The sequence below is a fragment of the Drosophila persimilis genome, unplaced genomic scaffold (genome assembly GCF_003286085.1).
Source record: "Drosophila persimilis strain 14011-0111.01,24,50 unplaced genomic scaffold, DperRS2 tig00000579-arrow-pilon, whole genome shotgun sequence".
Taxonomy (NCBI): Eukaryota; Metazoa; Arthropoda; class Insecta; order Diptera; family Drosophilidae; genus Drosophila; species Drosophila persimilis.
The window spans coordinates 1699967-1944414 of NW_020825322.1; the positions used below are offsets into that span (position 1 = coordinate 1699967).

A 244448-nucleotide genomic window follows, 5' to 3' on the forward strand; every position below is an offset into this window, starting at 1 on the left:
CCTTTTTTCCCCACAAAGCAAAGAAATTCATTCCCATGTGTGTTTGACAAGTTTTCGCTTGACTTTTCTCCATCGAACTGCTGCATTCTCCCTCTCTTTTTCCACACATCATCTCGTAAATCATTGGAAAGACGAAAAATATCGAAGGCACTGTGCCAAATGTGCCAATGTGTGCCAAATCCAAATCCGAATCCGAATCCGAATCCAAATGGGGCAAAAGTTAGGTGAAAATCAACTCCCCATCCTATCAGTTGCCTTTCTCTTTCAGTTACCTTTCTCTCTCCCACTCTAGCTCCCTTTTTCTCCCATTTGCCCTGCCACGTAACCGTAAATGAAATCAATTTTGTTGTACTGCTAAAATTGCATGGATTGCACTTTGAGTGCTGGAAAATGGTGTACGAAATTCAATTTGCGCAGCACCCGCTCAGCCAGTGTTGGGTAAATTGCACACAATATTGTTGTAAGTGGGCTAAAAATGAATAGACCAGAAAATCGAAACACAATTGCTGTAGTTGAGTGCAATAATGTTTATGTCAGGGATCTTTTATGAAGCGATTCCTATACCTTTGGCTCGGCAGGATACAGAAGCATAAAGGATAATTTGACTTGTTTAACTATAAGGTCTGAGGAATGTAACCCTAAGCATCTTCCTCTGCTATTCTGTACTCGATTAAGTCCTTTCCACTTCTTTGAATTTGTGGAATGCAGCTCTTACAACTTCTTTGGTTTCCTTAAATATCTTTTCCTTCAAAACTGCAGCTTTCCTCATGTCCACCCAAACTTTTACTTCATAGATCCACAGATCCAAACACTCTGGCTTGCCAGCTAATCAAGTGTTGGGCAGCATTCAAGGGAAAGTGTTCGAGAAAGAATCTCGACTCCACTTACTTATCGTCTCGACTGCTTTTGGACTGTCATCTTCCCTTTGCCACCAGTGCAATTCATTTGATTTATCTACTCAGCCAGCTGCTTAGCTTGTTGCAAAATGCAACGGAGCTTGTTGCAATATGCTCTGTGGAAGGGAGGGGGAGATTGGATGGCTAGAGATATTGAAAGGGAGATCTATCCATCTGCACATTCTGGTCGGCCTTTGTTTGGTCCTAAGCTGGTCTCAGGGGCGCGGGCCGAGAGGAACTCTGTTGTGTGTGGGAAGATCCCCCTAAACTCCGCCCATGACTGACATCAGCCTGTCCCCGTCGTCGCCCCTTCCCCTGCCTCACGACATGGTTGGCTAATTTCTGGCTGAAAGCCAACTGCAGCAGCAGCCTCCTCCTCCTCCTCCTCAGGCCACAGTGCGGTTTTGTTTCTCGTACGATGCTGCACTTGCTGTTGCTGGTCGTGTTTATTTGTTGCATAGTTTTTTGTGGCTCCAAAGTGGCAACAAATGTCGCACTCAACAAAGGCAGTGCAACAGGCTGGGCGTGGTTCAAAGGGTGCCAAAGGTGCCCTTTTAAACCGATCCATGTCTTATTTTAAACAATTTGTATTCGAATTTTATAGGCCCATTAGTTGAGAGCTAATCTAGACCCCAAATACTGACAAAGTGTACCGATTCCATATTATTTGTACCCAGAAACCCCTTCAAGGAGTCCATTTCGGGTGAGAGACCACATCAGATTCTTCTAGTCTTCTGTGCTTAAAGCCATATGGCCACGGCGCTTTAAACATATTTTCCGCCTATAATTTTCTGCTTATAATCGATCAATTTCAACGCTTTCATAATTGCAAATTAGGCTGGAACGAGGCAAACACTCCATTTTCGTTCAAATTATTGCAGCAATTTGCAGCAGTTTGGAGAATATTAATTTATTCGTGCAACATTTTTCAATGGAAATGTGTGGCACCATGGAATTGCTTTTAGCGCTGTCTGCGAGCCGTTAAGTGTTCACCAAAATTTTGAATTTGATTTAAACAAATGACCAGAGCACTGGCAATTATTATTATTATGATTATTGCTCAGAGGCACATGGGGATCGTTGGGGCTTTAAGCGTTAGGGCTGTAAATTTGCGCCCCATTAAAAATTAGACGAAAAACGATAAACCGCCAAACGTTTAGAACATTGTCAATGTCGTAAAGGCAACGGATTGCAAATGCTTAGAAATGGCTTAATGAAAATCCCCCTTTTGGGACCCAATCTTTCAATGCCAAAAAGTATGCAAAAACGCAAGACCATTTTTTTTTTTTCGCAAAAATATTTTCCAATGCCAAATATTTCCAGAAGCGCAAAAACATTTACCAGATATTTGCAGAAATTCTGGTTATTGCCATATGCATGGGTGTACTCGTACGAGTATATCTATTCACCACAAAGGCCAAAAAGCCAAATGGCCAAACAATTATTATTGTTATAATTCAGCTCGAAAAACAAGTAATTTTATATCCAAACATAAGCAAAAAAAAATTTACAGAAACTCATAAAATCGCATGCGAAAAGCCAGAGCCAAAATATTTATATTAATGATATGCATAAATACACGCCTCCTGTCTCGCCCTACCGACCTCCCGCCCCCCCCATGTAAATTGTTCTCTTTAGATCGGGGCGGAATATACATATGTACATATTTCTAACGAGAAACGGGACGCAATCTAAACAAAATTGCTGTATGCAATAGAAACATGTTCCAGACATTGTTTAGATCTTTGGTTTTCGGCTTTGGTTTTCGGCTTTCAAATTTTCAGCCTTTCAGTTTCACGTCTCAACGCTTCGGGACTCTGGGACTGTGGCTGTGGCTGTTGCAGTGTTAGATGGATAAACTATGGCTACACTCAGCCATAAATTGTCCCGAACCAAGGTCATTTCCAACCCTGCCACGCTCTCCCCCACTCCACCGTCTCGTCTCCCACGCCCGATAAAGATTGATATAATTATATTCTGGGCGAGATTTATGCCTCTGTGAGTTATCAATCCAAAATGTAATTACGCTGAGAGATCTGATGTGAACTCGATGAACTTTATGGCAGGGAAATCACCTTCCTGTGCGGCGCCATCTGCTGGCAGTAAATGTGGAAATGTGTTAAGTTGTCGAAATTCCAGGGATTTTTCTTGGGTAAACTTTGGTTTAATACACTAATTGCATCTGGAACTATAAACAGTCGGCCTTATGTTTGATAGCTCAAAACAGAAATTGTTTGAAATTCTGTTAGTTCTTTGGAAATTGTAGTTTCCCTTGGCTGCTGGTAGATGGCGCCCAGTCTTTGATATTCTCTCCTCCGAGAGGCATCTAGTGTTGAATGGGAAACCAATTTTCGTGCAGCAGAGTGTAATTTTATTTTGCATCTGTCATTGCCCCCATTTCGGACTTCTGCAGCGCTGGAAATCGATCAAGCAGCAGCAGTGGGCAGAGATTGAGATTGAGATCCATTCCAGGCACCGCCCGGGTTCCTGACAGCTAAATGAACACATTTCGCCTTCACCCCCTTCGCCCCACACTCGCCCCTACACACGGGTAAAGCCAGCCAATAAACAATAATAAACACACGCACATATCGAGCAGAAAGTTTTGAGTTCTTTTCCGAAAAACATATTCGATATTCACCGTGTTTCTTTTTTGATGATTTCCGCTTTCGCGCGAATATATACGAAACTTGTTCCGTTCGATGGAGGCCAAAGCAAGGCCCCGGAATGGATTGCGAATGGTTATCGGTGGAACAGCTTGTGGCTGATGATATGGATATGGTTATGGTAATGGCATATCGGATAAAACTATGGCCTTGTTCCGACTATCTGCTAGAGCAGTTACACCAATTATTAAATCTTTAATTGATTGAAATTCGACTATTTGCTTGCCCTCGACTCACTGTACGACTTTCAGAAGTCCGATTCTGCCATGCTACCTTTCAAACAAAGAACAAACTGAACGTTGATTGATCCTTTGTGTTCGATATAAAAATATCACAGCGATAGGTTTAATTTCTTAAATTTGTGTGGACAAAAATACATCGTTGGATAATCTTTCAACTATCCGTAACATCCCGTGGTATTCTCTGTGCCTTTAAAGACTCTACTTTATAGTTGCGAAACGCACTGTACATGCCACTGAAGCGCACATGTTTCGCTAAGCTGTTTTAAATGATATTATGGGCCTTATTTATTTATCCAGATATGATAATTGCTCTTGTTATATGCAATTAATTGCCAGGCAATTGTAGGGCCATGTGATGCGAGTTCTTTGGAGGCAGAAATATATTTCAAAATGCGAATCCCAAGCAATTCCAATTACCGGCTCGATGGGTGGCCTGAACAACCCCTGAAGAAGTGCTGGGAAAGTAGTGCGAACTGGGGGAAACTCTTTCATTTCGCTGGGAAATCGTGTGGTGGGTGGCTTTTGTGTTTGGAAATCGCTTTGAAGTCCGCAGGTGGCAGCCGGAGCACCATTCAACGCCATCCAGCGCCATCAGCAGGAGCATATAAATGGAGAAATAGTGTAAATGCTTTCAACATAATCGAGTGTACAACGGGAAGTGCATTCGAAATCAAATACAAATAAATTCTTTATCTCATTCCGGTCTGTCGAAATTGCTGGACAAACAAACAAGAATTTTTTTGGGAATTCTTTTGTGGCTTTTTTGAGTCTCGCAAATAGCGAAATTTCGATACGAAATCAAATTAAAACCGCGGAATAGTACGAAAGCTTTCATTTAGATTGTTTATCCATGGATCTGCCATGTTATACATTTTTCGGTGTATTTAGATATAGTATATAGATAAATATAGACAATAATGATTATGCCCTCTATGTCTCTATGCACAATCGACTCATTCGAAAGCGAATTGAAAGGTAAAACCAATCAGTAACAGCAGGGAATGAGTGCGGGTCGAATGCCAGGGTACCCTCGCAATGTGCTCCAAGATCTACCAAAGTATTACTGATCCTAAGCTTATAGTTCTTGGTTTCGGGAAGAGATTGACACATGACAAAACGATACCAAAATCATTTAGATGGTACTGAAGATTTCATGATATTCCTTTGCAAAGATTTCAATCTCTTCCGGACTTCTCTCTAGAACTATATACAAAACCAATCATCTGGAATAGATAATGATTTTTTTGACTGCAAATGGGAATACCTCGAATAGTAAGGGTATTATCGGATGTCTGCACCTCTCAGTAAACCCAAAGAAAAAAGAAAGCGAAAACTATAAAGAAACCAATCAACTTACAGATGTCCACAATCTCCGAGGGTGCCTCCATTTCCATAGCATTCAAGATCTCCGGCATGGTTGCACTATGTGGGGTTTTGTTTTTATATGACTGTCGTATTTGTATGTCTATGAAGCTTTTAGTCTCCAAATCCCCAGATTTATTCACTGGGCGAACATTTTTCCGCGCTACGGCCTGCAGTCGGACTGCATCGGCGAATGGCTAAAATTAGTTTTAGCCCAAACCAAAACAAAATCCAAAATAACAGCAACAAAAATCCAAAAAAATAAATGAGGAAAATTACACACAGGGACCGCACAGAGAGAGCCGCACCGAAAACTATCCATCAAGTTGTGACATAAGAAAAAATCACACATTTACATATGTACCTATGGTATGTATATCTATACCGTACATATGGCAAATAAACTATAAACTAGGTAATTATATGGCGATGGACCGCACAATGTTGCACTTGTTTTTCCTCAGAAATTCTCCATTGGAATCCGAATTTTCTTTCAACTTTACACTGGGACGCTCCATTCAGTTTCCATTCGATTCGGGACCAATTATTTGAGTAAATTTCACATTTAAGTGCAGCAAAAAATAATTAAATAAATACGATTACGATTACGAGTACGAGTACGAGTGTGTGTGTGTTTGTGTATATGGAGCAGATCTTTTGCATTTCCCGCTGGATGGCCTTTCGCATTTCCCGTTATTCGTTCACGTCTGTTTGCGTTGATGGCTGTCCGGTTAATGTTTTCTTTTACTTTCCATTTCGTGCTTTATCGTGGGGGCGGTCCCACCAATGAATCCAAAACTGTGCAACAATGTGCGCGATCTGCTCATGGAATTTTCTGTTAAAAGAGACAGAGAGAGAGCGAGAGCCGATGTGTGGAAGCACTGCACGATCAGTTCGTTATCGCTTCGGTTCGGCCAGAAGCTTCGGCAGCTTTGTAGTGAGAGTAGGTGAGAAAAGCAGAAACAAGGTAAAGCACTTCCAGAGAGCATTGCATCCACGAAACTTGCGATCGTCACCAATCGGCGCAGTGACAGAGACAGAGAGAGAGAGAGTGGCCAGCTGTGATAAAGAAGAGCAGGGGATGCCTATGCCCATACCTTTGTATAGGTATTTCCCGAAAGAACACAAAAGGACACTGCGAAAATACTGTTTTATTGAATGATCCTGCAAGTGCCGAATTTCAGGGCTTTCCATACTTGTTACTGGTGATCTATTTCGATCTGAATATAATTACGAGTATAGGTTTACGTATAAGTTTGAGTTCTTTTACCGTAGGAAAATCTGACTAGAAGAAAACTCATAATATATGCCACATCCCCCTGTATATACACGTACATATATAACATCTGAGAGCCGCATAGAACGGCGACCTGGAGTAAGACAAGGGTAGCATGGCCTCTACATTATCGGAGCTGTCGTGCCCCCTTCTCAATCGAAATATTCAGTAAAACCATGCAAAGAGAGAGCCAAGCACAGACAGATAGAGAGAGAGCAATACATGAGCAAAGTTCTCCTGTTCGCATCACACAGATGCATCAGTGCAAGGTAGACTAATACGAAGGTATGGTCATCAGTGCTAGTGACCTCTCTTAGAGGTATTCGTGGAATACCCTTCTTATTATATTGTAAAGAGATTGTTGCCACTGTTTATACTCCTTGCAGGAGGGTCACACCATTAAGACTGGATTATTCCAAGCCCATAAGATATCACTAACCCTACTTATAAGATAACTGGTTAATACTTTGCACAGACCACAAAAATCATGTGAGACGGGTATTTGTCAAGGTACTTTTCTTGGTTTTGAAACATAATCCAGTCAAAAGTTACACATTGCCATACAAAATATGGAGTACAGTAGGTATTAGGTCGATCAGCCGTACCCTGCCAGACCGGGCCCATTAATCAGTCCTTCAACCCCATTTCCATTGGTATTTCCCCATAAATAATTTCCACATTAATAATTATGATTGCCAATTAACTTGAACGCCTGCGGGCGTGTCCAGCCTCCGCCCCCACTCACACTAGGTGTCAAAATCGGTTTTCAGGAATCGCTTTTTGGTATCGCCCCGCATCGTGGCGTCGTGGCATCGTGGCATCCAGCAGGGCGAATGGAATTTAATAAATTCTCTTTAATACATTAGTGGCTTTTTCGATATTTAAAAACGACCGTGCCCGGCCATTCGCATTGAAACAATTTGCGGCTTGTTTCCGACGCCACAGAAACAAAGTTAAAACAATCACACAAGCATGATCGACTCAATATAAACTAATTGGAAAATGTTTCTGCCAGATACGTCACCGTTAAGGCAATGCGGTATACCCTGCAACGGGTGGAGTTGCTTGTTTTCCAAAGAGACTGCACGGCGGGTTGGGTAAGCTGAAGAGTATGCTCGGGAAAGGGCAAAAAAAGAGGGCTACTTACCTCTCAAATTCAGAGGATTTTAGGGCAAATAAAGTTAACTTTTCATAGATTTTTTCTTTCTCGATTTCGAACATTTCATCCGACCTAAACGATCTTCATACTCGTAGATTGTTAAAGATTGTTAAATTTCAAGCAAAAACCTCACTGAATACCGTCTTAACTATATTTATTTGCATACTTTTAGGATTTGAGAAAAATCAAACACTCCAGGGTATTGCCTCGTCGTGGACGACCACGATAAGTAGCCTCTCGCAATGCAAGCCAAAATAAATTACCATAATTTTTCACTATCAAGAAGAATACAAATTTTCGTTTTGTATAAAAACACACACAGTCGCAAGCAGAAAAACCGAATCAAAAATAGACAAGAACCAAAAAAAAAACATACAAAAATGCCACACAACAAAAACAGCTGGAGACAATAGAAAGAGAGGGAGAATCTGCCTGTACTCACCGCAAAAAACAATAACAAAAAACAATATACATACATATATGTTTACGTATATGTATATGGAAGTGGCACGAAAAAAATTATTATTATATCCGTGGAAATTGATTGCTTTTTATGCATTTCAATTCACCAAGCAAATTGTATTTTTTACACACGACAAAAAACAAATATTATTCCTTTCTGGGGAGTAGTTTCCAAGGAGCTGTGGAGACTGGAGACTGGAGACAGACTGAAATTTCCTTCGTCACGCGGCGCTCTCTGCCAACCGATCGCTGGCCAACTGAACGAAATAGTAGTATTCCTAATCAGATTTTTGGACGGCAGTGCCAAAGCCCACTGACAGACGAACACGCGCGACCACGGGACTTATGGAGCCAAATGAAATAAAATTGTTATTAAAAATAAATACACTTAGCCGGCGCGAATGGAAAAAACGTAAAAGATCGGCTAAAATTCTCTTCTGCCTCTTGTGGCAGTGGCTGGCTCTTGGCTGTTGCTGCAGCGACGACGACACCGAACGCGGTCGCGGACAGAGGCAGTGTGCAGAGGCAGCGCCCGAGGCAGCGGCGCACAGTCGAAGCACAGTCGGAAACCCCACTAGAGATGGCCACGGGCCGGATCTTCGAGGCAGGCTAAAGAACTTCACTCCAAAATCGGCACAAACTAAATTAACTATTCAGCCATGTCCGTATGTCTATTTGAGCTGAAATTACCAACTAGAACAGACTCATAAATATAGATATAACATATCTCTAGTACTATCTGCTTTGATCTGATCTGATCTTTGCCTGCTCTGCACGGGCACACGCACGAATCATTCGGTTTGTCCATCTCTGGAGAGGAGAAGAACCAGAAGAAGCAGCAGCAGCTGGCTTAGCATCGGGCACCGGCACTGGGCCAGACATCAGACCAGAACCAGCTAAAGATAAACAAAAGTTATGATTTGGAAATAAACCAAAAATTTTGGATGTTTCTCAATGAGCGCGCGCGCCGGTTTCCATTTGGTAATTTGGCGTTTTTTTTTTCCATTTCCCACTTTATTCCCATTTGGTTTATTTTTGGCTCCTACAGTCTTTGGAATTCCAACGATTCGGTGATGCGCCGACAGCCAGATGCGGAAGCAGCAGCAGCAGCTGGAGTGGGATACCATCTCTACTCCGTGGCTCTCGATCGAGAGGAGATCTCCTCCGCAAGAACCCAATCTCTCTCCTTTAGTTATTAAAGGCCTGGACTACACAAATCGATGGGTCTATAAACACTCTTATTGCTTCATTAAAAGTCATGGACTCGAAACCGCAAGTCAATCCAAAACCATTCAGTAACCCATAACTTGTCCGATCGGTCGCTGAACCAAACTACCGGCCAAGAGGGAAAGCTACGTGATTTTTCATTTCCCATTAGCGAGATCATCAAACTGGCATTTGTTCCACCACAGCGCCAGAAAGAAGGAGAAGTGCTGGCGATATTTAAATCAGGAAAACTCACCGGCCACTTCATTGGCATTCGCGTCACGTACAACCGTGCAACCGTGCAACTGACTGACAGAAATCCAACCCTCAGCTCCATAATAGACCCACACTCTCACGAAGATGGGTACATATATGAGTGGGCGGAAGGAGAAGGATTTGGTATCCACGCGGACAAGACGGACCTCCGCCTCCCCCAAAGCGGCATCGGGAAACGTATCACTACCAGGATACAAGCATATCTCAATTTGTCGGGACATGATCAGACCATCTGATTGTAAGAACCCCCAAACTTGACTCAAGACAGAAAAAAGGCCAAGATCAGAACCAGCACCTCAACGGGGTGGGGTACCTTTTCCCTTCTTTTTTTTTTTGTGGCAGAAGCTAATCAATGTACTTCGACTACTTCTACTCTGTATTTCTACGGCCAACACTTCAAAACTTTGATAATTTCTTTGGTCCCACAAAAGAAATAAAAGCAATATTTCAAGAATCTAATGGTATTCCGGAAATCTCGAGCTACAGTCCTTTGTCGCATAGCTCCAGGATACAGCCAAAATATCGACCTTCTGTGAGCCCAAGACATTCAGCCCTGAGCCTCGTGAATAGTCTATCTGCTGTGTGTCATCTGTCGTTGTGTGGCGCGTGTGGCAACTCATTCGTCCCTTCCGGATTTGAATGCTTAAATGAACTGTTTCCCTGGGCTCTGCTTTAAAGGCCGCCGTTGTTGCCGTCTGGTGTCGCTGTTTGCGGCTGTTTAATTGTCATTTCGTGTGCAGAAACTGAAATGCCAAATAAACACATATTGGATGTGACCGATTGATGCATTTGTGAGCACTGGAGATGCCCACAGTAGAGCTGGTGGAAGGCAGATAAAGCAAGTTACATGCCAGGACTCTCTGCAAGGGCATACAAATGTACGATATAATATGGGAGTTGAATATCCTATATCATGGAAATACAGGGAATAAATACGAGTCTTTCCGTTTCCAGCTGGAAGCCTTCCAGGTGTAACCATTTGAAGCTGTCTTTCGGGGAAAGAAGGTCTATTCCTGGAGCACATTCGAGTGTCTACTTTAGCCAGTCGCCACTGTCCTTAGTCCCTTTGCATTTGTAATGAGAACCTTGAATTGCCAACTGCATTTTGGAGGCTGCCAATTCGATTTGACGCAGCCCCGGCGACTGCTGTTGGCCAGAATGGCAATCGCTGCTGGTGCGTATCATTGTTAACTTGGCTAAATTATATAAGCCCATGTGCCCCCCACTTCAGGGCGCGTGTGTGTGCCTTAATTGCTGCCTCCATTTGGCCGCTGGCCTTTGGAAAATGAAATTTGCAAACGTTGCAGGGAAACCTTCCAAAATGAATTGTTCGCCGAAGTTCGCTCAACAATTTTCGCGCTATTCAGTGGTTGAAAACGAGATGACGCTGCACGTTTTCCAAATGCTGTTTATTTTCGGGCGCATTGTCACAGAACTCGAGTTTTTGAAGCGACCTCGAGGGAATAACTCCAGAGGCCTTTGGGAGTGTTCCATCAAGGCTATTCATAAAACTGAAGTACTACTACTATCAAGTGTATTCTTTCCTGATCAAAGCCGTCCCTTTTACACATGGAATTTGTTGAAAGGAACCCAACCCAAAACATGTCGTGGCAGCTTCACTTGCCCACAGGTGGAGAGGCGACCCCCTGGAAGACTTTGCGCCAGAGGTGCTCCAGCAGGAAGCCGAGAAGGGCAAGCAGGTTGCCACCGAGGACGACATAGAAGGCCAACTGGAGGTCACCGATGGTGAGGACGCGTGCGAGGTCGGCCTCAGCGTTGGCCTCTAGGGTGCGGGCGCGCATCTGGATGTCGACGCGGGACTTCTCGTCCGCGATCCACTTGACGATGAGGCCGGCGTTGAGGAGGCGCAGAAGGAGGGCATTGATGGCGTCCTCCCAGGGCGAGTCGCGCGGCATCACATAGGAGATGGTGTAGTACTTGGGGCACTCCGGCACCACCCAGATACGGCGCAGCAGCATGAAGAGGGAGGACTCCAGCATGAGGGAGGTATAGCGAGAGACACCGGCCTTGCCCCCGTTCCGGGCCACATCGTCAATGACGTCCGCATGGAGGTCGCGGTTCCAGGATAGCTTCTTGTTGAGACTGGCAAAGAGCGGCGAAGTCTCGCTGAAGAAAAGATCATCCGCCATGGAGGTGTACTTGTAGATCACCTTCAGACCACTGTCGTCCAGCTCCTGCATGGTATTGATGTCCTTGTAGTACAGCGGATGGATGTACACCGTGGCCAGGCTCGACTCGAATATGGCCCCGAAGATCACGCTAACCAGGCACAGCGATCCAATGAACATCCGCTCCGCATAGCTCGCGGGCAGCCTCGCCAGATTCACGCGCACCCACACCACCCACGTGTCCACCATTATGCCCAGCGCCTGCTTGTACAGCTGCCGATCCCGCAGCTTGACGATCCCCAGGCGCAGGTTGATCAGGCGCAGCAGCAGCCAGATCAAGGCACAGCCAAAGGCGGACAGGATGAAGCCCAGCCAGATGTCGTAGCCGACCGCAAAGATGGGCAGTATGGACTGGGGTATGCGATGCGCCTTGGGCACGTAGATGCACAGCTCATCGTCGTAGACGGCCACCGTGAAGTCCATGTACTGCTGCACCAGGTAGTCCTTCACGAAGAATCCCGTCAGGCAGATGTCCAAGCCATCCTGGATGATCGAACCGATGGCTCCGTTGTAGCTGCCATTTGCACTGCGTTCGCTGCAGAAGAGAATCATTCGATGGGACATTCGATTCCAACACAGATTTATGACCAACCCAAAGTAGTTCTTATCTGGCTGCTGCAGCAGCAGGGTAAAGTTGAGTTTCTCCTGCAGTATCTGCGCCACGGAGAAGTCGACGCCTGTGACACTGACCAGTAAGCCCGTATTCGGGTCCAGCTCCGGCCGGGTGTAGACGGACTTGAACATTTGCACGCGTAGCGGATAGCCGCCCATGTCGTGGAAGAGGTACTTGGACAGCGGCTCATGGCCCGTGTAGGGGACCAGGCGGCCAAAGGCCTGTCCACTGCGCCGGAAGGGATCGTATATCCAGATCCCTTCCAGCGAGAGGATGTACCGGTTGTAGATCTTGTGGCGCGTCCACAGCTGTCGACAGCTCTCCTCCAGCTGGCCCTGCTCCCGCACCGTGAGTCCCTCACTCTGATCGGCCAGTACGTAGAAAAAGACCCCGGCCCGCTGGCTGGGGCCGGCTGCACCCCGATTCGAGATGAGGTCCGCCAGAGTCATGACCAGCGCCAGATTCTCCCGACCAAAGCGATCGTCCAGCCACTGGTCCTGATCCGCCTCGTAGCCCAGAACGATTAGGGGCACCTGGGAGCGATGCAGCAACCACTGGACATAGACGTTGGCGGCATCCCCGTGCTGATGACCCAAACGCAGCCACAGCTGCACCCGAGGCAGGTCCCTCGTGGGCACCGCCATTAAATCATCCAATTGGCTCAACTCCATCCCGATGGAAGCGCTTCCCGCGGAGAGCAGCGGCAGCAGCAGTAGAAGTAGAAGGAGCAGCAGGATTTGGACTGCCATTCGTCTTGGCTTTGATATCACAAATGACTCAGGAAGTCCTCCAGTTCCTCCTGTTAATGTCCTGTGCCGTGCCTGCTCCTTGTTTTGACACCTGCAATTTTGTTTGTTTGCTTGCGCGTAATTAGAGACTCGTTGTGTCAGCTCTATCGCAGGTCCCGTCGCAGCTCCTGAGCAAACATCGCAGGGCGACACTCCCCACACAGGGGGCTTATGTCTGTTTTTTTTCTCCTCTTGTTTTCCTGCCTGTGGGCGGCTACCACTCCCCCATAACTTCTGCTGCTTTTGTTGTCCCTTTTCCCAGGTTCGCATTCAGTTTTGACCATTCATTGCTAAATCAACTTGTTTGAACGCGGAAATCCCAGCAAAAAGGCCAACGAAAACGGAAAGCCCCCAGCCCCTCCCCAGCGACACAGCCCGCCCTGCGGCTGTAGTCCAATGGAATTGTTAGATCAGAGAACATACAAGTTCTTTTATTGTATTGTATGACTGTCGGGTCAAGCAGCATAAATATCATAAATGATAGCCAGTGGTGCAGCCTAAAGTAAATCCATACTATTTTATTGCTCGCTATTTGCACTGTCCACTGTACGAATCATTGTTACGGCATAGATATGTACATATGTACATATGCTTACGCACGGCAGCGGCCGTTCCTTCGCGTCGCTATCCACCTTCGTTTCGTTAAGCCGTTCTTTGCTCTCTATCTCCATCACTCGTGCTCGGCTCAGCCGCAGCCACGATTTGCTCTAGCCCTCTCTTTAGTTAGTTCGTGCGCTTCGCCCGAGCTGATCTTCGTAGCCATCGGATCACATTGCTCTTCATCGGTCGCACACAATATTCATACATATATACATATGTGTGCATGCACATACGCATACGTCGCTCTTCATATAACAATAAATATTGCCTATTAAAGTGAAAAAGCTCATTCACTATTCCCATTTGTATGCTTAGTAGTAACTACTGTAACTACTGAACGCTATGGCGGGTCCAACATTTTTTTTCTTTGTTTTCGCTAGAAAAAAAAAAGTCACCTTCGCCTCTTTCCGCATATTCACATGCATATCTACATATGGATGTATGTATGTACGAGCATGTACAAGGAAATCTGTGAGTGGTCACGTCTGCCACTACTGTCCGCTGACAAGAGTAACAAAAACAGCCATCAATAAAGTTCTACTCCTTCCAACGCGCGCTCGATCCGCGCGGTGCGTGCCCGTGTACCTGGTGTGTCTGGTCTGTGAGTAGTTTTGGAAATGAAAAATAAATTGGAAAATTGAAAAAGCAATTCATCGCATTAGGAACGTGCAGTGAATGGCAGGACTCGTTGGTGTGCCTCCTCCTGCAGTTGCCAAAGTGATGCTCCCCTTCACGGACAATGGCAAGTTTTTATCACTCCGCGGCAGGTGCGTTGCCGAGACAATGGAAACTGATGCACCACTCCATTTGCTCTTCATACTTCTTCTCCTTCTTCATCTTGAGGTCTACCCGGTCCGCCATTTGTCTCATTTGCTACCAGACTAGAGATGGGCATTTGCCATATGGCGGTATGTGACTAATGTGATAAGTGCATACGGAGGCCTGCCTGTTTTGCCCCCCGCTTTATTTTCATCATTCGAGCTGTCATATTCCACCAATCCGGTGGTATTTTCTTTAGGGGTATTGCTCTTAAAGTCTCAGAGATCGGCAGACGACGGAATATGGAAGGTTCGTAAATGTTTTTCGTGCATGTGCGTGTGCGTTCCGTGGCAGTCCGTCCCTGGCCGCGCCCATCGCCATCTGGGACCGAACTGCATTCAACACAAAACGAGCTGAGCTCAATGGGCGTGGCCAGCTTTTATGGTCCGGCGATAAAATCAAATTGAAGTTTTCCCGGCTTTCCTCAAAGACAGAGACACACAGGAGAGCGAGTGAGTGAGAGAAAGAGGGGAGTGAAAACGGTTGGCTCATTTATTATTATGAGGCGGCCGTTGTGTGGAACCGGAGGCATCCAGAAGGGAATGAAATCATTTGTAACCTGGCACGTGAAAATCAGCTCGAGCCAGGCATCCCGTAGCAAAGTTCGATTGGCCATTGTGGCAAAGCGCATTCTATGGGTTCATTCAGCCCTCTTTCGATTTGCGTCTAATCCGACCCCCCCATCGACAAAACTTTCTGTCCGTACCTTTGTCGGCTGGTTGGAGATAACCCGTTTGTCCCAAACTTCTTGCCTGTTAAATATATGTGAATTAACAAAAGCGCCAACGCTATTCTGCAGGGGAATGCATTTTAAATTTCCAGCGGATGCAGCACACTTTTGCGATAAGCTAGTGGCTCTTTATTTCCCACCAATATCCTTGGCTTGAAGCCCCATCACCAAATGGCAGAACCGAGCAGCAGCCACAGTCGCATTCACAATCCACAGCCCCTCCGCCCTGCCAAAGCCATTACTTCCATTGCATTTACTTCTTTTGGCAACGCAAATTGCTCGCAAGCGAAAAACATAAAGAAAATAAGAAACCAGAGTGCAATCATGTCGGATCAAATGAACTGAACTTAACCAAGCCGAATGGCATGGCAATGGGATTACCTTCAGCTGGAATTCACAAAAAAAAAAAAAACCCAAGGGTTGCCGAAGCGTTAAATGCAAAGTGAAAATATCCATAATGAACTCAAAATTGTTTGTCTGACGAATTCGTATGGAGAATGGCGAACACGAGCAAGTAACTCTAAAAATAAAAATGTATTTTTAAAGGTATATATTTATTTGTACACTGTATCCAATATTCAAGACACTGGACGTCCCAAATCGTCAAGCACTTCTGGACACTTCATCGATTCATCGAACACACCTCTAATCGCCTCGATAACTTTCGATTACCTCATCTCGATGTGGGGGAATGGCACTCCAAATGCTGTATTTCTCGAAAGGATTCTACGCCTAGCCAGGATGAAAGACTCCATAACATTTCGCTTAACATGTTTATTTACAATATTTTGAATTGTTTTTAAATACCAAAAATAATACGCTTAATATCGAAAAATCAACAAGAAAAAAAAGGTGTCTAAGAACTAAGACTAAGAGAATAATCATTAATTCAGTCAATCACTGGTCCATGGCCGTTGTCATGCACCGATCCACGCCGAAGTTCCTGCGCATGCGTTCCAGGGCTCCCATATTGAAGCCCCGCGCCAGCAGCTCCGCCTCCGCCTGAGCGATCACCTCCCGCATGTGGTCCAGCACTCCGGCGCTCTCCGTCAGCTGGCTGCTGACGAACTTGTGACGGAAGCGCAGCTTGGCCTTCTTGATCTTGTTGTTGTAGCGCGACTTGCGGCAGGACTCGGCCCTCTGCCGCTGGGTGTCGTGGCGACTGCTGGCCATTGGAGCGGCTGCGGATGTGGCTCTGGGCGAGGGTGTTGGCGCTGGTACTGTTCTGGATGCCTCTGTCGGGGATGGTGCGCCGGACGCTGTCGTCTCCGGTCTAGGTTGGGCCCGTCGCTCCACCACAATGGGGTTCGCGAGCAGCATCTGGTCCACATACCGTTGCTCCTCGTCGGCGTAGTGCGTCTTCAGGTGCTGCAGCTCCAGAGCCACCAGCTCGTCAATGTGCTCGGGTTGCTGCGTTGCCGGTCTGCTCTGCGGATGAAGGCCAGTGGCGCTGACTATGAGGGGCCCTGGACTGATCTGGGCGTAGAATTTATGCAGATAGAGATGGCTCTGTTCCATGGCGTGTTCGGGTGTGATGTGTGCTCTCCTCGAAGTGTGCAAGGCTTGTGCTGCCCCTCGTCCCTTCACGCCTCGCTTTTATAGAAAACAGGTAGCCCGAAATCGGCATTGGGTGGCACTGGGCCACCGCTGCAGGTCTGTTCATGAATGATCGCCATCCAACCGACAACTGGAACTTTTATGATCTTGTTTGCCTTCCCGTACCCCTTCCCTACCTGTCCATGGATTGGTCCCTCACCGAAGATGTAAACAAAGGGATTAGCGTCCGAAGCTGAAAATATCCTTAAGGAACTGCAGACAGGTATCCACTTTATATGTGTACCACATTGTCATGATCAAACGATATCCAGAACATGGATACAATATACTTATGTTATATATCCGTTTAGGGAAGGCGACCCAATAGGTACAGCTTAAATTCTACAAAATGATAAAGAAATTATGTTTGAATTTAATTTTGAGATGACACGCATTCAAATACAAAATATGTTTCTGTGGCAACTAATAAATTTTAATATATGCATTTTTTAGAGCTATGGAATCGCGATGGAAAAGCTGCGAGTAAGTTATGTCTGGCACTGTATATACAGAGATACAGAGATAAGTGTCCGACACTCGATAGATATACATATTGGAAGGGTGGTATAAATGTGCCTAACGGATACACGCGCATGATAAGGTCCAAGGTCAACACAGTGGCCAACACATGCAGAAACACCCACAGTGTAGGGATAATCTACCGATGAGCGATAAGAGCCAATCAGTCGTTGATAAGACTACCTGGAATTGGCAACCTCTGGCCCCTCGGGTACACATTTGGGTAGGTAGCCATAATTCAGTGAGAAATTAGCGGACATGTTGCGGCTTGTTGCGGGGCCCAGATAATCCTCCGGCACAGATCACAGCCCGTTGTATAATTAAATTAACAGCCCTCGACGAATCCCAAAAAATATGAGGTGCGCCAGCCCGGGTAAAAGGGGATCGGGGTTAAACCCGTGCCCGAGCAGGCCAGCACTCACAAAAATCTAAGCTATGGAAATCCTTCTGGATCCCAATTTATGATTGAAAGATCTAAAGTCAACGAACAGCGCGAAACCTGGGCTTTGTAGAAGAGACTGTAGACTGTATACACATAGACTCCCATAGTCTCCCGATTATAAGGGGAAGCCTGTAACGGACGAGTAATATCTGTACAAAAAAAACATATCTTTGCTAAAAGAATTAGCTTAAGAGAAGATACTTGTATTGATCTGAATGTTTTCTCCTTTCAAAAACATGCCTCATAGGGTTATCAAGCGAAAGTATACAATTCCTAATAAGAGCCATTAATATTAATATTATGGGAAAGCTGTAGGAAGTGGTGAAGTGTATTCACTGTAAAAAAACGTAGCACAGATTTGGGAGGTCTGATCGTCTGATCTATACTCAATGATCATGATCTTCTGGAATGATCATCTGTATTCACATACGAGGCTATCCCTCATTCCTCATGGAATCTTATCTTAATTCGAATGTAAATAGAGTGCTAGCGTTGTTGATAAGAAATGTTGTGGATTTTACGCTCTTTGTTGCTTATTTCTACATATTTCCATCTTCCATTTCCATTTCCCAGCAGCTTAAATCCTTCACTCCATCCATTTATTTGGTAATCCATCCATGCGTACATATGTTTTAAATTGTCAACAAAGCTTACATTTTCATGTTTTATATTGTTTGATAATATTGTCTAATGAATTTAGTTTGAAAATCACTACATTGTTTTACATTGCGATTTCAAGAAATCCTTTCTGCTGTCTGTCTCGGTATCGATGGTGTTGGAAGGTATAGGATTGCGCCGGATTGGAGATCGGCTTCTGGTTGGAGCCGGGCCCCGGTGTTGGCTATCGCGTCGGCTTACAGGTCGGCCTCTGGCTTGACTACTGCGGTCAGATAAAGGGGTCAGGGACTTGACAATATAGTGTTCTCCTTGAAGCTGAAGGTACCCCAGCCTTTGTCCCGCCTCCAGCGTGGCCATAGTTTCGCGGCGGTCCTTATTTGACAAGGGACAACCATTGAGCTTCTCAATCTTGTCCAAGATCGCCTCATAGCACAAGGGTGTGCTCGATTCCGCCAACAGTTGGGCCATCAGCTCAACATTCTGAATGCTGCAAGAGAGTGGGAGAGTCGCTGCCATAAGCCCGGGACTGGAGAGGGGAACCACAGATTACTCACTTGGATACGTTGTCTTTGGTGTACGAATTCATATGTCAGTCTGAAGTATCAGAAAATTTCACAAAGCTCAAAATGATACAAACTAAATGATACAAAGCTTAAAACAGATATGTTTACTGTTCCAGTCGTAGTTCCTAACTGAAATAAATGGGCAATCTGGAAACCTATATGCCTCGGATATACAACACAGCCTCCTATGAAGGGGGGGAACTTAATGCTCGCAAAAGGCAGTAGCAAAGCGGCATACAGCCTCCTTAGCCTTCCGTTCTCAATGGACGTCTCGCTTCCAAACTCAAGGGTGCACTCGAGATATCCGAGGAATTCTTAAAATATGCCTTAGATCTACTAAGAAAGCGTTGAAAGATGGAGCAGCAGTGTCCCCTACGGCTCCCTCTCCCTCTGCTACCTATTGCCCCACAAATGGCCTATTTGTTCATCCTTCATCTATGTAGCTGTCGCTCCGTCTATGGTTCCATCATGTCTTTAACACTTAGTTCTCTGTTTCTAATCCTGATTTACGTATTACTTTCTTTTCTGTTTACTGTTCAGTACCTGTTCTTGCCTCTTCCATATGGAGTCTTCAATGATCAGTAAAATATAAGATCAATGATAGATTGGGTGAGGAGCAAGTAAGATAGTGGCTTTCACCATCTAAGACTCTCTCTTATGCGCTCTTTATCCCTTATCCAACAGCTGTCCAGCTCCAACACAGATGATATCAGCGAATTGCAAGTGTCACACCATGCCAAACATGGTAAAGATTGTTCTCTTTAAAAAACATTGTATGATAGAAAGGAAACTACACTTGCACTAATTGAAAACGCTAATCTAACGCCAGTGGATAATTCATTTCTGTTTCCCAATCCAGGGGGTATAATTTTCCCAGTAACACGTCGCGTCCATAAACTCCCATAAACATACTCGTTCAAGCATTCTCAATTCTAGATCAGCATCTTTTGAAATCACAAAGAATGGCAAAAACTATGTCCTCTTCAGAATTTAGGAGATATAACGATCTAAGGTACTAAGACACTAAAGAAATCAATTTCTTGTTGTCTCCCAAAGACACATAACACATAAAGGAAAATTGGTACACCTAGTAGGACCAGTAAAAGATTCTCTATCTCTATCACTATATCAAGAAACTGATTAGAGGGTATCTCTTGGTCGAGACACGTCGAAATATTGTAGCCATCTCTCTTGTTTTAAATCTCTACTTTAATCGGGGCTGGGGCGGGCTGTCAGCGACAGACGGACCCATACCCCGACCCACACCCCGTGCTGGAAAATAATATTCCATTTGAATAATAAAACTGTCACCCAATATGTGTTTTTCGAGAGATACGATTCTATTTCGGAAAGCGAAAATGAGAAAATATGCAGACAAGTATAATTAAAAAACGATTTATAATCATTTTCGCACAAATCCCAGTGGACCCCCAAACGCCTAACACCATCCCAACCCAACAGGCCGAGCACCCATCGACCCATGCGACGTCCCATGTCCATGTCTATGTCCAACACCAACGAGCACTTGAAGCCTGAGAATTTCCAAACTCGAAAAGAATGAAATAGAATGGAAGGAGGGAATGAGGGCCAGAGCCAGAGCCATAAATACGGCCATAAAAGCAACGTGCTCATCGTGGAGACGGCACTGCCACCGCCACCGCCACTGCCACTTCCACCGGGGACATCCCCAACGACATTGAGTTTGAATTATGTCAACGCAGTAATAAATTGTTCAAGGCATTAAATTAAAATCTATGTACATGCAATTTCTGTGCGCGAGGCTGGGGGAGTGTGGCCAGCAGATAGGTGACCCCAATTTGGGATTTGCGTTGGATAATTTACAGCAGCGAAGGAGGCAGGCAAATCTCGGTTTAGTTTTAGATGCTCATCCTTTACAAAATCGTCAAAATTTACGTTTCGCTCTCTCTCTCTCTCTCTCTCTCTTTGAGTGGGTTGTATCCCTATCCATCTGTGGGTATATTGGCCATCGGATCAGCCCTCATGTCTAAAACACCTTTTTTTTGTACAGCCTACGCAAATCCTGCCACAACATTCGTTTAAAATACAATTTTACACTAAACTCTACAGGTGGTAGGGCTGATGGCATTTGCCAAGCAGCCGCGGGCCCTCCTCGAGGAGGGATTTGTGAACCCGACAAATACAGTTGGTGGCAAAGTTGGTGACGCGCCTCTGTATGCATCGCAGGCAGCACTTCTTCACTTGGCGATCAGATTGCTGTCGGCGATCTTCTCCCTCAGGCAGTACTCGTTAAGCTCCCAATTAGTGGCCTTACGGCGATAGAACAGGTCGTAGATGTAGCGCGTCTTCTGGTTGTGGATCTTGAACACGGGGCCATGCGGTTCCGTTTCGGCTGTAAATAAACATCAATTTTTCGCATTTTTCATCACTCCCTCCCTTCATCACTCTTCATAGAACTGCGCAGCCGGCGAATCGTACGTTGGCTTACTTAGCCTCTCGCATTTTCTGCCCCAGCTCCTCCAGTGTGGTCTCTATTAGCTCCCAGCCTGGTGGGCCCATTCAACTTCGCATCATAATCTGCTTCGTATATCTACACAATTTAACGGATTAACTATAAACGGAAAAGAGCTGTTCAAATTTGGGCTGCAAAGCCATCGATGGCATTATCGAAAATATCGATGTTCTTAGAATTGTGCGATAGTTTCTTATCAATTAAGAAAAAAAGTACTATTTCGAAGTTTATAAAATATGAAAATACAATATGCTAGTTGGACTTCTCCGGCATACGCATAGATAGTAAACGCAATAACGCATATATAGCAGACCGCCATTAAATTAAAAACGATAATTTACGAGCTTTTGTCAGATATCGATTCGATAATTTACATTTTGCATGAAGCTTATATGGTATATTGCACATACTGACTAAGTATCGGGGTTTAAATGTAGAGGCGCGACTCAACGTTTCCTTCCCGGTCGTTGCTTATACAAAGTGAAAAGGACTCACTCAAAGGCTAAACGACAAGGTAATCCGCCAATCCATAGTATATGGATAGTATATCCATAGTATCATTGGCCTCTGCGTCCATGTTCGGGTTCTGGATTTGATTTGATTTGAAACTCACCCAGCGCGGCTTAAGTATTTTGAGAACGCGTTAATAATTTTCTGCCCACGCGCTCGGCAGCTCGAGTGGACCCCAACGACTAGAAAATTGATTCACTAATCGGATAAAATTATATGGGCATGGCTAAATGTTCTATATAGCTGAGAATATTCCACGGAAGATCGAAAACGAGGAATATGTAAAATAGAACTTGAACTCAGTATATTTACGGTATATTTTTTAAATGAGGCGGTATGTTTCGGTATATTTCTGATGGTCGGACGGTATTGATGTTGTATCGATAAGTCCGCGTTGATTGAAGTTGAGTTTGGTTGATTGAATTGCGCCATATAGGTTTGCAAAGCGCTATAAATACATCTTTAATTGGACATCGAGTGCGACAGAACACACAACAAAGCTCTGGCACACACGTGTACACGTGCTCTCCATCTACAACTACAACTGCAGGCTGCATCTAAAGCTTCTCTGAACGAAAGTGTCGTCTGTGTGAGTGCACCTAAATAGATAAGAAAAAACCGCAAAAATTTTAAAAACTATTCAATTCGTGAAAACTGTTTTGCAAATTATACGTACCTACAATTCGTCTTGATTTAGAACTTTGTGTACTTTGTTGGGGTACAAACCGGTTTCAAGTCCAACCTCTCACACGTGCGCTAACGCACAACCAGTGCCACATTGTGGTAAACTGTGGCGTATCAGTTGATAAACAAACTCAAAATAATACAACACATTTTGTTTTTTTTTTTTTGTTGATTTATAAGAATATTATTAATAATTATATATACTATTTGATCCATATTTAAACAATTGAATATGTTCATTTGTGCTCAACAGTGCCTGCATGTCGTGGCAGTGGTTGTAAGCTGTCTCAGTTCTCCGTTTTTGATAAGCGAAGAGAAGCGCTGTTCCAGACGGGAGCAACATGTTGTGCCAGACATCGAAAAACATAGAAGTGCGACAGAGACAGACAAAAGTTCGTGAGAGCGTTTCTTGTGTGTGTGTGTGAAGAGAACCGCAAGTTTGCTTTTATCGTATACGGGTTTAACGCTATCCTGTACTCGTCCAGTAGAAGGGAGTATTAGACGAAAGAAAGCTTTTATACATATGGATATGTGTGTGCCTTGTACTCGTATATCGTATCGAGGGTATATTGTAATCCTGTGTACAGTAGGCAGAACCAAGGGTGTCCGAGCCCATTAAATGGATACATATAATAAATACATATATATGGATCTGAATTAATAGTTAAAACTTGTAAAATGTAATATCATGGCTAATTGCCATATCCGAATCTAATCTTTATAGGCAGAATAGGTACACAAATAAAATGATTTGCTTAGCATCTCTCTCACTCTCTTTGTACCTTCTGTGGACAGGATAAAGATGCGACAAGTGGACTGTTACCTGGTGCTGGAGGATGGCACCGTCATGCCGGGGCTGTCGTTCGGACATGTGGCCAAGGATAGTCCGGTGGGAGGCGAGGTTGTCTTCCAAACAGGCATGGTCGGCTACACCGAGGCGCTGACAGATCGCTCGTACAGTGGACAGATTCTGGTGCTGACCTACCCGCTGATTGGTAACTATGGAGTGCCCTGCCCGGAGGAGGACGAGCACGGCCTGCCTAAGCACTTTGAGTGGCTCAAGGGAGCCGTGCAGGCCACCGCCCTTGTGGTGGGCGAAGTGGCCGAGTGCGCCTGGCACTGGCGTAGCTCCAAGACGCTGCCCAAGTGGTTGGCTGAGCACAAGGTGCCTGGCATCAGTGGCGTGGACACACGCGCCCTTACCAAAAAGTTGCGGGAGCAGGGCAGCCTTCTGGGTCGCATCGTGTACGAGGCCCCCAAGGAGGGGCCAAACAAACTAATCTTTGAGGATCCCAACACCCGTAATCTAGCCAAGGAGTGCAGCGTACGGAAGAAGATGGTCTTCGGGGATACCACCAGTGGCAAGGGCCCACGCATCGCCATCATAGACTGCGGCCTGAAGCTCAATCAGTTGCGCTGCCTGCTGCAGCGTGGTGCCTCTGTGCAGCTGCTGCCATGGAGCGCTGACCTGAAGGACGAGGACTACGATGCCCTCTTCCTGTCCAACGGACCCGGCAATCCGGAGAGCTGCGACGCGATTGTTGAGCAGGTGCGGCGCGTCATCCGGGCTGGCACCAAGCCCATCTTCGGCATCTGTCTGGGCCACCAGCTGCTGGCCAAGGCCATTGGCTGCTCCACCTTCAAGATGAAGTACGGCAACCGTGGCCACAACCTGCCCTGCCTGCACCGTGCCACTGGCCGCTGCTTGATGACCTCACAGAACCACGGCTACGCAGTGGATCTGCAGGATCTACCCGGTGACTGGGAGGAGCTCTTTGTGAATGCCAATGACGGCACCAACGAGGGCATTGTCCACCGCTCCAAGCCCTACTTCTCAGTGCAGTTTCATCCGGAGCACCATGCAGGGCCCTGCGACACCGAATTCCTGTTCGATGTCTTCATGGAATCCATCCGTACCCCACAGCTGAGTGTGCCAGAACTCATAAATCGACGACTGCGTCCCGCCAAGCTGCTGCCCGTCCAGCCTAAGCCGCGCAAGGTGCTCATCCTGGGCTCTGGTGGCCTCTCCATTGGCCAGGCGGGCGAATTCGATTACTCCGGCTCGCAGGCCATCAAGGCGATGCGAGAGTCTGGCATCCAGACGGTGCTCATCAATCCGAATATCGCCACCGTGCAGACCTCAAAGGGAATGGCGGACAAATGCTATTTCCTGCCCCTGACCCCCCACTACGTGGAGGAGGTGATCAAGTCGGAGCGCCCCAACGGAGTGCTGCTCACCTTTGGCGGCCAGACGGCACTCAATTGCGGCGTGGAACTGGACCGGGCCGGAGTCTTTGAGAAGTACAATGTCCGCATTCTGGGCACGCCCATCCAGTCGATCATCGAAACGGAGGATCGTAAGCTTTTCGCCCAGCGCGTCAACGATATTGGGGAGCAGGTGGCGCCGTCGGAGGCCGTCTATTCGGTGGCCGAGGCTCTGGAGGCGGCCGGCCGCCTCGGCTATCCGGTGATGGCCAGGGCCGCCTTCTCGCTGGGCGGCCTGGGCTCCGGCTTTGCCAACAACGAACAGGAGCTGGAGAACCTCGCCGAGCAGGCGCTGGCTCACTCTAGCCAGCTGATTGTGGACAAATCGCTCAAGGGCTGGAAGGAGGTCGAGTACGAAGTGGTGCGCGATGCCTTCGACAACTGCATCACCGTCTGCAACATGGAGAACTTCGATCCGCTTGGCATCCACACGGGCGAGAGCATTGTGGTGGCCCCCTCGCAGACGCTTTCGGACCGGGAGTATCAAATGCTCCGCAACACCGCCCTGAAGGTCATCCGGCATCTGGGCGTTGTGGGGGAGTGCAACATCCAGTATGCGCTCTGCCCCCACTCGGAGCAGTTCTACATCATCGAAGTAAATGCGCGGCTGTCGCGCAGCTCGGCGCTGGCCAGCAAGGCTACCGGCTATCCTCTGGCCTATGTGGCCGCCAAGCTGGCTTTGGGCCTGCCCCTGCCCGAGATCAAGAACTCGGTGACGGGGAATACGACGGCCTGCTTTGAGCCCTCACTCGACTACTGTGTGGTGAAGATACCGCGCTGGGATCTGGCCAAATTCACGCGCGTCAGCAAGCACATCGGCAGCTCCATGAAGAGCGTCGGCGAGGTGATGTCCATCGGACGAAGCTTCGAGGAGGCCTTCCAGAAGGCCCTACGCATGGTCGACAGCGATGTGCTGGGCTTCGATGCGGACGTTGTGGTCGTCGACGAGCAGAAGCTGGCGGATCAGCTCTCAGAGCCGACGGATCGACGGCCCTTTTTCTTGGCCGCCGCCCTGACCATGGGCATGGATATCCAGCAGCTGCATCAGCTCACCAACATCGATCAGTGGTTCCTGCACAAGCTGGAGCGGATCGTCTTTTTCAACCACCATCTCAGCCGCCTCAATGCCTCCGGCAGCCAGCTGGGTCCCGATCTGCTGCTCAAAGCCAAGCGTCTGGGCTTCTCCGACAAGCAGATAGCCAAGGCCACCAAAAGCACGGAGCTGGTGGTGCGCCAGCAGCGTCACGAGCTGGGAATCCGTCCGTTTGTCAAACAGATCGACACGGTGGCAGGGGAGTGGCCGGCGAGCACCAATTATCTGTATACGACCTATCACGGCACCGAGCACGACGTGGAGTTCCCCGGGGGCCACATCATTGTGGTGGGGTCGGGCGTGTACCGCATTGGCTCCTCGGTGGAGTTTGACTGGTGCGCCGTGGGCTGCCTGCGGGAGCTGCGGAAGCTGCAGAAGCCAACGATCATGATCAACTACAACCCGGAGACGGTCTCCACCGACTACGACATGTGCGATCGGCTGTACTTTGAAGAGATCAGCTTTGAGGTGGTGATGGACATCTACGAACTGGAGTCCTCCGAGGGCATCATCCTCTCGATGGGGGGCCAGCTGCCCAATAACATCGCCATGGATCTCCACCGGCAGCAGGCCAAGGTTTTGGGCACTTCCCCGGACTCGATCGACTGTGCCGAGAATCGTTTCAAGTTCTCGCGCATGCTGGACCGGAAGGGCATCCTCCAGCCGCGCTGGAAGGAGTTGACCAACCTCAAGTCGGCCATCGAGTTCTGCGAGGAGGTGGGCTACCCTTGCCTGGTCAGACCCTCGTATGTGCTGTCCGGGGCGGCCATGAACGTGGCCTACTCCAACCAGGACCTGGAGACGTATCTGAACGCCGCCTCGGAGGTTAGTCGCGAGCATCCGGTGGTCATATCCAAGTTTCTCACCGAAGCCAAGGAAATCGACGTTGATGCCGTGGCCGCCGACGGCCAGATCCTTTGCATGGCCGTCTCTGAGCATGTGGAGAATGCGGGCGTCCATTCGGGCGATGCCACGCTGGTCACCCCGCCGCAGGATCTCAACGCCGAGACGCTGGAGGCCATCAAGCGGATCACATGCGCCTTGGCCAGCCTCCTGGACGTTACCGGACCCTTCAACATGCAACTGATTGCCAAGAACAACGAACTCAAGGTCATTGAATGCAACGTGCGCGTCTCGCGCTCCTTCCCCTTCGTCTCGAAGACCCTCGATCACGACTTTGTGGCAACCGCCACCAGAGCCATTGTCGGCATGGACGTGGAGCCCATCGATGTGCTCCATGGGGTCGGCAAGGTCGGAGTGAAGGTGCCACAGTTTAGTTTCTCCCGCCTCGCGGGCGCCGATGTCCAGCTGGGCGTCGAGATGGCCTCCACCGGAGAGGTGGCCGGCTTCGGCGACAACCGCTACGAAGCCTACCTCAAGGCCATGATGTCCACCGGCTTTCAGATACCCAAGAATGCCGTACTCCTCTCCATCGGTAGCTTCAAGGTGAGCGTTCGGTTCCATGCTTTCTATATTTAAGGACTTTCCCTTTTTTAATTCGTATTCGTTTCGTTTCCTTCTCCTTTTTGGGCAGCACAAAATGGAACTGCTTCCTTCCATACGGGATCTGGCCAAAATGGGCTACAAACTGTACGCCTCCATGGGCACCGGCGATTTCTATGCAGAACATGGCGTTGATGTAAGTGCAAAAACGTTTTATAAAACCAACTTGTCAGGATTCCTTTAACGAGGGGAATCATTGCCTTTTGCTGGGGAAGTCCTGAGGATTCAGACCATGCTTCCAAAGAATGCTTCCCTGAGAATAGTAAAAAGAACCAATTACATGCCGTGTACATGAGGTAGCAGATCGATGCTGGAATCGAGACTCGCGATAAACTAAAAAACCAAAAACAAATTACTTCTCGTGTGCATGAATCGCCACAGTGATGACCGACTCACGTGCACAAGCGAATGCTTCAACGACCATCTAGTCTAAGCTTGACTCCCAAGAAAAGAAAAAGAGCCATATTGCTGCTTGACTCAAGACAAGCAAAAAACGACATACATTGCATGTGCTTGACGCAATAGATTGATGCTCTGCACGAGCTTCGCTGTGATTTCGACTTAAAACAGTCTTTATCTTAGTTTTTTATCGAAAGATCTTATCTTTCTTTTCTTTACTGAATGGAAAATAAGATTCCGAATTGCTTATAGAAAACACTTTCAAAAGACCCTTTGGTTAGATTCAGGGCCAAGGCACCAAGGCACTCTGGAAGAACAACTATAGTAGCTCTGATACGCAATAGTTATATCCTAGGAGGAAGGCTGATAAATCGATTCATGCCATTAGTTGGAGTTTCCTTTTTTTCAAGTTTGTAGACGCGAAAGATCTGAATTTCGTTGTATTTTATTTTATTGTAAATATGTACATAGATATCTGTACATCTTCAGATATGGAAGATAGTATTAAGTAGTGCTTTAATTGGAGCCGTTACCTATTGGAATAACTTTGATTTCATACCTTAAGTCAAAGTGAAACAGAAACCCTCTCATAGTCACTTGAGCTCTCTTAAGTATTCCTAATGGATTTAGTAGCACAAGGTACTACGGGTTCCTTCCAGAAGAGTACTCGATGGGCCTTATCTTTGAGTGGGGGACTTAAAAATACAGATATGGATATCAGCGAATATACGAGCATATATTGCTTAGGATTGGGGTTGGATTCAGTTGAAGGCTTCCTTGATCTTCTGCGTGTTCCGCCTGAGGATGTCGCGTAGCTCTTCGCGCGTCGCCTCCGATGGTGCCAGGGTCTGGATGACCTGCTCCGTCTTACTGCTCAGGGTCTGTAGTCTGTCCGGGTCCACGTTGAGGCGCTGTAGCAGAGTGTTGAGCGATAGCATGCTCTCGCTGGGAGTGGCCATTGTTTGGGCTGGGTCTTCCTTAACCTCTTGCACCTCGCCCTCTGGTTTGGGCTGTGTGTTTCCCTTCAGGATGCCCGGTGGTGTGTTGTGTGGCAGGGGCAGGACCTGCCTGGACATGGGATCGGGTGAGTGGATCTGCACTACGTGCTCCATGAATTTAATGGACTTGCGACGCTGCTGGGGAGTCATCGGAGAAGGATGGGGCGATGGCGCTGGCGATGGCGAACAACTGATTGATCCGGAGAAGCTGCGTCGTGGTAGGGCCGGCGCAGCCTCTGCACCGGCCACACACATCCGCTCAATGCGCCCAGACGCCTGCTGCAGCTCCTCCACATAGTGTTGGGCATTCTGGGAGCATCCGAGCTTCTGGTACAGTCGGCACAGCCTCTGGGCCTGCTCCAAAAAGAGCTCCGCATGCAGCCGATTGCCAAACTGTGTTGCCTTGGCCAGCATGGCCAGCAGATGGTCGATCAGCAGCTCCAGCAGATTGGTGCGCCGCAGTATCTCCAGGCCGTTGTTCAGCTGCGGCCTGTCGGGGGACTGCGACTGGGGAGTGTCCTGAAGGCTGCGGGAGCGCGCTAGCAGCCACTGCATGGACATATCCATCGATGAGTCCTGGGAGGGACGCCGCTGCTCGGTCAACTGCTGCAGCTGCTGGCTGGAGGCTCGCAGCATTTGGGTCTTGCGCCTCAGCTTGCCCCGTGAGCGCTCCTGATGCTGCGGCATGCCGAGGAGTCCCCGGGCATCGGTGACCTCCTCTCGCTGCTTTTCCTGCTGCTGCTGCTGCTGTTCATCCTGCTGCTGTTGCTGCTGGTGTGCCTGCTGAAGGATGGAGTTGCCCGAGCGGGAGAACTTGCCCCAGCTGTGCAGCTGCAGGTAGTCCTGGCAGAAGAAGTTGTCCAGCAGCCGCTTGTAGTCCATCTTGGGATAGAAGTCGGGGGCATGCTCGATGTTGCGCAACGCTTGCATGAGATGGAGGAGCGGCTGTTCGGCAATCCCGGCCATGATGGAGCGCAGCTCCATGAGTGCGTCCTCCGGGACATGCTCGAACAGGTTGCGCCGCTCGATGAAGTAGTCGCTGAGGTGCTTCCGGGCCAGGCACTCGTCGAAGGAGCGGACAAAGCGCAGCAGCCGCTCCCCGAGAAACTCCTCGGGCCAGTCGTTGCTGTGCCGCTCGCACTGCCAGAAGAGATGCGCTCGCAGCTGCTCCACCAGGGAGCCCATGGCCTGGCACTTGTCGCTCACAAAGGTACGCACGAGCACCTTCATCAGGAGGAACACCTTCAGCTGCATGGCCGTCAGCTGGCGCTCGAGGAACTGTTCCGCCTGGGGGAAGACGATGCGCCACTCGAGCTCCCGGAAGGGATTCCGAGAATGCTTCGGCGCATACCCCACTGGGACCACATGGAAGCCAAAGGAGCGAATGCGGTTCCTCATCTGCTCCGTGGGCCACTGGAACTTCTCGTCGGTGTGCAGATTGGTGAGACGCGGGCGCGCCCTCAGATTGAACTCGAAGGCACAGTCGGGCCAAGCGTTGGGCACATGGATGGCCGGCACCAGCTCCTCCCTGTCCGTGTACACGCTGCATCCCCTATAGCTGCCACTCGCCAGCAGCGAGGGGGGGATCTGCAGCTCTCGGGAGAGCTGCTGCCGCAGAAGATCCCCAAAGTACTTCATGAACTGATCGGAGCTGAGGTAACTCTGCTGGAGCAGGGCCTGACGGCGCTGCTGCTCCACACGGCACTGCCGTAGCACCTGGACGGTCTCGTAGGCGGAACGCGGACCCTCTTCTGGAGCCTCTTCCTTGCCAGCCTTCTCCCCATCGCTGTCGCCGGACAAGTCCTCCTCGTCGTCGTCGTCGTCGTCTTCGTCGTCTGATTGCTCCAGCCAGGCGGGCAGGCAGCTGGCCAGCCGGCGTACGCATCCCTCCGGCAGGACGTTCCTTTCCAGCGGAGTGGCGTTGCCCATTCTCAGCTCCTCCATGGACCGGAGAGTGTTGAGGCGTGCCAGATAGACGTGATCGTAGTCACCCTCCCGCCAGCTGCCCGAACTGTAGCCGGATGTCGATCCTCCACCGTCCGTGTAGATGCCATCGCCCTCCCCCTCCCCCTCATCGCCGCTGCTGGCGGGCATGGCCCCAATCGGAACGAGTGGGTGTGCCGGGTCGTGGGCCTGCTCCCTGAGCTTCAGGCGCACATAGCCCATCCAGCGGGACTGCTCCATCAGCTGAACGTACTCGGATCGGCAGGGCGTGGATGTGTAGTAGTCGGACTCCAGCAGCACCTTGCAGAGGGTGGCAATCGAGTCGTAGTTGGCATCGTTCGGCCGTGATATGTCCACGTTCTCGAACACCACATACGTCAGGGGCTTCTGCAGGGGCTGGGAGTGCTTCGCAGCTCTAAAAAAAAAGAACAGCGAGAGATCAGGAGAGGTCTGGAGAGGAGGGAGGAGTGAGGAGTGCCACCTACATGGGCTTAAAGTGCAGATGCTTGGACACGGTCACATCTATGGCGCTGGCCTGCAGAAGGCTGTGCTCGGTGAGGGACTGGCCACAGGCACGCCTCTGAGCCTGCAGCTCCTCGTCCATGGCCCCCATCTCGGCATCAAAGTGCGCGAAGAACTGCAGGCCCAGCAGCAGTTGGTTGAGCAGGAACGTGGGCAGCTCCTTGTCCAGCTGTTGCAGTGTCTTTTGCTCGATGGTGCGCTGCAGCTCCTCCCGCTGGTGCTCCAAGGTGCGGGCATACAACGCACTTACACACTCGGTGGCACTGCTCCCATTACTGCCGCCTAGCAGACGCAGCTGCAGGGCCAGATCCTGGCTCGGTTTGCCGCTAATACGGCGGCGTCGTATCGATCCTGATGAACCACCGCTCGATCCTCGCTTTTGCTGTCGCCTGCGGGCATTGCGCTTCTGGAGCTTCTGCAGCTGACGCATCCGCTTTTCCTCCTGTTGGCGTCGCCGCTGGACGCGCGGGGGGGCAATGCCCGCCTGCAGTGGACTCGGTGTGGATCCTTCGTATTCCGATGGCCTCGAGCAGGAGCAACCCATGGCTGACTTTTGCTTCTTTACTGACGGACGGCTCCGTGTGTGTCTCTGATCGGGTTCGATTGTCTTGTCGCCAGCACTCTTCTCCCTGATAAGGTCGTGCCAATCAACACCAATCAACAATCAAACAATCGCAATCATCAGCCATCAGCGGAGATAAGTGCTGACTCTGACTACACTTCCGGCTGGGCGAGGGGCGGGGTTGGTTCCAAACGACTATTTTCACTCTACTGTGGGACCCCCCATTTTTCTTACCTTTAAACTAGGATTTGTACTAAAAAGTGAAGCCATGCTATTGGGTAATATGAGCATACATTATACATATGTATGTATAAATCCATTTCCAGGGACACTAAGGACTATAATTTATATTATATAAATCATAAATAACTCTTGGTAACCTTATTAAATGGATATTTGTATTCTTATAGTTAATAGGATATAGAATAATAATATAATCGTGGTCAACCTTCTCCCTTTCACCGTTGTGCGCGTGTCTGGACCCACTGTGCCATAGAAACGGGGGCGGGGGGTTATTAATTGTATTTTCTGGAATCTCTACAACATCCCATAAAAATCGATATCTGTGTGTGGCCTGGGCAAACAATTGATTGCATTTGAAGTTGAAGATTGCCACTGACGTTCACTTGGCCTTGGGAATGCCCTCTCACTATGTAATGCTCTCCTTTCTCTGCTCTCTACAGGTGGAATCCGTACAGTGGACATTCGATAAGACAACGCCGGACGACATCAATGGGGAGCTGCGTCATTTGGCCGAGTTCCTGGCCAATAAACAGTTCGATCTGGTCATCAATTTGCCAATGAGTGGCGGCGGTGTCAGAAGGTGAGTCCAGAAATGCTGCCCCCCCTCCTAGCACTGATGGCTTATGGATGCACTTGTCCTTGCCTTTTAGGGTGTCCTCCTTCATGACGCATGGCTATCGCACCCGTCGTCTGGCCGTGGACTACTCCATACCATTGGTGACGGATGTCAAGTGCACCAAACTGCTGGTGGAATCGATGCGCCTGATGGGTGGCCAGCCGGCGATGAAGACGCACACGGACTGCATGACCTCGCGGCGGATTGTCAAGCTGCCGGGCTTCATCGATGTCCATGTGCATCTGCGAGAGCCGGGTGCCACGCACAAGGAGGACTTTTCCAGCGGCACAGCCGCTGCCTTGGCTGGCGGGGTCACCCTGGTCTGTGCCATGCCCAACACGAATCCCTCGATCGTCGACAAGGAGACGTTTGCCCAGTTCCAGGAGCTGGCCCGCCTCGGTGCGCGCTGTGACTATGCCCTATATTTGGGCGCCTCCGATGCGAACTGGGCCCAGGCCCACGAATTGGCCTCGCAGGCGTGTGGCCTGAAGATGTACCTCAACGACACGTACGGCACACTGAGGCTCAGCGATATGACGGCCTGGCAGCGGCACCTCTCACACTGGCCCAAACGGGCCCCGATCGTTTGCCACGCGGAGAAGCAGAGCATGGCGGCTGTGGTGCTGCTGGCACATCTGCTGGATCGCCATGTGCACATTTGCCATGTGGCCAGGAAGGAGGAGATCCAGCTGATTCGGGCGGCCAAGGAGAAGGGCATCAAGGTAACGTGCGAGGTGTGCCCGCACCACTTGTTCCTTAGCACCAAAGATGTGGATCGTCTGGGCTCCGGCATGTCCGAGGTGCGTCCGCTCCTCTGCTCACCCGAAGACCAGGAGGCGCTGTGGGAGCACATGGAGTACATCGATGTGTTCGCCACCGACCATGCACCGCACACGCTCGAGGAGAAGCAATCGGAGCGTCCACCGCCCGGCTTTCCCGGCCTGGAGACCATCCTGCCGCTCCTCCTGCAAGCCGTCCACGAGGGCCGGCTCACCATGGAGGATATCAAACGCAAGCTGCACCGCAATCCGCGCAACATCTTCAACCTGCCCGAGCAGCCGCACACCTATGTGGAGGTCGATCTGGACGAGGAGTGGACCATCTCCGGCAGCGAGCTGAAGACCAAGGCCGGCTGGACGCCCTTCGAGGGGACCAAGGTCACGGGTCGTGTCCATCGCGTGGTCCTGCGCGGCGAGGTGGCCTTCATCGACGGCCAGGTGCTCGTGCAGCCCGGCTTCGGGCAGAATGTCCGCAACAAAGCGGGCGCCCAGCAGCTGCTCTCCGAGGCCACCCAAGAGCTGCCCAGCGATAGGGACGCTAACGACACCTTTGCCCGCCTCCTGACTGTGGAGGGTGCCGCGAAGGTCCACTTTGTGGACGAGGCCAACAATTCAAACAGCTTCCTGCGACCGATCTCCCCGTCACCGCGCCACCGCCTGGACTCGTCCAGCAACACCACCCTGAGGGACTACCTGCAGCGGACCGCCATGTCTGTGTCTGGATCGGCATCGGGGTCGGTGGCGGCCAACCAGTACTCTCAGCCCAGTCCCAACCCGGTGGCCCATTCGCTGGTGGGCAAGCACATCCTGGCCGTGGACATGTTCAGCAAGGACCACCTAAACGACATCTTCAATCTGGCGCAGCTGCTCAAGTCGCGTGTGACCAAGGACCGGCCGTTGGACGATCTGCTGCGCGGCAAGATCATGGCCAGCGTCTTCTACGAGGTGAGCACACGGACGCAGTGCAGCTTTGCCGCCGCCATGCTCCGACTGGGCGGACGGGTGATCAGCATGGATCAGCTGACATCGTCGGTGAAGAAGGGCGAGTCCCTGGAGGACAGCATCAAAGTGATGGCCAGCTATGCGGATGTCATGGTGCTGCGCCATCCCCTACCCGGAGCTGTGGCTGTAAGTATGCAATGGATTGACGCCCTTTCCATTCGTTAATCTCTCATTTATTGGCTCTCAGCGTGCCGCCTTGTACTCCCGCAAGCCGGTGATCAATGCTGGCGACGGCGTCGGGGAGCATCCCACCCAGGCACTGCTGGACATATTCACCATTCGGGAGGAGATCGGCACCGTAAACGGGCTCACCATCACCATGTGTGGAGATCTGAAAAATGGGCGCACCGTCCACTCGCTGGCACGTCTCCTCACCCTCTACAATGTGACGCTGCAGTATGTGGCGCCCGAGACTCTCCAGATGCCGGACGAAATCACCAAGTTTGTTAAAGAGCGGGGCGTCAACCAGGTGTTCTGCAACGACCTCGAGACGGTGCTGGCCGACACCGATGTGCTCTACATGACGCGTATACAGCGCGAGCGCTTCGACAGCGACAGCGAGTATCAGAAGGTAAGCGCCCAGGATAATCCAGATGCTGCCAGCTGATGCTGATATATGCTTGGTTCTTGCAGTGCAACGGTCGCTTCATTGTCACGCCCAAGCTGATGACTCTGGCCAAGAAGCGTATGATTGTGCTGCACCCGCTGCCCCGTCTGGACGAGATCAGTCGCGACTTTGACTCGGATCCGCGCGCTGCCTACTTCCGGCAGGCCGAGTACGGTATGTACATCCGCATGGCTCTGCTGGCCATGGTCGTCGGATGCCGCAGCACGGCTCTCTAAAGGAGCTCCCGTGGAGCAGTTATTTTTTACCATATATTTTTCTATAAAATTATGCCCCTGCATTCAGATACACATATATTGTGTGTTAGTGATTAAAGACATCCTTCAGTTGGTTACAACACAAGAATTACCTGACAACTCGGTCGCTCCTATGGCACCTGCAATATATAGAACCTCCTTTCGACCTCCCCCTGCCTTGCACATCTCATTGGGGGACTTGTAGCTGTCCCAATCCAAACACAAAAAAAAGTACACTTGTCCATTGAACCACAAACACATTCGGAGTAACTTGTTCCTTTATTTAAAATTGTAATTTACGAGTAAGTATAATATTTTTGCATAATATGTAGACATTAATTTTCAGCATCTAATTGTAAGCCGATGGGGGGCCAAGGATGTCCGAATCACCAGCATCGGTAATGGCCAAGGAGCTCACACGGAAGGATTTGCCGCAGGCGATGCCCAACTCCTTGTTGGTCCCTCCATAATTCTGGATCCTGACCTTGGCAATTGCGGCGCTTTGCTCCAGCTTAATCCGCATAATTGTGGGTATGTTGCTGGCGATGACGACCAGCTTAGCCTCCCCACGATTCAAAGTCCTCAGCGTCTGTCTAATGCCCAAGAAGAATTCTCCCGACTTGACCGCAACTACGATGCTTTCATGTATGCCCTTCATCACTTTTTATACGTCCACACGCGTTTTGTTGATGTTTTGAAGATGTTTTTGTTTTGAGAGTAGAGCTGGAACTGCAACTGCAACTGCGAGTGCAACAGTTGTATAGTGCGCGATAATATTTTCACCACTGTCGGAACCTGTTGCCTTTGAAGCTTAGATCAGATGTAGGTTGACTTGACCTCTCGCCTGGCGGATCGCAATCAGCTAAAGACTTAACTTTTTCTTTTAAGTGGGTTACTCCTTAGTAGAGTACTACGCAATAACTTTCCTGCTGAACGCACTAGTGTTGGTACACGGAATGACGAAAATTTCAGGACCTCCGGAGTGCAGTCGGGACTATCGTTAGAGTGGGGGTTGCAGCATCCCCAATGCGCTTTACAGACAGCTGCTATCAAAATTACTCATCGATACAAAATGTTTACCTCCACTAATTACCCTTTGAAAGTTACTTTCTATGCTTTTCTTTGCTTTTCTTCTACTGACTGTTGACTTTCCATGTTGCTACTTTTAAATGCATTCCTTTATATGTAAATCGAATGAGCTGATAGTTGAAATACCTGCTTATTTATTATATACCAAAATCAGAACACTCTCCATACCTCCCTGGTAACCCATACAAATTACTTTCTACTTTCTTTTTTTTTATTGGAAAAAATTACATGTGTATTATGGTATTACTTATGAAAATATAAATATATTCAATGATTCTTTATACTTACTTCCCATATGTAGACTACATATTTATCGAGATATATGTATATATATATATGCCTTTGGGGACGGTAAATCACCATACTTTACTAATACAATATATTTAAATACACAGAAAGCCCTTAGGACATTTTCAAATGCTCGAACACTACGAGTGCCTGCAGGTTCCGGCCCAATCTCATCCAGCTTTCTCTGGACTTATCACCGCGTACATACCGAGGACATAACACACCCGAGACTATGAGATTAATTATATAAAAAGGAACATGTTTTACCGGTTTTGCCTTAACAGAGTATTTCCGTACTGCGTTCATAGGTGCGCAACAGAGTTTCCCCTATATCGCACTGGTGCGCAACAGTGGCCATTACCCCTATATACGGACGTTGTTCAACACTAAACACCTGCGAAATAGAGCCAACTACCCTTGGGAGCCAACCCCTATAATGATGATCTACCAGGAAAATTGTACCCTATCTCGTCTTTTACGTAGGAACCTTTTCCGCAGGTCTGTCTCTACAAAAGACGCATTGTCTTGATATAGACATCAAAGAGATTTATCCTCTTCCACTTCCGCATTATTATCCGATCAGACTACTTTGAAAGTACATCGCAATTGAAGCAAAGAGACATTTGGTACCACTTATCATGCTCCTGCCACTGTCTAATATAAGACAATTCCATCTCTCCCCGTGGATCCCCTCCCGTTCCATCGGCTACGGCTGTGGCCTTAACCTCTGTTTGCGATTGGCTTTACCGCGTCTCACTACACACTTTCATTTGCTGCAAAGAGGCAAAGCCTGGCTAATTTTTTGAGGTTTGGAAGAGGACTCTGCCAGCAAATTCCCACCCGGAATATGGAATGAGTGTACGGACCACCGGTTGAGACGTCGGAGCGGATGATGAAGATGGTGCCGAAAACGGTGCACAGTCGCATTTTATAAGGGGGGCAGCAGAAAAAATCAGTATGAGTGCCGCATGCAGGGTGCCCCACATTGACTCGCATTACTGTGAGAAAGTTTTCGTTTGCATTTGGTCGAAATTGGTCCAAATTGGATCCTCATGGTCCTGGGAAAGTATATCCTTCGCCGATTTGCCTATCTGACCGAGATGTAGGGGTATACTCTAACAAATATTATAAAGTTTTCAGATCGCTTAGAATGTGGAATACAAACATTTACGGACCTAAAAACGTTCGCATAAAATAACAGATCCTTGAAAATATGTAGTTCACGGAAAAGGCTCACATATTAATGAAAAGTCGTAGATTTTTATGTTTTTTTTTGTTGTTGGTTTCTTTTTTTTTGTTTTTTTTTTATTTGAGTGTTCTGTTTTGTGTATTTTTTTCGATCTTTTTCTCATTGTTTTAAAATGTATCTTTTTGTTTACTCATTTGCCTTTGCGGTGTATATTTATTACTCATCATCATTTCATTTAAATTAATTTTTTGTTTTTTTTTTAAGTTTTTCATTTTAATATAGTAGATATATGTATATGTATATACTATATTCATTATGTATATATATGTATACAGCATACTGTATATTAAATTAGTTAATAATAATGGGCGTCTGTAGCTCTCTCTATCTTCTTCCCTCGCACTTTCCAACTCTCCTTCTCGCTCGCTCACTAACTTTCGGAAAACTATTAAAAGTTGAAAAAACGTTTCTTCAGTGATCTTTACATGGTTTAAAATCATTCATATATACCATATGATGTATGTATGTATATATATATATTTCTGCTTATAATTTTTTCATATATAATTTAGTTCATTTAATGGTCATTTCGTTTATTTTATTGTTGTATGTTTGAATATATAAAATAAGCTTTTTTATTTTATTTCTCGATTCCCATATCGTCTTCTCTCTGTCTCTGTCTCGGTTTTTGTTTCTGTTTCTGATTCTGGTTTTTATAATTTATTTTTTCTTAGTTAGTTTCCGTATTATTCTGTGGCTTACACTTTCTTGCTACATAAAGAAGAATTTGGGTATTTATTTTGGTTTGCTTGATTTTGGCAGAGTCTCTGTTCTTCTGTTCGTAAAAGTCGTGTTTTTTAATTGTTAAGAGAAATGTTTTTAATTTGTTTTAAAGCTTTTTAGCATAGCTGTGTGTCTGTGTGGCAATGGATTAAAGCTTCGGATTGTTGGAATGCTTTTTCGTTCCTCTTTTATCAAGGGAAAATATGAATCCGAGACCCGTCAAAATTGTGTGTGTTCCGTCTTTTTGCTACATATTTACAGCGATTGGTACAAAAACTTGTATTATTTTTTCCTTTTTGTAAAATTAGTTTTCAAGTTTTTATTTTAGTGGTTTTCTATTTAAGCTTTCAACATGCCAATGCATTTCCGTGTATAAATATTCTTGCTTAATTTATTTTCTATTTTCTTCCTTTGCATCTCCTTGCATTTATATATGTATATTTTTTGGTGACTTTATTCCAGCTTTTAGTTAAAAAGAACACTTTTGTCGCGTTTCTATGGTTTGTTTTTCTGGTTTTTTGTTGTTTTTTTTTTTTTATTTTCCAAAGTCGAATAAAACGCTAAAATATGCAATGTAAATAAGTATTGTATATATATATATATATATATATTTATATATGTATGTATATATATATTTTGTATATAATAGTTTTTGTTGGTTTTTTTTTACTCATTTTTCTGTAGGCGTATATATAAATAACGTCGTTTCATTGTATATATATATATATATGTATATATATATATAATATATATTTATGTAGATATATTTGCATGATAAACTTTTTGCGCGTTTTGAAGCTATTTTCGTAGTTTTTGTTTTTGTTTTTCAAATTATTATGTATATTTTTTTTTAGTTTTTACAGTGCAAAATGTACAAAGAGCCAGGAGTAACGCAAATGCCAAATGCCTCCGAAACAAGTCTGAGGTTAAAGGTTAAAGCGGATGCTCGGAGAGAGATCTGATATCTAGAACGATCTCAAAGAATTTTCATAAGCCCAAAGATGACGGCTATCTCTCCCCAAAATATCGATTTCTTCGTCCATATTTCACAACAAATCAAATGATAGAATTTCCATAAAGCCTATGTTCGATTGCTACAAAAAAATGTCCTATTTCTAAGAATTTTTCTTGTAATATATAGATGTATATATATCTATGCATGTGTATATGTATATCTATGTATATAATATATATATGTATGTATATTGAGTGATCTACTACTGGTAACTTTCATCATCATAAGTATTTAAAGTATGAGGTAATGCTTTATTTCCGACTTAAGATTAACGTGAAGTATAGTATGCCCGTGTTTGTCTGTAGTTGTGTCTGTGTCCGTATATGTATATATGTATAATTTGTGCGGATCCCAACAGGGAGCTGATTTGCAGAGCGATATAGCCGGACCATATCCAGTCCCCCATCAGCTCCGAGTGCACCAGTTTTCGTCTGCTTTTGTCTGTGTTTAGTTGTGTGTGTGTGAGTGTGTGTTGTGAGGCTATATACACTTTGCTATGCTGAGATTCAGATAGTCTTCTATATCTATGACTGCATCTCTTGGGTTTGCTTTAAGGTTAATGTGGCTGCCTAAGGTATTGAGGTACCCACACATATCGAGTGAATTTGAGGAAAGAAGTTCCCGGAGCGAATATGTTCACAAATAAATTGAGAACATTGAATATACATATGAACTTTTTTAAAGTGATAAAGTCCCCACAGAAAATAAGGATCGCTTTCACGGAGGCTGGTGACATATATCGTATATCCTGAATCCGGGGTCTGACTTTTTTAAATAACGAAACAGCTTGGGGAAACCTCAGCTCACTCCACTCTCAATGGATGGTTTTACTCAGATTTACTCAGTTCCTAATCTATGAGGGGAGTTGGGAAGGTTTCGAGGTGAGTGGGGATTTCTGGTGGCTATACCTACTATTTATGTGGAATTGGTTCACTACGCTTGTGTAAAATATGCGCTAAATGTGATCTAAAGGCTAATCGGCTACGTTAACATTTGGTTTTCAATTATTCATATTTTTGTATAAAGTTTTCCATATACTTTTCCTGCTGCTTTTCACTTATTGGTTTATTTGGTGTTCTGTCTATGGCTTTCGTTCCTTTAGTTTAATCAATATTTTCCGTGTCTACCTCTACGATTACTACTTTTCTGATTGGGATTATAGCGTGTATAATTTACAAATATCGGTTAAACAAAGCTGGGTGTATCCGGTTCTCATTAATCATTTGGTTTTTGAATTGTTTTGGTTTTGTTTTTCATGGAAAAAAGTTAACTATATATGTATATATATATAAATATAAATATATATGTCGATCTATATATGTATATATAGAGTTTTCTCTCTTTTTTTTTTAATATAATTTAAAAACAGTTATGTTACTTATTTCAATGTACAGATTGCATTCGTTTTTTATATAGAAATAAACCTATGTGTGTTGATTCTTTTAATATCTTGTTTCTTTTCTTTTCGTTTCGTTTTAATATTTTTTTATTTCGTTTCTCGTTTATGTTTTTATTTTTGCCTGTATAAAACTTTCCCCACTAAATGTTTACAGCTTACTTGATTGCTTGCCGATAATCCGAGATTCGATCTTGCTTAAGTATTTTATCCACATGTTCTCTGGAGTGGTCTACGATTTTATAAAAAAAAAAAACACGAAGGAGATTCACAATATTTATATACGATTTTTGTATTTACAATCTCTAAGCAGGGACTGAGGACCGAGGACTGAGGACTAAGAGGATGGCCAGGGCCTCACTGGTCCACAGATCGACCCTGGCGCAACCTTCGCGCTAACGGGGGGCTGGTTTCGGTTTCGGGGACTCGCGATACTGTATTCCTAAATATATAATGTAGTAAGTATTATAGTACATATAACTATGACACTACGCAATCCTCAGGACAGTGGCAGTTTCTTTTATAGTTTTGTTTCGATGCTTTTAAGGATGGTTTCTTATGGGATGATGGTTGGGGCGGGTTGGGGGATTGGGCTACTGCTTTGACCAGCACAAGCAATCAATGAAATGGACCGCAGTCTGATGATGATCCTCGCTAGTAAAGGGGCTTTGTCCCGCGAAACGTAAATAAATATCATTAACTCAAAAAATTCCAAATGGATCAGATAGAAATATTTTTGTGATAAATTTCTTATAAATTGTAATCACCACAAAATGTGGCAAAAATCTGGAGTAAATTCCCTCTTAAGCTTGGAAGTTTTTAATGTAAAGAAATGTTAAGAAATTGCATAAATAAAATAGCAATGCTAACGTTAATAAATGTTTTACATTTGAGCTCTGTAAATGTTTTGCAGTTTTCGAAAAGGTGTAGTTTTGGTTCCCGAATAAATAAAAAATTAATGTGTGACAAATAAAACAAACTTTAATTATTTTGTGTTTTTGTTTTTGTTTTTTTTCGCTTTTTTTTTTGTTGCGTTTTGAAATAAATCCAAAAAACCATATTTATTCAAAACTGCATTAGGTGTATATATAAAAATTTTTTTTTTCCATCTTTTTTTTTTGGGCGTGTATAAATATAGAACTTGATGTTTTTAAAAAAATATTTATGTTTCATAGACATAATAAAAAAAAAGCATTGATAAAATTCAAATGTATTTAAAAAATAAACACAATTGTAAAGCAAAAAAAAATTATTTTTTTTTTGTGGTTTTTTCTTTTTTTGTTAAATTGTAAAAATAGAAAGTTTTCTGCTGCTCTTTTTTTTCAACTAACAAAATTCTAGATCAATGTGTTTGCTTCATCAACAAAAAACTATAATATATTTTATATATTGAATATGAAAAAGGTAATGTCTATAAACTATAAAGAAATCTGTTTAGATTGTTTCAGTATTCAAATCTCGTCATCATCTTGTGGCCAGAGACTGACAAACAGGTCCGAAGAGTGTCTGCCTGCCACCGGATAAAGTAAAATAAGTAGGCTGAAGAAATAGCGGCAATTTGTCTTAAATATTTGCTCTCCGCGGGTTCTAATACTCGCATATAGATAGATGTACATATTTATGTCCTGCCGGCCTTACGATGCGCTCAAATTTGTTGTCTAAATCTTGACAAACCAATTTCCGCAACTAAGCTGAAATTGTTTTCGAAAAGATTTTCAAAAGATATTCCCAGGACTCGCAAAAAAATAACAACAGGGTATATTTAATATGTGAAAATGTATGAAACTGGGCAGATTAACGCTTTCCCCGCCAGTCTCTCAACAAAACTGTCCGCGTAGATTGCCAGATGATTATACGAAGAACTGAATTTTGGAGACTATGAAAGCTAGGAACAGCCCAATTCGATGTTTGATTGATTTTTGTAACGCAAATCGAAAGTCTCGTGGAATCCAAAACTGAAGGTAAACAGATTGTGATCGGATAATTATTACAGCCAGAACGGAGAGAGTTCTGGAAATTGAAGCAAGGAAGAGGCTTTGCTTTAATGTGTTTTTGATATTAGAGCAGTTCGATTGGGTCCTACATTCTCTGAAACCCATCGTCAGCTGACAATTTATCTGATAGTGTTTATTTGTATTGAGATCTGGCCAAGTCTTTTGCTGCTGGGGTGTAAATATTTAAAACAAACTGCTCAACTGCTCCCCAATAACTTCTTCTACTACTTCGTTTAAACACGGATTGATTGCATTAACATTGTTTATACTATATACATAGAAGTATATCGAATATATATAGAACTATGTATAGGTATATATATGTTGATATTGTTATGCCAGAAAAAATTTGAAAATCCTAAAAATTGCTTATCCACAATACATTAAATATATATAAAATTTCGTATAAAGTGTTTTGTTTTTCTTTTTCCACTTATCCTATAGATCGTAAAATTAATAAAAAAAATTAGGTTTAGGCTTAAATTAGAGAAAATTACTTCTGATTCAAGATCGAAAAATAATAATAATAATATAAAAAAAAAAACACATACAATAAGAAAGATATATACGTGGTTAGAGCTACAGATAGTAGAGGGTAGAAAACTATTAGATAGATCGTCTATAAATACGTTAGTTTAACTGAACACATTCTCAAAAACAAAGTCATAAAGAGTTCCGTCTTCTCTTTTTTCGGTCTGTTTTTTGTCTGTTTTCTGTGGCTTTTGTTGTTGTGTGTCTGGGTGTGCGGTTGTTGTTGTTGTTGTTTGTTGTTGTTGTTGTTGTTGTTGCTGTTGGCAGATTTCTCAGTCTAATATATCAAACCCACACACATACACACACACACACACACGAACCACACAAAATCTGTAGTTAATGGATACAAAAATTCATACGATACGATTACGAAAGAAATTCGAAATAAACTCGAACTAAAAACTAACGTACAAAATTATATTTAACATTAACTAAGTGCGGTGGTTGTTGTTTCAGAGGGATGTTTGTGGGCTGTTTGGGGGACTATGGGGATGTGGGAGATTTGGGTTCAGGGGATTTTGGTGCCTTGGTGGTTTTTGTGGGCGTCACCGGGTTATCATCCGAAGCATCGGCATCAGAAGCATCATTAGCAGCGGCACCAGCAGCACTAGCAGGCCCATCATCAGAAGAGGCAGAAGCACCATCATCACTAGCCTGTCCCTCGCCTGTCGGCAGTGGCAGTAGCGGCGGACGACGTGCATTTCCTGCGCTATTGGGTTGGGGCCTGCCGCATGGGCAGGCGGATGCGAGTGCGGCTGCGGCCGGATGCAGGCGACAGCAGCCGGGTCCTTGTGGCCACCACTGCCAAAGCGCTGGAGGGATGCGATTAGGCGCGCCAGGGGCAGCGCCGCTGGCACGTTGTTAAAGCTGCTGATGATAGTGACTGAGGGACTGCAGCTGGTACTGATGGGGGTGTGCATGGGGCGCCAGCGGGTGGCCATGTACATGGTTATGGTGGTTGTGTGCATGCTGTGCCAGCTGTCGCGCCACATTCGCCGCCTGATAGTAGGACAGCGACTGATAGGCAGCGTGCACGGAGGCTGCTGCTGCTGCCACTGCAGCGGCTGATCTGGGTATTAATGGCGGACCCACCATCGGTGTGGTTGTTGTTGGTGGCATTGGTCCACCTCCCAGCAGGGGAGGACGCACATAGCCCTGTCCGGACGGGGCTGAAGTTGTTGCTGTCGATGTTGTGGCAGCTCCAGCTGCTGCTGCTGTTGTTGCTGCCACAGCAGTTGTTGTCACCGTTGCCGCCGCCGCTGCTGCTGCTGCTGTAGGCGAGGCTGTGCTGGTTGTGGGCGTCTCCAGTAGATAATGTAGTGTTTTCCTGTGTAGGGCTGTTTTCCCTGCTGCCGGATCGTTGCTGGTTTTGTTCGTGTTACTGCCAATGCCGCTACCGCTACCGCTACCGCTGCCAATGCTGTTGCTGGTGGTTGCTGCTGCTGCTGTTGTTGATTTGCTTTGTTGTTGTTTTGCTTCTGAACTGCTGCCTGCATCTGTATTCGATCCCGTTGTGGTGGCTGTTGCAACTGTCGTTGTGGTTGTGCCGCCGGCCGCCGCCGTTACCGCCGCTGCGGCCGCTGCTGCTGTTGCATTTGCCACTGCCGTCATCAGAGTGCAGGAGTCAAGTCTTTGTCATTTAGAATTGCTTTGGAGCGCCGCATTGATCTGTGTCCACAGTTCCTTCTTGCAGGATTTCGATCTGTCACACAAAATAAAAAACCAAAAATTGATGAGTACAAAACGTCTCTTTTATTCCCCAATTAGATGGACCCCACCTCTTGATGGACTGCAGCCAGTCCTTGAACTGGGCACTGCCCTCGGGCGTGATCTGAAAGGCGGCCCTGGCGGCCACCACAATGCTGGCAAACTCCTCGTAATCCCCCTGCGTCAGATGATACAGCTTCTGGTGTATGCACTGGATGTACCTGAAAGAAAGAAACGCACATTCAGAGATCGGGTGTTCCTGGCACTCCCTGGGGTCCACTCACATCTGCTGACACTTCTGCACCAGCGGCGTCAACGCCGAACGCAGATGCTGCATCACCAGCTGATGGTTATTCCTGCCCAGATAGTGGGCCGACTCAATGGCCACGTCGTGCAGCACAAACGGACTCACGATCGAGTTGACAGCACAGATGCAGAACTGGTGGAGATACTGGGTGCCCAGCTTCTTGCTGATCCTCAGCAGCCACTTAACATCCTCGCCGTATGGAGGATTGCGGGCATATTTGGCCTGCGGACGATCATCGTGAACGCGTCGCGCCAGCGTCTCCATGGCCAGCATTCCCACATTGTAGGCGGCCAGCAGATAACGCAGCTGAGTGGATCTGTGGAAGAGAAAAGATTATATCTTGGTGGACATATTCCGCCAATGCACGTATAGACACTCACGTGAATTGATGTGGCTGACGCTGTCGCACTTGCGGCTGGGAGGGAGGTGGCTGCTGCTGCTGGGGCGGAGGTGGTGGCGCCTGCTGCATGAATGGATACACGGGATGTTGATGCTGATGCTGGCGCATGGGCACACCCACGCCCACTCCAACGGGCGGACCATTGGGCGGCGGCGGAGGCGGCGGTCCGTAGTAGCCTTGCGGTGGTCCCATCGGCGGTCCTGGCGGTCCCGCTTGCAGGGCCTGATACGCCTGTGGCGGCAGTGCCTGGAAAGCGCCCGGTGGCGGCGCCTGGAATGCTGGCGGCGGCTGGTGGCCCTGCACCGGATGACCCGGCGGCGCCTGGCCAGACATCTGCACCTGTTGTTGCTGCTGCTGCTGTTGCTGTTGCTGTGTCGACGGCTGCTGCTGCGGCTGCTGCTGGTATCCGGCATAGGCCTGGGGCGGGGGCGGTGGACCCGCGGAGATGTACATCTGCATCTGGCTCGGCGGATAGCTGAGATTGTGGTGATGCGCATATATTCCCTGGCAGAAGCTGTACGGCGCATACGGAGCCAGCCCGATGGGCGCCAAAGCAGCCACGCCTACGCCCACGTTCACTCCGACGCCGGGCTGGAAAGCCTGCGGCGTGTTCACGGATGTGACAACGGGCGAGGGCACCGCCACAGAAAGGGGACCCGCTCCTGGCCCTCCCGGATTCGACATTCCCAGCTGCTGTTGCTGCTGCTGCTGCTGTTGTTGTTGCTGCTGCTGTTGCTGCTGCTGCTGCTGGGCCGCCGCCTGCTGTTGCTGCTGCTGCTGCTGGTGAGCCGCCACCTGCTGCTGCATCTCGTGCTGCTGCTGGGATTCGATGAGGGCGCTCAGGCTGACCGCCGAGTGGTCCATGGGGTCCTCGTGCTGATCGTGCTCGCTGTTGTTGGGAGAGACGCGCATATACAGCTCGTACCAGTAGCGGGCAACCTGGAAGAGCACCTCCGGATAGACGCCGCCGCCCTTGGCTGCCGTTTCGACGGTGAGGCAGGCCCGCTCCAGCATGAGATCGCTCTGCTCCTTGCACTGCAGTATGGCGCGCTGTATCTCATTGGGATTGAGGGCGGCGGCATGCGGCAGCACGGACAACGCCAGCTCGGCGGCCGGATACACCATGTTGCTGTCCCAGCCGCGTGAGGCCCGATCTGCCATGCCAGCCGCCTCGGGCGGCGTCAAATGCGCCTCCCAGGTGTCTATCAGGAAACTGATGGCCGGCGCCCCAATCTCCATGGCCTGGCCGAGGATCCAGGAGACGTGCGACGAGTACGTGCGCGACAGCCAGTTCGGGCTGACGCAGTTGTGCAGCCCGAGGGCGTACAGACCCAGCTGGAAGGCGCACATGTGCAGCGCCCGATGGGGTCCGTGGTGGTTCTGGCTGGTGCTCGCCTGCGTAAACAGCGAGGTGGAGCTATTGCCGCCGGCCTTTGTCAGCACGTTCTTGGCCAGCTCGAACATAAAGTGGGCGCTCGCCTCCGAGGGCTGGTTGGGTATCGAGGGGTAGGCCCGTTTGCCCTTGTATCGGCTCTCCTTGCTCCGGCCGCTGCTGTTGCTTCCGCCTCCTCCTCCGGAGCCATTGGGATTACCATTGGGATTGTTGTTGTTGCTGTTGCCGCCGCTGCCAGAGGTGCCGGCATTGGCCCCCGTTCCCGAGTTGCCGCCGCCGCCGCCCGCCTGACCACCGCCTCCTCCTCCGCCGGGGACCATGCCCTGGCCGGACTGGCTGCCCGCACTGCTGATGGCCATGCTCAAAGCGCACATGCTCAGCTCCAGTTCGGCACTGGTCGAGCTATGGGGCCGGCTGTTGCCGCCCACACTGCCATAGTCCGCCGGCAACAGTTCGCAGAGATTGACAACGCCCGAGCCGGGATTACAGCTCGATGCTCCTCCGCCTCCACTGCAGCCAGATCCTCCACTGGATCCTCCCCCATAGTCGTGCTCCTCGCGCCGCGAGGGTTGATTGCTGGGCGTCCGCACGGGGGGATTGCTGGAGTAGTAGGCAGAGAGGAGAGGGGCCTTCAGCAGGGTGTGTATATCCCTGTCCAGCAGCTTCTCCATGATCTTGGCTATCTTCCGGGGCTCGTCCTTGTAGTGGTAGAGCAGGGTCAGGGCCAGATCGCCACGTTGTCGTCGCGTTCCCTCGCACAGCAACGGATGCTCTGCCTCGGAGACATTGGCCTTCAGCCCCAGAGCGGCCACGGCGGCCTCAAAGCCCAGATTCTCGTCGTTGTTCTGCTTGTAGAGGAGCAGCCGCGAACCGCAGCTGACCAGGCTCTTGTTAGGCAGCGATCCCGCCACCGAGACGGAGCTGGAGCCCACGGTCTGCTGACTGAGGGTGACCAAAGCATCAAAGATGAAGGTGGCCAGATTGATGGGCAGCAGGGCCTCGCCGCGGGTCTTGAATGTGCCGCTGCGTAGCTGTTCGGCCCGCTCTCGTATCACCTGCAGCTCCGCGGCGGCCAGGGGCAGGCGCTTGAGGAGAGCCAAAATGTCCGCCTCCTGGTTGGCTAGCTTCACCTCCAGCGGCTTGGTGCTGGCCGGCGGTCGAGGCATCTCCAGCGCGAACAGGCATATCCGGAAGCCGATGTGATAGTGCTCCGAGTTCTCCGACAGAACCGTGCAGAGGAAGGCGCACTTGGACAGGGTGGCCGAGGCCACCACCGTCAGCTGATGGGAGATCGGATTCACGTTCTGCTTCTTGCCCTTCCGCTTGGGCACGGGCGGCAGCTCCAGCAGCAGATTGGGGGGATTGGCCAGCATCTGTTCGGCCAGACGCACGGCCAGTATGCACGCCTCCTGGCCATGGCCGTGGGCATGCAATCCCTCGGCCCGGGCCAGCAGTATGTCCCACGCATCCTCTGTGGGCCGCACATTCGAGAAGATGTGCGGTTTGTCGTGGGCCACAGCCACGGCGGCAGCCAGGGCACGGGCCGCTGCAAAATTTGAGTGGGAGACGCTGCTGCCGCTGGGTGGGTGTGGATTCATCGATGCTCCTCCTAGTCCCATTCCCATTCCGAGTCCTATGCCCATTGCCATGCCCATGCCGATGCCGATCCCTGCTCCTGGCAGGTGAGGCGTCTGCACAGCTGCCTGTCCCATGGCTGTGGAGCCAGAACCTGCCGCCAGTGCCGCTCGAGCCGCTGCCGAGGTACTGGGCACAGGCGTCAAATCGCCTCCTGCTGGTATGGCCACTCCTCCTCCTCCGCTGCCAGATGGCATGGCTCCGCCTCTTCCCACCGCTGCATGGGCGAAGTCATCGCTGCTGCTGCTGAAGGACTCGTCCTTGCTCAACCTTCGGGCTGGCTGCTGCGTCGAGGAGCCTCCTTCCACAACAGCCTCCTGTCCGGCCATCAGCATGGATGAGGTGGAACTGTTCGAGCTGCCCGAAGCCGTCGATGCCGACGAGGATGACGATGCCGACGAGGTGTCCGAGGTGGAGCAAACTCCTTGCTCCCCGGTACCACCCACACCGCCGGCGCCTACGCCACCGCCGGGCCCCAGGCCGGGCTCGTCTTTGCTCTGCTGGGAGACGGCATCGAAGCTGCTCTGCGAATCGGACTCGGTAAGGGTCGACTTCTGGCCGGGCACAGCTTGCGCCGGTGTGCAATAGTTGTGGCTGCTGCTGTTGTCGCCTCCGAAGTCGTCGTTCTCGCAGAATCCCTCGCTGCTGGCGCTCGAACGGTTGCCATCGGCACGACCAGCGCCTGCTGGTGCTCTTCGGACGCCTCCTCCTCCTACGACGTTCGGGCCCGCTCCCGATCCACTGGCTCCCGCCGAGCTGCTCGGCATTTGCTGCTGTGCGGCATCGGCCTCGCCATTGGACATGCCACCTCCTGCTCCAGCACCTCCTCCGTTTACTGCCGCCACTCCTCCCACGCCACTGCTGCCACCTGCCTCGGCGGCAAGTCCCAGTCCCGCGGAATATTGGCGTCCCGCTCCGGCCAGGATGGGCGACTCGATGGCAGGACTCGCATACAGTCGGTCGCGGAAGGGTCGATCCAGGCGCTGCTTGAAGGCACCCGGATGCAGGCCACCGGTTGCATGCTCGTTGGAGGAGCTAAAGTAGTTGTAGTGCTTGTTGTTGCTCATCAGGGCCTGGGTGGCAATGAGCGTGCCCGGGGGAATGGCTGCACCGTCGCCCTTGATCTCCGTGTGCTTGAAGCAGGTGAAGGGGGAGTAGTAAATGGGATTCGTGTCGTGGGTGTGGGTCACGCCCGGTATTTGATAGTCCTCCCAGTCCAGATAGCACGCCTCAATGGCCGGCTTGAAGCCAATGAAGAGCTCCGTGTCAGAGCGGGAGTTTATCTGGTGCTTGTTCGTGTACGAGGAGGGCATCATGCGGCTCTTCACCACGCGATCGAGTATCTTCAGATGCCAGGCGGTGAACTGGGCATGCAGCATGTCCCGCTCGTCCGGCGCCAGGCCGGGATTCAAAGCGGCCAGCCGCCACAGGGCCACAATCTCGTCGCACAGCGAACTGCACGCATGCTGCAGGGCCGTCGAATTCGAGTGCGTGTTCGAGTGCTTGCCCCCGCTGTGTCCATGGGAGCCCATCATCAGGGCCAGCTTCGTTTGGAACCACCAGATGAGTATCTGGTCGCAGGCCATACACTCCTCCGTGATGATCTCCAGCAAACGTACCGCGTTCCGATCGCACCGCCTGTACATCTCCCTCACAATCGACAACAGATTCCACATGCCCTCCGGCTCTCTGCCCCGCAACGGTCGCAGGAGTGAGCTCCATTCGGCCGCCGCTGGGGGAGCCGAATTGGTCAGATAGTTGACATCACTACAGAGACAAAGAGAAAGACGATGGAGATGGGCAGGGGGAGGGGGAAGGGTGGGATTAGAGCCTTTCTAAGCGGACTAAAAGCGTTCGGATTATACCTGAATACAATCGGGGCGGGCAAACAGAATTTGATGAGGATCCGCTTAATGTTGTTGTGCAGCGTCTTCTCGTCCAGATACCAGCTGGTTTGGTCATTAATCGATGCCCCCGCCGTCGGATCTGGGGCCCCGCACACCGTATTGATGGCCGTCGGCTGGGCACTCAACAGCTCGTCCAGGAGCCGCTGGGCCGTCGGCAGAATCTGCTGCGGCAGCTCACTGATTAAATATTGGGCGAACTTTTGCAGCTGATCCCTTTGGAGGCGTGTCAGGGACTCGGAGACAGGGGCACGCAGGCAGACCTCCTGCGGCTGTAAAGCGAAAAGACGGGAGAAAGTCAGTTTGGGGGGTATCTGGGGGATAGCTGTCGTGCAAGATGGGGACACTCACGCAATGGATGCGGTGCAGACAGACTGCCACCACATGGGAGCACCAGTATGCCGACGAGGTGCACGTGCAATTGCAGGAGGAGATGCGACGCCGGTCAAAGGTCACCGCCACATTGAAGTACGCCCGGGGAGTCTGATTAACCACGCTGGCCGACAGATGAAAGCCTGTAAGAGCAAAAGCAGAGCCGTGTATCAGAGTGTTCAGAGCAGGAAGCCAGCAAGCCAGATCCTTTCTTACCTATCTGCAGGGGATCCTTGACAGCTCGCATGCGAAACAGTTGATCGCCCCGATTGAACTCATCCGCCGAGCTATTGGCCAGGCAGGAGTACAGCCGTATGTCCTCCTCATTGTCCGGGAAACTCCAGAAAGCGATGCGCAGCTGCAGTTGCTCCGGCACCGGCGGATAGACATGCTCCACCAGCTCGAACGGTATGTAGGAGGCGACACAGCGGGCGGACAGTTCGGCCAATGTGGAAACCTCTGTGGAAAACACAACACAAAGAAACCGAAAATTAATTAAATGTGTCCAGCAAACCAAAATTATACCTCAGAGAGGGAAAAAGAAATGAAATGAAATGAAATGCCTGTCGGACAAGTTCTAGAGATTAAAGGACACCTCAAATTACATTCCACAAGATGATGGGGGAAAAGGATCAAATGAAATGAGAGTGCAGAAAAGCAATTACGCTTGAACTCAAAGGGAATTTTTGTAAGCTTTCCCCCCTCCAGCAACAGTGGTAATTATTGCATAGTATTTTTGAAATATCTATTCTCCAGTGAGACACCCCCCCCACGGCTTACACTCAACAGGAGGGGAGTGGGAGAGTTGTAGTTCTAGGAAAAACCCAATGCAAATGGCCATACGTATATCGTTATTTTCCAGCCCATTTCATGAGTCGCAGCAATTCAAGGACATAGAGGAAATCCAATCAAATGAAATGAAAGATTATGCTCATTGGTGGCGTTGCCACCCAGGGACAAGGAGCTGTAAATAAATGCTCTCTTCACATTGCAATGCAAGTGAATTGGAAAGGTCAGCATTATGCTCTGGCGAGAGAGTACATGGTATCATTGATTAAGGAGCATCAGAAATGACTAATTCCACATCTCTCTCGCTCACTCTCACTCTCTCTCTCTCGCTCTCTCTTGGCCAATAATTAAAGACAAACAAAGCAGGGTAAAGCTACACGCACTCTCTCGCACACAAGACAAGACAGAGAGACAGACACACATACATATGTATGCACACATGTCAGACATTTATTAATTAAAGAACTTTTATATGGCGCACGGCCAATGACCAGGAGAGCCCAGAGCGCAGTCCGAGGAGAACAGAGAGCATAGAGAAGAGAGCACAGAGCAGAGGAGTGCAGAGGAGTGCAAAGCAGTGCAAAGAGAGAGGTCAACAACGTGCTGGCTGTCGCTGCTTCTTCGCTGTGTATGCACATACATGCATACATGTGCGTGCGAGGGAAAACCTTCTTGCACGTATGCACGCCTGGCTGTGTGTGTGTGTGTGTTTGCGTGCGTGCGTGAGTATCTTGGCCACGCATTTTTAGCCCTCTATTTGTTGTCGGGTGTGCTCCTCCTCTCTTTGTGGACGCTATTATTGCAGCAAAATTGAGTTGTAGATAAACCAAACAAAATAAAATTCAAAAATTCAATGAATTGGCATGCAAATAAACAAATGCAAAAGGCAAATGCTACCGACGACAGTGCGGCGCCCGCGGGGGGGGCGAGCGAGACCAACAACAACAACAATGGCCTGCATTTTAAAGGTCTCGTTCCCATTATTTTTTTGTTTGCTTTAAAGCTCAAAAGCAAAGTAAAAAAAAAAAAAACGCAAAAGCCCACACGAGCAAATGCAAAACAAAGAAGCGACACAAAACAGAACTGAAAGAAGAGAAGTTTTCTTGTGTGCTTTAGCATAAGGAGCGAGGGGAAGTGCAGCAACCAGCAGCAAACAAAAAAAAGTTCAAGTTCGCCCACGCAAAGAGAGAGGGTGGAGGCTGATTTAGAGGAAGAAAGAGACAGAAAGAGGCAGTCTAAGCGACAGAGAGCCGAGTCATCTAGAGAAGAGCGTTTAACATTTGACCGGAGAAACCAGATCCGAAAGCTTTCACTATCATTATGGGTTAATGGACTCCTCTCCAGCCCTTGGATACCATCCATGAGCCAGGGCTCTCCTAACGGACAGGACTAGTAGCAATCTTACTTATCATTTACCAAGACTCTGCTCATATTATGTAAAATAGAACTGCACATCTATTCTATTAAATACTCAACAATTTTGAGCAAGTAAAGCGTAAATCTATTATATTTTAAGGGAAAAAATATGTTTGACAATCGCATATAGGAGTCTATCGTGGTTAAAACAACAAAAATGGTTTACGCAATGAGTAAAGCCACTTTATAGGCTTTTCTGTACTGCATGTGTGCACTTAATGGGAGAATTCAAATTAAAAATCATACCACTTATTCACATGAACCTTTCAATTACCATGATTACATGGGCAATCCAAGTCACTAAGAAATTCGATTAGAAAGAGTTCGAAAATCCACACGCGTTAAAGCACAAAAATATATTAACCATCCTGCAGGAAACAAAACAAAAACTCAGTCTCTCGGTCGAAATCGATTCGGTAATAATAGCTTTTCCATATAAATTGCGCAGTTGGGAAATAGTTCAATTACAGTTCTCTATTGAGGATGTTAGGCGTAATTGGCTTACGGAAAGGAATATAAAAATTATGAAAATACGTGCATTTTATTGGTGGATTTTTAAATGCAATGTAGAAATTTCCAAATCGATGACACTTCAAAAAAATGAATAAATATGTGCCATTAAGTGATCGATACTCCGATAAACTGGCTGTGGTTCGCATTAAATGTGGCCATAATAAAGCTGAATCGACAGCGCTGAACAGCTCTTTGTTTTGTTTGTTTGTTTGTTTGTTTTCTTCCCCTCGTTCGTTCTCATTTTTCGGTTTCGCTCTCGCTCGCGGTCGGGCAAGCTGCAAACCAGCTCCGTTCGTGCGCCGTGACGACGTTGGATGGTGTCGTCGTCGTCGCTTAATTTTCAGACACTTTGGCACCATTTTATTCAAAGTCATTTTCCGCAAGCGTTAACTTATTGCTCATGCCTATCCCTCCTCATATACGGATACGGAGACACACCTCATACCCCCATAAATGTAAAAATAATTTCTGCTTTACTCATTTCAATTCCATTTGCCTCAGCAGGAAAATAAATGAAACATTAATGGAATGAAAATAAAACAATTAAATGCATTTGTCCGATGAAAAATCGACTTAGCTAAGGCTGGGGAGGGGCCATCGGCTCGGATGTTAATGGTGATTCCAATATCCCAATGAGTCACACAAATTTGATTGAAGAAGGTTTAATAACCGATTCGTTTGTGTTTCTTTCAGCTGGTTCAAGGCTATTGCTTCAAACAGGTTTGTTTTGTATTGTATTCCGTTCCCCTCTTTTATATGCAGGTACTCTGCTGACTCTGTTTTCCCCCCACCTTTCCTATCTATTTGAGCTCGCCTCTGGTCTGGTCTGCTCTGCTCTGCTCTTTCCTTGCTCTTGCCCACTCCTTCCTCTTGGCGATTTTTCGTATGCATTTCAATTTGTTTTCCATTTGCAACGAACAAGATATGTAACAATCATAATACTCGTAATAATAAAAACAAACCTCATGCTCCAATTATTTTTGTTATTACGGAACGAATTCCCAAAACAAAGTTGGGCAAGAGGTGCTGTATGCTAGATTGCTAAAGTCCGATTGTGCATCCGTCATGTGTTGAACAGCCATCGACGGCGACGTTCCCTGGCCTCCCAGATAGTAGTAGTCGTGCCGAAAATGATGCTCGTCCGCACAACATATCCCATATGGTCTAGTGGCTAGGACCGCGTTCTGACCCTCTCCCTAAGGGCCGGCATTCGATTCCTGGTATGTTTTTCATTTTTTTTTTTTTTGTTTTTTTTTTTTAATGTTCAACAAAGTTTTTTGTGTTGCCTGCATGTTTTGGGTTTTGTCTGTTGTTCGACATGACAAATTCAGGTTATACAGAACAAAAAGTTTGGCTCGAAAAAGAAACAAAACAAAAAACAAAGAGAAAAAGATAAACTAAGGAAAAAGAGGTCAAAATGCAAACCATCATTTCCATGGTCTGTGTGTGTGTGCCGTACTGTGGTGGATATGGTCTGTCTTGCATATGCTCGTGTAATTGTTGGGACTGCGGAAGTGCATGAAACTGATATGCACAGCGAAAAGTATGAAAAACTGAATGCATTCCCGTTGGGTCGAGCGAAGCTTAATTCGAAATTGACACACACAGCCCTCGACCCACTAATTAGATGATGACATGTGGCAACGCCAAGCACTTAACACGCACACATACTCGTAGGCCCCCGACTAACGCAGAGTTGCACTGTCGCAATGCAGCGTGACCGATTCACGGTTCATTTGGGGTCGTTACATATCGACAAAAATAACAATATGCTGCAATTTGGAAAGATATAGCCTCCAGCCTTCAATAGAATGTAATAAAATATCTGAAGATCCTCTGAGATCTATTCAGGTCTTATTTTGGTACTTTTGTAAAAACCAGTATTTTTTGTGTAATGAACAAATATGACTTTTGAAACATGTTCATTCGTCTCTGGCTATACAAATTTGCAAAAGAAAATATTTATTTACTTAACCCTCTTCAGACCCTATAATCGGACTGAGGTTCGTCTGAGATGATAGTTTTGTAGCAACAATATATAAGAATATATATATACATATGTAGATCAAATCAAATCAATTGCTTTCCCTGTCGCTCCTTTTCACGTGATCAAGGCTGTCTGCAAAAGGGAGAATGGAATCGTTCATGTCGCTGTATGTCTTTATTTTTTATTACATCCCCCTCGGGCAGGTGTTGGGTTTGCGGTGCGTTGTGGTGGTATCCTTGAAAAGGTTCTTTGACACAACACAATGAAGCAAAGGAGCAGGCAAGGAATAAGAAGATGGGGGGAAAAAGAAGATAAAGCAGACGGCATCGGCGACGTCAGCGTCACTGCTGGCAGCGACATAATTTTGAAGCAATTTTGTTGTTTCTTTTTGCGTTTTGCGGTTATTGTCTTTCGAGCATGAAAATGCAGCTGGCATTACACACACACACACACACACCTAGAATAGAGAATGGACGAATGAAAGGTGTATTTTAAAAGGTAAGGGCTTTTCTTTTCCACCCTCACTCTTGCTCACGTTCAGCGAAAATATTTTTTGGGATTTCACCAAGTGTAAATACACCTTTGATGGATGATAAACTCTCCATCAAGGTGTCTTAATGAAAGGACAAGCATTCATGCTCTCCTCGCTTAAGGCCCCTATCGTTATCGTCTCAGCGCATACCTCACCTCGTATTAATACACCATGCCATCTGCTAAACTGCACGAAGATGCTTTCAATCTTTTTCTCTCTCTTTCTCTGTATGTTGTCCTCTCCCCAAGGCTACTGGACGCTCTCTACAACAATCTTACAAAGAATCAAACGAAGGCAGAGGAGCTAAGAGAGAGACGACCAGACCGAGCTAGCAGCGCCGTCGTAGTCGCAGCCGCAGTCGCAGCTAAAGATTACATGCTGATAATGCTGCTGCGACGGCGCACAGGATACAAGATAGAGAGTGTCAGAACGTCGTCTCTCTCTCTCTCTCTTTCTCTAGCTCTGAAGGGCCCAAAAACACACACACGCGCACACACACAGTCGAAAAATACGTAATAAGCCACAAGACAAGAAAGGAAACAGAAACAAAATACGAGGAAAAAAAAACGTAACTAACAAAAGTCGTGATTTTGACTTTAGCGATAAGCAGGCGAGGACATTGGACGGATATGTCTGGCCGGTCTGTTTCTGTACTTGTTCTGAGGCAAGAAGGAAGGCAGGGCTCAGACCCCAGACCCCAGAACAGGCAATACCATTGCAGACAATGTAATTGTGCTTGTTGTTGCTCTTAAGCCAATTTTACACAATTTACAAAAGGGCGAAGAAAAGGTCATGCGTATGATTTCAGACCGGCCAGACAGACAGAGCAGTGTTGCCAGATCAACGACAAAACCGAAGAAAAAAACCAGGAACAGGAGTTCCTATTTTCTCGTCCAAAAACCTTAACGAGCATAATATATAATTAATAATAAATATAATATTTAATAAGACGAAACTACCATTCGATTTTCTTGACATCCCATACAAAATGTCATTAAACTGGAAGTCCTAGAAATGTCGCTCATGAGAAAAATAGGCAGATAATAAAACTAACAGAGGATCGTTAAAGATATTTTTTTTTGCAGCCCCCTCCCTCTCGGTATTATAACTGCTGCACGGAAAAATACATAGCCTTTTTCAAGCAGAGATTAAAAGTCTCGCGTACCGAGGATTTCGCGAAGGGTGGGCCCGGATTTTTTTCTATGCATGATTTGTACGCGTAAGATGATAATATTATACGTATTTAGAAGGATTGATTATGCAGCGAAAATTAGATGAAAATTTTTGTTTTACTAATAAGCATGCTTAAGGTAGACAAGGATCTGTTTTGACATCTCAGCGATTAGAACTGCGATTGTGAGGCTTTTTGGGAGCAGTCCAACTACAGAAACAACAAAAAACTGTTCAAGCGAATGTGCCTCGTGATGCACACGCAATGCATGTTGTTTTTGCAATTCTCGAGCATGCTCCTCTGTAGAATTGTGTTGTGTATTTCGAAACATTATCGTCATTTTTGTGCTGATTTAGATCGTTTTAGATTGTTTTCTTATTTTTGGGTTGAGTCAGCTGTTCAGAGTTTGGTATTTCACTAAAATACTGCATTATTTTATGGTCAAACAAATATATACATATGTATGTATGTACGTAAGGCTATACCTCTGTTTTCGAATAAGAAAACGCAACTAACAAATTTGTAGCTCTAATTTAACGCTCACCAAATATAAATCTTTACGCATTACACATTTTTAAAAAATGCTTCTGTCCTCCCAAAACTACAAGATACTAAATTTCTGAGAAAACCCCCCCAAGTTGTGTGTTTTTTATCTCGGGGTGGGGGGTGACCATATTATAGTTAAAGTATTGTCTTGAGGAATTATTCAATCCACTCAGCACCGAAATAAATAATGTCCACTCACCATGATATCTGCCGCAGGCTGACATCGTTACCATGGCCGAACTGCTTCCGCCCGGTCCACAGGAGCCGGGAGCGCCGGCTCCCATTCCGCCGACCGTTCCAAATGGTGCCATACCCATGCCGAGTCCGGCCCCAGGTCCGCCGGCTGCATTGGTGGGCTTCTTCCAGCCGCGCCAATTGTTGCACAACGATTCGGGCTCTGAGCTCCAGCTGCACAGCGAGTCCTCCTCGAAGCGGATGGAGTCGTCGAAGCTGAAGCGGTCCATTTCTTCGGGATTCCATTCATTGGCACCGCCACCGCCTACTCCACCTCCGGCGTTTGCTTCGGCGCCAGCGCCTGCACCTCCTCCGTTGCCACCGCCACCGCCGGCACCACCGCCGCCGCCTGCTCCTCCGCCATTATTGTTGTTGTTTCGGTTAGAGCCAGTGGCCACTGAAGGACCTGCGGGTCCTCCGTCCCCTCCTCCACCGGCACCGGAGTCGCCTCCTCTGTTGTTGCTGCTGCCGCTGCGATTCGCCAGCGTGAGGCTGAGATTGTATTGATGTGTATGGGTGTGGGTGTGAGTGTGTGTGTGTGTGTGTGGGTGTTGCGGCCCTGCTCCGCTGTTTCTGGCACTATTTCCCGTTCCTTTGCTCCGGGCGCGCGTTTGTATTCGTGTGATTTTTGGAGCTTATTTATTTTATTTGTTAATTATTTTATTTTACTTGTTTAATTTATTATTATTATTTTATTTTTTTTGGATGGATGAAATTCTCGAATCCGTGAACGCTCAATTGCAATCGTGTAAAAGGCGAATATTTTGTTGAGCGTTTTTGACGTTTTCCTCTATTTTTTTTTTGTTTTACTTTGCCTTTTGCATTTTATTTAAAATTTTACATTCCTTTTACTTTGCGATGTTATTTTACCGTTATTGTATATTTTGGGGCTTAAGGATTCTTTAAATTGATTTAAAAACTATTTATTTTTCGTTTTATATATATACAAAATACATTTATTTCGTCGACTGCGGCTCTGGCTCTGCCTGTGTCGTCTGCGTCGACTGCGAGCGCGACTGCGATTCCCACTGCCACTTCTGCTGCTGCCTCTGGCGCTGCTGCTGCTGCTGCTTCTGCTGCTGCTGCTGCTGCTGCTATTGTTTTTTGTCGTTGTTGTTGCATGTGAATTTTTCGTACCCCCCACTGAAGCAGTGGCTGGGGGAGAGAGCAACACCAAACCAAAAGACAGAGAGAGAGAATGAGAGAGAGATTTGACGACGACGACTGCCAAAAATAAGAATGGTCGCAGGAGAGGAGGGGAGAACAACGCCAAAATGGCCAATTTGTAGGGGAATCGCTGTTCGACCGCTGCTCCGTTTCACTCTTTCCACACACCACACCGTACACCGTACACCGAACACTGCTGCACCGCACAGTACCGCTCCTTCGACCACTGCCAGGCAACCTTTAATTATTTTTCACTTTTATGCTTTGGCTCATCTTCGTCGCTCCTGTTTTATCCTGCTGCCTTCACTCACTTTACGTGTGTGTGTTTCTGTGTGAGTGCCTCTTTACCGCGAAACCTGCGCGCGCTCTCCTTCTCTCTCGCTCACACGCTTGTCGATTTTCACTGCCTTTTTGCCTGCTTTCTTTGTGTATATGCGCTGCGCGTTGGTTTTGCGTGAGTGTGTGTTGTGTGTGAACGAAATGCGTTCAAAGAGAACGTTGAGAAAAAAAAAACTTTTCCTTTTGCGTTATTTTGTCCCGTTTGTCCATGTCAAGAAATTGTTTTTCAACTGCACTCAGCACTTAATTGTCGTTCCAATCGATGTTAATTAGAGCTTGAGTTACGATTTGTTTGATATAACACACACTTTTTGAATATTTTTACACGGGACGGGCTTTGTTTTTTTTTAGGCCATCGCAAAATAGAGCTGTGCACAGTGTGACCGCGGATTTATCGTTAAAATATACCGTCCAACCCTCCAAAATACACCAAAACATACCGTTTTATTTCGTAAACATACCGTACATAAACTGACTAATTCAAGTTATATTTTACATATTTCTCGATTTTGAAATTCCGTGGAATATTACTAGCTAGATAGAACTCTCAGCCCTACCCTTATAATTTTATCCGATTAAAGAATCAATTTTCTATTCGACTAGTTTGTTTTAAGTACTTGAATTGTTTTTATGCTACGGCGATTGCTGTGTTTGTTCTTCAACAACAACATAGCGTTTCGTTATGATGAAAAAACGATCTTAGCCCCCTTCAGCCCCCTCTAATTAAATAGTTTAACAACTTGAGGTAAATAGCTGAAAATATTAACGATTGTAATTTCTTCTTGTAGATTCATCTGAATTTAAAAAATAAGAACGCTAGCTTTCACCTGAACTGCGCTAAAATTACTAAATTTTCATTATTTTTCGGTGGAAAAATTGAAATACCCCTTTGGCTTATAATAGGTTAATCGTTCTCCGTCAAGGATTGGAAACCATATTGCCCTTTTGTTTTGTGCCGTCGAATATTATTAGTTAGATAGAACATTTAGCCATGCCCACATAGTTTTATACGATTGATGAATCTATTTTCTAATTGACTGGCTTATTCTAAATACTTGCTTTATTGTATTTTGACTAAAACAAGGTTTAAACAAAATAGTTCAACAAAAACAGTCGTAATGATGCTGGTACATGTTGTGTGTAAGCCGTAGTATGGGCCTATGTACATACATATACCCCAATTTCGTTTATTTCATATGAAGATTTTTAACTATTTTTGACTTTTCTTACTGCTCAGAGCTCGATTCTTTGGCTCGGTGCGCGAGAATATCCGAGTCAGGGACATGCGCCGCCATGAAAAAAAAAAATATGGGGAAAATCGTCTGCACCATCGGCACAGTTCCAGCCATCGCAGAGCAGGGCGGCCGATATGCAAAGCTGTGTGAAGGTGGAGTAGGATATTGTTTAAGAATTTTGACAGATATTGTATCTTTCCACTCACCTTGTTGATGGGACACTGAAAGTCTCCTGGCCGCTTAAAGCAGTCGACCACATCGTGGCCATTGTCACAGTTGGTGGTGGCATCCCAGACCAGAGCCTTGTCGATGCACTCGACTGGCAGCTGAACTGATCCACCGGCATGTGGGACATCCCACTTCACATTTGGGCTTCACAGCGCCAGGAGCCGGGTGTGCAGTCCTTGTTCATGTCACTGTTCCCGCCACTGGGGCCGCGCACGTTTAATGATCTGGCCCCCAGGCCGGATACGCGCGGCAGTTCTCCTTGTCCTCCAGCATCATCAGATACTGGGGGCACGAGCAGACGTCGCACACTCTGCGTGCCAATGGCTATGCAGATGAGGAAATAGTTTGTGCTGCTGTGCAGACGCGTGTGGTTATGTGATCGGTGATCTGTGGCAGACGCTACAGCTCCGCGGAACGACGCTCACCGTTGAAAGTGATCCGTTCCACTCCGGTCTTGTCGTCCAGCCAGTACACAAGTCCCTCCACGGCGGCAATGTTGATCACCTGCGAGATGTGCATCGAAACAAGGGAGCAGGGGATTACACATGTGTCCAAAGGATATCCATATTCGTTGCTTACTTGTTCCTTTTATCGATTCGCTTGCCATGGGCATAGTAGATCATATCGGACTGTTGAACCAGGGCCAGCGCCGTGACTCCTTCCAGCTTGTAGGCCAGCCGCTCATTGCCATCGACTAAATGATGCCTGGATAAAGGCCTGTAGGCTGTCTACAGAAGAGCAGACGCCTTCATTGTGTGCACGGCAATGTTGCGAGGCTTCTACGAGTTCGTCCAGAAAGTTAAAAGGGGCAACGATTTAGAATAGGAGAGAGAGCTTTACCTGGCCCGGATATTCTTGCCGGACATCGGCAGCGGCACATTCAGGTAGACAGTCGTAGCTGGGGGGATGCAGGGCACGCACTTGGCGAGGCCGACCTCTGTCCGGCTGTCCATCTCCTTTAAAGGATGCGCGCCCCGGCGTTCAAACTAAAATCAATTCCCAGTGCTTCTTCTTCACCTGTCAGAGATTTAATAACAAAAAAAAGAAGTGGGTCAGACCGGACCGCTTGCTTATTTCCTCATAAGGTGCTGTTAGCGCAAAATTGTTGCGGTACGGTCACACTGTTACTGTTAACGCAACGAAAACTTTTTACGAAATAAGGAAGATTTTAAACGTTTGAACTTTTGTTGCTATGGTCCAAATAAGAAATTTTCATTGGGCTTGGCCGAAAGCAAAAATGAAGATATGATATGAAGGTAAAACGAAATTAATAAGGACCCTTGCTCAGATTGATATGTTATAGAAATATTCATGCATATGAGTAGTGTCTTGTATATAAATCCCGATCCCGATACCTACTGATGGTCTCTGTAGGAAGACACTGCTGCACAATGTCGTTGAAATAGCTTTAAAACAGAGACTGACACTAGTCAGCAATAATTAGAGCGTGGATTGCAAACATTTTCTCAATTCTATAAAATCCTTTCCTAGGGTATGCAATGTTGCTTGCATGTTGCAACATGGAACGCGATTTTTGCTTTCGGCCTGAAATTTTTTGACGATTTCATTGGCCGAAAAAATGTTGTTGCTGCAGTTTGCAATGCTTTTTTGAAGATTTTCATTGGCCGAGAGCAAAAATCGCGTCGACCCGTTTGTAGTTTGGCGGTATATTTAAAAAAAAATATGTCTATATATTTATGTGTATTATATGAGGTGAACATCAAATCCATATTTAAACTAACTTATCAGTACCAATTTTAATAGTAGTTAAAGTGGCCAACATGATGAATAGCATAGCACGGCCGCCACAGAATATCCGGATGGGTCGTGTTAATATTCCCCAATAATTGGGCATATTCACCCTAAGTCGATATCCAAGTACAGTAATTTAAGTATATAATTCTAAAGTATGGACTGAGACTTATTGTTGTCAACCGGAGGTCCTTACCCGATTCAAGTTCAGCTATCGATACTATCGACTGGATACGAGAGGTGCGCGCCAAATAGAAATTGTTTGAAAGTAAATGAATAAAAGGATTTAAATGCAATCTATTGAAATAAATGATACACGTAAGTACGATTTGTGAGCGAAAATTAAAGAACCCAGCGTATGGAAAGTTTCTATCCCCATTCTGAGCCTGTCCAGAACTGGAGGGATTGGATTGGCTTGAAACCAGGGCTATCGTGCACAACTATAGATGAATCGGTATTTTTGGACTCAAAAATGTAAAACAAAATCTTTGTTTGAAAGACAGATCCCATCAGCAGCAGTCGACTTTTTCCGAGGCATTAAAATGACTGTAGAGCAAAGCCTCCCTCAATGCATTAATCTAACTATAAAGCACGATAGCTTCAATCATACAGCAGCCCTCGATTCAAATTGAACAAATCGATAATCGATTCCAGAGCTGCAGCATCACCTCCAAAACCTCCTCCAGCATCACCTACATGTGATCATCAGAATCTTACTAGAACATGCAAATTTAATATTTTGAATTGGTGGATATTACAAATAGAGATTACATTTTATAGAGTTTCAAAGCCAATAAACATAAACTAAACGAATACAAGATCATAATGACGTTAAGCTGAGAAAATTTATAGAGCGCCGCCACGAAGACGCAATACCAAGTGCAAAGTGGATTCCTTCTGGATGTTGTAATCGGACAAAGTACGTCCGTCCTCCAGCTGCTTGCCGGCGAAGATCAAACGCTGCTGATCTGGGGGAATGCCCTCCTTGTCCTGAATCTTAGCCTTGACATTCTCGATGGTGTCCGAGGGCTCGACCTCGAGGGTGATGGTCTTGCCAGTCAGGGTCTTCACGAAGATCTGCATGCCTCCGCGCAAGCGGAGCACCAAATGCAAGGTGGACTCCTTCTGGATGTTGTAATCGGATAAAGTACGTCCGTCCTCCAGCTGCTTGCCGGCGAAGATCAAACGCTGCTGATCTGGGGGAATGCCCTCCTTGTCCTGGATCTTAGCCTTGACGTTCTCGATGGTGTCCGAGGGCTCGACCTCGAGGGTGATGGTCTTGCCAGTCAGAGTCTTGACGAAGATCTGCATGCCACCGCGCAGGCGGAGCACCAAATGCAAGGTGGACTCCTTCTGGATGTTGTAATCGGACAAAGTACGTCCGTCCTCCAGCTGCTTGCCGGCGAAGATCAAACGCTGCTGATCTGGGGGAATGCCCTCCTTGTCCTGGATCTTAGCCTTGACATTCTCGATGGTGTCCGAGGGCTCGACCTCGAGGGTGATGGTCTTGCCAGTCAGGGTCTTGACGAAGATCTGCATGCCTCCGCGCAAGCGGAGCACCAAATGCAAGGTGGACTCCTTCTGGATGTTGTAATCGGATAAAGTACGTCCGTCCTCCAGCTGCTTGCCGGCGAAGATCAAACGCTGCTGATCTGGGGGAATGCCCTCCTTGTCCTGGATCTTAGCCTTGACGTTCTCGATGGTGTCCGAGGGCTCGACCTCGAGGGTGATGGTCTTGCCAGTCAGGGTCTTCACGAAGATCTGCATGCCTCCGCGCAAACGGAGCACCAAGTGGAGGGTCGACTCCTTCTGGATGTTGTAGTCGGACAACGTACGTCCGTCCTCCAGCTGCTTGCCGGCGAAGATCAAACGCTGCTGATCTGGGGGAATGCCCTCCTTGTCCTGGATCTTGGCCTTGACATTCTCGATGGTGTCCGAGGGCTCGACCTCGAGGGTGATGGTCTTGCCAGTCAGAGTCTTGACGAAGATCTGCATGCCACCGCGCAGGCGGAGCACCAAATGCAAGGTGGACTCCTTCTGGATGTTGTAGTCGGACAAAGTACGTCCGTCCTCCAGCTGCTTGCCGGCGAAGATCAAACGCTGCTGATCTGGGGGAATGCCCTCCTTGTCCTGGATCTTAGCCTTGACGTTCTCGATGGTGTCCGAGGGCTCAACCTCGAGGGTGATGGTCTTGCCAGTCAGAGTCTTGACGAAGATCTGCATGCCACCGCGCAGGCGGAGCACCAAATGCAAGGTGGACTCCTTTTGGATGTTGTAATCGGACAAGGTACGTCCGTCCTCCAGCTGCTTGCCGGCGAAGATCAAACGCTGCTGATCTGGGGGAATGCCCTCCTTGTCCTGGATCTTAGCCTTGACGTTCTCGATGGTGTCCGAGGGCTCGACCTCGAGGGTGATGGTCTTGCCAGTCAGAGTCTTGACGAAGATCTGCATGCCACCGCGCAGGCGGAGCACCAAATGCAAGGTGGACTCCTTTTGGATGTTGTAGTCGGACAACGTACGTCCGTCCTCCAGCTGCTTGCCGGCGAAGATCAAACGCTGCTGATCTGGGGGAATGCCCTCCTTGTCCTGGATCTTGGCCTTGACATTCTCGATGGTGTCCGAGGGCTCGACCTCGAGGGTGATGGTCTTGCCAGTCAGAGTCTTGACGAAGATCTGCATGCCACCGCGCAGACGGAGCACCAAATGCAAGGTGGACTCCTTCTGGATGTTGTAATCGGACAAAGTACGTCCGTCCTCTAGCTGCTTGCCGGCGAAGATCAAACGCTGCTGATCTGGGGGAATGCCCTCCTTGTCCTGGATCTTGGCCTTGACATTCTCGATGGTGTCCGAGGGCTCGACCTCGAGGGTGATGGTCTTGCCAGTCAGAGTCTTGACGAAGATCTGCATGCCACCGCGCAGACGGAGCACCAAATGCAAGGTGGACTCCTTCTGGATGTTGTAATCGGACAAAGTACGTCCGTCCTCTAGCTGCTTGCCGGCGAAGATCAAACGCTGCTGATCTGGGGGAATGCCCTCCTTGTCCTGGATCTTGGCCTTGACATTCTCGATGGTGTCCGAGGGCTCGACCTCGAGGGTGATGGTCTTGCCAGTCAGGGTCTTGACGAAGATCTGCATGCCACCGCGCAGGCGGAGCACCAAGTGGAGGGTCGACTCCTTCTGGATGTTGTAGTCGGACAACGTACGTCCGTCCTCCAGCTGCTTGCCGGCGAAGATCAAACGCTGCTGATCTGGGGGAATGCCCTCCTTGTCCTGGATCTTAGCCTTGACGTTCTCGATGGTGTCCGAGGGCTCGACCTCGAGGGTGATGGTCTTGCCAGTCAGGGTCTTCACGAAGATCTGCATGCCACCGCGCAGACGGAGCACCAAATGCAAGGTGGACTCCTTCTGGATGTTGTAATCGGACAAAGTACGTCCGTCCTCTAGCTGCTTGCCGGCGAAGATCAAACGCTGCTGATCTGGGGGAATGCCCTCCTTGTCCTGGATCTTGGCCTTGACATTCTCGATGGTGTCCGAGGGCTCGACCTCGAGGGTGATGGTCTTGCCAGTCAGGGTCTTGACGAAGATCTGCATGCCACCGCGCAGGCGGAGCACCAAGTGGAGGGTCGACTCCTTCTGGATGTTGTAGTCGGACAACGTACGTCCGTCCTCCAGCTGCTTGCCGGCGAAGATCAAACGCTGCTGATCTGGGGGAATGCCCTCCTTGTCCTGGATCTTGGCCTTGACATTCTCGATGGTGTCCGAGGGCTCGACCTCGAGGGTGATGGTCTTGCCAGTCAGGGTTTTCACGAAAATCTGCATTTTGGCTATGGGTGCGAGAAATAGAGAAAAGAAAATTGTAGTTGTGTGCATGTATATATGTAGCTGTGTGTGTAAATGTGTATCTGTTTCTGTGAACGCAATGGCGCAGTTAGTATGCCTGCGTGGTGACCCAATTTACCGTTTAGCGAAAAAAAGTGCTCTGGTATACACACACACATATGTACACAGTATGAGAGGTGATTTCTCGATTATAAATGATTTCACAACAATGTCTAATTCGCAAGAATGACTAATCTCGCACTAAAAAAAAACAAAGGCTTTAGTGGGTACACACACAAAGCAATGCGCGAGAGCTAAAACCTTAGTTTATTTTCCCTGCACTTTTTCTTTGGTTACGACGCCATTTTGGTTGCACTTGAACAAAAGAAAAAAAAAACCCCGAACAAAATGTACTTGCCACTATTTCATCTCGCATTACTTACCTAATTTACGTTTGCAGCACAATGTATTTTAATAATAAATATATATAATGCGTATTCTTTTTTAATTTAATAATCTTGCACTTTTTGGATAACAAAAACTTGCTCAGGCTTGCGTACTCGACAAAATTTTCACAGCTATTTAGACCAGCTCAGGCGAGTCAGTCCTATTTATACAGGGGAGCAAAGGCGACCTGAGTCGTGCTAGCTCTCTCACTCTCAGGCAATTTATGATTTTTCTTATACGTTGTTTGGCTCTGCTGGGTCTTTGTGGTGCACGGAAATATGATCAAAAATTTATTTTTTTCTAAACTCCTGTGTGGGATGAAGGCCAATTGAATTGTCTTGTTAAAAGTCTCGTATTAGCCATTTAAAATAAAATGCGTTGTGCGTCAGTGCAGTCTAGTTGTCTCGCTCACACCGCTAATCGGACCACTTACAACACTGCCCCAAGAATGAATGTGTGTGTGAAAAATATGTATGCATTTGTATATTTTTGGTGTATGTATGTAATTATTACTTCTATATTTCCTTGTGTTAGCAGATTTGTATGTATGTGCATACATCTGATGACGTCTCTTTGTTTGGCGAGTTAAATGACCTTTGTTTCTTTTTACGCCGCATGGGAGATTTTGGTCTTCGCTTTGGTTAACAGTCCCAGAGATAGACCCACACATACACACGTACTTGTAAATATGTTTACATAAGTAGTGGCAGACGGTCATTTCCCCAATCAATCAATAATGCGCCTGTGTCTGTGTGTGACTAACTGCATCTGGAAGGTTCCAAGTAACCAGCTTCCAGGCTGATGAAACCGCATGCAACACAATCGTCAGCAGACCCCTTAACAGCCATTAATGTATACAAATTTCGCTTCTTTTATTCGGGTTTCTTTTGTGGTAAATGCAATCTAGAGCCTTCCATTAGGCCGCGCTATTCTCACAGATGATCGATCCATTTAAACGAAATACGCCGCCAGTTGGGCCATCTTGTCCTTGGGCGGTCCACGTCCACGTCCGCCGCGCCCACCACCCCCACCTCTGCCGCCAGCAGCCGCTTCCCCGCCAGCAGCAACAGCCCCAGCTGCACCAGCGGCACCGCCGCGTCCACCCTTGCCGCCACGCGGTCCACCGCTGCGCACGGGCCTCGAGGCCACAGCCCGATGCTTCTCCACCAGATGTGAAAAGTCGCTGGAACAGAAGACGCAACCGATCTTCTCCTCGGTGCCATCCTTAAACTTTGACTTGTCCGATTTGTACACGACATTCACCTGCTGGGCGCCGCACTCCGAGCACTTGGCCTCTGCAAGAGAAGAGATAGATGTCAGGATCGGGATACCGAAGCTGCTGCTGGTACTGGCACTGTAAACCCACCTTCCACTGTGATCTTTGTGGCCCCCTTGAAGCAATTGATGATCACGTCGCAGCGATTGCAGCCCAACTTCCAGGTGGGTGCCAGGGTGCTGTCCAGTACAAGGATGCCGGTGGGGCATTCCACGCACCCTGAAATGCCCAGCGTGTTGAGGGAGTGGGGACAGGTGGCATGGGTGCAGGTGTTGCACCCACCCAGAGATGGCATATCGCTAAACGGCGGATGGTTGTAGCAGTAGGGGCAGAAGGGGAACGACTTCCCCTTGACACCCGTCGAGAAGGCCAGCAGCTCGAAATCGTCCAGCGGGCACTTGAACTCGCGATACACCTTCACATTGCCATTGGGCAGGGAGTAGGTCTCATCGCAGTGCGAGCAGTGCAGGCGAGCGGGTTTCGTCTGTTGGGAGGGACAAAAGCAGAAAGGGCAAGATTAAATCTTTTTCAGAATCCACCGGCAGAAGCCCCTGCAGCAACCCACCTGAATGTACTTCATGTAGCGACGACACTTGCCGCAGCGTGAGTGTGCCTTCCCCGACTCGGCCAGCGGCGAGAAGGACACCTCAAAAAGGGCATCCATGCTGGCTATATTCTTTACATAATACATAAACTTGAGCTTGAATATGGTGATGGCATGCTGCAGGACATCCTGAAAGTCGGCCGAACCCTTGGCAATCAGCGTCAGCATGCGCTCCACCTCCGAGCGCATTGTGGGCAGCACCAGCTCCGGATCGATCTTCGTATAGCCATGGACCAGCACAATCCCCAGCGTGGTCGGTATCAGCTTGCGTCCGTTCTCGATTCGCACGTAATTGCGCTGGCAAATATTGTTAATGTGCACCGGTATGGAGGCGTCCGTACCGATCCCGTGCTGCTCCATGAGGGTGATAAGCTCTGCCTCGGTTAGATAATCGGGCGGACCCGTTTGACTCTCGGCCAGTCGGACATCGTTGATGGCCACCTGGGTGCCCTGGACGAAGGGCGGCATTGGCTCGTCGCGTCCAAAGGCCAGCCAGGTCATCACCTTGGTGTAGCCCTGATCGAGCAGAACATTGGCGGTGCACGAGAACGTCTCCATGCCCACCTTTAGCTTGGCCGTGGTCGTCCGGTACTTCAGGTCCCGCGACAAGGTGCCCATGAAATGACGACAAATGAACTCGTAGACACGCCAGGTGTCGCGATCAAAGTCGCTGCGGTTGGCCAGCTTCATGGGCGTGATCGGTGGATGGTCGCCGGCATCTTTGCCCTTGCGCGGCGCCTGTATGTCGCCCAGAATCGAGCGAGCCTCGTCTCCAAAGTCACCGGATGGCTGCAGCACGCGCAGCACGGCGGGCAAATCAAAGTTCTCCGGATACTGGTTGGTCTCCGTGCGGGGATAGCTGACATAGCCCTGGGTATACAGACGTTCGGCTATTTGCATCGCCTGAAAGGGCCCAATGCCCAGGCCCGAGCTGCAGATCCGCATCAGTTCGACGGTATTGAGGGCTAGCGGCTTGCTCTTGAACGCCTCCTTGCTGCTGACGCTCTCCACGCTGGCAAAGTAGGAGAAAGTTATGAATGGATTGGTTTTCAGGGATAGCTGATGGCTTCCTTACGTGGCCTCCTTATGCTCCTTGACGCGATTAAGCAGCATGATGGCAATGTCCTTCTTGAACACACGTCCACGACCCCACTCCAGCGTGAATTCGGGCTGGCCGGCGAGCATCTGCAAGTACCAGAAGCTCTCCGGCTTAAAGGTCTGTATATCGTCGTGCCGCTTCACACAGAAGCCCAGGGTGGGCGTCTGACAGGGGCCGTACGAGATGAGTGAGGAGTCCAGGTCGCCATAGCGATCCTGGAAGAACTTCGTTTGGAACCGGGTAAAGGCACAGCCGATGCGCAGATCCAGCTCCTGGCGGGCGTCCACAGACTTGGCCTCGTTCTCGTTGGGATGGCCCAGCGTCTCCATGGCCCCCTTGATATCCTTGTCGGTGATGGCCGAAAAGTGAGCCCGATATGTCACCTGCTTGCTATACACGTTGCTAATGACGCCCTGGACGGCGTCCATCACTTCAAAGCAAATGTTCTCGCCCTCCTTGTCGCAATCGAGCCAGAGGACCAGATAATCGCAGCCGCGTGCCTCGTGCGCAAGAAACGTGCGCATATGCTGCTTGGGGCTGGTCTCTTTCTTCTCGGTGGGACAGCCGAAGAGCTGCACAGGGTCCACCTTGTCCCAGGAGTTGTATTTGCTAATGAAATCCAATGACATCACATGGCCGCACACCGACGTCATCCGAAAGTGGACGGTGCCCTCGTTGCGGAAGGTGCCGGTCCACTCGTGGGTGGAGCAGCCATTGCCAGTGCCTAGAAAATACACCAAAAACGTTATAAGCATTAGCCGGGCGCGGCCACAGGGAGTGGCGGACAACTTTCGCTTACGAACCTCTTTTCACCGTACAGCGTCCGTTGGAGAGGATTGTGGCTAGGGAGGCGGCCAGCGAGGGCTTCTCCGCAACCATCAGCACATTCTTCATGGCCTAAATATAATTGATGACTTTTTCGTGAGCTGCGAAGATTCCTCTATTTCCTTCTCTGTCTCGCGCATGGGATGAAACTGGTTGAGCAGCCGTTTGCCGGTTTTTGACCAAGAGCGGAGTTGAGCGCGGTTTCTTCAGGAACGCCCACGCATGAGTTTTGTTTATGATCAATATAGCCGTATTACTATATAATTTGTCACATATGCATATATATCTCTGGATTGGATGGGCATTTGGAGCAGACCAGAGCAGGGAATTATGTGCAACAAAAAACAGCACGCTGCGTAAACGAACCCGAGCACGAGACACTTTGGTCAAAAAAACGAGCGGCCGGAATAGTTATTTTTCCTTTTTTTTTGTTTGACACAAAAAAAAAATAAGAATCAAACAGAAACGTCGAATCAAAGCGTTTTATTCTAAAAATTTGACATTTGTGTTTTTTTTTCTTTACGGAGAAAAAACTCTACACGGTACACGACTCCTACACATTTGCTACATAATGGAAGGAAAAATCGGGTGTGGACAAGAGGCAACACGGCCCAGAAAATACAAGGTGAAATCTACCCCATTTGCTTAATATACCTTGAAAACGAAATCGGTGAGGTGGGGGTTCATGCGAACTTTGCAATTTGCCTTAGTTGTTTTTGCCTGTTGTCCATACCCCTTTTTATAGCCCATTAAAAATTAGGACTAATTTTTTCGTCCCATGAAATAGCACTTATCGGACCTATCGATAAGATATACCAAGAAATGACTCCAGAAATATAGCAATAAAAAAGACCTTAGCCCACTTAACTCCTTTATATTTAAACAGGTGACAACTGGAGTTAAGCCACGAAAAACAAAACCGTTGGTAAATTCTTCATCCTTTCTATTTCCTTACAACAAAAGCAACCAAGATATGTTTCATCGTTTCAATATTTTTGTGGAACTATTTGAATACCCTGGTCGACAATGGGATAATCGTTCTCTGCCATGGTCAGATATCATATTCCAACATTCCGAAAATTGTAAATCAGTTACAAAATCATAAATTTAAAATAAAAAAATTAAATAAACTAAATAAATAGAATTTCAAAAATCGATAGGTCGATTAATGGAATCATTTTTCTCACTGTGGCGCCATCTGTTCTCACTCTTTTTCAGCTATCTGGCCCGAGATGACAACGGTTAAGAGGTTGCGGTCTGGCAGCTCTACATGGCGCATTGCTTTTGAATTTGAATCTGTGTTTGCCATTTGCAATGAAATTTGTCAATTGTTGCAATTTTTCGAATTCCATTGTCTTGCGTGAGGTGTTTCTTTATTTATAGAGTTGATAAAGATATTCAATGCCGGCGCATTTGAAATAATCAACCGGTTTTGCTCTTTCACACTGCCTTAAAGGTTAATTACACCACAAACTGTAAATAAAAGCCACACCTGCGCACTGTGGAATGAAATGGGAAATCTGAGCCTGATTCAAATGGGTGCAGCGATCTATTTAAAAGAATAATATCGGAATGAGCTTCAGAGTAGATTCCATTTCCATGTGTGACCTATGTAGACTCAAAAATTAAAGAATCCACCCCACTAATTTCTGCAAAACACAATAATTCACGTTGAAGCCAAGTCCCACTGTGCCTGTGGGCTCATTTGCATACAAAAGAGCAAGAGTAGAGTTGACAAACCGCTGGATCAGGGCAATAGAAGCAACGTCTTCGTTATTCTGGGAAAGGCTAAGCCATTCAGAGCGAAGTCCGTGATCTGATGTGGGTCAGCCCCAAATCTGATCCCTGGCGATCCGGACAATTGAAAGACACTTTCCTGGTTGATTTTCTTCTGTTTGGTTTCATTGATATTTGCCAAAAAGCTTTATTGTAAGATAAGTATAAATAGTTTAGTTTAGTTGTTGTTTTTAGTCAATGACAATTGCAAACATCATTTGGATGTTTGCATATATAGTGTATACATGCATATATGTATTTATGTAATATATTTGCTTGTGTAGAGTATACGTTGATATATCTATCCCTATTTAGCTGCACATGAATGCCAAGTTCTGGCGAGTTTTTCAGTTTCAGTTTCGGTTTCATTTAATTGCCATTTCAGACAATTTCGTTCCGCATGTTTATCTATAAAAATGTTCTCTCTGTGGGCCATAAATTAATAGAATACAACAAGGGAAGAGCCCAGTCGCAGCGGCAGTCGCACGCCTCCAAAAGCGAATTATTGATATATTCCTTATGAATGCCATACATTATATGATAATTATCGTTAAAATACTCTTCTTTCTTTCTCTCTGCGGGGGAAACAATTTTAAATATGTTGCCATGGAGCGCGTTCGCGTTTTGGGGGGGAATCTCATTACGTGCATGCAGACTTGTATTGTATGTGTGTTTTTTAGTTCATAAAATTGTATCGTAAAGACTTAGCATCGATCTACAGGCTAGAACTTAGCAATAAGACATTCGTTGTTGGATTACACGTTGCAGGGATTCGAGTTAAATAGATATATGTAGAGATATATCAGGGCAGGTAAAAAAAAAAAAATGATTTCAGTATCTTAGGCTAGTCAATGTATGGGTTACACTTATATACAATAGTCGTTAGTATCAAAAATATGCTCTAAATATAAAGTATTCGCTGCCTTTGTCAGTTCAGTCATTGGATATCATCATAATTTCAAGTTCAATTCGTTGCTTTGATCCAAAATACTTAAATACATTTAAAATAAGACATATTTTCTCGTTTAGTATATACAATTAAACATATAAACAATTGAATTTTACAAATATGTGTACAATACATATGGATATATCGCTATGTGGGGGAAAATTAACTTTTGGCCTGAACACTTTGGAAGTTCTCTCTTACATAATACATGCCCGCTTACGCTATTCGATAGTATTCGATAATTACGCACGTTAGACGCGGCAACTAAATATTGTATGCACAAGTTCAGAAATAAATTACAATTAAATAATGGACAAAAAAATAAAATTAAATACAAAAACAATAAGAAATAATAATTGTACTGCTTTTAGTTTCTGTGTGTTTCAGGGATTAAAACATAAAAATACATGAGGGGAGGGAGGGGTGAATACATTCTGAATTGGGCGCCTCAAAAGGATATAAATCGATATCGATAGTAGGCCGACTAAAAACACTAACGGAACAATGCGATTATAGAGTGTGTGCGCGTGTGTGAGTGCGTGTATGATGGATGGGCTGATCATTGTTTAATTGAACGCGCTTTCCTTTTTGGCATCTGCTGCGCCCACATTTTTTTTCAACCTTTTAACCTTGATCGATCAGTATCGTTGAACTTTTGATGATAAATTTGATTGTGCGCGCGCGCACGCACTTGTGTGTGTGTGTCTTTGTACCGAAAAAAAAAAAATATTAAGAAAACAATTAGACATACACACATGCACTTATTTGTTTGTTTACGCCTGCGCGAGTAAATAAATTCCCGTTTGTTTAGTTTACAAAAAACAAACGAACTCCAACAAAACAAAAAAGAAATGTTTAATTTAAAACAGATTGCTGCCCCACACATAAAAATAGTGCCAGAATCCACTTGGACGATTGTTAAAGAATGCAAGAATCAAATTATTGAGCAATGCTGAATGACACACACACACACACATACACTAATCTAATACAAAGACTGTGGTCTGAGAGAGAGAGAAAGAGTGAGAGCAAAAGAGGAAGCGGGTACGTGTGACGCAGCACGTCTAAATCAAATGCCAGCAGCTTTTTTTGGTGCAATCTTCTCAATGGGAATCAAAATGGAAATCCAAATTCAAACCAGAGCCCAGCATCCAGAATCGACTAATTTAAATGTTAAACAATCTACATGTGTGCATGTATTTATATGGACGTATGAATGTGTGTGTGTGTTTGTTTGTTCTATCTGCTGGCGGCTGCTGGTTTTCTCACACTTGAGATTTTTGTGAGGCTAGAAAAGCCACAGCAGAATATCACGAGAGTACAACAAAAATGCCTCAACAATAAATTCCTTGTGGTTGTGCGCTGCATTCAGCAGCAAAAGCAGCGGCGTCAGCGACAGCGGCAGCTGTCCAAGTTCTATTGGAGATCTCCGTGGAAAGAGTAGAAGGAGAAGAAAACCCCCGTCATTAACAATAGCTCTGCTTTGTCTATTGTGCATTCCTGTTTGCGGTATTTGTATGTAGTTTTGCGTTTTGCAACACTTACCCATGTCTGGGCTCAATTCAATTAAAACGTGTTAATCTGACCCTGTCCTGCCCTGTTATCCCCCATCTAACCTACCGTTATGCTGTGCTCAAGTTACATACATTTATATACACATACTCATGTATATGAATAAAATACTCTTACATTTCTTTTGTGTTTAGCTCAAATTGAAGTTGAATACTGAATTACTGTCGGCCATTGGCCGCTACCGCTACCGCTGCCCCTGCTTCTGCTGCCGCCTGTTGGCTGATTTCAAAATCACGCGCAAGACGGTCACACACATACACTCACTTTTACACACACTCTCAAACACATAGACAATTAGCTGGGCCGGTCAATGCGCGTGCTTGAATGTTGGTTACGCTGTTGCTGCCGTTGCTGCTATTGCGCAAGTGTGCCTCGGATACGATACTACGGTCCCCCAGCTCCATTGCCATTATTTTCGTTGGACTCGGGATGGGATCGAAAGAGGGAGGGGGTTTACTTTCGCATTGTCGCTCGTCTCGTCTCCAGTTTTCTGCAAGAGAAATATGAAATAAAGAAAAAAGGGCAAAAATAAATAAAAATACAATTGCAAGTATGCATGTGTGTCTATATGTGCACATATACAGTAATGCGCCGCCTGTTTCCTTCTCACTCTGACGGAATCAGATGACTGCGACGGCGACGTTGGAGCCGCAAATTAAAAAAATAATGCCTTTGCGTAAAATGTAAATGGGCCACATTGTAATTATAACTTGAAAAAAAAAAACCAACAAAAAAAATAAACTGCAGAACGTTCAAATTAAAAATTGCCGCTAAACTCAATTAACGGGAGGCATGTACTATATACGTATGTGTGTATGCATATGCATTTTTATGAAATTTTTGATAATTTGTAAGAATTGAAACAGGAAAGAATTCATTAGGCACAAACACACACACACACACACAGCACTTCTGTGTGTGTCAAACGATGCGCTGCCCCCATCCTTTCATTCATGCTTTTGCTTTCGTTCTTCCCTGTGCATCCTGCTGCCCATAGAAAACTCCATTGGAAGCGATTCAGCGATTCCAATGTGGACCACGAGAGCCGTGATCGGGGCTGGAATGAGCGTGACGGGGACACGTTGCCCGGGGATTATGCAAAAGAAAAGAAATTGCACAGCAGCTGCAATTTCCACACGCACAAAATACACACACACAACCATGCGTATACATGTATGTACATACATACATGCCTGCGTGCAAGAGCAAAAGCTATCTACAGTTTGAGAGGAACTACGGTCGTCAGGTCACAGCATCAGCAGCAGCGTGAGCCACAGTTTTGAGGGGCTTTTGTACGAATTATTCGATTGCATAACCCCCTCTAAATGGGCCCATGGGCCCAAAAACCCAACGTCCGTCTGTTTTTTTTTTTTTGTTTGTTTTGTTTTCTCTTTCGGCCATATATTTTTGGGCCGGGCAAAACCTCAGCGCGACACGGACCCCGGACACACAGTCACCGACGGCATTGGCATCTGTTTCTTAAAGCCAGATCACACAAAAGTGACGTGAAACGAAAAAACCAAACTAAAAGGGGCAACACACATTACGATTGCGGGTATTACGACTTTCCCATACCCTCTAGTTCGGGTTCCAATTGGAAAAACAAAAAAGAATGGCCTTAGCTTTCCACTTTGTCGACCCTTTACCAACACTAGTTTAGCTTTTTATCTCTGTCTTTCAAAGTTGAATGGTCTTGAAGTGCAATGGAATATATAGTCCTCCTTAAATGATGGTTTCGCGATCACTTTGAAGATATTTCCCAAAATTTCTGCCTTCTCTAGCTTTTAACATGTGTTTTCTTAATTTTCTGCAAAATGTATGTGCTGTTTCTCTGGCTCTTACATAGTCTCTGTCTCTCCTCCTGGCAATATGTTGTTTCTCAAGTATTTTTTTATAGACTCTGCAAAATGTGTTGTTTCTGGTTTTTTTTATAGTAGTACTACAGAATATCTGCTAAAGGTAATTTCTCCAGAATTTATAGTAACTTGGAAACATGTGGTGTGGTTTTGGTAGTTCGTTCTAATAGTCTCCAACCAAATATGGTTTCTTCGCTCCCGTCTGGCCGCCTATCATATGGATCTGAACGAACCCAAAAATACCCTTACCTCTGAATACTGGAATGGGATGGGATGGGATGGCGTTTACTTTGGCTCATTTGCGATGTGTCAAGACCACTTGAGAGGACGGCGGACGAAGCGGTGCTTATCACATATTCGTCGCCCGCCGATGCCGATGCCGGTGCCGTTGCCTTTGCCGCCGCCGGTGAGTCCAATTTAAACTCAATTTTCAATTTTCCCTTTCCTCCAGATGCAGATACACTGGCATACATTATCTCCATGTGCCTGTGTGTGTCAAGGGTTGCGCCGTTGATTATTTTATTATTTTATGGCCATGTGGAAATCTACAGGAAACAGAGAGCCTGAACTCGAAACTCTGACCCAATACCCAAACGCTGTTTGTCTTCGTTTTCCCAACAAATTTCCACCGAACAAAACGTGGCAGCATTTTCATTTTATGGCCATTTCTCAAGTGCCCAAAAACGATGCCAAATCGCTTAATCGTAAACTTGGCGCATGGCTGTAAATGCAGGCAAACTGTAGGCCAGGGCCAGGGCCAGGCCACACAGTAAGAGCCGAACCCTGGCGCAAAGGGTATAATAAAACCCAGCCCAAAACAAAACCAAATGCTTGACAATGAAAACGTGTTGGACTTTTTCTCTGACAGGCGCCGCTCTCCGCTCCGCTCCTCTGCTGTGCTGCCTGCTGGGAGATATCTGGGTAAATCTTATGCGAATCTCATCCAGGAATCCCATGGCGATTCCACGTGTAAAAGAAGGACTGTTCCTATGACTAAAATTTGCTAGGTCAGGATTAATCCCTAAAGATTCCTATTATCGTACGGAGCAAATCATAGCCCCATATCTATAATCATATTATAGATCAACCAAAAGAGCCAAAACCAAAGCATTTATAGCATTATTGCCTCTCTTTAGGTATATTTGAAGGGGATTATCTTTTAAGAGTTCTTCAGACAGAGATTTCGGTAATTTTTATCTCAGCATTGAGTCAATAGAAAGCTTGGAAACCGTCCAAAGACCCGAAACATCGGCATTTATGTAGACATGTATGTACATATCTCTGTTTGCACCACAAAATCTCCCTATCGCTGTGTGTTATCTGCTATCTGTCGCTTATCGGTCGATCCACTTACCTTTAGCAAACGGTTTCCATCTTCGCAGTGGGCGGAGGCATTGTGGGGTTCGTTGTTGTCGTCGTTGGTGGAGCTGTGGTGGCATCGCCACTTGGTGGGGAGAGACTGCTGGGGGCCGTCGAGCTGGCCGAGCACTGCATCGTGGTGGTGTTTTGGGTAAACTCTGTCCCGCAGCCGGCCATCGAGGGCAGGCCCTGGGAGCTGCTCGAGTGCTGGACCCCATTGGTGGTGTTGGTGATGTCGTGACGGAGCCGTGGACAGCAGATGCGCCGGCAGGCGGTCCACACCTGCGGCTGGCATCCCACCACAATGAAAATGAAGACACCCTGTAGGGCATTGATCAGATCGGTAATGAACCAGGCGCCATGGGGCCCGCCCACCAGCCACGACATAATGTCCGCTATCCATGTGACGCCCATAACGACGACCAGCTTGAGGCAGACCTTGCCTAGGGCTGACTTTTCCGTGGACGACTTGACATCGTCCCGCTTCCACAGGCCGCAGGTCAGTTGGTGGGTGGTGGAGATGAACAGGGCAATATTGGCGCACAGCAGCAGCCCAATGGGTCCGTAAAAGTAGGCAAAAATCGAGACCGATCGATTGTCGAACCAGCAATAGAGCTGCCCAAAGCCCGGCCTCAGCAGCGTCGTCTCCGGCAGCTGGTCCACACAGGCGGCTATCGTTGAGATCAGCAGGGGCACGCCCCAGGCGTACACGGAGTAGAGGAGTAGTCGCAGTGCCTCCTGATTCCGTTCTAGGGAGCTCGGCCGAAAGTCCCGGAACGTCCACCAGATATTGAAGCACATCGTGTTCAGCCAGAAGAAGGCCGACAGGAAGAAGAACTGCATGCCAACGGCCAGCAGCAGACAGGCCACGGATCCCGGCATCAGCGAGGTGTTGAGCTCCTCGATGGCCAGCAGCACCTTGCCCACCAGTAGGCAGAAGACGTAGCAGATCTGACAGCGCCAATGCAGGGCATGATGGACGGCGGGCAGCATAAAGCCAGCCACCAGTGTGGCCGCCAGAAACACCACCGAAATGAGTATGCCGCCGGTTAGTACGGCTTTCTGTAGTCGCATGCCCGAGCTTTGGCCATCCTCGTCCAGTCCGCTAGAGCCCCCATCCTGCCCGTCGCCGTGCTGGGCGTTTGAGAAGTGATGCGAACAGGCAATGATTTTCACCTCACCCTCGCGTTGCGTGTGCTCCAGGCAGTACTGGCTGGCACTGAGATTCGTGTGATGCGACAGCCGGATCTCGCCCGAGGAGCGATTCAGCTGAGCATCGCGCCAGTCGCCGGCAATGGCATAGCCGACATTGGCATTTGCATTTGCATTTGCATTGATGCCTACTCCCACGCTCACGCACTCGGGCAGGCCGTAGCTGGTCTGATAGCTGCCCTCCGGTAGTTGCGGGCCCAGCCGGAGCTGGCCGTCGGTGGGGGGACTGGGCTGCAGGTTACAGGTCTTGAGGCTGGTGTCGTAGCTGCCCCACTTGCCACAGCATTTGCGCATGCGCAGCGTGGCAGGCTGCGTCACCAGGGATGCGGCTGCTGTCTCGTTTCCCGTTGCAAGGGCATTCTCTCGATTGATTGCTCCTGCCGCGGGCGCTTCGAGGCAGACCAACGCCACGTCCCGATCGACGCAATAGTTTTGTGGCTCCACCAGTATCAGGCGTTCGCGCACCGACAACGTGCCATTGGGGAAAATGAAGGCATTGCCCAGCCGACTGCTAAACAGCTCCAGCTGCTGCTCCTGGCAGACGGGTCGCACGTGGGCGGTGAACTTCATGAAGCGGGGACTGGCGCCGATGGGCTCAAAGAAGCGCTGCTGCTGTATGAGATACACCATGGGCACCCACAGTTCCGAATTGCCGGCTATGCAGGAGCGGGTGGTGGCATTCAGATATTCCCCCAAATGGCAGCATTTGTTGAGCTTCACGCGGGGCGGCGGTCGTGCCGGCCCAGGTGCTGTTGTGCTGCTGCTGCTGCTGCTGCTGCTGCTGGTCTCTTCGGGGGGCAACTGCTGGCCAAGCAGGGCTCCGATGAGCAATAATGTGATTAGCAATTGTATGCTAAAGTCTTTGATGGCCATGATGAGGCGGTTGCTTGGCGATGAGGCGATGACGATGTGTTTGTGGATTGTCGGGTGGGGTGCGGTGGGGTGGGGGGTCAGTGTCAGTGTCTCTGTTAACTTGTCTTACTGGCTAGCACGCACATCCACATCTAGTTCTTCTTCTGCCACTTGTCCTCCTTTTTGGTTCACGTTCACGTTCTCGGGCAACGCCACTCACAGATTGTTAAAGAAGCCTCTTCCATTGCGGAATAAAACACAATAATATATCATCGTTTTGCATGGCTTCTGCGGGGGTGCAGCAGTAAGTAGGTGGATCCACAGATCGGTCCACATTCGATTCAAGTACGCGACGGCACACACACACTCATTATTCGTCGTCTCCGTTTCGCTTCGGCAAAGAACAATTTTCACTTTTCTTCTCTTTTGCTACTGTTTCTTTGATTTTTCTTTTCTTGTGGCCCAACGTAAACAAAATTAAATTTCACTTCTGCAATATAAATATCACGCTAGCCTAGCTGAACGAAAAAAAATACGAATCGAATTGAGCAGATGATGCTGTTCGTTTTTAGCTGATTGCTGTTCTCTTGTGGTGTTGTGTGGAAGCGCGTTCAAGATAAAACTAATGTTTTGTTAGGGCTAGTGTTGTTTAATAACAACGTTCGCGTCGTTCACAGGGACTTATCGATACGTATCGATAAAAATACCGTCACAAATTTCCAAATATATCGTCTTATACTGACGATTTATTTGTATTCAAGTTCCACCATATTCCACGTTTCTTATATTCGGCTGAATATTACTCGCTAGCTAGGATCCTCAGCTGTGCGCTCATAATTTCTTATGATTGATAAATCAGTTTCCTGAAAGACTGGCTTATTTTAAGTACTCCTTTTTAGTTGATTGATTATAAAATAAGGCTTTAACATAAACAACAATTCATTTGTTCATAGAAACTGCATTCTAACTACACACTTGCTACATATTAACTACATTTGACCGTCTTTGTCATAAGACCCATCGAAGCGCCAGTGTGCAAAACCTCCATTATCCACCTTTTCCGACATTTTTGAAAGGTTGAGATTTGGCGGAGATTTCTCTGTGCATTGTCATCCTCCAGGCGACACAGCATGCAAAATAATAGTTCCTGCTCGCTTTCATACAAAATTTGAATTTTTAACTGACTTTATTTGTAACCAAGCACATTGCAGTGCACATCTGGTCACACTCTGCCCCGAGCGAAGTTTGTGGTACTTATTGTCGATAGACAGAACAGGAAGGAAGAAGGAACAGGAAAAACGTACAAACAGAAATTTTTTCCTCTGCTTAGCTCAAGTTGTTCACCTGTTGAAATAAAGCGGGGCTAAGTGGTTTAACGTGATCACCAGGGTGACCGTTTACGGTATATTTTCGGTATTTTTTAACGTCGAAATTGGAATGACGGTATATTTGTATGGTATGTCGGTATATTAATCAATTATTGTTGGTATATTTGATTTTATTTCTCAGCTTCAGATGGCATATTTTATAAATAAATCGGCGGTCACACTAGTAGAGTGGGAGAACGGTGCGTGCGTGCGGTGAAATTTTTTTGCTGGTGATAAAAAATATCAAACCGAAATAAACATGTAAGTAGAAAATTTAGGCTTGCATTTTTTTTCTTTACGCAATAAGCTTGTGAAAAAGAACTGAGGCGCACGGCCGGCTGGCTGCAAGTCTGGTGATGGCGGCGCGTCGGTTTTTTTTTTCGGTATTTCGGTGTGATTAGCCATTTATTTCGTAAAATAGTTCTTGCAAATGGCAGCGCACCGGCTTTTTGTTGCCTAGCTTAGCGTTTTTTCCTCGTCGTTCTCCTTCCCCTATCCCTTTGCTCATTTTGGGTGCTCCGCTGGTCCGGCGTCAGGCGACGTGGAGCCGCCTTTAGAGCCGCGTGTTGGCATCAAAATGTGTGTGCATGTGCGTCCGTGTCGGACCTGGTCAGCGGAAAGGTACACCACTAAGCGGCATATAGTCTCATTTGGATGGGCTAGCATAAAGAGCACTTTTTTCCTTCCGCCGCATTGGCAACTGCTATTTATCGCACCCAAGATTTTGTGAGGTTAAACATGATTTGCAAAAAAAATTTGAAATTTGCGTCATATTTGAGACCGAAGCTGGCGCATGTGTCGGCAGCAAGAGCGTCGACAGCGGCGGCGTCTGGCCGGCCCGTTCGTCTGTGTGTGAGTCTGTTCGGGTGTGTGCGCTAGCATTTGTTATTTCGTCGATTTTTTTTTTATTGTGAACATATCAAATGCGTGTCCGTGGTTTGTATTTTTCAGTGGAATAGTCGTCGCAATAGCAATCGAAACGCTTGTGGAAACCAGAGTGGCATTATTTCAATCAATTTTTTTCTGCCGGCCTGCATTTTGGCGCGCTTTCTTTGCGTCCATGGCTGTGCTTGGTGCATGTTCGTGAGAGAGTGGATGGTGGAGGAAGAGGTATATGCAGCATGCAGCATGCTACACTAATGGAAATGTAAAATTCAAGTTTGTAGCTTTTTGAAAACAATTTTTGTTTTCTTATTTTGTTGGTGGGCTTAGAGCATTTTCAGCGATGACTTCTTGTTTTGAATTGGCAGCGTGTGGCTGTGTGTGTGTCCAGGCTTGCATTTATTTGCGAAATACAAATCTACATATGCATGTATATGTTTTTGCGTGTGTGTGCGTGTTTGTTCATGTGTAAGTAGGATTTCAATTTGCCAAATATTTTCTTCCGTATTTGGGCATACGGGCATGCGTTGCGTGTATGTGTGTTTTTGTTCTTTGTGCGTAATGGAATTTTTGTCTTACAACAGTTATTCGGTGGTGTATACCTGCCTGCCCTCTCTCAGGGATAGCAGCAGCAGCAGCTGCCTGCAGTATCTCGTTCTCTTTCTGTCTCTCCCTCTGCTCTAAGGAATATGTGCCCTGCTGCTGCAATCTATCGGGCTCCCTCTCGCACACACACTCGTGTGCTGGCTTAGCAACAGCTGTTTGCTGTCCTTGGCGGGCTTTGCTCGCATCCGCTGCCACTGCGTCATATTTTGCTCGAACCCACATCAGGACCCTGGCAATCAGTCGCGGCGCGCTCGGCAAACTACGAACACAACTCCACTCCAGTCCGCTTCCAAAGATACAAACTACCAAATGCCAAATAATAATAATTAAAGGAATAAACAGATTTGAAAGAGGTGTTATAATATCTTTCCTACTACCGCTTACAGCTATCGCCGCTCGAATTGCGTGGAAAAGTTATTCAGCGTTATTCACTTAAAGCGTTAAAAGAGTAACATTCGAAATGGCTCAAGAAGGTCAAGATATACCAACTTTTAAGTGCGTGCTGGTAGGAGATGGCGGTACTGGCAAGACCACGTTCGTCAAACGCCATATGACTGGCGAGTTTGAAAAGAAGTATGTGGCCACATTGGGCGTGGAAGTCCATCCTTTGATCTTCCACACCAATCGTGGTGCCATCCGTTTCAACGTGTGGGATACAGCCGGACAGGAGAAATTCGGCGGTCTGCGTGATGGCTACTATATTCAAGGACAGTGCGCCGTCGTTATGTTCGATGTGACCTCCCGTGTTACATACAAGAATGTACCCAACTGGCACAGAGATTTGGTGCGTGTCTGCGAGAACATTCCAATAGTTCTCTGCGGCAACAAGGTGGACATCAAGGACCGCAAAGTCAAGGCCAAAAGCATTGTCTTTCATCGTAAAAAGAACCTCCAGGTGAGTAACCAGAGCCGAGCGCTGACCTGACCCTCTCTTCGTTGTCACTTATTCATGGCCTTATCCTTGTTCTTCTTCTCCACACAGTATTACGACATTTCGGCCAAGTCAAACTACAATTTCGAAAAACCATTCCTCTGGCTGGCACGCAAATTGGTTGGTGATCCCAACCTAGAGTTCGTTGCCATGCCGGCACTGCTGCCGCCAGAGGTGAAAATGGACAAGGACTGGCAGCTGCAGATCGAGCGTGACTTGCAGGAGGCCCAGGCGACCGCCTTGCCCGATGAGGATGAGGATCTTTAAGCGAGAGGCGTATTTAAAATAGTTAACTGAGAGACGGCCGACCTACACACACACACAAAATGAACACATACCAACCGCAGCAACAACCACAACCACTATCACACACACACAGCCTACACACAACACACAAAAGACGGCTGGAGTGCCAGGAAAAACGTAACCAGCGGCTCTACCCAGTGATGCATCCACAACAGTTTTGGCAGCAGCGGCAACGAAACAACAACACCAACTCAACCAGGATCCAGAACACAGGATCAGCAGCAGCACCTCCAACAGCAGCACCTCCAACAGCAACACCTCCAACAGCAGCACCTCCAACAGCAGCACCTCCAACATACACAACACAACAGCAGCAGCACAGCCGCCAATCGGTTGGAGACGCCACTTTTTTCGTGGAGCACAAAAGCCGTGCAGTCTTCGCAACACCACCAGCTACACTGTCCCTTCCCGTTTTCCAATTAGTCGCTCCATAAAAATAAGTGAACTTTTTTTTTTTATGATTAAATATTGTTTTGCCTTGGAGCTAGTAACTGAAAGCACACAAAAACAGAAGAAAACACGAAGCATAAAAAAGAAGTTGTCAACAAAAATAAAGAAATACGAATTTTTGATTATGTGTGTCTGTCTGTGTACCACTACTACTACCACCACTCCAATGCTATAATACTATCTAATAATATCATTTCGAAAACAACAGCCCAAAAAAACAAAAAACATTCAAGGTATAGTCGTCTTCTATATCAATGTAAATGACGGACAAACAGAAAGAAACTAAGAGAAAAGAGAAGGAAGAAAGGCGAGAGGCGCACCCGCATCCGCATGGAAACGAGCGAGAGAGCAGAGCAACGCCGTAGTTGTAGTAGTAGTAGTAGACCGTAGACCGTAGATGTCGGCGTAGGCGCTGGGAAAAGAACTGAGTCGAAATGAAAGAGAGAAGAGAGCCAGAGTCGCCAGCTTAATCCTCTCCAAATGTTATTAATCTAAGAAACTATGAAAAATAAAACACAAAAAACCTTCAAACAACAAACAAACAAAAAGAAAAAGTTGAAAAACAAACGTTTTGGTATTGTATGGAAAAAGATGAGTAAATAAAGGAAGAGCAACGCCACAATTCAAGCGGAATTTTTATTTTTATTAAACGTAACCGCTCTCTTATTTGCTATATATCTATATCCAGCAGGGCTAACTCGTCCCTAGAGTACTGTGCAAGAGAGAGAGTTGAATATTTGCACAGGACACAAGCTGTAATTGTATATTTCTCACAGATTAATTTCCACTACATTCACCCATCACATCCAAGGCACTATACTCACTATATACTATTCATTGTAATATTATTATTATGGAGCTTAAGCTTCTTTCGCAGTACAACCACTACCGGTCCCCCAGGAAACGTGGCATTAATCGTCCACCAAGGGTCAACAAGACAATGTTTTAGACTAAGTTTACAATAAAAAGCCTATGAGATTCAGTTCAATACGATATTGGTTATACGTTCTCGAGAGTTGAAGCATGAATCCTGCCTTCAGTCGGATTCGAAACACCCTGAACCACTTAAAGCCGAATCGGAGCACTGCGGGCACTAATATAGGCCAATTTCGAATGCAGGTTTCTGAAGTGATTCGTCCTATATTATGGAGAAATCCTTTTTAATTTGCTTTCTCGTTCTCTTTACCAGAAAAAAACAAAGTGGAACCGAACTCTTCGGATCTAACACAGTACAAATTACGAGACCTATGACGAAGTTATCAGAAAGCTGAAACGCTGATTCTAAATAACCGAAACGATTCGGTTGCCCGTTCATTCAGGACTCTAATACGTAGATTAAGAATATTGTAAGGGCAGCCAAGCCTCAACGAAGCTGAGAACGAATGCAGCGACCACTGGCTATGAATTCAAGATTTAATTTCTTATATCGGGCTGTCACACAGCGAGAGTTAGGTTTTTAGGTCAGGGGTTTATATTGAGATATCCTCTATCGTTTTATTGCAGTTTATTCATTAAATATTCGATTCTTTAGGATATGTTTGTGGTGAGTATTGGTATTTTTAGAATTAGAAGAAGGCCAAAAAAATAATCATAGATACTTTGTGCTCCTCTAGATCTACGGACACTTGAGACAACAGGCTGGAAAGACGCCCGTGAAGCGATCCTTATTGGCACAGTTGATCTTGTGCTGGACGCAGCTGAAAGAAACCAAGAGTATTATAGTACTACGTATAGTACTTGGCTGAGGCCAAGCACTTACTCCTCCACGAGTATCTTGAAGGTGTCCGTACAGATGGCACGCTTCAGGCATTTGCCATCCTGACCAAAGTCCACATAGTCCTGGCCGCGCTTCAGGAGCGGCAGATACTTGAGGAATATGGTCTCATCCTCGGAGTTGCGATATGTGCACACCGGTTCGCTGGCTAAATGGGGGATACACAACACATCGGATTGGAATTGGATTGGAGGCGAGAATAATAGTTTCACTGGCTCTCACCCGCTTCTACGGTGGACGGGAGTAGCATCACTAGCAGCAGCACGGCGGAGGAGCCAAAAAATATCGAAACGGCGCTGGTACGCATCTTGGGAATGTGGAAGCGAGACTGAAACGATGGCGAGGCAACCAGTTTCCTATTTATAGTTTGCACTTTCGTTGGGTTCTTTATGTGTGTTGAAGCAGAAACTGTCATTTGCATATTCCCAGCGGCTCTACGATCATCATCGTACGATGATGATTGGTCCCCAGTGGGAGGCAGACTGCGAGCAGAGCAATTCAGAAGCGACGAGACGAGATCAGACCCCATGCCAGGCTTGCTAATTGTGTAATTGTTCAGATTGTGCAACGCCATTATTATAGAGACTATTGTACAATTTAAAACTCTCAACCTTTTAACAGGCGTAAATCGAATTTTATTCCCTTAGATACGTGTAGCGTACCTTGTATGGAAAACATAACACATGATTAATAATACTACTAAATACGATCCATTGCTGGAGCACACAACCTTCTGTTCAACGGGCGCTCATCCAGATCCGACCTAGATGTAGTTGCTCTCCGGCTCCTGCTCCTGGCAGATCAGCTTGGGACAGCAGTCGGGGAATGTGCGCCGCATATCGCTGGCAATTTTACACCTTTCGTTGGGCACCAGGTTATGGCGGCCGCAACTGACAAAAAAACAAACGATGCTTAAATATATGTACATACGTATATTCTTTTGAATACTTACTATCCAATTTCGAGGACATAGTCCGGCCGACAGTAGATGGATTGGCAGTAGCCCTCTCGGTTGATCGGCTTGTAGGACTGCTTTTTGGGTATCGCTTGATTTAGTTCTTCGTAATAGCACTGCCCAGGATAATCTGCGGGGGGGATAGTTGAATGTTGAATGGGTGGGAGTGGCACTAGGGGCTGTCTGGGTACCCTGATTGGAGTCTAACCTGGATGCACGGCATTGCCGCGGTACGTCACATCGCCCCAGGCCACGCCACAAATGGTTAGGAGCAGGAGCAAAGTATGGCAGCGGAGTCCTCCTCCGGCTGGCATCATCAGTGTTTGTAGTAAGCGAAAAGCGAAACAAAAGAAATCAAAAGAATTCCCGACCTGGGCTCTTGTGCGCTGTCCGTGCGACTGAGTCAATTAAAATTAATTGTTGTTGCTTTTATATAAAATTAATATTAAACATTGTATACTGTCTGTGTATCTTCGCCTCTCCTCTGTGTGTGTGTGTGTGTAGATAGCATCTGTAGCGTTGTGGCTTTTGTTTATCCGACGACTTAAGGCGTCCTCCGCTCTAGCTCTAGTTTAAATTAATTAAGCCAGCCCCAGGCCCTGAAAGCGAGAGTGCGCGGGGCAGTACGGTTCCGTTGAATCGCTTTGCTTGGTGTCGTGCTGCTGCTGCAGGGCGAGGGGAATGGGGCACGATACATCCATGACAGTTAAGTGACACGGTTCGAGAAACTGTGGCAAGGTTGCTGCGCCGCTAAAAATGATCCAAACATACGAAATATGTAAGTACAATGCTCGACAAAATACAATACAAGAAAAAAAGGCCTAGCCTCGACAGTCGAAGTTTTTGATACTCGATATACAAACATACATATGCATACGTTATGTATGTATGTGTGTATGTACACACTGCAATCTTATGAAGAATGTTTACATTATATCCTCTCTCCAAGGGTATCAAAATACGTATGGGACTTTTATTACTTGAATTTCGCCCATCCCCACATGTAAATGCATATATTTATGCAAATTAAATGGGATTTACGGCTTACCCTGCATTTGCATTAATTAACAGTAATCGAGTGAAGATACCGAGAGAGCGAGAGCGCAGGAGGAGAGCGTCTATTGCATACAACTATAGCTTTTCCAACAACAACGCTGCAAATGCACCGTTTAGGAACTGCTTTCGATGACATAAGAGATCGATAGACTAACAATACGGTCGATAAATACACTTTGTTTTGTTTACATTTTTGTATTATTTCTTCCATTCCAGTAAGTGCTTCCCTACCAATTAATTGATTGGCCGGCCACTCATTAAAAACGCCTTAATTTCCTTTTCATTTTTTCACATTGATTTTGATATTGTTATGCACTTCCTGCAGCCGCATCGCTTCGAGAGCAAGACAAACCTTAAATAAATCACTCGACAGCGACAATAGGAAACCTTATATGATTGCAAAGTACTACATCCACATATATGTATAAGCCCCCAGAGCTGATAACAGAGCCCTGTCCGATGTGGCTGCCCTTATAAGCGGCCGATCGGCTGTTGGACAGCCAAAAATCAGAGCAACGAAACCATGAATGTGCTGCTATTGCCGACCGTCTCCGTGCTCATCCTGCTCCAGCTGTCGTTGGTCAATGGCAATGGGTTCAGCACCCAGTATCGGGGACACACACAACACCCCACACTGGCCGAGCATTGCTACTACGAGGAGCTGGATCTGGCGGTTCCGCTCAATGGCGAAGTTCTGCCGGTGAATCATAAGGACTACTGTGTCAAGGTCCTCTGTGCCGATGATTACCTACTGATGATAAAACAGTAAGTGCAACAGTTGGCTGTCTGGCCTTCATCATTCATGTTTTACACACAGCTAACGTTGGATATTCTCCATCTACAGCTGTGAGCCGCAACCTTTTCCGCTTCCTGGATGCCGACTTTCGTCCGGTAACTATGCGGTACAGTTCCCCGAATGCTGTCCGCAGCTAGAGTGTCCCACTCGCACGTAGTCGATTGACGTGCTTACGTATTTACTTTGTTTCTTAAGTGAGCCTAAATCTTTGAAATATATTATTATGGCATGAAATCAGTTTGATACACCCATTGACCCTTGACCAATATACTGGGGGAATATAATCTACTCTATCTACTCTCTTAGCTAGAGTAGAACTGTATATTGCATGTCGATGATCGACGGTCGGATCAGTTCAAGGAGAATAATGAAGTGGCTTGATTTTGTGCTATGCCTCGTGTTCCTGGGCGCCCACTCGCAGCTGGTACTGACCGGTGAGTACGGCAAATATCCTATCCCGAATACTGTATGATCTTAGTTCTTGGCAGTGGATTTGGGTTGTGAATTCCGTGGTCTCAAGTTGTTAAGGGGTCAATCGTACCAGCCTGTTGGCCAATGCATGCAGTACACCTGTCAGGAACCCAAACTGATGGTGGGAAAGGCGTAAGTATATATCACAAAAAGGATCTCCAACCCACTCTCTCATGTGTGTGTGTGTGTTTAGTTGCCCTCTGGTGGACGGTCCGAAGCGGTGCAAGCTGGTTAGCGACGCAACGAAACCGTATCCCAAATGTTGTCCCAAATTGCAATGTTAATTACAATAAATGCGGGGTCGTCCAATCGCTTACAAAGACCAAAAAATGATTCATTTATTCGGTTTGGTATACATGCTTGAACTTATGTCAATATACGCTCATAGTATATATATATCTCAAATGGATCCTAGGTATATAAGTACATACATACATATAAATAAGAGTGTGTCAATTGCCACTAAATTTGTAGGGTTTTTCTTCCACTTAATCTTGATCGCATTGCGCACTTGTGTTTTAGGCATAACAAGTATATATGTGTATATCTTTTCTAAATATATATATATATATACATATATATATATATATCTCTTGTATTGTTTGTTCTTTTGTATTGTATATACATCATATATCATTGTATAGTTCTCTAAAATAAGGGGGAATCAGCTTAAATTTCACACTATATCGGAGACCCCGGGGGGCAGTGTAATAATTACGATCTCCTCGTTATACGAATATCTGGCAAACACGACACGGATTCATCTCATTCGCATACATTCTGTATCCATCAAAACATAAACCAAAGAACAGAACTCGTTGCCTCGATCTGTGTGGATCTGCCTTCGGTGTGGTGTGTGTGCTGGTTCGATTCCGTTCAATAATCTGCCATATACATAGATTCAGTATTCTATTTACTGTATATATAACCTGAGCTAGTCTAAACATTCTTTAACTATGGTCCAGTGGCACAAATTGCCATTTATATGGAAAATATAAAGCAAAACGGAAAGCCCTACAAGTGAAAGGACTACGTGTACACAAAATGCTTCACGTTCATTTTGGATTATTCGACTGAGATATACATACAAACACACCGATCAATTAAACAAAAGGCAAACCCAATTTGCTTAAAACTTATCCTAGATACCCCCCGGCGACAGGAGCTGTGGCGTCAATTCGCCACTGCACTCCTCTTCTCATTGACGCGCCGCCCGCTCCGTCTCCATCAGGCATTCACGCACCAAAATGCGGGCATGGACAATGCCGCGCTTCAGCCGCTCAGTGGAGCTGCGCGAACCTGTGTATGTGGGCCTTATGTCGCGGCCCATCTCCTCGATGACGGCCAATAGCTGGGCGTATTTGGTCAGGCCATTGCCGGTGCTCAGGCTGCCCACCGTCGGCAGGTTGGCTGTGGATGTGAGGGGTGTGGTTATGTTTGCTGATGTCTGGGTGGTCACCACCACCGGCGATGTGGACGGGGGCGGGTACTTAAGCTGTGACTGCGTTAGATTCAGACCCTGATTATTACCATTGCTGTTGCCGGAGTTGCGTGCCCCGTTGGTGGCTGCCGCAATATTCGCAAGCGAGAGGGCCGCTGCAGCAGCAGCTGCCGGCGTGGCCGTAGTGTTGGATTGTTGTTGCAGCATAGCCAGTTGCGCCTGCAGGAACTGCGGTGAATATTGCAAGGCGGCAACGGCGGCTGCCGCAGCAGCATTGGCTGCCGCCGAATTCTGTTTGCTGGATGTGCTGTAATCGGCGGAACGGTCGCGCTTATTGCTATTGGCGTTGCCGCTACCGCTGCTGGTGGAGTAGTCCGTGGCACCCATGCCGCCCATGCTGTTGTTGCCAGAGCTGCCGGCCGAGACGCTATTGCTTGTGTTGCCACGCGAATGATGGATGGCAGATATTTGGATTTGGGGCTGCTGCTCGCGCTGTTCACGCTGCTGCTGGTAGTTGTAAAAGTTTTGCACTTGCGAGCGTGGTATTGGTGTCACTGTGACGTCACTCAGCTTGGATTCGACAGCCTGTATGTCCATGATGTCCATGCTGATGCGTGGGCTTCGTGGGCTGCACACCAGGCGGATCGTTATTGGATTGCCGGATAGAAGAGGGGGGGTTGCTTACCGAATGTTCTTTGGGAGTTTGCAAACGCTTCTATGGTGTCTATGTCCAATTTTCGTTGCAACAATTTACGCTTTCCTTTCTACGCACAAACAAATCTATTGCAACCACCACAAACATGCACGCACACACACACACTCACTCATCACACACAGAGAAACAGTTACAGTGTTGTCAGTGTGGGCAGATGATGTAAATACCGCAAGAAATACCAAAACATACCAGACTGTTTAATTTTACAATTTTAAACTTTTTTTTTTAACATTTCCTGATTATTAGATGGTCTTGAAACTCATCTGTTGGCTCAATTAAATTTATTTCTTGCTTATATGACACCTTATATTTTTCCAACAAAGTTATAGGAAAACAGCTGACAACTCCAGTGCTGCAAAGTATGAAATAATTTCGGATTTCTCTATTGGAAATAGCTGTGCGTATTTTATTGCCCAGAATTGGCAATAAAAGCTTTAGGAACTAAATTGATTTGCCCAATAGTTAAACTGCCACTAATTTGAATAATTAATAAATGAAAGCACTGTTTTGTTACGTTTTTATTAAGAAAACAATTGATATTTCATCGGTATATTTACGGCATATTTCGGTATATTTCTGAGTCAATGCAGCCGCGCCATCGTCATGACAGTGTGGCGAAAAACAATGGCGAAGAAACTGTGAAACTATAAAACTCTCGTTGTTGACATCTGGTCGATTTTGTAAAAATTGTGTGAACGCAGTTTAATTTACTATTTATTTTATTGTGATTGGTAATACAAAATCAAATAGGCGATTTAGGGAAATAAAAGTGTTTCGGACCAGAAACAAGGTGAGCGTAGACGGTAGATTGCAAAAAATTCAATTACATTTCCGCGACTCCGTCTGTCGGATGCATTTGTGTGCGTGTGTTTGTGTGTGTTAGCCGTTTGTGTGGGAGACAATGTATGACGTAAAACGATAACGTAACGCGGTGCGATTGTATGCTGCGCTTGCATATAATTAACACCGCAAAGCATTGATTAGTTGCCTTGCAACCGCTGTTCGTTTCTTCTCATTTTTGGCAGACTTGGTGCCGCATATGCAGATGTGTGTGCAATGTGTCGCTATGTGCCGCATAGGCGAGCAGTGTGGCCATTCTGCCTTCCTCCCTTTTTCCATTTGCATTTCCATGTGTGCTCACTTTGTTATTCGTTGCCAGACGCGACCAAAGCGACAGTTGGCATTTGAATTTTTCTGTGAACACAAACTCACACACACGCACACAACAATCAACCAAGTATACATGTATGAATGGAAACACGCACACCCATAGGCACACCGAAACAGACGCTGTCGGCGACCTCGACATAGAAGAAGCAGAAGCATTAAAAAAACTTATTCGAAGCAACAAAATTTGATCTAAAATCTATCACTGAGTCTGCTGTCTGTTGACCCTATCGGTGTAACTCGGAAATTAATTGATTGACAAGCAACTTGATAGAGTATCAATAGTAAAAATATAATTCAAAAGCCTCCTATTTCTTTCAAGCAGAATATTTTGGAACATCCGCTACAGTGGGAAAACTGTGGCCACAACTATTGGATTCGCAAGCGGAATCGCAGCGCTGAGCTGAGCTGAGCTGCCCTGACCTGACCAGGCGAACTCTCGATAGATAGGCAAAAAGTGATATTGGGTATATTTTTACACCAAGTGATAGCCATTTGTGGAGCAGAGTAAAAAGATCCAAATGGATATGATTTCAATTGGACAGAGCGTTAAAATCAAACGCACTGATGGACGCGTTCATGCGGCCGTTGTGGCCGTGATCAATGCGTCCGGCAAGTGCCTAACAGTCGAGTGGTACGAACGTGGTGAAACCAAAGGCAAGGAGGTGGAACTAGAGGCCATACTCACACTGAATCCCGAACTGACGCAGGAGGCTGTTGAGCAGCACGCGGCCCCAGAGCCAAAGAAGCAGGCCACTGCCCCGGTGAATCTGGCCCGTAATCCCACACAGTCTAATATCTCCGGCAACCTCACCAGCCGACTGACCATGGCCAGCAATCAACTGAACAAGATACACGAGACGCACCCGACCATCAGCTCGGGCAATGTGAATTCGAATGCCACTACGGGCGGCACCACTGCAGCGACCATTTCGGGGCTGCAGCGGCCACGGTTCACACAGGTCACGGGTAGACAGCAGCAGACGCGCAGTGCCACGGCGTCTATCACAGCGTCCGCCCAACTGGGCGCTGGCGGGCAATCCAGCCAATCCACAAACAATGCAGTGGTTAACAATAGCACACAGAGCAGCATTGGTGGCGGTGGTGGGGTCGCAGGAGTTGCGCGTCGTTCGCATGCCCTTAAGGAAGTGGAGCGTCTAAAGGAGAACCGCGAGAAGCGTCGGGCACGCCAGGCTGAACTTAAGGAGGAGCAGAAAGCCCTCCAGAATCAGGACCCTGGCAACCCCAACTGGGAGCTGGCGAATATGATACGCGATTATCAGAACACACTGGAGTTCATACCACTGCTTGACGGTCAGGCGGTTGACGATCACCAGATCACCGTCTGTGTGCGCAAGCGTCCACCAAGCCGAAAGGAGGTGAATCGCAAAGAGGTCGATGTCATATCGGTGCCCCGCAAGGACTTGATGATTGTCCATGAGCCGCGGACCAAGGTCGATCTCACCAAGTTCCTTGAACATCACAAATTTCGTTTCGACTATGCTTTCAACGAAATGTGTGACAATGCCATGGTGTACAAGTGAGTATTGGAAACAGTAGTAAACTCGATTTTTAGGCATTACCATATATGTATGCATCCCCATCCCCCATCTATCTGTCCTCAACCTCTCTCACAATTGTCGTGTGCATGTAACACGGTGTTCGTCGGTTGCCAGAGGGTATATCTTTTAATTGTCAGTCGACGGAGGAGGCAACGCTTGCAGCGTATGAAAGAAAAGGCCGCAATTCCAAAAATATAAATTTCCAATTGGTTTTTTCCAACAGCTGTTGTGGGCCATCTCTAGCAGACACGACAATGGTTTTGGGGCCATCTCTAGCAGAGCGACTCATTCGAATGCACACAAGCAAACAAACCCACACACAAGCACACATACATATAGAGAGGCAGCCGAAAGCCGTCGCTCCCGAAATAGCAAAGTTTTGTTTGGTTTTTTGTTGTTGCTGTTTTGTTGTTTCCCAATGATTTGAAGCTTATGACTAATTTCACACAAGCCTCTCGCTATCTCCCTCTGCTACTTGCTACTTGCCACTGCCACTGCCAGTGCCAGTGCCAGTGCCCATGGCGGCCACTCAATAGGCGTTCCATTCATTCATGGGGTATGGTATGCCGCTTGATTTGATTTGATTTACGTTCAGTTTTTGACTCTCTAAATTGTACTTAGCGCCTCTTTTGAAAAGTAACCGCCATTACCCGTCCATTAAAAATTGTTTACCTTTTGTCATAGCGGGGCTTCAATTGAATTTAAGAAGCTCTCTTCTCCCCCTTTCCCTTTCCCTATCGCTCTCTCGCTCTTTTCTTACCGGCGCATGAGTCAATGGCTGACGCCGTTTCGGATGCGTCACGTAACGCCAGGCGACGCTACGTGAAACGGTGAAACGTTAAGCTCTCCTTCCCACTGATGAGGCATACAAGTATTTCGGTAGAAATGGGATGGAATTTCTTATAAACCAAAAAATGCAACAATCAGATAGCGCCGATAACACTCTGACTGTTCAATTGATTGTGAATCATTTTTGGTAGATCGGTAGATAATGCCTTTAATTCGAGTCATTTCCTTTTCCCTTACCCTATATCCCCGTCCCCGTCTGATACATACTGATATTCATGCTCTGATTCTCTGTAATCCTTCTCAGATACACAGCCAAGCCCCTGGTGAAGACTATTTTCGAGGGCGGAATGGCGACATGCTTTGCCTATGGCCAGACAGGATCCGGCAAGACCCATACCATGGGCGGGGAGTTTACGGGTAAAATACAGGACTGCAAGAACGGCATCTATGCCATGGCCGCCAAGGATGTGTTCGCGACCCTCAATACACCGCGCTATCGCACCATGAATCTAGTCGTCTCGGCCTCGTTCTTTGAGATTTACAGTGGCAAGGTAAGACAAGACTCGACTCGTAACAAATACCCCCCTTCCTGAGCCCCGATTGCTAATCTGCTGCTGTTCGAACAGGTCTTCGATCTGCTGGCCGATAAGCAGAAGCTGCGCGTGCTGGAGGACGGCAACCAGCAGGTGCAGGTGGTTGGCCTCACCGAAAAGGTTGTGGACAGCGTCGAGGAGGTGCTAAAGATCATCCAGCTGGGCAATGCGGCGCGCACCTCGGGCCAGACCTCGGCCAATGCGAACTCGTCGCGATCGCATGCCGTCTTCCAGATTGTCCTGCGTCCGATGGGCACGACAAAGATCCATGGTAAATTTTCGTTCATCGATCTGGCGGGCAATGAGCGGGGTGTGGACACCTCGTCGGCCGATCGCCAGACACGCATGGAGGGGGCCGAGATTAATAAGTCCCTGCTGGCACTCAAGGAGTGCATCCGGGCATTGGGTAAACAGTCGGCCCACCTGCCGTTCCGTGTCTCGAAGCTCACGCAGGTGCTGCGCGACTCGTTCATTGGAGAGAAGAGCAAGACTTGCATGATAGCCATGATATCGCCGTGCAACAATTCCTGTGAGCATACGCTCAACACGCTGCGCTACGCGGATCGGGTCAAGGAGCTGGTGGCCCCCAATGTCCAGGAGATGGGCCCATGTGGCGATGGCAATGATCCCATGGACGGCAATGTCGTTGAAATCATGGACGACGACGACGAGGAGGAGCAGGAAAACAATCCGGTGCGCAAGCCAGACATCCGTTCACACAATCAACGGAACGTCCCAATTTCCGCCGGCATTCATAATAACAATAACAACAACAACAAGAACGGAAACGGCAATGCCGGCAACACGGATCTGGCACTTTTGAGTTCGCTGAGCGTGAGTATTTACAAACCATATTTATACCCACCCACTATTCCCGCTTCGTGGAAGATACTGGATGGCTTTAGATGCATAAGTACCCCTGAAATCTGATGTTCACTGAAAGAGTAGTCGTGTTTTTTAAGTACCTCTATGAGTAGATCAATTCTAGAGTGTATTCCAACGTGCTCTAAGCATTTGCACATCCTTCTTGGTTTTTGTGGTAAATGGTTTTGCAGTGCAACGGCTTATACCATTGAAAAGCTGACAAAAATCTTATATCACATCTCGAGGCTTCTCCCGGCACAGGCATATGAACATATTTTGAATTTGCCCACATTTAGGTAGCCTTTGAGTTTAGCTTCAGACATCTGTACTATACATTGAAGCTAGTGGCACGAAATTTGGTTTGGAAACATACCTTTGTACAACAAAACAAGCAATGTTCTCGCGCAGCAAGACCACAACGGGGAACATCTCGAAGAAGCCGCCGCCGCCGCCGGAGCCAGACCCTAACAGACCCAAGTCCAGTCCGAAGCTAGCCCCGACACGAAGATACAAAATGTACGCACACGTGGAAACGAGAATCCCGATTCCGGCCCGGGCAGTGCATACGGTGGAAAAGTCGCCAGTGGCCAATACGGTCAAAAAGTTGGGCTTCCATCTCGAAAAGCATAAATCGCCTTACGCTAAGGCTGTCAGAAGCCAGAAGAAGACGGATATTCCGGCGGACAAGAAGCCACTTCGCCCCAAGGACGAACCGGATGTCATTGAGCTGGCCGAGATGATACCTCGCGTTCATGAAGAACTGATCAGGAAATTTGGCGAAATGCCCCAGCTGGTGCGCAACAAGACTCGAATAATGTATACTCTGAGCGACAGTGGCTTCGAGGGTGTACTGTTCGATTATGCTTGTCGCTTGCCCCACATCGCGGAAGAAGAGCCTGTCAAGGATCTAAACTGAATATACTCGTGCATATGTACGTCGATCGATCAGCTTTCCCCCCGACATACAGTTGATAGGAGATATATTTTTGTGAATTGTTGTTGGTTATTTTGCTAGATTTTGCTAGCACACCAAAGTAAACGAAATTTGCAACACCGTCTTTAACCCGTCTTTACGCATTTGCAGGAACACGAAATGTCACAGGAGCTGATCACACAGCATGAGGCCATCGAAGATCTACAGCAAACTGAAGAAATGGTTGTCGAATTCCATAGATCGGTGAACGCCACACTGGAGACCTTCCTGAATGAGTCGAAGACCCTATATACGCAAACAAACTATGTGAACTATGATCAAGAGGACTATTGTAAGCGCGGCGAATTGATGTTTGCCCAACTGATGGACATTGCCACCCAGTGCCGTGACATGATGGCCGAGTATCGCATTAAGTTGGCCAAAGAAGAGATGCTTTCTTGTAAATACAGTCCAAACAGCCAGCGCTAGAACACCAACTAGCCATAAGCATCCCACCATCCCCACGATTCATATTTATCCGCCACACTACAAACTATCATCCGCAAAATTTTAGAATTCGTTTTCATCACACACTGTCCGCCGCGTTGCGAAACTGAACTGAAGCTGGGGGCTGCTGCGGATGAGGTTACACACACACACACACACATACACAGAGATATACACCCGCTCGCAGACTCTATTGTTGTTTATTTATTATTTTATTTGGCAGTTCAGCGTTTTTAATTCAGTTCAGTTGTTTTCAGTTCAGCGTTTAGCTTTAAATAAAAATTCCCTATATTGTTAAAGGATTTCATGAATTCATTACTTTTCGAACGACAAAAGAAGCGGCGTCTCATCTCGGTTCAAACCATTCGTTCATCTCAACCACTCATCCAGCATTCAGTCGTCATATCTCGCTCTCTAAACGCACCAACAGACAGCCGCCCCGCCCACCACCCCGCCTTGTAAGCGCCTTGCTCTCTTGGGAGAGCAGCTTGTTTCTTATTGAGTTTTACCGTTCATTCAACTGATTGTATGGATGGAAGGGAAAACGGTAGAGCGGGTAAGGCAGGAAGAGATTGACAGTATCCCGATCGATATACCCCCGATAAATACCGCAGGGGGGGCTGTCTCGATTAAACAAGAAATACAATACCGAACTATAACAACAACATTTAATAAGCAACACACTTTCTGTTTTGTTCTCATTGATTTATACGATACTTTTGTAAAAGAAAAAGACATTTACATACTATACTACAACTTACTATTATGAGATTCCATTTACATTATAAATTACCTTCTAAAGAATTCAATAATTTTTTGTATCTTTTCAATTGATTGGAGAGTCCTGCCTACCTCTCTGTAGCGCCGCGGCACAAATCAATGACACATTACTATTATGGATTAGTTGCGTATAGTATTTGTAATTATTTAAAGGCCACAAAACTGTATTTAATTTGTATTAATTTATGGAGAGTACTACCACTACTACAGCACCAATACCAATTTACAAGCGTATTCCTCCTAAACCCCCTCCCCCCCATAACTTTAATGATCTTTTTATATATATATATATATTTACTATATGAATATGTATACCCCCACATATGAACTCATTTTTTTTTCAAACTGATTTATATTCTTTGCCTGAGAATTATTTAGCCTATGTTTAATTTTCCATTTATTCGCTGTCTTCATTTTCGCTGTATGAATGATTTATTTTATAATTATTATTTTATTTTTTTTTTTTTATGTGTGTGGAGGAGAAGAATTTAAAATGCACCTATTCGCGTTGCTCATTTGATTTTGAGAAATTTGAATTTGCATTTCATTTTGTACTAATATTTATTACATATATTTAACTAATTTTACACGACTAAAAATGATAACGAATGACAACAACAGGAAAATAACCAAACCACAGATTTCCAAGCACTGCTTGCACTGCTTACTTGTAGACAAACAAACAAGAATGAACACGAATGGAACACATACAAAATAAAACAAACACCAACACACCTTATCCTTAAAAACACACAAAAAGAAGCGAAACGAAAAAGAAACGAATTATGAACATCAATACTCACGTGCTTCTCCCAAAAGGTTTTATAAAATTCAAAACCTTTAAAAAAATTTTTTTTTATTAATCGCGTTTTACCAGAGCACTTTACTGCAGAATTTCCTCTTCTACTACAGTCGGACGATGACAAATTTTTTGTAATTCACCAAATGCGAGTTTTTAAAACAATGTTAATACGAATTAAACAAACAAACTGAATAATGAGTGCTTCGATATTATGCAGTATAAATAATAATAAAGAAATGTGTTAGGAATGGAATGAACTTTAATAATGTATTATTAAATATAAATAATAATTTATATTGTAATAGAAGCGAAGAGACACAAAAACTAAATTTAACATTAAAGATGTGTAAAAACCAAAAACATTTTTTTTTTTTTTGTAATGGGGAATGCAAAACACCGACCATACGCATTGGAAAGTGTTATATTGCTGTGCTGCCGCTACGAAGCACCAATACAATTGCGCTTTTAGTTCCGTTTTGACTGCATCTACGCAAACGCACTGCAGAACATGTGAATAACACCAAATAACGGAGAAATATCCATACTGGCACAGCAGTAGCCGGATGACAAGCAACAAGTGTTACTTGTTAAATTACTAGCAACATGCCAGTAGTATGAGTTATCTTATATACATAACATTTACACAGGTGAAGAATCATGGATATATGAATTTGAGTTCGAAAGAAAACAGTTACGGACGGTATGGGTGTTTTAAAGCGAGCCCAATGACAAACAAATGTTCCAACTTGAATAGCAATCAACGTACCTGGCATTGTACCACATTGCCTATAAATATCAGATAAAAAACATATGGTATAGACACTTCGTTACTCCATCATTTGTTCAATTATTTGCATTCATAGCCTTGTCACTCACTCACTTTCAAATATAGGGCGCAATTTTACTATCCAGTCGATAGTTTTTTCATCGGCATATTTACGATATATTTTGAAAATTAAATGAAGTATTTTTGACTGTCAGACCGTAAATCTGATTAGGATTTTATCATGCTGATTTTAGTCACCTTTTCTAGCTCAGATACCCTGCACCAATGTAGATATGGTGTAGAACGACCATTTAGAGACATGTCAGGCCACATCGAAAAAGAATCCGCGATAAACATCGATTCCTGCTCAATTTTTTCAAAAATGTCGGAAAACAGGCATGTATAACGGACGTTTTTCACACTGGTGCCACCATGGGGCCCATATGAAAAGAGCGACCAAAAATGTTCAAACGTTTCGCCCTTGATAATTACAAGCAAATGAAGTTAATGTGCAGCAAATTTGTAGTTAGTGTGTAGATACCATGTACAACAATTATTTATGTGAAAACTTCTATTGACCTTTTTTTTAAACCTATTTTATAAACAACCCAATGAAGATGAGAGCTGAAATCTAACCAGTCTAACCATCAATCGGATAAAACTTTGTGATCAGTGATGAGAGTCCTAGCTACCTAGTAATATTCAACCGAAAATTAAAATTGAGGAATATGATGGAATTTTAGTAAAAATAATTCGTTAGAACATTTTTGGTATATTTTGAAACTGTGACGTATATTTTGGTATATTTTTGAGCGTCAAACTGTTTATCTTATCGTCAAGTCCGCTGATAAGTGCTCTTTCCTGCGACGAAAAAGTGAGTCGTAATTTCGAATGTGCTATAAAGAAGGGTATGGGCAACAGGCAAAAGTAGCGGGGGCAAATTGCGAGGTTCGTACGAGCCCTCACCTCGGGTGTTACGATAACATACCTTGAAGGCAAAATCGGCTTCTAGTCTCTTCAAGGTATATTGGGCAAATGGGGTAGATTTCACCTTGCATACGTTGCATTTTTTGGGCCGTGTTGCGTCTTGTCCACACCCAAATTTTCCTTCTATTATGTAGCAAATGCGTAGCAACCGTGTACCGTGTAGAGTTTTTTCCTTCATAAAGGAAAAAAACGCGGAGCCGCCACTGGCCGTAGGCACAAATGTCAAAATTTTTAGAATAAAACGCTTTTGGTTCGGCGCCTGATTCCTGTTTTTTTTGTGTTAAGCACATCGATAGCAAAAAAAAAGGAAAAATAACCAGTCCCGCCGCTCGTTTTTGTGGCCCAAGCAGAAAGGATACGATACGGAACGTAGGCGGTAACGGCAACATGGCAACAATTTTTTTCGCTGAACCCGAGCTGGTTATTGGCCACGGCCGAAAGGTGCTTTTCCTGAATCCGGGCGACTTGCAAATCTTCAAGGAAATCGAATTGCCACCGGATTTAACCACGTGTGGATTAAAAACGGTCGAGCCAGTCCCCGCGCCTGGCCACCCGGCCAGCAGCTCAAAGCAACAGCCTGCAGCCTTGAAGGAAGCAACAGGATCTGTCAAGGTCGAGGTATCGATACAAAATGTGACCTACTCTCCAGATCGCCAACTGTTGGCTCTGACCACAGCTGGCCAGAAGGCAGTGCTGCTCTACAAAAGTCGCCCTGAGAACGCTCAGCTCCTCTCTATACGCCCACTCGCACGTGCATCAAGCGCCCTAAGGTTCTGCAGCGATGGCAGCTCCGTTCTGGTCACTGACAAAACGGGAGATTGCTATCAATACGACTGTGTTGAGGTGGATGCCTCGCCACGTTTGCTTCTGGGACATTTGAGCATTGTCTATGACGTCTTGTGGTCGGAGGACCAACAGTATATTATCACATGTGACCGCGATGACAAGATACGGGTCACCAACTATCCGGCAACGTTCGACATACACAGCTATTGCTTGGGTCACAAGGAGTTCGTGTCTGGCCTGGCCATGCTCACGGAACAGCACATCATCTCGGCCTCTGGCGACAAGACGCTGCGTGTCTGGAACTACACTTGCGGCAAGGAGCTGCTGCTTCACGAGCTTCCCGCACCAGCTGTGCGGATGCTGGTGCGTCAACTGGAGCCCGAAAAGACATATGAGGTGGCCGTGCTCTTCTATGACTATGTGGACGCGATTGGCGTGTATCGGCTGGAGCAGACAACCACAGAGAGTTGGAGCATCACCTCCACCCAACTGGTGCGTGCCGAAGCGGGCACATGGAATATATGCAATTTTGCATTGACCGATGACCGGATCTATGTGACTGGAGCAGAGAATGAACGATTAACGCTGAGGGTGTACGATAGCAGGAATGGCGAGAGGGCCTCTGGCCTGCCAGAGGGTTGGCTGAAGATGGTCTTAGACAATCTAGATGTGGCCGCATTCATGCCCGAGGACTTGTCTGTTTGGTTTAAGAAACGATTCGACAATGTCAGCGATTACTTGGAGCGCAAGAAGCGTCGCATCGAGGAGCAGAAGCAGCAAAAATGTGGATAATTTACATACTTCGTATCTTTACATAGCATTTAATTAGTTTATCGGACACAATTAACGGACTATGTTTGACAAATCTGTTACATGAACATATTATATATATATATAAATATTTATGTGTGTTTAGATGTGTGTAATTTAATCTTTATTAAAGGATCATTTGATGCCATTAGACTGGCTTATAATCTAACTTGCTTTCCAGCTTCTTGTTTTCCGATACCTTGCGCACAGCCTTCATAAAGTCCTCCTGGATGACATACTCGCGCTCAGCCCTGCAGAAAAATCATATTCGATATTAGAATGACTTTTGGCTTTTGTGCGCCGGGACTCACCTGATTGCAAAGAGACCAGCCTCAGTGCACACATTCCGCAAATCGGCGCCATTAAAGTTATCCGACAACTTGACAATGGCTTCATAGTCGATCTCCCCGTGCTTGGCGATTGTCAGAGCATGAATCTTGAGAATCTCCAGTCTAAATATGGCACACAAGCAGCAAAATAGAAGTTGGTATGGCATAGCTATGGGGTATCGTTGCAAATAACTTACCGTGCCTGCTCATTGGGCAGTGGAATTTCGATTTTACGATCCAAACGACCAGGACGCAACAGGGCCGGATCGAGAGTGTCGGGGCGATTTGTGGCCATGATCATTTTCACCTGTCCCAGGGAGTCGAAGCCATCCATTTGGTTGAGAAGCTCCATCAGCGTGCGCTGGATCTCGCGATCCGCCGATGTACCCTCAGAGAAGCGACGGCCGCCAATGGCATCGATTTCGTCCATGAATATGATGCAGGGCTGGTGATCGCGGGCATAGTTGAACATCTCTCGGATGAGCCGAGCACTTTCGCCAATATACTTGTCGACAATGGCCGAGGACACGACCTTGAGGAAGTTGGCATCCAGCTGGGAGGCAACGGCACGGGCCAAGAGTGTTTTACCCGTACCAGGCGGTCCATACAGCAGACAACCCTTGGGCGGAGTGATACCGACACGCAGGAAAAGCTCCGGATTGAGTAGGGGTAGCTCAATCACCTCGCGCAGCTCTCGAATCTGCTCGGTGAGACCACCGATGGCCGAATATGTAACATCTCCGGGATCCTCATGCGACATATTGTACACCAAGGGATCAACTTCGCGGGGCAGATAACGCATTATGGTAAGTGTGGTCATATCCAGTGCCACACGAGTGCCAGACTTCAGTTTCGCTTTGTCCAGCTGTCGCCGGCACCCGACCACATAGCGGGGCCCGTTGGTAGCCTTCACAATGACTGAAAAGGGGGAAGGAAAACTATGACGAAAAATCCTTGCACTTCAAGTATGCATGTGTAAATATTACATTTATCTTCAGTTAGCTGCTTCAGGACTTCACCCACGATTTGTCCCACACTTTGCAGCGCCTTCAGATCATTCTCCGACTTGTCATACAGTTTTGTAAGTTCCTTGATCTCATCACGTTCTGCAACAAAAGGAAATGAAATGAATGTTAAATGCTTGCTTTGCCAGAATTGGGAAAACGTCGGACAGTACTTTCTTTCAGACGCCCTTCGATTTCCTTGTGCTCCAGCAGTTTCTTTCTGTAGTCGGACAGTGCCTTAACCCGCATATTATCGGGCATCGGAGTGGCAGTCACAGTCATTTTGCAGGCAAAATATTTATACTCGTTTCAAGAAAAGATTTTACAAAATTCGTATGGTAAATGCCGTGAATCTGCAGTTTTTGTTAGGGCTGCAAGACCATCGATGGCTTTGAAATCATGCGATGGATCGATATATTTTTCGATGATCGATGTATCGTTTGAGGGCCGAATTAATATCTCAAATGCTTTGCAGAATACAGCTTCGCTCCCATATTGGAAGTGTGAAATCATTTAGGTATTTAATTGTATACTAATTTGTAGTGTTTGTTTAAAAAATGTATGCTAAAGATTTTCGAAATAACATTGATGGTTTTGCATCCCTAGTGACCAACATTGGCAATCGATAGCTGTTCAATAAAAATATACGGATAAATACATATACATATACATACATGCACCCGAATTTAGTTCTTGGGATTGGTTTTTATCATAGATACTTTATTGCCAAAGGAAATGAGGCTTGTCCCTGCTCTCTTCAAAAGAGGAGTCGTCATCCGGAATGAGGAGAATTCTGCGCATTTCCTCGGGTTTCTTGCCTCGTATCATATCGGCCACGATCTTGCAAGTCAAATTGTGCAGGTTCTTGATATCCAGATAGTTGGCGGCTTTTATCAAACCATAGAGTTTGGCGTGGTCCGCGCTGACGAAATTTTGTACCCATCGGTGTACTTCATCCTCAGTGCAATTAAATTGAAATTCGGCCCACTCTCGCACCATCCTCAAAATGTCCGAATCTATATTCTCCAACGGCACAACGGCATCCTCATCATCCATCCAGCTTTCAAGAATCCTCCTTATTGTGCCTGAACACCTGGTAATGCAATCGATGTCCACTTCAAAAATCATCCCATCAGAGGACTGCAGCTTTACAGTTGTCTTGTTGTCCATCCCAGAAATGAGAAGTGTTATAATTCAATTCAATGATGTAATTCAGATACAGTAGTTTTAATGTCATCCGGATCCGCAGAAATAGAGGGAGAATATCGATAATTTCAGTATTTTGAACAGTTCAGAACCTGGTCATACTGGAGAAAAATGTCGTTGAAAGGCCAATTTATGCAAAATCTGCGACGATTTCGCCTGGTTACGTTTGATGTAACGGACACGCTGCTGAAGCTTGAAGATCCCCCAAAGCAATACCAGAAGACGGCAGCCGAATGCGGAGTGACTGGCCTCGACAGGAAGCAGCTGGAGCGCTGCTTTCGACAACAGTTCAAAATCATGAGCAAAGAATATCCAAATTTTGGTCGCTCTTCACCGAATCTTGACTGGCAATCCTGGTGGCTGCAGCTGGTATCGGGTACGTTTAGGTGCGTGGATGCCAGCCTGCCGGCCGACAAGCTGGCCACGATTGGGCAACAGCTCGTACGGGTTTTTCGCACCAGCGCCGGCTGGCGGCATGTCGACGGAGCAGCCGATTTGGTCCAGCGGGTCCGCGATTCTGGCAAATCTGTGGGCATTATATCCAATTTCGATCCGTCCCTACCACAAGTACTCCAGGCCATGGGTTTTGCCGGAAAGTTCGACTTCATTCTGACCTCCTACGAGGCTGGCGTTATGAAACCCGATGCGCGCATCTTTAAGATGCCACTGGAGCGCTTGAAAATTTCCCCAGACCAGGCCCTGCACATTGGCAACAAGTTCGACATGGACTATGCTGGGGCCCGCAACAGTGGCTGGAGCGGATTGCTGGTGCAGTCGAAGGAGGGAAACAAACAAGGCGACAAACACTCGTTCGCAAGCCTGGCCGCCCTTCTGAAGGCCCTCGAGACCCAAGAGATTGCCTGGTGACGTGACGCAGTGATTATTCTTTCGCCTCTTTGTTTAATGCATAACTTACTGGCTGCACTTATGTTTACAAAAATTATGAAACGAAACAAAGATATATATATCTATATGTGTGTAATGCATAATCTAAGGCTAATCTTAACATAATACGCGCATACTTAGTCACGGCTCTGCATTGATCGAATGCTAATTGCTCGATGCGATGCGATGTCACACGAGTATTGGGGATGTGAAAAAGTCAGACTCATCTTACATGCCTAGCCTTACATGCGGATTAAGCTATTACCTGATGACTTATTGAATATCTTTGTCAATATATGTACACATTAAATGGTCCCAGCCTTGGAAGACAATGCTGGGACAGACACACACACGGTCGTAAATACTATTGAACAGATTAAAAATAAGTTCCGACCCGAAATATATATTGGTTTGTTAGGGAATGCGTGTGGTGGTGTCCTTTCCTCCTCCTACCCAGTCTTGGTCTTTGGGTTCTACGTGGATTTTGTGGCCTTGGCGGGCATTTGGGCCTTGGCTGCCTTTAGCTGTTCGAGATTGAATTGCTTGCGTATTTCCGTCGACACCTGCCGGATGACCGCATCAGTGTTGGCCTTCAGATCCCGCTCGAGCACATCGATGTCCACGTCCTTGCTCTCCAGCCGCATCTGCATGTCCGAGTAGAAATCACAGAAAAGCACCGGCTCGTCGGAGCCGTTTGGGGTGCGCGTACTGCAGTATTGGCCCCGACGATGCAGATCATCGTTGCTAGACTTCGAGTCGAGAAAGCGCCGTGCACCCAGCGGCAGCTGCTGCTGTACGAGTCGCTCATGGTTCTGGGATATATGAAACTTGAGCTTCTTGAACTCCTTCACCTCGTTCTTCATGTACTTTACGTAGCTGTACATCTTTGAGGTCTTCTTCGTGAGGTTCTCCAGACAGCTGATGAAGTTGCGCACCTGCTGGGTTCGAGGCAGGGTGCTGGGATCGAGGCGTTCGGCCTCATCGAAGTGCTGCAGGGAACGATTAAAGTCATGCTTCATGGCCAGCGCTGAGGCGAGAACCACATGATTCTCCGCCACCTTGGGGGCATGCTCGACGGCAGCGGTCAGTATTAGATCGGCATCGATCAGGCGACCCATCCGAAAGAGTATTGTGCCCAGACTGAGCAGCGGTATGTCCTTGAAGATGGGCGGGGCCAGCAATGTGGCTAGACGGGCGCAGGGTAGAGCCTCGCGAGCATTGCCCCGCATTCGCCAGTAGTAGGAGCTGAGCGTGTGGAATTTCCATGACGCCGGATGATGCTGCAGTCCGTCAACAGCAAACCGTCGCGTCAGTTCGACGGTAGCAGTCCCGATATTGGTGTCATGCTCCCGCTCCACATATGCCGAGTCCATGATCTTTGGCTGGAAGCTTTCGAGGTGGTCGTAGGTGGCCGGGCCAACACTCAGCTTATGATAGTTGCTGCAGATGGGCTCCAGGGTACGTTGTTTCGTTCCAGTACTAGACTTTCCGTGCGGTTGATTCACGTCACTCTGCTCCGGAAGATTAATGCGTTTCAATTGATCTGGTGTGATCTTCAGATAGGACATTCGCTTTTCCAGCATGTAGTAGTCCATCGCACACTTGGCCTGTTCGGCCAGGTCTTCCCCGAAACGCATGGAGAAGCGCAAATGCTCGACAATCTGTTCCCGCTTTCGCAACAGGTCCAGGTAGGAGCGCTCAACGTACTCATTGTAGCGTATCTGCTCCAGGAAGGCAATTAGGTTCTGTGGCTCGCGCATGTGAAAGGGCGAGTCCAGCTTTTGGGTAATTTCGTCTTCCTTCAGCACCCAATGATTGCTGGCCGAGCAGCTGAGGAGCACATGCAGGCAGCCGACGGCCACGGCGAGCTGACAGACACGCATATTACATTGGAGTATGGTCCCACAAAGGGCGTAACTATAATCTGCACACCGGTTAGCAATAAAGCAGCACAGAGGATAATAGAAAAAACATCTAAACAAATTTGGTAAATAAACTGCGGCGATAGCCAGCCATTCTCGCGGAAGTGCCGATAGTTGCCATTCTCTTGTGATATGTACAGTATCGATAGCACTCGATTACTTCAAAAGCGTCCCTAATCACGTTCGTATAGGTGCGTGAAAAAATACAGGCTTCGTTGGACAAGTTGAAAAAAGGGTATGGGCAACAGGCCCAAATAGTCAACGCAAATTGCAAGCTTCGTACGAAACCTCACCTCGCGTGTGAGGACAACATACCTTGAGACTAAATCGGCTTTTTGTCTCCAAGGTATATTGGGCAAATGGGGTTGTTTTCATATTGCATGCGTTGTATTTTCTGTCTCGCTTTGCTCATAGTCCATACCCTCTTTTTCACATCAGTTTCCCAGCGCCTGAACGACAAAACAAGGCAGAAACAAAAAACCAATTGCCAGATGAACTAGTTTTTTATTTAGTTAAAAACATTTGTGTGAAAAGCAGAATTTAACAGTGCCGAGTGAAATACGTCCCGAGGTTAGATATTATAAATTCAAGTACTACATTGCAAAGCAATACTAAATTTTATGTTTTCGGCAAACACTTTTTTCTACCAAAAGGCGACGTGCAACGCACACAATCAAATATCTCACATACACATGTAAAACAGCGTACGCCGTGAGTTGAAGAAGTGTGTAGGTTGGTTGAAAAGAAAGCACACACACATATATATATATATATACAATTATATGCGCAAATCTGCCAGTTGGTCTTGCGGCTGTCCATCACCCCCCCTAGCCCAAAACCCCATCAATCTGACAAACAGGCAGCGAGCGTGCGGACCACGAGCCCCAGGCACAAAAAATTGTTAAATACAACAGATTGAAATTTCGATAAGCAGCAAAAAGAGGTAAGTGTTGTGAGAAAAAAAAAATAAATATGTGAAAAGCTGGGGGGTTGAGATGGAGGCAGCAACACAGCGGCGACGACGCATTAATTGTATGTATTGGTCAGCTGGTGCTGCTGCTGCTGCTTCTTCCCCCAACTCCTCCTCCTGCCTTTGTGCAGAAAGAAGCAATTGCGAAATAATCACAAAACGCCGCATAAATGCAGAGAATGCAATTTTTAACCGAGTCATTGCCAAAGTAGCAAAAGAATGCACGCAAAAGCTTGTACATGATTTATGCATGTGTGTGTGGGTGTCTGCATATTTGAACATATTCATTTGCATGTGTGTATGTTTGTATTTGCGTTTGTGTGTGGGCCCATGTGGTGTCGGCGTAAGCTTCTGGGTGTTCGTGTGTGTGCGTGTGTGCGTGTGTGTGTGTGTGTGTGTGTGTATGTATGTATGCGGTTTGATGTTTGTGTTATTTTGACATTTACCCATTTGTTGCAGAAACAGAACACCTTTTCGGTCGAACAACTGCAACGGCGCAAGGGCTCTCTCTCCAAGGACAGGACCCCAGCGACACACAAAGTCGAGCCCGAAGGGGCATACCCAAGCAGCAGCGCAAACTCGAAAAGCATAAGGGGACAAAAGAGGAGAAATAGTGATACCGTCGAAACCGAGAGGCGACACCGCCTGTTTCCAGCACCATTCAAGTCCCGAATAAGATGGAAATTGAAACAGAACAAACCATCGAAGCAATGGACACCCAGGATACCCAAGAGGTCGAGATAATCACTAGCGATCTTCACCAGCAGCAACAACAACAGCAACAACAGCAGCAGCAGCTCCAGAATCAAAACCAACAGCAGAATTCGCCCCCACAGCTGCCCAAATTCAAAAATCTGATACACCCACAATTGCACGCGGTCGGTGGAGTCACCCAGCTGCCCAACGAGAACGGCAACGTGCCGCCACAACAGCTGCTGGCCGACAGCAGCTCCTCATCGTTTACCACAATGGACACAATGACGTTGGACGACGAGAACAAGGAGGATCAGTTCCGTTCGGAGACCACATTCTCCTATACGGTGGATAATGTGGGACAATTGAAATCACAGCGTCTGTCACCGCCAGTGTACGTACGGATGCTGCCATGGAAGATTATGGTCATACCGAACGACCGCGCATTGGGCTTCTTTCTGCAGTGCAACGGGGAGAATGATTCGCCCACCTGGTCGTGCAATGCCATTGCCGAATTGCGTCTCAAGTGCCACAAGGCCGAGTCTCAGCCTTTCACGCGGGCCCGCATCAAGCATTTGTTCTACTCGAAGGAGAACGACTATGGGTATTCGAACTTTATCACTTGGCAGGAGCTGCAGGATTCGGAGAAGAGCTATATACACAACAACAGCATCACCTTGGAGGTGCATGTCATAGCCGATGCCCCGCATGGCGTTCTCTGGGATTCGAAGAAGCACACCGGCTATGTGGGCCTCAAGAATCAGGGGGCCACCTGCTACATGAACTCCCTGCTGCAGACGCTCTACTTTACCAATTCGCTGCGCCTGGCCGTCTATCGCATACCCACAGAGGCCGACGATAGCACCAAATCGGTGGGCCTCTCCCTGCAGCGTGTATTCCACGAGCTGCAGTTCGGCGATCGTCCGGTGGGCACCAAGAAGCTAACCAAATCCTTTGGCTGGGAGACACTCGACTCTTTCATGCAGCACGATGTCCAGGAGTTCCTACGCGTTCTGCTCGACAAGCTCGAGTCGAAAATGAAGGGCACCTGCCTCGAGGGGACCATACCGGGGCTCTTTGAGGGGAAAATGTCATCATATATCAAATGCAAGAATGTGGACTATAACAGCACACGCTATGAGACCTTCTACGATATCCAGCTAAATATCAAAGACAAAAAGAACATTTACGAATCATTTCAGGACTATGTCGCCTCCGAAACCCTCGAGGGTGACAACAAATACGATGCTGGCGTCCATGGCTTACAGGTGAGTCTCTGCCAGTCTGCATATATTGTATGATTCAATTTTTGATCCGTTTCTTATTCGTATCTCGTTTGTTTTGTAGGAGGCCAGCAAGGGCGTCATCTTCACGTCATTCCCGCCCGTTCTGCACTTGCATTTGATGCGTTTCCAATACGATCCCATTACGGACAGCTCGATCAAGTACAACGATCGTTTCGAGTTCTACGAACAAATCAATCTCGATCAATATCTGGCCGAGGGCGAGAAGACATCAGCGGACTATGTCCTTCATGCCGTGCTGGTGCATTCGGGCGACAATCATGGCGGACACTATGTGGTCTTTATCAATCCAAAGGCCGATGGGCGCTGGTTCAAGTTTGATGACGATGTGGTCTCCAGTTGCCGCAAACAGGAGGCCATTGAGCTGAATTATGGCGGCATGGATGATGAGATCTCGTTCCATGCCAAATGCAGCAATGCTTATATGCTGGTGTACATCAGGCAATCGGAACTGGATCGTGTCCTTGGCGATATACCTGAGAGTGAGATATCCAGTGATCTGGTGGAGCGTCTCGATCTGGAGAAGCGCATCGAGATGGCGCGTCGCAAGGAGCGCAGCGAGGCCAATCTGTATGTGTCGGTGCATGTCATACTCGAGGAGTACTTTGAGAGTCAACAGAAGCGTCGTCTCTTCGACTTGGAGAAGACCCATCAGCGTCCGTTTAAGCTCAAGCAGACCCAGACCGTCGACGAACTGGTCGAAATGTTCGTCAAGGGCTTTGGCGTCTCGCGCAGTCGCATGCGCATTTGGAACATGTGCACCGCCCAGACGCAAAAGTTTCTCTATTTCGACTTTGAGGCTGAGGCATCGCGCTCCATTGAACAGATACCCACATCACAGAAGCCATGGGTGATCTTCCTCGAGCTTGCCTCCCCGAACACCAGCGAACCGCTGGCGCCCTTCAATCCCAAGTCAGACGTGCTGCTCTTCCTCAAGTATTACGATGCCAAGAACAAGCGTCTCAATTATATTGGATGTACACAGCAGCCGCAGAGCCGACGCCTCATCGATCTGTGTCCGGAGGTTAACCGCAAGCTGGGCTTCGACCTGGACACCGAGCTGACCGTCTTTGATGAGTATGGCGACAAGAAGATCGCCAATCTGAATGATCCCATCGAGAGTGTGCTCTATCTGCCGCAAGACAATCTACAGGGGCAGATACTCATCTTTGAGCGTGAGATTATTGACATGAAACTGGATCTGCCAACGGTGGAGGACTACTTTCTGGATCTGGTCTATCGCATTGAGATTATATTCAGCGACAAGTGTAATCCCAATGAACCGGACTTTGTCTTGGAATTGTCGAATCGTTATAATTACGATCAGCTAACCAATGCGGTGGCCGAGCGCCTCAATACGGATCCGCAGAAGTTGCAGTTCTTTATGTGCATCAACAGCTACAAGGAGACGGCGGGCAATGCTGTGCCCTATACATTCAAGGTATGTAGTACCGATCAGCGATCACCGACCTTAATCCTTTAAGTCTCTAATTCTAATTATTCATTTATTATTCATCTTTCATCTTCTCAAGGGAACGGTCAAGGATCTGGTCTCGTACACCAAGCAGAGCACACCGAAGCGCATCTATTATCAGCGTCTTTCGTTGAGCATCCATGAGCTGGACAACAAGAAGCAATTCAAGTGCATTTGGGTGTCCAACGATCTGAAGGAGGAGAAGGAGCTTGTACTCTATCCAAACAAGAATGACAACGTTAAGGGGCTGCTGGAGGAGGCGGCCAAGAAGATAACCTTCCTGGAGAATAGCCGCAAGAAGCTGCGGCTGATGAAGGTTAGCAATCATAAGATTGTGGCCCACTGCAAGGACGATACACCGCTGGATACGCTGCTCAAGGCGAATGACTCGTCGATCACCACCACACAGAGTGCACAGAAAATTTATCGCATCGAGGAGGTGCCCGCGGATGAGATGCAGCTGGTCGAGAATGAATATCTCTTGCCGGTTGCTCATTTCAGCAAGGAGTTGTACAACTCGTTTGGCGTACCCTTCTTCACCAAGGCGCGTCACGGGGAGTCCTATGGGGCCCTCAAGCAGCGCATCCAGAAGCGTCTGAATGTCCCGGACAAGGAGTGGGAGAACTACAAGTTCACCGTGATCAATACGGGCCTGACCACCGAGGTGAACGACAACGATGTCATCAATTTGGAGAATTTCCGCACCTCGAATAGCGGACAGTTGCCCTTCCTTGGCCTCGATCACATTAACAAGTCACGCAAGCGCAGTTCGCTGAATTTCTCCGAAAAGGCGATCAAAATTTACAATTAATGTGAACACACAAACACAAAAAAGGGGACAAAGGAGTAGACGGATGATGGTTCTGCGAGTGTATGCGACTGGAGGCGACTGGTGGCGACTGGTGGCGAGCGGGGCTGGAAAGAAAATTCGACGAGACAGAAAGCTGAGAGGACATCCATCGATCGCACCGCAACGTTTCCCGAGAATAGAAATTTTAAGCAAAGCTAGAATCCAGCTCGAAGCCACAAGTGTCCCAAAAATTGTATGCCCCTTAAAAGCAGGCACCCTTAACCCTCCTCCTCCTGAACCCAAAGTAGAAATTGACGTGGATTTTTTTAAATAATATTATATCTAAGTCATAAAATTTATTTATTAATCGTCTCCGGTCAATTTTTAAATATGTTTGTGCGGCCAGTCCTACCCCAGAGCATGTCGGTCTCCGCCCCGATCCGGCCCCAGCCCAGGCAACGGCACGAAGTTCATGAGGAAAAAAGGTTTATAAATTTACTGACTTATTGCGCTTGCATTAGTGACTTCAAAATCTAGGCTAAGGCTTTCAAAGAATGTTTATTATTATTATTTTTTTTTTTTTCCTAAATACGATATTCCTAACGGCGGTAATTTAATTTCAAACTGGATTGAATCGAATCAAAATTGGAGTCTCGTATCCGATTGATTCATTTGAAATGCCGGCATACCTTGGTAAATTGTAAATATAAGTGTTTTCTTGTGCGTTTCGTTTTCCGCCTCCCGGGGAACACAGGCAGGAAAACAGCAAAAGAAAATGAATGAACACGCACGCACCTCACAAAGAAGAGATGAACGCGAAGAGAAGTGAAACAACAAAAGATACAGATATACATATATAAGCAGTGAGAGCAACAGTGCTGGTAAGCGGCGAAAAGAGTCGCTGGTGGCACGAGAGAGAGCGAGACAGCGATAGGTAGAGTTAGATTCCAACTAACGGTAAACAACAACAACAGCAGCAACAAAAAACACTTGCGAAATGGAACGGGACAGATGGATAAGCGAAGAGCAGAGAGAATAGAGAGAAGAGGGGCATATAAGATTTGTTTCAAACAATTATTTGTGATTTTAAAACATGAAATGATAAAAGTGTATTCAAAGGACTAGACAACATAATAATCTTAAATTAATAAAAACAACAAACAAACAAAAAGCATACGTATGTACCATAATATAACCAGGTTGAATGCTTTTGTTTTAATCTTTGTTAAATTATATAGCAAATCGTGCAGTGCCGTACCCGGAGTATGATCCGAAAGAACACACAGAAAACCAACTAACAAAAATTGCATCATGACAAGGCAATAGAAACACTATATATATATATATATATATATATATATATATATATATATATATCAACAAATATTACATTATTACTATGCTATTATTTATGCAAACAGAATAATTCAAATTATTTATGTGTAAAATAAAAAAACAAAGGAAAACCACAAACCACAAGTCGATTGTGCGAACAAAATATATCAAATCAATATTCCCATATGTTGATGGTATAGTATATAGTACTATATCTATTTATATATATTTATGTGTGTATATAAATGATTAAACAGCCGTTAACTCAAATGTCCCATAAGAATATCGGGACTATCCATGAATCCTTTTCCAGCCAAGCCAACTCCCCACATCTTTAAGTTTAAGGTTATGTGGGGGCGATCATCGATTAGCGATTACCGGTCGCCACCCCAGAGCTGTATTCCACACTGTATCCCACTCCCCCCAGAGTTGTATTGTATTCCAAGCCGTGAGCAACAAGAAGTACCGTAAGGGCGGAACACGCAGCCCCCATCCTTCCTTCTAACCGTTCGATCGAAAACGTGGGAGCTTGAATCTGTTTAAAATTGAAAATAAATTATATTTGATGTAGAATTCATTGGGAACGAACCATTATTTAATCGAATCTATTTCGGGTCATTTCTCGCTTAAATTATAGATTATATTTTTGTTGGACTACAGACTACTGGATAGAGCTTAGAACTTGCGACGCTTCAGCAGATCTGGCCGCCAGTTGACTGGATGCGTCTCCTCGCTGGCCTCGTCATCCTCCTTGTACACCTTGATTGTCTTGTCCGCCTCAGCGGTGATAAGACGCGTGCCCGAATGGTCGAAGCACATGGCAAATATACCCGCCTCGCTGTCCATGGAGCCGGGCTGGACGGGGGCCTGGAATCGCTGGAAATTGTAGCCGGTGCGCCAGTCCCAGAAGAACATGGTGCCGTTGTCGCCGCCAGAGACGAGCACACCATCGTTATTGGCCGCCATACAGTTGACAATGGCCGTGTGGCCGGAGATGTTTTGCACGAAGTTGCCCTCGGGACAGCGCCACTGCTTGATGTTGTCGGGCGAGGCGGAGGCGAACATGTACAACGATGGATGCAGCACAACGCTGCGCACAGACTTCTTGTGGTTGGTCAGGGTGCAGACGCTCTTGCCGGCAGCTAGATCCCACAGGCGCACGGTCGAGTCGTGGGATCCAGTGATGATCTGTGGATTGGTGGCCTGGGCCACCACACTAGCCACCGTATTGGTGTGCCCGGTCAGCGTGTGCACATTGGCCTTGGTCCTCATGTCCCAGATGCGAGCCGTGGAATCGCGCCCAGAGGTGGCCAGCACATCGATGGTCGGATGGAGGGCCAGCGAGTAGACTGCAGACAGATGGCCATGGTAATGTCGGATCACTTTGTTGTACTCCAGATCCCAGCACTTCACCTGACGATCCTCGCCGCAGCTGAACAGATACGGATGCTTGGTGCTGACTGCCAATCCCCGCACGGTGCTCACGTGGCCGGTGAGCGAGAGTTTCAGCTTACCGCTGGCCAAATCCCAGATTTTGATGACACGATCCCCGGCACCGGTGGCGAACCACTCGTTGCCCGGCTCTACAGCTATGCAACGGACCCAACCCAAATGTCCTGAAATAACGCGCGAGAGTTTCCAGGGTGCATGCCACTTGGGCTTCGGTATGGTGGGTGCCTTCTTTGGTATGAGCTGCAGATTGCTGGCGCCATTGGATCCGGGTCCATTGCCATTGTTGGGCATGGAGGCCCGTACGAGGGATGTGCTATTGCTACCCGGTATGGACAACACCGTGTCGGGGCGACGCGCATCGGCATTGAATTTCAACATGCTGTTAGCAGTGTCTGTGCTCCCGTCTGTGATGGCCAGTGGTCTTTCCACGGCATGTCCTGATGGTGTCCTTCTGGGCTCATTGGCTGTCGCAACCCTGTCAAGCAAGGAGCCATAGGTATCTTTGGCCTTGATTGACCGCCGCTGCTTGTCCCTGTGTCAACGAAAGTGCGTATGAAGCTTGGAGCTTTGTTAATGCGGATGGATCTGATCCGGAGTACTCACAGTCGGTCGTCGACATCTGGCAGGTTTCCTTGATTGGAGACGAACAGATCGTGTGTGCGCTTTAGGGAGCGGAATATAAGCGTGTGCACGCTGTGTTTTTGCACGTCCTCCATTGATCAAATAAATTAAATGTACTTTAGCTAAACAAAACAAAAATGCGGCTTCTTTGCTAGCCGACAAAACTGTCATTCACCACGGAACGCACGCACATTCGCTTGTGGGGGTGAAATCGGTTATCGATTTGGACTATCGATTTAGACCATGCAATAAATGAAAACGAAGGAACTATATTTTAAACCACATTTTCCTCATTTCCTCCACATTATATCTCAACATCTTCTCAGATACATTTAACAGACGCCAGTCGTAACAGACGCCAGTCCACCCGCTCGACACTCCCGCACACCCACTGAAATATGAATATAATCTGAACCTTTTGAATCAATTTCTCACATCGTTTCGATTGTTTTGTCTTGTTTTTTATTATTAGTTAGCGGGAACCGGCGACCCAGAAGCAGCATTACTCGATGACAGAGATGAGGATGTTGGGGAGACCGACGCTGACGAAGTGCTGGCCGCAGCATTGGAAGTACTATCCTGTGCCCCCGAAATTCTGGAGTTGAAGAACTGTTTGATCTGTCGGGAGTTGATAAACGAACGGAACGAACACTTTTAAATGCATCTAACAGAGGTTGTAACTGCAATGGCTTACGATGCGCTTAATGTAGTTGCACGAGGTTTCGTTGTTTGAACTCGATACTACGTTGTCCACTCGGTACGGTGGCGAAATGGTGACTTCGTTAAGGATCTGTATGTTCAGTCCCTGCCATGATACTTCATTGTACTGTGATTGCATGCATGCGAATAAAAGATAACAAGATGAGATTATATGGGAATTGACTTTTGCCAGACACAGTAATGTGCGACGCGTACCCCATATTGTTTGGCTATCGCTCTATAAAGTTCTTGTGCTTCTGAGCTCACGTCAGCGTTCTGGGACTTGAGATAGTCCTGACGACGTTCCACTGTTTTCCTCAGCCGCATTTTAACCTGCAAAAAGATTTAAAGGTTCACAACTTATCGCACATCTTCCGTTGCGGCTTACGTTGCTGCTCACCTGTTCCAGATTTAACTTCTGCGGATCATCGACGAAGTTCCCGTTGCACTCCTTGATCACCTGCACGTTGCTGCATAGCGAAAGATTCAACGCATAGATATCACTCAGCTCCTCCGTTGTCTTCGATCGGCATTCTGTTTTGGGGCAAAAAGGCAACAGCGGAAAAAGGTGGGAAAGTGGGAAGCGGGGAAAGAAAGAGGGGCGCAAATATTTTTGGCGCGATGTACGGAGAACCAAATTCTGGATGACTTAACTATTATATAAAAGCATCAATGGGATGCCCACAACACAACAGACACAACTCACTCTTTACAACAATTCAATTGGGTTTTTGACAATAAAAAAGGATACTCAAGATAAGCATCTTTGTGTTATGATCGAAGGCGAGAACCTCGCCCTCCACTTCCTCATTGAAACAGGTTGTGCACATCACTGTGGATCCAATGCTGAAGCAGTCGTTCACTGCATTGCCGGCGGTTGCAGTGGCAGCGGCCATCTTTAATTGGTAGACTTGACTTGGAGAGTGGAGTGGAGTCGACCTGGGGCCTGGCCTGGGGGTCGAGTTGGAGGAGCTGGGCAGCTTTCAATCTTGCAGAGCTTCGCTACGAATGTACTGTGCGCTGACTGGATTCTGTGCGTTCCGATTGTTTACACAACTTTGAACACGTAGTACGTGAGTATGTGATGCGAAACAACAATTAATATGACAAATCAAAAAAATTCAATTGAACCGTGCGAACGTTGTGTAGTTCTAGTTGTTTACAACATCGGCGCTGTGTGATCTGGACCTGGTTGACGAACGTAAGCGTATTGTTCCTGCTTCCACGGGTCTGTTACTTATGGTCTTCGTTTTGATGTTGCCGTTTGCCGCCGCGGACTCGCTTTCACATTCACGTTTCTGTTTCTGCCTCTAGCGTAGATGTCGCTTCATAGAAGTGATTTTCTAATCGCTTCGTTTCAATCTTTCCGCTTGAAACGAACAGCTGTGTTGGCCAAAAACTCTTGATCTATATGGAGTTCAAGCGTACAGTCGATTTTAAATACGTGTTTTTTTGTTTTGTAATTGAGAAAATGGAAAATATGCGAAAAAGTGTTTGGTCAACACACGAACAAGGTAGGGTTGCAAAACCATCGATGGCACTGTCGATAATATCGATGGTTTGGGAACTTTGCAATAGATAATTTGTGTTACGTTTGAGAGAAAAGTATTATTTCGAATTCTATAAAGCGAATTAAGCGCAATTTAAAAGGATGTGGGAAACCAATCTCCTAACGAGAAGCCTCCAACCAAAAAAACACAAATGGAATTATAGATATATCGATGGGTTTGCAGCCCTGGAAAGCAGCCGAAAGTAGTTTATGAACGAAGATATAAAAAAGAACTATTACCTGGAGTGAACGACGTAAATAGGTTCAGCTTAATCGTCCTTTTTTATTCACGATTGGGAAATGATATTACGGATTTTTAAATGCGATTTAGTTTTACCAGCGTGCTAGGACCGTCAGCGCTGAACATATAATTTTATCCAAAAAATTATTCAATTTTTTACACGATTGGCTGTTTTTTTTTTTACTATTTCACAAATATTTCTAAGCAATAGAGGTCTCAAAATTTTTACAGATTGAAGAATATTTTCTAAATGGACTACACCATACAGGGATGGAATTGTCATGGAGCTCTCAGTTTTGCTACTAAATATCGATATCGATTAGTATATTTTATGTACAGATCTTCGGCTTGGATGCAGTCCATCCGCCTTTAAATTAAATAGTAAATCGCGCGGAAAACATGGTCGAGCCGAAAACTACAGCACCGCACCAACGGACCCCCACTGCCGAGACCGTTCTCCCCCTCAGCCGGGTGCGGACAATCATGAAGAGCTCGATGGACACCGGCTTAATCACGAACGAAGTGCTGTTCCTGATGACCAAATGTAGTGAGCTCTTTGTGCAGCATTTGGCGCGAGAAGCCTACGCGGCCTCTTGTTCCAAGGAGACAAGTGATACCCTCAAGTATGAGCATCTCTCTCAGCTGGTGAACAAGAGCTCGAATCTCGAGTTTCTTCTGCAAATTGTTCCAGAGAAGATACGTGTGCACACATTCCAAGAAATGCTCCGGCTAAATCGTTCCGGCGCCACCAGCGATGATGACGATGATGACTCTGAATCCGAATCTGAGTCCGAATCGGATGAATGATACGCCAGAACCCCCATCGCCATCCTCACATCATCGACCATCGCTTCTTTACGCTCATTGCTTGTTACTAAACGTTTGATTATGCCGTTAATAATTTACTTTTTGCAGGTTCTATATTAAATTAAGTTCCGTGTTTTGTATGTCTCCAAATGTACTCTATATGAGTAAGTGCAGTTTTTAAGAATAAATAAATACGTATAATGAAACCATAGTGCATCTAAAAATACCGAGTTCCTGACAATCTATTCTATCCTTAACACTGTTCTTTCTCTGTAACTGCAAGAATTATATATACAGAAAAAATTTTACAGAAACCACGAATGGAATCGTGGCCAGCATAAGGTTTAGGCGCCATTAATCTTCAATTCTGAAATATAGTTATCGTAGGCACCCGGCCAGCCATGAATTAATTCAATTATCGAAACACGTTTGGATTTTTTGAAGAATAATTATAACATATAATTGCACTTGGATACGATTTGTGATGCGTTTTTAAACAGTTGCAAACAATTATGATTTAGGATTTCGGATTGCCTAGGCCTTTAGATAGGCGCCTGGATAGCCGGTGGCATTCAGGCCCGTCACCTTATAGGTGGTGCCCGCTGGGGCCGGCTGGTCGAACTTGGCCGCTGTTGTCACATAGAGAATGTCCAGGTTGGGGCCACCGAAAGCAGCCGAGGTAATCTGCTTGGTGGGGAACTTGATTTCCAACAGGACCTTGCCGGTGCTGTGTGGATAGCAAAACGGGAAAAACCAGGGGTTACAGCAGGAGGAAATGGAATAAACGATGGCTTTCGCAGGGACTTACTTAGGGTTAACCTTGAAGATGGTGGCACCGTTAAATGTGGCCACATAGAGATTACCCTCGGTGTCGATGGTTAGACCGTCGGGCAGCAGATGATCCTTGGGGCTGGTCTTGCGCAAGTTGAAGATCACCTTGGGGTTGCTGGACACGCCTGTCTCGAAATCGTAATCGTATGACTTGACCTCGTAGTCGGTGGTGTCAATGTAGTAGAACTTCTTGGCCTTCTCGTCCCAGGCCAAGCCGTTGGAGATGCCCACATCACCCTTCACAATGGACACCTGGCCGCCAGCCTCCCACTTGTAGAGCTCACCGTGACGGAACTCAAACTCATCGCCAATGTAGCGCATGGTGCCGCCAAAGAAGCGACCACGGGGATCGGCCTTGGCGTCATTCAAGCGGTTCTTATCCATCTCCGGCTGTACCTCGAACAGGGTGCGCACCACTTTGGCCACGGGCGAGACTCCATCCCAGTTGACAATCACCACGCGGCGAGCACAGCCAACGGCGAACTCCTGGGGCTTGCCCTCAATCGGCAGGACGAAGGCGGCGAAACTCTCGCCTTCAATCTGCGTCTTGTACACCTTGTTCTGCTTGAAGTCGTAACGAAGCAGTTTTCCAGCTTCCAAATCGACGTAGTACAAGCTCTGGGTGGCCACATCCCAGTGGGGACCCTCTCCCAGGCCGGCATAGGAGTCAGGAAGTGGTTCAACTTTGTAGGACATCTGCAAGGAGAGGACGAGATTGGAATTGAGTGAAAGTTGGAGCAAATCCACACGCCGCCACGCCACCCAAATGTACCGTCAAGCCAAAGAGAGCTCCCGTTAGGGCGATGGTCAGCGGGAGAAATCTGATGGAAGTCAGCATCTTGCACGGGCTCTGGGCGAATCGAGCTGTGTTTACCAACTGAATCTGCTGCCGCTCGATGGGAGGGTTTTTATTGATTAAAAGCCTGACATTAGCGGAACCAAACCGCGGAACACAAATCTGAGTCTCAGAGTCTGCGTTTATTTTCATGTTTTTCACAGACGCTGCAGCTGCGCACTTTTGACGTCATGCCCTTCACTTACGTTTGATTGCGTTTACCTTTTTGTATTTTAATTGACTTTTGATGTTCAAGCGCCTGGTCTGGTTGTTGTTGCGGTTGATGCTGCTGCTGCATTATAGTACTGGCTAAACGAGCATGCAGCTGCTGCAGGAAGCAGTTGGGCCGCCCCTGATTGATTAGTATGTCCACACAGTGGTAGCATTTGGCGAGCAGCTCTCACAATTGAAAACAAGGACTGATTCATATTTGAGCAATATTTGCGAGCTGTCTCGTTTAGACAGTACTTAAAGAGCATTGCACAGAACTGTTTGGAGGTATGTCATCGGGTATCGCTATCGAAAATGCACACTTGTAAATGCAACCCGGTGTACCACCAGCTGCATTTGGCCATAACGGTTCAAGGCAAGACAAAACAAACATCTTGCATTAATTAATTACAAAATCTCTGAATATTTTGACTTTGAAGCTCTCACTCACAAAACAAAAAAAAAATTATGCAAAAAAAAGGAGAATGGCCGTTCAAGGACCGTTGCAAGTTTGCTGTCCACAGGATCGTACATACCTTTGAATAAACGCTTTTTTAGTCTTGCAGAATAGAACAAATCCTTGAGCACTTCTCCGTCGAATAACGCGTTGACACTGAAGTTAATACGATCAGACCGAAACCTTTTTATAGCCAGCCGGCAGCCGGCTTTAGCGTGATATACAAACACACCAGCAGCAACACACTATGGATTGATAAGAAGCGACAATATTGGAGGGGCGCTGTTGCCTGGTCAGTAGCCAGAGAAGAGAACCAGAACCCAGGCACCAAAGAACCAGATAAGACATAAAGCCAGTGCAAATGGAGCTGCTGGAATAACGATTTTGCTGCATATTTATTATCACATCGCACTCAATGAAATGCCATTATTGTAATAGGAGCCAGACTTAAAAGGAATACAACTGCACAACTTTCTGCCGTATGTGGGAGTGGCGTTGGCGGTAGCTGATAAGCCACGAGGCAATTTTAATTATAATCATTTTTTTACAAGTACATATTTCATTGCCAGATACCTATATATTTCCGCTCCGCCTGTGATAACATGCACATGCAGTAAGGCCTGTGCGATAAATTCGCATCCAAACAGTCGCACTGTCGCCTGGTTAAGGATGCTGCTGCTGTTGTGTTGTTGTATCAGTTTGGACCTAACCCCCAGGCCGCTTCTTTAGTCTGCACTATCGGTAAAGAGGGGCCGAGAGGGAAGGGCCGTGACTTTGCCAAAATCTAGGAGGCCCAGACAGAGCCAGAATCTAATCGTTGCCAGTCATGACCCCTATGAGTCCTATGACTTGTAATTCTTTCTATTTTTGTCTTGATTTCAAATTTAAATTGCTCTTTAATTAATTGGAGTAAGATTTATTAGCATATTTGTACAATTGTCCATTGATAAGGGGACCATACAGCCTTTTACACTTCAAAACCGATATGATGAACATCAACAAAATTATGGCCAAATATTAAAACATACGTTAAACTACATACTTTTACCGTTTAATCAAATTTTACGAACATAGTAGGCCCTGAAACAGTTTACCTTAGGACTGAATTTACAAAATATTTAGTTAGTGACTCGGAGTTGTGGAGAAAACATGAATACGGAGCTCGGGAAAATTAAAATAGAAAACAAAATTTCGGAATTTTTAAATAAGTGAAAAAGTAAAAATTCAAAAATTTAAGAATAGAGTTCGGCATTCGATAAAAGTGAATATAGTAGGCCCTGAAACAGTTTACCTTAGGACTGAATTTACAAAATATTTAGTTAGTGTCTCGGAGTTTGTTGAGACAAGATATATACGGATCTCGGAAAAATTAAAATAGAAAAAAATTTCGGAAAGTGAAAAAGTGAAAATTCAAATTAAAAATATTTTGTTGGCGTTTAAATAAAATTTAAGAATAGAGTGCGGCATTCGATAAAAGTGAATATAGTAGGCCCTGAAAAAGTTTACCTTAGGACTGAATTTACAAAGTATTTAGTTAGTGTCTCGGAGTTTGTTGAGACAAGATATATACGGATCTCGGAAAAATTAAAATAGAAAAAAATTTCGGAAAGTGAAAAAGTGAAAATTCAAATTAAAAATATTTTGTTGGCGTTTAAATAAAATTTAAGAATAGAGTGCGGCATTCGATAAAAGTGAATATAGTAGGCCCTGAAAAAGTTTACCTTAGGACTGAATTTACAAAATATTTAGTTAGTGTCTCGGAGTTTGTTGAGACAAGATATATACGGATCTCGGAAAAATTAAAATAGAAAAAAATTTCGGAAAGTGGAAAAGTGAAAATTCAAATTAAAAATATTTTGTTGGCGTTTAAATAAAATTTAAGAATAGAGTGCGGCATTCGATAAAAGTGAATATAGTAGGCCCTGAAAAAGTTTACCTTAGGACTGAATTTACAAAGTATTTAGTTAGTGTCTCGGAGTTTGTTGAGACAAGATATATACGGATCTCGGAAAAATTAAAATAGAAAAAAATTTCGGAAAGTGAAAAAGTGAAAATTCAAATTAAAAACATTTTGTTGGCGTTTAAATAAAATTTAAGAATAGAGTTCGGCATTCGATAAAAGTGAATATAGTAGGCCCTGAAAAAGTTTACCTTAGGACTGAATTTACAAAATATTTAGTTAGTGTCTCGGAGTTTGTTGAGACAAGATATATACGGATCTCGGAAAAATTAAAATAGAAAAAAATTTCGGAAAGTGGAAAAGTGAAAATTCAAATTAAAAATATTTTGTTCGCGTTTAAAATTTAAGAATAGAGTTCGGCATTCGATAAAAGTGAATAATTCAAAGCAGTTAAATCAAAATTATAACAAACTCAAATTCAACAGTTAAATCAAAATTATAACAAACTCAAATTCAACATATTTCGTTCTTTGCTCTGTGATTTTGTGGAGGGCGGTCCTCCTTAAACGACGGTGTTTCCATTTAATTGACCTATTAACATTAATTATTCGTCAATACTGGATTTTTAAGGTAAGTTAAAGATCATTTAAACATATATAGGTCCCAATCGACCCTCCATCATTTATTAATCTCAATTGTGCATTCATAGCCTGTGCACTCATACACTTTAAAACTTAGCCGCGCAGCTCCAGCTCTAGCTCAAGTGTTCAAATAAACAGGGCCTCAGTGGGCTAAGTTCGTTTTGTCATTGGTATATTTACAGTATATTTAAAAATGTGAAGAAGTATTTTTTTTCTTATTTTCTTGCCACCACGTCTAGCAGCTCACTAGCAGCATGTATACTTTTCATAGTTTTTTTCTAGTATTTACTAGTATATTTTAAGACGCGCTATGGACCTCCACCCTCCTGTCCAATGCACCAATGTAGAAATCGCGTAGAAACGCCACTTAGAGCCATGTCCCAGGCCACATCGAATACTAATTCGTGCTCAGCATTGAATTCCTGGTCGTCTGTCATCAAAATCTACATTTTTCAAAATATGTCAGAATAAAAGTCTTGTCAAAAATGTTTTTCACACTGGCGCTTCAATGGGGCTTATATGAAAAACACGGGCAACAATTTTTGAAACTTACACATTTCCCCTCCAGGTGTCGCCTTCTGTAATTACATAAACATGTAGTTAATATGTAGCGCATGTGTAGTTAGCGTATAGTCACCATGTAAGGATATTAATTTAGTGGACATTTTTGTTGGCCTGTTTTGCTTAAACCTTATTTTACAAACAATCCAATAAGGATGAGAACTTAAAGTTAACCAGTCTTGTAGTTAATTGATTCATCAATCATATAAAAATATGTGGGCAAAGTTGAGAAATCTATATAGCTAGTAATATTCCACGGAAGATCAAAAACGAGGAATTTGTAAAATAGAACTTGAATTCGTCAGTATATTTACGGTATATTTTTTAAATGAGACGGTATGTTTCGGTATATTTCTGAGGGTCGGACTGCTATAGGTCAGACTGCTACTCAGTTAAAAAAAATTGTTGTTTGACCATTTACGCTATAATCGCTTTATACGCAAAATGCAATAAAAGCAAGTATTAAGAATAAAACAGTTAAGTAGAAAAATTATTTATAAATTGTATAAAATTATGTGGGCATGGCTAAATGTCCTATATAGCTGAGAATATTCCCCGGAATATCAAAAACGAGGAATATGTAAAATAGATATTGAATTCGTCAGTATATTTACGGTATATTTTTTAAATGAGACAGTATATTTTGGTGTATTTCTGAGGGTCGGACTGCTAAAGGTCACACTGCTAAAATTTTTGCAAGCGTCCAGACGTGCGTTCCGATCGCGGAATTTGTCAGTTTTATTTTTTTGTGTGCGATTTCGTTCTGCCTGCCAAACGCCAAACGCAGCGACCGAACTGAGGAGCAGGAGTAAGTCCGATCGGCTGAAGTCGACCGAATGTCGAAATGAAGCGTGACGACAGGGCGAATGTGCTCAGCGCAACGAAAAGTGGGCGCGAGTGATTCCGAGAAACAGATTCGATTCCCAATTTGTCGTGTCGTTCTCTCGAGCTCAAGAGAACGAAAACAACGCGAAGTAAAAGTGAAAACGTGCAAAAGGCATAGCGCAAAAGAAAAACAACAACAAACTAAACTTCGGAAAAAATGTGCGACACGGCGGCAACAACAGCTACACCAGTGGTGGCAGCTACAACTGTGGGAGCGGCTTCGGTGTCTGGCACTGGAACCAGCCAGGGAACGGCAGCGGCTACACCAGCGACAGCAGGAGCCACACCGCCAGCTACAACCGCATCGAAACCCGAGCAACAGCGGGCGCGACAAAACTGCTGTCGCCTCTGCATTGCCCCGGCCACGGAATGCATTTCGATCATCAATAGCTATGCGGCCGACAAGGAGCCGCTATCGACAAAAATCCACAACTGTGTGGACATCAAGGTGAGTGGAGAAGTGTACGAGTCTTTTTTGGGGCTTGATGCATCCCAACGAATGGATCGTCCAGTGCACACGTAATCGGTCGCTGCCGCTGTCGTCATCCCACATCCAAATCTACCCCAGTTCCGTTCCCGAACCCAGTTGTATAGCAATATGTACACACATTTCCCCTCAAACCCATCGGAGAAGTAGGCGGATCAGGCATAGGCCCTGTTCCAGGCCCCAGCCACACCCGAGGGCAGCATGATGAGATTTCTTGTGGTTGTGACGGATTTTTGTAGCTTTCGTGGAAAAATTTGTTGGTTGCCTTTTCGCTTTTTTTCTCGGTATGTGCATATGGCTATGTGTGTGTGAGTGAGTGTGAGTGTGCATCTGTGTGTTTGTGTTTGCGAGTGTTCTGGGATGGCGTCCCTTGTCATCAACAAATCGACGGCGGCAGCGTCGTCCAGCCATGGTTGGCTGGAGTTTCATTCCGAAGAGCATCCGAAAAGTGAGGTTACGGATGAAGCCCAACCACAGGCAACGGCCGCAGCCACAGCCACAGCCACAGCCACACCGTTGTGCAAGCGCTGGCGACGCCGACGACGACGACAACGATGAGCGAACGAACCGATGGCCACCAACAAAAAAAAAAAAAAAAAAAGCAACCAGCCAACCCCGCCTACCTTTTGCTTCTCTTGCTCCTCTTCCTCCTCATCCGTCGAGTTCTCTGTGTGTGCGTTGGGTGTATTTGTGTGTGTGTGTGTGTGTGCTCGCGGTGCTGTCCATGCTGTGCCTCGCCGCATGGTCCGTGTCGGGTTGGGTCTGGTCTGGTCTGGTCTGGCCACGCCAGGGCCTGGGGTTTCTGTTTCACTCACTGCCAAGTCACGATGCCTCGATGACGCGACAGCAGCGACCGACCGAATGGAATGGTATGGACTGGAGTGGATTGGCTAGAGGGGCATTCATTGGTATTGGTGCACACAACCCGACCACAATCTGCTTTTGTACGCTGGCCCGCCGCTCTGCCGCTGCTGGCTCGCTGGCTGGCTTGCTGGCTGCTTCATCATAATCAACTTGAACGAACTCCCTGCCTGCCCCGACCCGGCACACGGTACACTCGGCCTGGCATGGCATGGCATGGCACGGTCTGCGCTGCCCTGCTGGCAATCGATTCTTCCAGTGCTTTGTGAGGTTAGGAATGATCCTGCCTCCTTGCGGAAGAAGTGCATCTCTTTTCTAGCTTTTATTTTTGTTTATTCTTTGTATTTACCAAAATATTTAGGTCTCGTTGCTTGTTCTTCTTCGACATCGTCTTCTTCTTCCTCTACTTTTGCTTTTGCTTTTGCTTTTTCCCCACTTCTACTTCTACTTCTGCTACTGCTGGTTGGTGTTGTTGTTGTTTTCTCTGTTCTGGGCTCTTGTGCTCCAGCTAAACAGAAGGAAAATATGCGAAGCGAATGGCCAGCACAAAGCATAAAGCACAATGAGCGGCGCACTGGTCGAGGCCGAGCGTCGCTGCTGCCGCTGCTGCTGATACATGGCAGCTGTGTATGTGTGTGTATATGTGTGTACTAGAGATGTGACGTATGGATGCGTATGTGTGTGTGTGTGTGTATAGCTCTGCCTGGACAGGCACGCTCGCTCGCCCAGGCAAACCAACGGCAATTACATATAATTTTGTTGTTGCTTGTGGATGCTTCCTTCCTTCTCACATTCCCTGGAATTTTAGAGAGCATGGATGGGCTCAAGGAAATCTTGGAACAGCAAAAGCAGAAGCAGCTGCTGCCGCCGGTTGCTAGATTTCAATCTGCCGCCGCCGCTGCTGTGCTGTTCCTCCTGCTGCTGCTACTCCTGCTCCTCACGGCCCAGGTCGTGCTCGGTCCTCTCAGGCATAGGCATCCAGTCCACAATCCATCCATCCGTTTATACCCCCACCTTTTGATTGCTTCCTGCCCAGCGCTCTCTCTCTCTATCTCTTTTTCTCTCTCTGACTCTGCTCTCTCTTTCCGCGCGTGCGTCCTTTGGCTGGCTTCCATTTGGATGACGACGACTATGATGGTGGAGGACACTCTTCCTCCACCGGTGGCCCTCTTTAAATGGAAACATGGGCAAGAACCAGAACCAGAACCAGATTTTGTGTTGGCTTCACTAGCTTCGTTTATTGATTCTGTCAAGAGCCGGTTAGGACCATGCCCGTGCTCGTGCCCGTGCCCATGCCCGGCACTGGCGCTGGCTCTGCCCCTGGGCCCAGTTTGTGTGGCCCTCATCGTCATCCACTTTGTTTTTTCCTTTTCTGTTTCGGTCGCTCGGCAGCACACAAAATGGTTGCCCCCGACTGTGGCCTGCGCCCCCGGCATCGACATCGTTGTCGCCATCGCCATCGCCATCGCCCGCACTCGGCGCACGTTGCTGCTGCGTGTGCTCTACCCTGCTCTGGGGCTCTGGCTATGGCTATGGCTATGGCTATGGGCTCTGGTGGCTTGGTCTGCTTTGGGCTCGATTTCATGGCAATTGCTCTTCATACACGAACACATACACAGACACAAGCACAGCCACAGGCAGAGGTACTCTCGCACAGGCACAGGCAACGGCAACGGCAGATGCAGAGCACAGCACAGCAGAGGCGAACCCGACGACGATGACGACGACGACGACGAACCGACCGACCGAGCATTTGGGTTGGCGTCATCGCTAGCTCGACTGCTTCTGCTGGCTGTGGCTGTGGCTGCGGGCTGGGCTGGCTGGCTGGCTGACTCTTGCTCTGTTCTCGTTATCTGGAGGCGGACCACATGCTCTCCGCACAAATACACACACACACAGAGGTAAAGAAGCATATAGGTACATGGACAGTGCAAGTGGCAGGGAAACAGGGAGGTGACACATACACACACACACACACACACACACACACAGAGAAGACAAAGGCAGGCCGGGGCCCAGGCCCAGGCCCAGGCCGGACCGGGTACAATTCGAGTGGTTTCACCTTGGGCAAACTCTGGCTATGGCTATAGCACTTGGCTCTTCACGCAGATTACCTGATGGGCATGGGCATACAAACAAGAAGAAGCCGCTGCTGCTGCTTCAGTGCTTCAGTTTTTGTTGTTGTTGTTGTTTTTGTTGCCGTTGCTGGCGGCCTGGTTGGCTTCTCTTCTTCCTGCCTGATGCCCGATGCCTGGGTGCCCGTCGTCGTCGTCGTCGTCGTCGTCGTCGTCGTCGTCGTCGTCGTCGTCTGCCGCCTGCATCCCGCATCGAATTTCGTTTGCATCATCATCAGCACATCTCTCCACCATTTTGTTGTTGCGTTGGTTGGTACACATATTTCTGCTGCTGCTGCTGCTGATGATGATGATCCCCAGGTGGAAAACTTTCTCTGCCCAGACCCAGACCCAGAGCCAGTGCCAGTGCCAGACGGGGGGCACAGCGTGACCGAGCGGTTACGTGCGCATGCCTCGGTCTCGCATCTCTTCCAGCTTCTTCAAGCCTCAGCCTCAGCTCCAAACTCCAGGCAGCGGCAGTGCCCACGTAAGATGATGAGAATCTGATAACATAAAAAGAGGATGCAGAGAAGAAGCCTTTGAGACACACACACACACACACATATGTAATGATTCGATGTGCGTGTTTGTGTGTGTATGCGGCTCGGCTCATAAAAATCCAAGATGGCCGTTGGATTCACTTGCTCCTCTCTAGCAGCCATCCATGGAATGGAGCCACAACATAAAAGAATATCCTTAGAATAGAGCTACCCATAACGTTAAATGAAAGAGAACATAAATAGAGTACCCCTAACGCCATTGAATGCGATCGATCAGCTGATGGTAGAAATATTTACATAATATCGCTGATATATACCCACAAATCTTTGGTGATTGTTCATTTCAATCGTCTTCCGCTCGCTCTCTCGCTCACTCTCTCCCTCACTCTCTCCGATCTCCTGCTCCTGCTCCTGCTACAATATATGAGGGTAACATTCTTCTACGTCTTCACCTTTTGTGTGTGTGTGTGTGTGTGTGTGTGTGGACGTGGACAGGACGCGCGCTCTCTTTACCTCACACAGCAAACGAATAAGGACACAAAAGGAGAAGCGCGCAGCAAAACCCGTTCGTGGCGGCGTGGCTTGTTGGTTGGGACTGGATGGATGGACGGCGGAGGAGCAGCAGTTGTGCTCTGGGATGGGATGCCTGCCTGCCTGCCTGCCTGCATGCCGTCGCCCTACTCTGTCCTTCTCCGCTGGCTTGGTTGGTCGTTGATGATGATGTTGATGATGATTGCACCTGGTCCGCCAGCTGGTGGACTGCACCGACACCATGTTGGCGGCAGCTGCTGCAGTTCTTCTTCTTCTCTTGCTTTCGTTTCTCACACACACACACACACACACACACACACACACACAAATAGTCGGGCTGTACAGTTATTTGGATGACATATCAATATCTCCCTTCATTTGGACGACTTTCAAAAAGAAGGTCTTGGGCTGAAAAAAGGTTTCCAAAATATTGATGTATATGGACGAATCCATGTATAGAATGCATGTAATTGTATTTACATATGTATGTATGTACATATGACATGTATATTCCCAACCTCAAAGCGAAACTTTAATGGTTAACGTGAGTGTGTGTGCGTGTGTGTGTTTTGCATGGGATTGTGGTTATGTCTGGTCAATAGGCAGGTCCCCCCAATTTCATATTAAAGTGCAGTTTCCAGCTTAAATGTATAGCAGGGGGTGGAACTGTGGACTGTGGAGTTGGGGACTGGGAACTGCCTGCATCCAAGTGCAATCCATCAGAATTTGGAGAAAGAGATGTGCGGAAACATGGCACGAATGTGGCGACACAGTCAGTTCTGGTGTGGGGTGTATAAGGTGAATGAACAAACATATTATCGGAAGAAGAAGAAGCAGAAATCCCATCCAAAACCCCCCACCCACTAAAGCCAAAATACATACAAGTCTTGCTACTTGTTGGGGATGGGATGGAGGGATGGAGCGAAGTACTTGCATACATAAGATTTCGCACACACACACAAGAAGAGATGGTAGTAGTATATAAGCAACATGAGGGAGTCAAGTGGAATGGGCTGATTCGAATTCTTGTGTATTGGGGCCTGGCTTGGGTGGCCACAATGAATCGCCATCACCGCCGCCGGCTTGAGAAAGCGCAGAATGTGCTCTGGAGGGGTGGTAGAGAGGGTTTGCGCTCTATGTTACTTATTGAATTCTTTATTCACACACACACATTCAAAATTGTCTTGCCGATAACCAATAATAACAGCTAATGACGGCTAATGATATCGATAACCAAAGTGCAACACTAGTGATGTCGATAGCCAGAATTCATATCGATATGATTTTTGAGACCACAACAAGAATCTACATGAGCGATACTTACATAGTATATAGGAGGGCACGCACAAGTATTGTTGTTACATATAGAAGGCAGCGGGAATACACACACACACACACACACAAACAGTGCGCACGCAAACAGTGTTATCGGGCAGAAGGACATTTCATATGATTGGCGGCGCATTGTGCGTGTGTAAATGTGCGCTCTGAAAGGAGAGGGGACTGAGACTGGGAGTGGGAGTATGGGGCGCTGCAGCAGTTTTGCTTGCATATAATTATAAACAGGTCATTGACATTAATGGGGGGTGGCTATGATAGCTGGAGGATGCTGCTGCAAATGCGAATGCGCCTACCTGCATTCATGCTCTCCGCCTGACTGGACACACCAAACCGTCGGTGGGGATGAGGGGAATGGGATGGATGCAATCTTAAAGCTTGATTCAACTTGTAATTTGTGTATTTGTTTTTTTTTTGTTGTATTACAGATAACACCACAAGATCGGCTGTCACTTCAGATCTGCCACGCCTGCATCAGTTACCTAAACTCGTGGCAGAGCTTCAAGAATCGGTCGGTTAGCGCACAGAACAAACAGCGGCAGTGGCTGGAGGCCAACAAGAGTAAGCTCCTCAGCTATTTGGATTTGAACAGTGCCGAGAATGGAGGAGGTCATCAGCAGCATCACCATCAGAACCAGCAGCAGCATCATTCGGAGAATGAGATCGATTTGGAGAAGCCATCGGCCGCCCAAATATTGGACGGCATACCCTCGCTGAAGAAACGCAAATCCCTAACAGTCTATGTGAGTCCTAAACCGCAACAACAACAACAACAGCATCAGCAGCAACCGGCCAGATTGACGGCGACGGCTACGGCGACAGCAACCTCGTCGCAACAGCAAACCCTGCAGACCCTTCTATTGCAGGTGCCAACGATAACGGTCAGCTCCTCCTCCACCACACCAGCATCTGGTGGTGGATCAGCATCAGCAACAGCAGCAACAACAACAGCAGCGGCCGCAGTATCTCAGCAGCAGCAGCGCCAGCATCAGTATCGTAAATATCAGCAACAGCAGCAGCAGCAGCGGGGCAAACAGATGATGCACCAACATCAGCAGCAACAGCAGCAACATCATCAACAGTTGCAGCATCATCAGCTTCTGCTGAAGAGACGCCAGCGACAGGCGGGGCGACGTCCTGCTCCTCAACCTACTGGTCTGCCTGGACAGCGAAAATTTAAGCCAAGAGTGTATTTACCCTTGGATATAGCAGTGCCACCATTGCCGCCACTTCCAGCACCAACAACAAGCACTGCTGCTGCTGCTGCTGCTGTTGCTTCAGCACCAGGAGCAGTGCAAATTCTGGCTCCCGCTGGTGCTAACCATCCGGTTCTTCATGCTGCTGAAATACTGCCACCGTCTGCTGCCACTGTGATGGGGGGGAATCTGCCGTTGTCGCTGCCACTTGATTTCAGCCAAAGTACCAGCAAGAACGTCTTACCGTCCACGTCCACATCCACGTACAGCCATAGCACCACCATAGCTCACGCCACCGCTGCGGCTGCGGCGGCGGCATCTGCATCTGCTACCGGCATCTCGTCCGTCTCCGTCTCCATGCACCAACATGCGACAGCACCGCTGCTAATGCCGGTGACTCTGCAGAGTGCCGCACAGCAATTGCGATTTTTCAGACGCTACTCCTATAATGTAATTGTATCGTGCATTCGAAACGATTCCTTTCGTGTCCCCCCGCCTTCCCACAATCTCCGTGCCCTTTCCCCTTCCCCATGCCCATTACCCTACCCTACCCTACCCTACCCTACCCTTCTCTTCCCACCTGAGACACAACTACAATTTTTTACAGGAGATAATTTCGATATTGTTTTCGTTTTTGTTTTGCTTTTGCACTTCACTTCTCTACCTGTTATCCCGATATATCCCATAATGCTGCCCATCACAATCATTATCGCTCACGATAAAAGACAACTCTGGGCTAACGGGTATCGATAGTCGGAGCTAAGGCCCGGCTATATATTTCATTGTTATCGTATTTGATTCGTATTTGATTCATTTACCGGCCGATCCTCTAACCTTATCTTCTTGCTCCTTTCTTTTTCTTCCATTTATTTATTTTGAAACCATTGAAACAAACTTTAGCCACTGCCCGCAATTCCCATCAAGGATGAGCCCATTGACACAGATGATGACTATCAAATGAAATCGCTGGACGAATCCGATGACATGGTCGATCCCACAATGTTCCTAGAGCGCTCCGAGCACGAGGGCGATGTACCATTAATGGTAAATGCGAATTTCTAGTCTTTATTAAAAAGTTTTCTAAATTCACACTACATTTTCTCCGTCACAGACCTCCGACTATGATTATACGGCGCAGCATGGTGTGAACGCAGAGACGGCGGCCGCCTCGCTGCCACCAAATGCTGTGGCTAATGTGGCCGCCGCCGGGGACTCGAAGGTGGCCAGCTGCCGGGCATGCAGCCTCCAGTTTTCGACACGTGCCAATGCCAGGCGCCATGAGCGAAATTTGCACCCAAATCTGTTCCAATTGTCGACGGACTCGCCCAACAATACGCCCATCACAAAGCCCACCCCGGCACTGGCGGCTGCATTGGAGATTCAGCGTGCCGCCGCCGAAGCGGCCACCGAGGAGGCCAGCAAAGCTGCAGGCGCTGCCGGGGGTAATATATCGACCCAAAAATACCGTCAGGTGGTGATGAACGCCTTCATCAAGTGCGAGGGTGGGGGCTTCAACTATGACAGTCCCGAGCAGTACCAGCCGCTGCTCACCCGCGACAAGGTGGAGTTTATCGAGCAGAATTACGAATTCCTGGAGCAGTACCAGACGATGACATGTCGCTGCTGCGACAAATACTTCAGTACGTACAAGAACTTTATGGCGCATGTGCGTAAAAAGTATCCGCTGTTGCCGCGCAATCTCTGCTTCAACTGCCTCAAGATGAACGAATCGAAGGCTCTGTTCATTTCCCATCTCAAGAAGCGCAACTGCATCAATCTATTTCGTGTGCTGAACGCCCTGCGCGGCAAGCAGCCAAATTTTCACCCCTCATCGGACATTGGATCGTCGTTCGGTGGAGAGACCACCACCACCACCACAACCATAACCAGTCCCAATGTCGTTGTACCGCTGCTGCTGGATAACAGCTCGAGCGGCGAACGGCCGGAGAAGCTGCGCGCCAAGGAGCTGCTGGTGAATAAGCTTTACGAGTGCAAACTCTGCCCGAAGGGCTTCCGCACCAAGCACGAGTTTCGCACCCATGTCTACGACAAGCATGCGGATGTGCAGCGCAAGGACAACAACTCGATTCAGTGCAGCTTCTGCGGCCTGGACTTTGCCGATCCCGTCGACAGGCGCCGCCACTACAACAACATGGACTGCATTGTTCGCCTACGCTGCATGACGTGCGACGCCAAGGTGGAGACGCATCAGCGTTTTCTCGATCATGTCTATCAAGATCATCTGGGGGGCATAAGCAGCGACAATGCCTCCACTGTGAGTGGATTGGGCGGCGGCGGAGGCGGCGGTGGCAGGAGCAGCAGCAGTATTGAGAACTCGCCCGGGAAGCGGAGTTTACTAGGGGCTCTCGGGATCGGTGTTGGCTCCCCCGCCGATGAGTCACGCACCGGCAGTGCAGCGGCGACAGCGGCAGCCGTAGCACCCAATCAAACCTCCACGCCAAAGCCGACATCGGGAGGTGGGGCGGGCACAACACCTGGCTCCCTGAATCGTGATGCTGGTGGTGCACCGAAATCGCAGTATTTTTCACGAATGCCCCAGGTATGCCCCATCTGTGGCCAACAGTACAACAACTACAACAACGTGCTGCGTCACATGGAATCGAAGCATCCAAACAAACTCCCGGAGACCTACAAATGTGTGCGCTGCGGCCTGGGCTATCCGAGAATCTCGTATCTGCGAGAGCATATGATCAACGTGCATGGCGTGGACAAGAATCGAAATTCGGGCGGCTTTGAGTACATTGTGAATGCGGATGCCGTGAAGCTGGCCGATGGCAGTACACCGAATGTGTCCACGGGTCGTTACGACTATGTGATGAAGGATCTGATGTCAATAACAAATGGTGGGACACTCGGTAATTAGGCTTAGTGTGTAGACGTCCTCCTCCTCCTGTACCGTAGCCATCTCTCTGTTCATCTCGTACTCTCTAGTAGCATTTTGATTTAATCTATAATTTAATGCTTTCTCGTGTTATTGCTTAATCGAAACCCCCACCCCAACCCAAATCGAGGCTAATCCTGTTTCTGTGCTGTATTTTGTGTGATAATTCCAGATGATGACGAGGAGGAGACCGGCAGCATGGCCAAGAAGATACGCCTGGACGATAGCAGCAACAACAGCAGTCTGGTGGGTGGGGTGGCCAGCCAGCAAAAGGAATGCCCCATCTGCAATGCACTGTTCAGCAACAATATCGGCCTGTCGAATCACATGCGCTCACATTACACGGCCTCGAGTACCGTGAACGCTGCTCTGGTGGCGGCCAATCGCATGACACCCAAATCCCTGACCATAACCGCCGCCCCAGCCATAGAGACGGTCACATCATCGGCCTCAGTCGATGTTGACGATGACGAGGGCGTTATGCCGCTCGAATCCGGAAATATTATGGCCAGCGTCAGCGGTGGCAGAGGTGTTGCTTCTGCTTCAGCTATTGCTGCTGTGCCTCCTGCCATGGTTAATCAGACGCCTCAAGAGCAGGCCGTCTTTCGTCGCAGCCTGGACCAGGCGGCGGATCGTCGCTTCCGCCGGATGCGTTGCCGCATCTGTCAGCGGCGTTTTAGCTCAAAGAAATCATACCGCTATCACATGCTCACCGACCATCAGGTGCAGAATGTGCAGTTTATCAAGTGCAAGCTGTGCAATGCAGAGTTTGCCTACGAGAAGGGTCTCAAGGTGCATCTGTTCAAGGTGCACGGACGGGCCATCAAGGATGAGATGATTGTGAAGCAGTTTGAGTGCGATGTCTGTTCGATTGTCTACAGCTCGGAGCTGGAACTGAAGCAGCACAAGCAGAGCGTCCATAAGCTGACATCCGTGTCGGTGTCTGCATCCGCCTCGGCATCGGCTTCGGCTTCTGCCTCGGCATCCACATCCTCGAAAATCGATGATGATTCTATGATGATGGAGGACATCGGTGGCAATAGAAGCCGTCACCATCATCAGCAGCACAGCAAGGCATCTGGCGATCTGGCCGATCAGTCCATCATCTCCGCCATGGCTGCCACCGCCACTGCCAGTGCCACAACGACGCCGCTCTACTGGTACCAGTGCAAGTACTGTCCCTCCAACTTTAACACCAACAAGAAGCTGGCCATCCACATCAACTCGCACGATGAGTTCGACTCGAACGATTACTCGTGCAAGGACTGCGGCAATGTCTACAGCGGCCGCAAGAGTCTATGGGTGAGTTTTGGCATCTGTTTGGCACAACCATTCACCGATTATCGACTTATACTGATTGTTTGGGATGTGATCTCTCTCCCTCGTCGCAACAGGTTCATCGCTACAAAAAGCATCCGCAGGTGCCGGACCCAATCGAGTGCATGCTGTGCCGCAAGGTGTTCTTTGACCATCAGATGCTGGACAATCATACGCCGACCTGCAACCGTAAGCCAATTACCGCCACGGGGGCGCATCAGCAGGAGCTGCAGACGCAGTCAAATCAGACGCAGGGTCGGGCCGTATTTAGGCATAAGACTGGCGACGATGACGACGAGGAAGAGCAACAGCAGCATCACCAGCAGCAGCAACAGCGTAACCATCAGGAGGATGCTGGCGATGGAGGAGCAGTAGCAGCAGCAGCTGCTGCCGCTGCCACATCGAGCGGCACCATCAGCGGTGTCAGTACCAAAAAGATGCGCATACCGGAGGTGGCCTGTACAATTTGTGGCGCCAGATTCACTGATCAGGAGCACTTTAGCAAGCACATACAGAAGCATGAACAGGATCTATATGTGGATAATCCGCTGGCAGCGATGTTCGACGATGGGCCGGCGGATGCGGCCCAATTTAAGGTGGAGGGCCAGAACGAGAACGGGGAATACGCGTGCGATATGTGCACGAAGACATTCCCCCTGGTGATTGCACTCAAAGTGCATCGCAAGTGGCATTTCAGAGGTGATAGCAAGCAGGTGAGCGTTTTTCGGCTTGTGCAGCGAGGAGAACGAAAAAGAACCAACCAAAGCGTGGATGATGCTGATGATGATGATGAGAGATGCCTCCGCACCAGTCGCAAAAAACACAATCAACATCTCTATCTCTTTACTTGATCAATCTATATTAATCTGTTTGTTTCTTCTCTCCTCTCTCCTTCTCCTTCTCCTCGTCCTCCCTCCCTACTCTTCCTATCCGAATGTAGAACCACATCGACAGCGAAACGACGAATATCAACAACAACAACAACAACAATTCGGTGAACAACTCCACATCGATGCTACGGGAGCTGCATGCAGTGGGTCTGACGCCCAACCAACAACAGAAGCAACAGCAGCAGAACTCCACGTCCACGCCGAACAACAACAGCAGCAGCAACAACAGCAACAGCAGCAAGAGCAGATCAATGAAGCGTAAACGTGAATTGAAATGCGAATACTGCCCCTCGACATTCATCAGCAACAACAACCTGCGACGCCACATGTACGAACTGCATAAGCACGAGGTGAGTAGCCTGCCAGCACCGCCCGTGATTGTGGTAGATGACCCGCTCTGCTGTCGACGTTGTGGCAATATCAAATTCGAGACGAAAGAACTGTGGATCGAGCATAAGCTGGCCGATGCGAAGGTGGTGCGACCATTTTGTCCCTTCCAATGGGGCTGTGACATGTGCGGCGAGTACTTGTCGCGCAAGGAGAAGCTCATGAATCACATCAATAATCATTTGAAGGAGGATGTCATTGTGCCAGTGGCCACACAAGGGGCCATCGACAGAGAACGAGCATCGACAGCATCATCATCATCATCGTCAGCATCGGCATCGGCTTCGGCATCCGAGGCAACAACATCCAAAGCAAAGGCGTCGTCCGTACTGGCGGAGCAACCCGGTGCCACACTGCAGAAGAAAACGGAGGAAAATGGTGGACTGGATGGAGCGGAGGCGGCGGTAAAGGCAGATGAAGATGATAGCGATATGGAGGATGCCGACAGCTCAGACGGTGATGAAGAAAGCTCTGGCACAGGGGATGAAGACGAAGACGATGATGACGACGACGACGACGACGACGACGATGATGACGACGAAGATGAGGGCGAAGACGAGGAGGGTGTGCCCCCACCAACACCTGCCACACAACTGTTGCCACAGCAGCAGCAACACAAACACAAAGCCAATATTGACAATGATGAAGATCTCGTCGAAGAAGTGATCAGCTCTGATGATGAAGAGCCTGAGGATGGAGGGGAAGTCGAGAGCGAAAGTCAAACAGAAAGCGAAGAGGACGATGACGAGGATGACGATGAAGACGATGACGACGAGGAAGAGGAACAGGGACAGGAACAGGAACAGGGCTCGCAGCCCCTGGTGAATGGCAAGTCGAAAGAGCATCAACAGCAAATCGATGAGATATTGCCCAGCTCCGACGACGACGAAGTGGGGGATGGCAATTTAGATGGCCATCTGATGGCCATTGATGACATTATTGAAGAAGAATATGATGAAGACGATGATATGGAGGAGGTGGACGATGGTGCAGTCCATCCAGATCCCGATGATGTCATCGAAGAGGTCGACGACGATGATGCGGATGAGGTGGATGAAGAGCACAATGTCGATGGGGGCGGCACATCCTCGGCCTCATCGTCAGAGAGTGAATCAACATCCACGACCACATCCAATTCGCATTCAACTGGTGAGCGGCGTAAGAAGGCTGGCGACCAGTCGTCAAATCCCAGCTTTACCTGTGATCTATGTCAACTTTGTTTCGATTCCCAGGAGCTTCTCCAGTCTCACATCAAAAGCCATTTCCTCAATGGTCCAAAAATCTCTGCCTCACAAGCAACAAGCAATGCAACAGCAACAGCAACGGCAACGGCAACGACGACGACTGTGTCGAGCAATTGTAACAACAATGCGTCGACAAAAACCTCGAAGCAGCCCTCCCCAGCCAACAACAACCGACAAAGAAGTTCCGCCGCAGAAATGGGGGCCAGCGGTAGCAGCAGCAACAGAAATTAAGTGGATTATCATAGGTACTCGTATTATCCCAGTCGTTTGTCCCCACAATCATCCACGTCAGAATTCACACTTGAAACAACTTGTACAAAGCCAGCCCAATTATCGCTCATGAGCCAAAAGACCCTCCACTCTCCACCATCAACCACCACCACCACCACCACACAAAACAACATGAAAAACCATGCAAAATGATCATCAGAAAACGCATTCCATGCATTCAACAAGCAGCAGCATCAGCAGCTACAATATGTATGTATAGAGACAGTAGGAGATGGGGCGGGTAATGGGGGACTGCGTGCGTGTGTGCCACATATAGTAGAGTTTCTTCTTGCTTCTAGTCTTAAGGCATACCTTATACTATATATTATACATGCATATATCATCCGTAAAATTTATAAGATATATAAGATTTTTTTTTACAATGTTAAACTAGTTTTTACGCACGCACGCACACACACAAACACAAGAAGAAAACATACACACACACACATACACAGACGAAAGAAGAATGATGTGAGCACTGGGCGGCATATTTTAGGCTTTAGGTTTTTTGCTTAAATAACCTATATATATCAAATATATAGCGTACATTTATAAGCATCTATGTAGGAAGTACGTACGAACACACCTCAATTATTAAGCAAACGTTTATGACGTCACCAAAGGAACACACAAAACAAAACAAAACATAACAGCATAAAAACCCACAAAAACAACAAAAAAAACACACAAAACCATACAAAATACAATATGAAAAGGATTGGAAAAGAAGAGAATATAAGGATATAGTCGTCCCAGAGCTCAGTTAGATATAGTTTTAAAGATCATAAATTTCTAAGTATTTCGCACACACACAAACACACACGAAATGGTTTAGAAAACCAAAAACTCTCTACTCGATATATATATATATATACATCTATAATTAAATTTTTTTTTCGGAATGGTCAAAATAGTGATTTACAGTACAGAAAACCGAGAGCATCACAACAGAAAAATACCCAAAAAAGAATTTACTTTGGGAATGTAATGTAATTTAATTTTTTTTTTTTTTTTAGAACATATTTTGATGTCCTTTTTTTATATTTTTTGTTTAAGAGCCTGCTGGGGCCATGAAACTCCTACCTGAAATATTTGTTTTAATCATTTAATTAGGATTTATTAGATCTAGAAGAGTAAGACAGTAAGAACATGCACAAAAATATATATCTATACAAATGCGAGAAATACATAATTTTATTTAGTTTTTTTTTTTGTTTGTTTTTTTTTTCCAACAACTTTTCAATGGCTAGGAGAATTGAACAGACATAAAATTCGATTTGATTCACTGATAAATCCCATGCAATGCCATAAAATACCAAATACGAAACATATATAATAATGGTAGCTTCTTCAAGCCGTACTTCTTTATTCCAAACAGCTCAAACATTTGTCTCTTCAGCCTTTAACCCAAATGCAGCTCGAGCCCACCCATGACGCCTCTGTTCTTCGAGTTTCGCTCCAACTGGAAACCGAGAATTGTGGGACAGTTGGTTGTTGCAGATTTCGTTACACAAAAAAACACATCTAGTCAGACAGAAAGCGTGATCATCGTCGGTCAAGCCGTGTCAGTCGAATCAGCCGCGGAGTTAATTATTGTGGCAATGGAACGCCGCTACATAATATGAAGCTCGCATTGCCAAGACTTCAAAAATTGTTATAAAGGGCAGCAATCCAGTGTCCAACTTGAAGCGTCATGCAACGAAAATGTTCGAGGTGATGGAAATACTGAAGTCCTCGATTCTGAAGGACAACAACGATGGTCATTATTGTCTCGCAATGGACATCGGTGTTGGACACATCGGTGCTGCGCGATCACTTGAAGAATGATAAGCTGTGGACTCTTTCGTTGAATGGCTCCATTCCCGTAAAGAATCGACAAGAAATTGTAAACCCATTTAATTCTCAGCGCCATCGGAAGCGCATTTGGTTGCTCTTACATACTGTTAGACGTGTTGGCCTAAATCTGGTCGATGCTAATCATTTGTTGCTGCTTGACCTGCACCGCAGTCCGCTGTTGGAAGGGCAGGTCCAGGATCGCATCTATCGCGAGGGGCATAAAAAGGATGTCACGATACATAAGATGGTGTGCATGGATGCAATCGAGCAGCGCATTTTGGCTTTGCCAGCAACATAAATTGGAACTGGCCAATGACAAAGTAGTGGCTAGCTCCAATTTATGCAATTGCTGCAAAGCGGAAATGCGCTGCTCGACTGTGTGCAAGCACATGACATCCTTTTTCTACCCCACGCGGTAAATACGGTCGTGGGCCTGGGCTTCCAGCAGCGGATTGTGATGCAGGGCATGCAGCAAAAATGATCAGCACCGACCAGATTAAAGTCAACACCGCCAGCAGTATGTAAGAGTAACCAAATGTGCTTCCGGTGGTGCTGATCATTAAATTGGTGGACAATTTCTTGTCGATTCTTTACGGGATTGGAGCCATTCAGCGAATGGCTAGACAGCTTATTATTCTCCAAATGATCGCGCAGTGTGTCCAGCGTCGATGTCCATTGCGAGACAATAATGGACAGCGTTCAGAATCGAGGACTTCAGTATTTCCAACACCTCGAGCATTTTCGTTGATGGACGCTTCATGTTGAAAACTGGATTGCTGTGCTTTATCACATTTTAGGCAGTCTTAGCCATGGGAGCCTCATCCCATGTATCAGCGGTCCATTGACACAATAATCCACTCTGCGACTGCTTTGACTTTCGCGGCCGACGCGGAGAAGTGGAGGTAACTGTAATAGCCAGCTTATTGAGCTGCGCCAGTAATTCAATCTCCGGGGATTCTCCGTCGCTGCCGTCACCGTCCATACCATAAGTTTTTCATTGAGTTCCATTGAGAACCGAAATCCTTTATTCCCGAATCAATCCGACCTGGATGGCAGCATATCTGCCTAGTCCACAAGTAGATACATTTTATTGTTGGTTCATTTTCTTCTCGTCCTTGCTGATATACATACAACTCTTTTTCCAAATTCCTAAGTCCAAAGCACCCCTTTTCGGCCCCAAAAATATTTGATTAATTATAGACTTTGCAAACGAATAACTGACAGAACATCAACACGTATTCAGCACACTTTTAATATGGACCAGTTTGGTTGGGTTCTTGCTGGATAATGGCTAATACAGCTACAGAAACTTACACCGAATTACCCAATGCACAGAATTAGAACACCAAACTCTTGTTTTTATGGTACACATGTACAGACATTTTATTATTGGTTCATCTTCCGCTCGTCCTCACGTAGATGATATACATCCAACACTTTTTCCAAATTCCAAAGTCCAAAGCACCCCTTTTCGGCCCCAAAAATATTTGATTTAATTATAGAAAAAATACTTTGTAAACGAATAACTGGCAGAACATTAACACGTATTCAACACACTTTTAATCCGGGCCAGTTGGTTGGGTTCTTGCTGGATAATGGCTAATACAGCTGCATAAACGGGACGATTAGCACTACACCGAATTACACTCCTAATCGTTGCGGTTATGCAGCTCTTAAGGCAGGCGATAAAATGGCAGCATAGAAGCAATAGACAAGACAAAAATAATGCATATGTAATCTAACCTACAGAACAAATGACTAGAAAAAAGACTTTGTAAACGAATAACTGACAGAACATCAACACGTATTCAACACACTTTTACACCGGACCATTTTATTGTTGGTTCATTTTCTTCTTGTCCTTGCTGATATACATACAACTCTTTTTCTAAATTCCAAAGTCCAAAGCACCCCTTTTCGGCCCCAAAAATATTTGATTTAATTATAGAAAAAATACTTTGTAAACGAATAACTGGCAGAACATTAACACGTATTCAACACACTTTTAATCCGGGCCAGTTGGTTGGGTTCTTGCTGGATAATGGCTAATACAGCTGCATAAACGGGACGATTAGCACTACACCGAATTACACTCCTAATCGTTGCGGTTATGCAGCTCTTAAGGCAGGCGATAAAATGGCAGCATAGAAGCAATAGACAAGACAAAAATAATGCATATGTAATCTAACCTACAGAACAAATGACTAGAAAAAAGACTTTGTAAACGAATAACTGACAGAACATCAACACGTATTCAACACACTTTTACACCGGACCATTTTATTGTTGGTTCATTTTCTTCTTGTCCTTGCTGATATACATACAACTCTTTTTCTAAATTCCAAAGTCCAAAGCACCCCTTTTCGGCCCCAAAAATATTTGATTTAATTATAGAAAAAATACTTTGTAAACGAATAACTGGCAGAACATTAACACGTATTCAACACACTTTTAATCCGGGCCAGTTGGTTGGGTTCTTGCTGGATAATGGCTAATACAGCTGCATAAACGGGACGATTAGTACTACACCGAATTCCACTCCTAATCGTTGCGGTTATGCAGCTCTTAAGGCAGGCGATAAAATGGCAGCATAGAAGCAATAGACAAGACAAAAATAATGCATATGTAACCTACAGAACAAATGACTAGAAAAAATACTTTGTAAACGAATAACTGACAGAACATCAACACGTATTCAACACACTTTTACACCGGACCATTTTATTGTTGGTTCATTTTCTTCTCGTCCTTGCTGATATACATACAACTCTTTTTCTAAATTCCAAAGTCCAAAGCACCCCTTTTCGGCCCCAAAAATATTTGATTTAATTATAGAAAAAATACTTTGTAAACGAATAACTGGCAGAACATTAACACGTATTCAACACACTTTTAATCCGGGCCAGTTGGTTGGGTTCTTGCTGGATAATGGCTAATACAGCTGCATAAACGGGACGATTAGTACTACACCGAATTCCACTCCTAATCGTTGCGGTTATGCAGCTCTTAAGGCAGGCGATAAAATGGCTGCTGCTAATTTCGTAGCACACAAAAACAGTGGGCAACATAGAAGCAATAGACAAGACAAAAATAATGCATATGTAATCTAACCTACAGAACAAATGACTAGAGTTTTGGCACACAAATCAAGTTCTTACCTTCCATTGATCATCGCTGTGGAGCTCTGAAGATTCTTAACATTTAATTTATACTTGTTTGCACATATACATATTATATATATATATATATATATCGAATACAGACACACACCCAAATACTTGTGGGACATAGAATAACTTGAAATGCAGACAGACTTGCGGATATAGTATAGGATCGTGCATCTCTGGTGCATTTCAAGTATCGTTAGCCGTTTAATAATAAATATTGTACACGATTAAGAAGCATACTTACCATACAATTTGCATTCCCCCGCACCAAATACCACATACCACATACCGCATACAGCGCCCGCTGCCCCAAAATACATACAAACATATATACGAATCACATACACAGAGACATTATATGTAAAATTAGTTTGTAAGAAATTGACCTAAATATGATACTTATTCACGTACAAAAAAAAAATACAAATCAATTAAAACAAAAATGCAAAAAAGTTGAAAAACTGTCGTTTTGTCCCTCTGGAACGTTAAGGAACCGAAAAGAAGTAAATTAAAAAAGAAATATATATATAAAATACACATAAAAATCAATATACAATCTGTAGTTTTTTGCTGAATTGGGTTTTCGGGATGGCAATCACAGGTGTATAATTTTGGACTCATTTGATAAGGCCCCTAGCTTATCTGAATACGGATAACGCAACCACTCGATTCGATTCGACTCTTCCGCTCGGGTGAAGGAATGTCGTCCGAGCATGCAAGGCCCCATTCATCCATAACGTATGCTGTGCGATTTTCATGATGGGTTTCCTTTTTCTTTTTTTTTTTTATTACAGATCAGATCAGAGCACAAGCGACTAAGATAATACTTGGCAGTAACTTTCCAATGCGATTGGGGGTGGGGGGATATAGAAAAGTATATGAATTCGTTCGGTAGAAGACATTAACAAACATCACAAAAGCTCATACAGATAATAAATACAATTAACAAATGGCCAGAGCCAATTCTTTGGATGGTGGCTTCATGCGCACACAAACAGAAAGGGGTGTTCAGTGGATAGCCGAGTAAAACAGAAAAATAGAAGAAAAAAAAAGAACAAGAGTCGCAGAGTACACAAATATAAATTGATAAATAGAAATGACTTTATGCTTATAAGGCTTAAGCAGATTGGTCTAAAGCTAAGTGAGGCAGCCGGAAATGATGTCATCGATGCATCTAGGAGTACTGCGTATGTGGATTCACGTTGATCATCTCCATGTTGCTGCTGTGGAGTGGACACAATAACGGGCTTTGATTAGTTCAAGTGCAATAGAGAGCAAATAGTAGTAGTGGGTGTGTACATGTGTCAATCAATAGTCGAAAGATTATTACTTGATACTTATCGCGCACTCCCAGGGTAAAGATATGAAGCTTCAAATGGTTATGGATGGTGTGGGTATGTACAAGAGCTCCTCCTACTCTAAGTCAATTCTGTCGAATGGAGCAGGAGTAGTGGGTATCATGAGTGAGTGCAGAGGGTTGGGTTTGGTTATGGTTGGGGTAAGGTGGGTTGGGAAAGTGAGTGAGCGGGAATGGAAGGAATGGAGTGAAGTCCGCTAAGAACTCGTTTCTCACCTGCGACTGCAGCGCATATGGATCAGGAGTAGGCCCAGGCCCAGGGTTATGCAAATGGCGCCAACAACGATGTAGGCAATGCCTAGGAATGGATTCTTGCCACCCAGCACAGATGTGGTGGATATAATCATGCGCTTGGTGCCATCAAACGAGACTACCGGATATCCTAGAAAAATAGAAAGAGAAAAACACTATCAATCGTAGAAGTTCAGGGGGGAGGTATGACTTCACAGCACATACGGTATTCAACGTTGAGGGTATACTCCCCGGCCTTTAGGCCTTTGGCATAATTGTTGTTCGTCTGGTCGAGGCGACGATAGAGCTTGCGGAAGCTGGGCAAGGCCGCTGTGCGCATCCACACAATCAGATCCTCATTCTGGAAACCATTATTCTCCGGATTCTCCTTGTCCAGATCGTAAAGTTCATGCTGCCATAAGATTGGCTTGGCGAAGCCCTTGAGGGCCAATGTGAGGTTGCCTTCGGGATTCCGGAACTTGACCCGCTTATCGGAAGGCCATGCAATGCCCGTGTTCAAAAGCTTGATATCCACACCGCCCTGCGCCAGTTTGAGCGTGTCTGTTGGGGGGAAAAACAAAGAAGAAGAACAGTGGGAATTGTTTAGACTGTGTCCAAGCCATTTTGTGTGCAGGGAATTGACCACCGACCATTGAACAAAGAGTTGGCTATAGCGCCACATGGCGCGATGGGTTCCAGAGTCACGGGGTCATAAGCAAAGGGGGCACAATCCGAGCTGGGCGTCTGAGACAGTTGTCCGAGCAGCTGCAGGTCATCGCGCGACTTCACATAGCGCCGATGGTTTTGATAGTAGTTTGTCAGGCCATAATACATGTATACGTCGCCCTAAAAGTCGGTCGAATGGAGGCGGATATAGAATACAAAAAAAAAAAACGATTAAAGAACAATTAGTGTCTGTTTGAAGGGCGGTGCCCTTCCGTGTGTCCTTGCTTTTTTCTACTCACGTTAAAGTCGGAGGTCAGAGTGAAATTGATGGCGCAGTTGCACTGCTTTCCCGGGTTATCCTGCAGGTAGTCCGCACAGGTAATGCCTGCATTGGCGGCATCCGATGAGGTGCAGCGGGTGTAGTCAATGATCAGCTCGTTGGCGGTATTGGAGAGGTGAAGCAGCACCACGCCAATCGGTACGAACAGCACTCCAATCACAAAGAATGTCGGCAATACCGTGCGCGCGGTGAGGACGGGTTGCCAGGCGGGCAGCCGTTGTTGCTTGAAGGCCGAGTCTATTGGGCGGGAGGTGGAGAGGAGGGTTTTTCGAATATTAATGTTCCTTAAAGGTTAAGCATGACATCATCTAAGTCATTATCCTTGCCCTCGCCTTTAAAGGGAAGGTAGGGGATGGGGGAGTGAATCCAGGTGCCCGGAATTATCCATTCCATTACTCATTCCCTCGAATCGCGTGAGAGGGTGGGGGCGGGGGCGGGGGGAGCGGGTCTTATCACTTCAGCAACTGGTTACAGTTACACTATGTGTGTGCGTTTCGTGAGTGCGGGGATGTGCGTCGTGAGGGCATCCGAACGTGTATAGGTGTGTCTGTGCTGTGTTGAGGCAAAATCTCTCACCTGAAGGTCGCTTAGACTTTGGGACTACATCCGCCTCACTTTCCCCTTGTCGCATGGACATGGTGCCTGATGATGTGCAGATTATGCGAAAGAAAAAAACTGAAGAAAACAACTCTGGCCCCCGCGTCTACACTGTGCCAGTTGACCCAATCGAATAAAGGTAAATACAAAAAAATTTTTCTGATAATTCGCGATAGTAACCATGAATCATTGCTGGATGGATATCGATAAGTGAACCGGAGTTGGCAGCACTGCACCCGCTCGTGAACCAGTTCATTTTTCTAGCACTGAAGTGCTTCTATGCTTGATATGTCAAATGTTAAATGTATTTTAAATATTTGTTCACACAACTCAAAATTCGGTTTGCCTCTTGAGCCCAGAGAGTTTCGTTTCCGAAAAAACATTCTGCCGTGGGTATTTTGTGAGTGATACTGTAAAAATACATCGATATCAATGTAAATGCAACCCATGACATCGCAGCGGCATTTATGTTGGGTATCAAAACAACAAAGCAATAGCACACACATACTCCCGAGGCAAAACCGAAAGAGAAAACGCAATCAAAGGAACCGCCAGCGAGAGCATTTATAAATTATTGCAGTCCGTTCTAGCAGCCGTTCAGTCGTCCACCAAGAGAGAATCCTCCCAAAAGAGTGTTTGTGCGCAGTTAATCGACCCAGACCAGACCCACGGAGTTAAGTGAAACCCCACACCGTACACCAAGCGCCAGCGGTCTCTCGAATTATGAAAATCACAGTGACTGCGTCCGATGATCGGCTATTCTGCTTGGACGTGTCCCACGATCTCGAGCTGGAGAACCTCAAAGCTCTCTGCGCGATGGAGATCGGTGCCGAAGTCGATCAAATTGTCGTTCTTTTCAATGGGCAGGAGCTGACGAACAACAAGCACTCGCTGCAGCAGTGCGGCGTCAACGATGGGGACTTTATTATGCTGGAGCGAAGAAGGCCCAACAATCGCGCAGGTGAGTTGTGTGGGTGCTGGGGGGGAGGAGGTGTAGAGCGCGCGAACTCTATAACTGGGTCATTGCTTGCGCCACGCCTGTGGCCTGCTGAACCCAGTGGCTGAACCGCCCCAACTTTAGTCCCTATAATCCATATGGAGATGGCACGGATAGCATTCTCCTACATCCAGGTGGCTTGATGGTCAAAGAATTTTTTCTAGAAGTTTTGAAATTTGAATCCGGCCTGAGACGTGGAATGATCGACATGCATAGGCCTATCACTGCATGTGTGTGTGTGTGTGTGTTTGTGTGTGCTGGAGTATTCGTATACCCTTTTTAGAGGCATATGTTTGTAAATGCACAAAAGAAGTAATCTAATAGGGGAGGCTCAATTTTCGGAGACTCTCATCTCGTAATACTAGAAACATGATTAGTTGCAACGATGCCTTCATGTTTGGTTTTCGACTTGTACTTTTACTGAAATTTGCAAATCGGGATAGTATTCCCGGTGTCCACAAATTACTCAGTTTCCTTAACTTAAAAGTAGTACAACTCTTGGGTAATGAGTAATTTTTTTGCACAAATAAAAATATTTCAACCAGAATCAACCAATTTCAACCAATTAAAATTTGCCATTTGTTAGAGGCGCCATATGTTAAGACGTAGCTTAACTAACCAATTTGTGCCTACAATGGCGGGTGCGCCCCTCAACGACAAAACAAAGGGTATACACAATTCGGCAGATGCCTTGAAGATTGCTTTCATGCATTTTTTGGAAAAGATCTTTGCCACCGGCGGCCGCCTCTGCGTCGCAGTTAATTTTAAAAATAAACGCGTTTTTTTGTTCGCCATTGCTGTTTATTTTTTTTCTTGTGATTTTCTTTTGTTTTCCCATTCATTTTTGTGCACATTCCGAAAGAAATTGAAGACAAAAAATAAAAGCAAATGGGAGCACACACACAGACACAAACAGAGCCAGAGACAAATGCACAAACACACAGAGCACTGGAAAGGAGGTGGACTTGGTTCCAATGCAATGGAGTGGAAAGTGGAAAGTACGCGACGGCAATGGCGCAACCACATGCATACATATGTATGTACGTTTGCAGGTGTACATGCATGTATGTACATCCTCCATCCATAGATGGAGAAGGCAAAGAACAAGTGTGCTCTGATCTCCGTCTCGGTCTCTTTTTTTTTGTCTGGCTGTTTACTTGACCCCATCGTGCGTGGTTGGCCTTGTCTGTCCGTACAGTCCATCCCCCCCATCCGAGTCCCCCATTCAGATCATCATATATGTATACACGAGTATGCTGTGTGTGGGCGATGCACAGCGCATTGAATGGGTTAGTAATCGGTAATAAAATGATTCACCCTCCGCCACCAGGAGGTGCCAACAATCCGGTGATAAGTGGACTCGACTTTAGCAGCATCGCTGTGCCGGGAACCAGTGCAGCGACCAGTGGCGGCAGCCCACCCTCGACCAACCCCAACCCCGGTCTGGGAGGATTAGCAGGACTGGGAGGAGGTGTCGCCAGCAACAGTCTGCAGCAGCAACAGCAGATGCAGAACCTAACAGACATCCCCATGACGGACGAATTCAATGTGAACTTCGATGACGATCCGGCTACGGTGAGGCAGTTGTTATTGTCCAACCCGGAGACACTGGCCTTGCTGCGGGAGTATAATACGCGGCTAGCGGAGGCCCTCGACTCGGGGGATCCGGACACGTTTGCCCGGGCCCTGAGGGAGCATGTGACGGAGCGGAAGCGGCGCAACGATCAGCGAGTGCGAATGCTGACGGCGGATCCGTTCGATGAGGAGACGCAGCGTCTGATTGCCGAGGAGATCAAGCAGAAAAACATTCAGGACAATATGGCTGCGGCCATTGAATACAATCCGGAGATCTTTGGAATGGTCACGATGCTGTGAGTCATCAGGTTATCTGCACACCGGGCCTGCTTAAACTGAATCCACCCGTTTCCCCCCTCTGCCCACCCACAGGTACATCAATTGCAAGGTGAACGGTGTGCCGGTGAAGGCCTTCGTTGACTCTGGGGCCCAGACGACAATCATGAGCAAGGACTGTGCCGAGAGGTGTCACGTGAACCGGCTGATTGACACGCGCTGGAACGGTGTCGCCAAGGGTGTGGGCACCCAGCCCATTCTGGGCAGAATCCACATGGTTCAGCTGCAGATCGAGAACGATCATTTGACGTCCAGCTTCACCGTCCTTGGCCAACAGCCCATGGACATGTTGTTGGGTCTGGACATGCTGAAGCGTCATCAGGTAAAGCATTTCCTTCATTTGAATTCAAACACCTAACTCTCTCCTTCTCTCTTTCTCTCTATATGTGCTCTATTGGCTGAAGTGCCTCATCGATCTGCAAAGGAATCTGCTGATAATTGGCACCACCGGAACGACGACACCATTTTTACCCGAAAGCGAGCTACCGGTTGGTGCCCGGCTCACGGGCAATCCAGAGGAACAGGCCGAACAGCAGGCGATTGCTGAGGCCATGGAGCAGAGTCGGAAAGAGGGCGGTGCATCCACCTCCACCTCCGCCTTGGCAAGGTTCGGGGCGAATACCATCCAGCCAATGGATCCGTTTACCGAGCAGGATGTCAGCGATCTCATGGCCCTCGGATATCCGCGCGGCGATGTTCTCATTGTGCTGAAGCAGTGTGGCGGCAATAAGCAGGTGGCCAGATCCCTGTTGCTTAGCCGCAACGAGGCAGCCGGTGGCGGACTTAGCTGAACTCGGGCTGGAGCCCCAGCATCCCCACCTCCACCCCCAAACCCGTGCTCTGCCTATCCCACGACAAACCCCACAGCCACCTCCTACGCAACACAGTTCACTCCTCTGGGATCAATTGTAACAAGATCATGAAAACCAAAATTGCAGGATAGCTAAGGATATGCTGACGAACAATCATAGCCAGCCAGCCAGCCAACCAGCCAGCCAGCCAGACAGACAGCCACTAGATTCCGTTTTAACGAAATACTCCGAGCAATACCAAAACAAAAATGGAAAATGGATAAAATTAAATTTGTAATTTAGGAAAATTTTTGTAAGCTAATATGCCTCTTTTTTTATATGAATCGTTATACACAATAGCTAAATAGTAGGATTTGAATGCATTTGGGCGACTGCTACATACACAGACACGGTCACGGACACGGACACGTAAACGGAAGCGGACACCTCCTTCAAAGCACTTAAAACTTGAGGACTAGGGTGTGCGTTTGTGTGTGTGGTTTTTTAAGAAAGAATATTTAAGATGCAAATGCAACGAGAGAGAGAGAGAGAGATAGAGATGGGGTAATGGGAATGGTAATGGTAATGGAACCATAGCAACGAAACTGAAACTAAATATTGAAGTGCAGCAAAAACAAAATATACCGAAAATATGCCTGACTATATATATATACACATATATAGTATATATACACATTACACACACACACACACAAACACTCATATATATATATATATATATATATATATATATGTGTGTAAACATTATATACAAATTTGATCTAGTATTAAGATGGACGCTCTTTTAGGTGGGACGAGATTATGTTAAAGGGCAAAGCAAATGTGAAATGATGGATTTTTAAGAATAAAAGAGTCGGGAATTGTTTTTGGATTTGGATAAACGGAAAAGGTGTTTGTTCCACAACTAATTAGCATTTGATTTATTACCATTTTCTTTACCATCGCACCAACGGGCGGAGGCAGATTTATTCTTTAGCATTTAAATGCTACTTCTCTTTTGTGGCTTTTTGAATAGCTTTCGTTAAATATTTATGTATATATTTAGAAATATGAATTATACAAAAATCGCATTCTATTGTTCACACGCACGCAACACACCGCACGGCAGGGCAGGGATTTTTTTTTACATAGTTTTGCATTTATTTTGAGTCCTCGTCCTCCTCGTCTTCCTCATCATCAGATTTGGCATCCGCCGTTGAGTTTTTGTGATTGAACTCCTTTTCGGGATCGAATTGCATGCCCTCTTGATCGGCGGCATCCTCCTCATCATCATCGCCAGCGACTTGGGCATTCTCAGCCTCGGCACGCTCCAGGCGCCGTGCCAGATCGGCCTCATCGATGGCCGTCACCAGTTTGGGTGCCATTATCACCTTGAATTCGCCTTCATACTCGAGTATCTTGGCGCGTATATTCTCGATGGCCACCTCCAGGGCCTTGAGGCCGTCTGTCTTCTTTGTGGTGGCTGTGGTCATCACATATCTGGAAAATATATGGAGAAATTAGAGAGTTCAGTGGATCGATAGAAATTTTTTTTTTTAAATGTTTATCAACTTACAGCGGTGGTGCTATAAGGTTAATGCGAATGGGCAGCTCTTCGGTGCTCAGCTCCAAGCCCTTGGTGAGGGATGCCTTCACGGCGTCGATGCCCTCGTAGCCGTAGCACGAGCACTCGATATCGGCGCGTATTTTCACAGTGGGCGAGACGAGTTTACGCTTGATGTTGCTCAGGAGCACCTCCTTGGTCTCCGGGTCCAGGTTGCATTCGTCAAAGACGGATGGGTCTGTCACCGATTGCTTGAAGATGTCGTATGCCACCGTCTTGCTGTTGTACTTCTTTTCGAAATACCAGGCGGTCTTCTGATAGAGCTCCTCCAGCTTCTTATTGCCTTCGTAGCCAAGAATGTCGGCCACATGCCGCAACAGAGAGTTGATGGCCTTTGCTTTGGCAAAACGTTCGGTGCACTTCTCCACATCCTCGGGCGAAACGCGACGCTTGGAAAGATCTATGTAGCCCTTCTCCTTGTCCACACGAATGACGACAACCGGCTCGGTTTTTCCCACGCGGATCAGTTTGTTAATGGAGCGAATACGGCGACGTGACAGCTCCGACAATAATATCATGCCCTCAATGTTGTTGTACTCCAGCAGATGGACGTAAGCGCCCATTTCAGCAATGGACAGCACGTTCACCATGACGACATCCTCGATTTCGGGATATCGCTCGTTGTAAAACCGCGACGTTAGAGCCATGCTTGCAGTGTTCGAAGAACGACGATGATTTGGAATTCAAGCAGAATAAAAGAGAAAATGCACTCAGCGTACGCCGGAAAAAAAACGTGTACAATTTCGCTGAAACTGGGCGTAAGAAGAAGCGAGAGCAACATTAGTGTTGTAAGCTGGCAAGCTGCCAATTTTCGGCGAATTCGCGGTGCCGATATTCATCGATGTGCCGATATTTTAATTAAATTGAGGACATGTACAAATTGTATGTAATTTTTCGCGATATTAATTTAATGAAATACCTTTAGAATGGTTCCTTTGAGGTTCAGGTGAGTTTTTTCCCTGCATATTTATCGATATTGTCGTCACAAGTGTTGCAAAATTTCTTTCGCGGCGAATTGACAAGTGTTGCTTGTGAATAAATTATTGCGGCAGCCCCTGAATAGCAAATAAATCCACTTTGTATGATGCACAAAATTAGGCATTAAATGATTTATGAGCATGCTAGACTCACCATCGATCTACCTATCGCACTTGCAATGCGAATCGCCGGAGTTGGCGGCACGCTAAGCAAATGGTCTAGTGTGTACACACTGACGGGGCGACAACTTGCGTTGTCAGGTACGTCTGCGGATTGCAGCGAATTCGCTCATTTGAAAAAAATAAAACATGGCTGGAAGAGGTGGTTATGAACACGCTAGGTAAATATTATTAACAATATTCAATAATTGTCGGTGCAATCTCGTCGAAATGGTGTACGTGTTTTGTGGTTCAAGTGTGTGGCACGCGCGTGTTTTCTTTAGGACAGACGTTTACCCAAATGTGTAATAATGCACGCGGTTTGGGCAGAAAGGCAAAACCATACCATACCACCAACACTGGCGCACGATTACGCACCCATACGCGCACACCGTGTTATGTACGTGTCGGTCATTGGTCGCCGTTGTTATATATGTATGTATATATATGGTGTTTGTGTGTGCGACAGTGTGCGTGTTTTTTTCTACATTCGGTTTTGTCTTTTCTACTGCTGTATGACCGTGTTTTTTCAGCAACACGGCTTGGCGGCATCACTGCCAACATTGCGCTCAACAATCGTGGCCTAACTATCCGAAAACAGCCCGAAAGTACTAGCAACTGGCCCTAGTACTGGTCACGGCAGCCGTTGCGCCGGGACCGGGGCTGGGGCCGGGTCAGGTCCCAGCAATGGGATCGGATCCAAACGCCCAAAATAGAAGCATAGTTCGTGGGAAAAACTTCTTATTGGCTAAATGGCAAAAGCGCGCGCTTTTGCACCTCCATTAAGTAGTGGACACTGGTTTTGTTTATGTATAATGCACATGCGACTATTGTTTATAATAGACACGCGTCGATGTAAGAGTCCAGTTTCGATATTTGTTGATGTTTTTGACCCGGTACCGGGTTCAGGTTTCCTTTTGTTTTTCCGCTTCGTTTTTCCCCCATGTGCGCTGTGCTTGCCTTTGCCTCTGTGTGTGTAGGTGTGTGTTCCGTGTTGGTGTGTGTGTGTGTGTGTGTGTGTGTGTGTGTGTGGGTAGAATAAAGCTCGTTCCGTCCCGGTGGGGTAGGTTGGAGAAAGGTAACAGTCTAAAGAATCCCTCTAATTATTATCATCCAATTCATTTTTTTCCAGGGGGGGATTTGGCGGTGAACGCCAGATGAAGGTACTGCCAACGGAACCGCCCTTTTTGGCTTTTGTGGGCAACCTGCCCCAGGGCCTCGTCCAGGGCGATGTAATGAAAATATTTCAAGACTTTGAGGTGAAGAACGTGAGGCTGGTAAAGGATCGGGAAACGGACATGTTCAAAGGCTTTTGCTACGTGGAATTCGAAACGCTAGAGAATCTGGAGCGGGCACTCGAGTTCGATGGTCGTATCAAACTGGACGATCTGTCGGCGCCGCTGCGCATCGATATAGCTGACCGGAAGAAAAACGATCGGTAAGTTACATTCTATCACCAGGATTCTTTCAATCTGAAATCAGACTAATATTTTTCTTTTGTCCGCCTCGTGTGTTTGCGTTTTCTTTTCAATTTCCATAGGCCCGGTGGCGGTATCGGCGGTGGCAATGGAGGCATGACCCGCGATGGTGGAAGAGACGGTTTCCAGAAGCGTGGACCGCCCCGACAGGGCGGTACGAGCCAATCCTATAGTCGGGGCGGTCCCGGGACTGGCGGCAACGGCGGAGGTGGTCGCGAAGGTGGCGGCGGCTCTGGTAATCGCGCCGATAGTAGAGGTTCGTACAATGATAATTATGGTGGTCACAGTGATAGAAGTCGAGGCGGCGGCGGCGCAGGCTCCGGCTCCGGCAGTGGCATGAATAGAGGATACAATGGTAAAGCATTTTTATCTGGCTTCCAACCAACCAATCAATCAACCAATCAACACGTAGCTGCATCCCTCGTAGTGCTGCCAAAAGTAGCAGTCTCTGACTCTGATTCTGATTCGAACCGAAACGCATGGGACTAATACATCCACGCTGCAGTCTCCGAAAGTGTTACCACCCTGTTCCCCTACCCCCTGCCCACCTTCCTACCTAACTAGATACCTACCTACCTCTCCACACTCTCTACACCCGCCCCCCAATTGCACAATCTCCCACTGCACTGGCTTTAAGTTATAGTTACTTTCATCTGTATTCTACCGCTCAATTTCTGTTGGCTTTTGGATCTATCCTGGAATCTCTATTTGATTTGATTTGCTTATCCTATATCCTCTGCCATATCCCATATCCTATATCCTATTGCCCATATCCTTTCTAAGGTGCCTTGAAGTATCTCAAAAACGCACAGTATCAGCTGCGATAGATTTGAATAGATTTTCCCGCACGCTTTTAACTAGCATCAATAGCCAACTAGCTAGCATGACGAGCCTTAGCCTTAGCTTATCCAATCACAACAGGATCCTCCCACCTCCAGTTAGTTGGTTGTTCCACGTCTCGTTTGACATGTGTCGTGTCCACCATTTTCAGATCGGCCGGCGAATCGTGGCCGGTATGGAAACTTCAACAATGATGACCGGTTTGAGCGGAACCAGGACCGTGACCGGGGGCAGCGTGAGGGAAGTTATGGCAATCAGTCGCGCGACGGTGACCGCTACAACAACTTCAGCAGGCACCGTGACCGCGAGCGTACCCACTACAATCCCAACCAGCAGAGTGAACGTCCTAGCGGCGGCCTTGGTGGAGGCGGCGGCGGCCTTGGGGGCAGCGGCGGTCTTGGAGGCAGCGGCAACCTCGGTGGTGGTGGTGGCGGCGGTGGTGCATCGATTGGCGCCATAGGTAAGTGCTGGGATATTTTGTTGTTATGTGTTGGTTCCAGTCTTATTATGATGTATTCTTTGATTGCAGACGACACGGAGAGGCCACGCCTGCAGCTGCAGCCACGTACCATTGCTGCGCCAATCAATGCGGTGGCCGAAACCAAACAGTCGGCATCCATTTTCGGCAATGCCAAGCCGCGCGAGGAGAAATTGAAGGAGCTGGAGCAGAATGTCTCTCACAATGGCGACATCTAAAGTGCAGGGAATCGATCCGCAATAAAGCCTGATATGATATTTTGCTGGTGAGAGTGAGACAGAGAGAGAGAGAGAGAGGGAGAACGTCAGAAGAGGGAGATGGAAAAGGAGGAGCGGAGCGTATGCGTATGCGTCAGCATTGAAGAGGAAGAGGATTAGCAGCAGCAGCAGCAGAAGCAGCAGCAGCAGCATGCCGTTTATAAACACATACTTTAATTAATAATTCTACGCTACATACCTATTATACACACACAACAAGTTATGTACTAAATTGCAAGATGGTGAGCGGAGCAGCGGATCAACTTAACTACAAACGAAACAACAACAATGAGTACAGCAAAAGCGACAGCAACCAAGAACCCTTACATTTTTCTAATGCATGCAACAGCAACAGCAGCAGCAATAAGATCAGCAAGCAACAACGTCTATAAATGTTAGTCTTAAGCGATAAAGTTTAGTCCCGTGCATATGGCGGGTATGTATATATACAGTATGTGCAGTATATATGCATGATTCACGCCATGTGCACGCTTCTATTTGTTAGTTAAGTAAAACATATATAAACAACAACAAAAATAACAAAAAAGAAACCCAAGAAAAAAACAAAAAGTTCTACCATTAAGCATAAAACAGTAAAAGAAAAGCAGAAACAAAAAAAAGAAACAAAACAAAAAAAAAAAAAACTCGAAAAACAAAACCAAACAAAAATCGAAAACAAAAACCCTTTAATGACAAAACGTTCAGCGTAGCGCAGGCATGCAATTTATACACAGTTTATATGGCAAAAAAAAGCAGAAAATTAAAATAAAACAAAAACAACAAATGAACGAAACGAATAATTAAAGTTATATGCGGAAGAGAACAGCAGAAGTATAAGCAGAAGCAGTAACAGCAGCAGCAGCAGTAACAAATCTAACAAACGAAACAGAACAGAACAGCAACTAAGAGTACGGCACGAGAGGCACGTACATACGAAATCAGAGAGGAGAACGAGCAAATCGAGGATTAGCAACATTAACAGCAATAAAACAACCTCATATACAGAAACGGCAGACTACAAATATACATATATAGGTCTATGTAATTGAAACAAGAAATGTCCGACTAGAAACCCCATTTTATACCACCACCCCTGGCTCCTTGGCTCCCTGGCTCCCTGGCCCTCATAATCCAAAAACAAACTACAATCCAGAATCCATAATCATGCATGCATGCATGCATGCAACATTTTTAAGCTTGTAATAATCATTCGCATTTTAGTGTTTGGTTCTTTGTGTTTGTCCCATTTTTTTTAATCTTGTAATAATCATTCGCATTTTAGTGTTTGGTTCTTTGTGTTTGTCCCATTTTTCTCCCTATCATTTGGCTCTATCAGTTCCTTATCATTTAGAGACCAGGGAAATTCTGTCCAGTTCGTTGTAGATAATCTCTGTAAAGCGTCGAGAAGTAAAATGAGAAATTTATACATTTCATTTAGTTGTTGCTGTCTGTATTTTGAGTTTTCCTGGTATCCACAGTCTTATGCGAGTACCTGCAAGCGAGAGGCGGTTTTCTTTTATTTCGAATTCCTCCCTATATATTTTTTTTTGTTTATTTTACTCTGTTAGTTTTTTTCAATAAATACATAAATACATATATGTTTTTTTTTTTTGTATTTTGCAAGAGCTGATGATACGCGTGAGTTGTAAATTAATTTGAAAATAAAGCAAAAAACATTTACATAAGAAATGTGGCAGCATTCTGTTCGGCGTGGTCTTTTTGTCCTTCCAGTGCGTTTTGGAGTTGAGTTTGATTTCGGAGTGCAGCTGAAGAAACCAGCTCGAGAATCGTTGTACATACAAAGAAAATAATCAAATTTCGGTGGCTCTCCGCTGATGTATTCGTCTGTTTGTAATTTGTTTGTTATTTTCGTTTTGGTTTGTGTCCCAGGCAGATGGTATGAGTGTCATACTACCATAAAATACCGTACTACACCATACACCATACTACCAAAAACTCCAACAAGCAAAAACCGACTTGAAATGCAAGCTAAACCAGAGTTAACCGCGGCAAGCAAATGGAAATAGTAATACAAAATAATTTAAAGTTAAATATACAAGTAAAATTAAAAGTAACAGTAACAGTAACAGTAAAGCTAATACAATTTATACACCTAACTTTTAGCACTAATACCGTAAGCAGTCAAAGATTTATACTATACGAAAATGGGCAGCAATATTTGTAGTTCCGAGTAAATGAGAATCAAGAATCAAGCAAAGCAAGCAAAAGCAAAAGCAAAAGCAAAGCAAAAGCAAAAATCATAGATGATCATAGATGAAAAAACTTACTTAAACGCAGCCTAAAGGTTCTAAATTAAGGACTTTGATATGCATTTTTAACGCCCAGAAAGACAAAGAATTGTTTAAATTACGATTAGCGCGAAACCAAAACTAAAACAAGAATTTATACAGAGCAAGAGTTAGGCATTAACCTACGTTATACGAGTAACAAATCTATATAGATGATATATATACAAAATATACGCTATGGTTAATGGCAGGGCTGATCGATAAAAAAAAAAATAACAACAAGCAAACAACAATAAATAGCAATTCTACTTCTTAAAAAAACACACAAAACATTTTTCAATAAAATCGAAGAAAGGCAAAAAAAAGAAATAAAAAATTAAATAAAAAACTAAGCTATAAATTAACAAGCAATTATAAAACTAGACCTCAAACTAAAACAAATCGTAGGCAAAACAAATTTTTACCAATTACCAACAACACCAACTAAATAAGTAACTTACATAACAGCAATTTATATAAATAATTAACAAGTCAACAAAGTCAAAGAATCAACATGCAACCTAATTAGGAAATCATAAAAAACAAAAATAAAAACAAAACGAACTCTAAGCAAAGTATAAACCAATTCACCAACCAATACACCATATGATAACGAATATATATACATACAGATAAACATATATATATACATATATATATAGGTATATATTTTTTGTTGTTTGAACATTTTGTACGATACGATACGTATATATATATATACATAAATATATATATATATATATATATATATATACAACTAAATAAATTAACAAATAAAAGAAATTATAATACAACAAAGCAAACCAATTCAATCTAATTTAAATCGGTAACTTGCATCCTGGCTATATAGGGTCAGATCAGGATGATATTTCTGCTATGACATACTATAAAACGAGAGCCAATAAGTAGTTAATTGGGTTTGGACCAGCAACCACAAGTATAGCAAAATTTGGAGCTCCAAATATGTGGCTACTGATTGGTTCCTGGTTACAGTTGTCTCCCTTAGATTTCCTCTTCCATCACTCTCCATTTCATTTCTTTCTTCCCGCCGGTTGTTACTTAAAAAAATGTATTTTGTAGTCAAATCAGTTCATACAAATCTTTTCAATCAAGTCAAATAAACCGAAAAGAATCCACTCTACGAGACGTTGCAAAAGACCAGTATGAGCAATCTGGGACGATTTCGTGGAACCCGAAACCCCATTCTACAGTCATCCCACAGTCAGATTGTACTCAATAGTAAGGGAATACATTGCAACAATGGAGTCGGCAATCATATCAGTGATGGTCGGGTACAACTTGAATTGAAGAAAAATTCAATCATTTATGTATTTATATTATATATGTTTATTTATCTTTAAATGGACAGAGAAAAATGTATAGAATTAGAATTACATCACTTGAGAAAGGCTGGACAGATTTGGCTCAAATTTGTTTCAGTTGTTCAGATGTTTGGGAAAAACCATCTGCGATCGTGAAAAAATAGTTTCTCTTATAGAAGAAAATCTCAGCTGTACAGTACTACTGCTTAAAGATCCATTTCCAGATCAGTTCCAAGCTCGAGATACTCCATCGAAGAAACAATCAATTTGTTTGACTAGTGCCTGCTAATAGACGTCTCGTTATAATCTCAGACAAGACGACAATCTAAAGTGCAAATGCAAATGAAAAGATACGTGCCTATCTTTCACAGGTTCGCGCTGCACAATTACCACCTCAGATTCGAACAGTAGACTTGAATCGGGCTGCTTTTGACGCTGCTCTTCGCTGCGTTGATGTGGACAATCATATGTTGATATATCGCCACTGAAGGACTGAAGGAAATGCCGCAAACATCGGTTGTTTGACCACTTCACCAGGTACTTGTATTGTACCGCTAGTATCCGCTAGTACATATATCATTACTAATTCCAGTCGTCTCTATGGGGTCGCGTGTATTGAAAAGGTATCTATATACTTACTATTATTCGAGTAAGTACTACCACAAATTTTCTAGATCTGTAGGACTTCGCTAGACCTATTGAATTGGCCTTCATGGATGTGTAAAGGGCTGTCGCAACTTTCTTCCCAATTTCTTTCTAGTTTAGGTTCCGGTTTAACCTTTTGTCTATCACCTACCGTTCGCCAATGGCACTGTCGCTGAAGGAGAGCCTGATTGAGGGGTGGAACTGGTGAATAAAAACACAAATAAATTTTTCATTTGCATAACAAATTCAATTAAATCTCATTTTATTTCAGTTTTGTTTGTTTGTTTGTTTTTTTTTTGTATTTTTTTTACAATTTATTAAGCTAAAGTGTGAAAAAATTTCGCTTTAATTTATGTATATATATATTTGTATATATATATATATCGTTTTTGGTTTTGTTCTCTTTCTTTTTCATTTATTACATTACAATATTTGTTGGTTGCCCATTTATTAATTAAGTTTACTTTCGGTTTGCTTTATTATAAATTGATTTTGTCGTTTTCCCTTTGTTATAAATTATACATTAATATGCAACTTGTTTGGAGAACTAAAAAAGCGTTAATTATTTATATTTAATGAAAATAAAAATTGTTTATCTTTAAGACCTGTTTATTCGGGCTTCTTGTTTTTGTTTTTGTTTGTCTCTTGTTTTTCCTTGCTTCTTTTATGTATTAGTTAATATTTTTACATTTAGATGTTATTGTGCAGTTTTGGTTTCCTCATTTCTTGATTTTTGTTTTTCTTCGGGTATCGGCTTCGTACGTTTTTTTGTTTAATTTTGAATTAACTAATTATAATTCAATTTCTTTTGCGTAATAAACTAATTCAGGCGTTTGTTTCATTTGGTTTTCTTTTTGTTAAATACTTTAATCGAATATATCTAATACACACACTCATATATATATATATATATATATGTATATAATATATATATATATATATATATATACATATATATCTTTATAAAAACAATCTCTGTCTGTCTGTGTGTGTGTTCGAGTGTTTTCCTTAATTTTTTTTTTACTTTAATAAAAATGAATACATACAAAAATTGTTGTTCTGTTTCATTTATCCACTCTACTCTCATTTTTCTTATAAAAAAAAACAAAAAAAAAACCGTGGTATTTTCTGTAGCTTTTGTAAATACTCGTATTTCGTCGAAAAATCGATAACAAGAGGCTTAACTTTGATCGAGTATCGAATGTGTGGCCACGAAAACATTTAGATGTATGACAGCATTTTTCATTCATTTCGTATTATTTGTATTATTTTGCAAGAATTATTTTGTTTTAAGAATATTTCAAATACAATTTAGTTTTCCGTTAAAAAAAAATTAAAAAAACAAAATGCACATCGTGTCTCTGTAGGTGTGTATATCTGTATGTGTATGTGTATGTGTGTGTATGTCTGTTGGTCAAGCAAATGGACAAAGTGTTATACTACCACTACTGTTATACGGATACATAAATATACTCATATACATGTATATATACATATATATATATGCATATGTATGTATATGTATATTTGTATATGCATATGTATATATATACAGTCGATCTGTTTTTTTTAGTAGAAAAGTGGCGGGTGTCATAATTTCTTGTAGCATTTCTGTAATCTTAGCTTTTTCTTTTTAGCTGCATTTACTTTATCGCACATACATATATAACCTTTGTATGTATATATACTATGTGTATGTGAAAATCATTATCTTCTTCTAAGGGAGAATCATCTGTGAGTGAGTGTGTCTGTTTGTGGCGTATGATTGGATTTGGTTGTTCTACAGCCAGTTCTGAACCACTAAGAATTTGTAGCCGGGGAAGTTGCTATCAAATAGAGTTGCTCGACAACGGCTGGACTTTGTTCGGACTTGTACTTGTACATTTTAGAGTCAATGAAGAAGTAGCTGGGTAACCAAAATGCAGTCCATAAAGGATATTTTCCTGATAAAACGTCAAATAAGCCTGCACACGCGTCACTTTGGAGGGCAGAGCGCCTCTCTATGCGCTTCTCAAGCCGCTCGCCTAGGCCAGAGCGTGATCTGCCTGCGTGCGCGTGCGCACGTCTGTCTGCACAAGCCAGAGAGAGTGAGATAAAGATAGAAAGTTATATGTGGCTATTTCCGTGTCCGTGTCTGTGTGTATTTATGTGTGTGTGTGTGTGTGTGTGTGTGTGATAGAGTCAGACAGCTAGGCAGATGTAGGCATATGGCAGGCATGTATAAAGTCTTTACAAAGACATCATCAGTTGCTTCGGTTTCTCACTAATAATTTACGACAATTTATTAATTTCATATTTTTGTCTCGTTTGCTTAAACTGTATTTGTATAAAAAAAGTATGCTAACGGTGCCTGTGTCGCTTCATCTTCATAATAATAATCGTCTTTATCATTAGCTTTAGGTTTATCGTCGTCATTTAATTTGTTTCTTTGGTTTTTGGTTTAGCTATTGCTCTAGTTAAGACTTGCTTCAAAATTTATATTTAAATTACTCTTTTAGTATTATGCATGTATCCTTATCCATTTTCCTTAGCTTGCTTGCTTGCTGGCGATGCGCATTTTGGTGTATAAATATAAATACAATTTTCGTCTACCATTTCTCGAGTCTATTGTGGGGTTCGCTTTCATTTTTTACAATACCAGCCGCAGGACCTCTTGGCATGTCTTGGTGTTTTTGCTATGTGTTCGGAAGGGGGTAGATACATACATGCACATGCACACATGTACATATATGGGGCGTGGGGGGAGGATCTGCTGGGGGCGCATGTAAAAGCAGCATGGCAATTTGTGGCTCTGTCTATACAATAGCTTTGGATGCAATTGTCATTATTGGCTATCATTATATACTCGTATATGTAAATTTTCTTTGTTAAATAATTCTCATTTTCTTCAGTCTGTTTTTGGTTTTTCTGGTTTTGTTTTTTAATATTTTTTTTTTGTTTCTTTTGTATTTTTCGTGTTCTCAACAGGCTTCATATATAAATTGCTATTAACTCTTGCTCTCAATAAAAATTGCAAATACTTCGCTGGATGGCAACTTTCATAATTGTGTTCTTGTGTTTTTGTTTTTGTTTTTTTCTTTCTTTTTTGGTTTGGTTTGGTTTTGGTTTTGGTTTTAGGCTTGGCTCCATTTCTGTTTCTCTGCTGCTTGGCTGGTTGTCTGTCTCTGTCTCAGAATTAGTATCAGTTTGTGTCTGTGTCTGTATCTGTGTCTGTATATTTATGCAACATATATTGTAATCTGGACTCATGAGCAAAAGAAAACCGTACCCAGTGTAAAGAAATCAAAGATGTACGAGGATGTACGATTCGTGTCTCTCTGTGGGTCTGTCTATATATATGCATGCATGTATGTATGTGTGATGTGTGTGTGTGTATGTGTATGCACTCTATGCTCGACTAAAGATTTCGAATTTTTTTATGTTGAGTATCTAATTGCAGTAATTGTTCGTATTTGTTGGTTTACCTCCTACTCGCCTGCATCTTATTATTTGAATTTCAATAGCTATGCATAATAACTGGCTGATTTACATTTAAATGTTTTTTTGGTTTTTTTTTTACAGTTCGTTTTCGGTTTTCTTATTTTTTTTTTGTTTGTTTGTTAATTTTCTTTTTCTATTTTTTATTTACTTTAAATTTCATTTGCTATGCTTCGTTTGATTTTGTTTTATTTTTTTTAAAGGTTTTTTTTTTGAGATTTTTTTTATTTGTAAAATTTTTTTGTTTTCGCTTTTGTATAATTATAATTTTAATATATTTTCTATTTTTCGTTTTAATTATGTAATTAACTAGACTTATGTAATATATTACAAATGTACGAGTATAAAGCTAAAGTTGTTGTCCATCTTGGTTTTGGTTTTTAATATTTAGTGAGTTAACAAAAAAAGTATTTCATTATATAACTAATATAGAAATTTCCACGCTTTGATTTTTGAGGTGTATCTAAAAAAATGTTTTATTCTTCTTATGTTTGTTTTTGTTTTGTTAGCTTGTTGCATTTCGTATTTGCATCTGTCTGTCTGTCTGCAGATGTCTGTTGCTTACGCCGACACTGGGCGGCTACAGAAACGAGTCACTCGCTGCAGGCTTTCTCGCTGTTTCCATTCGATTGCTGCGATCGATTTCAATCGATTTCAAGCGATTGACGGCGCAAAATACGTGTCTGCTTTCATGCTTCCGGTGTGTGACAGTGTGACAGTGTTTCTCTGTGTGTTTGTGTTTGTGGTATTGCTCTAAAATTTGTTAGAAATTGATATTCGCTTTATTGTTATCATGTTTTTTGTTTGTTTGTTGCGTTGTGACTTTCTTCAGCAGCACAAAATATGCAGTTGATTTGTATTATAATTATTAGTTCTTAGTTTTTCGTTTGTCATCTTGTTTTTTGTTTTTGTTTTGTTTTTTTGTTTTTCTGGTTTTTTTCTTTCATAGGCATATTGTATATGTGTATAATAACTTTATTCTGTCTAATGGCAATGATGCGCGTGTTGCTTCGAACGTAACCTCGGCACAAAAAATATGTTTACACGTATGCTAAAAATATGAAATAGATCATCTATATTCTTCTATATATTCTCATCATCAACGCTTGTTGTTTCTAACTCGACTTGTACTTGGTTATTCAACTCTTCGAACTTTTCGAACTTTTCGATTTCCGTTTCCGTTTCCCTTTCCGCTCGGCTTGAACTTCCATTTTGCTAAAAATTCATTTTTCTTTCTTTCACATTCTCTCAAGCGCTCAGTTCATCCTCGGCTTTTTATTAATGTAAATTTACAAGATTATTATATGTGATAGCTTCTGCCTATCTTATTCTTTTTTCATCGTTTTTTTTTGTGGTTTGCTTAAGCTTCATTGGTGGCTGTTGTTGTTGCGCTGCTGTCGCTTTTATTGCAGATGATGTTCTTCACACATTTATAGAACAATATCTCGAAGTATATATCATTATTATAATAGATGGTTTTTGGTTTTTCATCATTATTATCATAATTTTCGTTTGATTTGTTTCGTTTTTTGTTTTTGTTTGTTTTTTGTTTTATTTAATCTCGCCCCGCCCCTCGTTTATAACAGTGCACTCAGTATAAGTAGAAATATTATTTGCATTTGTTTCATTATCATTAGGTTTTCCTTTAGCTTATGCAGTTTGCTCGGAATTGCCAAACTTAATTTTCTGTTATCAGTTGGTTATCGCTTGCGTTTCTTTCTTTCTTTCATGTGTTCTATTATTTATCGTTGTGGGTATTCGTATTATAAGTCAAACAGCCAACAAAATGTATAATAATGAAGCTACATTCAAGTCGTTACAAAATTGGCAATTGGCATCAAGCGTCAACTCAATGTGGTGGGTGGCGGGGAGGGACTTTTGGACTCTTGGACTCTGGGGAATTGGGCCTAGAGAAGCTGGGGGACTAGGGATACGGGATACGGGCGATCATGAAGGCGTCAAACAAAGATCCACTATGTTAAAACCAAAGGAGGAGTCTGTTCGAGTCGGGTTCGGGCTTAGGTTTTGGGTTTGGTTTGGACTTCATTGAAAAAGCTCTTTTAAAAGCGTGCGCAAAACAAAAAATACAAAATCTTTGGACTTTAAGGCAATGCCTAAACTGGTCCCCATAATGTCCATATGTTAATTACTTTTACTTTCTGTCTGCATTAGCATTACGTTTGCATTTGGGTTAGGTTGCTTTTGAACTCTTTGATTTACGTGTTTTTTTTTTCTTTTTTTTTTAATTATGGAACGCTTTAGTGTTGTTAAAGTGTTGCGTGGTTTGGTTTTTGTGTGCTTTTTCCATCATACAATCGGTTGGTGAAAGTTCATTCCATACCAAGTGGCCTACCAAACGGTTAGCTACAGGTACAGTCACACAACTGTTTTAACTGTCTGCTGCTTCCGTTTGTAAAGTGTCGGTAAGGAAGTGCAAGTATGATGGAATCGGTCAACTATTAATGAAAACTATGTGGAAACTATAGGGAAATATGCAAGACGGGTATGGAAATCAAAGCTCAGAATTTCGTATTTGTGGTTTTGCCTGATGGTGATTTTGTCAATTCAATTTTGTACGATAGTTGTTCGCTTTCTAGACTAGAATTAGTTCCATAGGGTGTGGGTGGTTGAGTGATTGGGTGGTTGGGTGTGGGAATTAGAACAAGATCCGCATTCCTATTTGGTATTCGATTCAACAGATACTTAGTTCGAAGTCAGGCAGTGTGTAAAAGCATGGTTCGTATAGTTCTTTCAATATGTGACGGACATCGATTGAGAGTAAGTCAGCGAGAAGAGAGTCGCCATTCGAAGGGTGGTTCTCCAGATACGATTTCTATCTCTGGGGCTGGTGAAGAATCTATGTATGTGTGTGTATATCTCGGAGTGTGGACTGGTATTGTCTAAACAGAAAAAAGCGCATTTTCTCCAAAGTTTTCACTTTTCCTTAGCAAAAGCAAAGCATTTACATGTGTGTGTGTCTGTGTGTTTGTGTGTGTGTTCTATGTGTGTCTAAGTGTGGGTGCATGTGTGTATGTGCGCAATGGAACCTCACTTTATTAACTTTATTTTGTGGCATTACTCGAGTCAGAATATGCCCCGCCCCCGATCCTCATCCATGGCAGATGGCAGGGTACATTTAGATAGTTCATCGTTATTGCTATTATAATCGTAATCGTAATCGTAATCGCAATCGAAATCGCCTATCGCTTGCTTGTTAATAGAGAACTAAATACAGAACAGGAGCAAAAAGGCATGGCTAGTAAATAAAACGAGACAGAGAGAGAGAGAGAAACCAAAAAAACCAAAGGCGGTAAAGCAGCTGATTCAAACAAAGCTTAGCTTGGCATAATTTGGCGCAAATGAAGGGTACATTTCCTACTGTATCGTTTGGTTCGTTTGGTTTTTGGCTTTTCGGTTTTTGTTTTTGGTTTGGTTTAGATTTTCCTTCCTCCAATTGATTGCTGTGCCGCGGTGTGTGGCAAATAACACGAAAGGGGAAATAGGGGAAGCGAATGAGATTGCAAATGCGAATGCCATGCCACTGAAGTTTCGGGGCTAAAACTTTGTTTGAATTCAATATCGTAATCGTATTGTATTTAAATTAGTTATGTTACAATTACACATAATATATATTTTCGTTTGGTATTTACTGGCTTTGATTTTGTTTTAATTTCGCTTTTTGTTGTTCGTTTTTCGTTTTGTTTTTTCTTGTTTTTTTTTTTTACGATTTTCGTTCGTTTACTTGTAGATTAGGAAGTAAAAAAGAAGAAGAATGTGAAAAATAGAGCACATTGAAATTAAAACCTCTTAACATTTGTTTTATTCAGTTTTTGCATTTCAATTATTGTTTTTTGTTTTGGTTTTTGTGTGCTTTGTCCCGTGTTTTGTATACACTTTTTGCTCACTTTGTTCCTTCCATCCCCAGACGGAGGTGGGTCCTAACTTTCATTTACTTTCACATACAACTCTGTTCTGTTCCACCTGGTATTTTTCGTTTCGTTTCAAGCACTTTTAAGGATCCTTTGATCCTCCACTACGTGTTTTCCATACACTTGCTCCTTCATTGTTTTTGTTTATGTTTTTGTTCGTTACTCAAATCTGAATTTCACAGTATTTGGGTTTTTTTTCTACGGTTTGGTTTTCTTCCACTTCCATTGGCTCCATGCGCCCCAACTCCAAGATTTTCATTGGTATTGTTCTTGTTGTGTGTCAGTATGCGTGTGTGTGAGTGTCAGTGGGTGTGTGTGTGCTGGACATAACCTCAACAATGCAGCAATGCCAACTTGTCTTCTGCTTTCCACATTTGTATATTCGTATGTGTATGTGTATGTATGTATATGTATGCATTTCTGTGTGAGTGATGTGGGTGGGTGGGCTGTTGGTGTATGTATCTGTGTGTGGCTTGTGTGTGAGATGTATGCTTTAAACTTTTGTGATTTTCTTTGCTAATTGCCGCTACGCCTGCCTATGCAACTGTCCTACCGATTATTGGGCGATAGTTATCCGCTCCGCTGTAACCGAACTGCAAACGAAATGTGTTATCGATAGGCGAACGATCGCGTTGCGCTGTGTTGCGTTTCAGTGCTGTTTCTATCGGCGCCGCGAAATGTCAACTCTCTCTTATACTCTCTGTTTCTGTTTCTGCTTCTGCGTCTATGTGGGTGTGTGTGTTTTTTTTGTTGGTTCTACTTTTTGTCGCTACATATTCGTATTCGTATTTGTTTTTGTTTTATTTTGTATTGCTTTTGATGGCAGTTCAGGCGGTTGTTGTTTCTTTAATTTTCTTCATTTGGTGTTTTCTTCTTTATTTGAACTCTACTAGTTGTTGTTTTTCCTTTGGGTGTTTCGCTTTTGCTTTTGATTTAATCCCGTTTGGTTTAATTCATTTGGTTTTTCGTTAATTGGATAAAATGTATAATACAAACTATGCAGTTATGTAGGTAATTTGGTGTCCTCTCTCATTAGAATTAGTCAACAAAGTTCATGGATGTACTTTGGTTACTTAAAACGTTGCTTTTGTGTGGAAGGGGGGGTTGTTGTTGTGGTTGTTGGAGAAATGTTTCCTACTGCTTCTATATTTTTCTTCTTCTGCTGCGTATTACTCCTCCTGCACATGTCACTCATACTCTTTACTGGCTCTGTTCTTCATACTTGTTTTTATGGGTTTTGTTTTTTCCGTCAGTTAAATCAAGCGTGTGAAATTTGTTTTGGATAGAAAGTGAAATCGATCTTCTCCAGAGTGCTTTCGCAGTACTATTTCCTCCTACCAGCAAAAACAGTCCTTAGAGATTGTTCGCCTCTCGGTTCTATGGGAATCGGAATGGGAATGGGTACTATATACTATATTATATATTCTGGGTCTGTGTTAACTTATGTGGTATGCTTGTTTGGTGTTCATTTCCATTCTTATTTTTGTCATTTTTGTAATTTTTTGGTTGGATTCTTCTTCGGTTCTACTTGGGCCAATGGGGTTATAAGTATTTGATTTGTGGTTTTTGTTGGTTTTTTAGGGGGAAATTGCCTCTAATCTAATGAATTACTACGAGCTGCTTACAAAATATTTAGACATTTTGGTTTAGCTTAAATATGATTGTTGTTTGGGTTGTTGGTTGTTGTTGGTTGCTGTTGGTTGTTGACTCGGAACTGATGGAACTCAAATTTTAGCTGATGTTTGTTGGTGTTTTCTTGTTGTTGTTGCACTTTTTATAGCAGAAAATTATGCTTGTTGTTGTTAGCTCACTGTTGTTGTTGTTGTTGTTGTTGTTGATGCTGTTGTTGTTCTTCTTCTTATTTTTCTTCCTGTTGCTGTTGTTGCAGTTGCAGTTGCAAGTGGCACATGATGTTGTTGGTGTTGTTGTTGCGCCACCATTGCACTGCACCTAATACTCGCGTGCATCTTGGAGGGGGGGGCGAGGCCTGGCTCAGACATCCGCCGTGCGCGACGTTATGCTCGGCGAACGCGAGTGTATTACAACCTTGTGCCCGTTTTTGGTCACAAACCCATCACTCTCCACGAGGACGGCCGTCTGTCGGCCGGTGCTGCCGGCGCTCCCTGCGCCCGGGCTACCCGCCGCCGTCGCCGCGGCGCCGTCCATCGTCGGACTATTTACATTGCTCTCGTGCGGATCGGCTGTTGCTCCTCCTTCCGGTCCCTCGCCGCCGTCGCCGGCTGGCTGTGGGGCCGCCGCAGCGCCCGATGGATCGTTCTCGGGATCGAGTGCCGCCGCCCCATCATGGGGGCCAGTGGGTGCTGCATCGGCTGCAGCATCTGGATCATCCAGATCACCCGCATCACCGCCACCGTCGCCATCCTCGGGGCCGCCTTCTGCGTCGGACGGTGCACCACCGCCCTCGGCGCGCGTTTTATGCTTGCGCCAGGCATGTTGAATGAGGCGGGCACAGTACTCCTCCCGCTGGCGCCAGAGGGTGGAGGAGACGGGCTCGTAGCCCTCGGTGTCCGGCCTGGCGGCGATCTCGCCGATCTCGCCCGTCTCCTCAATGGGATTGCCTTTGCGCGCGAAAAAGTCTTTGGTCAGTGCGTCCAGTATGTCCACACAGTACATGAGGTCACCGCGACAGATGGGTATGTCCATCGATATGATTTTGTACTTGTTGGGCTTGTGGATCTGGAGCGGAGGCTCCAGCACGTCGAGGAACTCGGACAGCTGGTCGTATCGTATGTACTGGGTGCCCTCCGGGTCGAACTGTTGCCAGATCTCGTAGTACATATCGTAATCGTCGTCGGTGAGACCCTCCTGCACATCCTCGGTGGCCTGACTATAGTTCTCGAGAATGACAGCAATGTACATATTAATAACTATCAAAAAGCTTATAACTAGGTATGAGAGGAGAAACGTTATTCCAACGGTCGCTGAACCACAATTGCCCGGATAGCCTTTGTCGTTGTCGGGTGGATCGCATGCTTCCTCATTGATAATGGCGTCGAGTACACCATCCCAACCGGCTGAGGTAGACATCTGCCAGGTGTGCGTGCGTGCGTGAACGCGAATGCGGAATGGGGAAGTTGAGTTGGATACGGATACGGATATACAAGAGATACAAGAGTTATCGATTTGAAATCGAATTCGGATGCGGATACGGATGCGGATGCGGATACGTATACGGATTTGGTTGTGTATTCGGTTACGGAGGGGGGAGCGCAACGCATTGAAGGATCAGATGGGAACGGAGGAGTGGGAGTGGGAATGGTAGCACGGCAGTTGTGCGGTTGGTTTGGTGATGGTTTTTGTTCGATATATCGATTTTTGTATATCGATACAGGTCGTCAGGTCGTCGTTCGTGTGTGTGTTTTATGTGTTGGTTGGTTGGTTGGTTGGTTGGTTGGTTGGTTGGTTGGTTGGTTGGTTGGTTGTGTGGGCAGTGAAAGAGAAGTTTAAGACAGAAGATACAATACAAGAAGAGTCATTAGTCAAATTCAGTTAGGTAATGGATCACTTGGTTAAGCAAACTAGTTATGGCATACGTATATAGTTAGTACATGTATAAATAGTTGGTAATCATACATTGGGTGTGTATTTAGCATATACAGTTGAGGTACAATGTTGGCTCTCTAAACGGCTCTAAACTGTTTCGGGCATGTGCCTGGCAGGGCCTGGGCCAAGGCCTGGGTCGGAGGGATACTCATATCGGAAGCTCAATGCTTCAGTGAAATGGAAACTATGGTGGATACCTATACAGCCTGGAGCCGAGGCTGTTAGCGGCTTCTCCTGCCCGATGATTGCCTTGGCCGACTCAAATGAATCAAAGCATATGCTCATGAAAAAAGAGCTCAAGGAGCTCCAGGGCTCCAACAGAGAGACAGAATGAGTGAGAGGGTTGGAGGACAGGGGACAGATACAGCCGGGTGAAAAGATAGTTAGAGAGATGTATTAATTGGATTGGATTTGTGGGGAGGGGGGAGATAGTTGCGTAAGTTTCGTGTTCCTTAGCGAGGAGAACGAGCTCGAAGGCCGTTCTCAGATCTCGAGTTTTGGATCTCATGTGACGATCCATTATTTTCATTCTTTCGGTTCGCATTTAGCTGGGGTCTCATGAGGAAAGCTCAACATTTGTTTGGTGTTTGTTGAAAGAGCTGAATTAGATTTGTTTTTTGTACAATTTACAAAAAATTATGCATTTACAGAGAAGCAGATACTCGGAAATCAAATTGTTCAAAAAAGGGGCAAAAATAAGAGGAAGCTTTTCAACTTTCCAATCGGTGCTGGATGGCATTGAAGCATCGGATAATCGTATTATCGTTTCGGATTGCTGCAAACTAATGCCATCCCAGCAGAAAAAAGTGAACAAATCGTTTGAAACATTTGCGTACTTTTTAGACCGAGTGAACACTTAAACAAAGTTAAAACCAAAAACGATGAACAGACAGATAGGCAGATAAATGAAAAAATCGATAAAATAATCGGGGGTTAATCAAAAAATCGCACTAATTTAGCTTTTACCAACAACTACCGTAGCTTCAATCAACATTGTGATGTTGCCACTGAACTGAAAATAGCGGTCACGGACAGCAGTTCCGGTTCCGGTTCCGTGTCGTAATGTGCTTTGCACCGGATTGGTATCGATCGGTGGCTCTCTATCGATAGCCGCCGATCGTTAGCCGCCGATCCGTCATCCGTGAGCCACCGTTGTTTTTTCACAGGTTGTGTGAAATGGGTGTGGATTCAGTGTGGGGTCGTGGCAACATCACCCAACGACAACAACAATAGACAACATAAACCGTTAACGGAATTGTGGTTGGTGGTCTTACCTGAAAGAGCAGGATCATGCTCTGTCCGAACGTCTTGAAGTTGTAGACGTCGTTGATGCCGCTCTTCTCCTTCACATGCATGAAGAACGACATGCCGAAGATCGCGAAGATGAACATGACCAGGAACAGCAGCAGGCAGATGTTGAACAGCGCCGGCAGCGACATGGCCAGGGCGAACAGCAGCGTTCGTATACCCTTGGCGCCCTTCACCAGACGCAGTACGCGTCCCACTTTGGCCACGCGCACCACTCGGAGCAGTGTCGGCGATACGAAGTATTTCTCGATAATATCGCTAAGTACGAGACCTGCGATCATCATTATCATCATCATCATCATCATCGGTGCAAACGCAGCAAAAAAACGCAGCAGCAGGTGTGGAGGGGTGTGAAGAGAGTTAGTTGATGGTGAGAAATCAAATGGTTCAGAGTTCAGACTTCAGTCATTGGCTAGAGAGACAGACTGGGACTAGGAGATCTCGGGATAGGGACGGCTACATTAAACGGGCTCTGGCAATCACGAATGATTCCACACAACAATGACGCACTCAAGGGCGTGGGCGTGGGCGTGGGCGAGGGCGAGGGTGTGCCGAATCAAGAGAAAACACATTTAACATAGCTGAAATATGGAAAGCATTAGGTTGTCGACACTCTTCGCTCCTCCAATTACCACCAACGTTAGTAAAAACATACATATACGCGCAAATACACACGAAAATATAACGGCAACAGATACAGATACATAAGTACAGTGTGACCAAGTGATGCAATTATGGTACAAGTACAGTTGATACAAAAACGTAAGCAGGCCGAACAAAAAAACGGAACCTCTCCAAAAAGAGAAGTGATCCCATATCTGCGGTTAAAGACCGTAGACGAAAAAAGTATCTGCGATCGAATAGCCAAGATCAAAAGATCCCTGATGAAATGGCTAAGATCTTGGATCGAAGTAAATAGCTCAAAGATTGGAGATCAAAGTAGAAGGAACTAGAATCAGGATATCTAAGAGAAGGATCAAAGACCAAAAGATCTCATATGAACTTGCTAAGATCCAAGATTGAGGTGAATGGATCAAAGGCCAAATGTCAAAGATCCCAGATCAAAGATAACTGAAAAAGGGATCAATGATCGAAGATCAAATATTAAAGAAGAAAGATTAGAAAGTAAGCCGCAGATCAGATACAAAATTCAGCGACCGAAATAAGTCACAGTCGATATCCAATCGAATTGATATCAGCAAGTCGGCCAAAAAAAGGATCCCGAGGGATCATCAAATATACAAAGTACACACACGAATATACAAGATATATACATACAATATTAATAGCAGGATACACAACACATACAACTGAAAAATACACACACAAATGTACAGTTAAATTACAATTACGGCATAAGTACATATACATATACGGGTAACAGTTAGGAGTAGCACAAGTAGGTACAGTTAACGCAATATAGATGAACGGTTTAGATATACAGCTATGGGATAAAGAGAGTACACAGCTGGCCTGAATCGATTGGAGAACAGAAGCATTACGGAACTGAACAGACAACCCAAAAATTCAACTCAAAAGTTATTCAAAATTCAAACGGAAAACGAAAAACGCTTAGAAGATTAATATGTAATTAATGTTAAGTTTGTTAAATAACGATAAACGGCAGTAAACGGTAAAAGGTAAACGGTTAACGGTTAATGATTAACGAGAAATGGTTAAACAGAGAAAGCAGCAACGCTCGGTAGTCGATATCCTTTGGGCTGTTGGCTAGCAGTTGGCGCAGGAGCAGGCGTTGGCGTTGGCTTTGGCGTTGGCGTAGATTAAGCAGCAACAGCGACAGCGGTAAAACATAGCTTTTCTTTAGTCAAAAAAAGTTATCCCTATAAAATTTGTGTGTTTTTTTTTTTTGGTTCTTTTTGTTATGCTGGCTCGATACAATTACATTATTTTTCTTAAGCGATAATCCGCAGCATATTTTAAAAGTGCCAAATACTATCACGACTGCAAAGTTCGTTCGCCGCCCATCGGAGGCCAATCAAAATGTTCATTGGTTGTATTTTTAGTTTCTTTTTTTCATTTGTTTTGATGAAAACGAAATGCGCTCTAGCATGATATGAGCGGGAATCGGTTCTGGGCGGGGCTGGTGGGGTTACGAACGAACTATTTGCAGGACTTTTCCTATACCTAAGGGCGGGCGGGGGGCAGAGCGAATTAACAGCGATCAAAGTTAGGATCGGTAAAATAATAATTTTAGAAGTATACAAAATTGAAGCTTCTTATTAGTATTTAAACAGAGAGAGAGAGAGAGAGAGAGAGAGAGAGGATAAAAGAAGAGCTATATATAGAGAGAGATTGGAAGAGAGGGGTGGGGTGTGGTTGGTGGGGTGGTGGGGTAAAAGTCCCGCACTAGGGATCAGCTGTGGGGATAGTTATTTGGTTATACATATTATACACATTTATATGCTTTTTACTACGTTCATAGTAAAGTACATAATCTCCATCGTAGATTGGACCAAAACCATTAAGAAGATTCAGGCTAGTGCCGCGGCATCCCCCACATGATTAAATCTCTTTCGGATAATTTGATGGACAACTGGCGGAACCCTCCGGCTAGGGGCTACACACTATCGAGGGGCTGGGAGCTCTTGGTTCTAGGTTCGGGTTGCGGCCGTCGGGGTCCGGACCTTGGGGGCCCGGCTCCAGTCCAGCGGCCTTGCCGGATGCTGCACGCTAAGACAGTCCGCATGGCCGTTGTGCTGGCTGGGGCCCCGCCCTCATAATATTAGATAATTATAATCACTCTCGTACCATTGTACTATGCGTATCTATGCCGATCGTGGGGATCGTATTGCTGGGATGGGATACCGGGCAGCTAGCGCACAGAGTTATGCAACCGACAATCGCACAGAGTTTTGTGGAATGCCCATTGACACCTAACTCTGATTGAATCTTTTGTATATTTTTCTCCTCTTCGTTTGTTTGTTTGAATTTTCTTTTCTTTTTCTTTTTATTTCTTTTCTTAACTTTCGTTTCGTTTCGTTTCGTTTGGTTTCATTTGTTCTTTCATTTCATATTTTTTATGCGTTTTGTGCAAGCCATTTCGTGTGTGTGTGTGTGTGTGTGTGTGTAGTAAGTGTGGTAAGTGTGGTAAGTGTGTGTGTCTTTAGCAAGTTTTTAAAAATTATTATAGATTTTGTTATTGTTATTCATGTTATTTTGTTATTTATGAAATATGCATTTACAAAAGCGTAGTATTGTTCATTAAGATCCGTTCAAACTCTTCTTGATTTGCTTGTCTTGTGGATTGTTTTCAGGATTGCCTGGAAGCGTGTATTAAATTATTCGATGCGGATATCACTCTGCGCGTCTGCCTTAACATCGAAGCCAAATAATGAAGCAAACATTTAGGCGCTCAAAAAGTTGAAAGCATTTTTGTTTTGGTTTTTGTTTTTAGATGTTTGGAAAGTGTGCGATCGAGAACAGGTTTGGGGCGGGTGAGTCTCATAGTAACATATGATATACGAGTACGTAAACGGAAGCAAAAGCAACAGTAGGATTTCGCAGCTCTTAAATAGTAAGGGTTTACTGGAAGCTCCTCTCACACAATACTTAGTATTTCCAAAATTGAAACGATAAAGTTTTAAGGAAAAAAATGACAGCACGGGCTCTGCACCGGCTCTGGTTCTGACTTGGGTTTGGTTCTGGGTTTGGTTTTAGGGGTGTTTGTTTTGCGGCCCGGGGATATTGTCTGTTCGCTGGACAAAATATTTTTTTGGGCACAATTCGATTTGTGGAAACATTCCGGATAGCAGCAGAATAATCAGAAGCATCCTTTTTATGCTTAGCAAATTCTTCAATAAAATGCTGGATAAAAAGGAAGCTCTCTGTTGCAGTTGTCAATGTAGTAAAGCATATTTTAAGCCATCTTTTGTATAGTTTCAGCTACTTCTACTGGTAGTGGTACTGGTACTGGTACTGGTTTCTGGTCTCCTGTTGTTTGCTCCAATAGCCAATTCCCAAGTTTAGTTGAGTGTGATTCGATTGAGGGGGAACCTGCTCTTCCATTTGTTAGTTCTTTTTGTGCTTACGTATGCTCAATTTTAAGCTCTTAAATACGGTTTTAAGGATGGAATTAACAAAATAAAACGGTTGCCTAACAAACAAATGATACATCGATTTTTGTTCAAGATTTATCATATTGAAAAGTTGCAGTAAAATCATAATTTTCGCACGCATTTAAATCCGGCCGTTCTTAAAATTGATTGAGATTGATTTAAAAACAAAATGAAATATGTTGGATTTATAATTTATAATTGAATATTTAGAATATTTAGAATTTAACGCCAGCAACACAACGACAACAATTACAGAGGGGTTTAAGTACTTGTACAGTCAAATCAACACCAATAGTTCAACATTTGAGGCTTACTTTTAAATTCAAACTTAAATCAAAAAATATAGACATCGATTTACTAATTTTACACACAAATTTGGCAACAATAACAACAACGAAAATAATAATATTGATTTTTGAATATGCGATGGCTTGCACGTTTGCATCGTTAGCTGGCATGAATGAATGCTGTATAACAGTTGTATAACTGTTTTATTATATATGTACAAGTTATCAAAATACTGCATTAAACAGTTGCATAACGTTTATATAACAGCTGTTGAACAGTTATATAAAAGTTATACCACAATCAGGCATACATACATCAATCAAGTGAAAACGATTTATACAGCCAAATGGCAACTGTAGAACAGTATTACTACAGACAAGTAATTGTATAACACTTTCCGCTAACTGTACAAACGGCAAGAGCATCAAAAGCGAAAACAGAAAGAAAAACATCATTTTGGAATACGTTAAGCACAACAACATTGAGCTGCTCATACAGTGATCGTAGCACCCTTTACATACATATGTAGTATATAAATATATTTATATATATATATATATACATATGTATGCAAATATATAGGAGAATTGGGGCCACTGCATTATATGAGCACTCGCAATACATACATTTTGTACACAACAAACTGGCTGGGATGGGATTTATTATGGGGAGCTTATTGGGTGTGGTGGGGCTTATTGTACGAGTAATTACGAATCAACATGGAACAATGGAATTACGCATTACGTATACGACAGCAAGTTAGTAACAATTATCAAAAGGTATGCTTAAAGAGGAGCGTACTGTGTGTACATACATTACAGAAATATATAGTATATGCAAATATATATATATATATATATATAGAGAAAGAGAGAGAGAGAGTGGACAGACATATTTGTATACATCAAACAGAATTTCACTCACACATATGTAAGTATGCATGGAGAGTGTGGAGAGAGAGACAGAGTGATACCCATAGAGCGTACCCATAGAGAGCGTTCGATTGATTGGGAGGGATAATTGGATAATTGAATTGAAAGATTTTGGTACTAGTTTGGGTTCTGGTTTTGAGCACTCGGGTCGGATGGGTGGGGGGTCGATTTGCATACTTTGGCTAAGGGCCGGGGAGCTAGAGGGGGGTTTCGATAATTGGGTTTGGGTATGGTGGTAATTGTAATTTGCTTTTGGTTTTACTTACCTAAGATGGATAAAATGACAACTACTACATCAAATAAATTCCATGGCTCAATAAAATAGTGATATCGTAAAGCGAATATTTTTAATAGACATTCGGAACTGAAAATAACTACGAATATCGCATTGAGATAGTCAAGGACCGCGTTGTACGTGTCCGACGCATCGTAACGATCGAGTGTCATGGTGAACATGTTCAGACCAATGAATAACATTATGACTATATCGAATTTCTTATCGGTTACTATTTCAAAGACTATTGCTTGTGGACGCCACTGGAATGGTAGAAGAATTCAACCAAAGAACAACACGAAATCATTAATCGAAATCGAAATCATAACAGAAACAGAAACAGAAATAGGAACACAAATAGAAACGATAATTAATCGATAAACGGAAAACGGAAAAGAACGGAGAATCAATCGTTGGACACCGACAAAACACATTGAAGAGAAGAGAGAAAAGGAATAGAAGAGTTTCGTATAAGTACATTTGGTTAATCATCGTCCTTATTTGCTTCTAAATTCATTATACAATAGTTTTATATGCACGATTACTATATAGGAAATCATCATTCAGTTGATAGAGATCGCATTGGTTTAGTTAGTTATATATTATACATACATACATAGTAGGTATATATTTTCTATTGATTTATATTGTATGTTTTGTTGTTGTTCTAGTTCTAGTTCATTCATTTCATTTTCATTTCGTTTGTAGATCTGTGCCAATTGCAAACTTTTTTCCATGGTGTGTGGTTCTGTGGAGCGTTGCGCCGCGCACCTGCAGACGTACAGAGTAGGCGTATATGGGTAAACAGTAGAACAGTAGAACGGTAGAACGGTAGAACAGTAGAACGGTAAAACAATTAGGTTACATTGTTTAACAGTGACACAAAGTGCTAATAAGATATTCATATTGCGTTGATTATGTTTGGTTAAGGCTATAGAAAGAGTATAGAGTATAGAGTACACTACACGAGCGATATTGTATGTAGATAGAGATATAGGTAGAGTAGAGTAGAGTAAAGTATAGTAGAGTAGAGATCATTCGTAATGAGTGGGGAACGTGCAGTTTGTCAATTACATATGTACATACAAATATATATGTAAATACATATGTAGGTCGTCGGCAGTCAGTGGTCGTCTCTTGCTTTCTTTCAACATTTCTTGCATTTCGCATTTCGCATTTCGCATTGCTCTCATTTCGATACGATCGTTCGGTGACTAACACTAAACATGCCCAGAGTACGGTAGAGTAGAGTAGAGTAGAGTAGTTTAAAGAGAGAGTAGTTTATACTATTGTTAGAGACGTGCCAGGATGTACACTATATGCACATCCAGTATAAGTAGTAAAGAAACATGCATTTGGTTGCCATATCTAAGTAAGTGTTGAGAGTGGGGAGGGGGGAGAGGAGTATTCATATAGATATATACATATAGATAGAGATTGTAGTTTTGCTTTTGCTTTTGGAATTTGAAATTTGATCGATCGTCCAGCTGATAAATGGCAGACATAAAAATGTTTAAGTACAGACGAACCAAACGGACACAATACTTAAATGTTGATATTGGAAATTAAGTATTAGAGTAGAGATTAAGAAAACGGTATGTTGCGAAACATGTTCCTCGCACTCAGGAGTCACTCAATGGCAACAGTAGCGTGCCACTACTTCTTATTACTGTCATGCACACCACTGCAGCTATTCCAGCGACTCAACTTTCGTGCTACTTTATCATCTGCTTCTTGTCGTTTTTGTTTCTCATGTGTCAAAGATCCATTAATTATTCATTATCTTGACAAAATATTGCTAGGGATGGGGCCTTTATCATACATACATACGCACGTATGTACATATTGTGTACTCAACGGATTGCAAGGGTATTCGTTGTTCTTCAGCTGTACGGTTATATGGGTATTCGGGTATACCGGTGTACATACATATGTCCTTGTCAATGTTCGAATGTGGGTCCGGCACCCATCGGGGCAGGGTTTTGGCATAATATTAATCTCTGACTTGGGTTTGTTCTTATCATTGATATAAAAAGTCATGGTGCTTTAGATTCATTCATAATTTTCATACCAGATCAAACTTTAACCTAATTGTACTGATTTTCAATGCTTTAAAAGCAGGAAGTCTGTTATTCGTATTCTCGCCATGAATCGGAATGACAGTTACAGTCCATAATTGAATTGATCTCTAAACCAACTTGGTGGTACAGTTTGCAAAGATATTTTTTATCAATGTCTAGGTCAAAGTTCAGTGATATGGGAACGTAAAACTGTCTCAGTGGGATGGCGGTTGGTAGAACAGTTGTGTGTTCTCTCAATACAATTTAACATAGAAAAAAGTTGATTACATATATATACAAAATGTTATATATACAATTCGGATACGATTGGCACAGATTACGCGATCGAAATCTTGATTCTTTGCTTCTCTATTCTTTTCTCTTATTCATTTTTTATTGTTTGTTATTTGTTTTTTTGTTTGTTATTTTTTTTTTTATTTTTAGGCATATGAATTGACATATTTCTAGAAAGTTATAGGAAACTTTAGTTTGTTTATAGTTATAGAACATCAAGTGGTGGAAGTCTAAGAAACGGAATTCATGGAAGCTTCTTGAGAATAGTGAAAATTTACAGAAAACTTTGAGATGGTTTCTACTGAAGAAGAATCGGAACACCACATGACGATTGCTCGAAAGAGCTTGAATGTGATTTGGTACCCTTTCGGGATTGTTTACAGTTCATTTTCATCTAAGTGATGTCTTGTTAGTTGGTTTGAAGTGATCATATTTGTTATTGTTTTAGATTGCCTATTGGCAATAGTTTTGTATTATTGAATTAAGAGGTTTTTTTTTCTTGTTGTCTTACCCTTGGTCTTGGAATGGCTTTTAATGGTTTTTTAGAGCCCATCTTTTTCATAGCATTATAGTACTTTTTCTGATCTTCTGTCATGAACATTTCTAATGATCCACCTGCTTTTTTCTTTTGCTCATTAAAATTATCAATGATAACACCAATGAACAGATTGAGTGTGAAAAATGATCCAAATATGATGAAGAATACGAAATATAAATACATGTAGATGTTCGTTTCACGAATTGGCTGCTTGTCCACCTGTTATCGATTATGTGCGATTGCCAGTGCGATCGATCGTTGGTGAATTTTGTTTCGTTTCGGTTTTTGTGTCAAATTTTTTTGGCATGGCATCATCGGTTTGGTTTGGTTTGGTTGGGTTTCGGTATTTCGATTCGATTCATTTCGTTTCGGTGAATGGATCATTTTTAGTGTTGCAGTTGTGTTGGAGTTGTGTTGAAGTTGTGTTGGAGTTGTGTTGGAGTTGTGTTGGAGTGGTGGTGTGTTTGGTGTACCCATGTTTCGTTGTAGATGTTGTTGTTGTTTTGTGTTTGAGTGTCGTTGAGTTGTAGTTGTAGTTGTAGGGTTGATCATATATAAAAAAGAGAAAAAAAGTATATAGATAAAATTGTTTGATTAATAAAAAGTATCATAGATCGGAATTAGTTTGGTATTATATCATTATCGGTATACATATTGATTATGTATTTAGAACTATGGATTTGCACTGCACTTTTTATTCCAGCGTTTTGTGTGTTCTTTCTTTGTGTGGTACTCGTATTTTTGTGTGTGTGTGGGCAAAGCGCATAGACAAGTACTAATGCAGTTCGATTTACGCATGTGTTTAGGTGTGATTATGTGTGAGAACGGTGTCAACTGTTAGGGGTGTACATTACCTCTCGTGAATCGATAGCATCGTTCATAATTTGTATCCAGCCTTTGAAGGTGGCCACTTGGAAAAGGCACAGATACGCGTTACCTACATGATCGAAATTCATTGCTGAATTCACCCACGTGTAGTTCTCGCTCTCGCAGGCATTGCGATTTGGTATGATCTCGTGGCTGAGCTTCGTGCCATTCATGTCCTCGCACTGTTTATCGTTGGTTTATCGGTGCAATCGTTCGGTGTTTCATCGGGTCATCGGTTCGTTGGTTCATTGGTCGTCGATGAGGTTGGGTTTGTTTTAATTTGAGTTGATTATGGAAAAATGTATTTCAGTTATGCGGGATAATATATATATATATATGTATATAGATAGATATAGTAATATATATAGGTAGAGTCGGTTATAGTATAGGGCACTAGCTAGAATGCTGACTAGGTTTTAGGTGTGTGAGTGTCAGTGTTTGAGCAGCTAATTAGCTTGGCTTCGCCCTCTTGATCTAAACGATAGTTAGTTGATCAAAGCTTTTATTTGCTTGGCTTGGCTGGGATCTTTTGCTCTGTTTTTAGTTTTTTTTTCTGTTTTTGGTTCTGTGCAAAAGGCAAAGAGTAGACTAAGGCTAGTACTAGGGAGTGTACTAAGGAAAACGGTAGTTGTTTAGTGCAGCAACTTTCGCATGGTCGCATACTCGTATAGCTATATAGTTTTTGATATACATATTCATGCTGTAGCCTAAGCTGAAGCTGAATCTGATTCTGATACTGGAACTGCAGCTGATTCTGATTCTGAATGAATTCGATTCGATATTATATACAATCTGCAAGAGTTTGTCTTCGGAGGTCGGTCTCCCTTGGTAGATCGGTTCGACAAACTCTTGTTTTGTCAACTTTGAACTTTGCATTTCAATTCATGTTTAAAACTCAACTATTTACGAAAAATAGATGCAAAGATACGCATTTCATTCGAGATTCGATTCGATTCGATTCTATTCAATTGGATAGTTACTAATTATTGAATGCTGCTTGGAATTTGATATGGATTTTGAGCCACAATTGCCAAGAGAGGATAAATGAGCACACACGTTGACAGTTTGCATTCATTTTGCCTCCACATTATGGCTTGGCTTGTCTTCGTATTATCTTGTTTTGGTATTTGGTTTTGGTTTCTGGTTTCTGGTTTCTGGTTTTTGGTTTTTTGGTTTTTGTTTCTGGTTTTAGTTTGAAACGTTTGGCACGTACCTTAAAATATTTTCCAGCAAAAAGCTGTACACCCATTATGGCAAAAATTAGCCAAAATATTAGACACACCAATAGCACATTGAAGATGGACGGTATAGCTTGTACCAGCGCATTAACGACGACCTGAATTTGGTATTTTGCGTTTTTGTTTTATTTTTTGGATATTTTTGTTCGCATGTTTTTTTTTCAGTGTGTTGATTTTTTGATTTTTGATATAACCGATCACGATTTGGTCGTCGTTGGCAACGTCGATGATGATTTTGGTTGGGTTTTTGGTTGTTGTAGTTGTTGAAGTTGTTGTTGGGATACATGATGAGGTTGGTTGGTTGGTTAGTTGGTTAGTTGGTTGGGTGTGTGGGTGATGTGAGGGCGGTGGGTAGGGGAATAGAATATAATACAATAAATGCAGAGAGTTATTTAGTCAGTTTTGAATATAGATATATAAATATAGTTAAATACTTAGTTCAAATTGAATGTTAGACTCATGTATGTATATGTATGTATGTTTATCTATATATATATATGGATGAGCGGTGTGTGTGTGTGTGTGTGAGTGTGTGGGTGGATGGCAGCCTGGTTATTTATAGAGCGGGCACATAGTAATTACGATGGTAATTACGATGGTAAGGCGGGATGGAATGAGAGCGGGTTGTGTGTCGGTGGTGTGTGCAGAAAGCGTGTGTGGGTGTGTTTGTGGGTGTGGTTGGTGGTGGTTTGGTTAACAAACACTAGTGACAGGCAGCGTGCGTTGCTCAACACTGAGTTAGGTCTATACAGCAGAAGATTTAGCAGAACACTTAACACCGGTAAAAGTAGATCGTTTAGAACGGTAGAACGGTAACAGTAACAGTAATAGTAGCGGTGATAACGATAACAAATAACGATACATTTGTCAGCGTGCAAGCAAGCACAAGATCAAGTCGAAATTTAGCTAAAAATTAACTTAACCTAAAAACTAAATATGTTGATGGTTGAATGATTAAGTACACGCAGTTGTACATTACAGTACATTACAGTACAGTACAGTACAGTATAAGAGATGCAGATTATAGATGTATATTATATTGTATATGTATGATAATGCTAGTTCTAAATTCGATCGGCTATGCACTACGGTGCTGGTCAGGCAAGAGTTTCGATTGATTGTTGAATCAAGCGAATGTAAAGCGAATTTCTGAGTTGAATTGGTTAAGTTTCGGATGAGCCAATTGTACGAGTACTAAGAGCGAGCGATGAGTATTACGAGAGAGACATAGAGGGGAAGAGAGACAGTCAGAAAGAGAGCGAGCAAAAACGCAACTTGTGTGATGGATAGACAGAGAGAGGAGAGAAAGAGAGCAGATGTGGCAAGGCAAAATTGTTGTCTAATTATGAGTAACGATTACGATTAACGATAGCTAAGAGTAACTCTAATAGTTTGCTTGTGTTCATGTTCGGCTGAATAATGAGAGAGGTACGAGTATAGAGAGTTGGAGTAAAAAAGTTAGTTGAGTAAGTAAGTATCAGTCAATCAATTACGATTACGCTTTACGGACTACGGACTACGGATAACGGATAACGGATGCATCAAAGCTATCAAAGTTGATGGATAAACACATGTAATCAACTGCTGCACTTGTACGGATAGTTATGAATTTATGGGTCCATAGTGGGCTAGTATGTTGAAATTTCATTAAATACATAAATTGGTTTCTTAGGTGTTTTTTGTTAGTTTGGTTTGGTTTGGTGGCATGAATGGCTAGTGTAAGTACGAGTAGAGAGGGGTTAGGGGTAGTACAGCGAGGAGGCGAGCGTAAAGAGTTGCCAGTAGTAATTTTGATGAGAGTTGGGTTGGTTGGCGCGCTGTTAGATCGATTGAAATACGATTTACGATATACGATATGCTGATATTGGTTGATACTGATATACTGATATTGATGAAATTGTTGGTTGGTTGTTTGGTTGTTTGTTTTGTTTTGTTTTGTGGGTTGTTTGGTATTTGGTATTGGTATTGTGGTATTTGGTGGGTGGTTATGTATGGAAAGTACGTACCCTCATGCCCTGCATACGGGACATGGCACGTAGTGGTCTCAGTGCTCTTAACGTTCGCATAGTCTTGAAGGCTTGAATACCACCAGCTCCAACAAGTGAAGCAACGAAGTTGATAAGCGATACCTAGTTTCGATATAGTTCGAATAGTGCCAAGTTTAACAGAGTTGCATATATAGATAGAGAGATCTTTCAACAAAATTATCAGTTCACATAAAGCATAAAAACGTTTCTCTCTGTTCTTCTTTGGTTTTCTGTTCTTTTTGGGCATTTTCTGTAGTTTCTGTTGAGGAATTTCTGTTCTGTTCTGTTGGGTGATGGGTTCTTTTTTAGTTGTTGTTGTTTTATGGTTCTGTCTGTCTGTCTAACTGAATAACTGAAATAAGCTTTAAAAAGAACTCCGTACGGGTTTCATCTGCTGCTCGAAGGGTACGCGGGGTACGCCAGGCCCTGCTGAGGTCGGTTGGGGCCCTATGGATACCGATGCGGATACGGATACGTATACGTATACGGAGAACTTACTTGCATTACCTCTGAGCTGTACTGACTTAGGGTTCTTAATGATAGCCTAATGTACGATATAAGATATAGTATTATATACGAGTAGTTATTGTATATGTATGTAGATAGGTGTAGATCTTCCGGCAAATACATATATAGTTGTGGTTACAGATACAGTAGTAGTAGTAGTAGACGTAGACACATAGACACATAACAGGTTAACACATACATATGCATATACGAGCACGAGTATATGAGTACATGGATTTGGTTTAATTTGGTTGTACGAGAGTATGTTGTGTACTGGAAGTAGTTTCGGTTCAATCCAAAATTCTAATGGAACGCTTACTGCTCCAGGCGGAGCGTCAAACGGAGAGGGTAAGGGGGGCGGGGCTCAACAAGACAGAGGCATGGTTTGGTATACGAGTAGTTGTGTTGGTTGAGCGGGATCGGGGACCTAGCAGTAATAGTAACAGTAATAGTAATAGTACTAGACACATTTGGGGGCCTGAGGGGACGACACACACACAAATGGTGACTGGTGAGCTCTGTCTAACATTGCCTACGGATATTGATCATTAATTTCGCACCATCAGCCGCACCGCACTCCACAATGGACGAATTCGGTATACACACGCCCTGAACGAGACTGGGATGACGGATGCAAGATCGATCAATGATTACTGATTGCTTATAGATGGTGGGCTAGGGCTAGGTGCGGCCAGCGATCGGTAGATTGGCATAGCACTAAAATGTATATACAACCTGATTCGAATAAGTTGATCTGATTGGATCTGATTTGATTTGGGCGGCTGGTAGGACACAACAATTTACTGGGCGCATGCATGTACCTCCAGCCGTCCATTGTGCAGTCGTGCGACCTCATCACTAGGTTCTCATTGAAATGGCTTTCGGTTTTTCATTATTTTCTTCTTGATTTGTCTTTATAATGACACATTTTTGCTCAAACTTTGCTGCCGGACTCGATTGGGTATTGTGGAGAATTGGAATTGATTTAAGTGGGTTGAGTAACCCGGAGTTAGCCCAGACCAAGCGATATCATTTTGGGAGTGTGGAGTGGGACGGGACACGTCCGAAGCACGTGCCACGCGACTGTCGATTGCGGCTTACTTTTAAGTAAAACACTGCCACCACTGCGTATGAGCGACAATCGCACTCGATGTTCGGTTCTGGTTGTTCTGATTGTACTGATTGTGGTACTGGTTCAATATACAGTATATATATACATATACGAGCAAACGATATTGGTTCTATACACTAACGACGCGTACGCGTCGCGAAGGTTTTATTTTGTTGTTTCTTTTGTTGTATTGTACAATGCAGTGCAGTTGCAGTGGCCCTTGCCACGGATAGTTCACTTGGTTATCGATTATATAGGGATATGCATAGTCTATACACATATATATCGGTGCCGCTAAGTTTGAGGGGTGGGGCGGTGGAGCTGGGTGAAAGGGTGATCCGTTTCCGGTTCAGAATTCGTGTCTTTATGTGGGCTGTGGAGCTGGAGCTTGGACTGGGGCTGGGGCTGGGCTAGAGGAGATGGGGATATCTAACTATCCTAAGTGTAAGACATCCAACGATATAGTACGGGTATTCTTAGGAGGGAAGGACATCAACTTGGGAGAATACGCTGGGTATCATTGGGTAGGGGGGTAGAGGAGGGGAGCAAGAGCTACCTCTAGCTATGGCTAAACTCTAGTTCTTGAACCAAACTACTTGTACACCTGTTCGTATAACAGATAAGAGTATATATATATATGTATATATATTCGTTGTTGTATTCTTAGTTCTAGTTACGGTAATACGTATGGTACACAAATATGTAGATATGATACGACTTTATGGCTAGGACTAACCTACTCGTCTGATCTGATCCTAAATGACTAGCTTATAGTATTATTTACGGTATGTAGATACATATGTACATATGTATGTAAATATGTAACAAAGCTGAAGCACGCGATGGCAGCAACTTGAGTATGAGTATACGAGTATTACTATGTATATAGAAGCCTTGTTGAGCTGCCTACAAAGCATCTGTTATGCACAGATAAGGAGCTTTTGCGCTTGTCTTCAAAAAGTTAAAGCTACAATTAGGCAACAGTAGGTACATACATACAATATGTAATTAGATACGGGTATTATAGATGTATATAGATGGATATGATAGAGTAGATTAACGTAAACATTTAAATGGAACAAGGAATGTACAGAACTGGGCGGTATAACAGTTAGCATGGTACTGCCCGAAGCACAGTGTAAAAGATGTCCGTTCGGACAGTTGACGGCGTATGTATAAGAAAAGGACTCCATATTGTACTCATACACTCCTTCATACATACACAGACATGGATGGGAGATGATTTAAATCGAATATTATATTTGGCTGGGAGAATTTCGCAGGCACTTGCCAAGTGGCCAACGGAGTTGTGATAGTACATGGAGAGGTGTGCGGTTGTTGCTGTTGTTATTGCGACATGCCATTCCGAAGGGTATGCAAGTTTGTATAACAGTTTTGATTACACCCAGTGTTGAAAAGTGACAAGAGCAGTAGCAACCGCACAGGTTCAATAGCAGTTAGGATTATAAGTAGAAGGGCAGGTAAGCTTTGGTATTGGTTTTTTTGGTTTTTGTTTGGCTTGGTGATCGAACAACATTTAACGTATATACGGGTATATAGATTTACATATGTATTTCAATGGAAGTAGTACGAGTATTAGGTTAGTTAGCACACATACATATTTAGCCCGCACACTCGCGCATACATACATACATAGGTATTACAAATATATGAAGTATACAGTATACACCGACAGCAACAGAGAATGCGAATGAGCACGATACACACAGAGAGAGAAATTGTTTGACAGAGAGAAACAGAGAGGAAGTGACAGAGAGTTTTACAGAGAAAAACACAGAGAGAGAGAGACAGAGAGAGAGAGAGAGAGAGATAGATAGAGAGAGCGAGCGAGAGATAGAGATATCCATCGAGACAGAGACAGCGACAGAGACAGACAGCGAATAATGTGGATGCGTTTGGACTCTACTTACTTTCATGCCCTCCCAGCGTGAAACGGCTCGCAGCGGTCGCAGGGCTCGCAGCGTACGCATCGAGCGGAAGGCGGGCACATCGTCGGCCCCGGACCACACCGCAGCCAAATTAATTAGGGACAGCTATAGGACCACATTAGGACAGAGGTTTAGCGACTCGGAAACTCAAATAGGAACTCAAAATTGAATGGAAATCGAAATCGAAATGGAAATGGTCTTGGCATGGGCTGTGTATGACTACGGATGATAAAGTACTGTAGGGGCTTATCGAACTAAGCTATCATGATTATCTATGCTATAGCTGTTATATTCTATGGTACATGGGTTACTCTTTGTTACAGTTTACTGGTTTATCATACAGGGCTCTATATCGGATCTATAGCTGAATATACATTGGCAGATACAAACTGTTATACTGTCCTATGCAGCACACACAGTTTGAGGGGGATAGTAGAGGCTGAACTGAAAATTCTTAATGCGTCCAAGAGTTTGAGTACGAGAATGTTTCAATTACGTCTCAATTGTCAAATGGTCAATTGGTCAATGGGTCAAATGGTCAAATGTAAGTGAGTTCAGCCCGGATTCTCAGTTCGAGATGGTAGCCGTGATTGGGTTCGAGTTACAGTTACAGTTCGAGTTGAAGTTGAAGTTCGTTCAAAACATAAAAGAGAGATAGATTGTCGAAAGCAGAGGGAGATCGAGCTACATGGGTAACCGTTGGACTTACCATGACAATGACGAAATCGAGCCAGCACCACGCGTTCGTGAAGTACACTTTGAAGCCGAGCGCCAACCACTTGATTAACATTTCCAAGAAGAATATAACCGTAAATATTCTGTCCATATAGTATAAAATATCCTGCAGTATGGGTCTTTGTGGCAGATGTACATCTTCTAATGCCTGTTGTGAGTGTGTGGAGAGTATCGTATCGTATCGTATCGTATCGGTTACCGGTTACCGATTATCAGGCGAATTCGGATTCAGTAGATTCGTAGTTCACAGTTGGCATATTCATAAAAGAAATACATTGACATTTACATTGGCATTATAGAGGGTGTGGGGAGTATGAGGTTACATTAGACGTGTTTAACAATTATCTAGAAGCAGTATAAGAAGCTATATATAACATTAATGATTATTGGAATGGTTAGTGCTGCAACGCTGCCACTTTGCTGGCAGTCAAAGCTTTACTGTACTGCTTTACTGTATAACAATTTATATTTTTTCTTTTTTCTATTATTTTGTTTGTTTTTTTTTCGTTTTTTTTTTTCTGATCTTCTTGGGCGCAAGAAAAATGGCAACTTGTTGGTGTCTGTTCTTCGTTGTTCACGGACAAATCAAAGTCAAACGCAATTAAAGAAAAATTTTCAAAGAAATTGAAGACAAAATTCTTGAAATAATACGCACAAAGCGTCTACATCTAGGTCTATATAATATCAATGGCTATGTCTAACACAAAGTGTTCTACGCTGTAACTGGAGTTTTGCCAGCTTAGGCAGAGACACAGGCCGTTTGACTGGAGTGTGCCTAGGCCTAAGAGGAGAACTCAACTCGATTCGATCTAAAGTTTCAAATAAACAAATCAAACAAAGAAATTTCGAGGGTTAACTGCTGAAGGCGGAGGCCTCTGCCTTTGCCATCAGCAGAGGAAACATAAAACTACGAACCAATGTATTTAAGTCTAGGCTAAACTATGCTGAACTGTTCTAACGCTGGGATCAAACAAAAGAGTTCTTTAGGAGAGGAGTTGGAAATGAAGCAATCAACTTTGGTAAAGTTTAAGCAAGGCTTGATTAACTACATTTTCGTTTGTTCTTTTTGTTTCTTGACTTTTACTGAATTGAATTGAATATGGGATCGATCTGATTTCTGATTTTGATTCTGATTCGAAAAACTGTTGCAAGCTACGATTTGCGTTTTTAGCATGTAAAAAAGCAAATGACAGAAATTTGCAACAATCTCTAAATGGCAAACAATAGTCATTCTTTTCTCTTTTTGAAATACTTTTTTTTGTTCAGATTTTTGATATTATTTTTTTTGGTTGGTTTTGATTAATTTGTTGTTGTAGTTGACTTACCAAAGCTAAGCTACTCATTAAAATCATAGTGATAACAGCTGTTTCAAAATATTTATTTTCAATTAATTGAAAAGTTTTCAGTCGTAAATTGCCCCATCCTTGCCAGAATGGCGAGTCATCATCACCGGCTAAGATCGGAAATTTCTTATAGTACGAATCGGGGCAGCAATCAGCTGGATATTCGTCGAGTATATCCTCATCGGTTGCATGTATGATGATGTCGCCGTCGAGCGGGCCCTCCTCCAATTCGCCCTCCTCGTCGAGCTCCTCGTCGAGACCTAAATCCTCCTTGCTGGCGTCCCGCTTCTCCTCGCCCTCCATCGTCTCGGCGCTGCCCTTGTGGCTCTCGTCCTTGAATGGTCGATTCTTATGGCTACCATATGAGTTAATGCTGGCAGTGTCGTCGTCCTGTAAGGACAAACCTCTATGGTTTAGCTCGTGTTCCAGTCTATTGTCTTGGTGGTTAATTGAGTTGCCAATCATCTGTATAGTTATAGTTATATATATATATATATATTTATATATATTGACATATTTTTGTATTTTTTTGGTTTTTGTTTTTGTTTTGTTGTATTTTAGTATAATTTATTTTGTATTTTTTCTCAACGGTTTCAGTTCATGTGTTTCAGTTTCAGTTGGGTGGTGGTGGTAGTGGTTGGTTTAGTTCGTTGGTTTGTTGTTTGGATTTGTTGGTTTAGTTTCGGTATTTGTTTTGTTTTGTTTTTGTTTTTTCGATTGATTGGGTTGTGGAATACACACACATAACGGTACACATGTTGACAGTTATGTGTTATAAGAAAAAAAGGTGGCAATTTAATGAACGAAAAAGAGAAACGAACAAATAATGTAAATCAATTTCTTGTCGTTACGAAAATTATTTGTATATAATAATAAGGAATTCAGGTATTCAGGCATTTGGGAGGAGTAGTAGCAGTTGTTGTAGTAGTTATAAATGGTATGGGGGAAAGGTATGGTATGGGGAAAAGGTTACGTGGGCTGGTGGTGGTATAGGTACTATCACAAGTTAAAACATACTCGTATCGAGCAGGGGTTCGACTTCGACTTTGATTTTGAATTGGAATCGGCATCGGAATTGGAATTTGAAAGAATTCAACTCCACTTCAGTCCATTCCAATTCAAATTCCAAATCGAATTCAATCTCAAATTCAGATTAAGGTTCAGATTCGTGTGTTTGCGAACTGTTTTGGAATCGATTGTATTTACCGTTGCGTTATTTAGATATTTGGATTTCTTCGGCTTGTTGTTCTTCATGTCGCCGTGTATCGTGAACTCCATGCCATCGCCGATGGCTACCTCCAGCTGTGTCGCCTCCTTGATGCCCTTCTTGATGAGGCCGTCGGCGAGTATCTCGTCGTGGCCCAGCTCCAGCTCGTTGTCGCCGTGCTCTGCAGATATACAACGACAAACGCCTTTGCCTTTCGTATCCCATGTTCGATTGTGTTTTGTTGTGTTTTTTTTTTTATATATATATATATATATTTATATGTATATATGTTTACATAATTGGTTCGATATATACATATGTAACGTAACAGAGGTATGGCATATACATATACAGATTTGTACGGATGGGCAATGACGATTGGTTGGTTATTGTTGCGAAATCAAAAAGCGAAACGAATTTATAATTCATACAAGCAGTTGCCGTTCGCATTAAAGTTGTTGTTGTTGTTGTTGTTGGTTGTTGGTTGTTTATCGATCATTTGGTGGATTTTGATTTGATTTTGATTCGATTTGAGATGAGACGAGACGAGATTCGATTCGATTCGATTTGTTTTGCGCGTTGTTTTGATACGTTGGCCAATGCAATGCAATACGATTTTGGTTACATTTTGTTTTGAATTTTTTTTTTTTTGGGAAATCATTTGTGAATCAAGCCATAACAAATGAAAAGAATATAGATAGATAGTACGGTTAATTCTCAATATTTGGATTCAAATCTTCAAATCGATAACGACACACAAAAAGGAACACAAAACACATTTAGTCAGCGTCTCCGCAGTTCGTGTCTCTGGTGTTTTCTGGGTGTCATGGTGGTTCATGGCTCGTGTCACGTGTGGTTCGTGTTTAGTGGGTTTTTTAGTTTTTTAGTTTTGTGGCTTGGAAGCAGGAGGAGAAAGGCTCACAACACAACAGCGAACAACACAAATCGCAAAATGAGGGATGGAATGATCGTTTTTCTATCGGTGAACTGAATGAACTAAATGATTAACTAAATGAACTATGGAATCAAAGCGGTTCCACCAATCAGCGCCAGTGTGTGTCGCCAGTGTGTGCGACTACTTTACTGTTGCCGGCCAGTGTTTCGATTAACTAAATGAACTAGTGAGCAAAACCAAACGAAAGCGTTTTCACCAGCCAGCATCAGCTTCAGTTTCAGTTTGGTTTCCACTGCGCGAGATGCAGATTAATGGAGAGCTTTGGTAGACGAACTAAAAATGAGCTGGTAACGAAAACTTTGATGAGATTCCTTCCACCAGTTAGCTCTTCCACCGATCTACCGCCAAGCTACTAGTGGAAGTGGAATGGAACAGGGGGTAGTGGAACAGGTAGTGGTTGACTGATTGAGTGACTTTGTGGGTGAGTGGGTGAGTGATTTGAGTAGCTACGATTGAAATAAAACTCCATACATATTACTAAAACACAGACAGTAAATCGAACGAAAAATAAAACACAAGATTTAGAAGGAGAATAAGAAAAGTTCGTAACACTATGAAGGATAAAATCCACTGTTTTACTTTCAATTTATATAATTTCTGGTTACAATGGGATTCTAATATTGTTTTCGCATCGTTTACTTTTCGTTTCGCAATGTTTCAGTAATGACAGCTAGCCACACAATTCAATTCAAAACGTCTGCAATTTGCCATCGGGAATTTCAATCGGAATCAATATGTTTTGGTCTGGCCAGAGGTCTGGACTATAGAAAATGCAAAATGTTTTGTACAAGGATGTGGGGGGAAACCAAAACATGACACGAGAATGAGGGCAGCGGGGGTGTGGCAAGGGGGGGGGGGGGGGTGGGGTTTGGATACAAACAAGGCCAACTAACTTTTAGCTAGTTTCAAAGAATTCAAATAAAGTTTCAACTGCTAGCAATATCGTCGACGAGAAGGATCAAACTAGTGTACAAAATGTTGAAGAAACTTTAATACTATCTAAGGAAAATATATGTATAATACGAGTAGCTGTTATTTGTATTTGGTTATACGATTTACGGTTTTACGGTTTTACAGTCGTTTCATCTAAATACAGACTATCTAAGTAATGCTGAGAAAGTATGGCAACGTTTGCGATTTGTCTGGTTGTTTGTTGGGTGGTATGATATGATCGCAAGTCCCTCTCTTGGAGCTCAGAGGAGCTCTGAGGTGAGGTCGATCGGTTGCGGGAATCACTGACCAGTTGAACAACAACAATTGGGTTCAAATCGAACGGAAACCGATACGAATATTGAAATACACAAATACGAAATACAAATGGCATAAATATCGATATGGCTATCGATATGGGTATCGAGATGAGGCTGTATTTGAATACTGAATATTGAATATTGAATATAGAATATAGATACATGTATGGCTGATACGGATGGCTGGGCTTTTGGGGAGAGGAACGGTACATAAGAACACGTTGAACTAACTAAGGAGAAATTGCAAATTGTCAGCTAAGAACGTTCTTTTTTGTTTTGTTTTGGTTACTTTTTGGATTTACTTTACAGAAAGAACTGTTTACTGTTTACAGAACACGAATTGGGTTTGATTTTGAGTTCGATACTGATATACTGATATTGATTTAATATCGATTACGCAATTCAATTACTGGCCAATGGTGAAGTTGAAGTTAACGTTAACGGTATACGCAATTATATCGCTGGTAGTATACGTATTATCATATAATTAAAAGTAGTTATTAATTGGAAAACAAGTGGATAAAAACCTTCGCTCCAAATCCAACTGATCTGGTTGGTCCTCTCACCTGATGGTTGATCACTTATTTGATTTGTCAATTTGTTACGTATTAACTTGAAACAATCAGCAATATTACGCTTAACCCAACTTTTAAATCGGCCAATTCGATTGAAGGCCTCGGCTATTTTATTGGTGTCGTTATCGGCTGTCGGCGCTGATAAGCTAGATGAGCCAAAATTGGACAAAAGCAGGGCTAAGAAAAGGTTAAGAACCTGCAAAGAAAGTGCATTAGATCGATTAGAAGGGCCCCCTTTCCATCTGCTATCGATTTTCATATCGATTTATCGGCTTTTAGCTACTCACCACTAGATTGCCGATAACAACGGTGGCCAAGAAGAATGGAATGCACGATACATCGCCCACGTACATGCAGTCCCACATCGACTCGATCCACTCGCCGCATAGCACCCGAAACACGATCATGAAGCTGTGCATAAAGTCGGTGAAGTTCCAGCGTGGCAGGTCGCCGTCCGGGAAGCGATCCTTGTGATCTATGGCCCAACGGAGAGGAGATCAGTGTTAGTCAACGTCATTACTGATTACCGATTAACGATCGAGTCAACGATCGTTTTCACTCGGCTTCACGTCTTTATCTTTGGGTATCTCTGGTGTTTTGTTTGATATTTTGATTCTATTGGTTTCTGGTTTCGTGTCAAGCCACATACAAAAGCGTGTGCAAAAAGTGTTCAGCGTAGCGGCCACTCAAAAAAACCAAACAGAAAAGGAAGAAAAGTCGAAAAAAGTATCGCACGCCCATCATTATATGGTAATATTATCACGATCTCACAGGCTAGAGCTACGAAAGTGTGTAGCTAAGTTAGGATTGCGTTCTCAAAAACAAAAATGTATTTAGGAAAAAAATCAAGTATTCGAGCTTTGACTAAAAATGAGTTAGGAGAAAAGTTAGTTGCTGCTGCTTGGCGTGCACGCCAGTACTTACAGAGGAGGGCGCGTAGACGGGGGACACTGAACTCTTTTCAATATAAAATAAAAAAATTAACAGAACGGAACATAATAGAACAGTACGATCTCTTCCCCGCCCAATGAAATGATCAGTCATTGGGCCACCATCTTTTGGGGCTGTACAAATATCAGACTGTGGTATGGGTAGTTCTCCAAATTCCGAACTCCGAGCGACATCATTCAGTGTCGTATAACAAATCAGGTTAGATGGTTTAAAATTTACTTAAAATCATTAAAGCCTTTAATGGGAACAAAGTATTTTTCAAGGAACGTTGTTACGAAGTGTTCCCTAGTGTTTGCAACTCTCTGATTCGTTACACAGTGGATTCATAAATGTGTGTGGTAAGAAAAAGGAAAAAGTGAGTACGAGTATTGGTGAACACAAAACAACAGACATACAACTGTGGATACTTAGGAGATATGTTTTTAGTAGTATTTTAGTAGGGATACACTGATCCAACAGACACATAGACATACAAATATGTATAGACACGATTACAGATTACAGATTACAGAGATACAGGGTGAAGTGAACAGAAAAGGAACACACAAATCGAATATAGAAACTCATGTATGGGGCAGATCGGTGAAGGAAGAGAGAGAGAGAGAGATGTGGGTGGATGGATGGATGTGTTGGGTTGGACTTACCATGATAATTCTTTCCGAACAGTTGCATTCCCATCACCGCAAAGATGAAGATGATAATGCAAAGTACAAATGTCAGATTACCCAAAGCGCCCATGGTGCGTCCCATAATCGAAATGAGTAAATTAAGTGTTGGCCAGGACTTGGCCAATTTGAATACACGCAGCTGCATTTTGCGAATTCGTTTTGGTTTGATATCATTTTGGGGGATCATTCATGGTTCGATTTGCGATTGTTGCGAGTGTTGTATGGAAGGTCGATTTAAGGTCGAATTTGTATCGATCATGTTCATTATTTTTATTGGGATTCGGTTTGATTTGATTTTTAAGCCGGGCAAAGCGTTAGGAAAATATATTGAAAAAAATTGTATATAGGTTATGTAGCATTATTCCAAAAAACGATTTAAAATTTATATGTGAAATGTTTGCTGCCTAGGCAGCCGCAGATCACGGCTGAATCGTGCACAGCACGGCACAGCAATCTCTTACTATTCGATCCGAATGCTGTGCCCGATCCATACGAGGAGTATACATAACATACAGTACTATATTTACATATACTATATATATGTATGTATGTACAGTTTCTATCATTCCTAGTTATAGGTTTAGTAGATGCCTAGGTTACGGTTGGGCCTAAAAATGTGTCACACATTCGCTCAAAATGCCGCACAGTTTTCTCTCTAAAGAAAACACAAAAATTTCAGGGCTTTCCAGCACAATTTTCAGTTGTCGGCGAATTGGCAGAAAAGCGGAATCTTAATCAAAATCAAGCTATAAAAGAAAAGAACAGAAAAGAAAACCGTGCCCAAAGCGTGGCTCTCTCTTTGAGTTCTCGGATTAGGCGAATTCGATCTATAACGCAAGTGTGTTGGTTGTCAAGGCTATGGCTAATGCGTATTGTACGAGTACGAGTATACATACATTAATAGTAGGAATATTGATTTAAAAGAAATGTTTATAAAGGTAGAAAAAGGTTGAGGTAAAAAGTTAAGTAAATTGCACTAAGAAAATTGGTTCATTGCACGCTAGAACTTTGCTTTCAATTCGAGATCTCAATTGGGAATCGATTGGGAAATGGATACGTGGTATATCGAAATAGTATCGGGGCAGGATCAGGAAAGGGCTAGGGTGGGAGTGGGAGTGACTCTTGGTCTGGGGGTATTCGATTGGTTTCTCCTATAGTACCTGTGTAGTTCTTGCCAAATAGCTGCATGCCCATAACCGCAAATATGAAGATTATAATGCATAGGACGAAGGTCAGATTGCCCAGAGCGCCGACAGTGCGACCCATAATCGATATGAGCAAATTTAGAGTTGGCCATGATTTGGCTAATTTGAAAACACGCAGCTGCAAATTGCCAGGAAAGGGATTTAAACATAGTATGTATATGGGAATCGGATTCGCATTCGAATCAATACGAGAATATCACGTTAGTACATTTACAGTTGCCTTTGAGTTAAGTTAATGTTAAAGTTAGAGGTTAGCTAGGGATATCAAGAATCTCCAGATCGTACGACTAAGATTTCAAATTAGGTCTAGGCTAGTGGATAGAGCACACATATATATGTATCAATCTCTGTTCCGGCTTGAGGCTTACCAAACGAAACGAGCGCAAGACGGAGAGGCCCTGAACACCCTCGAGGCCCAGCTCCAGCAAAGAGAGGGCCACAATGATGAAGTCAAAGATGTTCCAGCCCTCCTGGAAATAGTACTTGGGGCTCATGGCACACAGTTTCATGGTTGCCTCAATGGCGAATGTTGCCGTGAAGAACTGAAATACAAATCGCATCAGAAATGGATGGTCACATATCACATAGGGGCATACTCACATAATTGCCACTCTTGAGGATGCGCTCCATCTCCTTGTTCATGTCGTGGTGGTCCATGGCCATGAACATCGTGTTGACCACAATGCACAGCGTGATGAAGAGCTCGACAAAGGGATCGAAGACGATCAGCGAGATCCACTCCTGTAATTTTAACCAAGCCCAGCAACAGTCCCACACACAAAACACTTCGATGCCTTTCATTAACGCTTCGAGGGCCTTGTCTTTGAACGTCGGCCCATCCTCATCATCGTCCTCTGTTGGGAAATAGTAAACGGAGACTGAACCATACAAAAATTTGTTATTAGTGGTGATTTGACCAACTTTGACTCAGCCAGATTTCTTGTTACTTTAGATTTTTTTTTCTTTTCGTTTCGTTTAGTTTCTTTTCTTTTGTTTGTTGGTTGAAGCTTCATTGCATTGGATATTATTCGTTAAGCAAACGGTTCAAAGTTCGTGTCTTGTGTGAGAGAGGCTTTGGCTTTCAAATATTTTACTTATTTTCAATTGTTTGCTATTGTTATTGCTTTGCTTTTGTTTTGAGAACTTTGCATATTACGAAAACCAAAAATATATATGTGGTATACAAGAGTTTAGTTTCAAATGTAAGCGCAAATTCAAATACGATAGGTTGCAACTAAACTGAACTACTGGATCGGATCGATCGATATACCGATACACCTGAAGGCAGACCTATCGATGCACGATATACTGCCGCGGCAAGCGTTTCGTGTCCGTGTCCCCCTTTTCTGCGTCTGTCCGAATTTCGTATGTAGCTAATTGTTTTTGATTTTGATTTTCGTACAGTACAGTACAGTACATTATTCTTCAACTAAAAGCAGATTGTTTATTTCTACGAGTATGTGCGACTAATTCTGGTTCTTTTCTGGAAGTGGAGTGGCTTTGGGTTCACTCACGGAACTAGTTCGGACTCGAAGCCCCTGCGAAGGGAGGGTTACTAGAAGTAGGAGGCAGAGACAGCGTTCCCGGCTAACTACTAGGCGAATCATATTCCAATACAATCGTTGTTCTTCGCTTCAATTACAAGTTAATTTATTTCTAGGAATATAGTTGTAATGTATGTAAATTGTAGATTTAGATTTGCTTATTTCATGAAAATCATTAGATAACGGTGATGTGGTTGGACTAAAAAAATGCTCTACAAATTGTTCAACGGAAGCATGCTCTAATTATTAATTAATTATACTTATATACGAGTATTTGACATTTTTAATAGTAATGTTCAATTCAGTTCAATTCAATTCAAAATTCAAAATAACTACGAAATATACGAAAATTAAATCATCTAATTGAAGGGAGAAAATCATCATCGAATGCGAATAGTAGAAAAATACAAGTTCTAGCTAGATCATGCACTAAGTATTAACAAATATTCAAAGTAACAAAACAAATCGACATAGGAGGAGATCCATACTGATCTCGGATCATTTTAGAAAGTTGTGTCAAGTCGAGCCTCTCTTCTGGTTCTAGCCATGAGCAGCCTGGCCAAAGAGGCGCCAGGGGTGGGAGGAGGGGAGATCAACTTCTGTCCCTTCTCACGCTGCGGGAAAGTATTGCGACCTCAATGGCCAGGTGCTACTTATTTGGTGGTAGTGTGTTTGTGTGGCTGTGTGTGTGTGTGTGTGTGTGTGTGTGTGTGTGTAGGGGAGAGGTGGCGCGTGCTCTGAAGCAGCGGTAACGAATTGCGGAAGCGGCCAAAGAGAAGCTGCTGCGAGAGAGATAAAGCAGAGAGCAGCAGTACACTCTTTAATAGCCTGGATCCACTAGGCCTCATTCGGCGCCATTTCCATAATGGAATGAGTTCATTCATATGAGAAAATACATTTCCACTTGTTTTCCATGTGACTGGCAAATTGCTAGTCACACGTAAACGTCAGGGAACAGGTCAAGTCTCAGTGGAAGCTCTATCATTCGAGAATGGGGCTAGGGATGAGGTGCTGGTGGAACCAGGCTTCAAGCACGACACAGTCGCTGGCTGTGTGAGAGTGTGGGTGGGCAGAGGCAAACATATGTATCTTTATCAACTATCAGTGAGTATGTTTATTTGTAGAAGTGTGTCTGTGTTTGAGTGTGAAATGTTTTGGCTTGCTTGCTGTTGCTGTAGTAGATGTTCTTTTTATTATTTTTTTTTAAACATTTGTTGCATAAGTTTTTGTTTGTTCGCTTTCTTCTGTTAGCATCAACGGCATTAAATAAAATGGACGAGTCAAAGAAGTCATTCATTGGATATATATATATATGTAGATATATATGCATATGTATATATAAAAGTATGTTCTTGTACGCCTTTTAGTTCTTGGCAGAGTTCAAAAGTGGAGGAAACAAAAATGAGAATCAAAAGTATATATATATATGTATTCACAGAGATTATGTAAATCGAACCGAACAGAAAATAAAAGAGCATGGGTTAACCAAACAAAATCATATATCGTTCAGGATTTGAGGGCTATATTAATCGATGCACAGGCACAGGCACAGACACAGGCAGGCACAGGAACGGGCACGGGCAAGGGCACGGGCGCGGGATGCGGGTCTCGCCACATGCAGCGCTCTAGTAGAGGGTTCAGCAAGCCATTGTTTAAATAGTCGGTCGAATTCACGGACCGTGGATTAACCAACCATTACGGCCTTTCATTCCATCACCTATCCGGCTCATCAATCAATCAATCCATTTGGCATGGCAGTGGCAGGGGGGCAGGTCCAAAATGCATGCGCAATGCCCACAACGAGCCGATAAAATCAAAATCAAAGTGAAAATCAAAATGCAATATGCAAAATGCAAAGTGAAATGCATAAGTGATGAGGGGAAAATAAATTAAATTTCAGAATGGTCGAGGCGAGGTCAATGAAACTGTCAGGCCCAGAACTTGGGCAGGCGGAGTACGTAATGACGATGACGATCTTAAACTACATATTTGTTTAGCCAAAAATAGGAATTAACAGCTGATGGAGAGCCAACTGGAAAACGAACGTCAGCATTGTTTTGATTTCCCATTCCCTCAACTCTCCATCTTCTGGTTTTGTTGTTTGTATTTACATGATATTTTTTGTTTGTAAGGTAAACGATAAACGAAGACGGAAACAAAAATGAAAACGGAACGGAAATCGAATTGAACAATGCACATGTAGGGGAAACACAAAAGAGACGACGATTTTTGGATGCAATGCAGCAATGTACAGAATGAACAGAATGAACAGAATGGGGGATTAACAGCAATATTTATAGATTGTATAGATGTAGGTAGTATGCATACGAGTATGTAGGCGCAGTAAACGATAGCAGGAGGATCGATCCACTTACCACCGCGATCACTAGCCCGACTGTGCCGACCAGCGGCCTGTTCGATAATGTCATTCAGTACCATCACATCTGGAAGAAAGATATGGTTAGGATGCGCCAGGGTCCTTGTGGATAGCTCGCAGAGTAATCGGTGGCCATCTACACGTGTTTATGATGGTCAATTACCTTTCATGTCGACTACCGTTTGTGTCTGGACGGGCTCGATAAAAGGATTGTCATGATGTTTAATCTTGCCAGCTTCGTCCGTGCACTCCAGACCGATTTCCTGAAATTACCGATAGATAATATCGATCAGTGCCGTATGTGAGGGAACTATAAACAGAACAGGGACAGGTCTTACGAAGTCGCGATGCTCGACCTTGTGATTGGGGTCCAGACAGGTGGTGGCGCCATTGGTGGCGCCCACTGATTGATTGCGTGTGTTGCGATTTCGCAATTTGCTCTCCTTGGTCATTGTGCTGACGCCCATGACGGCCATGCCGCCCAGTAGATCGCCATGTGAGGTATACGATATTCTGGACTGATGCGAGGTATACGATGAATGCCTGGAGCCTGCAATCGAATGTTTAGTGGTGAATGACGAATGGTAAATGGTTTGTCAAAGAACAGGGCGTATAGCCGCATATCTTACCTAGATTTCCATAATAAACGGGCACTATTATGGCCCCGTTCTCCTCGGACATGGGCGTAACGGCGTTCGAATCATCGGCATAGGGCAAGTGCTGCTGAGCATCCTGATATGTTGACAATACCAACGGCTTGCGATCGCTACCGGGTATACCAAAGCGTCCACGTCCGTTCCGTATCGTGTACTGGATATGATTAAGTTCGGTTAGTACATGCTTTAGGCCACAAGACACGACCAGGCGCACACGCACACACACACACACACTTGCACGCTTTCAGTGATAGGCAATATACATAGGTATATAATATATTTTGATAATTATAGTTATAGTAGACAGCAGTAGTTGGTAGGTAGGTAGGTTATTAGGTATTTAGTATTAGCCGAGAATGGTGATTTATGAAGCAAGAATCTCCGCTTGGAATCTTACAAGTGGAACTTATATTGTGAAGAACGAATCGAGCTAGAAAATATCTGCTCAGATATAAAACATAACTTGTGATTCCCGATCCCATTTTACACTGGGTGGCACCTTTCTGTGCTGGTTTATTAGCAATCGGATAACGAAAACATTTTACGGATCCTTCTTACGTTTTTGAGTTCGTTTCTTTGGTCTGTATTGATGGCGTACAAAAGTAATACCAAAACGGAATACATAAGTATATATAGACATGATCACACAGATACTTACAGAGAACACAAGTCATAAGAAATCAACAAATAATTTGAAAATAAGCAATAAGAATGACAAGAAATCCACTGAAATCAAACTTAAACGATCGAAATTATGCACATCGAAACATGACAGTGAAACATGAAACAGTGAGAATGATATGAGCTGTATCAGGTGGGAACTGTTTCGTTTCGTTCCGTTCCATTCCGTCCATTCCCATTCCCACTCCCACCATTGAGATAAACAGTTCTTAAGCATGTGTACACACAGAGGGATGGATACGGATACTTGCTGGAAATGGATGCTGGAAGCGTGCACCGCTCCACAAACGGGGGACAGTGACAGTGACAGGCACAGGCACACAGAGACGAGACAGAGACAGACACACTTACAACCGAGTACAGTACAGAGCAGTACAGTTAGTTCTATTTAGAGTAATGGTTATGTACGAGTATATAAATGAGTATGCACGATAGTATATATAGCAATATACATAAATAGGGATATGAAGATACAACTTTACACAAAACAAGACCAAAGAATATTCATTAAAATTTAAAAGAGAATAAACCATAAAACACATAACAGTTATAGACGATTAGGTGAGTATGATAAATGGCTATGAGTACGGTTAGTGCCACAAGTTCACGAGTCTCTTTCAATCTAATTGTGTGAGTGTGTTTTCTTTTGATTTATTTTATTTAATTTTTTTTGGGCCAAACGAGTTCTTAAAAATGCAATGTTCAATGGCGAATGGGGGTGAGAGAATAGAATACCTACAGATGTATGCTATGCTATGCTATGCTATCTGTATTCGATGATGGGGGTGATCCAAAGGCCTTCGATTGGTGTTCGATTGATGCCATTTCCAAAACTAAGCTAAATGCTGTACGGTAGCAACTGCCTACGATTTATACGATATACGTTACGGTTTACGGTATAGGGTTTACGGGTAACGGTACTGGCTAACACTAGGTCTGTGAAATGTCTGGGATGATTGTCCATATCAGAGACAGAGACAGAGTCAAAGTCTGGATACATATTTGGCAATGTTATGTTATGCAATTTGCCAGATGATCAAATGTTTGCAACGGAATTTCTTGTTCAGTGGGAGTATCTGTGTGGGTGTATCTCTGTGTGTGTGTGTGTGTGGCTGTGTTTTATATGTGTGTGAGTGTTGGGCGCTTACCTTGTGAGAACTACGTGATCCCCTGCGTATGTTAAACGGTGAACCAGGTAAGGATAAGGATGTCTAAGTTTTGTATTTTTTTTATCGTTATTTTTTTTCGTTTTCATTTTTCATTTGTTGTACAAATAAAATTAAATAGAAGAAGAAAAGGAAAAAATGAATCAAATAAAATATATATATTCCTCGATTTGATTTGGTTTTATTATCTATGGATAAATGTATAAATATATTCTTTTTGTACAATTTTTTTTGGTTTTGTAAAATTATTGGTTTTGCTGACTACGGTTTAAAGGAAAAATTATTACTTGGAGCGTTTACTTGTATGAGTTGTTTGTGAGAGAGTGTATCTGTGTGTGTGTGTGTGTGTGTGTGTCTGTGACCCCTAGGGGCAACTTTTAATTGCATTATGATTAATTAGCAACTTTTTTGATTTCGTTTCGGCAATATTATGGAGAGAGTTGTTGTTCTGTGTCAGTGTTTGGGTGTTTGGATATTTGTGTGTGTCGGTGTCTCTCTACTTCGGCGTAGCGTTTGATTATAAAATAGATTTAATTTACGAAATGTTTAAGGGGCGGGCTTGGGCGTTCGGGGCACAAAATCAAAATACTTTCTATAAAGGATTATTACTTAATCACTTGTTGGGTTAGTCAAATGAAAAGGGAAAACACTTTGAAAAAGAAACGAAAGAGTAATGTTAGCCCTTCCAGTGCAGCACAGCTGTCGGCGATAAAACGTAATCGAAGGAATCGAGTCGAAACGAATCGAATCGAATCGAATCAGATCCATAAGGGTGCAAACCAAGGCCGAAATTAATCGAAATCAGAATCAAGTATTAATCGTTAAGTTCTACAATCAACTCTAGATCAGCAGTATTTTCAAAACTGTCTTACGGATGCATTTCTAGGTTCAAATAACATGTTTAGGATGCCGCTATTTTTATGCAGCTACGATATCTTTCAGGGGCAGGGGCAGGAGCAGGGGCACTTATAGAATCGAAGAAATATACATATACATATGATTTGGCTGTTGGCTGTTGCTTTTGTTGTGGCTGCTTGTTTTGTCGCTGCTAAAATCCTGACTGGTCAGTGATCTGATTTGTTTGGGTGTACGAGTACTCATGTCTGTATATTGAGTGTGGTTTCCATTATTATTTTGACAGAGAATGAAATATAGAGAGACAGAGAGAGAGAGAGAGAGAGAGAGAGAGAGTGTGTGTGGGAGAGAGAGGAGAGCCACCTACCTGAGGCAACGCGGGGTCTACTGTGGTCAGTCTCAAATAGTTTCTGCTCTCATCGAAAACTATCGGAGGCTGCCCTGAGCAAAGTTAATGGGCAGTTAGGTTAGAATGAGCTAGCGAGCGAGCGAGAGCGACAGCGATAGCGAGAGCGAGAGCAAGATTCCAATATATTATATATACGAGTATCTGGCATATGCTATATATGATGTATTATTATGTATATAAGGTGGGTATAGATAGTATTGTATGTGTGAGCTAGTCAAGGCAGATCGGCGATTAAAACGAACTGAACACGGAATCAAACAAGAAACAGAAAACATTTTCGATTTTTGGTGGAAAGTTGCTTTCTCTATGGGTTCCGTAATCGTTTATCGATTATCGATTGTTGTCAATCGTTTTTCGATTCTAAGCTACGAAACCTGCCATTGCTTGGGTGTCCGTGTGGTAGTGGTTTTGTTGTTTTCTTAGAGCCAGTGCACAGAAGCAAACGCTTGCCATATACGAAAAAGATGTGTGTGTTCGTGTAAGAGAGAAAACTATATATGTATATGGTAAGAGAGAGAGAGAGAGCGAGAGCTAGAGATCTAGAGGGGGCAGAAGTTGTCGCAATTGGTTATCGCTCGCGCACATGCCCGATAACATTGGGTGTTGTTCGTTTGAGTGGCAGCATTTTCCAATCGATAGACTCATGTTTAAGAATTCGTTTTGGTGTGTCAACTGTTATAAATGTCATACACATACGGCTACAATACAGATATACATAAGTATATATATGGTATATTGTATATGCTATAATTGTTATACGTCTATACGGTTCAATCAATGCATGCAATGGTTAATGCAGCCAAAGAAATCTTAATCAAATCTTAAATCATCCACAAGTCCTTTCCCGCACAACATCAACTGGAACAATAGTAAGAACGGGAACTCAAGAAAACACTTGCTCACTTGCTTCGACCACGATTATATCAAAAGGAAATCAAATCAAAATGAAAATACGATTGGATATCAAGGTGTTTTCGTGTACGGGCAAGGCCTTCCAGGCCTGACGAATCTCAAGCTCTCCTCGGGTTTTTTTATACGTTTTTTTTTTGCGTTGGAATAGCGAAGCAGAATGCAGTTTTTGCTAGCCAATAGCCGGAGGAAATGAAAATGAATTTTGCCTTCTTCTTTCTTATTCGTTTCTGATGTCACCTCAAGCATTCCGAGCAATGACCCAACCGAAAGCAGAACTATGAAATCAAAAGGAACTCAAACTCTGAAGGAATCAAAACGAAATGTCGATAATCATTTTCAAAAGCTCCTACGAAAGGACTACAAACGATCCCGCACACACGAACAGACACACGCATGCACTGAGAAAAGATAACCGAAAAAGGAAACGCCAGAAACGGAACGGAAAACGGAAACGGAAAAGGCAAAGGCAAAAGCAAAGGATAGGGAAGAATTATAAATAGTTAGAGATATATAGAGGCCCTCTAGGATGTTGTTGATCCTTGTTGTACAGATAGATGAGTTAACTAATACATACATACATACATAGACACGCACTATCACTATATCCATATATAGGTAAGGAGTCAATCAATATCTAGTTGCATGATTATACATTATATAGCATATGTACGATCCAATCCAAATAAAATAGATCCAACGACAAACTCAAATGTACTTAAAGTAAACACAAAGAATCGATAACAAATGATAGGCGATAACGGGGAAATCAGGATCGATAACAATGCATGGCAATGTAACGGTAACTGTTACTGTTACTGCTACTGTAGCTCTAACTGTAGCTGTACCTGCTGCGCAAGTTATGGATAGGATGGCTCATGAGCTCATGGACTGAAACTGGAATCTAGAACTGGAATCTGGATGAAGCTGGAGCCGAGCACTTTCAAAAAGCGAATATCGATGGGCACACAGTGGGCCGCCAATTGGAAAACGTAAAAAAGTATCCACCTAGCCAAAGGCCAAAGCAACTCAAGGCAAACAAATCGATACACATACTCAGCACATTGGCTTAATCGGAATCAATCGGTTAAATCAATAATCAAATTCAAGTAAGTACGCGTACGAGTACGAGTACCAGTACCAGTACGTGTATATATGGATACAGTAGATCTCAACGCAAAAGCCGAAACCATAAGGGAACAGAACGGAACTGAAAATTCGATAAATTCGAAAATCGAAACAGGATCCGCAACATGGAAAACGAAAGAGAGAGAAACAGAAACGGAAACGGAAACAGAAACAGAAACAAGAGAGTAACTACAACAACAAAAGAGAGGAAATAAGAAAAGGAAAATGCTGCGCCTGCGCTCGGAATACTTACCGTGCTCACTTTACGAACTTTGGTAGCTTGGTGTGCTGTGGTAGGTGCTGGTTGTCTTTGTATAACGCTCACCGACTCCGACTCCACCTCAACGCTGCGTATGGACATTTTCTCCTTGTTGTTGTCATCGTTGCCTTTCTCGCCGCCCACGAACAGCTCATAGCTAATGCACGAATACGTCGGACTCTTGGCCATCTCCGGATGTAGGGCCGCCTCTTCGGCGGCAGCTGCATCGGCGGCGGCCTGGGCCTGCGCATTGGCGCGCTCCTCCAGCTTGGCTGCTTTGGCGGCGGCGGCTTCTTCGGCTTCCTATAACACAGACACACATGTGGGGATCTCATATCAAATGATTTGTTCATTAAAAGTTTCCATATTCTGGGGATGCTCTGGGCTATGGAGGGGGAGGCTTGGATTGGAGCTGGGGCTGGGACTGGGACTGGGCCTGGGGCTTGGACGAGTGTTTAGTAAAAACAGAAAGGCAGTAACTACTGTACATTGATGAGATATATAGTACATGGAGATAGAGCGAAGAAATCATAAAATAAAGTGCTGTGCTGGGCTTTCGAGGAAGGGTTGAGTGGTTGGGGTTGGACTGGGGTGGTTGGTTGAGGGAGTTTATTACATATACATGTATATATATATATATAGTAGGTATAAGTTGTGAGTAATTTGATTTTTTCTTTTGTTCTTTCTTATTCGTTATTCATTGCTAGTGTTTGGATCGAAACTAATTGTGCACTAAAATCATAAGAATATATGTTTGTATATATCTCCCAAGAGTATTATATATAAGGATAAGTATATATTCATAGAAGGAGAGTTTCAGATATAAAGAGATAGATAGAGAGTGAGAGAGATATAGTTGGAGAGATCGGGAGCGAGAGCTAGGAAGCCCGACTACTAGAGACTGGAATGCCAGAGTGAAAGGAAAGTTCAAAGTTCTTTCAAAGCTAAATGATTTGTGATTTAGGTACGAGTATGCATGTTTCTTGGAAGCAGTTCTATTAATTACTGGCAGGCTGTACGGCCTAGGCTCTCGAGGACGGACGGGACCGGACAGAACGAGTATGCGCGATAGTTTTGTACAATGGCTGAATAGACAGGAAAATATAGAGAGTTTTGTTTGTTCGATAGTTTGAATAGTTGGTTAAATTGATAGACAGTTATCTAGGCATACGATATACGGTTTACGATTTACGATTTACGGTTTACGGTTTACGATACACAGGTCTTACGATATACATACGAGTAGTCGATTCATATATATACATACAAAAGAAAAAAGCAAGTCTGTTGTGGTTGATAGTCAGGTGATAGGTATTCTCAATAATCGATTGTGTTCGCCCAGCAATCGAAATTGAAATTATCTACCAGGGCTGTTCTTGAGTTGGTTAAGTTTGAGTTTGAGTTTGGGTTTGGTTTTGAGTTGGAGTTTGGGTATGGTTAATGGTTTATTCTTGTTCTGGGCAATGGGTGATGAGTTTCTCGGGGATCTGTTCTTGTTTGGTCTGTTGTGGTCTGTTCTTGTTGTTGTTGTTGTTGTTGTTTGTCCCACTGCGTTGCACTTGCTGCTGCAGTTGCAGGAGCAGGTGCAGTTGCAGTTGCACTAGCGGTTGTCTACTTACACGTATCGCCTCCTCTTCGGCAGCCTCTTCTTCTTCGGCCTTCTTTTGCAATTCGTCATACGACATGGCAACAATGGCCAAAATCAAATTCACAAGATAGAATGAACCTAGGAAGATGATGACTATAAAGAACAGCATGTGCCAGGGTCCCGCGGCGCGTAACACCAGCTGATACAGATCCTCCCAGAAGTCCTGCGTCATCAGCCGGAAGGCGGACAGAAACGCCCAACCGAACGAATCGAAACTGGTGTAGCCATAGTTCGGGTTCGGGCCGAACCCCTGCAGACACACGTAATCGTCTTCACATTGCCTGCGAATATTCGAAGTCGGAGATGGAAATTAAAGAGAACACCATCGAAGCGAGCACACACAATTTGGTTGATTCGTTGAGTTGAGTTCAACAATCAACAATCAACGATCCCACATGGATCGGTCTTTAGTGGTTGGTTAGTGGGGGGCTGTGTCTCCTGTAAGCCCTGTACACTTACCCCGCTCCAGAGATATTACCGCACAACGGAAAGGATATACCGTCGTCCTCCGAATACCAATTGGAGCTGTTGCGATTATGATAGTCCCAGTTCTCGTCGGTCAGGTTGCCCCAGGAGCCGTCCAGCGGGAATTTCTTGATGCACTTCTGCGTTAGCACGCCCATGTAGATTTGCAGCCCCATCAGCGCGAACACCGATAGGGAGAACATTGTCAAAATTATCACATCGCGCAGATTCTTTACAGATTCGATGACCGCACCGACAATGGTTTTCAAGCCTTTTTTCGAGTGTCAGATGGTGGATAGATGGAGGGAGGGGGAGGATATACAATAGATATAATAAATATTAAGTTTCGTCTTACAGAGCGCTTTGAGGATATACATATGTGGGAGATATAGTAGTTTCGTTCAGAATTTTCATACCTGGCACAATGGCTACGGTTTTAAGCGCTCGCAGCACCCTAAACGTTCGCAAGGCTGCAAGATTACCTAAATCTATACCCATGGTCACATAACTGTTGATCGATGATAGTTATCGTTATCGCGTAACGTAAATCGATTCATTGTTGAGGCAGTTGAAGGACGTTGTTGAAGTTGTTGTTGTTTTGAGGGTTTGTGGTTGTTGTCAGCAATTACGGATATATACACAAAATGTCATCAAGTATTAGTAATTATAATGCTGTACGATTGGGGATGTGTGCACGTATAGGTATGCATATATGTATATGTTTATGTCTATGTATATGTATATTTATAAGGCTTGTTCGATTCGATCTGATTCGTGGTGAACTGAACTTAGATTCGTTGGTAATTACAAATGGTCAGAGGCAAAGGTTTGTTTTGCTTTTGCCTTTATTTCGTACAAAGCAATTAAGGTAAATCAAACGAGTGCTGTATGTGGCGAGAGCTTAATGCCGTTTCTATAGCAGTATTACTGTGTGGGTGTGTGTGTTTGTGTGTGTGTGCCGGAGTTATGGATGATAAAAGGCCCAAATGAAAGCGAACTTTGACATATGTACGCATGTACTAAAATAAATAATGCCTACTCCGCCAGTTTATTAAGCATTTTGTAAATTAGCTTTTGCTCCCTTTCTCCCTCCGATCAATACAATATGTTGTGGCATGCACCATACGCGCCTCCTTGTGGCTGGCCATAAAATATAAATATAGCCTGCTTAGCCCTACCCCTACGCCCACCAGGAGTGGCGGCTCCGGTCCCTCACTCGTCTGTGACCCGTCGTACGTCATCCTTAGGGTATTCTCCTTCTTGCACCAGCAAAAGTACGAATACATACCCGAACACATACCTAGTAGCAACTACATATTCTCAGCTATTTTTTTCATGAATATTTATCGATTTGTCTGCCTTTGCGTGCGACGCCGTCATATAATTGTCCGGCCCCCAGGCACGGTCCACGAAATTACCCAAAAGAAATGTTTTCCTCGAGATTAGCCATTTGCCCACTCCTTTTAATGGATGTACAGTTATCGCAAAGAGTGGCTGGAGAGAAGTGACAGATGAAGATCCTTTTTATAGATGTGGGTGTGGTCATCTGGGATCTATGGATGCCTCTGCCCTACTAAAAGCAGTAGTTCGTTTTTCAGTCGCACACTCGCTCTCCCCCTCGCTGCTTGAAGGGGCAAGAATCAGCCGATAAGCGAGTAGCCCATAGAGAGTGGAAGCGAGTGAATGTTCACTCGTTCACTTTTGTATGGTTACCCTCCCTCGTTACTGCTCCCACTCGTTGCACTTTCGATCTCTTTTCATAACGATGCCAGATCGGCCCGACAGATGTATTTTCCCTTGTAAGTAAAAGCTAGTGAGAGTGAATCATTCACTCATCTATGGTAGCCCCTACCCTCTATCCCTCTCTGAGCCACTCCGCATTACCCTACCCCTAAACGAGAACAAAATGAAGTCCTCCCCTCCCATTCAAAATCCAAGGAAGAGCTTTAAAAATGCCGTGCTTGGCATTGCCGAGCCAAGGCTACGCGTCCTGGCGGCGCCAACAAATTCAAATGTGCTGCACGACACAGCCGGCTCGTTCAGTCAACACCCGTACCCCATTGCCCCACAGGGCTCCCATTGAATGGCAGCACCCCTCAGACCCGAAAAGGCCAAATAGACAGCTCCCATAAATGCTTGAAATGAAGCAGAAAGCAATGAAATGGAATTGTCACGATACAAAAAGAGCACAAAACGAAAGCGGTAAATGTGAAACGAAAAGGAGAGAGACGAAGACAAAAAAAAAAAACAACAACAAAAAGAAATAAAGAAGTAAGAAAATGGAAAAGATGAGAAATGGAGCAAAAGAAAAACTTCAGCGACCAAAAATTTGTTTATGGCTCCTCTTTTATCTCTGTGTGTGTGTGTGTGTGTGTGTGTGTGTGTGTGTATTGTTGGTATTAGAAATAATCGTAGAAAATCGAGGCCTGTGTTTTAATGCATATTCGTGTGTGTGTGTCTGTGTGTGTGGTTGAGCGCGTCATTAGTAACGGCAAAAATAAATCAATAAACGGAACTCTCTTTTGTGTCATTCGCGTGTGTGTTTGTGTCGTACTTCCTCCCCCTCTTCTGCTTCTGCTTCTGCTGTGCCACCATCCGCTTTCCATTCTGTAACCCTTAATGGGGTATTTCGAAAAAGGCAAATAGTGCTTTGCGGGAGAGACTTTTCTATTAGCTTCTAATGAAATTAAAAGAGCATTAAATTTGGTCAAAATCGAATAGATATCAAAGGAGCAGTGGATCTGCGAGGCTATATCCCGTTCTCCTTCCTTTTGTGACATGGCATCCATTCGAAGAAGAAGGTGGTAGCTTCGTTTTGCAATTATATTTATGCTGATTCTGTTGAAAAATCTGGCTCTTTAATTGAATTATATAGAGTGGAAAATTATGCCCATATCCGTACTTGCTCCTACATGCAGTACGAGTGTCCGAGGCCGCCTATTGAGCTGCATTCAATTTGAACCGTCGTCTGCTTGGGTGAGGTCCCTTTTTTATCACGCCCCCCATATTATGAAGTTACTAATTATGCGACATTACACAACGACACACACAAACACACACACTCTGACCTGATTATGCTAATGAGGTGTGTATGCTTTTGATTATTTTGCATAAATTGTTCATAATAATTATAAATATTGTATGCAAATACGGCTAATTTGTAATCAGAAGTCAACTGACTGTAAACTTCAATAAATTCCAAAGGAATAAAAAAAAACAAGAATAAGGATATAATAATAAGGTGGCAAAATGTACTCCTTTGATGGGTGATGGGGTGGTACCTAGTGGTATGCTAGTAAAAATGGTTGTTGGCTACAGATTACACTCGGTGTGGATGGGATGGACACAGAAGCAAAGCCTAAGTTAAAGGCAACACAAAACAAACAAAAAACGACAGATGATCCCTGGGAAGGTGAGCGTCTGTCTGTGTTTGGGGCTGGAATGATACAGAGACGTGTGCTTCAAGTATGTGTATGATGGATAGGTGCGGTGGAGTGGAGTGGGTTATAAGTCAATTGTAATAAGTAATTAAGATATATAGTATGTATGTATATAAGGTATATATAACTCACGCTAAAGCTATTACTACGAAGTCCAGCCAATTCCATGCATCTCTAAGATACGTAAACGGGCATAAAATGAAACCTCGTGCCATCACTTTAACAGCTGATTCAAATGTGTAGATTCCGGTGAATATCACCCTAAAAACGAATTGAATTTCGAAATGCAATTTGTTGTTGGATTTTTCTTATTTGTTGTTTGCTTCTTCTTCATCTTGATTTTATTTTTTTTTAATAAATGCACTTCAAATGGTATTTATTTAGTTAGGTTTTGGGTTAGCTGCCTGATGGGTCTTCAACAAAAATACACACAAAGAAAAACCAGAATTTCAAAATTGTCCACAAAAATAGATGAGTATGTAAATCAAATATTGAATAAATGCCATGAAAATAAGTTAGTTAGAGTGGTTACGTAGTGGAAGTAGTTGAAGAGCCGCGCTTAAAAGTATGCTACTGGCTTCTTGCTCCCGGAACGTGGCAGCCCTGCACACCGTAGCCACCGTAGCCACCATTGCGCTGGAGTTGCGGAACACTGGTGCGCCCGCTGGACGCATGTTGGCTTCATCGCTGAATAATCGCATACGTGCAACTCTATTGCATTAGCTCTATTTGCGGAGGCCTTGTGTGCCCCTGTCCCGGCCCGTGCCCCGCCATTTCCCCGAACTCATTCGTGGTGCTTCGTGGTGGACGGCCAGAGTTCATAATTAGTAACGGCCGGAAGGTGTAAATCGATGAAGAGGGGCCGGGAGCGGGCCGCAGGGCACACAAGTGCGCGCGTGTCTGTGTGGTGGCGCAGGAAATCTTACATATTTGTTTAAAACTAACTTAAATGATTATCCTAACAATTTGCAATTCAATTATGAAGCCATTCATCCCCCGGCTCTGAGCTTGGCCCTGTGGCCTGCGTCTGTCTCTCGAACGGTGAATGGTGTCACACGGACACGGCTTCGGAGGGCACATGTGTAGATAGTATCTGGTCAAATCGCTTGGTCTTGTGCCTGTGCCTGTGTCTGTGGCTGTGGCTGGGCATGTGCTTGTGTTGTGGTGCTTGCTCTTGCTCTAGATTGGCCCAAAAAGGGGTCACGTCACCCACACAGAGGTAGGCCCCCACATGGGAACACACCTACACTTGCACACAGATAGAGATGAGGCATTGCATAAGAATGAAATCGTTCACAAACGGATCGAAAGAGCTGCTTAATCCCAGGAACATAATTGAACGGACCGGAACGGATCGGATCGGATCAGAATGGAACGGAATTAAATGGACCCAGTAGAATGGAATGGAATGGAAAGGAACACATCAAAAGGCCACTCGGCAAGCAAGTGCTTGGTGCTTGTGGATGGACAAAGAGAAAGAATAGCCCTAATTACGAGTACAACAGATTCAGATGAAGATAGACAGACAGTCAAGCGGCAGTCAGTCAATGAGTGGCACGGGGGCCCAAGACAATTGTCAATGTCAATAATGGTTAATACTTAACGCCCAACTGCTTTCCCTGTGCACTGGGACTGACTGAGTGGGATGATGTCGCTGATGCTGCTCGAATGCTGCTGTGTGGATGCTGGATGCTGCTCGGATGTGCTATGTGGGTGTCAGATCAATAGCCCGACCTTCAGCTGCTTGGGGCTCTGCTCTGGCCCGCATCTTGTTGGCTATGGCCTGACTTGGTTAGCCATTTGACAGATTTAAGCATGACTGGGGCAGCGAGACAGACAGTACGTCCCGTATACGTTTTTTTGCATATTCCAGCAGATGGTAGGGTATCATGATTTTTACCCGATGTATAACCATGATACATCTATATGTAACAAGTGAATCTTATATCTCATAAAGCCGGCCTTTGGGAGCAAATAAAAATCATGAATGGGCTTATTATATCATAGGTACTCGTATATTGGCACAATCGATATGTATGGGTATCAAAATCTTCGAGCCCGAAACTAGAATTTCCTTTCGGTTTAGTTTGGTTTTCTTTGCAATTTTTTTGTTGCGGTTGTTCTTGTTCAACTAGTTCAAAGTCGCAGCGATGCTGGGATGCTGGGAGGTATTATGAGTTGAGAATGCGTTTGACCTAGGCCCCAATGCCTGTGAAGGACTCTTGAGTTGTGTTTTAATTGCAGGTATTATGTCTTTCTCAGGGGCCCGCACAAGTGTGACCCCCGTCCGCCCACGCCAGTGCTCGCTCCTGTCACAGCGGGCGACGGCGACCCACATTGAGGGAGCAGCTTCCCTTTCGCCTCTCACTTTCGCCATTCACTTTCTCTCGCTGTGGTTATGTATGTATGTTTGAGGCTGTGGGTGTGGGTGTGCGTGTCTCAAGTTATGCGCCACCTGCTGTTTCATTTTGGAGCTGCCGCCTCTCTCTCTCTGTGTGCGTTTCACCGTATTCGTAACATCCCAGTCCTATTCTCCGACGACCGCGTCCTGCCCTTAGCCAAGTTCAAGTGGCATTTCCGCAACTGCTGCACTTTTATTGTTCTCTTTCTCTCTCAATTTCGCTCTCTCTCCCTCTCTCTGTCTCTGTCTCTGTCTCGCTCCGTTTTGGACATAGGGTGCTCAATTCTGATACCAAATCTGCGACAATAACTTTGATATCAGCTAGAAAAATGACGTAACTCTTTTCACTTTACAGTTCGCTTCTTTTCGCTTTGTTCATCGCTTTTGAAGCACTTTTGCTCGCTTTTAATATTTTTGTTGTCATATAGAGTTTGTACAAAATACCGCTACGAATACGAATACGAGTTTACATGTGAGATTATATATTTACGAGTTAATGAGAGACACAGCCCCATAGACTGGACTGCTGATGCTAGGGTCTAAGAGAGAGCGATAAGTACAAGTACTAGATACGAGTACCATTTTATGAGCACTAATCGAATCGAGTCTATCTATGAATACTTTCAACGGCGATACTCAATTGGGAATGTCCTCTTCATACATAATATGCAGTATGAAGGGGTGGGGAGGGGAGGCGAAAGCGAGAGAGACAGATATTCAATGTGTGTGTTGCGTCAACTGTACGGAACTAAGGATACGAGGATGTTCTAAATACACGAAAGTCTACTATCTAATCTTTCGATAGCTCTGCTAGGTCGTGCCAGAGAGCATCCCCATCCCATCTCTACCCATCTCTAGCCATCTCTAGCCATCTCTAGCCATCTCTATTCCCGGCACTACCATTTACAAAATTACAAATTGTTTATATGTATGTTTATAGTATGTATGTTTATATAAACTATATCTAATTTCGATTATAAAGGATCTTAAGTATCTAGAGGTGGTGGGATTTACATACGATTTTGTATGGTTTACACTAATTATTATTCAGATGATCAAAAGGTATAAAAATGTCGCTATAGAATGGGTCTAGTCTAGGGTGGATTGGGGATTAAGATTACATTTTGGTAACTGCGATACGTAACAGCTGTATACTTAGAAATTACTTAAACAATTTACATAAACTATCTATGGATATGAGGTATAAGTATATAAGTACACTATGTATATGTATGTATCTAGAGCACTACAGAGTCAGAGTCTATATTGAGCAAAGATTTACGCTGATTTACGTTGATTTTTACAAATGATAGTATATTGATTGAATTGAATTCGAAACGTGAACAAACCAAAACCAACCAGTTCAACTGGTTCTCAGTCACAGCTACAACAATCCCGGGATTGGACTCGTATCCAATCCGCAGGGGCATGGGTCATGGGGCATGGCATGGGGTAAGTCCACCAAAGATGGTCTAAAAACGAATGCGCTGTGAGCGAGGCAAATTTACAGTTGGAATGAGCTTTGAATGGTTTGTAACTGACGCACTATAAGTAATCGAATAATCGAGTTAACAATCGAGTATTATTGCATCGAGAGTAGATATATATATATGTAGTATATATAGTATTTGTATATGGAAGATGCAGTATGCAGTTTGATTCGGTTTGAGCGGTGTGTGTATATAATACAAGAGAAGAGAAGGGAAGGGCCACTCAACAGGTGCTGCCTGCAATGAGCCCTCGAACTACGAATATTGTAATACTGTACAGAGATATACGTAGATGTATGCATCATGATATTGGAGTTCTGTTAGCTACTCGACTCGACTCGACTCGACTTGAATTTCTGTTGGTGTTACCTTTGCCTGCAACATTCTGGGCTAAACAATTTCGGGTTGGGGTTTAGCAAGATTGTTTAGTGGGTTTTAGTTTCAGTTTTAGTTTGAGTTTTAGTGGGTTTATATACGAGTATGTACGAGTACGAGTAGTAGATGTGTGTACATATCGATTGCACTTTGGTTTGTTGCCGTTCTCAGTTCGTTTTTGGCATTCGCTTTTCGCTTTTATTGCTCTTATTGAAATCATATAGAGGAAAGAAATTCAAGTTTGACCTAAATACTCGTACACATCTGCATAAATATCGAAAAAGTTACATATAATATATAATATATGGCATAATATTGTTTAAGTATAAGTTTTATATAGTTATGTCGATTATATAGCATATATGTATATAGATGTTTATATACTTATATGTCTAGTACAGAGAATATATTTAAATATAAATATATATATATATTGTATAAATGTAGGTAATGTTTAGTCAAGGTAAATCAAAACCACAAACCGAAAAGGAAAGTGTAATAAGAAAGAAACAACGAAAAAATTGATCTAAGGGTCAAACGAAAATCAACCAAATCAAGTGTGTTTTCGGTTAGATTATACGAGAGTAAGTATGCGGATAGATACTGGATACTCGTACGGGGTATACTGTACGATATACGATATCTATGTGAGCTTGGACAAGGAGAAGGCGGTGTACTTACTCAGTGGACTCAACCGTGGGCGTTGTCGGCATTATCATCAGGATGCAGTTGACGAGAATTGTGGTAATGATGAATAACGAAAATAATGGATGCACTAAAATGTAAATGGCCACACGACGTATCGGATTGAATGGATCGAGCAGCCACATTGCTTTTGATGCAGAAAAGCGAAAAATATCTTTTCCTTTGCTTACAACTACGAATGTCTGCAAGAGAGGGCCAGATATATGCAGGGGTCAGAGTCATATATACTCGCAGATGGAAGGAAATTCAGTTTCCGCTTCAGTCGGGTTTCCCTGATTGAATCGGGGTTCGCCAAAATCGCCTGGCTATTGGCTATTGGCTATTGGCTATTGGCTGTTTGCCTGCCCGCCTGTTTGCCTGCCTGTTGGCCACTTACTTACCAGTATATTGCTGTAGAAGGGATCGATATCCTCGAGAGGAGTGGAGGCCAATTCCGGAGGGAAGCTGCCCTGCAGTCGAACAGGTATTGGCACACCCTGTTCAAGTGTAGGATCCGGTTGTGGACCTTCATCCTCGTCCTCGTCATCATATCGGATCTGCGAGCGTGGTCAGGCGTTTCGTTTGGTTTTAGTTTGTTTTGTTGGATAAAACAGAAGATTGGACAGAAATAGATTAGCACGGTCTGTTATCTGGGGCTGGTGCGGCACTTGCTGAATCCACAGCAAAGAGTCCAACTCAAAACGGAATCGAAAGAGTTAAATCAGAAATGAGGTATCAGGTATCGGAAAATGAGAGAGACACACAAATCTACATCAATTTCAAGCGCTTTCGATTCGGATAGGAATTTCGATATGGTTTACAGTTTTGCATATCAGGGATTCATTTATATATATGTACATATGTATATATGTATCGGGTGTATTGTATCGAGTATATATATACACGGGGGATAGAGACAGAGAGAGTGATAGACAGATAAAGACAGCTATAGCTTTGGGTTTCGGGTTTGGGGTTTCGGGTTTGATCAGGGCTAGGGATCGGGGGGCTAATGGATTGGGGTGGGGATCGGTTATTTTCTTTTCACTTTTCGGTATGCAAAAGTAAAACCAAGGTAGATCAATCGGCCATATCTGGAATATATGTTTATATGTTTTCTTTTTTGGGGCGCATTATCATCATTTCAATGGGGGTTTCTTTTGATTCATTATTTCTTGTCAGCCTTTCGGTTAGTTTCGAAAAACGGAACAGGAAACGGAAAAACGGAAATGAAAACAGAGTATTACTTGGTTTGGTGAGGGGGGAAACGAAACGGAAACGGAAATTGTAACGCAATTCGAATGAAAACTAAGTTAACCAGTGTTTGACAACGTTTAGTGCGTGTGCAATGTAGGTAAACTTTTGGCTACAGTGTGCTACAATCCAGTGTTGACCAACAAATACATAACTATGCTGAAAGCAAACTAAGGAAAGCCGAGAGGGAGCAGAGGAAATGGGGCTCTTGTAGGACTTTTGGTGCTTTTATGGAACGGTACGGTACTGACTTCGAATGTCGGTTATCTTTCGGATGTGTAATGTGCAATCACACAGCCCCGGACAATTATTGTGAGTATTTTAGCATGTTCGGGCACAGTTTAATTACACTGTCATGCCGATTGTATGACATTTATTCCGGCCCACTGACGACTGCCTTGTCCGTTCATTCGTTCCTTCGTTCGGTGGTTCGTTTGTTTTGTTGGTTCTTCCATCTAGTTTTAATACGAGTATGCCCACCCATTCCTGTCCCTTTTCCTGTCCCTATCGATTTCTGGGGGAGTCGTGAGGAGGAGAAGGAGGAGCTGGCTCAAAATGTAGTTTAGTTTTTACTTTCCATGGACACGGACATGCAATGCCAAAAGCAAAAGTAAAGCCAAAAGCACAAGGCACAAAAACTCTAACGTCACTTTATGAAATGTTTGGCTCTCCCTCTCTCCCGTTCTCACACCCCTTGGTTATTTTTTCCCCCTCTATATAACAGTATACAGAGTATATACTACAGAGAGTGAGAGTGAGAGCGTATATATGGCGTGGGCCAGGCCACAAAAGGAAAACTAAAGGAAAAAATTCCATAATAGTTGGCTTGGCGTGACAATTAGATTGTGTCTGTATGTGTGTGTGCCAGTATGCCTGTGTGTGTGTATTTGGTGGAGAAAAAGCATTGACGCAATTGCGGAGGAACCCACCCGGACACCCGGACACCCAGACCAATATATATATATATACATGTATACCCCAACGCCCGAACCAGGCACTGAAGTTGCCCCAACTCGTTGCTCGTTGCTCGTGGTTCGCTGTGGGTTGCTGGGTGGCTGTGTGTTCTCTTGGCTGTGCCACGCTTTCTAAACATCCAACTCAAGTCTATATTTAAACTAATAAAAGGAAAACCGCACCGCACACTCAAGCAGTGAGCTGGTGGGCTGGTGGGCTATTGAGGGGGAGATAGTTGGTATAGCAGCCGGTTCCGACCGGACATAAGTCGCCTGGCTCTGTCCTGGCTCTCTGTCCTGGCTCTGAAGCCGTAGCCTTCGCTCTGATTACAAATTTATGACGCATACCGCGGACCAGGGAGTCCTGGCTGTGTGGTTAGGTGCGATGGGAGGAGCGTGTGGGGTATCGGATCGGTTCGGGAACTGGCACGGGGACGGATGGATGGATTTGCTGCGTAATAGTTGAAAAAGTGCTACAATATAAAAAGAAAGTATTTCAAGAGCTTCGCATGCGAAATGCAACAATGAACATGCGTACGCACACTCGTACACACATACATACATATGTACAGGCATTCACCCACTCACGCGGCGGTAAGAGCAGGGCAGGTCAGGGCAGGGCAGGGCAAGGCAAGGCTGGGCAAGGCAGGAGGAGAGATTCTTGGGGTTCATGGGTCACGGGGGAAGTACTACAGTTTGTCTGAAGCCAACTACAAATCATAGCTTAAACCGAAACTGATAAACCTCTTAAAAAGTACGGTATACGAGTGTATGTTCATCTAATGCTAAAAGAGAACTAACAGATAATGCCAAACTTTGCCAGCAGCTGCCTGCGTGCCCCAAGAGAGAGCGAAGCTGCTCCGCATGCTGTACCACTGCCGCACTCTCCTGGGTGCACGTGCACGGGCACGTGCACGCTAGGCGCTCTACGGGTAGTACACCCCCTGAAAGTTTGGCATTAGCTTCGATATGGAACCGAAGAGGCGTTTGTTTACTTGAGGAATTTCCATTAAACTTTAGCTGGCACTTACTCTCTTTGATTGGCTTGCTTTTATTCTCACAACTTACAAGTCGCTGGCAACCCTGGCCACTCTGGTAACTCTGCTCGATGAGACTCGATGACTCATTTGCCTGATTCAAATTCACATTCTTTGGTTCTTTATACTCGTAGGTTCTTGTTTATTGGGTATTTTATGTGGAATGTTGGGAGCAATGCAAACATTTGCGTGGCGAAATCTTTGCGGATTGCTTTCTTTCCGTGGTGTAAATCATCAGACATCTGCATAGTATGGTCAAAAGAAACAAGCACCTCACCGAACCCTAAGACTCGAACTCTCGAGACCTCGACTCTCTACTCGCCCTAAACCCTGGCTGGTATAAATCATAAACTGTAGCCTATATACTGAATACTGGATACTGGATACTGGTGGTGGTACTGGATCTGGTTCGGGTTCGGGTGGAAGCTTATATGGTAGCTCTACGAGTACGAGTAGATATGTATTGTATATACTTATGTATGTAAGGAACAACATCGATTACACATATACGCACACAAATTACTCGAATATTAGCTGGCAAAACACATTTACATATGTAGGTGTATACTTAGATACTGATACGGAATACAGAACACTGATACAGATACAGATACGAGTATTGTAGTTGTAGTTGTTATTCGGTGGAGGAGGGGGGGCGGGATGCTGCTGGTGGCTGTGGGGGGTGGTTGGGGGTATCTTGGTGGGGAACCTTGATTGGCTATTAATACATGTGTTATGCACATTTAGTGGGTCGCCTGGCATCGATTTCACAGCCTTTGGCCAATGCCGCATTCTGGTTCTGGGCTCTGGGCTCTGGGCTTGGTTCTGGACCGGTAAGCGCCTTAGCCAGGGCACTCAGTCATATTGAGTGTACTCCCAGCTGGGAGCCACCTTGATAAGTAATTAAAGCCCGCAGGCAATGCCAATAACTATGGCAATGACAAATGCCAAATAACAAAGGACAGAGGACAAAGGCTCTTTGTGCCCGAAAAGCTTTGGCTTTAAATTGATAGCAAATATTAGAATAAAAGAACGAATATAAGGGTAATATTATTTGCAAAGATCTTCTCTTCGGACAGCCGAAGTCGCTTTTGTCGAAGCTTTTGCAGAGGTCCAATGAAGAGGTTCAATAATTCTGAAGTACACGGAACTTCGATTGGAAAAACTTATAGAAATTAATAGTTCTTTAATGAGAGATTGCTTTATCTGAGTGGACAGCTCTATGTCGAATGCCTTGTAATGAAGGACCAATCAAAATGATGTTCAGCTGGCACGCCGTACATACTCTATATGGAAAACCTCTGCAAGAGCTTTAAGCATGAGCCAAGACTTAGGAAAAGCGTAAAAATAGGAAGCACATTTTCAGCTACGTTTGGTTATCATTTAGCTATTTACAGGTGGGTGGGATTAGTATTTTTCTTAGCAACAAGCGTCCTTGGGCAGAAAGGAGATTGGGGTTTGGCATGTAATAAAGTAAACTTAGGCTACGATACGGGGTATCAAAGGGAGATCAAAGGACACTCGAGTACACATCGGCGGATGGTACGAGCATGTACGTGTATCCTGTGGCGCGAGGTCGAGTGTGGATCGAGGCTGGATCGAATACAGTTACAGGTACAGTAGGTGGCATAGTTGCAAGTAATTACTAGTTACGAGTAGTACTCAAAAGGAAAACAAGGAAGGTGGATAGTGGACAGTGGATAGTGGCAGGTGGAACCAATACAAAATATCAATATCAAATTGAGCAACGAAAAGTGTTCGGCTAAAAGGAAAACGTTTGGCAATAAAGTCTCAACTCAAATCAAAGGCACAAAATACTTTAGAGAAATGAGAGAACAAGAATCTCCTTCAGTTGAGATTGAGTTTGAGATTCTCTGGGATTTGTGTGTGTGTGTCTGTATGTTTTTTTGGGTCTTGGGCTTGGGGGTTGTTTTTTTTTTTTGTTCATTGGGGTTTGCATTTTGGTTTTATTTTGGGATATTGTTTTCTGAGAGAAATCTTACTTCTTTTTGTTTTTTCTTGCGACCATATTGCGGCTGAAAGAAGATTTGGAATTGGTATTTGGTTACGGGTCATTCGTTACGAGCATTTAAAGTTCGAGTAAAAAGTGTTGAGGAAAATGCATTTCATATTCATATTGATAATCATTTTTGTTCGTTTTTTGTTCACATTTGCATTATGCAAGCGCCGAATTTGCATTTGCCATTGATTATTGATTGATTTATTCATTTATATTCATTCGATTGTGATTGGTTTTTTTGTTTTTTTTGTTTTTGTTTTTTGTTTTTGGTTTTTGGTTTTTCGTCCAGACAGCAGCGCGTTCAAAAAGTAGAGAAAAAGTTGTAAATGAAACGGAAAAGAGTACACGAAAGAAAAACAAATGGTAGAAAGTGGTTATGTATGTGAGAAGTTTGGCATTTTGTCAGAGGGGATTATACATATTAAATGGGTCTGGTCTATCCCTAATTGCTTCTTTCTCCATGTGTTCGTTTTCTCTATGCATACAATACATCATGAATTATGTATGGATATATGTGTGGATACTCTGCTGCGAGTAATGCTCTGCATTTTCGACAGTCGGCAGTCGACAGGCGACATTCTCTTTGTCTGCGTGTGTTTGTTTCTGTGTGTGTCTCTGTGAGTGTGTGTGTGTGTGTGTCTATGTAGGCGCAACAGAGAGTGCGAATGGTGGAGGGGGGGAGGAGTGAGACGAGGACGAAGACAGAGACGGCGACAGCGACAGCGAGAGCGAAGAAGTGAGACTGGGAGACAGGAGACTGGGACGAAGATGGAGATAGACACAGAGACAGGGGAAAACTTGTAGGCTGTATTTTTTGTTTAATTTCTTTGGATTTTGGGTGCGCATGAGGTTAATTCACACTTCTGTTTGTTGGTGTGTGTGTGTGTGTGTGTGTGTGAGCGCGATTGGAAAGTACGGTTATATCGAGATCATTCCAAGGAATTCCACATCTTTCCATTCCATCTATTGATTGTTTTGGGTGTTTCCTTGCCACCATCATCATTCCATTTCGTAGGGTTTTCGTTGATGATGTGATGTGGCCTTTGGCATAACAATCCGCCCTCGAAATCGTCAATCATAGTTGCTTCTTCTTGAATTGTGTTCCACTTTATCACTGTATATGTATTTCCATTCAGAGCTTTCACTCCAGTGATCTCCAGTGTGACTCCAGGCTGATCTGTTCTACTCTGCCATAATCGTAGTGTCCTTTACTTCCGTTTCCTTTCAGCGCAGATTCAGTGGACGAAGATGGAGTACAATATACACACGGCTAAGCGATTCGAATGTTCTGAGTCTGAGTCTGAGTCTGATTTTGATTCTAATGAATAGCAATGTACAGATTTAGATGGCTTGAGCTTTTTTTATCGGCTGATATTTTTGATATTCACATACGAGATTTTTCAGATTTGAAAGGTATTTACAGGAGAACACGTGGCGATTGCTGGGTGCAAGCCATGGAGCCCATGGATGTGGCGGACATGGACATGGACATGGGTGTGGGTGTGGGTGTGGGCTTGGGGGAAGGACATGGCTGTTGCTTGTCAAATCAAATCAAATCGAAACCAAATCGAATCGAAAACAATTAATGGAACGGAAAACGTTTTTAGCCTTCGACCAATAATGATAATGGTAAGTTTTAGCCTTAGTTGTTGTAAATGTCGTTGTTGTAAATCAAATAAAATGTAACGCAATAATAGGAGAATAGAATTCATGGATAATCGATTACGGTACACATTAGAACACATTACGAAGCCAATAGGTTACAGAATACACACAGTTTACTCTTAAATTTGGAAACAAACAACAAACAAACAAACAAACGAACAAACAAACAAACATACAACGGTTATGGCAGGAGAGAAATTGTACAGTTTCGATAGTTTTGCGATAAATATACGAAAATTTGATTTTTGGAGGATTCGTGGGTGGGGGTGGGTTTTATGGCAGTTCTGGGGACTATGCAGAATACAAAGATACAAAGATACAAAACAACACATAAGGGAAATCACATAACTAAATGGTATTTCATTTTGGAGTTTTTCATTTTATAGTTTTCTTTGGAATTTTGTTGTTAACCGAAAAGAGAAGCCAAAAGAAAGACCAAAACACAAAGAAAGTTTGTGGGCTTATGGTTTCACTACAATCGAAACGTTTACGAGGAATTTTGGAATTTATTTTTGTGGTTTTTTTTCTTTTTTACTGTGAAATGATAGCAGAAATGGTACAGTTTACAGGGTCCTTCTGGTGGAGGGACATTGTGTGTGGGGGGCTCAGACAAGAAGACAGAAGAGTTGTGGATCGGCTTGGCATGTTGAGCGGGTTGATGTTTGATGTTCGAGGCATTGATGGGACGACAAGCACAAATATGAGTACGGGTAAGGGTAAGGGTAAGGGTTGGTAGATGAGACTGAATTATGATGTACGATGGTGCGATGGATGGTTGCAGGATGTTCGGTTATTCCGATTTCTTTGGGGTATACGTATACATGGCACAACAGCTGGGACGATCGATACATGGATACACATACGGTTACACATAGAGACATTGGTTATACGAGTACTGAGACACGTACACGCATGGGAAAATACTTAGTGGTGGGGGGGCTCTGATCTGAATTTATCCGATCTGTGTGTGGGTTGCATGGGTATCTGTTGGTGGCAGTATATGGTGGAATGGCATAGTATTTCGGGTAGATATTCGAGTATATATGGAGTATATAATGTATGTACGTATAATAGACGATCAGGTTTAAGTTGAAGCACGAACAAAAGCGCACATTAGCGTTGATCGGGAACGTTGATCGTCGCTCGATTATCGATGACGGGGTGTTGGTTCCCGACTATCGATTATCGGGCTGCGACCAGCGACATCAGCACCGATCGCTAGGCAGTTTTCAATTGGAATTCAATTCAATTCACTTAGACGTAGAGAGAGATATATAGTGATACACAATATATATATAAATATATATAGAAGATATATACGGATAAAGATAGAGTACAGAATAGGCAGCACGCAAAATCAAGTACAAGTAGAGCACAAGTACGAAGTGTACACGACATTCAGCTAGAAATAATTACCACCTCTCCCTCGGCTCTCTTTCTTTCCAGCTCCTTCTGCTTTTCATGTTCAGCGGCAATGCGTTGTTCGATTTGCACCAATGATTCGCGGGTAAAGGGACGGAACAAACTGCGTTCTTCCTCAGATATCGAGTCGGAATCTTCTGTCATTGTCTATGCGGCCAACGATGAGAGCCTTAGATTTCCAAGGCCTGCAACAGATCGAAAGAAACATAAATCGATGTCGGTCATTAGTAGGTAATTGCACATCCACGAGGCACTGTAATGCCACTGATTAATGGCTCCGATTTTAGATACTCACATGAGGCACATGGATGTCGCCTGCTACATTAAAGCTACAACTATATCCGAGGCGCCATGTTCGATTAGCGCCCGCCGCTTAGCACGATGCTGCAAGTAAATCAGATTTCAAGAGTTTGTCGATTAGATTAGCCTTAAACATGGATGGGGGAGTGCGGGGGTGGGGTTTTGGGGGTGTGGGCCAACAGATTGTGCGGCTTGTGCAGGGGCAGAGCATTGATCCCGTGGCCGAAACTGAGCTAAAACTGAAACTAAATGAAAATGGAAACACCAACAGCTGACTAATTGGATTACCGCAGACGCATTAGCTATTCGCATTAAATGAAATGCAATCAAACGACAAATGCAGAAAACAATCAATAAAAGAGGCAAACACACACACACACACACAAAATTGCGCGTCGCCCCGATCCAAAATGGATACGAATAAAATATGCTCTTGACAGGGCCGGGCCCCATAATGGGCCTCCTGCACCGTCACGTCCTGTCCTGTCCTGTCGATAGTGGACGCTTATATAAGCAGCCTCCGCTAAGGTCAAAGCACTCTTTGACCCATTTGTGTGTGTGGTGTGTGTGTGTGTGTGTGTATGTTTTTTTTGGGCATGTGTATGTACGAGTGTGTATCGAGCATAAAAGTAGGTCAGTTCGATAATTCGCCGTGCTGCCGTTCTGACATGCTGCCATGCTGCCGCATACATAGAAGCATAGCATACATGTAGCATAGATGGACACGCACACATTCCGAGCAGGCACATGCTTATTTCATTCATGGAATCCGCAAAATTTCTAATTAATTCTGACAATCGCGAAATTATTTTTGGCACGGCCGCCCCATGACTCATGCAGCTCGTGAATGACCGTTCGCTGTCAGAGGCGGGGTTGACGGGGGGCTGGGGGCTGGGGGCTGGGCCTGTCGAGAATTCCAAACGCGAAATGCGAAATGCGACAAAAGCGACCGAATTTGTGTCAATATGCAAATGAATGGAATGGAAAGGAAGTACCCAAAACACCGACAGTCATGTCCATATGTATGTGTGTATGCAGGCACCCACACAAGGAGCCGCATATCGAAATGAATATCGAAAATCGGTAGGGGCCGTAAATATCGATAGGGTAAGATTCGATTCCTCCTTCAGAGTCTTCGAGCTGCCAGCTAATTGTTGACCAATTTCGGTTTTCTTTGGGCCAAAGAGGAGAACAACAAAACTGAACGAAGTTTGGCATGTTGTTAGTCAATGAATTTTACATGGCCAGAAGAGCAGGCAGGAGGCAGCAGGCAGCAGGCAGCAGGAGAACAGGCATCGGGCACTGGCACTGGCACTGGCACTGGGCTCTCTTCGCAATGGTGCGCATGGCGGGTAGCTTCTCAGGCATACGGGGTCTCTCTTTGGCTGTTTTGGCTGTTTGGCTGTTTGCTCTTGCCGCCTTGGACTAATACAATATATTTTTGGGTTTCCTCTTCTCTTAACGAAGCAGCCAGCTCTGGTGGCTGCTGCCTGCTGCTGCCGTTGAGGAATTTCGTTTCTGCGTATTTCTCACTCTCGTTCTGCCAAGAGGCAAAAGTTTGCCCTCCAAAAGCCAGCAAAAGGTTGCAGCCCAACACGAGCAGCAGGGGCAAGGCACTGAATGAGGCAAGGAAAGAGGATGAAGGATAGAGGATGAGAATGAGGAGGTTGAATGTTGGTGGTGTGGATTGGAATGGGAATGCGATTGGGTATGGGTATGGGGATGGCGATGGAGACCCATTGATGAGCTTCAGCTCTGACTGGGATTTCCAGCAAGCGACAAGAGAGCATGACATAATCGAGCCAAGTTCATCAATTTGCTGCATATGTACATATGTATATTGGAAACTATATAGAGTTAAAAACTGATGCCTTCTGAAAGTTGTGCCGTGCTGATTGAAGGCTGAGTTTAAGCCCTGCTAAAAATAGAGCTAAAATCGTTTGTGTTGTTGGAGAAGCGAGAGAAAGAGAGACTCGTAGAGACGAAATACATAGGTTTAATATACGATGCTGCATTTACAGCTGACATTTTTTGGAGTGGATTGTTTCTACTCTTTGAACTTTAGTTGGAATTGCAATTGGCATGTCATGCGATGGGATACGAATCTCCAAACAAATCTTTGCTTTTATATTGCAGCTTTAAAATTCGTTTCCTATCGACGAGAACATGTATAGCCAATTTCCGCAATGAAAAATACCCAATTGAATGTCAGAGCTTGCTTTGTTTATCTATGGTTCCTACGGTGGAAACATCCCCCAATCGTGCAACATCAGATTTATGCCATTTACCAATGCTTTTCACAGAAATCGAGAGCATGAAGCAGTGTAACAATCGTAACAATTCAAGCAGTGAAAAGTATGGAAAAAGCAATTTGAAAGAAGTAAACGGTTCGAACAAAGCAGTTTTAACGGGAAGATCGAAGCGGTTGGATGAATTTAAATTTAAATTTAAATTTAAATTTAAAACAGTTTTAGCTTTTCAGAAATGTGGTAATACAGGTAATAAGAGCAGATCATTAGATCGTTAAACCAGAGTAAAAGTTGATTTTTGGCTTATCGTGGAAAACTTATCAAGCTCCATCATGAGCCATCAAAAGATTTTGTATTTTTTCACACAAATTTAGACCGGAAAGCAGTAGAACAGGAGCTCTGAATGGTGGAGCAGTGTAAACGGTACAGTCCAAGCAGTACCGTAGGAGAAACACATTTGAAAGGGGTAAACGGGAAGATCGAAGCAGTAGCTAGGGGATACGGGATTTTCGATTAAGGTGAAAGACATTTACCATTATTTAACGCAGATTACGGAGAATTTTATTTACCATTATTGAAGCAGTATAAAAGGGACGCACAGGTGTAGGTGGGCAAGCAGGATGCATGGAAGATCAATCAAAAGCAGAGGGGACGAGAGGAGAGCGATTGTGCATACATACATGGCTGTAACTTACCGTTAATCGATGTCAATCGATGTTGCGCTTGACTGCTTGCTTTCGTTGATGCTATGCTTATTGTTGTTGTTGCAATTGTGTTAGTTGTTGTTGCTGTTGCTGTTTCTGGTGCTTTGGCTGCTATTTTGCTTGCTGCTGTTGTAGTTTTAGTTGTAGTTTCTGCTGCTGTTGCTGTTGTTGTTAACTATTGTTGTTGTTGTTGTTTTAGTGATTGTTGTAGCTCACACATTCACATGCACCAGTACACACGCGTCGCAAACACACACACACACGGATATATATGTATGTATGTATATGATATATGTATATATATATATTTATAACGGAGACGAAGACGAAGAAAGTTGAAGCAGAAGAACAAGTAGAAGATGAATTTTTTGTTTTTGTTTTTTATAAGTATTACTTGGTGTTATTTTTGTTTTTGGTTTTTGAGTTCCTTGGGCTTTGTTTTGTTTTTGTTTTTGGTTTTTGTTTTTAAGCGGGAGGATGCTGGAGTGGTGGCTTAACAACAGCCAAGACGACGGCGATTACTTCGAACGCTGCGCTTTGTTCCCAGAGAGCTGTTACGGCCTGACTATTATTAGTATTAATATTATCAGATATTACTATAATTATGCATTAAATATTATTGTTATCGGTTTGCTTTTGCGTGGCTGTTTTCTGTTTTCTGTTTGTTTTCCGCATGTGTTCGCTTGGATTATTGCTATGACTTTAATATATGTAATTGCATGTTCGCCTATTATCAAACTATTGCTATTATTATTATGTTGTTTCTCTTGCTGTTTCTATTTTATTGTTTCAATTTCGCCAGCGTCGCCTGCGGGAGAGATGGAGCGAGAGAGTGAGCCAGCGAGGCTTGAGGCCACAGCCTGCAAGTGGCACAGGGGCGAGGCACGAACGAGCACGAGGAACAGGAACACGAACACGAACGCGAATGCCAGCCACGAGCCGCGAACCCACTGCTTGGACAGGAGGAGGCAAGCAGTGGAAGCAGCAGCCGCAGAGGCCGATACGTTAACGCGCACGAAAATAGTTACGCGAGCCTGTGTGCGGAGGTCGGGGGAGGGGGAGGGGGTGAACGATTATATCCTTGCTTATGTACACGGTGTATGTGCGTGCGAGAGTGATTGACGTTGGTCCGTTTTAGCCGGCATCCAGAATGGTTCAATAATTTATTCGCCCATTTTGATTGTTTTCTGTTTTCTGGCCATTTCTTAATAGCTTGTCGATGCACTCATTAAACATTCTGCTTGATTGCACTCAGTGGCCGCGACACCCACGGGGGTGCGCGTGCACTTGACGCCGCGCCACGCCACGCAGAATGTTTACACTCGAAAAAAAATGTATGTGACTTTCACCACTACAACAAAATTGTGACTTGAGCTGCACTTTTATTTGTGTTTTATGCAACTCTTGACGGAAGGCTCCAGAGTGAGAGCGAGAGGTAGAGTGGCAGAGTGGCAGTGAGAGCGGGAGAGAGAGAGCAAACTTCAATTTGAGCTAAAGACGCGCTAAATTCGCCGCAAAGGAACAAAATACCTAAAGAAACAGAAGAGGCATGCAGAAGTGTGGGTGTGTGTGTGTGTGGGTGTGTGTGTGTGTGTGAGTGAAAGTGTGACCACTCGTTCGACTGCGAGGCGGAAGTCACCCCAACATCCCAATCCACACCAACACCAACCCCTTCCTGTACTGCACCCACTCGCGGCGCGCTCCATTCGTTGTCAACACAATTTGTTTTCTGTTGTGCCCCCGCGTGTGCCGCATGCCCCACTGCCCTGTGCTGTGACTTATGCTATTTTTAGGTCATCCAGTTGATGGCGGCTGGTTTCCTTGCAGCGGCGGCCGCACATTAGCTGCAACAACAACCATTTCGGGGCATTTGGCACCAGTCCGACTGGCTATAGGGATATGCGCCTCTGGCACCAATTGCGTCCATAACTTATGAGCCCATATCCCCATCCCCCCTCTCGAGGCAGTCTCAAATATAGAACTACAGTTATTATCACAAATCATTTTGACCCGCTTCGGGGCGTGCCCTTCCTTGGCCAGCTACCAATCGATCGAATCCACAATCCCCAATCTTGGGTTAGGGGGTCACTGGTCACCGGTCACCCCCTAGAAGGATTTTTAAACCACAACTTTGAAACCCTCTGGGAAAATAATTACCGTCAACTGGTGGTCATGGAATTATGCAAAGGTGGACTACTTATTCGGGGTCCATAACAAATGGAGATATACGAGACAGAGACAGAGAGACAGAGAGAGAGTGAGAGAGAGACTCAAGGTTTTGGGTCACCGGCTGGTTGAGTCATTCTAATGCCAGATAATTGGTTATCAAATATTGAAGCTATCAAGAAAATGTGTTGTTTTCCAACTGCCAATACAACTAGGTTTTGTCTCATCGAAGTATAAGAATATTGGATGCCAATGAACAATCATAATCCATTGTGGGGCTCACGAAGGGAGCTCTCTAGCGGCCAATCAGCATTGATGGATGGAAGGAAAGGGTTGGGGCGGGGATGCCACCCAACACCACAAAAGAACTTTGCAACTCGAGTGGGCTAATAATTTCCTTTGAATGTTGGTCATGGAATTATGCAAACCGGACTACGAGCACTCGTATTCGGGGCCCATAATAAATGGAGATACATATGTACATGTTGTGTGCTCGAGACACAAGGTTTTGGGTCACCAAGACTTGAGTCATTCTAATGGCAGACAATTGCACATCAAATATTGAAATATGTATTCAAAGAAATACCCGCACTAGGATGCTAGCTGTCCACGAGTGTAGAGCTGATTGATAAGAGCTCTTTTCATGAATCCCATATTTAAGACGAAAGTCTTCAGCACCTTTTCAAGGTATTTACTTAGCTTTAAATCATTTTTGTTGAATGAATAAACCCAATGAGGAACCTTCAGTTAGTATTATTTTGTGGAAGCCAATTGAGACTAAAAGCATTGATTGGAAGCCCAAGAATTGTTCCTTTAAATCTGCATTAAATCATTAAGAACCACAACTGGTTCTTGTCTTGTGACTTTCATCATCCAATTATCAAGGCTTTGTGCAAGGCAGGCGGCCAGGATGTCCAGGATGGGCAGGATGGCCATCCTTATGGCCAGGCGCTGCTCAATCCCTTTATTGGATTGCGTCTTTTCCTGATTGCATATGCTCTGGGGAACGAAGTCCTACAATAGGACAAAGCCTTGCATCTGCCATTGGGCACAGCTCTGCTCTGCTCCGCTCTGTTCGGTTCTATTCCTTTCGGCTCGGCTCTGTTCTGGTCTTTGACCATTTGCACGTCACGTATTTAATAATTTATTTATGCGGCAATTTGGGTTATGTAAATTTTTTACACAAAAACCAACAAAAGCCGAAAGCAAACAACAATAAAGGAAAAACCAATTGAACACGCACAACTGTCGGTCGTGGGCCTTGCGAGTGCGAGTGTGGGTGTGGGTGTGGGTGTGGGTGTGGGTGTCCCAAAGGTGGCCTGCGGACGGGGCCAGGCCAAATAAGACTGCTTAACGGAGCCGCTCGGGGACCCCTCTGGGCCTTGCCCGCTGGGACGAGGTCAGTCCACTACTTTCACTAGCTCCGTAGCCGTGCATTGGTTCCGTATCCTGTGTAGCCCGCTCTCTGTTTTTGTCTATATTTTCAGCGCCCAAAAGTACGAAAACCATTACACACACACAAACACACTCAGACATGTGCGTGTGAGTATGACAGTTTATAGTTTTTGGCCACCGCAAAAGAAAGGAAAATGTTCGCTTTCACTGCGTGCCACCTTCAGCTTATCCTGCGTGCCACCTTTTGCTTTCACTGCATGCCACCTTTTGCTATTGTTGCAGCCCCCCGCGCAGCCCTTAAAAGTTCACCCCAGACCGAAAGTACGCTTGAAATCCGGCCATAATGCGCAAAGTTGGTCGGTCCGACAACTGGCATTAGTGGAGCTTCCCCAGCCCCACGGGGAAGCCAAGAATGTTTGCCCAGAGTTGGAGTTGCAGGTTAGAGTGGCTCGGATTAAAGTGCGCTGCACATCCCTAGGCTTAGTCTCCAAGGAATCCAATATCTGCTCGTATGGCACATCCAAAATACACACAATACATCAGAGCCGTGACAACTCGTTGCGAGTGTCATTAACTTTATTGACTATGCCGCTGGCGCACGACAACGAGCGTTGGGCAAATAATGGCATGTCAAGCGGATGTCGGAGGAGTATATGCCCGAACTCGTACTAGTACTCGTTCCTACGTGCATTATACATCTGATTGCTCACAATTTGCGGTGCAGGAAGGCCCTAAATGGGGGAACTACAGCAGCTTTCAGCTGCCTTCGGTACACGGTGCGCCCAAATGGGACAGCTATATGTACATATCCCTCCCCAGCCCCGCTCCCTCCGCCCGCTGTATTGTTGTGCCAGACGATTTCAACAACTTCAAAAGAGTTGCACAATTAGTTTTTTTTCGTTGGGGGGTTTTTTTTCATTTCATTTTGTTTTTTTGGGTTGCCTAAAAGTAGGCGAAACCAAGGCAATTTGCCTGCCTCCCATGTCCCTTTCATACCACAGCCCCCTACACTCTTTCCCTTTCTCTCTCTCTCTCTCTATCTCTCTCTCGCTCACTCTCTCTTTCTCACTCTTTGGGTGGCTGGTGCTCTGCTTGTGTTTGCCTCGTGGCCTCGTCCTCATCGTTAGACCCCTCGCTCGTTTTGGCTCATTTTGCGCACCACCCGAAGCGCGAACAGAGCCGAGCCGCAACGAGCAAGACGCGGGGCAGGCTGGGCTCGCTGTGGGCCGCGGTGTGGGGTGGGGTGTTGTGGGGCGAGGGGGGAACCGCTTAGCCAGTTAGCAAGGCGCCAGCTGACTGGCCGACTGACCGACCGATAGACCGACTGACAGAGTGACTTACAGGCCGACTAAAGGACCGATTGCCTGAAAGACTAAAAGAGCGCCTGACTGACTGAATGACTGACTGACTGACTGAATGACTGGCGCTCTCTTTGGCGCCCTAGTGTGACGCTGTGGCGCTCGTTTGGTGTTGATTTTCGAGTTGAGTTAAGTTGAATTGTGTTGAGTTGAGTTTCGTGCTGGCGCAGACGTCGCTGTCGCTGTCGCTGTCGGTGCCGCTGCCTGTGCCTTTGGCTTTGCCTTTGCCCGTTTCTCTGCCACTGCCGCTGCCTGTGTGCCACATGGCATATGCGCGCTCCAAAAAGAAAAAAAGGACATGCCAGATACACATAACCTAAACATCAGGCGAATGCCGCAGAGCAGCAGTAGCAGGAGAAAGAGAAAGAGGAAAGGAGTACTCAGTGGAGTAAGGACGGAACGGGACGGGACGGGACAGAGTGCCATCACCAACAGCAACAGAAACAGCAACAAAGGACAGCACACAAGACACACCGAAGACACACAGAAGGCAGAGACCAAGTCACGAAAAATCGAAAGTCCGCGCGGCACGGCACGTCACGGCACGGCACGGCACACAGAGAGTAAACTCCTTAGCTAAGGCTATCGAACAAGTCCCGTCCCCGTCCCCGTGCCCATTCCCGGCCCTCTGTGTGTTTGTGTGTGTGTGTGTGTGTCGCTCTCTGACTTTTTCTCCTTCTCTGTCACTCTTTTTCTCTCTGTCTCGTTCTGTTTTGCTCTCTTTGTCTCTCTTAATTTGTTGTAACAATTTTCGTTGCCTACTTTTGTGCTGAACGCTTCATTATAAACAACAAACCAAATGTTTAATCTCTAGGTGGGGCGCTCGGGTGCTGGCGGTGGCAACCCTGCTTAACACGTTGTGTGTGACGCACACTCGCACAAACACACACACACACACTCACACTCACACACGCACGCACGCGGATAACTAGGCGTATACGCAATCGTTGTGGAGTGAGGGCGGGCACCGCATCAAGTATACGCCATGGCAAACACGCGCTTTTCGGCCAACACACACACACACAGAAAAAAAAAAAAAGAAACCGAATTTAAACCAAAAATATATATCGCATTTCGCATATCGAATATATGGTAGTTACTACATATGTATATACTTGTGTATTAAATTAATGTTGGATTGCGGCTGTGGCTGCGCCTGTGCCTTTGCCTGTGCCTCCAAAAACATTCCACACACAAAAACACACACAGTTTTGGGGCACACGCGTGATTTAACATTTAAGAGGAGCATATACTCGCGTATATGAATGGGTAGGCTCCACATACACATACATATACATATACATATATGTATTTATATACATACATATGTATGTGTCGCATAGTTGGATTCTGATGTTTCTGGTCCTCCTTGCTTTCTTGTGTTTCGTTTCTTTTTTTCTTTTTGGGTCACACTTGAAAAAAAATGTACAAAAAAAAATGAGAGGAAAAAAAAGAAACAGTTTGCCCTGTCGTTGGGGAGAACTTATGTAAAACTTTCTTTGGACTTTGCTCCGTTTCGTTTCGTTCCGTTTTGGGTTCCTTTTGGCATTGGTTTGGTTTCTGTTTCTGTTTCGGTTTCGGTTTCGGTTTTTGGTTCTTGTGGTTGCCTCCTGCGCACTGCTCAAGGCACTTATATATGTCTATATATAACACGACTATACATAGTCGTATATTCTTCAAATGGTTAACATTTTTTGTGAGGACTCAACTCGAGCTTTTTTCTCGCTGCTCCTCTCTGCGTCTCTTCTCTTCTCTTCCCCTGCTGCTGCTGCTGCTGCTTTTGAATGAAAGCGAGCTCGAAGCTGGCAGGGACCCTTCTATGCTTTGCTGTTATTTTGTATATTTTTTTGTGTTCATTTTCTGGTTTCTCTCTGTTTTTTTTTTTTTGTTTTTTTTTTTTTAAACTCTGTGAACTGCAAGTGTGGCTGTGCCTCTGCCTGTGACTGCTGCTTCTGCTATTTCGTTACCCGTAATCCGTTCGTCTCCGTGGTTTACTGAAACTGTCAGCTGCCGCAGCGCGTGTGCGTCCGCAGAGTGTGACTTTCGTTCAGTTCGTTCGGCAGAAGCGTTCGTTTGCCTTTCGGCTGCCGCTCGGCTTGTGCCAGTTTCCACTTACAGGCAATCGTGGGACGTTCGGCTTCCGCTGGCTCTGCGGACGGAGAGCAGGGCCGCGACTCGGTCATTGGGACAGGCCCAAAAACAACAAAAACGAAGACGGTGGAACGTACAGTGGAAGACAGAGACGAAGGCGAATACGAATACGAATACGAAGTAAGCCAAAGACGACAACTGAGGCTGAGACGGAGGATAAGGCTGCAAAAAGGGACACGCAAGCGAAGCCTTGCACGACGGCACACAATCAGCCAGAAAAATAGTGGAAAAAAGCAAAGGCAAAAGGCAAAAGCAAAAGGAACCAACAGAAAGCAGAAGAGTAGAAGAGCAGAAGAGCAGAAGAGCAGAAGAAGAGGAGGCACTAGAAGTGGCATACGTCAGGACGCAAAGTAGAGGAAAAGGAAAAAAACCAAAGCAGCAAAAGCAAAAATAAAGAAAAACACAACACCGTAACAGAAATATATACAAAAAAAAAGCAAAGAGAGAAAACGCAGAGAAAATCAGCCAAAAGCAAAAGAGAAATATTAAGCAGAGGGAAAACCAAAAGCGTTAAAGGACAAATGCAAAAGCACGCGAAACCCACTTCTGAGTCTAAGCAACGGCCAGCGCGAGGAGTGCTCCTGCACCCAGAAACAAATGGTATGCCGTGGAATAGCATGAAAAATGCACTTAGCACGTTGCTGCAGCAGTGACACTCTGGCTGAATGGGATAGGAGACATGAGGCAGGCGACACCCGACACCCGGCACCCGTCTCCCGACAGCCGACAGCTGGGAATAAGCTGCAAGAATAGCAGCCAGCTCTTTGCCTAATGAACTGAGTGGCGACTCCCAGTTGCAGTCCCTAGGTTCTCAGCACCAGCACCTGGAACAGGAGCAGGACCAGCACCAAGACCAGGTGTCCAAGTGTCCAGGTGCCAGGTGTCCAGGTGCCAGGTGCGTGGCCTGGGCTTGGCCCCAGACGCTGATTAAGGGGACAAGCATGTCGAAAGCGTTCGTTAATTGAGTGCCTGGCCACCCCCCCAGGGACCGGCGATCGTAATGCAAAGCGATGGCCAGCCCAGGCCAAGAGCCGGGCCGCTTCTTTTCATATGGAATGCTGAAAAGTATGCTACGATGGAGGAATTTTCACGGAAGAGCCAACAGGAACTTCAATGTCGAACTCAAGTGACAATATTTACGGAAAATGTGGCATACAAGCCCCGCCCACAAGATATTAGCCCTGCCCTGCCCTGGCCCGCTCTACCTCCCTTCTTCTGTTCCTTTTCTTCCCTGCGGAGCCCACCCCCCTACAGCCCCCCTACAGCCCCCCCTACAGCCCCACACACTGTACTCAGACGTGAGTAAGTAGCCAGCGTTGAGTGGCAAGGCGGCTGCGGATGATGTCAGCGAATGTGGTGGGGCATGTGTCTGTGTGTGTGTGTGCATGCAACACAGCAGCACGCAGCAGCAACAACAAAACAGAGGCACGTACATACGTCCTCGCAGTGTCCTCGCACACTCACACACACACACACACATCTCAGCCAGCACTCCTTTTGCTCTATCTCGCCCTTTCTCTTCCACATATTCACCCATCTCTTTTGCACTCTTCTGCTTGGAGTCCCCTTTTCTTTCGCCTTTCCATTTTCATATGAATTTTCCGAGGATATGATGATTCTTTCCAGGTAGTTGCCACGCAAATAAACAGATGTATATTCCGCATGAGTCGGATTGCAGACTCATTCTAGAAGCTGGGAGGTCGAATCCAAAACGATGGGATCTCCAGAGTTCTATAAATACGACATATTTGATCGGGATCGAATTCTGTCACAGAAGCACGATGGATCTCAGAGGGTATTTGGGTATTCGGAATGCGGAATGCCAACAGATTCTTTCTGAAGGGAACAACACCATTTTATTTTGCGGCCATTGCGGTTCTTGTTATTGCTATTGTACATACATATAGATATATACATATTGGTGTTGTTGTTGCAGATATATTTGCTGGTGTTGTTGTCATTGTATTTATTTCAACAACAACAGATTTCAGATTCTGCTGCTGCTGCTGCTTCTGCTGCTGGATAAAATGTAAAAAGGCGCACATTTCATGAATGAACAATGACGACATTTTGACAGCGGCAACGTTTACCTTGCCCCGTCAACGCCCCCAACCCCACAAACCCCACAAACCCTAGCACACCTTATGCCATCCCAACACCATGCCCTGCCCAACGCCAAAGCCCAACGTCCCTCACTTCCACAGGGAGACATGTCCTGACATTATGTGGGGAGCGGGATAAAAGTGGGTGGGATAGCGATGACCATGCAACGCTATCTGTCGTCCATCACCTTGTCAAGTGCGGGTAAATTTCCTTTTACCTTTTCCTTTACACACACACACACACACACACACACACACACGCACACGTTTTCCGGGCGCCATAGCCACAGCTGTTGCTAGTATATCAAGCGCCGTTTACTAATCGGTGGAATGAACATGTGTACGGTATGTTATGGTACATGAGTTACCATACATATATATACATATATCTATTCATTTTCATTTTGGATTAAGTGCGCAATCGATTGGCCTACCAAGAATTTTACTCCCCACGGAAAGAGCATCCCTTTTCCGCATAAAATTCCTGGAAAATGCACAAAGTATCCTGATTAAGTACCCTCTGGAATTATGGATTTCTGCAGAACTTACTTATTACTCAATCTGCTGGCCGTAGTTGGGGCTTCAGTGAAAGTTAATTACCAAATTGGATTATTTATTATGTACATTATATTTTTCATGCCACGGCATTCAGATAACATCACAAATTTTATCTAACAAGCATAACTCTTTAAGGGAATCCAGAATTAAACACAAACCATTTAAGATGAATTAAGTCTGTTAAATGTTAATCGATCTATCCTTCCGTTTCCGCATCGAAAGTGAGAACTTTCGCACCAGCATCGATGGACGGCATTTTGAAAGTGAAACATGAGACTGCTCTGATGGTTTTGTCCGCTCTCGCTTGTCGATCTCCGACAGCTCCGCGTGGGCGAGCGAAATTGAATATTCAATTAAATCGCCTTCGGTTTCTCCTTGCACCTGACCCCGCCGCCGCTCCCGACCTCGCCGCTGCACCTGCCGCAGGGCAGGATTGGGGGGGTGGAGGGCTGTTAGCGGGCGACCTCCATAAATGCCAGGTCAACTGCAGCAAATGTGTAATGTACACCTGGTGCGTAAACCACCCCTTCCCCCGCCCTCCATACCCCTCACCCCCATCCCCAGGAACGGAGCCCATCCCATCCCATCCCATCGGCGGAGCCCCCTCGCACATTAACATAACCTTACATTATTCAGCTTTTCCAGTGCGTTTCCTTTTTGCACTTTTGGTGGCTGGATACCGAAAGGACCCGTGGAGACGGAAGAGCAGGAGGAGAGCCAGAGAGGTTTGCCGCAGATGAAGTCTCTCTGTCTCTCCTCCTCTCCCCTCCACTGGAATTTGCATAAATTTTGGTTCACTTGCTGCCGACAAAACCAACAACCAATACTTGCACCAACAACACATACAGCAAGTAGCAGGCAGCAGCTACTACTTGCAACACACACACATCCATGCGTACTTAAGCATCGTCGTGTTTCAGCAAGAGGCCCGGCTAATTATGCCATCGCCGTCGCCATCACCATTCGCCATAATTAGGCATAATATTTAAGTACACGTGCATGGGATCATTAAGTGGAGTTTCAGTCAAAGGCACATCGCAGGCCGTACCCGTATTTGGGGGAACGACAACAATCTCACATTCCAACAGAATGGCCAACTCTTACAATTCTATTTCAAAAATATTAAACAAGTATTTTTGCCGAAAATCTCTATGAAAACCTCGTATGTTCATACTATAATATCGAATTATATTTATACTTATAATTATAGCCTGTTTACACTGGCCTGCGTTTCCCATCGACATCGGAATAGGACGCAATGACGCAGTGCCTAAATTACTTGAAAGTATTTGTTTTATTTGTATTTCTCTCTATTATATCGTATATTTTGGGTAGTCGTGGGGTCAAGTAGTTTCTTTCACATCTTCGGATACTTGGTGTCGTATCCACACTTCTTAACTTAAGATGGAAATTATCTAAGAATTTATTAAAATCTTGTACGATTAAGAGATTATAACAGCCAGCTTTGGGGAATGTCGTTGAAAGCAACATTTTTTGAAAAGAAAGCCACAAACGAGAAACGACTATCTGGTATCCCAGAGGTCTAAGGTCCCTTACAGCCATCTCCTT

The 244448-nt window shown here is 44.8% G+C and overlaps 33 protein-coding genes and 1 long non-coding RNA gene across 91 annotated transcripts; 12 read left to right on the forward strand and 22 right to left on the reverse strand.

Moving 5' to 3' along the window:
* Positions 1-11161: 11161 nt before the first annotated feature.
* On the reverse strand, positions 11162-14596 carry LOC6598268. Its single transcript, XM_002023290.2, has 3 exons — positions 14535-14596; positions 12327-13187; positions 11162-12269 (listed from the first exon to the last, which is right to left on the reverse strand). The coding sequence occupies exons 1-3, from the start codon at positions 14594-14596 to the stop codon at positions 11162-11164; spliced, it is 2031 nt and encodes a 676-aa protein (XP_002023326.2).
* A 1585-nt stretch (positions 14597-16181) lies between these two features.
* On the reverse strand, positions 16182-16802 carry LOC113566166 (protein sisterless A). The gene has a single exon (XM_026990536.1). It carries the CDS (start codon positions 16800-16802, stop codon positions 16182-16184), a length of 621 nt encoding a protein of 206 aa, XP_026846337.1.
* A 1624-nt stretch (positions 16803-18426) lies between these two features.
* On the reverse strand, positions 18427-19085 carry LOC6598267. Its single transcript, XM_026990520.1, has 2 exons — positions 19014-19085; positions 18427-18946 (listed from the first exon to the last, which is right to left on the reverse strand). The coding sequence occupies exons 1-2, from the start codon at positions 19043-19045 to the stop codon at positions 18553-18555; spliced, it is 426 nt and encodes a 141-aa protein (XP_026846321.1). The 5' UTR covers positions 19046-19085; the 3' UTR covers positions 18427-18552.
* A 2019-nt stretch (positions 19086-21104) lies between these two features.
* LOC6598266 (protein BUD31 homolog) lies at positions 21105-21560 on the reverse strand. The gene is given in 3 exon segments (XM_026990460.1): positions 21105-21241; positions 21244-21393; positions 21467-21560. Coding segments are annotated over 3 exon segments (381 nt in total).
* A 767-nt stretch (positions 21561-22327) lies between these two features.
* Positions 22328-35600, forward strand: LOC6598264 (CAD protein). The gene is made up of 7 exons (XM_026990399.1): positions 22328-22612; positions 23503-27511; positions 27600-27704; positions 32677-32816; positions 32887-34759; positions 34821-35204; positions 35267-35600. The coding sequence occupies exons 2-7, from the start codon at positions 23510-23512 to the stop codon at positions 35474-35476; spliced, it is 6714 nt and encodes a 2237-aa protein (XP_026846200.1). The 5' UTR covers positions 22328-22612; positions 23503-23509; the 3' UTR covers positions 35477-35600.
* On the reverse strand, positions 28416-32059 carry LOC6598265. Its single transcript, XM_002023287.2, has 2 exons — positions 31395-32059; positions 28416-31324 (listed from the first exon to the last, which is right to left on the reverse strand). The coding sequence occupies exons 1-2, from the start codon at positions 31973-31975 to the stop codon at positions 28729-28731; spliced, it is 3177 nt and encodes a 1058-aa protein (XP_002023323.2). The 5' UTR covers positions 31976-32059; the 3' UTR covers positions 28416-28728.
* Positions 35601-35843: 243 nt separating the features above from the next.
* Positions 35844-36152, reverse strand: LOC6598263 (60S ribosomal protein L30). Its single transcript, XM_002023285.1, has one exon. The coding sequence runs from the start codon at positions 36150-36152 to the stop codon at positions 35844-35846; it is 309 nt and encodes a 102-aa protein (XP_002023321.1).
* Positions 36153-45296: 9144 nt separating this feature from the next.
* On the reverse strand, positions 45297-59354 carry LOC6598261 (zinc finger SWIM domain-containing protein 8). Its single transcript, XM_002023283.2, has 8 exons — positions 58654-59354; positions 51717-51959; positions 51480-51643; positions 51090-51400; positions 46177-50991; positions 45774-46112; positions 45561-45710; positions 45297-45484 (listed from the first exon to the last, which is right to left on the reverse strand). Exons 1-8 carry the CDS (start codon positions 58916-58918, stop codon positions 45418-45420), a joined length of 6354 nt encoding a protein of 2117 aa, XP_002023319.2. The 5' UTR covers positions 58919-59354; the 3' UTR covers positions 45297-45417.
* Positions 59355-61310: 1956 nt separating this feature from the next.
* Positions 61311-62629, reverse strand: LOC6598258. Its single transcript, XR_003408958.1, has 4 exons — positions 62498-62629; positions 62237-62436; positions 61636-62161; positions 61311-61571 (listed from the first exon to the last, which is right to left on the reverse strand). It is a non-coding gene; the product is annotated as an uncharacterized LOC6598258 (long non-coding RNA).
* Positions 62630-64139: 1510 nt separating this feature from the next.
* On the reverse strand, positions 64140-67233 carry LOC6598257 (polyubiquitin-C). The gene has a single exon (XM_002023279.2). The coding sequence runs from the start codon at positions 67226-67228 to the stop codon at positions 64256-64258; it is 2973 nt and encodes a 990-aa protein (XP_002023315.2). The 5' UTR covers positions 67229-67233; the 3' UTR covers positions 64140-64255.
* Positions 67234-68528: 1295 nt separating this feature from the next.
* LOC6598290 (DNA topoisomerase 3-beta) lies at positions 68529-71885 on the reverse strand. The gene is made up of 5 exons (XM_002023277.2): positions 71458-71885; positions 70631-71378; positions 69517-70567; positions 69042-69435; positions 68529-68970 (listed from the first exon to the last, which is right to left on the reverse strand). Exons 1-5 carry the CDS (start codon positions 71546-71548, stop codon positions 68627-68629), a joined length of 2628 nt encoding a protein of 875 aa, XP_002023313.1. The 5' UTR covers positions 71549-71885; the 3' UTR covers positions 68529-68626.
* A 4060-nt stretch (positions 71886-75945) lies between these two features.
* Positions 75946-81644, reverse strand: LOC6598289 (probable G-protein coupled receptor Mth-like 1). Its single transcript, XM_026990374.1, has 2 exons — positions 78987-81644; positions 75946-76266 (listed from the first exon to the last, which is right to left on the reverse strand). Exon 1 carries the CDS (start codon positions 81074-81076, stop codon positions 78989-78991), a length of 2088 nt encoding a protein of 695 aa, XP_026846175.1. The 5' UTR covers positions 81077-81644; the 3' UTR covers positions 75946-76266; positions 78987-78988.
* Positions 81645-82607: 963 nt separating this feature from the next.
* Positions 82608-86219, forward strand: LOC6598288 (GTP-binding nuclear protein Ran). Its single transcript, XM_002023275.2, has 3 exons — positions 82608-82683; positions 84297-84805; positions 84893-86219. Exons 2-3 carry the CDS (start codon positions 84371-84373, stop codon positions 85106-85108), a joined length of 651 nt encoding a protein of 216 aa, XP_002023311.1. The 5' UTR covers positions 82608-82683; positions 84297-84370; the 3' UTR covers positions 85109-86219.
* An 846-nt stretch (positions 86220-87065) lies between these two features.
* Positions 87066-87811, reverse strand: LOC6598287. Its single transcript, XM_002023274.2, has 3 exons — positions 87594-87811; positions 87357-87519; positions 87066-87294 (listed from the first exon to the last, which is right to left on the reverse strand). Exons 1-3 carry the CDS (start codon positions 87790-87792, stop codon positions 87213-87215), a joined length of 444 nt encoding a protein of 147 aa, XP_002023310.2. The 5' UTR covers positions 87793-87811; the 3' UTR covers positions 87066-87212.
* Positions 87812-87967: 156 nt separating this feature from the next.
* LOC6598286 lies at positions 87968-89440 on the reverse strand. Its single transcript, XM_002023273.2, has 4 exons — positions 89375-89440; positions 88535-89076; positions 88324-88456; positions 87968-88261 (listed from the first exon to the last, which is right to left on the reverse strand). The coding sequence occupies exons 2-4, from the start codon at positions 88641-88643 to the stop codon at positions 88135-88137; spliced, it is 369 nt and encodes a 122-aa protein (XP_002023309.2). The 5' UTR covers positions 88644-89076; positions 89375-89440; the 3' UTR covers positions 87968-88134.
* Positions 89441-89736: 296 nt separating this feature from the next.
* Positions 89737-90421, forward strand: LOC6598285. Its single transcript, XM_002023272.2, has 2 exons — positions 89737-90147; positions 90227-90421. The coding sequence occupies exons 1-2, from the start codon at positions 89906-89908 to the stop codon at positions 90333-90335; spliced, it is 351 nt and encodes a 116-aa protein (XP_002023308.1). The 5' UTR covers positions 89737-89905; the 3' UTR covers positions 90336-90421.
* A 78-nt stretch (positions 90422-90499) lies between these two features.
* Positions 90500-90979, forward strand: LOC6598284 (venom toxin OcyC11). The gene is made up of 3 exons (XM_002023271.2): positions 90500-90612; positions 90667-90781; positions 90843-90979. Exons 1-3 carry the CDS (start codon positions 90507-90509, stop codon positions 90931-90933), a joined length of 312 nt encoding a protein of 103 aa, XP_002023307.2. The 5' UTR covers positions 90500-90506; the 3' UTR covers positions 90934-90979.
* Positions 90980-91697: 718 nt separating this feature from the next.
* Positions 91698-92938, reverse strand: LOC6598283 (probable serine/threonine-protein kinase mkcC). The gene is made up of 2 exons (XM_002023270.2): positions 92776-92938; positions 91698-92718 (listed from the first exon to the last, which is right to left on the reverse strand). The coding sequence occupies exon 2, from the start codon at positions 92694-92696 to the stop codon at positions 91848-91850; it is 849 nt and encodes a 282-aa protein (XP_002023306.1). The 5' UTR covers positions 92697-92718; positions 92776-92938; the 3' UTR covers positions 91698-91847.
* A 462-nt stretch (positions 92939-93400) lies between these two features.
* On the forward strand, positions 93401-100147 carry LOC6598282 (kinesin-like protein Klp10A). Of its 2 annotated transcripts, XM_026990544.1 has the most exons (5): positions 93401-93595; positions 94298-95512; positions 96628-96874; positions 96950-97750; positions 98865-99182. In XM_026990544.1, the coding sequence occupies exons 2-5, from the start codon at positions 94494-94496 to the stop codon at positions 99180-99182; spliced, it is 2385 nt and encodes a 794-aa protein (XP_026846345.1). In that variant the 5' UTR covers positions 93401-93595; positions 94298-94493. The 2 variants fall into 2 exon arrangements, with proteins under 2 accessions (XP_026846345.1, XP_026846346.1); XM_026990545.1 differs by lacking the exon at positions 93401-93595 and having other exon boundaries at positions 94494-95512; positions 98865-100147.
* A 2566-nt stretch (positions 100148-102713) lies between these two features.
* Positions 102714-104236, forward strand: LOC6598280 (tRNA (guanine-N(7)-)-methyltransferase non-catalytic subunit wuho). Its single transcript, XM_002023267.2, has one exon. It carries the CDS (start codon positions 102923-102925, stop codon positions 104111-104113), a length of 1191 nt encoding a protein of 396 aa, XP_002023303.2. The 5' UTR covers positions 102714-102922; the 3' UTR covers positions 104114-104236.
* Positions 104233-105787, reverse strand: LOC6598279 (26S proteasome regulatory subunit 10B). The gene is made up of 5 exons (XM_002023266.2): positions 105638-105787; positions 105447-105566; positions 104658-105378; positions 104443-104583; positions 104233-104382 (listed from the first exon to the last, which is right to left on the reverse strand). Exons 1-5 carry the CDS (start codon positions 105744-105746, stop codon positions 104280-104282), a joined length of 1194 nt encoding a protein of 397 aa, XP_002023302.1. The 5' UTR covers positions 105747-105787; the 3' UTR covers positions 104233-104279.
* A 937-nt stretch (positions 105788-106724) lies between these two features.
* Positions 106725-107941, forward strand: LOC6598277 (rhythmically expressed gene 2 protein). Its single transcript, XM_002023264.2, has one exon. It carries the CDS (start codon positions 106782-106784, stop codon positions 107535-107537), a length of 756 nt encoding a protein of 251 aa, XP_002023300.1. The 5' UTR covers positions 106725-106781; the 3' UTR covers positions 107538-107941.
* On the reverse strand, positions 107551-109550 carry LOC6598276. Its single transcript, XM_002023263.2, has one exon. The coding sequence runs from the start codon at positions 109436-109438 to the stop codon at positions 108029-108031; it is 1410 nt and encodes a 469-aa protein (XP_002023299.1). The 5' UTR covers positions 109439-109550; the 3' UTR covers positions 107551-108028.
* A 395-nt stretch (positions 109551-109945) lies between these two features.
* Positions 109946-115903, forward strand: LOC6598275 (ubiquitin carboxyl-terminal hydrolase 7). The gene is made up of 5 exons (XM_002023262.2): positions 109946-110047; positions 110131-110420; positions 110907-112408; positions 112488-113885; positions 113977-115903. The coding sequence occupies exons 3-5, from the start codon at positions 111125-111127 to the stop codon at positions 114727-114729; spliced, it is 3435 nt and encodes a 1144-aa protein (XP_002023298.2). The 5' UTR covers positions 109946-110047; positions 110131-110420; positions 110907-111124; the 3' UTR covers positions 114730-115903.
* A 708-nt stretch (positions 115904-116611) lies between these two features.
* On the reverse strand, positions 116612-118242 carry LOC6598274 (pleiotropic regulator 1). The gene is made up of 2 exons (XM_002023261.2): positions 118099-118242; positions 116612-118027 (listed from the first exon to the last, which is right to left on the reverse strand). Exons 1-2 carry the CDS (start codon positions 118209-118211, stop codon positions 116719-116721), a joined length of 1422 nt encoding a protein of 473 aa, XP_002023297.1. The 5' UTR covers positions 118212-118242; the 3' UTR covers positions 116612-116718.
* A 313-nt stretch (positions 118243-118555) lies between these two features.
* On the reverse strand, positions 118556-120226 carry LOC6598273 (protein LSM12 homolog A). Of its 2 annotated transcripts, none has more exons than XM_026990386.1 (5): positions 119567-120226; positions 119216-119409; positions 119032-119148; positions 118811-118942; positions 118556-118734 (listed from the first exon to the last, which is right to left on the reverse strand). In XM_026990386.1, the coding sequence occupies exons 1-5, from the start codon at positions 119709-119711 to the stop codon at positions 118585-118587; spliced, it is 738 nt and encodes a 245-aa protein (XP_026846187.1). In that variant the 5' UTR covers positions 119712-120226; the 3' UTR covers positions 118556-118584. The 2 variants fall into 2 exon arrangements, with proteins under 2 accessions (XP_026846187.1, XP_002023296.2); XM_002023260.2 differs by having other exon boundaries at positions 119216-119349; positions 119567-120221.
* A 717-nt stretch (positions 120227-120943) lies between these two features.
* On the forward strand, positions 120944-121636 carry LOC6598135 (chromatin accessibility complex protein 1). The gene has a single exon (XM_002023259.2). It carries the CDS (start codon positions 121005-121007, stop codon positions 121410-121412), a length of 408 nt encoding a protein of 135 aa, XP_002023295.1. The 5' UTR covers positions 120944-121004; the 3' UTR covers positions 121413-121636.
* Positions 121637-121840: 204 nt separating this feature from the next.
* On the reverse strand, positions 121841-123852 carry LOC6598134 (regucalcin). Of its 2 annotated transcripts, none has more exons than XM_026990388.1 (3): positions 123825-123852; positions 122221-122939; positions 121841-122139 (listed from the first exon to the last, which is right to left on the reverse strand). In XM_026990388.1, the coding sequence occupies exons 2-3, from the start codon at positions 122937-122939 to the stop codon at positions 121947-121949; spliced, it is 912 nt and encodes a 303-aa protein (XP_026846189.1). In that variant the 5' UTR covers positions 123825-123852; the 3' UTR covers positions 121841-121946. The 2 variants fall into 2 exon arrangements, with proteins under 2 accessions (XP_026846189.1, XP_026846188.1); XM_026990387.1 differs by lacking the exon at positions 123825-123852 and adding an exon at positions 123016-123187.
* A 3701-nt stretch (positions 123853-127553) lies between these two features.
* Positions 127554-142623, forward strand: LOC6598137 (zinc finger protein hangover). 3 transcript variants are annotated; one of them, XM_026990491.1, is made up of 9 exons: positions 127554-128180; positions 133992-134306; positions 135660-135803; positions 135871-137623; positions 137834-138963; positions 139056-139691; positions 139919-140633; positions 140670-141404; positions 141488-141684. In XM_026990491.1, exons 1-9 carry the CDS (start codon positions 127890-127892, stop codon positions 141616-141618), a joined length of 5850 nt encoding a protein of 1949 aa, XP_026846292.1. In that variant the 5' UTR covers positions 127554-127889; the 3' UTR covers positions 141619-141684. The 3 variants fall into 3 exon arrangements, with proteins under 3 accessions (XP_026846292.1, XP_026846290.1, XP_026846291.1); XM_026990489.1 differs by having other exon boundaries at positions 135871-137635; positions 140670-142623; XM_026990490.1 differs by having other exon boundaries at positions 140670-142623.
* Positions 142624-147625: 5002 nt separating this feature from the next.
* On the reverse strand, positions 147626-150104 carry LOC6598139 (cell cycle control protein 50A). 2 transcript variants are annotated; one of them, XM_002023255.2, is made up of 6 exons: positions 149946-150104; positions 149329-149606; positions 149014-149209; positions 148589-148924; positions 148349-148514; positions 147626-147995 (listed from the first exon to the last, which is right to left on the reverse strand). In XM_002023255.2, the coding sequence occupies exons 1-6, from the start codon at positions 150004-150006 to the stop codon at positions 147950-147952; spliced, it is 1083 nt and encodes a 360-aa protein (XP_002023291.1). In that variant the 5' UTR covers positions 150007-150104; the 3' UTR covers positions 147626-147949. The 2 variants fall into 2 exon arrangements, with proteins under 2 accessions (XP_002023291.1, XP_026846289.1); XM_026990488.1 differs by having other exon boundaries at positions 147626-147998; positions 149946-150102.
* A 259-nt stretch (positions 150105-150363) lies between these two features.
* Positions 150364-153973, forward strand: LOC113566134 (protein DDI1 homolog 2). Its single transcript, XM_026990431.1, has 4 exons — positions 150364-150927; positions 152294-152834; positions 152911-153196; positions 153279-153973. The coding sequence occupies exons 1-4, from the start codon at positions 150690-150692 to the stop codon at positions 153663-153665; spliced, it is 1452 nt and encodes a 483-aa protein (XP_026846232.1). The 5' UTR covers positions 150364-150689; the 3' UTR covers positions 153666-153973.
* Positions 153974-154600: 627 nt separating this feature from the next.
* LOC6598138 (eukaryotic translation initiation factor 2 subunit 1) lies at positions 154601-155997 on the reverse strand. Its single transcript, XM_002023254.2, has 2 exons — positions 155242-155997; positions 154601-155165 (listed from the first exon to the last, which is right to left on the reverse strand). The coding sequence occupies exons 1-2, from the start codon at positions 155934-155936 to the stop codon at positions 154826-154828; spliced, it is 1035 nt and encodes a 344-aa protein (XP_002023290.1). The 5' UTR covers positions 155937-155997; the 3' UTR covers positions 154601-154825.
* A 522-nt stretch (positions 155998-156519) lies between these two features.
* Positions 156520-159487, forward strand: LOC6598385 (eukaryotic translation initiation factor 4H). 3 transcript variants are annotated; one of them, XM_026990395.1, is made up of 5 exons: positions 156520-156607; positions 157558-157863; positions 157966-158258; positions 158895-159203; positions 159273-159487. In XM_026990395.1, the coding sequence occupies exons 1-5, from the start codon at positions 156576-156578 to the stop codon at positions 159437-159439; spliced, it is 1107 nt and encodes a 368-aa protein (XP_026846196.1). In that variant the 5' UTR covers positions 156520-156575; the 3' UTR covers positions 159440-159487. The 3 variants fall into 3 exon arrangements, with proteins under 3 accessions (XP_026846196.1, XP_026846197.1, XP_026846195.1); XM_026990396.1 differs by having other exon boundaries at positions 156538-156607; positions 157966-158159; XM_026990394.1 differs by lacking the exon at positions 156520-156607 and adding an exon at positions 156712-156860 and having other exon boundaries at positions 157966-158159.
* A 13644-nt stretch (positions 159488-173131) lies between these two features.
* On the reverse strand, positions 173132-230040 carry LOC6603964 (sodium channel protein para). Of its 50 annotated transcripts, none has more exons than XM_026990312.1 (30): positions 229891-230040; positions 226793-226825; positions 221950-222105; positions 221546-221751; positions 216731-216859; positions 213575-213666; positions 213153-213429; positions 212665-212974; positions 211112-211348; positions 207468-207530; positions 205612-205792; positions 205321-205532; positions 205146-205245; positions 204981-205049; positions 201662-201915; positions 201430-201603; positions 199833-199995; positions 198525-198712; positions 198229-198433; positions 195457-195638; positions 194233-194640; positions 192882-193055; positions 188585-188707; positions 186554-186676; positions 185328-185522; positions 184447-184692; positions 181574-181844; positions 175978-176282; positions 173432-174187; positions 173132-173383 (listed from the first exon to the last, which is right to left on the reverse strand). In XM_026990312.1, the coding sequence occupies exons 1-30, from the start codon at positions 230038-230040 to the stop codon at positions 173132-173134; spliced, it is 6234 nt and encodes a 2077-aa protein (XP_026846113.1). The 50 variants fall into 50 exon arrangements, with proteins under 50 accessions (XP_026846113.1, XP_026846115.1, XP_026846110.1 ...); XM_026990314.1 differs by lacking the exon at positions 199833-199995 and adding an exon at positions 201017-201179; XM_026990309.1 differs by lacking the exon at positions 199833-199995 and adding an exon at positions 201017-201179 and having other exon boundaries at positions 195457-195668.
* Between the last annotated feature and the right edge of the window lie 14408 nt (positions 230041-244448).

Coding starts and splice junctions, on each gene's coding strand:
- LOC6598276 (XM_002023263.2), bottom strand. CDS start 109,438: ATGCGTGTCTGTCAGCTCGCCGTGGCCGTCGGCTGCCTGCATGTGCTC.
- LOC6598263 (XM_002023285.1), bottom strand. CDS start 36,152: ATGAAGGGCATACATGAAAGCATCGTAGTTGCGGTCAAGTCGGGAGAA.
- LOC6598275 (XM_002023262.2), top strand. CDS start 111,125: ATGGAAATTGAAACAGAACAAACCATCGAAGCAATGGACACCCAGGAT. Junction 112,409..112,487: donor CTGGCGTCCATGGCTTACAG/GTGAGTCTCTGC, acceptor TTTGTTTTGTAG/GAGGCCAGCAAGGGCGTCAT. Junction 113,886..113,976: donor CTGTGCCCTATACATTCAAG/GTATGTAGTACC, acceptor CATCTTCTCAAG/GGAACGGTCAAGGATCTGGT.
- LOC6598280 (XM_002023267.2), top strand. CDS start 102,923: ATGGCAACAATTTTTTTCGCTGAACCCGAGCTGGTTATTGGCCACGGC.
- LOC6598265 (XM_002023287.2), bottom strand. CDS start 31,975: ATGGGTTGCTCCTGCTCGAGGCCATCGGAATACGAAGGATCCACACCG. Junction 31,325..31,394: donor CATCTGCACTTTAAGCCCAT/GTAGGTGGCACT, acceptor CTTTTTTTTTAG/AGCTGCGAAGCACTCCCAGC.
- LOC6598277 (XM_002023264.2), top strand. CDS start 106,782: ATGTCGTTGAAAGGCCAATTTATGCAAAATCTGCGACGATTTCGCCTG.
- LOC6598134 (XM_026990387.1), bottom strand. CDS start 123,081: ATGCTGACTTCCATCAGATTTCTCCCGCTGACCATCGCCCTAACGGGA. Junction 122,940..123,015: donor GAGCTCTCTTTGGCTTGACG/GTACATTTGGGT, acceptor CTCTCCTTGCAG/ATGTCCTACAAAGTTGAACC. Junction 122,140..122,220: donor ATCTTCAAGGTTAACCCTAA/GTAAGTCCCTGC, acceptor CTATCCACACAG/CACCGGCAAGGTCCTGTTGG.
- LOC6598257 (XM_002023279.2), bottom strand. CDS start 67,228: ATGCAGATTTTCGTGAAAACCCTGACTGGCAAGACCATCACCCTCGAG.
- LOC6598135 (XM_002023259.2), top strand. CDS start 121,005: ATGGTCGAGCCGAAAACTACAGCACCGCACCAACGGACCCCCACTGCC.
- LOC6598273 (XM_026990386.1), bottom strand. CDS start 119,711: ATGGCCGCTGCCACTGCAACCGCCGGCAATGCAGTGAACGACTGCTTC. Junction 119,410..119,566: donor CACAAAGATGCTTATCTTGA/GTATCCTTTTTT, acceptor TGCGCCCCTCTT/TCTTTCCCCGCTTCCCACTT. Junction 118,943..119,031: donor CGATAGCCAAACAATATGGG/GTACGCGTCGCA, acceptor ATGCAATCACAG/TACAATGAAGTATCATGGCA.
- LOC6598261 (XM_002023283.2), bottom strand. CDS start 58,918: ATGGACCGCTTCAGCTTCGACGACTCCATCCGCTTCGAGGAGGACTCG. Junction 51,960..58,653: donor AGCCTGCGGCAGATATCATG/GTGAGTGGACAT, acceptor TGTTTTCCACAG/AGGTTTCCACATTGGCCGAA. Junction 45,711..45,773: donor GTGCAGAAGTGTCAGCAGAT/GTGAGTGGACCC, acceptor TCTTTCTTTCAG/GTACATCCAGTGCATACACC.
- LOC6598289 (XM_026990374.1), bottom strand. CDS start 81,076: ATGGCCATCAAAGACTTTAGCATACAATTGCTAATCACATTATTGCTC.
- LOC6598286 (XM_002023273.2), bottom strand. CDS start 88,643: ATGATGCCAGCCGGAGGAGGACTCCGCTGCCATACTTTGCTCCTGCTC. Junction 88,457..88,534: donor CGGCAATGCCGTGCATCCAG/GTTAGACTCCAA, acceptor TCCCCCCCGCAG/ATTATCCTGGGCAGTGCTAT. Junction 88,262..88,323: donor TATGTCCTCGAAATTGGATA/GTAAGTATTCAA, acceptor TTTTTTTGTCAG/TTGCGGCCGCCATAACCTGG.
- LOC113566166 (XM_026990536.1), bottom strand. CDS start 16,802: ATGGAACAGAGCCATCTCTATCTGCATAAATTCTACGCCCAGATCAGT.
- LOC6598279 (XM_002023266.2), bottom strand. CDS start 105,746: ATGACTGTGACTGCCACTCCGATGCCCGATAATATGCGGGTTAAGGCA. Junction 105,379..105,446: donor GCAGCTAACTGAAGATAAAT/GTAATATTTACA, acceptor CCCCCTTTTCAG/TCATTGTGAAGGCTACCAAC. Junction 104,383..104,442: donor GCTGGTCTCTTTGCAATCAG/GTGAGTCCCGGC, acceptor ATTTTTCTGCAG/GGCTGAGCGCGAGTATGTCA.
- LOC6598288 (XM_002023275.2), top strand. CDS start 84,371: ATGGCTCAAGAAGGTCAAGATATACCAACTTTTAAGTGCGTGCTGGTA. Junction 84,806..84,892: donor ATCGTAAAAAGAACCTCCAG/GTGAGTAACCAG, acceptor TTCTCCACACAG/TATTACGACATTTCGGCCAA.
- LOC6598385 (XM_026990394.1), top strand. CDS start 156,727: ATGTGTAATAATGCACGCGGTTTGGGCAGAAAGGCAAAACCATACCAT. Junction 157,864..157,965: donor GACCGGAAGAAAAACGATCG/GTAAGTTACATT, acceptor CAATTTCCATAG/GCCCGGTGGCGGTATCGGCG. Junction 159,204..159,272: donor TGCATCGATTGGCGCCATAG/GTAAGTGCTGGG, acceptor CTTTGATTGCAG/ACGACACGGAGAGGCCACGC.
- LOC6598285 (XM_002023272.2), top strand. CDS start 89,906: ATGAATGTGCTGCTATTGCCGACCGTCTCCGTGCTCATCCTGCTCCAG. Junction 90,148..90,226: donor TACCTACTGATGATAAAACA/GTAAGTGCAACA, acceptor CTCCATCTACAG/CTGTGAGCCGCAACCTTTTC.
- LOC6598264 (XM_026990399.1), top strand. CDS start 23,510: ATGCGACAAGTGGACTGTTACCTGGTGCTGGAGGATGGCACCGTCATG. Junction 27,512..27,599: donor TCTCCATCGGTAGCTTCAAG/GTGAGCGTTCGG, acceptor CTTTTTGGGCAG/CACAAAATGGAACTGCTTCC. Junction 34,760..34,820: donor CCCTACCCGGAGCTGTGGCT/GTAAGTATGCAA, acceptor ATTGGCTCTCAG/CGTGCCGCCTTGTACTCCCG.
- LOC6598137 (XM_026990489.1), top strand. CDS start 127,890: ATGTGCGACACGGCGGCAACAACAGCTACACCAGTGGTGGCAGCTACA. Junction 138,964..139,055: donor GCGGCCGCAAGAGTCTATGG/GTGAGTTTTGGC, acceptor TCGTCGCAACAG/GTTCATCGCTACAAAAAGCA. Junction 139,692..139,918: donor TCAGAGGTGATAGCAAGCAG/GTGAGCGTTTTT, acceptor ATCCGAATGTAG/AACCACATCGACAGCGAAAC.
- LOC6598267 (XM_026990520.1), bottom strand. CDS start 19,045: ATGAATTCGTACACCAAAGACAACGTATCCAA. Junction 18,947..19,013: donor ACCAAAGACAACGTATCCAA/GTGAGTAATCTG, acceptor ACTCTCTTGCAG/CATTCAGAATGTTGAGCTGA.
- LOC6598282 (XM_026990544.1), top strand. CDS start 94,494: ATGGATATGATTTCAATTGGACAGAGCGTTAAAATCAAACGCACTGAT. Junction 95,513..96,627: donor GACAATGCCATGGTGTACAA/GTGAGTATTGGA, acceptor AATCCTTCTCAG/ATACACAGCCAAGCCCCTGG. Junction 97,751..98,864: donor CACTTTTGAGTTCGCTGAGC/GTGAGTATTTAC, acceptor ACGCATTTGCAG/GAACACGAAATGTCACAGGA.
- LOC6598287 (XM_002023274.2), bottom strand. CDS start 87,792: ATGCAAATGACAGTTTCTGCTTCAACACACATAAAGAACCCAACGAAA. Junction 87,520..87,593: donor CCCGTCCACCGTAGAAGCGG/GTGAGAGCCAGT, acceptor TCCCCCATTTAG/CCAGCGAACCGGTGTGCACA. Junction 87,295..87,356: donor TTCAAGATACTCGTGGAGGA/GTAAGTGCTTGG, acceptor GGTTTCTTTCAG/CTGCGTCCAGCACAAGATCA.
- LOC6598139 (XM_026990488.1), bottom strand. CDS start 150,006: ATGTCCATGCGACAAGGGGAAAGTGAGGCGGATGTAGTCCCAAAGTCT. Junction 148,925..149,013: donor AGCCAACTCTTTGTTCAATG/GTCGGTGGTCAA, acceptor TCCCCCCAACAG/ACACGCTCAAACTGGCGCAG. Junction 147,999..148,348: donor CATATGCGCTGCAGTCGCAG/GTGAGAAACGAG, acceptor TCCACTCCACAG/CAGCAACATGGAGATGATCA.
- LOC6598290 (XM_002023277.2), bottom strand. CDS start 71,548: ATGAAGAATGTGCTGATGGTTGCGGAGAAGCCCTCGCTGGCCGCCTCC. Junction 71,379..71,457: donor ACGCTGTACGGTGAAAAGAG/GTTCGTAAGCGA, acceptor TGTATTTTCTAG/GCACTGGCAATGGCTGCTCC. Junction 69,436..69,516: donor GCTACATGAAGTACATTCAG/GTGGGTTGCTGC, acceptor CCCTCCCAACAG/ACGAAACCCGCTCGCCTGCA.
- LOC6598268 (XM_002023290.2), bottom strand. CDS start 14,596: ATGGCGGACCGGGTAGACCTCAAGATGAAGAAGGAGAAGAAGTATGAA. Junction 13,188..14,534: donor TATGAAGAGCAAATGGAGTG/GTGCATCAGTTT, acceptor ACAAAATTGCAG/GTGTCAAAACAAGGAGCAGG. Junction 12,270..12,326: donor CCAGATAAGAACTACTTTGG/GTTGGTCATAAA, acceptor TCTCTTCTGCAG/CGAACGCAGTGCAAATGGCA.
- LOC6598138 (XM_002023254.2), bottom strand. CDS start 155,936: ATGGCTCTAACGTCGCGGTTTTACAACGAGCGATATCCCGAAATCGAG. Junction 155,166..155,241: donor AACCTTATAGCACCACCGCT/GTAAGTTGATAA, acceptor TATATTTTCCAG/ATATGTGATGACCACAGCCA.
- LOC6598284 (XM_002023271.2), top strand. CDS start 90,507: ATGTCGATGATCGACGGTCGGATCAGTTCAAGGAGAATAATGAAGTGG. Junction 90,613..90,666: donor CTCGCAGCTGGTACTGACCG/GTGAGTACGGCA, acceptor AGTTCTTGGCAG/TGGATTTGGGTTGTGAATTC. Junction 90,782..90,842: donor AAACTGATGGTGGGAAAGGC/GTAAGTATATAT, acceptor GTGTGTGTTTAG/TTGCCCTCTGGTGGACGGTC.
- LOC6598274 (XM_002023261.2), bottom strand. CDS start 118,211: ATGGAGGACGTGCAAAAACACAGCGTGCACACGCTTATATTCCGCTCC. Junction 118,028..118,098: donor CCAGATGTCGACGACCGACT/GTGAGTACTCCG, acceptor TCGTTGACACAG/GGACAAGCAGCGGCGGTCAA.
- LOC6598283 (XM_002023270.2), bottom strand. CDS start 92,696: ATGGACATCATGGACATACAGGCTGTCGAATCCAAGCTGAGTGACGTC.
- LOC6603964 (XM_026990263.1), bottom strand. CDS start 230,040: ATGACAGAAGATTCCGACTCGATATCTGAGGAAGAACGCAGTTTGTTC. Junction 222,106..226,792: donor GCAAGAAAAAACAAAAAGAA/GTAAGATTTCTC, acceptor CCACGCTCGCAG/ATCCGATATGATGACGAGGA. Junction 188,708..192,881: donor TCGATTTCGTCATTGTCATG/GTAAGTCCAACG, acceptor TATCGAAACTAG/GTATCGCTTATCAACTTCGT.
- LOC113566134 (XM_026990431.1), top strand. CDS start 150,690: ATGAAAATCACAGTGACTGCGTCCGATGATCGGCTATTCTGCTTGGAC. Junction 150,928..152,293: donor AAGGCCCAACAATCGCGCAG/GTGAGTTGTGTG, acceptor CTCCGCCACCAG/GAGGTGCCAACAATCCGGTG. Junction 153,197..153,278: donor ACATGCTGAAGCGTCATCAG/GTAAAGCATTTC, acceptor TATTGGCTGAAG/TGCCTCATCGATCTGCAAAG.